The sequence below is a fragment of the Equus quagga genome, chromosome 5 (assembly GCF_021613505.1).
Source record: "Equus quagga isolate Etosha38 chromosome 5, UCLA_HA_Equagga_1.0, whole genome shotgun sequence".
Lineage (NCBI taxonomy): Eukaryota > Metazoa > Chordata > Mammalia > Perissodactyla > Equidae > Equus > Equus quagga.
In genome coordinates this window covers 91,639,202-91,927,559 of record NC_060271.1, presented here as the reverse complement: position 1 = coordinate 91,927,559, position 288,358 = coordinate 91,639,202, and positions in this window count along the sequence as shown.

Below are 288,358 nucleotides of genomic sequence, written 5' to 3'. Positions count from 1 at the left end.
ATAGCTGTTCAAATTGATCTTTCCAGGGAGGGGATGAGCTAGAGAAATTCCTATGCTGCCATTTTGCTGGGCGACTTTCCCCATATTTTATCTGTTCTTCTATCTGAGATATTAGTTCCAAGTACAGTAGAAACAAAGGGGGGAAAAAAACCAATAAACTAGCATACCCGAGCCAAAAACAAATAAGAAAGCAAGTAAGCAAGCAAACAAACACAACAGAATATTAAACATCTAATGGTATAAACCTAGCATTATTTATTTGTGCTTTACCTGCTCAGACTGACTCAGTGCATCCCACTGTTCTGGCAGACACGAGTTTAGGGATGTCTTTCCTGGGCCATCATGAGGGTCAAATCCAGAAGGAGTAGATATATAGTTTCTCAAGGCAACAGGCCCCAGAGACGTATTTATCTTCTCAAAGTCTATTGTTACTTTCCTTCAAGCTCCAGTTTAGTTACTTTCCTTCAAGCTCCAGTTTATTCACAGATGTTTTCACTAAAGTAACTTAGCAGAGAGCAGTAAAAGAAAAAATGTCCCTCAGAAAGATGACTATCTTCTCTTTAGGTGTTTAACTTAAAAACGAATTTGTATTCTCTTTCCTGTGCATTTGGTTGCCACGTAATCGAGTTGTGAAGGGCTATATTGTGAGTGAGGAGGGGAATCATGTGAGAACAATGGCAAATCCCTTGCCTGGCATTTCCTTTTTAGCATTTGATTTATTCTTTCTGTCCTCATAAAGATTCTTGTAGTGGTGATTCCAAAATTTCTAGTTGTGCTTTGATTTATGAAGATAGTAACAAGAGTAAAATTAAGTTGTAAAGATTTTGTCTGAATGTTTCTACTTTAGTTTCAATCGGGATTTTCTTTTGTTTACTTTTGTTTAGAAGAAAGATTTGTGAATCTTCAATTATCAACTTAAAATGCTATAAACTAATCTATTGGTTCAGCATCTAACTCTCACCCCTTATATCACCTTTAAATAAAGTTTTTAGACCCAAAATATTTCTATTTGATCTGAAAAACAGCATTGGGAATCTTGTCTGGAATCTTTGAAAACTGACTGGGATTCTGTTTTTGTAACTCATGGTGTACCCAAAGAATATGGGCTTGTACAAAAAGCAGCTTTGGAATAACTTTTAATTTAGAATTATTATACCTACAAATGAATTACTTGATGGCTGAACTTATATTATGGTATTACACGTGGTTTGCTAAATAGTCAACTTCTTTGTGTGTGTATGGATAGATAGATGAATAGAATTTTATTTAATAGTGAACATAGCTGTTTCGGTAATATTTTCAATCCGTCCTTACTAAGGAATTGGTGATCCTTTTAGTTGTATCAGGTCCAGAGAAATGTGTCTGTCACGGTCCAGTATCATTTTTTGATATCATCCTGATTTGGTAGCATCTCGAGAAATTTCTCTGAGTTCCACCCTGCCAGAGGTTAGAAAGAGAGCCATTGCAGGTCGTATTCAGTCTCTTTCTGTAGTTTCTCAACTATATTCCTACAGTTCTACTTACAATTTTGTCTAACTTTCTTTTTTACAGATGTGTGAGATGCTAGACATTAAGGAGTTTTCTTTCCTCCACTGTGTATTTGGTAAAAAGCTATGGCTGCCCTAGAAAGCAATCATTTCTCTGTGCTATTCAGACAAATCCCAGGTTACAGATCCTACCCTCACTTTCTTGGGGGGAAGGAATGATCTTTTGGTTGAGTGTTCTGAAAACAATGGGCTGCAATATTCATGAACCATGAAATCAATGTTCCCTCAAGGTCTACTATTAAATTATCGAGGTTTTGCTATTTTCTTGGTTCATTACAATGTGTGTGTGAAATGACATCTACAGAGATTTATAAGTTTTTCAAACCCAAAGAGCCAAATTATATTACTCATAAGTGCTAGGTATGAAATGAGGCAGTGTGAAAATAAGATCTGAGATCTTGAATCTGCACTAGAATTCATTCCTCCTTCATGCTCAGTTCTGTCCCTAGATGCCCATTCTTCCTCTGTACATGGTTCTTTTTCTTTTCTCCTAACTGTTCTTCCTTCTGCTTCTCACCATAATCAGATAACATGTAGCTCTTTGATCCCAGGCTTAAAATTTAATAATTTTATAACTTTCATCTCTTATATCCTGTTTAGTAATTTCACCTTAGGAGATAGTGTTGAAAATAATCTCTTACAGCTGCATGCTAACTGGGGTATACTTTTAGGGGCTTCTCAGAATTATTGATTTTTAATACTAAAATGTGCTATTTTAATTTAAATTATATATTTTGAAAGAGAGAAGTCATATTGGCTCCTTAGTAAGTCAAATGTGGATAATGACAATGAGTTAACAATCCTTGGTCTATAGAATATCTGCTTAATGTATAGTAGACCAGTAAAGTAGCACAATGCTTTAATTTTCCTCTTTTTAAATAGCTGCTTGGCCCCATATGCCATTAAACCCTTGCAATAGGAAATTTAAGCCCTAATAATGAAGAAGAAAAAAAACAAAATAATAATGAGAGATAGATAAAATCTTCCTATTTTAGCAAAGATACCCTACATGTTCTTCCAAATTTTCATACTTCACAAGGATTGCACTCCATATAGAACTTACACTATGCTTTTAATTATATGGAATGGATCCTGAGGTTAAATGTGAAACCATGGAAATAGCAAAGCATAATTGGTTATTAACATTAATTGAGCCCTCTCTCTGTGAGGCATATGGTACAAAAGATATAGAAAGTCAGACGCAGGTTTCCTTGCGAGCTAATCATTTACTGGGGAGATAGAACTCATAAAAAGGGGCACTCAGTCCTGATTTTCCATTTGCCTAGACATCAAAAGGGCCAATGTTATTAAGCTGTATATTTGCATAACACTTTGAAATGTATAATCTGTTCTCATATATACTATCTCTTAAGATCTCTTAGGATACTGTGAAAATTACAGGGTGTGGTGAAAGAGTATGAACTTTGAGGTCAGCTAGAACTGGTTCTAAGTCCTGTCTGCTTCTTAAAGTGGAGATTTCAACATCTCTGTGCCTCTGTTTCCTCATTTGTAAAGCAAGGCTGACAACATACCATTTAGTGCTACTTTAAGAGTTAAAGGAAACGACGTATGATACTCTTTGTGGGAAGGTGATATACTATCCCCGTAAAGTAGGTGTCCAATAAATGTGTTCCTCTCTTATTATCCTTATTTTGCAGATGAAGAAACCGAGGCCTTTGCTTGGATCTAGGCTCTGTCTCTTGAACAAGATCAAGGCTTTGTTCATTATACCACATCATGTGTGCTCCATGTTCTGAAGGCTCACCATAAAGAACATCTTGATTCTAAGCCTATGCCAAGGATTTATCAGTTCTTATTTTAGGCCTTCTCTAGAGATTTTGTACCACTAGGCTCCCTTTGGTTTGATAAAGTTTACTTTGTTTGATAGAACAAATGTCTATCATTTGCTTTGCATCCACAGATCAGCTTTTTGGCACTTGATAAAATGTTTGATCCTTTCAGAGATGCTATGATCTCCACAGGTTTCATCATGTCTTACATATAATTCATAAGTTTTATTGTCCTTTCTCTGCTGTGTAGCAAAGAGGGTTGGTAGGGGGTGGCAGTGACCAGATAAAAATATAAAATAATTAGGAAGATGGTAGGACCTTACAAGGGTCAGACACAGAGAAAATGAAAAATATGTAGGCATGTTTATTGGTCAAGGCTGTGGATGTGCCCAGAGTATCCCGACATACCAGTCTAATGGAAGGAGTAGAAATAACAATGCATAGAGGAAGTGTGGGCATGGGACCTGCCCGAGAACATTCCCTAATTTGATAATTTTTACTATTCTTTGGAGGACCCAAGGCATTACCAATGTAGAAGCATATTTATTGACCTTAAAAGGAGTTTTAAAAAAGTCTAATATTAGCTTTATATAACTTCATCACCCTTATTAAATATGTTTTGTATAGATATATTGACTGCTTTTTTCCTTGGTATGTTTGGTACAGATACATTAACTAATACAGAGATGAGATAAGTACAAGGTCTGTAGATTTCAAGAAGATGGTATCTAACTCTAAAGTGATTATAAAAATGATCACTTTTGTTCATGGCTGATCAGTGTATATGGAAACTACAAAGAAAAATAAATTTTTCTATAAATGAATTTCTCTTCCTACATAAGGTCAGTTGGAAGGGAGACTTTCCATCTCCAGATAATTTCTTTAGAATATTTATAAGACTTTTTCCTAAATGTAATACTGCAATATCTGCTTAGAGTTTTCCACTGGATTTTAAGTGAAAAGAAGTCCGGGAGCTATTGAGGCATAAACAGATTTTTCTTTTTAAAGTAAATAAGATTTTCATTGTTTTGCCTTTTCTCCATCCATAGGCTGTGAGGCTTGTAGTTCTAGCTTCTTAGCAAACATTTTAAGGAACAGCTAGTTCCAAAGTCTCTCTGAGTATGTGTATTGTATACTCAATTGCATGTTTCTCCTGCTGATGAATGCTTTGAAGGAAACTGTAATATTTTTAAAGCTCAAATGGGACTATTTGAGATTCTGAAGCTTTAATAGCAATACAATATTCCTCAAAACTATAAAAGCGGAAAAGCAGAGATTTTTTTTAGATATCTACTGAGCTTATGAAAACAAATATGTTTCTCTGCAGTTATAGCATTCATGTCTAAAAATCGTAGGATATTAGAGCTAGAATAACCTAGAGATCATTTATTTCACCTCCTGATATCACAAATGATAAAAGTGAGACTCCAAAAAGTGAGGGTGAAGGTCCAAGATGATGTAGCTAGTTACCGGCCGCGCGAGTCCTAACCACATCTCTTGCCATTTCTTTCTCACTGTATGATGCATAATACACAACTCTCTTTGCAAATAGATATTTAGCCCAGAAGAATTTCCTTAGAAATCTAATTATGTGGGGATTACAAAGCTAGGAGATAGTGATAGCTCGATGTCAACTCATTGATCTGGTTCACATTCACAGTGAATGTAATTAATACACAATTACAGAATCATCAGATACCAATATTAGGTCCTTTCATCTTAATTACTTGTAAAGAGCTATTTTATTTTCCTTTTCATATACAGAAGTGACCCAATCAACCTCACTTTTTATATCACTTTTTAAAATTCCAGACACAGAATCAGTTTTCTCACTGGCATCCTTCTATGGAGAACTCATTTTAACCAATGAGAAATTAAAGCAGCTTTACTCCAGCCTCCTTGATGTCACCTGCCTGGACCTCTCCAAATACCAGGATCCCGTAGAATTTGAAATCAAATTACAGTCTACATAGGTGTCCTGTTGCCGTCAACCTATATAATGGAACAGTTTAATTGTCATTGCTTCATAATGTTTACAAAGAAAACAAGTTGGTGGCTGGTTTATTTAAAGAGGCATTTAGTACAACTCTAGCAAACTGAAGAGAACATAGATGCAAATAAGAATCACGACCTCTTCACTCTGCATTTTTAACACATGCCACCGTGTAATTCTGTAATTCATTGGTTGGAATATTTACCTTATGCTTTTTTTTTTTTTCCTGAGGAAGATTTGTCCTGAGCTAACATCTGTGCCAATCTTCCTCTATTTTGTATGAGGGTCACCAATGAGTGGTGTAGGTCTGTGCCCAAGAACTGAACCTGGACTGCCAGAGAGAAGCACACTGAACTTAACCACTAGACCACAGGGCCAGCCCTCACCGAAAGACTTTTTGTTGAAAGTTGCTAGCATATGAAGACAAAGAAATTGTTAGAGATTGGGCTATAAAGGAAAGAATGTAGAATGGGAAACAAATTAATGGAGAATGTAGAATGGGAAAGCACAGGAAGGAAACAACACAACTCTCTTAGAACATAAAGGAGCTCAAAGCTTTAGAATTCATTCCTTAAATATTCATATTCAAGTTTTTTATTGGAATGAGATCTGTTTTATATGCAAATTAGTGCTTCCATTTGACAATTTAATTTTATAATTGTAATATGACTTTGCCTCTTTAAGTCTTAGTTTTCCCATCTAGAAAATGGAGATTGTGATAGTTCTGACATCACTAGAGTTTTGGACAAAATGAAAAAAACCCTATGCACTTGAATGTATTTTGTATGTTTTCAAAATACGTTGGTATATATTTATGATTGCATTTTATTAAAGATACAATTTGATGAGATGATATCTCATTTCATTTCCAGCTCTCCAATTCTATAGCACCCACTCCTCGTCATCTAACACATCAGTACTTCCATAAAGAGCCAGTCCATTTATCTCAAATCAGTGGAAATGCCTTTCTCTTCTCTTCTAGCCCCTGTAGCATGTTAATTACAACACTGATCATTATTCATCTTTGCCTCTTTCAGTAAGTGCCTAGCTCAGTGCCTGGCACTCATTCAATGAATAATCTTTTTGTTTCCAAACCAAGGTACCCTAGGCTACTTTGTAGCTATCATAGTATAGCGTATTATGAAGGACAAATAAATTGATTGATCAAGATATTTAAAACCCCACTCCTAAGAAAATGTTGGGAAGACCAAATGATTAGTCACCCTTGCATTCCCTAACTTTTATTATCTTTCCAAAAAAGAGTAGGAGCAGGAAACATCACTGAGCAGGCAAAGAATAGGTTGATTATTGCAAAACTTTCCACACTCTACTACTTAAAGTGTAATCTGGCAGCAGCTCTCAATTCTTACTGTGTATTGACCAAGTGCTGAAATGACTCCATTGTTGAATTTATGACGCTAAGCTTGGCTTTCATCTCTCTACACTTGATCCACCCACATCCACTAAATAGAATGACAGTATTACCATCTGTCTGCTTCCTGGTAAGGACCTTTGAGATTATCTTTGCAAGGTATTTTGAGACTAATAAAAGAGAGAGACTCCAAATATATACTGATATTTCCTCTTCTGGAATTTCAGTGCTCACCTTAAGAGTTACATTTTCTTTTTGTCATTCTTGGGGATTGTATCATAAACTAGGAGAAAAGTTTTTAGTACTGTTACCAAACCCCCATGCACTTTTATTGAAGGAAGAGGAAGCATCTCAACTTGTTGAAATGTTGACCTTATTCTCAATAAAGTACAAATATCTGCAATGTTGTCTCTGAAAGCACAAGAAGGAAACAGCACAACTCTCTTAGAAGATAAAGTAGCTCAAAGCAGAAGTTCCCAGGAGTCATTTCCTGGCAATGACCTTCTCCTCTCAGAGTTCCAGTGCCCCTTTACTCTATTTTTGATGTGGAGGTTCCTGCTCTCAGCCTGCCCATTTTCCTCTCAGACTCTTTGAAAAAGAATGTGATGTTTCTCATGTGCTTTGCTATTCCAAGTTAAGAGAGAGGAAAAAGGAAACACAGGTAATTTTATTGTCACCATTCCTGTTAGCTCATTTATGATGTAGGTATTGATGGTCTAGATGGTCTCAAGGCCTCCCAGCTTTTTAACAACACCCCTCACTATGATTCCCCTCTCCAACTTTCCTTCCAATGAGAAGTCTAATCTTAAGACAACTTCATGTCCCTTCACTGCTCAAAAACCATCGCTGACACTCACTGCCTGCATATAAAATCCAAACCACGTAGCCTGGCATTCAAAACCCTCCACAATATGGCCCTAACCTGTTTCCTAGCCATAACTCTAAAGTCTTCCCTAGGTGAGCTGGTATTCTACACAAACTACTCTACTCAATATCTATTCAACATGTTGTTTGATTTTCCATTTCCTGTACTTTTGCTGTTTCCCAGCCCCTGCTTTTCCTGCTACCATAATTGTAGACCATGTTCAAATCTCATCTTTTCCAATCATTGTAGGTGGAAATAGCCTCTATATTTTTGAAAGTTGAGTACTGCTCTTAGGTATAACCTCTGTTATTGGTATTGCTATTGTTTTTATACATCTCCTACGTCTTTCTCTGTACTGAAAGCTCCATAGGGCAGAGTTTACAGATCAACCAGCCTTATCATCCTCACAAGATCATATTCCTAGTCTGTGCTCAAATATGTATTTACTTGGGGATACCTAACACCATTTATCATACTGCTATGGTTAGTGTTACAGGCCCTGCATCAGAAATTTTCAATATGTTCTTTTATTTATTTAATAAATCTTTACAATGATGCTGCAAGATAACTACTTTTACTATTAATTTTTTAAAAAGGAGAAACAAACTAAGATTCAAGAGAAAATGAAATGACTTGCGGAGGTCATAGAGTCAAAGCTCCTGGGATAGAGTTTTGAACAGGTTTTGTTCACTCTAGGAACTTCATCCCACTAAGTCTTAGGCATGGATTCTAATATTAAAAAACATACATCATTTGTGCAAAGGCTGTCAGGCTGTTTATGAGACTAGAGCCCCCAAAACTCCTCAGACAACTTGAGTATAAGAAATATTCAGAAATTGAAACATTTCAGGAGTAATCCCTTGTCACAGATTGCATGCATGTGCCATATTCACTGTCAAATTTGAGTTATGCTTCAGACAATGAGAGATGGATTCCCTGCTCAGTATACTGCTTGAAGTTCATATATGTGGAGTCAGTTGTAGACCAACTTGTAAGGGAGTAAAAGGTTATGTTCTGTGTGCTTTTGCATCATTTGTTAGGGCATAGCCTGATCTATATGAACCCCTCCAAAATTTCTCAGTCTGCCTTATATGTTCCACTGGGAGTCCATGTTCAGATCCAATTTCTGAGCAAATGTCAATCAAAGCTGACCCTCTGGGGCCTAGAATTATGTCACCTGTCTTAGATCTGGTAGCTGGATTATGATTGCTAACTCTGATATTATTCCCATGTCCTTTTTGCTGTCATGATATGTTTTGGTACGTCTGGAACTGATTTCCCTAGGGAGAGAGTTTAGATGTGGACATGGGGAGTGAAAACTAAAGTGCAGTGCAAGATTTGCCAAGGGTGTTAACAGTCAAGTTGTGTTAGAACAAAAATGCTACCCAAAAGGGTTTACCAAAGGAATAGGATGAAAAAGAGTTCTAGGGTGTGGAAGTCAGAGTGGGTGCTAAATAATCTGAAGCAAAGGAGTAAGCAGATGAGAAGAACTGGGTCACAGAAGTCCAGGACTGGAGGAATAGGATGAGAGCTTGGGAAGGTCAAGGCAAGAATGATCTTAAGGGGCCCAGGATATGTTCTGAGATCAGTAAAATGATGCCATAGGCAAAGTTTGCTTATTTTAAAAGCTTACACCACCTTTTTATAGCCTCTGCTTTTCTCTGTTAAAGTAGCCATCTTTACAGATAGATAGTCTCTGTTATTTCATTTGTTTATTCAGAACATATCCATTTGATGTCTTCCATTCAATCATTCATCCATTTAGCAGAGGGAATACAATGCCAGTCATAAGGGAGTTTTCAGTCAAGCAGGCAAGACAGACGGGAATCAAATAGTCATACATGTAGTTGAATAATTATAACTTTGAAAACTTTTATGAAGGAAAAGAAGATTCTTCCATGAGGAAGAATCATAGAAGGTGAAACTGAAAGTGAGATGTTAACCACCTATGAGAGACAGGGTGTGCCTCAGGCTAAAGAAACAGGGAAAACCATGGTATATTTGGGGAACAGAGAGAAGTCTGGTGTCACTGAAGCATAGCAAGGGAGAAGTGAGTAGTGTGAGAAAAGATTGGAAAGGTGACTAGCCATCAATAACACGTAATGAAAACAATTAATGTGATAGCAACTAACACTTACAGAATGTTTCGTGCGTGCCAAGTGCTGTTCTATGTTGTCTTGCAATATCGTTATGAATATATATATGCACACTTAGTAAAACAAATCCATAAGGCAGATATTGCAACTATTATCCTAGTTTCCAGATGAAACAAATGAGACTCAGATAAATTAACTCACTCCTCAACTACCCAGTTAGAAAGGGGTAGAAACCAAAATTTGAATCTGGGCCAAATCTCCACAGGCTATGCCCATAACCCATAGTCACTAATGCCTTTATATGGTTCCTGTAGACTATGTCAAGGTTTTAAACTTAATCCTAAATGCAATGGTAAGTCCACTGAGAGGTATTAATAGCAAAGGTGATAATCACTCTTCATGGTAAAAGATAATTTGGGCTTGTGAATGGAGAATAGATTGGAGAATGACACTAACTAGCAGGCTATGAGGGTGGTTTGAATACCTCTATCTAACACACTCTCAACTTCCCTTCTCACCTAACTGGATGGGAGCTTTAAGATCAGCTGATCATCCAACTCAACTGTTTTGTCCAAGAAGATGCTGAGATCTAAACCTATTTCCTCTGAGCCATAATCTGCTGCTACTGCTCTTCTCATGTAACTGTAAGCAGTTCGGAAGATGGGCAAGTCAATATTCCGGTATTTCTTATTGCAGGCTGAGTAGTTGCCAGTAAGAGTTGGGCCAATTTTATCAGGCATTCTTTCCTGAAATCAGCAGACTTGTATAACTCAAACCAATTTTGATCTAATTTTCACTGTATGGTACACACAGGGGTTCAAGTTAGTGTAAATTCAAAAGGTAATAATGGTATTGTTTTAACATTTACTAAACACTTTCTATATCTGTTAGGAACACATACAGCTTTGAAAAATGTCCACACCATTTCATTTGTTTATTCACTTATTTAATCCAAAAATCTATGTCAAGAGCATCTTATGTATCAGGCTTTAAGCCCAAGGTACTGCGTATCTATAGTGGTGAACAAAACAAAGTTCTTGTCCTCATGAAGTTTAAAATATGATGGAGACATGTTTTGGTGGTGGGAATATAAAATAATGCTACCGCTGTGGAAAACAGTTCCACAGTTTCTCAAAAAGTAAAACAGTGTTATCTTATTACCCAGTAATTCCACTCTTAGGTCTATACCTAGGAGAAATGAAAACATCTGTTCAGACTAAAGCTTGTACACAAATGTTCATAGCAGCATTATTCATAATCGCCAAACAGTGGAAACAACCCAGATGTCCATCAACTGATGAATGAACAAATTATGATATCTCTATACAAGGGAATATCATTCAGCCATAAAAAGACATAAGTACTCATGAACCTTAGAAACATGTTAATCGAAAAAAACAAAACACAAAAGGTCATGCATGATTCCATTTGTATGAAATGTCCATAATAGGCAAGTCCATAGATACTGAAAGTAAATTAGTGGTTGCCAGGGAATGGGGGTATCTGGGAATGGAGATTTATTGCTTTATGGGTCGAAAGTTTCTTTTTGGAATGATGAAAATGTTCTAGAATTAGATAGTGGTGATAGTTGCACATTGCAGATCTACTAAAAACCACTGAATTGTATTCCATAAAATGATTAAAGTGATGTTTTATATCATGTGACTTTTATCTCAAAATTTTTTAAAAAAACTTAATGGGGGAAAGGAACAATAGACAAATACAGAAGGAAATAGATAATTACAATTTGTATTAACCACCACAGTAGAGACAAACAGAGCACATGAAAAAAGAGAAATAATGCATAGGTGCTTAATAAATGGATGATCTGGCAAAGACTCTCAGAAGAGATAATATTTAAAATGGCGTCTGAAAGATGATGCTGGAAATTTATGGGAATAATAGATAACTTCCTTGTTTTTTATCTAAATATGAAACAACAAAGAGATGTTTGAAGCAGACAAATGAAATGAAAATATGAGCTTTATTGTCAACAAAATCTGGTTTGGAGGGTGACTTACCAACGCCCAGAACTAAAGATGTAAACACACCTCGGCACAGCCTGCTTTGGACAGTTGTAAGCCTCTCTTTGCAGGTAAAGAACCTCCACCCCTGAGCTTAATGTGTGGTTGAGAGCAGGACAGAGCAGGCAAGCCAGTCTTAAAAAGAGAGAAGAGAAAGAGCTGAATCTTTACAACAGGTGCCACTCCAAATTGCCGGTCAGATTATTTTCTCCTTCCCTTGAGGAGAATGAGGCAAGAGATAGAGAAAGGCCAGAAATGTTATATTAATAAGGGTCGCACTCATGGAAACTAGACAAAAGGGGAAAAGAGGTTTCCTTATTAGAGGTGAGAAATTGCTAGACATTTGAAGAGGCAAAAGATAGGATGAGACTATCTAACACATGTCTATTCAGATTACCAGAAGTAGAAACAGATGGAATGGAAGAAGACAGTTGTTAGAGAGAGAATGGATGGGAATATTTCACACTGACAAGAGACACACTGAGGAAATATAGTGTATCACAAAATAAATAAAAAGTAATATATACAAACACACACTATAATGATTTCATACAATATCAAAATACAAAGAAAATATCTTAAAAGCATCCAGGGAAAAAGACAATCTTAATAGAAGGCAATGAGATTGAAATTAATCTGCTCAATAGCAAAAATGGAGACATAAGAAATGTTTCTCTCAGAAAAACTTATAGTTTTAAACACATATGTTAGAAAAGAAGGAGACAATGATATCTGTATCCACTTTTAGTGCTAGAAAATGAAGAGCAAATTAAACCCAAAATAACTGGAAAAAGGAAATAATAAAAATAAGAAGAGAAATTAATAAAAAAATAAAAGATAAAAACAATAGAGAAAAATTAACAAATCTAGAATTTTGTTCTGTGAAAATATCAATAAAATTAATAAAACCCTAGCAAGACTAATCTAGAAAAAGAAATTTAAAGTGCAAATCAATAATATCAGAAACAAAGCCCACAACACTACAGATCCCACAGAGATTAACTAATAAAGGATGTTATGAACAGCTTTATGCCAATAAATTAGATGAAGTGGACAAGTTTCTTGAGACATACAACTTACCACAGTTGAAATGAGAAAAATAGAAAATCTAGATATCTTATTATCAATTAAAGAATTTAATTTGTAATTGAACAAAATTACACTTTCCACATAGAAAACCCTAGGACTAGATGCTTTTACTTGTGAATTCTACCCGACATTGAATAAAGAGATACTACTGGGACTGGCCCGGTGGCACAGTGTCAAGTTCACGCACTCTGCTTCAGTGGCCTGGGGTTTGCCCATTCAGATCCCAGGTGTGGACCTATGCACTGCTCATCAAGCCATGCTGTGGCAGGAGTCCTACATATAAAGTAGAGGAAGATGGGCACAGATCTTAGCTCAGGGCCAATCTTCCTCAGCAGAAAGAAGAGGATTGGTGGTGAATGTTAGCTCAGGGCTAATCCTCCTCAAAAAAATAAATAAAAGATAAAGAGAAAATACGAATCCTTTAGAAACTTCTTTTTTTCAGAACTAAAAGATGAGTGAACAATTGTCAATTCATTTTGTGAAGCCACTTGACTGTGAAACAAAAACCAGACCAATTTTCTTTAAGAGAAAATAAAATTCCAGACTAATGTCCCTGGCAAACGTAGATACAAAAACCTTATATAAAACATTAGGAGATTAAAGTTAGCAATATATAAAAAGGATACTACATAAAATGAACCATAAAGAAATAAGTAACCTACCCAAGATCACTTGGACAATGTCTAACAGAGCTGGGGTTTGAACTCTGATGATTTGTCTCAAAGTATGTGATCTTTAATGCTTTCTAATATTAACCCATTCTATTTTCAATCTCTAAGGGAAGAAGCATAAAACTTTACCTTGAATGGACAAATTCCTGGAAAAATGTAATTTGCAAATAAGAAATAGAGATCTTGAATAGTCCTCTACATATTAAGTAAATTGAATCAATGATATAAAATCTTCTATAAAAATTACAGGTCCATGTGTTTTAAAAGCTATTCCTATTAAACTTTCAGTTAAAATATCCTTTAACCTCATAAATACTCTTTCAAAGAATTGAAATGTGTAAATCCTACTCAACTTATTTTGCATAATAATGATAACAACACCCAGGATATTCTAGCTTAATAAAGACAAAAGAACAATAAAAGAACAAAGATTGACCCACCGGTGTTACTCAGGAATATTGATGTAAGTATACTAAACCAAATAGTAAAAAACCAAATCCAGTATATAAAAAAAAGATGTTATATCTTGACCAAGTCAAAATTTATTTGATTATCTTAACAGATGTGGAAAATATTTAACAATCATTCTTGGATGTAAAAAAAAATTTCTTAATAACCTTTGAATCAAAAGAAATTTCCTTAATCTTATAAAGATTAACTACACGAAACATATGGCAAATACCTATAAAAATATGAAATGTCATAAATATAATCCATTAAATCCGGAGCAAGGCAAGATTGTCCACTGTCATAATTTCTATTCAGCATTAAGTACTGAACTCTTCTAGGCAGCTCAACAAGCAGAAAATAAGTAAATAAGTAAACAAATAAATTATAATGCAAGTATGTGAATGGAAGGAATAAAACGTTGTTTACAAATAATAACATTGCCTACAGAGAAATATGCTGACAAATCATTAGAATAAATAAGAGAAATTTTCAAGTTGACTAGTCATAAGATAAATATATAAAAAATTCAATTTATATATGCCAGCAAAATAACAGTTATAAAGATAATTAAAATAGAAAATATTTACTCTGTCAAGAAAAAATAAGGTAACAGGAAATAAATATAACAAAATGTGGGCAAAACCTGTCCAAAACTTGACTGAAAAGCATTGCAGAGGTTTCAATATATTGAGATACATTGATGGTTCTAGAGAGAAGACTCAGTATTCTAAAGAAGTTGATTCTTCCCCAAATTGATTCATAGATTCAATAGAATTCCAGTAAATTGCTAAGGTTTCATAGATTTTTAGGGATCTGAAAAATGACTTATTACAATTATATGGGTCAATCTGACTTTAACATTAATAGGATTCTAATAAAAATTTCACCGTGGGTTTTTGAGAAATTTGAGTGACTACTTGTTAAATTTTTCTGGGTCATCCTGATTCTAAAATTTATCTGGAAGAACAAAAGCTCAATAACCAAATCACTTCCGAAGGGAAAAATCAGATGGAGATATGCCCTATAAGGTATAAACATCTTATAAATGTCTAATAGACATAACAGTGTGTTATTCATTCTGGGGAAAGCGTTTAGCAGTGGTACTAAATAGCAAACCTAGAATCAAGTCCACAAATTACAAGTTTGTAAACTCGATGCAAGGGAAAGCATCAGAGACCAAGAACAGTGAGAGAAGGACAGTCTATTCAAGAAGTGGCCGTGACATAGTTATCTCTGGAAATGTAATTTATTCCATTCCATGTACCATACACAGAAGTTCATCCAATATAGATTAAAGAATTAAATGTGAAAGGACAACTTTAAAGCATTAAAAAAATTATTAGAGATATCTTTATGTCTTCTGGTTGGGAAATACTTTCTTAATGAAGATGTTAAGCATAAAAGAAATGATTAACCATAAACAAGGTATTAACTATAAACAATGATTGATAAAGTTGACTACATTAAAATTTAGCGATTCTGTTTATCAATTCCAGTCAAAGTCAATACCATAATGAAAGTGAAAATAAGTCATAAACTCTGGGAGCACATGTAATGTACAAAAGACTCACGTCAAAAATGTATAGAGGCTGGTCTGGTGGCATAGTGGTTAAGTTTGCATTCTCTGCTTCGGCAGCCCATGGTTCACGGGTTTGGATCTCAGGTACAGACCCACACACCACTCATCAAGCCATGCTATGGTGGCATCCCACATAGAAAATAGAGTAAAGTTGGCACAGATGTTAGCTCAGGGTCAATCCTCCTTACCAAAAAAAAAAAAAAAAAAAAGTATAAAAGATTCCTACAAATCAGAGACAGCATAATAGAAAAATATGGAAAACCATGAAGCAATGTATTTTCCTGGAGTAGAGCAAATGATTAGCAAATATAAAATAAATTTCATAGTTACCACAACATTCAAATTAAAAACCAAAATGAGAGATCCTTTAGCACCCACCAGATTGACAGAAATTAAAATGTCTAAGAACTATGTGTCAACGAGGATATGGAAAATGTGTGCACTAAGACAGAACAGGTAAATATGTATATTGGTATAGCCAATTCAGAAACATGTCGGCCTTAGCTTGTAAAACTAAGTATGAACATATATTGTAACACAGCAATTCCACTCATTAGCGTATAGCATTTTCAAACTTTTATGAACCTGACCCACATTAAAACATACATTTCACGTTGTGATTCCACAACAATCATACATATATGAATCTATATGTATGTAGATATATGGAAATAACTAAAACCAATTTTCATTAAACAGCATTTCTATTCTGTTCTATTCTGTTCTGTTCTATTTTATTCAAAAACAAGAAAAACAGCTGGTAGTAGTTACGTTGACTTCATTAGGATGTGACCCACAGTATAAAAAGCCTCACCCTACAGAAACTCTTGCACATATACATCAGTAGGGATCACAAAGTGTCCAAGGAAATTCACTGTAGCAAGAATTATAAAAGCAAAACTTTGGAAACAACCCATATATTTATTGACAAGAGAATAGATAAGTGAATTGTTGTATATCATAGTGAAATTTATTGGTATAAATGAATGAACAACTTCTATGTACAATAACCTGTATGAATCTTAGAAATATATTGTGCTCAATGAGTGGCTTCAGATTAATACATATAGTATTATTATTTTTATTAAGTGCAAAAACAGCAAGGTAAAAGATCATATAGTTTATGGATAAATATGCTGAAGGCAAACTCTCTTAAAAAAATAGACACTGATTGCCTTTGATGGAGAAGAGGCTATAGGAGGGTAGATGGATTGAATCTGGAAGGAGTACGCTGGAGTTTCAACAGTATTTTCAATGTTCTAGCTAAGCTGAGTAATGAGTTGTTCGATGTTTTTCCTATACTATATAACACAGATATGGGTGTGTGGATGTTGTATGTATTAACATTACATAATATAAATTCAACACAAAAAGAATAAAATATTTCAAGTTTCCCATGGAGATGGCAGGTAAACGCTAAAGAAAATGTAAAGCAGAGGCATTTCGCCCTTTTTAGTTATTGACTTAATTGCATAATGATCAGAGGTGGGTCATTTAATTGAAAACGACACAGGGCTGCTGCTCCCATAGGAATGCACTGTATCTATATGAAAATGAGGGAATATATACTCTTTGATGTGTTTTGATTTTTTCCTGCTTTACAGAATTTTAATAAAATGCCCCTCCAAGAAGAAAATCTCATATTATTTTTCAAGTGCTCTGAATTTCTCTGCATTTTACAATTGAAACAATATTTATTGGTTTTGTAACTCTTGGGAGGAACTATTAGGCAGCTAGCAGGTATTCTGTTAAGACTGACCTTTACTGGCTTCTTAGCTATAGCTGGATTGAGAGCCTCTGGGTTATTAATTATTAGTAAAGATTTTGCATTTCCTCAGGTTTGTCCTGTTCTCAAAAATCTTTTACTTCAGGAAATCAATTGTTCTCTTTTGAACTGTAATGTTGGTATGATTAGGTAGGTTTTGTGAACATCTGTGATGTATTTCATCTTCATAACCAACTGTGGTATTTTGAGAGCTAATGATGTTAAGTGTGACATTTGAGGCTAATTCTCTCCTACTTCAATAAGTGATTTTTTTTTGGTATGAATTAGTAATATAGTTCCACCTAAATTGCACTAAGTGAAGATGAGATTTAGCAATCTTCTAAGTAATTCAATCTATGTAGACAATCTGTAAAATAAAATGAAACCTACTTTCCTCGTAGAAATTCACTTTTGTGTAACCTTGGGTGTTTTCCAAACTACTGTTACTTGAAATCAACCTGGGTGACATATAAAGCAGGATGTGTGTGTCTTATTTAGAACTTGAAACAGCGAAATTATCATCTTAAATGTATATGCTGCTTCACACTTTCCAAAGTACTGTTTTCTTTATCTCGCATATTACTTGAAGGAAAGTTACAAATAATGCCAAAATTGTAGGTTAGTTTTCAGTTTTACCCTTACAAAGACTGTTTAACTTATAATGGAGCTACTTTGTGAGGAAGTTTTACCCTTGTGAGTAGTATACCGTAATTTAAGACTATTATGTGGAATGATGAAATTAATTCACATTAAAAGGTAATTAGCTTTTGTTTTATAGTTTTAATGGGAAATTGCTGCATGAGTTTTGTTTCTGCCTTGCTAAGAATGTAATTGGCTACCGTGAAAGTGGAACATTTTCCCCTGAATTACATTTTCACACCTAGAGAAGATGAAAGCTTGCATAGCTTTCATAATTGGGGTATATACTTTTTACTTTTAAGGCATTACTAAAGAGACCTGGTCCACAGTTTAGAATGAGCTGGCTGTAAAATATCCTTAAATAAGTAATCCTTGTTTAGTCTTCCACCTTCCCCCTGAAACTATTATTCAATTTTACTTTTTGGATAAGAAAAAAAAGCATGTTTGTTTAGTGGTTGTTTAAACAGAGAGTGTGGTTTCTACTTAGGATGTATATTGCAGGAAAATAACGGAAGACATTAAGCAAAACATCCACAAGCTCACTGAGCTTTGCACAGGATAAACACTAAAACAAACAAAGATGAACAAAAAAAACAAATAAGAAAAAACCACCACACAACCAGACACATCATAAGTAAACTGCTAAAGACCAATAATAAAGAGAAAATCTTGAAGGTATCTGGGGAAAAGTCGCATTACGTAGAGAAGAACAAAGGCAGCAATAGAAATGATAGAAAAATTAAAAACGGTAAAAGATGTCTGGGGAAAAAAAATGACAAAAGCATCAGTGAGTTGTGGGACAACTTAAAGCAATCTAAAAATGTGTAATTGGAGCCCCAAAGGATGTTGGATGGAGGGACAGAAGTTATTTGAAGAAATTACGGCTGAATTTTTTTCTAAACTTGATGAAAATTATAAAGCCATAGATCTAAGAAGCTCAAAGAATCACAAACACTAGAAACGTGAAGAACATTACACATAATTAAATTTACAAAAATTAGTTATAAAGAAAAAAATCTTAAAAGAAGCCAGAGGGGCACCGTCCCCAGGGCCTAGTGGTTAAGATTGGTGCACTCTGCTTCAGTGGCCCAGGTTCCATTCCTGGGCACAGACCTACACCACTCGTCAGCCATTTTGTGGAGGCAACTCAGAGACAAAATAGAGGAAGCTTGGCACAGATGTCAGCTCAGAGTGAGTCTTCTTCAGGCAAAAAAAAGAAACCAGAGGGAGAAAAGACAATTATACACAACGAAACGAACACATGAATGACTAAAGACTTCTCATTGGAAACAGACCAAGTGAAAAAACAAGGGAGCAACATCTTTAACGTACCAAAAGAAAAAAATTCTCTCATCACGCTTTTAGAACAGTATTACACTCAAAACTAAGGTGAGTGATGTCATTGGGAATGGCAGAGTAATGACTTTCAAAAATCCACCCCTTATAGAAGTGATGAGAACACTGGCAAAATGTGTCAAAATCAACTTTTTCAGCTCTGGAAATTAACCTCAATGTTTCAACTAACTGGGGACTGTTTATTCAAGAAAAATGGTTGAATCTTGAGCCGTGATATTTGTGGTATTTAAACTTGTCCTATTATCGTACCCCATCTCCAAAGCCATTTTGAAAACCAGCAGTCCCATAGTTGTAGAGAAAAGCAGATGCCCAGCAGCCACTGGAGAGGGTGAAGCAGGTTTGGAGCTCCCAAAGCACCTTTCTCGGATAATTGTCATTATTTGAACTCTGGCTATTCTCTCAAAGCACTCACATGCGGGGTTTGTCTTTACTTGACCTTATCCAGACTCGCTCTCTGTGAAGAATCTTTTCCCTGGGGGCATTTGTCAGTGGCCCTTGTTTAACATCACAGCTGCCTGAGATGCTGATAATAGTTGAGGCAAACAATAGCTAAAAAAAAAATTCTTTTTTAAAGGAAAAGCTGGGAAATGCTATATTTATAGTGGGCTTTGAAAATCTAAGGTGCATTCCAGGGAATCTAGACGACCACAAACATACACAGGGCAACATGCATGGCCAGGGCTGTATGCGTGCAGAGGGAAGACTGGAGAAGACGCTGAGCTCTCACCTCTGGCTGACCTTGAGATTTCTTGCACAGAAAGTGAAGCCTAAGGCAAGTTGTGAACTGCTTGCCTGAGCACTCGAGTGATACCCCAACATGCACAAAGAGCCCATAAGCAAAGTCTGTGAGACTTACTGGTTTTAGTCATGTAAAAAATCTCTGTGCAATGATTAGCTGACCCCTGAACTAAGCTAGCAGAGACTTCCGTGGCCACACAGAACAATAAAAATTACAGGCTTTATGAATTACTTCAAAGTCACTAAAAACAAACCAAGTAGAGGTAAAATCAATGCATCACATAGGGACAAGAAAACCTGGTCGTGGGGAGGCAATCTGATTTCCGGAGTTGCCACATTGTGTTATTTAAAATACTCAGTTTTCAGCAAAGATTAGAGGACACTCAGAGACTCAAGAAGTATAGCCCTCTATGGGAAAAAAAATCCAGTTAATAGAAACTGTCCATGGAGAAGCCCAGAATTTGAAATTACTAGAGAAGTTATTTAAATTAGCTATTTTATTTTTATTTATTTATTTTTTTTAATTTTTATTTTTTTCGCACGTACATCATATTTCAAATTCTGGATACATTACATCATGTTCACCACCCGAACGCTAATTATAGTGCATCCCCTCACATGTGACCCTAATCACCCCTTTTACCCTTCCCCCCTTCCCCAATGGTAACCACCAGTCCAATCTCCAATGCTATGTGTTTTTTTTTTTTGTCGTTTTTATCTTCTACTTATGAGTGAGATCATATGGTATTTGACTTTCTCCCTCTGATTCCCTTGCCCGGTCAGACATGGGACTTGAAAATATGCTGCTCAGACCAATGTCATAGAGCGTACTGCCTATGTTTTCTTCTAGAAGTCTCATGGTTTCGGGTCTTACATTCAAGTCTTTAATTCATTTTGAGTTGATTTTTGTGCATGGTGTAAGGGAATGGTCTACTTTCATTCTTTTGCATGTGGCTGTCCAGTTTTCCCAACACCATTTATTGAAGAAACTCTCCTTTCTCCAACGTATGCTCTTGGCTCCCTTGTCGAATATTATCTGTCCAAAAACGTGTGGGTTTACTTCTGGGCTCTCAATTTTGTTCCATTGATCTGTGTGTCTGTTTTTGTGCCAGTACCATGCTGTTTTGGTTACTATGGCTTTGTAGTATAATTTGAAATTGGGGAGTATGATACCTCCAGCTGTGTTCTTTTTTCTCAGGAATCCTTTGGCTATTTGGGGTCTTTTGTTGTTCCATATAAATTTTAGGATTCTTTGTTCTAGTTCTGTAAAAAATGTTGTTGGAACTTTGATAGGGATTGCGTTGAATCTATAGATTTCTTTAGGAAGTATGGACATTTTAACAATGTTAATTCTTCTAATCCAAGAGCACGGAACATCTTTCCATTTCTTTGTGTCGTCTTCGATTTCTTTCAACAATGTTTTATAGTTTTCAGTGTACAGATCTTTCACCTCTTTTGTTAAGTTTATTCCTAGGTATTTTATTCTTTTTGTTGCAATCGTAAATGGGATTGTATTCTTAATTTCTCTTTCTGCTACTTCGTTGTTAGTGTATAGAAATGCAACAGATTTTTGTACATTGATTTTGTATCCCGTGACTTGACTGTATTCCTTTATTATTTCTAAAAGTTTTTTAGTGGACTCTTTAGGGTTTTCTAGATATAAAATCATGTCATCTGCAAAGAGTGACAGTTTCACTTCTTCTTTTCCAATGTGGATCCCTTTTATTTCTTTTTCTTGCCTGATTGCTCTGGCTAGGACTTCAAATACTATGTTAAATAAGAGTGGTGACAGTGGGCATCCTTGTCTGGTTCCTGTTCTTAGAGGGATAGCTTTCAGTTTTTCTCCATTGAGAATGATATTTGCTATGGGTTTGTCATATGTGGCCTTTATTATGTTGAGGTATTTTCCTTCTATACCCAATTTATTTAGAGTTTTTTTTATCATAAATGGATGCTGTATCTTGTCAAATGCTTTCTCTGCATCATCTGAAAAGCTATATGCCAACAAATTGGATAATCTAGAAGAAATGGATAAATTCTTAGAAACATACAACCTTCCAAAACTGGACCAAGAAGATGTAGAAAATTTGAATAGACTGATCACCAGTAAGGAGATCGAAACAGCAATTAAAAACCTCCCAAAAAATAAAAGTCCAGGACCAGATGGCTTCCCTGGTGAATTCTACCAAACGTTCAAAGAAGACTTAATACCTATCCTTCTCAAACTCTTCCAAAAAATTGAAGAAGAGGGGAAGCTTCCTAACTCCTTCTACGAAGCAAACATTATCCTGATACCAAAACCAGACAAAGACAACACAAAAAAAGAAAATTACAGGCCAGTATCACTGATGAACATCGATGCAAAAATCCTCAACGAAATACTAGCAAATCAAATACAACAATACATTAAAAAGATCATACATCATGATCAAGTGGGTTTCATTCCAGGGATGCAGGGATGGTTCAACATCTGCAAATCTATCAACGTGATACGCCACATTAACAAAATGAAGAATAAAAATCACATGATCATCTCAATAAATTAGCTATTTTAAATATGTTCAAGGAAGTAAAGGAAACCATATCCAAAAACAAAAGTAGGAGAATGATGTTTCGTGAAATGGAGAATATCATAAAGAGATAAAATTTATGAAAGATGACCAAAAAAAAATTCTCAAGTTAAAATGTATAATAGCTGAAATGAAAATTTTACCAGAGGGGCTCAACAGAAGATCTGAGCTGGCAGAAGTAAAACAACCAGTGAACTTTAAATTTGTTAAAGAAAATGAACAGAGACTTGTGGGACACTATCAAGTCTACCAACACACACGTAATGGAGAGAATAAGATATGAGAAGGAGAAGGGAAAGAGATGGGCAGAAAGAATATTTGAAGAAATAATGCCTGCAAGCTTTTCAACGTTGATGGAAAACACTAATATATTCATCCAAGAAGTTCAACAAACTCTCGGTTGGAAAAAATTCAAATAAAGCTACACTAGAAACATCAAAATAAAACTTTTGAAGACAAAGAGAAAATCTGAAAGCAGCAAAAGAGGAGTGTCCCATCATGGCAAAGAGATTTTTGATAAGATTAGTAACTAATTTCTCCTCAGAAACTGTGGAAGACCAAAAGTAGTAGGATGGTGTGTTCAAAGTGCTGAAAGAAAAAAACTGTCAATCAAGATGCTGTGTGCAGCAAACGATCCTTCAAAAATGAAAGAGAAGTGAACACTTTCCCAGATAAACAACAACTCAGATAATTGGATGCTATGAGATCTGACCTATAAGAAATATTAAATTAAATATTTTTGTACTTCAAAGGACACCATTGAAAAAGTGAACAGACAATGCACAGAATGAGAGAAAATACTTACAAAGCGCCTATCTAATAAGGGAATGGTCTCAAAAACATTTGACAAGCTTTCAAAATTCAACAATAAAAACACAAATAACCCAATCAAAAATGGGCAAAATATGTGAATAGACATTTCTCCAAAAAAGGTATACAAATGCCCAGTAAGCACACAAAATCATTAGACCTCATTTATCATTAGAGAAATGCAAATCAAAACCATAATACAATACTACTTCACACCCACTGGGATGGCTAAAATAAAAATAAAATAAAAACATAAAAGAAAAGAAAAGTGTTGGTAAGGATGTAGGGAAATTGGACCTTCATACATTGATGATGAAAATATAAAATAATACAATTTGAATAAGAGTTAAGCAGTTCTCAAAAATGTAATATTTAGAGTTATCATATGACCCGGAAATTCTACTCCTAATTACATACTCAAAAGAATTGAAAACATATGTCCACACAAATACTTTTACAAGAATGCCCATCACAGCATTATTCATAATAGCCAAAAAGTGGGAAAAAACTAATGCCCGTTAATTGATGAATGGATAAACAATATGTGGCATATCCATACAATGGAATAATATTTGGCAGTAAAACTTAATGATAAATGCAACAAGATGGATGAAATTTGAGACTATTATGGTAAGCAAAAGATGTCAAACACAAAATGCCATATATTGTATGATTCTATTTATATGGAATGTCAGAATAGACAAACCATAGTGACGGAAAGTATGTAAGTGGTTACCAGGGCTTAGAACAAAGGGGAATGGGGAGTAACTGCTAGTGAATTTGAATTTCTTTTGGAAGTGATGAAAATATTCTGGAATTAGTTAGTGGTGATGATTGTACAACTTTGTAGATTACTAAGAACCATTCAATTGCATACCTAAAAGGTAAATTTTATGGTATGTAAATTATGTCTCAATAAAAAACTGAAGCCAAAATAAATTTTTAAAGGTGTTTAAAAACTGAAAGAATTCATCATTAGTAGACCTCCATGTTAAGAAATTTTAAAGGCAATTCTTCAGGTAGAAGGAATATGATAGCATATAGAAATATTTATTTAAACAACATAATTAAGAGCACCAAAAAATAGTCATTATTGAGTTAATACTGTAAAATTTTTATTGTTATGTCTTTGTAAAAGATAGTTGAGGAGTTGACAGATTTCCATTGTCTGCCAAGAAGGACTAACAGGGAGTGGATTTGCCTTCCTGCCTGAAACACGGCAAAAAAATAAATAGGCAAAAGATATGAAACAGTAGTTGTTGAGACACTTGACTTCAGGTGACAAAGGCAGTGTTTCCTGACAGAGGGGAAAGGATGAAGTGAGCCCTTTGATTGCCCCAGCTCACTCTTTGAGAGGGTATCTTGGCTATGATAGAGAGAGGAGGGACCCATTTGTACCTTGGCAGACTCCTTGAATTAACTAGGTGAAGCTGAGAATTTGGGCATGTCCAAAGTTTAGATTTCACAGGCCAGAGAAACAGAGAGGAGAGATCTTCACAAAGAGAGAACTCTGTATATAAGCAGAGGGCTCCCACTGAATATTCAGCTGAGTACTGATTAGTACATGCATGTGAATAATCCACTCAAAGGGATGTGGGGGAAAGAATGACCTGATAGTCATGCAGGACTAGGAATAATGTCTGTTTCCCCCAGCCAGACTGGAAAAACCACATGATTTAAAGGTATTTGGTACTCAGAAGGGTTTTTCCTCATTAGTGGTGATTAATTTATCCTAAGTCAAGCACGGCTGTGGGACTATGTGATAGTTAATTTTGTGTGTCAACTTCACTGGGTTACAGGGTGCCCAGATATTTGGCTAAACATTATTCCTGGGTGTGTGTGTTCCTGGATGAAATTAGCGTTTGAATTGGTGGACCCAGTAAAGCAGTTTGCCCTCCCCAATGTGGGTGGTTATCATCAAATCTGTTGAGGGCCTGAGTAGAACAAAAAGGCAGAGGAAGGAAGAATTTGGCCCTTCCTGCCTGATTGCTTGAGCTGTGACATTGATCTTCTCCCATCAGTGCTCCTGGTTCTTGGGCCTTTGGACTTAAACTGAATTATACTACTAGTTTCCTGGGTCTCCAGCTTGCAGACAGCAGATTATGGGGCCTGTTAGCCTCCATGATTGCATGAGCCAATTCCTTATCATAAATCTCTTCCTACCCATATATCCTATTGGTCCTATTTCTCTGGAGAACCTTGGCTAATACAGCCTGCTTATCAAAACTAAAAAGCAACATCCAAAATGATCAAACTCTTTCCAAGTAAGTTAACTGCATCCTAGAAAAAAGCTTAAGAATATTTATAGGAGTACAGAGACATCCAGGAATAAACAACATAAAATTCATAATATTGTCACACAACAAAAAAGTTACCAGCATGAAAAGAAGCAGAAAATCTGACCAATGAGGAGAAAAATCAATCAACTGAAAGCAACCTAAGACTAACACAGATATTAGAATTAGGAGACAAGGACATTAAAACACTTAATATAAAAATATTTTAAAAGTAAAGTAAAGACAGGAAGGATACAAAAAAAAGACCCAAATCAGATTTCTAGAGATGAGAAATAGAATATGTGAAATATATAATATACTAAATGGGATTAGTGACATATTAGACATCTCAGAAAAGAGATTAGTAAATTTAAATATGTATCAATAGAAATTATCTAAAATGAAACACCAAGGTAAGACATAATTGTTTTCAAAAAGGAGCACTAATGACTGATGGGACATTTTTAAGTGACAGTATATATGTAATTGGATCTCCTAAAGAAAGTGGGGTGGCGGGGGCAGATAGAATATTTTAAGAAATAATGGCTATTTTTTCAAATTTTATGGCAACTCCAAACCCAGAGATCTGAGAAGCTCAAGAAGTCTCAGCCACAATAAATGTGAAGAAAACTACACCTAGGAAAATGCAGTGATAAAGAGAATATCTTCGATGCAATCAGAGAAAAAGACATTATATAGGGAGAGAAAAATAAAGATATCTCAGAAACAATGTAAATGAGAACGACCGATATCTTGAAATTACTGAAAGAAAAAACTGTGAACATAGAATTTTATTCCAGTAAAAATAGCTTTCATTAAGAAAGGTGAAATAATGACTTGTTCAGACATACAAAAGCTGAAAATAATTCATCACCAGCAGAGCTACACGAAAAGAAGTGTTAAAGTTTCTCAGGCACAAGGGAAATGCTAAGAGAAAAGAAAGACAAACTACATGGGAAGAAAATATTCACGTAGCACACATGTCTACTAAAGGCCCTATTTCCAGAATATAGGAACAACTCTCAAAACCCAATTAAAAAAAATCCAATTAAAAAAATGGCCAAAAGATGTGAAGACTTTGTCAAAGAAAATATAAGAAAGGCAAATAAGCACATGAAATGGTTCTCAACACCTTTAGTCGTTATGTAAATATAATTAAAATCATGAGACACACCTATTAGAGTGGCTTAAAAACAACTGACCCTGTGAAGTACTGAGGAGAAGGAAGAGCAGTTGGAACTCTCATACCTTTCATTGGTGAAAACAAAAAATGGTTCAGCTACTTTGAAAATCAGTTTTCAGTTTCCTTTATAGTTGAACATGCACTTCCCATTCAACCCAGGAATCCTACTCCTAGCTTTTGTCCAAGTGAATTGAAAACATACGTTCATGTGAAAATCAGTACATGGATGTATGACTTTATTTGTGATAGCCAAAAACTGAAAATGACCCAGATTTCCTTCCACAGGTGAATGGATAAACAAAATGTAGTGCATCCAAATGATTGAATAATATTTGACAGTAAAAAGGAATGAACTACTCATCCTTCAAGTACATCAACAAATCTCAAATGCATGTTTGGTAAATGAAAGAAGCCACATCTAAAGTCTACATGTGTCTACTTCCTTTTTACGACAGTCTGAAAGGAAAGGCAAAACTAAAGGAAAAAACAAGTCAGTTGATACCACAGGGTTGACAGTGGAGGAAAGTGGGATCTACAGTGAAGCACAGGGTGGGGGGAGTGGTTTAGGGGGTGGATGATGAGATTCTGTTGGTAGTGGTAGTGTTATGTGACTGTATGTGTTTGTCAAAAGTCACAGAATTGTATATCAAAAAGGGTGGATTTTCCTGTATATAAATTATACCTGAAAAAAATTAAGGTAAAAAGAGAGAATGGGAAAATTTTGAATGACAAATGGGAAGCTGGACTGGAGAGAAACCCTAGAGTTCTCACACATTCAGACAACAGATCCTTTAGTAGTTTCCTGTGGTTTGGATGGATGGTAAAATGTGGTGAACCAATATAGATACAAAAGTAAGGCTATGTGCAAACTATTGGGGATTCCAAAATAAGTGCATTTCCACCCTTAGAGAGCTTATGGTCTACTGAGGGAAGCAAGCCTTTTAACCGACAACCATGAAATAATGGGGTAAGTGCTGTGAAAGAGCTAACACAAGATGTTCTTGAATCCTGCAAGGGGGATAAATGATTAGAAAGACGGTAGGGCAAAAGACTGCCTGGAGGAGAATCAGCAAGGACATCAGAAATAAGTTTTTCAAGAAGGTAAGGGGCTATTTTGTAAAACAAAATGTTTTCCTTTATCTAAATATTTTTAAAAAACTAACACAAGCACATTGGGACACATGTCTGTGGTACTAAATTCAAAAGATTACGCAGACTTTTACTAAGAAGGGTCCTCTATTATCAACATTTGTATGTTTTTATGGAAATATTATTTACATCTATGAATGTGTATATATGGATTTTTTTAAACGGCAATGTAGCATATTATGCACACTGTTTACATTTACTGTTTTCAACTAAAATGCATCTTGGAGATTATTGCCTATCAGTATAAATCCAACCATAATAAAATTTCATTATAGTTTACATTTGTATTTTCTGTGTTTTCTTACTGATAATTTTAAGGGTTGTAATCATTATTCTACCTATCTTTATGCCTTTGTGAAATATATTAAAATTTCTATTTATTTTGATAGCTTAAGTCTCTGATATGAATAATGATGCATACACCCACTTATTCTCACCTCCAACCCCTCCTTTCCAAGTCTAACTTTAATAGTTTATATTCTTAGCTCTTTCTGTTTGCCTTTTCCCCTGTCTCTTATACATTCAATTTTCTAGCTGCTGGGGATATAGCAGTGAACAAAGCAAGGGAAAAAACCAATATTGTAGAGTTCTATTCTAGTGGGAGGATACAGGCAATATATAAATGTAATATATATTATGCCATAAGATCTATGGAGGAAATAAAGCAAGCACGAATAATAGAGTATGCCAATGGGAAGAGGATAAACTGTGATTTAAATAGATTCGTCAGAGAAGGACTCACTAATCAGGTGCCATGAGTCAAGGCAGGAGAAGGTAAAGGATTGGGCTTCCTGAAGTGCATTTCTCAGGGAAGAGTATTCCCATTATCTTTCTCTTTGGCTTTTTCATTTATTTATGGATTAATTTCTCAACCTTTAACTCCCAAATTTTCTTTGGATTTCTTTTTTATATCATAATGTTCTATTATTTCCAAGAGCTCTTGCTTATTCTCTTAATGTTCCATGTCCATAACGTTGTGTTATTTCATGTGCACAATATCTTCTCTCTGAGGATATTACATATATTTTTAAAAGATTTCTTGTCTTTCTGGCATTGAATATATTTTACTCTAAACAAAGTTATCTGCTGAACAAAGGTATCTATTCATATTTAAGACTGAGGCATTAAAAACTTAATGGAATTTATCTTAACTGGTGAATTATTCATGCAGCCCAATCAGATGAGGATCGGGGCATTTCACTGGGACAGTCTCAAATATGAGCATTTGCAAGCATTTTTTCTGTGACTTTTTTGTTTGTTTAGAGAGGAATCTTCTGCTCTTCTGCCTGGAGGGCTATACACCTGAATAACAACCCTCTTGGGTCAGAGTTACATAAAGAGGCAAGAAGCCTACACATTTGGTACACAGACTTTCACTTATTCCCACTGTTTTGAATAGAGCGTATCTCCCTCACTCTCCCCTTTCCTACTCTCCCTGAGTCTGAAGCCTTTGGATCAATTTCTGCCTAGAATACATCTATAGTCTTTTAAGGATGGTCACTGGGCTCAGAGACTTGAAGGAAAGGATCTGGCAGGTCTAACTTCTTGCATGGGCTTTATACACCTGCTTGTTTTAAGCTCAAAAGCTCATCCTCAAGAGATTCTGCAGCCAGATGCAACTTGCTTCTGGCTGGATTCCTGCAGAGCAAGCATTTTCGATTTTCTCAGCTCTGCTAAAGATTCTATCCAGCTTTCCCTTCTCTTTTAGTTCTATTTCTTCACCTACAAAACATGAAGAATAACAGCCATCTGGAATTCTTCCCAGGATGGTTATGGACATGAAATAAAATAATGGAATTGAAAGCTTCTTCTAACTTCTCCAGCCTACTTTGGTCCCCTCTCCTCCCTGCTCATGGCTATCCAGTGCCTTCTTTTAATTCCTTTAACATTGCGTATTGTTTCTTGCCTTGAGGGCTGTCTCACATGTTTTTCCTTCTGCATGGAATGATTATCTTCTTTCTTTTTCTTCATTATCTTTTTTTTGGTATGATATCTAATACATACAAAATAAGATATATAACAGTTGCATAAATTCTAGAGCTTAGTAATATCATGAACAGTAAACCAACACCCAACTCAGAAAATAAAACATTTCCATCTACTTCTTCTACCTTTATGGCTGTCTCCCAAGCCTACCCTTTCTCCTCCTTGGAATTAATCTTTATCCCACATTCCATAAACACAATTCCTTTCCAGTTTAAAATTATTCTAACGTGTATTTGTATATGAGCAAAAACTATATTGTTTAGTGTGTTTGATTAATGCATTATAAATAGCATCATACTGTGTGCAGTGTTCTGGACCATATTTTTCTCTCTCAGTATTGTACTTTCATGCTTCATTCATGTTATTGGGTAGTTCATTTATTTTTATTGCTGTAAAATATGTTACTATAATGAAATTCCAAAATTCTTGATCCATTCTCTTCTTTATGTATATGTATTTTTTTGTTTTAGTATGAACCATGCTGCTATGAGCATCCTTGTGCATGTATTCTAGTGCACATATGCAGAGGTTTCTCTAGGGTAATACCTAGGAGTGGAATTGCTGTTTCAGAAGTTATATGAAAGTTCAATTTTACAAAATAATGCCAATGAGCTTTCCAAAGTTCATCAATTTATACTCCCAACATTAATGTTTAATGTTTATTGACCTATATTTTTCAAACACTTATTCTTGGTCACCTTTTTATTTTTAATAATTCTTGAGGATGGTAGTAATGCCTCATATAGTTTTAACTTTTATTCCCTTGACTAATGAGTTTGAGCTTGTTTTCTATATTTTTATTGACCATTTGAATATCTTTTGGGAAGTGCATGTTCAAGGCTTTAGCCCATTTTTCCATTGGATTTTCTTTATTTTCCTTACAGATTTATAAAAGTCTCTTCAAATATATATATTCTGGGTACAAAGTCTTTGTCAGGTGTTTATTGCAAATTTCCTCTTCTAATGTTTGTACTACCTTTTCACTTCTCTATTGGTACATTTTCATGGACTTTCAGTATAGTTCTATTTATCTACTTTTGCCATATGGTTAGCGCTTTTTTAGTATAACTAGCAACTTTTTTCCTGATTCAAATTTGTGAAGTTATCTCCTGTGTTATCTTCTAGAAGTGTTTTTGTTTTGACTTTCATATTGAGTATCTTTGACTTGGAATAGAATTTTTTGTATAATTTAAAGTCATGCTCCATTTTTCCCCATATCTATATCCAGTTGCCCAGAACCATCTTTACTGTGTATTTGCTGTACCTTCTTTCTCATAAATTAAACATTCATATAAGTAGGCTTTCTATTCTGTTACATTTGTCTATTTATATATCTTAGCATCAGTACTACACTGTCTTCTCACTAGATTTTTAAAAATATCTTGATTCCCTATAGCAGGGTTGAGCAAACTGTGACCAGAGAGTCAAATTCATTTGATAAGGGAATTCTCCTGGGGTCACACGTGTTTGATAAGATTGATAGCTACTGAGAAAACCAAAACTACAGTGATGGGGCCGTAAAATACTGCCCTTTGTCAGAGAATGAGACATGTAAACCCAGGAGAACCATAGAAATCACCCAAAAAGAAAAGAAGAATATTCACTGTGCTCACCTTTTTATCTGAAATTGATGCTCACTTTTATTAAGATACAAACTTTGTATTTAAATATGGATTTAGGCTAAGGTACCATTGAAACCTTGCTGCTTCTGCTTGGCGTACGCTTGAAAAGGGGGTGGCAATGGTTCCAGTGAAATCCATAGCCGTGAAATATAGAAAATCCAACTGTCTCCAGCTGCCACTTACCTAAATAGCAGAGCGTTCTAACCATATGAGCTAACTGCAGAGTCAATCTTGGATCACTGGATCACATACTATAGAAAGAGTCTATCAAGCTGATGATTTATTCTACAAGTGACTATGAATATGTGTATTGTAATTACAGATGAAAACTTTTTTTCTGAGCTTTTCACTTGGTTTATTACATATCTTGGGGAAAATGCATGATGCAGAACTCCTGTGTTGCTGCCTGGTCCTGAGTTTAGAAATGGTAGTGGTGCCTTCGACCTCGATTCAACATTGTTGGAAAGTGCCAAGATCAAGGAGTTCAGTTCAATGTGATTTTTCACCTTTACCTTGGTAGGCAGGACCAAGCATGAGCTCTCAGCAATCCTTTGGAGTCTTTTGGTAGCTGAAAACTAGAAGATCTGGAATTAAGAATTCTCATTCAGTCAAACAGGGAGCTTGCAAAGTTAAAATTTGAATGTAATTTAAGAAAAAAAACACTTTAAATTTGGTTCACAGAGCATAATCTCTCCAATGCTTTTGAATTTATTTGTTATGGAATATCATGAATTTATATATGTAATTGAATTTGTATGGTATGGCATATCATGGCTAACTATATCAATAATAATATAGCATACTTAATATCTATTTGAATCATAAAAATTAAAAATGCAATTTCAGGTTTAAAGTTCAAAAATCATTTTATTTTTAAGCATTTAAGGAGAGTATGGACATCAAACTGAGAAAACTGGGGTATCTTTTGGGAATAGTCACTCTGCAATACTCTTCTAGAGAATCATTGCTGCAAATTCTATTTTTATAATGTGATTAATGCGTGTGCATGACTGTGGCTCAGAATTAAGACTGCTGGATTTTTTCACTTTTCTTGTTGCCTAGCTTTTGGGTAAAGTTTTCTCTTCCTGTCCAGTGAGAGGTCATTTTTAGTGATAGTGACCACGTGTAGAAGTGAAAATATTATATCCAAATAGTATATAGTAGTGGCCTCATTACATTGATATAAGTTTGGCAATGGCAGAAATGCAACTGATTTCTCAAATTGCTTGAATATGCATCAACAATGTGCCTTTATCCTCTATTCCTACCTGTAGACTGCAGTTAAGGCTATAGAGGTCCCTCCAGTCCCCCAACCTAATCCATCTCTTTTAAAGCTGGAGAGATGGTGTAGTGTCATTGGTCATGCTCTTTGGCCCCCCAAATATCTTTTTTTAATTGAATGATATCATACACAAAGAAAAGTATGCAATAAGTAGACAGCTCAATAAATTATCATGTGAAAATACAAGAGTGATCACCACAGTTGGCAATAACGTGAACATCGCAAGTACTCAAGGAGCACTTAACATACTTCCTCCCAGTCACTAACCCTACTGTTCCATCAGCAGTGTACGAGATTTCTGGTTGCTCTATCTCCTCTCAACATATGGTGTGGTTTAGTCTTTTTCATGTTAGCCATTCTAGTGACATTTGTTGGCATAATATTATGGTGTTGATTTAGGGAAATTCCATAGTGAAATTGGAACTCATAACTAACCAGGTCCTTCAAGCCAAATTCTCTGGCTATCCCAGAGATTCTGAGAATTGCCAAATATCATGGATATGTTTAATTTCTACTTCAATTATTTAGAGTGACTTCTATTTTTTGCAGCTAAGAGTCCTGCTGATATTGAGGAGAAAGTACATATGATGTTTGGAAGTAACTGATTAAAAAAGAAAGACATTTACAGAGAAAAGTTAGCAGAGAAAGAATACAAGGAAACATCAACAGTTTTCTGTTGGGTTGTTGGAAATAGGTAAGATAGGCAATGAAAATATCTCTAAATACCAGGTCTATTTTCTACCCTACACTGCCCTTTTATAGTGATTAAAATAGAACTGTTGCCAGTCTGTGTGCTACGATTTTGAGAAATACACAGGGACTGTTTTGCGAAAGTGAGCAATGGATGCAGAGGTTGGAAAATGGATAGAGTTTGCTTAAAATATAGTATTCAATAGAGATATCACTGACAAAATTAGAGCAGAAGAAATGGTAGAGATAATTTCAAAGCTCAACTTTGCCTCGTGAAATACACATGTTTTTTGGCACCTTCCATAATCTTTCACATTTTCATAACTAGTGTTCATATTATCAGCATGCTTCTCTTTTAATCTTGTGAAAGAAAATAAGCAACATTCTTGACCAGGATTTTCCAGTCCTAGCTGATCATTGAAATTACTAATTCTGGTTCCAAACCCAGGTACAGTAAATCAACATCTCTATGGGTCGGGTCTGGGCAAAGGTGTTTTTTGAAGCCTTAGATGGTTTTGGTGATCATAGATATTTGAGAGGTATTGGTATAACTTCAATTCACAGAAATCAGGTATTTTATTTCATAACTAAATTTGGGGAAGTTTCTCTGTGAAGAGGATACACAGGGACTGTATTTATCCTATCTAAATACTTAAGGCAAATCCCATTTATGTGTAAAGAGAGTGTAGCAAACTTGTTTGATTCCAATGATCATTGGGCATTAGAATTATCCTGCCTTTCTTGATTTCTTTCTGAATTTTTTTCTTTTTTACAGATTGGCACCTGAGCTAGCAACTGTTGCCAATCTTCTTTTTTTTCCTTCTTCTCCCTGAAGCCCCCCAGTACAGAGTTGTATATTCTAGCTGTGAGTGCCTCTGGTCGTGGCATGTGGGACACCACCTCAGCATGGCCTGACGAGCAGTGCCATGTTCGCGTCCAGGATCCAAACCGGCAAAACCCTGGGTCAAGGAAGGGGAATGAGTGAACTTAACCACTTGGCCATGGGGTCGGCTTCTCTGAATTTTTATTATATGATTTTTCCAAGTTCAAGTTTAAAGTGAAAAATGAAAGCGCTGGAATTGAAATAAGAAGCACTAGATTTGGATATTATCTCAACTATTTTCTAGTTTTGGGGAACATTTAACATCTTGAGCATGATTTTTCATAATGTATTAAATAAGAATATTGACAGCCTTTGTGTGAACTTTATTTGAGGTGTGTGTGTCTGTGTGTTTATGTGTATGTGCATGCCCAATTTCAGTTGCACAGAAGTCATGCACTCTTTCTTTACTTTCTTCGGTGATGTTTTATTAAAAGTTAGGATGAAGAATATCATACTTCTTTTGTTTCTCAGTATTCTCATTGCAAGACAGGTTGTCAGGATGGCACTCTGTTTAATTTTTAATTAGTGTTACATAACAGTGTACAATTTCCTTCTACCAACTAACAAAACAATTGTGTTACTGTATCTTGAGTCTCTAGAAGACTATCCATACAGCAGTAACATTTTCTTGACTTCTAAAAAACATACCTTGGTTTGCAATGGTGTTCATTCATTTGACAGACATTTATTGAATACTTACTAGGGCTCAGGCACTGTTCTTGCTTTTGAGGGGTATAATAGTAAATAAAAGAGACCAGGTCCCTGATTTTTGAGAGATTACATTTCAGTAATTGGCAAATAGAGTGAATGGAAAACTATCAATTCATCCATGCCTCATGCAATCTAAGCTCAAATCTACTACAAGTAGCTTAAATTTGGCCAATGACTTGGCTTTTTATTATACTAACATTTTTAGCATCAGAAAAGAATTATGAAAGTGTTTAACACTGGTTGTGGTCAGCATAAAACTGGATAAATAAGTAGAAAATACATCTTTCCTATCAGGCTGCATTGACACCGAAGGTGTATCGTTTATAAAAAATCAGGTAGGAAAGGAGAAAAACTTTTTAAGAGCACTGCTTGAAATAATGGTACAAGGTAAAAAGATTTTCCAGTCTCCAACCCTGACACCCCAGAGCCAAAGGTGAGGAAGAGGGGGTTAGATCCCATGAAGGTCCAGCATGACCGTGAAGGATCCTCTGGGCACAAGACCATTACAGCATTAGAACAGGATCTAAGTTGGCAGCAGAGAGGACGCAATACTGCGGTCAAAAACACTGTCATGAAATGACAAATGAACCAACAGACTTTTTAGCTGAAAATACAGGTAAACTAAGATTTGAAATCTGAAGATGAGAGGCCAAGAAGGAAAGCAGAGAATTACACTTGGTAGGCATGAACGTGGCACAGAGGAGGGGTGTCTAAGAATAACTTTGGCAGGTATTCTCTCAGACTGCTCTGTCCTTTTGAGCCACTCATGCCTCACGGGGACAAGGCTTTAATGAGAGTTTCTGGCTGGATAAGGAAGGGGAAGGGAATTGCTCTTGAAATCTGTTTAGCAATTAAAGGTGCTTTATATGTATCATTTTATTAGATCTATATCCCTTATTTTGAGTGGAAAACCAAGATTTATAAAGATTGTGACCTAGCTAAAGTCTCACCAAGTATGTAGTGGTACAAACTAAAACAGTCTTGACTCCCTGTATAGTATTGTTTCATAACTTTCTCTGTATGTCACTTAGCTCTCCTTCAGAAGGATTCCATTATTCCCTATATACTTCTTCCAATTGAGACCATGAACTATCCACTTCCATTTTATTTTATATTTTATATTTTATTTTGCTGTTCTATTCTATTCTATTTTGACATCAACTCTTGCTTATAAAAATTATATCCATATCCAGGGTGTAGATGTACTTATTACAAATCTAATCTTTTCATCTATATTATAATACTTATTAATAAGCCAATCGAGTCAAAGCAAGGTATTTGTGTCTCATAAGTTGCAGTCATGTGCAACAACAGACATTTCCTAAACTTAATTTTTGAGGCTGGAAAAACTAAACTCGTAATGGCAAGATGTTGAATGTAAGTATTTCAATCTTTATTTCTCACCCTTCTTTCAGCAAACAATTTGATGGTGTTTCTCCCTTATGTAAAGAAAGTCTTCTCTGGTAGGATTATTGATCAGCTGATACATGAAGGAAAAATATGGGTGACTGGGGGGAGAATCCCAGGAAAAGTGAACAAGGGCAATAGCCTGTGCAAAGGTTCTGTGGTGTAAGAGACATTAATTCTTTAAGAACTTGAAGCCAGCATGGCTAGAGTGCAAAGAACTGAGGACTATGATGTTAAGAGGAGGCATGGTAGGAGCAAGACCATGTAGAACCTGGAAGACCACAGAAGAATTTTGATCTTAATCATAAACTTAGCAGAAAGTCAGTAGATTATTTTAGTAAGGAGGTGGGGGCATAGTCTGATAAAGTTAGGTTTGTAATTTTTAGATAACTCTGTTAATAGGTTGAACACTGATTGGAATGTGATAAGGGCAGATATGGGGAGGCCAGTTAAAAGGCTGTTGCATTGGTTTAGGTGAGGGTTTGTGGTGGCTTTCCCTAGGATGTGGTAATGGAAGAGGAAAGAAGGAACAGAGATGGGATAAATTCGGGAGGAGGAGCCAATAGTATGGACTATTGGATTGAACTTGGGGGAAAAAAGGACTCCAGAATACCTCCTTGGTTTCTGACTTACAGAATTAGTTGGAAGGTGGTAGTGTTCACTGAGGTAGAGAACCCTGGGAAAGAGAAGAGCAGTTGTGGATATGGGTCATTAAATTATCTCTGTAGAAATGCTGTATAGGGATTGGAGTATGTAGTCCTGGACTTCTGAAGAATGGTCTAGCCTGGAGACAAAATTTTGAAAATCATTAGATATGGGTGGTAATCAAAGCCTTGAGTGAAGATGAGATTCCATGAAGAAAAAAGTTTTGAATGGTAAAAGAGGAAGTCTAAGTCTGAGTTTTGAGTTACTGAAAGAGTATAAGGTGACGAGTCTGTAAAAATGAAAAGGAGGGCATAGCATCACCTACATCAAAGAAAGAAAATCTTGTAAGTGAGAGTGGCTAGCAGTATTGAATCCTACTGAAAAGTCAAGAAAAATAACGACAACAAAATAGCACCTTCCTGCTGATGGTGTATGTAGAGTTAAGCAGGCAGTCCAAATGATCTGCTGTGCATGTCAAAGAGTGAGGGAGCTTTATTCCACAGTTGTTTAATGGCAAAGAGAAGACGTCTATTTGTGTGCAGAACATTCTAAAGTGTTTCTTTTCTGAGACGAATGTGGGGATACAACTGGTGACCTGGGAAACAATTCCAAAGAAAGGACACTAAAAACTAGTCCTGTAGGTACTGGCTGGCACCAGAACTCAATTAGATTTCTCCTGCTGCTTCATGCTCAGCATAGTTTTCCATGGCAACCAAATTTAAATAGTTCTGCTAGGTGAACAGGTGAACACAATTACAGCCATTTTTCTTACTACTCTTATTTGTCATATTAGGAAGCCCACATTTTTGTTTGGGAGCCTATTAAAATTTGGTCAAACTTCTCATCATTGTTTCAGTTCAAAGCTTTTAAAAGTTCTTTTGCTAGCACGGAAAAAATATACATTAAAGCTAGATCTAAGTGCAGAATAATTTTCATTATATAGATTAGGAATGAAGTTTTGAATAGAAGAATGTAATGAATTTTAAATATAAAAACCTTATTACGTCCCGGTGGAGAACACAAAGGGCTAGATTAAATAGCTTTACAAATCAAATACTAATCAGAAGTGAAATATATGACTTTGTGAATCTCAGCACGCTCTTGTACATTTATTTTTCTTATTGTAGACAATAGACATAAAATAATCAATGAATCATTAAACTGAAAACACAAACATAAATTTTTTATTTATGAAACATAGTAGTGCATTGATTTTAATCGTTACACATACTACCCGATACTAAAGAAAAAAAATCCCAATGTAATAACAATCTGACTGACAAAGTGGAGGGAGTTTTCCTAAAGTGACTTTAAATAATGGAGAGGCAAATTACGTGGTTGTTCATGCCGGCCTGTAAATAGACGCTAAAATCTGGTACAGATCCTTGAAGCCTAGGGACACTGCGATGTGCTCTGTGACGTGACAGGTATTTTGCTGTCACTATTGACATTCCAACAATTTTGGCCAAGTATTAAATTGATTTGGTTTTGATTTCTAAGAACAAAATAATTGTAAGGGTCCATAATTTGTTAATTTATAGTTTAAAAAAAATGCCTTCTTGAGATCTCTTATAGTTCCCCTTCTAAGCTGAATGTTTTACTTAAAGTGAAAATAAAAATGTCAATATCAGTCTTTCAATGTAATTTTAGATCTCAAGAAAAATACAGACTGAAATTGCAAGCTTTAGGAATCAACATGCCATTAATGCATCACAAAACTGGAAAAGAATTAAAGCCTAATTATTCATTAAATATTTACTACAGTTCAGGGTTTGATTTGATTAGCTTATGTTGATTTCCGGGAAAGATATTACAAGTTTGGATTTATTGGTGCCCTGAGTTACTGATTCTTGTGGATCATTTGTTCTGAGCATCATCTGAACTTGCAGATGTTCAACTGCTCCTTAGGCATTTATGACAAAACAGAGCAGGATTGCTTGCTCATGGTAGCAAGCAATGAATTCCACTTGGGACAACAATGCTCTAAGTTGCAGGGAGAACCAAACACTTGATTCATGAAAGACATTAATATTCTGAAAATCCTACCAGGGAGAGATTTCTATATTTCTGGAAGACTGTGATGATGGCCAGCCAGCCTTCATAGCTACTTCCCCATTTCATTATGTTCCACTGTTGCAAATTATGCTGTAAGCACAAACAAAACACTCACACAGTATTGATGGCAATTTCATAGTGAAAGTTTTTGGTTGTTGAGTATCTCTTTCTCTACCATTCTCTTTCTCTCTCTCTCTTTCTCTCTCTTTTATACACACACACACACACACACACAGTGCATATGTGCCATAAATTCTTTGGCTTTTAGTTTACCACCACTTTGGGTACATTAACACAAGGTATTTTTGCTATACATTTTCAAGTACAGAATAAATGAATATTAGAGCCCTTGGAATTGACAATAAGAGTTGAAGACAGAAGGGGGAGAACCTTGTACATCTTGTATGTTTTCTTTATGTATTTTTTCATGGTCTATAATTAGGCAAAGCAGAATGAGAAATATTGATACCATGAATCATTCAATTATGGCTTAATAAAATTTACATGCTCTAATACACAAGGAAATGGAATGATATTAATTCTAATGATTCTAGTTACATTATGGAACATGAAAGTGAGGTTCTTGATAGGGTGAGTAAAAGGGTTCCTCTCCTCTCCCATCAAACACTTTTTGTGCATATGTTCTCCATAGATGTGTTTTCTGTCATGAAAATGTTTGAAAATGGCTGGCAAGCCATTATTTTTATGTCTTGCTTGGCTTTTCCTCTTCCTGGATCAAACACCTCATGCTTCACTCAACTTCATGCTTCTGAATACTTTTAATAATCCTATGTTAACACAGGTTTTAATTTTGACGTCTAGGAAAAGAGTTGGAAACCAAAGGAACAAAAGAGACTTTTGCATGTCTAGAAGAGTGATGATCTGTTTGACCTTATGCAGTGTAGGTCATAGTGTAGAGTGATAAAAATAATAAGAATAATAAGTTTTCACATATTGAAGTATTGGGGAAGATACTCTGGTTTAATCCTGATTTGGCCCAAAACTTGTTTTTCCGAGCAAACTGACTTGTAGCCCATCAGACATGCATTGTACATCTGTTTCAAACATTTTCCCAAAGCAAAGAATGCACTCGTTAAAGATAGGGATGAATAGGTCCCTTTCTCTGATGCCAATATCAGTACTTACTTAATGATAAGCTTTTCCTCCCAGAGAACCATAGTCAAGTTGACCTGCTGTGAATGTGTTAAACTGCAAAACATATCCTTGTAACTTTGGGAAAAAAATTGCGCTCCTGTCATGCTTGCTGTTTGTTCTTTATATGGTTTATGTGGTTTATGGTATATAACCATGCTGTAAACCATGCTTCTCCTGAGTGCTTTCTTCCTTGGTAGAGATAGCACTTCCAGGCTAGTCCTCAGCATTGGCTCAATAAATATCACTCTATCTTTCTGATTTATAGATTGGCTATTGATTATTTGCATCAATAGTGTAAGTTAGCTGTTCTCAATAATGGAGTTGAGACTCACTGTGTCACAACTGTGTATTGCAAGAAATAAATTACTTATGACATTTATATTACTAAAAATTGCACAATCAAATCAAATTGGAATAGCTTATTAGATTGTCATTCTAATTATTCCACTTTTCTTTGCATTCAGACATCAGTTCTTGAGTGGGAAATATAATATTGGATTAGCAGCACAAGCACAAGGAATTGATCATAATCCTGGATAGGCACATGAGAAAGTGTGTTGCATATATCAATGCCATATGTGTGTCTTCTGGTGTGAAAATTATAGAATCACTGATACAGGGGATGAATATATATATCTCTACAGATAAACTAGATTATATATATGTATATTTATGTATTTATCACAGATAAAATAGAAAAATCAACATTTCTCTTGATTATAGCACTTTCATTACTGACCATACTGTATATAAATCTTCTGTTAACTTAACAATCTGCTTATTAGTGTAAGTAAACAGCTTGAAAGTAAGGGCTATGCACTGAGTTTTTGGTGACTTATGGAGTAACTGGCATTTTGCAAGCTCATTTGCGTAAGTGAACAATGATTTGATACTTAGGTATTTATTTGCTCAGTATCATAAGCAGATAATGCAAATTCTAATTGTATTTGATTGGCTGCATATGATACAACTATTCCAATTGTTCTTCCAAATTCAGCCTCCACCTTTCTCCCCTCTGTGCTGTGCTCCAGGAGGTTGAAGTCTCTGGTCTCCATCAGCTTTGGTCTGTGGAGAACTTTGGCAGGAGATCTGAGGGAGGAAGGGAGGAGACTGAAGTCAGAACATGTATTACCTAGGTTCACTCTGGTAGGTCTTTCATTGGCAGGCTGAATCCTGAAGTGAAGATTACAGCTCTGTCAGGTAGCCATCTACACAAAGTGCTGTTTCTCTCTCTCTCCCACCTCTACCCTCCAACCCCTACCCCAGCTTCCAGTAACTGGTCTCTATACCCACTTCATCAGGCCTAATGGTGGTGATGGCGCCCAGCTCCCTGATGTTGTTAGGCAGGTATCCTGCTGTCTCTTGAGGTTTCTCTTAACCATGTCAACACTTTTATAAATGCTTTCTTTATTAAATGCTTCTTAAATTATCCAGTCTGATGTGCCTCCTCTTTCCTGCTGGTGTCTTATCTGATCTAGTAATCTCAGTGGAATAAATTCTGAAAATAGAAAATGTTCTTGACATTGCCAAATCATGTTGATTTAATTTTTAACTGTTATTTTAATGTTATTCATGGAATTGTAATTTTTGCTCCAGCTAGAGAGTGATGTTTTTATAAAAACCAATTCCCTAATGGCATCTAAAATTGAACCTGTTTGACAATTTTTCACATTAAATGAAAGAAGCAAACAAAACATGATATTCCGCTGAACTACCATGCTATGAAATGACGCTGTTAAACATTTAATGTGACTTTTCACTCTTGGATATATCTAAGAAAAGTGTTTGAGATTGACAAGGTGTGGTTACTCTGCCTACCAAGCTTGTGATGTCCATGGCTTCACTCCTGTCCTTCACCTCAGTAGTTTCCTGTGGTTTTTTGAGCATACCAAGCTTGTCTTTTACGCGGGGTCTTTATGCTTGCGTAGACCGCTTTCCTCCTACATCTTCCTGTATTTCACTCCTTCATGTACTCAGGTCTTAACTCAAATGTCACCGTTACAGAGGCTTCCCATATCCTATCTAAAATATCCACCCAACACCCACCATATTTTCTGCACCTTTACCCTGATTCATTTGCTCTCTGGCATTTTCACTATCTAAAAACATGCTTTGTTATATTATATTTGTATTTATTTATTATTGTTTTTCACCTGCCCCTCACGTAAGCTCCCTGGGAACAAAGATGGCATTTTCTTCAGGAGTGGAACAGTCCCTGGTAAGCAATATTTTTAGCACCTTTGTTGAGATATTTCATTTGTATTTTAGAAATATAGTTTAGTTGAAATGCACGTTTTAAAGTGTGCAATTTAATATACAGAGTTGTGCATTTGTCACCACAATCAATTTTAAAATATTTCCTTACTCCAAAAAGAAACCCTGTACCTTTTAGCTCTTCCCTGTCTCCCCACCTCCCTAGTACCCTAAGCCCTGACAACCACTAATCGTCTTTATCTCCTATACATTTTCCTGTTCTAGATATTTCAGATAAATAGAATCATATAATGTGTGGTCTTTATCTTTTTATGACTGGGATTTTTCACTTAGCATAATGTTTTCAAGGTTCATTTATGTTGCAGCATTTATTAGTATGTCATTCCTTTTCATGGCTGAATAATATTCTACTGTATGGGTATACTACATTTTATTGATGAATGGATAATGCATCAATTGATGGACATTTAAGTTTTTCCAATTTTTTGGCTATTATGAAAAATATTGCTATGAATATTCATGTACAAGATTTTACATGGACATAGGTTTTTATTTCTCTTGATTATATACCTAGGAGTGGGGTTCCTGGATTATATGGTACCTCTATGTTTAATTGTTTGAGAAACTGCCAGCCTCCTTTTAAAAGTGTCTGCACCATTTTACATTCGTCCCAGCAGGGTACAAGCATTCCAGTTTCTCCATTTCCTCACCAGCCAACAAGTTCTATCATCTGTCTTTTTGATTAGAGCTATCCAGCAGGTGTGAAAGCAACCATTATTTTTGATTGTATATCCAACTCTGCTTATTCTCATTTGAGTCAAAGTTGAAGACAAATATTAAATACAATCCTGTATTATTTTGCTTCTTTTTTTCTTTTTTAACTAATAGTGTGAGTTTAAGGACTAATATTCTTTTGGGACATGTTTGAGTAAGTACTTTTTGCTTTATCCTATTGCCGGGAATCTTCAGTGGACTACTGTATGGCCTGCATGTTTGTTTCCTCACCAAGCTCATATGTTGAAACCGTAACCCCCAATGTGATCATATTTGGAGATGGGACGTTTGGGAGGTAATTAGGTCATAAGGGTGGAGCCTCATAATGGAATTAGTGCCCTTATAAGAAGAGACACTAGAAAGCTTGCTTCTCTCTCTCCCCTCCAATTGAGTTTGTCGCAAGGAAGGGAGCTCTCACGAGGAATGAAATCGGCCGACACCTTGATCTCAGACTTCCTAGCCCCCAGGACTGTAAGGAAAAAATTTCTGTGTTTAAGCCACTCAGTCACTGGTATTTTTTTATAGCAGCCTGAACTGACTAAGTTCAGTCTGAACTGACAACAATTAATTTAATTTTTCTAGAATAATAGTTATAGAATGATGTTACTCCAAATGCTCTATATAACGTCACAGTGGATCTCAATTTGGCAACGGGCAAGAGAAATTTTAGAGTCTGCTTATAGTCTAAAAATACCAGTGGACTTAAAGACAGAAGCAGAAATTCATCTGGGGAAAGACTTGTGTGTATGTGTGTCTGTGCTGGCGGTGGGGGAGAGGGTGAGTTTTTTCTTATTGTTAGGAATTATCTACAAGAATAAATAAATGTATAGGTTGTAATGCATTCTGCTTAGAATCTTATTTTTACCCATTCAAGTACATGCCCTTTGAAGGTGGGAGGAGACTCATTTATTTTATAGTGTGATAAGGAGGGCAGATTGCATCCTTACGGTAAATTTTCAAATAAGGGAAGACATGTATTCAGAAGAGGGATTTCAACGCCCTATGGACAGATTACGATCTCAGGTCCAACTCTTTTTATGATAGTATAAAAAGAAATTTAAATTCCAGTGAAGATTGATAATAAAAGATTGAAAATTTCTAAGGAGGAAATAAATTGGTACTTTTTACTTTGCTTTTATACTTCATGTTTATCAAAAGGATGGCAGAAATTTCCAATGCTAGTGATATTTCATAATCCTTTAAGACAGCTATTGCCTTAAACTATTTTCTGTAGCATGCACAGGAAATAGGTATCCTTTTTTTCTCCTTTCTTCTGACAATGATCATAACCTACTTAAGCAAGAGATAACTTCTTTGTGTGATACAGCTCCCACGGTAACAAGATAAATGTGCTTTCCACCAAATTTCAATATTGATTGATAATGCTTAACATCAAAATGACCACAGAAAAACTTTATACATTATTTATTTTACTTCGTCTTTAAATTCACCTTAAGATTTTCATCTGCAGTGTTTGGATTATACATGAGTCATGTTAGAATATTTTCATGCTATTTACTATTGTAAATAAAAAAGAAATTTTACTTTGTGGTCCTATGTGTATATACCTAATTCAAGGTAACTTCTCTACCTCGCCTTCCCTCTCCTTCCCTCCACCCCAACTTTCCTTACTCTTACTGAGCTTATTCTAGTTAGTAGAAAAGACAATTCAAATATATAACAAATAAGTACGAACACATAGATGAAATAAAGGAGGAAATGAAGGCTATGGGAGGGATTTGAACTGACTAATAACTACATCTAGTCTGTGTTTTAAAGATATTGCTCTAGTTGCTGTGTGAAATGCAACTAGACTGGAATGGGAGTAATTGTGAAGGCAGGATGACTGGTAGGATGCTATTGCAATAATCTGATAAATGGTGGCTTTTTGGGAGAGAGTGTAGGCAGTTGGGTTAGTGAGAAGAATACATAGAATAGTATATTTTGGATATAAGAAAAGAGAAAATGAGGAGTCAAATATGGCCTATTTATTGGTGGGGTAATCTTAAAATTTTTAGTGAGATGGCAAAATAAAGCAAAACAAAAAACCTGATGCCTAAACTATTTTGTGGACAAAGAAAATAATATGGATAATTTCCCAGGAGTGAAAGATAATCACCCAAATTAATTCAATGGGTATTTGATAAGTATTGTCAGGTATTGTCCAATGGTTGTTTGATTTTTGTGAAATCACATTAATTTTCAGATTTTCCTATATGCTTTCACAGTTTTCTGAAGAAATAATGAAATCAGATTAAGCATTCTTTGATTAAGCAGAAACTTTGTAGAAATTCCACTATTCTCTGTCATGATTGGTATTTCTGTAGTAGACGTTAGCACACCCTCTACTAAGACCATAAAGGATCTAACACATTCAGTTCAAAATGATGCAAACCATTTCATCATGTCCCAAAACAACATTAGCACTCCAGAAACAGAATTGAATGCAAGCAGAAACAACCTGTGGTTTTAAAAAGTGGAAGAAATGTGCTGTTATATGCAACTATATCCCTCTTTTCAATTCACAATATAATGGGCTTTTAACTAATGGCTAAATTGTCAAATATAGAAACCCTCAAGACTTATACAAATTCCATTGTTCATGGAGTATTTTATTGGAGCAAAAGCTCAGAGCTTTTAACGAATTTGAGATTTAGAAAATAGTGTGAAATCCAGAGTGATTTCCTTAAGCAACGTTGCTAAATATAACAGAAATAGTCTTGCTTCTAGACATTGCCAATCTCATGCTGCTGACTGCTGCGTTATTTTGAAAGTTAGAAAGTAGACCAAGGGTAGAAGTAAGCAAATATAGACTATAAGGCTCAAGTTCTTCTGCCTTGAGGAGGCCAGATAACAAAATGTCTGAGTTAACTGCCTTTCATTTAGAGTGGGGTTCAGGACTTTGCAAGGTTTGCATCTGGAAGTATTCTGATGTTCTTCATGTAATATTCCACATTCCATGGATATTTTCTGCTCTACTCTAGGGGTCAACAAAGTACAACCCGATGCTTGTTTTGTGAATAAAGTTTTTTTTTTTTTTTTTTGAGGAAGATTAGCCCTGAGCTAACTACTGCCAGTCCTTTTTTTTTCTTTTGCTCTTTTTGCTCAGGAAGCCTGGCCCTGAGCTAACATCCATGCCCATCTTCCTCTACTTTATATGTGGGACTCCTTGGAAGCATGGCTTGCCAAGCAGTGCCATGTCTGCACCTGGGATCCGAATCGGCAAACCCTGGGCCGCCGAGAAGTGGAAGGTGCGAACTTAACCACTGTGCCACCGGGCCGGCCCTGTGAATAAAGTTTTATTGGAACACAACCACTAACATTCATTTAGAGTTTCAACAAAGACCTTATGGCCAAAAATGTTTACTATCTGGCCCTTTACAGAAGAATTTTGCTGAGCTGTGCCCTATAATATGGGTCCAGGACCCCCGCTATGCCTCTGGTGTTGTCCCCTCACCAGCTCCTTCAGAACCATGCATTTGTCCCTGGGATTCACCCCAGTGGAAGCAGGAGCCCCAGACCTGAGAACCCCAAATACGGCTAAGACCAAACTGGGATATTTAACAAAGACTTAGTAAGAAGCCAAGTTAGGATGGTGCCTTATGAGAAGGACAGTGACTGCAAGGTAATGTTCTGTTTCCTGATCTGAGTGTTGGCTACATCAGTATGTTTGGTTTGTGAGAATTCATTGAGCTGCACTTATGAGCTGCACACAATCACAAATCCACAAAAAAGTAAAAACAACGTACTGTGAGCACTTGTATCACAAGGTGAAGAGTGATAGAGCTGACAGAAAAACAAATTTCAGGCAGGCTTCTGCACTTAGTGATGGGCTGTGCTTCTCTGTTTGGAATGGCCCTGTTACTTTTTTACTTACAGGCAACTTTTTAAACTTGATATATTTAAAAAATATATTATTAATGTAACCATGCTTTGCTGATAACACACTCTCTTTAGTCACAGGCTACATTTACCTGTCTGGGATGCCCTTCTTTTTCGTTCTCCTTAGCACAGAGCTGAGAGTCCCATTCAGTTGTACAGAAGTCCCCTCGGATCTTTCCGTCACCCAGATCTAGACTCCTCACTTCCTGCTTTGCCCAAAGAAAGGAAGAAATTCTTTCAGCCCTATTCAATCTCATAATAATTTCTACAGTGATACAAGGGTGATCTCAATGAAGTCAGGTTCAAATTATTATGCAGAATGAGGATCTGGTTGTCTAGGAATGTCCATTCTGAATAAAATTTTCCTTTACCATGAAACAACCAATAAAGTACATGTAAAACTCCCCCACCCTGCAAAGAAAAAGCAAAAGAGTTATTGACGTTTATGATGACTTTTCCTCCATGCCCTGAGCAGCTATTGGCTAATGCACACTTTGACAGCTTTAAAATAGCAGTTTGCCCACCACCCAAAGCTCACAGATCTGATGGAAAATCATTAATGGAGTGCTAACCCCAATGTAAGAATCAACACTCCATCTTTTGTGATGCATTGCTTCTTGCTTTACTGGAGAACCCGTGCCTGGGTGGCTTTATAGAAAAGTTATTCTAGGCAGGTACCTATTCTAGGGTAGAGCACCCAAAATGATATTTAATAAGAACCACTGGGTTTGTGTGTAAATTACTTAGTTACTCAGAAGCATGCACACTGATGAAAACAACACTTGGCAACTATGTCCGCAGTTTAAACTGAGATAGTTTTCCAGCTGATACCACTGAAAAACGAAAACTAAAATTACCCTAACAAACAAAGAAACAAACAAAAATACTTTGGTATACTTAACATGGTAACTATTTACTCTGAGGCTGTCTGCCTTAAGCACCTCTTCATTCACCCAAACTTAATCCATGGAAATTGAATCATGAAACTTACACTCAGAAATTGCTCCAGGCCCCTCTGCCCCTTCCTTTGCTCACCTAGACACACACACTATTTGTTAAGAACTTGTCCTCTCTTAATCCCTCCTACCTTTCCGTCATCCTGGCTTTATCTGGGGAGTTCTGGACTTATCTGCTCTCTGTGGGGTGCTTTCCTGGGATGCTGCTTCCAGTAGTCGTTGGCTACTCTCATGATTCTGCCCACAGACCTCACATGACTCAGAGGCCTGTGTGCCAACTAGCCCTACAGCTTCTCTGTAAGACCCAAATAATCTTTTGTTTATTTGTTCACTTAATTTTTTTAGTGAGTTGGGAAAGTAGGCATTGCTACTTTAATCTTCATTCATATCACCCCTAACAAAGCTGTTAATTGTTGTCTTTGTAAATAAGTATTCTTCTAGGCAAGTTGGTTAGAGGTAGAAATACTGCTGTTAAATAAAACACTAACGTTTATGGATATGATCTTCATAGTCTGAAGAGCCCTGTGCAATGTGAAGAGACTTAGATTTTAGGCATAATCTGAAAATTACATATCATTCCATATTTAATATGGCAGCATTGTTTGAGTTCTCCTAATTATTAGCACCGGTGCTATAGGTGGGTGTGGGATGCAACTCAAAATATGCATAAAACATAGTCTCCACTCACAAGAGTCTCAGGGTAAGATGCTGCCTAGTTGAAATTCTAGTAGGGCCTGTGGTAGAGCGACCAGCAGTCTTGGTTTCCCCAGGACTGGGGGGTTTCCCAGGACAGGGATTTTCAGTGGAAAAACCAGGAGTCCCAGGCAAACAGGAACAGTTGGTCACCCTACTGGAGAGATTGTTATTTTTCTTGAAAACTTTCTCCAAAAGTACATTCTAAAATCTTTGGAAAAATATAATAAAAAGGATGTTTTAGCATCAAGCTAACTCTGGCTGTAATCATACCAGGGGCCAACTTTTTCTATGAAGCAGTTTGAGGACCATACAGTTTTTATTGCAACTACTCAACTCTGCCATTGTAGCAAATTAATGCATGTGGCTGTGTTCCAAGAAAACTTTATTTACAAAAACAGGCCATGGGCTGGGTTTGGCCCACTGGCTATAGTTTGGTGATCCTGGAACCAAACCCTTCTTATTCTAAAATCGTTTCCTATGTTCTCCATTTATATTCATGTATATTTAAATATATACAAACATGTGTTACCGATTGGTTTGTAAGGCTTATCAGTGTTGCTGCCATGATATCTATTTATAGAAGATGAGTCATAGAATTTAAAATATTGCAAAGAAAATATAGGAAAATGTAGAACAGGATTACTGTATTAAAAGTTATTGTACTAGTCTAATTTCTAGGATAATTTTGTTTTACCTCTTGTAATATTCTAATATGTTTATGGAAGTAGAAGTCCTAGAAGGAAGAGGATTGAAGACGCTATATTTACTATGTACTTCTACATAGCTCATAGCATTTGACTGTTTAAATTGTACTCTGTAAATTTGACTTTGCTAACTGAAGCCCACATAATCATCTTGAGAAATATTTCTCAAATCCAAGATGCAAGCAGTGGCACCTTTTAGAACAACAGCTTATTTGCACACCATACTTCTTTCTCTCTCAGCTCCAGCCATAGCCTCAATAGCCCCATTCTGTTCCTTCTACCTGCCATGCTTTCTTTTGCCTTATACCTTTGTCCCTACTGTTCCCTTTACTTGGAACGTTCTTCTCTTTCCTTTTTGTCAAGTTAATGTTGACCATTCTTGATGTAGTCCCACTTACCTATTTTTGCTTTTAGTGTCATATCCAAAAAATTATTACCAAGACCAAGGTCAAAAAACTTTTTTTCAGGTTTTCTTCTAGGAATGTGAGTTTCAAGGCTTACATTTAAGTCTTTAATCCATTTTGAGTTGACTTTTGTGTATGTAAGTTAAGGATTCAATTTCACGCTTTTGCATGTGGATATCCAGTCTTCTAATGCCATTTGTTGAAGAGACTCTCCTTTCCCCGTTGTGTGTTTGTAGCACCCTTGTCAAAGATCAGTTGAGCATATATGTATGGGTTTATTTCTGGGCTCTCTATCCTGTTCCATTAGTCCATACGTCTGTCTTTATGCCAATACCATACTGTTTTAATTACTGTAGATTTGTAATATGGTTTGAAACCAGGAAGTGTGATATCTCCAGCTTTGTTTTTCTTGCTCAAAATTGCTTTGGCGATTTGGGGTCTTTTGTGGTTCCATGTGAATTTTAGAATTGTTGTTTCTATTTCCATAAACATGCCTTTGGGATTTTGACAAGGATGGCATTGAACTGTAGATGACCTTGGGTAGTATGGACATTTAGAAAATATTAATTCTTCTAATTCGTGAATGTAGGATGTAAAGACATTAATTGTGTCTCCTTTAATTTCTTTCATAAATGTTTTTGTAGTTTTCAGTGTACAAGTCTTTCAACAACTTGGTTAAGTTGATTCCTGAGTATTTTATTCTTTTTGATGATATTGTCAGCAGAGTTGTTTCCTTAATTTCCTTTTTGGATAGGTCATTGTTAGTACATTGAAATGATTGTTTTTTTTGTGTTGGTTTTTACCCTGCAACTTTACTGAATTTGTTTATTAGTTCTAACAGCTTTTTTTGTGAAGTCTTAAGGATTTTCTACATATGAGATCATATCATCTGCCAACTAACAGTTTTATTTCTTCCTTTCTTATTTGGATTCATTTTATTTATTTCTCTTACCTTATTGCTCTGTCTAGGACTTCTAGTACTACATTGAAAAGAGGTGATGAGAGTGGGCATACTTGTCTTGTTCTTGATCTTCGAGGAAAAGCTTTCAATTTCTTGTGGTTGACTGTGATGTGTTCTGTGGGTTTGTCATATATGGCCTTTATTCATATAAGAATATATGAAGTGTATTCTTTCTATACCTAGTTTGTTAGGCATTTTTATCATGAAAGGGTACTGATTTTGTCAAATGCTTTTCCTGTACCTATTGAGATGATCAAATGATTTTTATCCTTTATTTTGTTACTGGGGCTTTATTTGTATATGTTGCACTATCCTAGGGATAAATCCTGCTGGATCATGGTGTATGATCCTTTTAATATGCTGTTGAGTTTGGTTTGCTAGTATTTTCTTGAGGATTTTTGCATCGATGTTCATCAGAGATGTTGGTCTGTGATTTTCTTTTCTTGTAATGTCCTTATCTGGTTTTCGTATCAGGGTAATGATGACCTTGTAAAATGAGTTTAGGAGTATTCCCTTTTCTCCAATCTTTTGGAAGAGTTTGAGAAGTGTTGGCATTAACTCTTCTTTAAATGTTTAGTGTAATTCACTAGTGAAGCCATCTGGTCCTGAGCTTTTCTTTGTTGGGAAGGATTCAATTTGATTATTTTGATTTTTTGCTTATTAATTCAATATCCTTACTAGTAACTGGTCTGTTCAGTCCTCTGTTTCTTCATGATTTAAACTTGGTGGGCAAAGGAAACAATCAACACAATGAAAAGGCAACCTCTGAAATGGGAGAACATATTTTCAAACCATATATCTGATAAGACATTAATTTCCAAAATATATAAGAAAGTGCTACAACTCCATAGTGTCAATGAAAATAATCCATAACCAATCTATAAATGAAAATTTGGGTGAGTTTATTCTGAGCTTAAATCTGAGGATTATAACCCGGGAGAGTCTTTCCACAAAGGAACAGAGCACTCCGAAGAAGTGGGGGTGTACAGGGTGGTTATATACCCTCAAAGAGTATGTTTCACATATGATTGAAATGTCCCTTTTACAATAGTCATGAGGCTGCTCTGTCAGCACAGAGATTCATGGAAACAGCAGATAGGCCTGCTGTCTAGGTGAACCCCGCAGGCTGGCAGGTCTGTTGCCTCGAATTGGGCAGTCACAGACGAGTGCTGCAATCAGTTCTCAGCCTAAAGAAAGATGCTTAATCTTTAAGGAGATGCCAATGTTGGGAGGGGGAGGGAAGTTGCACCTTTATCTCAAAATGTCTAAGCAGATATACAATGCATGCTCAATGGCCACAGTCAGGCCCTTTTGGAAAAAACAAAGTCAGGCCGAATTAGGTTTATACCAAATGGCTTCCTCATATACTCCAATATATCCTATTGCCTGCCATTTCAATTTGTCAATAGGACAAAAAGCGAATAGGCCAATTAAAATATGGCAAAAGACTTGAACAGACATTTCTCCAAAGAAGACGTACATGTAATTTTTTAAAGGGATCTCTGCCCCTCTATGTTGTAAATTCTAACAAGGCAGGGACTATGTCTGGCATTGCTCACCACTTTATAGTATAGTTTTGAAAGAAATGAGACCAAATACTTAGGATATGGGAGAATTTCTTTTGGTATAATAAATACTAAAAGGAATTTTGAAAGAAGAAATTTTGACTTGCCATTGCTATGTAAACATTTGAGAATCTGTGTTGTAGATGCCACTGGATAAGACTAACTTTGCTTTTTAATTATCATGCACATTAAGAGAGAAACATGCATTAGTATATAAAATGTTTCAGATCCGTAATGAGTTTTTATTGTGATAATGTTCAGTGGTGTCAAGAAATTCAGCGCAACAGAAGTTTATTTCCACAATACCCCATTGTTTGCAGATCAAGATATTGACCACCAGTATTATAATTGTAGCTTAATCTTGTTTTCCTTTGCTGGTGCTGTTATTAGAATTTTTTTGCCTTTGCAGATATGGATGTTACATAAAGTGTTGCTTTTCTGTAATAATGGGAAGATTGAAGTTGTTTCCATATTCAACATGAAGCTGAGGTTGGGATTCATTATGGATTATCAATCACTAGGTGCGTGTGTCAATTAATGGCAGTTTATGTTCAGAAAGCTATGTTTTTCTTTCCTTAAGACTATAGTGAAATAGGGCCAGGAAAATGTGCATCCAACTGAGAGACCCAATGAGAGGGCATCTGTGGACCTCATTCTGAAAAGTCTGAAAGTCACAAAGTGCCTAAAGAACCCCAGTGGGAAATAAGCAAAACAGAGCTGAGAGTTATGCTTGATTTTCCTGTGCTGATGTTTTAGCAATCATGACATCTGGTTCAAGCACTTGGTTACTGAGCTAAAGAAGGGGGGGGGGATGGGCGGCTGGCCTGACCCTGTGGCCGAGTGGTTAAGTTCGTGGTCTCTGCTTTGGCAGTGCAGAGTTTCGAAATGTTTGGATCCTGGGCACGGACAGGGCACTGCTCATGGGGCCATGCTGAGGCGGCCTCCCACATAGCACAATCAGAAGGATTTACAACTAGAATATACAATTATGTACTGGGGGGCTTTGGGATTAAGAAGAAAAAAATAAAAATAAAAAAATTGGCGACAGATTTCAGCTCAGGTACCAATCTTTGGAAAAAAATTTTAAAAAAAGAAGAATGGAGCTCACATTTTCTTTGCTAAAACATTAAAAGTCAATCCAAGCCAGTGGTTCTTGCTCTTGGCTACATATTGGAATCACCTGGGGAGCTTCAACAACCACTGATGCTGGGTAATACCCCTCAAGATTCTGACTTAATTGATTTGGGATGTGACCCAGGCAAAGGAAGTTTTGAAAACTCCCCAGGTGATTCTAATGTGCAGCCAAGTTAAAACCCATTGAAATAGGACAATTCAGACTAAGAGAGACTTTAGAGAAATCTAAAAAAGCAAGCTCCTCTCTATGTGATGCTGATTTATCTGATTTCTTTGTAACTGCTCTTCAAGGAGTGTTCCCCAGACTAGCAGCATTGATGTCACTTGCAAGTGTGTCAGAAGTGTACAACCTCAGACCCACCGAATCAGAATCTGCATTTTAACGTAATCCTCAAGTGTTTCAAATAAATATTAAAGTTTGAGAAATGCGTGTTTACAGCACATTTATTTCTCTGCCTCTTTTCTCTGTGGGGACCTGGAAATGGCCACCCCAAGATATGTCTCTTTGGCTTTGGATTATTTGAGGCTGGTTTCTTTGCAGACAGGAAAGCAACTGAAAAGTAGAATTTACTTACCCTTTGTAAGAGACATTTACATTGTAAAGGAACTCTCCATCTGTAAAGATATCTCTAGAAACTCTTAATCAATGGGAAGGCAAGGACTTAAATCTGCATTTTATTGTGCTTGTCTGGTAACCTCCTGTAACTGACTTCCCTCCCCCTCCCAACGTTGGCATTTCTTTAAGGATTAAGCATCTTTCCTTAGGCTAGGAACTGATTGCTGCACTCACCTGTGACCACCCAGCTCAAGACAACAGACTTGCCTCCTGCTACACCCTCAGAGATAGCAGACCAGTACCTGCTGTGTCCATCAAGCACTGTGCCGACAGGGCAATCTTGTGACTATTGTGGGAGGGACATTTCAATCACATGTGAAACGCCCTGTTTGGGGGTATATAACCACTCTGTGCACCCCACTTCTTCGGTGCCCTTTCTTCCTTCAGGAAGAAAGGCCCTGGGCCATGGTTCCTCATAAAGCTTTGTTTAATTTTCTCTTGCTATTCTGTCTCATGTGAATTTAATTCGTTCTCCGGCCAGACGAACCCACATTTAGGTAGAGGAAAAGTCTTCCTCCCCTGCAGCTCCTTTTAGTATTTTCCCAGCCTGCTTGTCTTCTCCTTTAAGTAGACATCAGGTATCACTGGAATGTATGGCCAACTTCTTTTTCTGAAAATAGCTGATCATTTATTTTAAGTTCCCCAAATTGAAAGCTTCTAAGTCAGAAATTAACTGTCCATGGTGTGCATTTTCTTTTGAATATGGAAATATACTTCTAATTATGAAAAAAAAATCCTTTCATATACAATTTCAAAAAATACCTACTGGTTTTTATTAGACATAGTTACCCTGCTGGTGAGTATTGGGTCATACATTAAGGTATTTGAATATGTATTTCAAATTATGGTCCATTTTCCTACCGAAGGATATTTCAGGAGTTCGATGACTTTCTGTTCTGAAGACTGATGTTTCAAAGATAAAATGCTTTTGAATGCTTCTGATATTTTATCTTGTTTTGAACCTTCAGCAAAGAACATTCTCTAAGAGCTCATTGTTAGCTGTGAAGAACCCTTTGGAACTTCCAGTTACCCTTTTGTTATAGAAATAGGGAAATTTGCATCTGTCTTGAGTGGATGATTTTGTTATTCAAGTCAATGCAGCAGTAGAGCCATTCTGATGCAGCTTTAACCAGTATTACAAAGAATGGTTTAATGGACTAGTAATAATACATTTTGAGTAGCTCTCTTTGTTCTTGAATTAATTGTTGAGCAGTTTCTTGTGTGCTGAATCAGCACTTGTCATTAGTACTCATCCCCTTCTAAGTTGGCATTTGATCTACTCCCTTCCTTTGACAGAGTACTATGCCTGTACTCCATACTGTAAATTGATAGGAACAACATGAACGTGCTTGCCTGGTATGCTGCAACGACAAAAATGAATTGGCTCATCATCAACGATGATGAGGTGGTGTCAAGTTCCCAACCCTGTGGTTCTCTCACACATCTTGTGACATTTTGCAACAGTTGGTTCCTTGCTAGTTGTATTTTTTATAATATAGTGCTAGTGGAAATTATTTTCTGCAACTCAAATTGTCATGCATGCACTGTGAGGAGACACGGGGGCCTCTTGGAAAAGGGAAACATTTGGCAGAAGTGGGAGACTTGTTTTGATTTTCACACTAACCTTTATCCACATGGAATAAAGTCAGCATGTCCACAGGTAAGATTGACTAGTCAGCATGGACGTGGGTAAAGGTTGGACTCCCTCATTAGAAGGGATTTTTCATGTAACTATTTAAAATAATACCCCGTTCCTCAGTTCCTCACCACTTATATGGAAGGCAGATGTCCTGGCTTTGTAATGCCATACTTGGAAGGAAACTCTCACTCAGTTTCATGAGCTGGTGTTCACGCTGCTCAACTCTTTTAACAACATCCTTCTTTATCATGCTGTGGAAGCTTCACTCTCTTCTCATTTGCACCCATTAAATCATACATGAACTGTTGCTCTCTGCCTGACCTCTTTGGGCTGGTGATTTATTTGGATTTTGGACCTGTGCTTTTTAATTTTGGTGATTAGTATACCTAAGTCAGCTTCTTGCACTGCAGCTCCTAGAATCCTGGGCTAGAACTCCTTGACCTCAGATTCCTGTTAGTCTTGGAGGAGGAATTGGAGACAACCTGACCCAAACAGATTTTGGATCTTTGCTTGTCTTGAGTTAATGGCTACAACTCAAGAAATGAAGCAGTAACACAACTTTGGGGTGTTGTCTTACTTAGGTAAAGCTCTACAGGAACTTCAGATTGCATTCCTGGCCCTACTGATGTGGAACACAGTGAAATGAACCACTTTTCAGAGTCTATTTAGGCCTCCTGAAAATGAGCAGTGCGTGTGATGAAAAGTTGAGCATGATCTCTGGGGATTTTAAGCTTCATCATGGTTTAATGGCAAATCACTGTAAACTTCTTAGACTTGACTTTCCCAATAAACATTCACTTTAAGAGGGAGAAATGTTTCTAATTTATAGTTAGCTACTCTTTTCTAGCTACTAAAGTCCTTGTTTACTTATCCTATCTCCTGCTGCCCCAGTCTGGTCCAAGAGTTAGAGTCAAGGATTTAGGTTGGGAATTCACCCAGGGATTTAGTGGTCCTCAGACTCATGTCTACTTCTTGGAAGCTGGCTCTGGAAGCCACAGTAGGAAAGGGAACTCTTACTATCACGTCCACCATTAATGTTGAAGATGCTGCCTCCAAAAATGTCAGATACCTCACAAGAAGGTGATCTGGCCTAGAATGATTGTGCTGAGCCAAAAGCTCAGTTCATGTCGCATCTTGCTGCCTTGGCTACAGCCAACAGAAGCAACTTCATGTGGTTAGCAGGTACATTCAGTGGTCATAATTATAGGACCTAAAAATTCAGAACACCTGAGGGCAATTCTTTTTTGTTTGTTTTATATCTAATATTTGACTGAGCACTTAACTATGCTACTCACTGTTTTAGTCACTTTGTGTGCATTATAAGGTTTAACCTTTGCAGCTGAGCTGCTATGTTTTACTTTATCCTCTTTGCATATGAGGAGGTTCAGGCTTAGAAAGGTTACATAACCAGCTAAAAGTTCATCTAGGTACTACCTGATGTAACTACTATTTGACCCAAGTGTTGTCTGACTTTAGAGCCCAAGTTCTTAGCGACTGTGTGATTCTGTGCACCAGAAAGAGCTACGAAGGTCTCCTCTGAGACGGCATGTGATAAAAGAGCCCACTTGGAAAAGCTTGCATCAAAGTATTTGGATTGTCCATTACAACATTTTCAAAACATTGAATACCACCTGCAGTGATTTCTGGTCACAATACAACATCACCTATGACAGTTGGTCCTTGGTCACACTTTCAGGTAGCTTCAGTGGCTGCTGCCCAACCTTCCTTCTTTTACAGGTTCCTGGAATATTGTTCATCTAGATCTAATCTCCAAGCTACTCTGCTCAAATGTTGGCAAGACTGTCCTGGTAATTGTTGGCACCCCGCTGAACATGGCATATTTTATCTACTGTGCTGTCCCATTAAACTGTGTCATTCTGTTTACCCATAAGACCTTCTTTTACCACATGCTTTCAAGACATCAGGTATTGACTTTGGCCCCAGCTGTCCTGGTTTTGACATTCTGAGCCCATTATCTGTGATCAACGACTGGAAGTATACCACCTGGCCACTTGGTGTTGAGAGGGCCTTGGGTAACAGCATGGAGTTTTCATGGTGAGCTTCATTTTTATTTCTCCCTGTACCTCCGTTCAGAAAGATAACTTTCATAAAAATTAGAGCTTTTGTTTCTGATGTACCTGATTTGATACCTCATCAACCCATTAGTACATGGGGAACTATTACTTCCAATATGCAAAGAGGTAGTTTAAAGAGTAAGCTAATGTAATAAATAACTGTGTCCATGGCTTCTTAGAGGGAAGCTACGCAACCACGTAGAGGCTCTCTCTGGTTTTAATTTAGGCACAAATTCTGCCCAGCCACATAGAAAACTGAAGGTTCCTTGGTCTCCATCACATATTCTCTCCTTATTTAGGTAAGAGATCACAAACTCTTGGCACTTTGTCACAGCTCTCTCTTATATCCTAGAGAGTGATAGCTAATCAATCGAAATACTGTATCACCCTGAACTTTGCTGTAACTTCACAGTCTTCACCAAAGTCCAAGCAACTTCTAGCAATCAATAGGTATTGGCCTGTAAGATGAAAACTCCTTGCCATTCCTTGCTATTTCAGCTTGATGAGATAGATTTGGCTGTCTGCCTGGCTCTTTATTACAGTTTTGCTACCTCTTGGTCTAGCTTCTCTGTTGACTTGCTGCAGCTCATCTTGTTCCCTTCCAGACTCCTGCTCCACTCTTCATCAAGTGGATTTCAGTGACCATGCTCCTCTCTCCCAAGTCTCAGAAGTTGTAATCAGAGATCTGGTAACCACCACACATGTCTCCCAGAATAGATTATATAGTAAAAAAAAAAATAATTTTTATCACCTCATAATGTGAATAAAACTATTGATAAAATGAAAGAGAAAAAGAGATATTTCTTGAATTTATGATGCGAGCAAAAATAAGAGTGAACATCAGAGCTAATCAAGAGAGAAAATGATTGAGGCTAGTGTACATGAGAAAGTGATGATGGTATTGCTAATGTGTTTTCTTTTCTTTCTTCTTTTCATAAAATAATAATTATTATGTAGTGTAATTAATCCCTCACCAAAAATAGTCTTCCATTAAACATTAAGCTTTTTCCTAAGAAGCTCTATCCCCTCTCCTTCTCACTGGAAGAAATGGTTAGGGGAGAGAGTATAAAGGAGGAAGTTATAAAAGGATTTCAATTTCCTTTAGTAAATTACTCCCTGATTATTTTCGCTAGCTTCTCTCAAATAAATAGGCTCAGATATTCTATCCAAATCTTCTCACTATGCAAGTAAGCTCCAAGTAAGTTTTGCTTAAACTTTACTTTCAACATTTCTTGTTTTCAGAGATCTTCATGTCTTGGTTGTTTGTGCTGAAAGGTCAAATGAAAAAAAGAAAAACTATTTTGTTGTGATCTTTCAGAAGTACATATTTTGTATACTCCTGCTGGCAGATATTTTCAATTTCAATGAGGATTCTTTGGAGAGTTTATATTTTATTTGTGTATTGGAACATATTTCTCAAAATTAGGCTCAAAACCTGTCAGACTAAACTGATTGGATCTTATGCTTCAGACATGCAAAAATTTGCCTGAAAGAAACACTATAAAAATGTATGCCTTTTCCAAATCTAATGACTGTCATTTACATAAACACATATTATTTATTAAGGAGAAATTTAGTCTAAAAATTTTTTTCACTAAGTGACTTTAAAAATAGTATGAATAGGTTATGATTTGGGTTACAGGGACTCAAGTCTTTCTTGTTTCATTCTATCATTTTATTTATAATCTATAAACAAAGACTGATTTGACTTTGATCAAATCTCAGAATGCAAAAATTGTCAGATGAAGGCTACTCCTTAATCACTTACTTAAATTATTAAAGAAACATTCTGGTGTCTCTTTAATCACAAAAGAGACACATCACTCTCATTTAGAAGTAAGGGAAGGCAGAAACAAGGTTGTGAAGTAGAATAAATCTTCTTGTGGTGATTAAAATTGCATCGTATAAATGTAATACGTGTATTATGCCACTGACGTGAGTTTGTGTGTGTATATGTTCACATTATCCATTAGTTAGTTACATATAAGATTTTAATTGATCCTGTTCACATGAGCTTTGTTCTTTTCATTACTTATTTTTATGTGAAAATGAAGGTAGTTTCAAAAGAAGTAAAAAATAATATGATGGCTCTTAGTAACCTAATCGTATCCATTTTTCCCACTTCCTCTGCCTGTTAAGATTCTAACAAGGTTAAAATGTAAACCTTTAAGCAACCAAGACTTCTTTCAGTAGATGAATGGATAAATAAACTGTGGCATATCCAGACAATGGAATATTATTTAGTGCTAAAAGGAAATGAGCTATAAAGTCATGAAAAGCCATGGAGAAATCTTAAATGCATATTACTAAGTGAAAGAAGCCAATCTTAACAGGCTATATACTATGTGATTCCAACTATAGGATGTTCTGAAAAAAGCAAAACTATGAAGACAGGAAAAGATCAGAGGTTGCCAGGGGTCAGGGAAGAGGGAAAGATGAAAAGGCAGAGCACAGAGGATTTTTAGGGCAGTGAAACTATTCTGTATGATACTATAATGGGGGTTTCATGTCATACTTTTGTCAAAAGTCATAGAATGTACAGTGAGTGAAACTTAATGTAAACTATCGATTTTGAGTGAAAATGATGTATCAATGTAGGTTCATCAATTGTAACAGATCTACCATTCTTATGGGGTATGTTGATAGAGGGGGAAGCTGCGCATGTGCAAGGTCAGAGGGTATATGGGAACTCTCTGTACTTTATGCTCAATTTTTCTGGGAACGTAAAACTGCTCTAAACAACGAAGTCTATTAAAAAAATAAATTTAACAGTTAATATTATTATACCTAGGAAGACTAGGCACAATTACAGTGATCATATTTTTAGAAACAATTATCTGGACCTGTGGCTCATCAAGGATTCTTTTCTGATTTGTGAACTCATTTATGAATAAACATTCATAATAAACAAAGAATACACATTAAGTTACATTATTCCTAACAATAAACCATTTATATAGAAATGAATACTATTTAATAAAATAGCTATATATATAAAAATCAGTTGCACAATTTGCATTATTTTATAATTCATATGCTATAAATATTGGTGTATTGCCTTACTATTATCTGAAGAACTTAACTTGCCCCAAATTATTTATGTTTATTTCCTTGAATTTATATTTGTATTTCAGTTGGATTTCCTAGAGAGACTTTACACTCTCAATGACCATTGCCTTTTCTGATTCACCCAAACTGTTTTAGTTAATTAAATATAGGCTTTAAGTTTCCATGTTTGTACTTGGTAGTTAAAGCAAACATTTGTATATTTTTCATGATCAGTGAGATAGATTTTCATGATATGAATAAAATACCTAAATACTTTATCTTTTACCTATAGATGCATTCTTTGACTTAATTGGATACCAAGTCCTCATTGAGCTATCATTAAGGACATTATAAATATTTTCATGTGACGGTATACAAAGGCCGCTTTGGAAAAGACATAATATCTTGTTTAAATCATCCCATTAAGAATTTCTCCTCTATATACCCATCCCACATCTAGCCAAGATGATTAATAATTAACAATCAGGTGTTGTCTCCTAAGCATTAGTGTGTCTTGATGTGTGTTCTCTGGGCCTCAGATGTTGATAGTATATGGAAATATTTTGTCATCAAATATATCTAGGTAATGCTGAGTTAAGTAGGTCTCTTTTTTGTAGGATTTCTCAGATCTTTTAACTTGTTAATGTGCAAAATGAATCTCCAAGCCAGAGTAGTAGAGTGAATTTTACCATGGGATCATTTTTCTTTTTGAAAGAGTATCCGGCAGGATGAGTGTTCCACAGGATGCACTTTGGAAAATGATGATCTGGAATATTCAGACAATCGATGCAGATACCACTTCACTGTTGTACCATTTCTAAATTATATGAATTATCTCTGACAATTTTTCATCTGCAATTCTGAGTAGTAAAATCAGAAGAAATTTTCTTCTTCTAAATCCTAATGCAAGGAGAAAAGTTCCCAGATCACTCTGTTACTGCTTTGTTCTGTCCTTCTGTTTTGTATATTACGAATCATAATAGAAACCTGGCTTAAGAAACATAACATATGCTATACCTTAGTGTTTCCAGAAATTTTCACAAGAATTGGCAATCTCAATTGACAAAAAAAAACAAAACCTCACAGAGGGTGGAGCGTTATTAGTGTTCTCTCAAGAAGAGGCTATTATCTTCAGAAATGATGTCCAGTTTAACATAATTGGCTTGTGCTGTTCTTCTGCAAAAGGGAGATTTTAGTGTCTTCACTAATACTCTAAAAGCTTGAAAAATGTATATTTCTGATAATTTTAACTGGAAGAATAGCAGATGCATTATTAATACTATTATGGGAAACTAATCTTTCCCACTATAGACTTGGGAAAAGGAATTCTGAAGTTAAACCATTACAATCTATCCATAAATGATGTGATTAACCATATGTGAAAGGGAAAATAAGGAAATTTAACAAAGTGATCAGTGTCTAGAAACTGTCAATACCTTTTATTACCACCAATACCAAGACAAAGAGACCTAGTCGTAATCTCAGTGAGAACACATTTGTACACGATGTAAATTTGCATGGAAAGCTATCCAACTACATTGTACTCTTTGGTTAAAACTACATGTTTGCACTTGGGTTTTAGCCAAGAGAGTGGCCCAGAGTGAACTACTTATCAGAGGGTCCTGGATTATGAAAATATAAAAATGCCATTACTCCACATTTGGAGATTCTGATTTAGTAGGTCTGGGGTGGGTCCCCAAAATTTGTATTTTTAACCAGATCCTTAGTGGATCCTTATGCAGCCAGTCTGGTGCCTTTTTTGTGAACCTGCATTTGGAGCCGCTGATGTAGAGCTACGAAAACTCAAAGAGCCAGAAGCGAGCAGCATGTATTTACCAGTAACTGGAGGAGAGACCATGCATCTGGTGACATGGATACAGTCAAGAGAAAATGGCAATCTGCTGTGGTCAGGAATAATCAATCAACTTGCCAGAGTCCCCACCTCTCTTTGTCTTTATTCAAGCCTTCCTTCAGGTTATTAATTCAATACACTAAATTGTCAGATGACAGGAAAGTTTTGTCCTGGTTGTAGCATGAGTCCTGTGGTTAAGTGAAAGTCATATTATCCATTACAAATTAAGAGACTTGATTAACCTGATCCATCAGCCCTAGGCCTGTCAACAATGGAACACTGCAAAATCAGAGAGCCTAACCCTCTATGACAACAAATCCATCAAGAAAATGATGCTTCAGGGCCCTTTGTGGAGGTAGATGGATGTTTTTCCTGCTCAGGTTTAAAGGGGAGGAAAAGTTTCAGCCTCCTCACTGCATTCTGATCCCATGTCTGCCTCCCTCTCCTAGATATCCGATCACAGGCTGGGTTCCCTGAAAAGCAGAATGAGATGAAGAAACTGGAAGGAAAGCTAACAGTAATCGGAAAATTTATTTCTATTATTTGGGCAGTTATTGTTGTTGTTATTATTATTATTATTATAGCTTTTTCTAGTTGTTGGTTAGGCAAAGCTTTCCCGTTTTGCTCTTTGTCACTGTACATAAGCACCAGAAGACTATAGAATGCAGTAAAAAGTGGCATATTTCATCAATTTTGTTATTTCCTTTTTCTATTAGCCACAGGGCCAGATTACTGATCTTGAGTCTCAAATCAAAACAAATTAGTTTGCTCTTGAATTCTAGGAGCCTTCTCCACAGTCTTAATATTTCACACAGATGCATCACACAGCAATGACGGACCGCCAAAGTCCTGTTCCAATTCGGAGCTCATTTTTGTTTCTCTTCCTCTTTCTCCATGTCTACTGCTGTCTCATTTCCCCAGCCGATTGCCGTAGATTGCTTGTCTGTAATGAAGCTCTGCCTTAGAAATGTCAAACACAAGGAAAAAAGGGCAGGGGTGGGGAGGAACATGGTAAAGTCGGCTACTGAAATTCCTGAGGGTCTCATATTCATAAAGCACACAGGTTTTGCAAATTCATCAATTAAACTTTGAAATGAAGGTATGGTCTTTTGGCTCTTGTCTTTGGACAACTCCAAGTCTTAGTCTTTTGCTTATTCACTACATTGAGATTATTTCACTGTAGAACATAATACTGAATATTTGGAGAGTTTCATATCTATCTTAGGACAAACAACCCAAATCAAGTTTTAGTTTTTAATATTTTAGTTACGAAATAGGAAATGAGTCACTAACTTAAGAGAGAATGTTTTAATTAAATACTTCACTTTGTTGATATATTTTCAAATTTCGAAGAAAAAATTTTACCTCATAAAAAAATTGGGTTAAATATCCTGACTACTAAATGTTCTGCTCTATGATTGTCTCTTGTCACAATCTGATACACTTAACCATGTAATTAATATACATAACTTCTACTCCAATGCTATCATCTTCTCAGGAGATCAAATGAACAATATTCTTAGTTCCAGATGTTGCCTAAGGAACAAATATATGGTACTAGAATATGTTTGAGAGAAGGAAAGAAAAATAAAAGTAATCTGAAGAAAAGAATTCTGTAACTGTACATTTGTATCCATTGTAAAAATAGTCTTTTCTCTACTTACATTTTTTAGAAACATTACAAAAAACAAACAAACAAAAACAAACCAAAAAGACCACTCTGGGGAAATTTTTTTTTAGCTTGTAAGTAACTTGAGAAGAATGCGATAACTTCCACTTAAATATGGATTAAGCACACTTTGACCACCTGCTTGTGTGTGTTACTAGGCTTTGAACAATATGTATATCATCCCATTTAACCCTATGCTAAGTGAACAGTTTATAATATTCTTTTTAAACATAAAACTAAAGACAAGAGATGCTCAATAAATTCCTCTTTCTTACTAAGTAACTCTGTGGAAACACTCTTTTCTGCATGGCTATGGTAGATTAGGCCTCATGGCTAGAATTTTTGCTTCCAGAATCCATGTTTTTTTCTCTATACCACAACACCTTTCAATTACATGGTAATGTAGTCAGTTTGAAAAGGCAGTTAAATCATTTATTCATCAAGCATTCATTAATTATTGCCTAAAAGCCTAGCATTGCTCTGGGTAATTTTGGGGAATCACAAATGAAGATGATGAAGATCTATCTCCAAGATACTTACAAAAAGAGAAGGAGAAATGACATGTCGCTAAATGGGTACCTATTCTGTCACCAGTGACACCTCACTGCCTTTGCTCTCTTCCTGGTGAATGCTTCCCAGAATGTTGTTAAGAGATCCTCCTCACCTCTCTCGACTTGCCCCTAATTTTTGTAGTTTTGGTGGCAATATCAAAGTACAGAACTTGATAGTCAGGGTGGTTAACTGCTGTAACAAACAGCTCCAAACTCTTGTGGCTCAACACAACACAATGCAAGTACACTTCCTACTTGTGGCTGTGTGCAAAGCATGTTGAGGGGGTTATGGGGGGACAGGAGCATGGGCAGCATCTGTTTCAATCACTCAGGGACTCAGTGTCTTTCTGTTTGTGGTGATGTTATCTGTTATACAAGACCTGCAGGACTGACCCTAAATGAGGAGAAAGGATGATGCAAAAAGATTTTTACGAGGCTCATTTTCATCCACATACCATTTGTTGGAATATGATTACATGGCCCTGACCTAAATGCACAGAAGTTGGAAAATGTGGATTAGCTGTGTTCCCAGTAGGAAGATACAATGATTTTGTGAACATAGAAAATTACTTCTGCCACAAGTACTTTTGCTCCATTGTTAATTTAAGAGGTTTGATTAACAGAAAATAATACCTAAAGTGCAGATCAAAAATTAGTCTTCTAGAGTGTATGCGGGCAAGGAGAAATCCTGGGCTTTTTATCCATAAAAATTCCATCCGCCCCAATTTATCCTGTCAGATCTCCCTGTCCACTGATACTTCATTTCTTCCATAATCTGAGCAAGCATGGGGAGAATTTGCATTCATGTTCAGCTTCCCATGATTCCCTGGAATGCACTTCAAAATTGAGGTTCAGAAGTAGTCAGGGATCCTCTTCCATCTCTATCTCAGAGAAAGTGACAGATGTGTCCAGTGATGTTGCCTCTGTGTCATTTGCTCTTTCATTTTTTTCAAAAATATATGTTCAATGTCTACTATATATTAAGCATTAAGACTGAAGATATATATAGATACACACACATACATACAGTGGTCAAAACAGATGTGATCTTTGCCCTCTTGAAATGTATAGCTTGGTTAATAGGGTATGAGGTGTGGCAGATATTAATCAAAGAATGACATGAAATGTGTATAATTCTAAAAGCTGATACGTATGATGAAAGAAATTACTAAGGGCTGTGGAGCATCTTACAAGGGGGCTTTTCCAAGTCTTAGAAGATATTTAAGAGCTGAAGAATAAATGGGAGTTAACTAGGAAAGTAGGAAAGGGGTCCTGAGCAGAGGAAATACCCTCCCCACTCCCAATCCTGGGACAAATCACTCTGGCGCCTCCACTTACCACCTTCTGCGAAGCCACAGACCCCGCAGTAGCTATTGTGCGTCTAGATTTTCCACCAGTGTCGCAGGATAGAGAAAACCATATGAACCCTCTCTGAAGTCTCCAGGGAGAGAAAAAATTAATCTCTGTTGATGAACAGGAATCTTTTTTTCTCCTGTGAGTCTAATGCTTTTACTGTCTTGATCAGAAAGTTAACTCCTGTTAGTCTGAGTCTCCCTGTGACTTTTCTGACCACGTAAATTCTCTATACCCCTTTTCTTTTCACTCCTAAATAAATCTTGTTACATATTTAACAAGAAGTGGCATGAGTAAAACATCAGAATAGTTCTACTAACATTCAGTTATGAAATGGTTCTAGAAATAAATGAGAGTGAGTGTTCAGTTAAGTGCCATAAAGTGCTTTAAACAATGAAGAAGGAAATAAGCTCTGGAGTGAGCTCATCAATCCTATAGTAGTCGAGGCCAACACTGTACGGATAGAAAGAGAAAATTATAATTATGTTTCAAGAGAGCTACAGCTAATTGATGTGGAGCTGGCTAACATTGAGGCCAACTAGAAATCAAGAATTGATTGGCGATCTGAAGAATTATTTTTAATTTTTGTTTTATTTGGAGAAAATAAAAAATTTAGATTCTTTAAGCAACGATTAACCTGATTACAGGTATTAATAGCCAAAATACCACACTAATTTTGTTTCCAGCTCTGAAATATAAGAAGGTAATTTTCTAGTAGGCTTATGAAATTTGAGCACAGTTTAAATTATAATGGACACTAATGATATGTAATCAAGGCTGAGCCTGTTAGCTAAATAAACACTTTTAATTTGTGTTTGAAGTGTAAACAGAGTGAAATTCATGAATCTAATTTGATCCCTACTTGGATACTAGCTAAATTTTGTCTTTATCCTAACCATCTGCATGGTATTTTTTTTTTATGGTTTCCAATTTTTTTTATGGTTGTTAAAGAGATCATTTTTAAAAAAATCATTCATCACTTGTTGAAGTATTTTATTTGACAGGATAACTGTGACCCAAATACCAAGCAATGCTTTTAAAACCTTCAAAGTAAAAGATAAAAGATGTTCCATTCAGCAAATGTAACATCAAACACAGATTAGAAAATCTGCTTCACACACTGTGTTTTGGGGTAAAGCATGAATAACCCATCAACTTAGAGCTTTAGGAAATATATTTTCTTCTAGAATGAGTGACTGTCATTTTGTGTAACAATATATTATAATCTTTCTGCATCTGTGACATCAAATGAACTTCCTTGTTTGCACCAAGTGTCAAGGGTTTGATTCACTGTCCTTCTAAGGAATGTTCTACATAACTATGACTTCATGTTGTAAATAAAAAAATCCCTACTCAAGGTGGCATAAACAATAACCGTTTTATTGGCTCACATAACTGAACCACCCAGAGATAAAATATCAGATTGAGTTTGTTTAACATTTTTGCAAGCCTGAGGCCCTGTTTCTCCATGTTCTTTCATCCTGGAGGTGCTGGATTTGTCCTGTGGGGAGCTTCTCTCAGATTAGCAAGATGGCTACTGCTAGTCCTAAGGCAATCTGAGTTTGTTGGCACTGGGAGAGAAAGGGAGTTTCTTTGACCCAGTCATGATAGGACTGATGTGCTTTATTCTATTTGGACCAAAGTAAGAAACTGCCATGAATTTAGGCTTGGGTTTATTGTTCATCCCTAAAGCGGTAACTGCTATGAGGAGTAACTGGATCACTTTGAGATCTACTTTGAGATCCACTTTGAGATCTGGGTGATCAGTTCTTACATCGTAAAGAGGTGGCAGTAGAATGTCAAGAATGCAAACTTGTTATCTAGCAAGTGCTCCTTTTTCTGGCTAGTCCTGAATTTGATGCATTCTATTCTTATAATAGCATTGCTAGACTTCTGTCCCTGTTGGAAGTAATTTTACTACACATCCTGAACTGGACAGAGCCCCCAAATTAATCTGCTTCACTAACTTCACTGGTTTGCAAGTTACATGGTTTGTGGGGTTTTCAGGTTGAGAATGACACCATACAACCAAAAATGCACATCTTTTCTCTGAATAAAGTAAGAGAAAATTCAAAGGAAATTGGACCTTAAATGAAACTTTGGAAATCTTTGAAAGCATATGTTCTTGTTCCTCAGGGGATAAAAGTAGAAAGAGCAAGGAGAATTTGATTGCTGGAAAAGCAAACCTGTCCTAGTATTAAAGTGGCATAACATTCTCATTGTATTTGTGGAATTACTTTTATCTTACCTTAAAATACAAGGTCTTTTAAAATTTTTATGTACTTTTAAAGTTTCATGGTTGAAAACAAATCTTCAGTGACATTTAAAAGAAAATTAATTAAATTTTATGAAAAACTATTAAAATTATAGAGTTTGATCCTATTTAAGATTCCGTAACACATGGAGAACAGGGGATCAGATGGGGAAAGGAAAGTGTGTCTTCTGGCAAATATGATGGGGGCCATACAACAGTAATATGCTGTTATCATATAGATCATGGAATTTCTAAAATAGTAACATTTTGCAAAGAATCCATGAAAGTCCAAAGAGCCAATGTTCCTTGGGGTATAGTTAATCACATACAATGTGACTTTTTTCTTTGTAGTCCTGAAGTGCACGTACACACAGTGAATTTAAACTACCCACTTCTATCATTCCTTACTTATCGTATAGATAAATAAATAAAACATTGCTAACATTCAGTGTGTTCAAGGGATGCAGAAAACGTACAGCATCATAAATTGTTAGCGTGAGTATAACTTTATACAGCTTTTCCTGGGAATAATTTTAATACATACAAAGTTTTTTAAATGCACGCACTCAGCAGTTCCACTTCCAGATACTTGTCCTGAAGAGATAATTAGACAACGAGTGTGAAAAATACAAAGAAGATGTTCGACAAAGCATGGCTTTTGAGCATGAAGAAATGGAAATAACCCATGTAATAAAGTACCAAGTCACAGTTAAATGAAGTTGTAGATCAATATTTATTGTAATAGGTGCTAAAGGTCTTATCTACATTGATGAATGAATTAAATATGATTTCCAACCAAAACTGCCAGTAAAAAATAAAAATATAGGGTAAGCTAAGTAAAATTGGAAAATGAATAATTACAGAGTACTAATCTTGCCACATGTAAATACAGGAAAGGAAGGAGGGAAGGAAGGCAACAAAAGAGAGCTGAAACATTGAGGGACTTCAGTTTCTTATTGGTGCGTAACAAACGAGCCTGAGATAAGGAGGCTGAAAACCAAAATCATTTATTATGACTCTTGAGTCACAACGATTGTCTAATAGTAGCTGATCTGTCTAAAGAGTCTAGGTTGGGTGGTTCCAGGATTATCTACATTGATCTCATCTGAGGCAACTAGGTTGGTTTGGGCCTGTCCCGCCTGGTATCCACCCTCCTTCTGGGACTAGTGGGCTACCCTGGGCATGTCCTTCTAGTGGCAATGACCAAGTACAATAAAACAACAGAATCACAGATATCCTCTTGAGGCCAAGACTCCGAATTGGCACAACATAACTTCTATTATGTACTATTTGCCAAAGCAAGTCATAAAATCTGCTCAAATTTAAGGAATGAGGAAATACATAGGGACTACAGAGTTATAGGATAAAGGGCATGAATAAAGGGTGAAGAACTGGGGACATTAATACAATCTATGAAGACACCCATGTAACAAAGTACATACTTTTGTAATGTGTGAAGAGTTGTTATACATCATTCAAAGATTAATTATTCAAAAGAAAAAAATAGGCAAAGAATAAGAAAATAAAATTCACACAAAAAGGAATATGAAAGTCTTATAAACATTTAAGCCTCATTAATAAAGCTCAACTTCATTTATAATTAAAATAATGCATGTTAAGGTGAAGTACTTTTTCTTACATCCAAGACACTCACAAAGTTTAAAATTTTGGTAGTGGACCACGTTGGCTAGGCTGTGGAGGGGCACAGACATTCTCATTCCTCCTTTGTAGAAACCTAATAAGCACAACCTCATTGGAAGATAATTTAGTAATATTCATCATAGTATGAAATGAATGCATTTTTTAAACAACAGTTTTACTTCTAAGAACGTATCCTCTGAATATACATACGTGCATGTGAGTAGGCATAATGAAAGCGAATGTTAATTGTTTGTAATAGCAAAACGCTCAACACAACTTAAATATCCATCAGTATGGGTATGCTTACATAGATTATGGTGCATTCATTTAATAGTATCCTTTGTAAACATTGCAAAAGTGAAGTAAATCTATCTGTTATCTTTCATATTTAATAGTAAAAGGTGTCTGAAATTGGAAATATTTTCCTTTATTATATAAATGTTTATACTGTTGTTATTTTACAATGTATAATTCAAAATGACCATTAGAAAAAAATGTGCAAGGCATATTTCTTAGTGAAGCAGCGAGTGAAAAAAATCCCATTTACACATCATCCTTTCTCTGCAAAATTATACACACAAAGACACACATTCATAGAAAAGGCTGGAAAGTTGTTCACTGAATTATTAAAAGTAGTTTTAATGGGATGTCATGTGATTACATTTATTTCCATACATCGTTTTGTTTTTATTTTTTTTCAAGGAGTATATATTATTCTTCTAGTGAAAAGCTACTTTTATTTTTTTTGAAAGCACATCCTCTTAATCTAAATCCACAAATGGGGACCTTTGAATATATTCCTTTAACAATCATATAACAAATTTTGAGTGCCTGACCATTCTGTACCGGAAGTGTTCTTGATGCTGCAAATGCATCCAGTATAAGAGGCTAATATTCTAGTAAAGGAGCTAGACAATGAATAAACAAATCAATGAGTAATATAATTTCATATAGTATTTGATATATTTAAACACTTAAGAAATAACCCAGTTTCCTGCTCAGAGAAGCTCCATTCTTCCTTCACCCAAATTTTTGAGACAAATCTCTGTTTCTCCCAGCCATTTGTACATGCTTCTCTAACATAATTTATTGATTGAATACCTACTTTATGAAAGGCATTGTGCTAGATGCTAGGGATATAATCTTAAATGAAATAAGTCTTCCTTGTGGTGTTTATAGCTCTTGATATAGCAGGCTATGTTTTCTGTTATATTTATGTTTCTCAAAAGAGGCATTTGACCAGTTCAGTGGTCCTAAAGTTGTCAGAATAGTAGTATTTAAGCATAACTTGGGATTTTTGTCAAAATGCACATGGCAGACGCACACCTCCTTACTTCACTCTGCTGGACTCACACCATTATTTTGGGTCTGTATCTATGGAGCAGAATGTGTACACGTGTTTTAAACACACCTCAGGTGATTGTGGTATACTTCCCCAGTTGGGAACCACTGAGTTTGGTCACCAATATGGGCAATTCCAGCTCTAAAATAGAACATTGATTTAGCTTATTTAGGCAGCCAGTGCCAAAAAAAAAAGGTCTAAATTTTGTCTGTCTCTGTTGGATAATAAATAATTCCTGTGAAAATACTAGTCGGAATTACTCCCCCAAGAATTGTCTGGCATGATTCTTTATGTTCTGAAATGATGTTACTGACTACTAGAAGCAAGTGTGACTTCAAAGTCAGGGAGCAAAGGGAACATAAATATCTCCCTGCAAGTAAAGCATAATGTCCAAACAACTTCCTGGCTCTGAAGAGTCAATGGGGAGATGAGTCACTTTCATCATTTGTGTCATGAAGATAAAGCCACCAGTTCAGTTATTGGTTCACTGTTTGAAGCACAGTTTTGGTGACAAGAGTGGACAGTGTTGGAGTTTTGCTTTTCCAGAAACAACCAGAAAGGTGGAGGGAGGGAGAGAAAGAAGGTAGAAGGGGGAAGAACCAGGAGGGAGAAGAAGGGTGAAGAGGGGCATGGACTAACAGCATTTCTCTGTCTAATTTCTTGGGGCATCTCCAGTCCCTGTGCAAAAATTGAATATCTAACATGTGTCCAATGGTGAACTCCAGCCTTTGCCCTTTTTCTTTGCTCTTCCTCCATCTTGCTGCCTGGCCTGACAGCACTTTGTATTCTGAGTTCCAGGGCAAATGATGATGTCAGGAGAGTAACGACCTGGAAGATGCCTGGGACCCTGAAAACTCTATGTAGCCACCTCTAATTCCAGAATACTCATCCCTGGGCTTGTATTTGAGAGAGAAATACATTCTTATGTGTTAATTTAGTGTTATTCAGGTTTGCTTTTATATACAGTCCTACTAAATCCTCACTGATAGAAATGATCATATGTGTAGATGAAAAAACCGTGACAGACAAGTTTTGGGTTGTAAATCTAATTACCATTCCTGCATTAATCTCTTTTTATCCAACAGATGCTCTCAAATTTTATAGTTAACTTTCAGAAAACAACACACATTCAGCAATAATTAAAACAATAATAGAAATATTTGTATGTGGAGGTGGGGCTAAAGAGATAAAATTCAAGAAATAGAAAGCTCTATAAAATTTTATTATATAGTAATAAAACTAGAAATGGTAATTCTAACATTAAAATTTTTAAGCAAAGTATTTACAATTGAGTATTAAACATTTGAATATTCATATTACTAAAATGCAGCAATGCAGAGTTGGAAAAATATATTGGCAATGTTGGTTTTGTGAACGATTTTACACTTTTTAATTTTATTGGGATGTATTTGACATACAACATTGTGTAAGTTTAAGGTCTGAAGCATATTGATTTGATGCATTTATATGGTGATATGATTGCTATTGTGGTATTAGCTAACACGTCTATCACGTCATATAATTATTTCTTCTAGTGTGGGAACAGTCAAGATCTAGTCTCTTAGCAAGTTTAATGTTTGTAAAACAGTTTTGTTGTCTGTAATCATTGTACTGTGTATTAGGTCTCCAGGACTCATTTATCTACTAGTTGCAAGTGATTTGTGAGCGATTTTAGTGGTGGATTAGGGAAGAGATGCTGTTTGTCACCCCTAGGTAACTATTAATGGGTTGCCTTTCTAATAGAATGGCCCTGATTATCGGGTAGGTATTTTAATGTATTGTGATTAATTAGCTTGGACAGAGAAGTACATAGAGTAAAACAAAAACCCCACCAGTGAAATGGGAAGGGATCCCGCAGAGACGTGAGATCGTTAGTCAGACGTGGAGGTGTCCTGTTATTTTGATGCAGGGCCTTTCTGTCTAAGTATTTTGAAGAGGATGATAAAGTACAAAGCATGTCCTAGAGTCCTTGACGGGGGGGATGCCATTTGATTAATGAGATGTGATGTATAGTTGATTGATTTTAAAGCACACTTGGTGGTTTTCACAAATGATCCATCTTAATTTTGGATGTGTTATCAATATATTCAACAAATGTCATTGGTAATGCCTATCACAACAGACATGTTTTTCTAGGAAAAAGCTAATTTTGCCTATAATTCATCATTTGTGTTTAGTTCAGGCCCAGTTTTACGTAGCTTTCCATAAATACTGATCTTGATGGAAATACAGAGGAAAAACTCTTTTACTGTATTTTATCCTGTATTTGTTAATATTAAATGTAAATACTGCTATATAATAACAATGCAGCATTGAATCCATCACATACAATGTTAGATTAGTTACAAGTTATGTTTTCTGTATATCTGTGGGCTTGCTTCTGGACTCGTTTTTTCTATTCCACTGGTCAATCCTTGCATTATTATCCTAAGTTAATACAGCATGATAATAAGTCTTGTTATCTGATAAGACAAGGACCCCACTTGTTTTTCTTCCTTGTAAATACCCTGACTTCTTTAGGTGATGTGGTTTCCATAAATTGTGGAGCCAGCTTCTTCAATTCCTTCCCTAAAACTGATTTTTTAAGAATTAGGATTGTCATTAGTTTGTAAATCAATTTTTGAGGGAGTAGTATCTTTGTGATTTCAAATCTTCTGATCCACAAATAAAACATATAAATGCAATGATTTAGGTTTTCTTTAATGAGTTTCCACAAAATTTAGCCATTTGATCTATAAAGTACTGTGTATTTTTTCCAGATTTATTTCTAGTTATGTTATATTTTGATTGCTAAAGTTGTATTTTCTACTTACTCCTAGTGTAGAGGAATACAGTTATTTTTGTATTTTGGTTTTGTATTCAAAATTTCCTAGTCTCTCTCACTAATCCTAATAATATACTGTGCTTGTAAAATTTGGGGGGCAACTATGTAGAGCAGGGGATATAAACTCCAGTCTGTGGACCAAATCAGGCCTGCTCTTTGTTTTATAAATAAAGTTTTATTGAAACACAGCCATGCTCATTTTTTAATGTATTATGTATGGCTGCTTCCATGATACAGATTTGAATAGTTGTAACAGAGACGATATGGCCAGCAGAACGTAAAATATTTACTATCTTACACTTTGCGCAAAATGTTTGGTAACCTCTGGTAGACACAATCATATCCACCTCCTGCCAAAAAAAAAAAAAAAACCCACATAATTTTGTTTTTTCTTTACAAACTTTTCATCTTTTAATTATCATTTTTATTACATTGGTAGGATATCCATTATGATATTGAATTAGTGTTCATATTGAGTAACCTTTCCTCATTCCTGCACCATACTAAATTGCTTTCACCATTTTGCCATTGAGTATGACTTACTACAACTGCTTAAATCGGGCTAAATCCCTTTTTATTCCTAATTTGCTAAGAATTTTTATTATAAATGAATATTCAACTTTGAGCAATGCTTTTCTGCACGTATTGGGATGGTCATATATTTTTTATACTTTTAATGTGTTAATGCGATGATTTACAGTAATCAATATTCTAATGTAAGCCAAAATTGCTTACCTGTTATGAAGTCAAGTTGGTCATATTGTATTATTTATTTTAGAAAAAATACATTAATGGATTTAGTTTTCTAATTTTTTTTGCATATATGTTTATCAGTGAAATTATTGTCTCATTTTCCTTTCCCTTATTGTCCTTCAATGGGCTTTGCTATCAAGGTTATAATAGATGTATGAAATGTTTAAGATTAGAATTATTTTCTCCATGAATGTTTGATAAAATTAGCTGTTAAACTGTCTGGGACTGTAGTTTTCTTTCAGATAAGATATTTTAACTACATATTCAGTAATTCTCGTGAATATAGAACTGTTCAGGTTTCCTACTACCTTTTTAAAAAAAATTGTAATGTGGTAAGAAGACAATGTGAGATCTACTCTCTTAGCAAATGTTTAAGTGTGCTACAGTAAGGTTGAATATAGGTATATTGTTGCACAGAAGATCTGTAAAACTGATTCATCATGCTTAATTGAAACTTTATGCCCATTGATCAGTAACTCTCTATTTAGCTTTCATTGATCTGTCCGTAGACATTTAGGTTGTTTCCACATCTTGACTATTGTGAATAGTAGTGCAGTAAGCATAAGTGTACTAATATCACTTTGAGATCTTGATTTCAATCCTTTTGGGGATAAATACTCAGAAGTAGGATTGGTGGATCATACAGTAATTTTATTTTTAATATTTTGAGAAACCTCCATACTATTTTCCATAGTAGGTGCACCATTTTGCATTCCCACCAACAGTGCACAATGTTCCAAATTCTCCACATCCTCACCAGCATTTGTTATCTGTTGTTTTTTTGGTAATAGCCATCTTGAGAGGTGTGAGATGATATCTCATTGTGGTTTTGATTTGCAGTTGCCTAATGATTAGTGACAGTGAGCACTTTTTCCTACATCTGTTGGCCATTTGTATGTGTTCTTTGGAGAAATATATATTCAAGGCCTTAGCCCATTTTGTAAAGAGGTTGTTTGGATACTCAGAGGATTGTCTTTAGTCTTTTATCTTTAATATGAAGTAAATTTAATTTGAATTATTACTATAGTTGTGCCACACAGTTTTAATATTTTTATTATTTTTCAGTTCTTATTGTTTTCCTTGGTTTGCTGTCACTTTTGCTTTGTGTATTTTGAGACCATCTTTTTGAATACATACATGTACAATTGTACCTCTAGATTTCTGGTGAATTAAAATGTTGATCATTCTGAGTTACCTTCTTTTAACTTTAATAATGAGTTCTTCCTTATATCTATTTTGTCTACTTTTAATATAGTCATATCTATTCATCTATCTATCTATCTACCTATCTATTTATTTATCATCTATCTGTCTATCTACCTATCAATATAGCAAACCAACTTTTAGGTACTGTTTCTTGGTATATCTTTTTTCAATCTCTTTACTGTCAAACATTCTGTTTATGTGGTAGACATGGATCTTGAATTTTAAATACAACATTTACTACATTTTATTTATTTTAATTATTGATATATGTGAGTTTAAATCTACAATTTATTGTGAGTTTCTTTTTGCCCTACTTGTACCATATTTATTTTTCTTCATTTCTGCCTTCATTTGAATTGGTTGTGATTTCTTTTTTGCTGATTTTTCCCCCTCTTTACTAATTTGGAAGCCATAGACTCTGTTTCTTTTCCTCTAGTGTTCACATTGGAATAATTTTACAACATGAATCACTCATTTATCAAAATCTAATGTCATGTAATTATTGTTACTTAACTCTCTTCATGAAATATACAAGGAACTTAGAAAATTTAATATTTTTAAGCTACTGCTGACTGATATGCTTTTGTTTTTGTACATTCATATATGTAAATGTTTGTGTGGATATGCACGTTTGCACCCAGAACATTGATTGATATGATAGATGTTTATTTATAATCTACATATTTACCACTAGTTTGCTCTTCTTTCCTTCTTGCTTCTTTAACTTTCTATCTGATAGCATATTACCTTCAGCCTAAAGTACGTGCTTTAGAATTTCCTTTAGTGCTTCTCTGTTGATTGGAATTCTCTTAGTTTTTGTGACATTACTTGCCTCCACTCTTTAAAAGTATTTTGAGGATTATAGAATTGTGGTTTGAGTTAATTTCTTTCAAGCCGTTTATGATGTCATTCCACTATCTACTGCCTTCCACTGTTACAGTTAAGAAGCCTGCTCTCAATCTTTCATTCTTCTGATTTTTCTCTTTTCTTTTCTTTCTTCTTTTTTTACAGCTTTCCTATGATGTTTGTAGGGATGGAGTCTTTTTAAATTAAACTCATTTGGATGTTGAATCTGTGAATTTCTGTATTTTATTTGTTTTGGAAATTCCTCAGGCATTATGTCTTCAAACATTCCCTCTGCTTCATTTCTTCTCCATCTTCAGTTAAAGAGATGTTTGATCGTCTCACTTTATTCTCTGTCTCCTATCCTCTTTTTTCTAATTTTTAACTTTCGATCTCTCCATATTCACTGTGAATAGTTTCTAATCTGTTTCTCAGTTCACTACTTTCTCTCAGCTATATGTAATAGAGTATTAAACTTGTCCATGCAATTTTGTCCATTTTTTTCTAGTCTATTATTTCTCTGCTTTTGATATTGGGTAAATTAAATATTAATTTCTCCTTTAGTTTACTGAGTCTATCCTTTCTCATCTCCACTCTACTATTACACCAATTCAGTGAGTTTGGTTCTTTTATTAAAAAAATAACTTTATATTTTACAATGGATTTAGATTTACAGAAAAATTGTGAAAATAACAAAGAGATCCCACCCTCAATTTCCCTATTATTAACATCATACATTAATATGGTACATTTTTTAAAATTAATGAATCAATATTGATACATTATTATTAACTAAGTTCCATACCTCATTTTGAATTCCCTAGTCTTTATCTAATTTCATTTTTCTATCCTAGAATTCCAGCTAGGCTACTACTTTATTTTGTTGTTCAGGTTTTTCTAGCTCTACACATTGGGAGCTCTGTCAGTTGTCTTCTTTGTCCCATTGATATATCCTAATCATCATAGACTTCTTTTAAACACTTAACTATTTCCTGAAGGATTACTCCATGCTCTGACTTTCTAGACACTAATCAGCAGGTGACTCTCCGCTTGGCCTTAATGAAACCATGAATCATGGCGGAGTGTGTGTGTGTGTGTGTGTGTGTGTGCATGCGCACGTGTGCAGTTTCTCCTTTGGTGTTTCACTGGAGTATAGGTGGTATTGCCAAAATTTTTTTCCTTTATAAGTGTGTAGAATATGAATTGAAGCTTTAGTTTCTTGGCCTCATGTTTGGAAATATCCTTGGAAGCTTGGAAGAAATCTTTCTTTTTTGGATGGTATTTGCCAAAAGATCCTTAAGAGGAATTTAGGAACTCAAGTGTGATGCATTTGCCAAATATAACCTGCAAAATATGTCACTTTGCACCATAAAATATATTCCTATTTATCCCCAACAAATGCACATGTTTTTTACTTGCTCGTTTTGGCTATTATTCCCCCCACCCTCTTTTATGTCAACATGAAATAACAAAACTACTTTTTCTGGATTTTTCACTTTGAAAACAAAGCAGATCTCCAAAGTTTACCCAGAAATTGACCCCATCTACTACACAACTAGGAGAGAAAACTTGGGCCACAATGGTATCAAGGATCATATTATTATCATATGATGAAGATTTAAAGAGAATAACTTGCAACATGAAAATGATGATTTCACTTTATTATTTTTATTTGTATTTAGTCACAATATTTAATTTGTTTTGAAATACTTTTAAATGGGGTCATGAGTTTTTAAATTGTTTTAAAAGGAGGCACAGCTTCTCAAATCCTAATGGCTTTGACTAAAACATTTCTAATTTTTAATTTAGTATATCCTGTATGGCAATTTAAAAATTCTAATAGAAAAATAAAGAATAAAAATTACCAAATAAAATGTTTAAATCAAGATATTATAATATACAAAAAAATTCCTGAGGTTGCCTGGGAATTACGATTAATGCAAAAAGCATAAAGTAATAAATTAAAGATATAAAAAACAGTAAAGTTGATCAGTGCAAGAACTGAATTTCTGAAGGTAACAGTCTTAATAATATATGGCTAATCCAGTTAAGGAAACAAGAAAAAAAATCTAGAACATAAAATTATTGATGTAGAAATTATTATAGTAGAGGAAGCAATAAAGTGCATTATAATGGAAAACTGTGTTCATCTGTGCACAAGCAAATTTAAAATCTCAATATAGTGTATAATTACCAATATTTACTGATTCACGGTGGGATAATAGTTTAAATTGTTGAGATAAAATAAGTCATGTACAAAAATGGCAACATAATCTGTATTGTAGAAATTGAATATTTAAAAGCAGAAAACAAAGCAATAGACAAAAAACTAAAAACTAAAAGCAACAAAATGTAGCAAAAGTATGAAAAAGTAGGTGAATAACTGTTTGACCTAAATTTGAGTCTAAGGATATATACATTATTTAAAGCCCTTGTGATTTTCTGTGCTTGTCTAGTGAAAAAATGTTGGACAGAGAAGAAAAGAGATTCCAAAAATAAGTCCTGAAACTTAAATGTTTACAGAGAATGATGAACCATTAACCACTACACAGTATTAAATTTTGTAGTCACTTTCTAAAACGAAATCATAGATGTATGATATTCATCATCAATATTCATATGCTCAAATTCTTACACAGATAGAAAAATGTTTGTGATCAACTGGGCTCAGTGTCTGGCTAGGAGAGTGTGATGAAAGGAGTGAAGAGCCAAAAAGTGAAGGATGTTCGTAAGGAGAAAATAACGACAGATCATTGAATTTAAAATGGATCTGAAAGAAGATAGGATAAAGTGGACAGATACTGAGAAATAGATGTCGTCAGTTCCTTCAGTAATTCAACTAATATTTATTCAATTTTTATTGTGGGTCAGATACTCCTCCAGAAAATACGGTGAGGAGGAAAGAAAAAAATGACTGGCCTTGGAACTTAGTCTAACCAGATAGCAATCTAAGAAACATACAAATGTGTTAAGCAAAAAGACACCTAAGTTAAACACTTTGAAGGAGGGTTTTATGGTACATCGCAAACAGTATAGCAGGGGAATTTGATCCACATAAGGAATGTCAAAGAAAAAAATGGACTGGACAGAATTTAACAGGCAAGAAAGAATTTATTTAAGAATACTGCAATTGGAGAGGAAGAAAGAAACTCAACTCTTTTGAAATAAAAGGCAGGAGAGTTTTTAAGCACTGAAGTGAATTAGTGGAAAAGTACTGGAGGATTTTAGGGGAAAGTTTGGTCAATGGGATTAGACTATCCTTGTTTGCTAACTGGCCCTTATCAGAAGTTAGGCTACTACTCTCCCATAGAGACTGGAAGATAGGGGCACCATCTTTATGGAGATTACCCTTCAAGAGGATGTCTCTCAGGTCCTTGAGATAGACATTCCTGGGTTTTAAAACTGACAAGGAGTCTGGGAGAAGATTTATATTTCAAAGGGGCGGAGAGAGAATTTCAATTGTAAGTTTCTAAAGTAAGCGCTCTAAGAAAAGGGAGGTCAGGGACTTACAATCAGAAAGAAACCTGTCTAAAGTTTCGTCAAGCTGAGAGAAACGTTAAGGCTACTTGGTAGCAGTCCCAGGAAAACCATAGGAAGGGAGTATTTCAGGGCAGGCAAAGTGTTAACAGAGTCAAATGCTGTTGAGAGTTCAAGAAAAATCAGGATGAACATATCCACTCAATTTACTTCTGTAGAAATAAATTGGGGACATCAGCAAGACCTATGTTGGAGGAATGACAAGTGCTGAAGCCACACTGGAGTTGGCTTTTGAGTGACTATAAGGTTAGGAAACAGGGAGGTGAAGGAACAGGATGTAGGTTATTGCAAGATTTTTTTTTTGTGAAATTCGAGAAGTTACATCATAGCCAGGACAGTGTGGCATCAAATTGTTATTGGCTTGTTTAGTTTTGTCTGTTTGTCCTTTTTTTTGAGAAAAAAGGAAGTTGAACATGTTTAAAAGTCAATGGGAACGATTCTTTTGTGTGTTAGGGATTAATTATACAAGAGAATTAGTATAGAATTTCCAAAAACTATGGAGGGAACAGAATCTAGTAAATGGGTGGAAAGATGAGACTTGGATAAAAGATGGAAAGCTTTTCTATTTATGAGAGTGGAAGGGCTTAGAGTGAGTACAGATGCAAGTAATTTTGTAATTTGGTAGCAGAAAGATGAAGAAGATGCATCTGGAGGGTGAAGTAAAAGATTAGATCATGTGCTGAGAGTGAAAAAGCATCTAATGGTCGATGGCTATATATTCTGAATAATTGTGATATTACTTCTTGTACCCATTGGGGGTTTGTAATTAGTGAAAACTAATTTGGTTTCTTGGCCAGTTTCCAGAACTTCTAATCTGGTTGGATACAGGTATAGAATACCTAAATAATTTTGTTCACCCAGGGTTGGAGTTTTTCCATATAGAATGGGCAAAAAAGTCAAAAAGGCCAGGGGTTTTATGTTATTGACAAATAATTTATTAAATAATGGGCCATAAATGTTAAAAAAAATGTGAAGAATAAGAGACTGGTTCGTTGGGAAAAAGTAGAGGTGTGAATTGACTGCATATTCTGAAAAGATTAAAGTATACTCCTAGGAGGTGGAGTAGAAACAGAAAGATGGATGGAGAGGAGACAGTGTTCAGAGAAGAGAATGACTGAATTAATGATCTCAGAGACTATTAGAAATTCCAATATGTGACAACGGAATTGGCTTTTTGAGATGGAGAAGAGATAACATTTTGTTGCAGAAGTGAAGGTCAGGAAATTTAGTGGATAAAGTATTGGAAGAATCATCCATTTTAGAGCCTGAAGTCAACAAGGAAAATAACAAAATAGAAAAGGAATGGAAATCTGTAACCAGAAGCCAAGTCTTCAATAAATGAGAATTCACCCAAGACTACACTGGTAATAGCAAGAGGAGCAGTTGATATAGCCAAATAACTTGAACATCAAAGACAAGGACACTTTCCAGAAGACAGGCAGAGATAACATCTGGAATAAGCAAAACGTTGCAAGGAGAATACCCAGAGTACTATTGAACTTGAGATGTTTTAGGATAGGAGAGAAATATAATCCTGCCATTGAGAGGCCTGTCAGGGATAAAACAGGGAACCTTGTTTCATTTGAGGCAAGAAGAGAAGAGAGTTTTCGAGAACAAACTGAATATGTAGACATGTCCAGTTTATAGGATGAAGGTTTCAGAGACCAGAGTGAAAGGTTTGAGAAAGAGAGGTAAGGAAAATTAGGGATGATACAAGAAAGTAAGGGAAGGAGAATTCAAAGATAAGGGTCGGCAGAATAGGCTGAGATTCTGTAGACTGAGGAGAGTAAGGACAGTAGGCTCACCAGAAAGGTTTTGATAGTCTTTCAAAGGACAGCAGAAATTTAGTTCATTAGACTTCCCAAAGCTTAGCTCATGATGTGAGGGTTTGGAGGGGGCAATATTGTCCTCTCAACTGCAGCATATGGGGATTTAGCAGGTAACTCCTATGTTTTTCTTGCCTGTAGACTGCAGTTTCACCTATGTAATATTGGGCATTAGGTATCTAACTATTAGACATTCAGAGATTTGCTAAAAGATGTATCTTAGGCTTTAAAAATAATGTTTCGTAAAATCCACCTTTATTTTGCAACTTAAATGTGCGAGGTTAAGAGAATGTGTGTGTTGAGAACAGGAAGATTATAAGGTGGCTTGGAAAAATAGACCTTTTTAGACCCTTTTTTAAAAGTCTGGTTTCTGAATGTTGCTCACTTAGAAGGAAGAGCAGCGGCCCTGGAGGCCCAATAATTGGCTCCTCCCTGACCTTCACTGGAACAGAAAATATATTCTTTCTCACCTTTCCAATGTAAGGGTCGACAAGAGCAGTGAGTGGCAAGTTTCAGACATTGACTTGAATGAGATTACACTTCTGAGTATAAATTATTTGGGCCTTATATGTGAAACCATTGTTTATTTTCTATAATGTGATGTTTGAACACCTACGGTATGTCCCAATCGTTATGGAAAACGGGCTCCCATCACAAACTGATTTCAGCTGACAGAATTGGTAGCTATTTTCTCTTTCAACCAGCTTTATTTATTACCTAATGATAAGAAGGAAAGAACTTAGGTTTTGTTTTCAATAAGGAATTGAGTTTTTATTCCATGTGCCTGTGAACAAGTTGTTTAGTGTCACTGTACCCCAGTTTATTCGCCTCTAAAAACAAGGTAATTATTCTTTTCTCAAAGTTTGCTTTGGATAAAAATATAAAGCACTCAGGAAAGGCGCTGGCTTGTATCAAAGACTCATTCAATGTTAATCTTTTTAACACGAATATTTCTGTGCCAATTTCATAGTTTTAATGTTACAAGAGCTAAACTTATATCATAACGTATTTAATAAAGTGACAGATAACTTTATAGTCCCATTTCAAGTGAGCTATGCCTTCCTCATACACAAACATTCCTGTTTTGATTATTCAGTAATAATATGATAATAATGATATTCTAATTTTAGAATATATAAAAGGAGAAGTAGGGTAATGTTTGTTGCTTTTCTCAGGTTGGAGAAATCAATAAAGTTATTTTTATAATTAGTTTAGTTAGAAATTTAAAGCATTGATAAAAATCAGTAATATTATTTCTTGTCATTGTATTAAAATTAAATACAGTATTAAAATTAAATACTATAGATTCTTATATCTTAACATAGCAGTTTGCCGCAGTGGTTAGTAGTGAAAAATCATTCAGTTTAAGTATCCTTGTTACTTGTATGGTAATTAAGCTGGTAAGTACCAAAGCTTATATTTAATATGCATAATAAACAAAAATATTAGAATGATAAACAAATTTAAAAGGTCTCATTATTTATTACTGTACATATTGTGGCTTGGAAATGTCAAAGTTACCAATATTATGACATTACAATTGCTAACTATCTTAATACCAGGTAGTAAAAATTTTAATTTCACACATAAACTCAGCGTTTTGAATAATTTTATAGGCAAACGTTTGATTTCATGTTGTCTATGTGCAAGGCCAGTTTGTTCTAAACAAAAAGTACCAGTCTTTCATTTTCCATTATTTATTCTTTTAATCAACAAACATTTAATGTACATCCTCAACCAAGCACTGTACCAGATACCAGGGCTGCAACCCTGACCCTACAGGCAAGATCCAGTTAAAGCCTGTTGTTAACCTTGCCCTTTGGGTGGCTAACAGGAAAGTAAACAAATAAACAAAAAATACAAAGTCATATGATAATTGGAAACATATACAAATACAAATGAAGCGCTCGGGTAAGGAATAGCTAAAACTTCCTGGGAAATTTCAGAAAGGCTTCACAGAGAAAGCAGTAACTGGAATGAGACTTGATAGTTAAGATTGCTAATTAGAGAAAGTACAGGAGTATTGCCAGAGAAGACAAATTATACCCAGGGAAAGAGGCATGAGAGAACATGGTAGGTTCTGATTTTGTTGTGGTTTGAGTACAGGATTCATAGGGGAGAATAATCCAAGATGGTTACGCAGGAGAGAGACAGTAAATAACTGTGTAACATGCTAAAGTATTTAGATCTCATTTTACTATCTATGTTCTATATCTATCTATGGTGACTAATTTTATGCATCAGCTTGCCTAGGCTATAGTGCTCAGTTGCTAGGTCAAATACCAGTCTAGATGTTTCCCTGAAGGTATTTTTAACAGCTGATTAACATTTAAATCCGTAGACTTTTAGTAAAGCAGATTACCCTCCATAATGTGGATAGGTCTCATGCAATCAGTAGAAAGCCTTAAGAGAAAAGGCTGAGATCTCCCATAAAGAAAGGAATTCTGACACCGGAAAGTTTTGGAATTCAACATTGCAACAACTCCTGCTGGGATTTCTGGCCTGCCTACCAGCCCTGCAGATTTCAGACTTGCCAGTCCTCAGAACTGCATGAGCCCATTCCTTAAAAATCTCTCTAGATAGATGTAGATGTATGGATAGAGATACATTCTATTGATTTCTTTCTCTGGAGAATCCTGACTAATATTCTTTCTGTCTGTCTATCTATCTGTCTGTCTATCTATCTATCTATCTATCTATCACTGAGAGGAGAGTGCCACAAGAGAGGGGCACAAAAGACAGGGAGAAATACCAAGAGAGAAACCCCCGAGCAGGAGGGAAGTTTATTGGTGCGTGGCCATGAAGAGGTGAGATGCTATAACCATGCTACAGCTCCCTTAACGCAGTCCGGGGACAGATACTCTTTGATCATTTCTAATTGGATCTTCTTGTGATGCTGAACCTTTGGTTCTGTAACAGACTTACAATCCTTTATTTGACCTTTCAAGTTTGAAATTCGTCTCTCCGGCATGTGATCTTGGCTCTCTATGAATTCATCTTGGAATTGATTTTCTGGCTTTTTCCTCTCCCGATTACCTTGGATCCACAACTTATACTAGTTTCTAGCCTCAAGCCCAGGCCACTTATTTGGATAGTCAAGATTTTCAAATAAAGCAGAGGCCTTATAAGTTAAATAATGAAAAGCAATTATTTGATTTGCAAACTTTAAGAATGGGTGACAACAGTAATTGAGAAGCGGTGTTAGAATTTGATTTGAAGTAGTTTAAGTAATGAATTCAAGTGAATAACGGATATGGGGCATGCCGGCTGATTTCAAAATTTCAGCTGTGAAGAGACAAAGAGAAAGTGATAGCTAGCAGACTTTTTTTTTCTAATTATGAATTACTTTACCAGGATTATATGCAGAAGGAAAGGAAACTCCAGAAATGGAGTATTATATGACTCTGGAAAAATAAGGGGTAATCGATAAACTCAGTTTTCAGGGATGATGGCAGTGGCTAAATTACTAAGAACAGTTGGAAGTGTTCATCTTAGATGGGAAGAAAGAGACCTATTCCTCTGCAATGACGGGAAAAGTGTTGGGTGAGCTGCAAATACAGCTAAATCTGTAAGTGGGAAGGCAAAAAAAAAAAATTCTTTCTTGTGGCCCCTATTTCCTTTGTTAAAGAAAACTTTTCTAAGAGTCAGTTGTATAACAGGGAATGAGAAGACTTTGGAATAGTTCCAATGCTTCTGAGAGGAATCACAAAGTCTAGGGTATAGATACAGAAGTAAACCCAGGAGGGCTGCATATCACAATCAATCAAGAGAGTAGGTATAGGGAGAACAAGAGAGTGACAGAGCTGAAAGGACAGGAGATTATAGTGGAAGATGCAGCACTTGTGCCTGAGATTCTTAGATTTGAAATGACCTCAGATGACGACTAGGTCAAAAGTGTGATCATGGTTCCGGAAATGGACAATGGATGGTAGTCATTGAAATCAAGCAGTTCTAGGCATACCATGGGTCCTGCTGAAATTCTCAGGTGACAATGAGAATTGGGATGGTGGAAAGCCACTGAGACGGATGTTTAAAACTTGGCTAAATGTGGGTGAGTACCCAGGAAGTCTGCAGATAACACTCACAAGAATGCATACAGAATAGTAGAGACCTATGCTGTGTGCCTAAAAGAAGGTGTGAATAGCGCATAATAGTGGAATGAAATGGTCTGAAAGTGACTAAGGAAATACTTGAAGATCTCAGTCTCTTCTATCAGTTTTTGTACTCAAGAGACACATAAAGGAAGAGTGTTTTTAAGAAAGAAACATGATGAAGCAAGAGGGTGTGGGGAATATATGTAGACATGTGGGCCTTCAGAAGAGGTTGAGATGAAATGGAGGTTGCAGAGTATGCAGGGCTAAGCAGTAGAGGGTGGGTCAACAGAGCAGAAGTACCAATAAGTATGCAGGAACTAGGATCAAGAGAGAGCTGGGGGTTGGGGGATAAAGAGGCCTTACAATTTTTTTTTTTTTTTTTTGACTGCTACCTGTGCCTGTGTCTGAGCATGGAGGACCAGTGGGCACAGTAGCAGGCCTGGGCCACACATCAGTTTATTTCATTTACCCGAATAAATACTGCTCAGTGCCACCTGGGGGGCAGAGAGGGTCCAGCAGCACAGTTGCTCAGAGGACAGCCATGAGAAGCCCTAGGCACATGCTCAGCATCTTGGGGAGCACCAGTGGGACCAGGCACCATCCTGGTTGCAGCCTCACACGAACTCTGTGAGAAAGACCCTTAGGAAAAATCGATCAGACATTCATAGAATTAATAGGATGGAAGGTGCAGAAATAAATTTGTATCAGGTGATGTGATGCAGTTCTGGCTTTGGGGGAGAAGGCACTGCTGATAACTCAGTGCAAGTGATGTTAGGTCTTACAGAAGGAAGAGAAACAGGACTCTGGGTGCTGAGGTTGTGGAGGAAGTTATTACTGCTTGATGCCAACATCCTCTCAGATGAAATAAGTTGGGTCATTAGTTTAATTCATAATGAACAGCCTTGTCCTAAATGCATATATAGCTACAAAACACTAAAACACTCACCTGAAAAGTAAAAAATTCAGCCAACTTTCCTAAAAATAAATTAGTTTGTCTTACTGGGTGTTGTAATTGTTATTTTTCTTAATTGGATCGAACTGTTTGGCTTAGAATTGTTTCCATGACACATAATATCAGCCTTCGAGGAGATATCTATTGAGCAAGCCACATAGTATTCTGAATTTTTAAATAAATGGCATGGCGACATTTGCAAACCTGAAACCAATGCTTTCAGATTTTTCAAAATTAACCAAAACATATGACAGAAAAATGTTATAGAATTTTGAACTTATGCTCTGAGACCTAAAGAAAATATAAAAGTTAAATAACATTGCCATTCTTTGCTAATGTCTTGTGAAATCCCAGATGCTTCACTGGTCACTGCTCCGCATCAAAATGAGGAGATCTATCTTCAGACGGTGCATTCTTGGCATCCTGATTCTATCTTTATCTTTGGAATGAGAGAACATTTATTCAAGGCCCAGTCAACTTCTTTTATGACTCTCTTGCTGTCTTAAGTAAGAGATCAAGTTGTTCTACTTATAACCTTGAATCATGTTCTGTGGTACTATTCTTAACGGACGTCCAGAGAAGCTTATTGGAAGATATGAGGTGATAAAATGTCTCACCATCAAAGAGGAAGGGCTAATAAAATATGTGGAATATATAACCTCTACCTCCTTTACTTACTTCCAATTCTTAGTTTATTTTCCTTAAAAGGAGAAGCAATCGTTTTTTTTCTATCCCTTTAGTAAACTCTGTAGCCCATAATTGAGTGTTACTTAGAGTGAGATATAGTAAAATATCTAAGTGCATATGTGTGTGTACATGTGTGCATCCATATATAGTAGAAGACTGTGCCATGGAAAGTATTTTGGGAGATAAAAAGGCATTTTTTGGCGGGAGAGGATGGAATGGGGTGAAAAGCAAATACGTCATGTGGGGCATATAGAAAGGGAGGCCGTATTGAAGCGTATCCTGTTTCTAACACAAACTCAGAATCCCAAAAGTGGTGATTAACATTTCATAATGTGACATTCAATTTTATAGTCCTTCAAACAGCAATTTTAAATATACTTATTTTTATTTACTGATTAATTAATCCTGTGACACATAGCAAATAGGGTAACATTTATTCAAGCCTCATTACTCAATGCAAATTATGGCCAGATCAGTTAAATCTGGATGCTTCTGAACTGTGGAACAAAGTCTAATCTTACTCTTTCAACTATGAACAAGAACCCATTAAGGGTAATTGAGAACTCAGTTATCCACATGATTTACATATGATAGACCTAAACTAAGTAGCAGTTTGATTAGATTTTATTCATGGAATACTGGACTGGCTGCACCTTCAGTTCTATTTCCTTATTCATCCTTCTTTCGGGCATTTAATTTTCTTTGATTTCTTTTTTTTTAATTTCCTCTCTCAGCACCTATGAAATGGTATTCTTCTGACCTCCACAATTTGTCTCCAGCATTGATTTTTCTTCCTCTGTGTGCTCTGGGCTTTGTCCCTGGCCCTCTTCTGCTCTCTACTCTCCCCTGGAGATTCCATCCTCCAGCGGCTTTAGATACTACCTCTGTGCTAATGTATTCTAAATGTTGTCTCAGAGATCCATCTTTAGATCCACATTAACAGGTATGTGGCAGATATATCAATCTGGTTTCTTACAGGAAACAGAAATTCAATAGATTCAAACTAAACTCATGATTTCCCCTCGTAGCCTCTTGTTGTGTTCTATTTTTAGATGGCAGCATTACCATTTATTACAGATTCATTCGTTCCACAAGAATGTAGTGAATATTTATTACATACAGGCATTGTCCTAGATGCACCTATGATAAACAAGCATCTCAACTGGAGACAGATTTTACATGAGCTAATAAAGCATCAGCTAGATCAACTGTTTCTTGCGGAAGTCTTTTGTGAGGTTCAGAAGGTTCTTTTCTAGGGGAGATGTTGGGGAGAAAGCCAGCACTCTCAAGGAGGAGCAGTGCCTCAGCATGAGAGTTACCCTCTATAGCTTACTGGTGGTCCTGGGGTTGCCAGCAATGCCTCCACCTACACCCAACCTCAGAGTTCACCTGCCCCACATGGACCCTATCATTGACCTTATGGAGTTGGAGCTGAAAGAGATGCTGCTGCTTCATACCTGCCAGTGGCCACTGTGCCCCAGGCTTCGTGGCCATCTGGTCCTCTTACTTGTGGGTTAGGGCAGGGGAGAGAAAGGGTGAAGGGCAAGAACTTGACCCAACAGAACCGCTGTTGCAGCAGTAGGCCAGCCATAGGGGTCACCTAGAGAGCAGTGAAAGGGCTGGAGGTGGATGGCTTTCCAGTAGCAAGAAACAATTGCAAAGAATTAGAGGATGTTCCAGATGGGGCATTACCAGTCATGATTTTGATCAGTCATGCTGATTTCTCATTTTCCCATTTTCTTTTTAGAAGAGAATATTACAAAATCTTTGTGATATCAAGAGATGAGTATGAAATCACAAAGAGTAGAAAGACTATGATATATTTTTCTGAATTTTAATATGTTTGTGGTAGTCACCAACCTTTCAGAATTTGTAATTTGTTGTAATTTCTTAATATAGTCTAAGTAAACATTCACTTTTTTGTGTGTGAGGGAGATTCACCCTGAGCTAACATCTGTTGCCAATCTTCCTCTTTTTGCTTGAGGAAGATTGTTGCTGAACTAACATCTGTGCCAATCTCCCTCTCTTTTGTGTGGGATGCAGCCACAACATGGCTTGATGAGTGGTACTAGGTCCGCACCCAGGATCCAAACTTGCAAACCCTGGGCCACCAACGAGGAGCATGTGAACTTAACCACTACACCACTGAGCTGGCCCTCTAAGTATTCACTTTTACAACTGATTTTATAGAGAGCATTTTGTATTTTTTCTTATAGAACGTTTCCCTCAAATTAAATAATATTCAAATTCTACAAAACCTGAATCTGCCTTAGCCTTAAAAATAGGGACCAATTTTATCGACATTAGGGTCAGAATGTCCTGGCCCACACGGCAAACCCACTGATTGACAGCCAGCATTGGTGACAGTAGCACTGGTGGCAGTGTCAGGTCCATGAGAAGGAGATTTGCATTCTTACTAAGGATGATTTTTATATCATTTTCGAGGTCCCAAAGGGTCTCATTACGGTTTCAAAATTCTCTGCTCTTTATTTTATCCATGGTTGCATCCATTTTTTATTGTGTTTTTGGTGTTTTGTTTTTGTGTTTTTTGTTCTTCTGAAATGTTTTCCCACATTGTCTGTGACCATCCTGGTCTCCTTACTTTCTAAAAAGTTCCTTTCTTCCCTTTTCTAACTACTCTTATTCCTCCCATCCCTTAACTCTGAGAATCCAGTAAAATCTTTGACCCTTTGCTGATTTATTTATGTTATAAAAGCACATCCTTTCTTATGACTTCAGCCATAAGTTTATGTCTTTGATTCTCAAGCCATCATCCAGAGCTCTTTTATGATTAACATCTACTGTCTTTTGTAGACAGCTATTCTGCATTCTGTCTTAAACTTTATGTCACATAAGTTAGGTGAGACCCCAATGTGGCTGGACAAGTCAAGAAGCAGTTAAGTTTTACTTTAGAATAGAGATATAAGCGGGGGGAATTTGCCTCTATGCAGCAAGTCCTATAATAATTTCTTTAAAAATAATGATGTATATTTATTGTTTCTACTCAGATCTGTGTGTAAAAAAATGAAGAAACTAGGGATATTGAAAGTCGTACTTATATAAGTGGTACTCAGGAATATAGCAATGAGCAATGGTGATGTTCAGGGTGTCATCTCAACTGTGTAAAGATGGTAGCAGCAACATCTGTCTTTCTGGAAGGGAAAGCGGCGACAGCCCTTTTCACAGAAAGCTGCTGTGCCTAGTGGAGAAAAGGAGAGAAGATAGCACTCAGTAGAGCAGTTTGGAAGCTGCGGGAGGTAACTTGTCCTTGGAAACCAATGCACTTCTCTTCTTCCACCGCTCTAAAATACTCAGAAGAAGCAATCTTCAAACTGGATAGATATCCTTAGTGAATGGTATGGAAAAGAGTCTATATTCTCTGGGCAGAATCCAAAAAATCAGATATAATTTAGGAGTTAACATAATATTTTCAGATAATCAGATATATACTGAGTATTAGTCAAATAATTGCTTTTCAGATAATTACTCAGATGAGAATTTTTCAGTGAATTGCTTTAATACTTAATGTTTATTTTTGGATATATTTACGTTATTTAAAAAATTATTGACGTGTCCTATATTGTATAATATGTACTATATCACATCATGATATGAATTATATAGAATTATATGTAATACATAATATGATATAATACGTAATATATTATGACTGATCATTGAAATTGCCCTAGAGAGCAAGGAATTATTTTATTTATTTTAAATTATTTCACAGCTTTATTATGGTATAATTAACACACAATAAAGTATGCAATTTGATAGGTTTTGACACATGTGCATGTATACATCTAGTCATCTAAGTACATATGTAAATACTATCACCACCATCAATATCATGGACAGAACCGTCTCCCTCAGAATTTCTTCCTCCCTCATTTTCATCCATCCCTTTCATCTCTTCCTGGTTTGCCCCTCCCCCGTCCCCAGGTAACCACTGAGATTAGTTTGCATTCTCTAAAATTTTATATAAACAAACTTTTTGTATGGATTCTTTTACCTAGCATTATTATTTTGCAATTCATCCATGTTGTTGCATTTATCAGTAGTGCATTTATTTAATTGCTAAATAATATTCCATTTTATGCATATAACACAACACATGGGGATCAGTACTATTCAGAAAATTTTAGAGAAACCCTCTGCAGGTCTCCCTGGCTCTCTCTGTCTGCTTCGATATCCTCTCAGATCCTCTGTTCTATGTGTTCTGGCAGGCTTGACCTTCTCAGATGCCCAGCTCTGTCTCCTCAGCTCAGGGAGACCATCCGTCTCTGCTAGGTTCCCCTTTCCTGCTCCACTGCCTAGAATAGAGTCTCTGTCCTGGCAGCAGCCTGGGGGCAATTATAGGGCTCACCTCATGTGTTTCCTGCCTCCCAAGGATTTACTAGCCTTTATTGCCTGATCTCTAATGTCCTGAAAACTTGTATCGCACATTTTGTCTGTTTTTTATTTGTTTCAAGATGAAAGGTAAATCTGGTCCCTTTTACTTCATCTGTGCAGAAGTGGATGTTGTCGACTCTTTCTTTTTGATAAAGAGTTGTAGAGCCACTGTGCGTGCTTTGTGAAACAATGAAACGTTAGATGCTGAAGACCACTGAAGAGATTTTAATGATCACTAACTGGAACTGTGAAACTGAACTTACTTGATAACCACAAGTCAGAATACAGTCTTCAAGAATTCATTTGTAGGGCTGGCCTGGTGGTGGCGTAGTGGTTAATTTCACACGCTGTGCTCCGGTGGCTGGGGTTCACAGGTTCGGATCCTGATGGCAGACATACATGCCGCTCATCAAGCCATTCTGTGGTGGTGTCCCACATACAAAATAGAGAAAGATTGGCACAGATGTTAGCTCAGGGCCAAATCTTCCTCACCAAAAAAATAAATAAATTCATTTGTATGTCCTATAAATATTATCGTAATCCAGGAAACTCTCTCTTTATAATTTGGTTCTGGGAAAAATTTAAAGAATTGTTCAATAGCTCATAAATTGCATTCCCAGAAAGGACTATTATTTTGGTATGATTGATAACATACAAATGAATACAAGTAGACATTTAGAGAACAGCTTGAATGAGGAGAACTTGATGAATAATTTCTAAAAATACACTTACAATGTAAATTTTAATATTTTTGAAAAAGCCATCTTTAGTTATATTTTCTTTCAAGTCTGTAGACTAATAAAGAATGACATTTTATACTATTTGTGTAATCTTAGTTTCCTTAGTGATGTCATGTATTTCCTAAGTCATAAAATTTTTGAGTGGTAGGTTATCCTTTAAAGTCTTATAAAATCTATTCTCCATAATAAAATAAATGCTCTATCTATATAATCACAATGAGATACAAAGTTGATGCAATTAACCAGAAAAATCAATTAAAATTTTTAAATTTTCATTTAGATATTTCTGTGCATTTCTAAGGCTACTTTTGTTCATTAATTTTGTATATATATATTTTTTTATCTCCATTAGTCCCAAATTATCAGGTTAAAACAATCATTGATCATTTGGCATACACAGTACCAAATGGTTTTAAATAGCTTCCCACTTTGCCTCCATCTGCTAAATTCATTACATTTTGATTAGTTAATTGTCTCTTTCTGTAATTTTTATAGGCATTCTAATAGCAAGCGTTTCTCTGCTTGACAAATATACAGCGTGCATTTTTATGTACTAATCAATAGAGAAGAATGTTATCAATAATAATAACACTTGTATAGACTTAAAAATTCGTAAATTACTCTTAGAGGCATTCATACATGAACCTCCCCAGCACCTCCAAGTTAGGGAGAATGCTCACAGTTTTAACGTGTGAAAGAGTAGAGGCTAAAAAAGGAAAACAATCCAGTTGATTTTCTGAGTTTGTGGCCCTGGGCAAATGATAGTGTTATGTCTCACATCTGAGGTTTCTGATTTCTAGTGCACTGTTCATACTCAAAAAAAATTTCCAAAATAATTGTGTTCAAAATCACTTTTGAACAGCTATTTTGTGAAGAAATGTTTAGCATTCAGCCCACTACCACACCAGTATATATACTTTTAATTCAGCTCTATTTTGCTCTATCTTTCTAAAATCACTTCTCATTTTACACAAAAATGTTTCCATGTACACATTTGCATATATGAGCTTGCCCTTTCAATAGGATTAGTTTCTCCTAATGCTTTCATCTAATTTTTCTTTAATCACATTAGGAAACCATGGCAAATGTAGCTTGGCTTAGATAACAATGTAATTGGAAGAAAAGTGCTATATTAAATTTTCCAATAATGATTAAGAGATTAAGTTTTATGGAACAAGAATAATATTACAGCACCAAATTTTGGTGCTAATTACTCTAAAACCTAGCACAACGTTCTTCCTGAAATAATACAGAAACAAATGGTATTTTTCTTAAAATGGAAATTAAAGTCAGAAATAAAAAAGAATAACACTGAATAAAATGTGCCCCCAATTTATAATAAAACCATAAAAATATTATTGTTGACTCCTTGCAGAATAATTAAGGATTTTATAATTTAACAAAAACACATATTTAACAGTATGATGATAGCTACACATTACTTTTGTAGGTAAGATCTCTCTAGGTGTCATTCTATAATACTGCAGATATTGTAGATGAGCTTTTGTAATTAAAAAGAAAAATCATGTTATGAAATTTAAGAAAACAACAAAAAAGAGAAGTAGGACAGATACAGTGGTTATTGCTGTGTGATAATATGACATGGCATTTAATAAAGTGTATATATTTTAATAAAAATTAAAAATGTAAGAAAAAATGATTACAACATTTAGAAATACAAGCTTGAATACATTTATGAAAACAAATATAATTCCAAATGAAGTTAAAACCTAGCAGAGTCATGGCCATTGCATAATAATGTAAAAGACATCATCCCTTAACCCTAAGACAATGGATCCAACAGTGATATAGTGAGTTCTTTCCCATTGTTTGTCTTAATTATTTTTATATTTCCACAAAATTTACAACTGTAGAACAGTCACATTAGTATTACATATTCATAACATATTCAGTAATTCACAACTAGGTATGGGGCATATGTAGTTTTGAATGTGGGTAAGGAACTTCTGATACCCACCTCATACACACACATTGAGTATTTCTATTTTTAAGGATCCAGTGATTTACATTGCATGTACTCTGTTGCCAGTATAAAATGATTGCAAACTTCTCAGTTCTTTGTTTTTTTTTTGTTTTTTTTTTTTGAGGAAGATTAGCCCTGAGCTAACTACTGACAATCCTCCTCTTTTTGTTGAGAAAGCCTGGCCCTGAGCTAACATCCATGCCCATCTTCCTCTACTTTATATGTGGGATGCCTACCACAGCATGGCGCGCCAAGCGGTGCCATGTCCGCACCCGGGATCCGAACTGCCGAATCCCGGGCCGCAGAGAAGCAGAACATGCGAACTTAACCGCTGGGCCACCAGGCCAGCCCCCTCAGTTCTTTTAAACATTGTTTTATAGCATTAATAGTGAAAACCAAAAGAGTTGATAACAAGAATAAAAATGATGCAGTAGTAGAGATCAATCTCACAAAGACAGATGCAGAAATCCTAAATAAATTGTTACCCAAATTCTGCTTAGATTAAAAAATAAAAATGGTGCAACAGACTAATTACATCTATAGCAAATGGTCTTAAGCTATGAAAACACAAAATAAAACTTTTTCATCTATTTAGAGGTTTAAAAGTCATTTTTAAAATTCAACATTTATTCTTAGTAAAATAAACTTCCTAAAATGATAAATAATATTTCTCTAGAATAACAACAAACATACCACTAAACAGGACACAGAAACATTGGCATCACTGTCAGGTAGGAGAATACATTCTCTCTGTAGGCCAGCATGTTATGTGCTCATCTACCTAGAGAATCTACAAGACCACCTGAAAAACAAAGATGGATTCTGGAAGCCTACAAAGTTAGCTGATGCAAAATAAACACACGACGATAGGATTTTTCTACATATCAGCAATGATCAGTTAGAATTTTAATAAAATTAAAATATTTAAATACATTTGATTAAATCAATTTAATTTAAAAACTAGAATAAACTAAAAAAGAACAGTTAGTTTGCTAACACTATTTATTCGATGCCAGATTTTTTTTTTTTTCCAAATAGCATTTATATTACTCTCCATTTGACTATTTGTAAATAATCCCAGGAGTTTGGGGTTAAATAAAACATGTATGTGTAGTGGAATCCTAGCTAAGTTTTGAGAAGTAAAACTTGTCTTGAAACTAAAATTTTCTGGAATAATTATGAGAATTACTTATGAAAACATAGTTAAAAAAATTAAATGCAAGAAGAGCACCTGGATGAATTGGTCACAAAGGAAGTAAATTTCGAATTAAATTCAGCTGGGCACATGATAGGATCATGAAATGTGGCAAAATCCTGACACACGGATAGATTAGCTTGCAGTAACTAATAGAAGTTCCAGAAATAGCAGAAGGATAGCAGATATTTGTATATGTGGGTATGAAACAGGAATTATCTAAAGCCTTCTTTGCCTTGGTCAGTTTGTTATCAGAGATAAGATTTTGAGACCTCCATCTTTCCAGTGAGGGCACTTACTAGACCAGAAAGATGATGTGTACTTACAAGTACCCTGCTGTCCTCAGAGAAGTTTCTGGGAAACAGAGAAAAGCAGATATTTGAACCTTTGTAAGAACTCCAGAGAAGAATTTTCCATGTTCTTTTTGCCTTTTTCTTATTTCACAGTACTTAGTTCACATTCTAGTTAAGGGAAGATTTCAATAAACCTCTAAGTAGAAAGATTTGAGCGGCCTTTTTTTCCCTGAAGTATGCTATGGTTGGCTCAGAAATCTCAGAGAAATACTGCTTTTCAGCGAGTACTAGAGAACTTAAAACTGCTTACTATGTTGTAGAGGAATAAGCTTTGTAGCAAAAGCTCTATTTCACAGTCTGGAACGTATTTTAATGAATTGAAAAAATGTGTATCGTTTATGCTTTCACTTATTTTTTTCCTAAAATTTCATCTGATCTAGAAAGGAAGTTCTTGGGGCTGGCCCCGTGGCCGAGTGGTTGGGTTCACGCGCTCCGCTGCAGGCAGCCCAGTGTTTCGTTGGTTCGAATCCTGGGCGCGGACATGGCACTTCTCATCAAACCACACTGAGGCAGCATCCCACATGCCACAACTGGGTGGACCCACAACGAAGAATATACAATTATGTAACGGGGGGCTTTGGGGAGAAAAAGGAAAAAAATAAAATCTTTAAAAAAAAAAAAGGAAGTTCTTCAAAGCAGATTAGGAATTCCCAGGAAAAATGTAAAATATGTCTCTGAAATGCGGAGTTTATTTTTTTTTTCGTCAAGAAAATGCTGTATGCTGTATTTTCTCAACTAGACTAGGCAGACCCTTTTCCAAAGAATGAAAAAGTCCCCTCATTCATTGTGCAAATTCTTATCCAAACTTTGACCCACAGCACATGTTAACTCTGTAGCAATTGTTGACCTGTAATTTTTCTTCTTTTTTTTTTTATTAATGTTATGATAGATTACAACCTTGTGAGATTTCAGTTGTACATTTTTGTTAGTCATGTTGTGGGTACACCACTTCCCCCTTTGTACCCTCCCCCCACCCCCCCTTTTCCCTGGTAACCACCAATCAGATCTCCTTATCAATATACTAATTTCCACCTATGAGTGGAGTCATATAGAGTTCATCTTTCTCTGACTGGCTTATTTCGCTTAACATAATACCCTCGAGGTCCATCCACGTTGTTGTGAATGGGCCAATTTTGTCTTTTTTTATGGCTGAGTAGTATTCCATTGTGTATATATACCACATCTTCTTTATCCAATCATCAGTTTCTGGGCATTAGGTTGGTTCCACGTCTTGGCTATTGTAAATAATGCTGCGATGAACATAGGGGTGCAACGGACTCTTGAGATTTCTGATTTCAGGTTCTTAGGATAGATACCCAGTAATGGGATGGCTGGGTCATAGGGTATTTCTATTTTTAATTTTTTGAGAAATCTCCATACTGTTTTCCATAGTGGCTGTACCAGTTTGCATTCCCACCAACAGTGTATGAGGGTTCCTTTTTCTCTACAACCTCTCCAACATTTGTCGCTCTTGGTTTTGGATGTTTTTGCCAATCTAACGGGTGTAAGGTGATATCTTAGTGTAGTTTTGATTTGCATTTCCCTGATGATTAGCGATGATGAACATCTTTTCATGTGTCTATTGGCCATATTCATATCTTCTTTTGAGAAATGTCTGTTCATGTCCTCTGCCCATTTTTTGATCGGGTTGTTTGTTTTTTTGTTGTTAAGCAGTGTGAGTTCTTTGTATATTATGGAGATTAACCCTTTGTTGGATAAGTGGCTTGTAAATATTTTTTCCCAGTTAGTGAGCTGTTTTTTTGTTTCAATCCTGTTTTCCCTTGCCTTGAAGAAGCTCTTTAGTCTGATGAAGTCCCATTTGTTTATTCTTTCTATTGTTTCCCTCAACTGAGGAGTTATAGTGTCCAAAAAGATTCTTTTGAAACTGATGTCAAAGAGTGTACTGCCTATATTCTCTTCCAAAAGACTTATTGTCTCAGGCCCAATCTTTAGGTCTTTGATCCATTTTGAGTTTATTTTGGTGTGTGGTGAAAAAGAATGGTCAATTTTCAATCTTTTGCATGTGGCTGTCCAGTTTTCCCAGCGCCATTTGTTGAAGAGACTTTGTTTTCTCCATTGTAGGCCCTCTGCTCCTTTGTCGAAGATTAGCTGTCCATAGATGTGTGGTTTTTATCTCTGGGCTTTCAATTCTGTTCCATTGATCTGTGGACCTGTTTTTGTACCAGTACCATGCTGTTTTGATCACTGTAGCTTTGTAGTATGTTTTGAAATTGGGGATTGTGATTCTGCCGGCTTTGTTTTTCTTGCTCAGGATTGCTTTAGCAATTTGCGGTCTTTTGTTGCCCCATATGAATTTTAGGATTGTTTGTTCAATTTCTGTGAAGAATGTTCTTGGGATTCTGATTGGGATAGCATTGAATCTGTAGATTGCTTTAGGTAGTATGGACATTTTAACTATGATTATTCTTCCAATCCATGTGCATGGAATGTCTTTCCATCTCTTTATGTCATCGTCAATTTCTTTCAAGAAAGTCTTGTAGTTTTCATTGTATAGATCCTTCACTTCCTTGGTTAAGTTTATCCCAAGGTATTTTATTCTTTTCGTTGCGATTGTGAATGGGATTGAGTTTTTGAGTTCTTTTTCTGTTAGTTCATTGTTAGTGTATAGAAATGCTACTGATTTATGCACGTTAATTTTATACCCTGCAACTTTGCTGTAGTTGTTGATTATTTCTAATAGTTTTTCTATGGATTCTTTGGGGTTTTCTATATATAAGATCATGTCGTCTGCAAACAGCGAGAGTTTTACTTCTTCGTTACCTATTTGGATTCCTTTTATTTCTTTTTCCTGCCGAATTGCTCTGGCCAGCACCTCCAGTACTATGTTGAATAGGAGTGGTGAAAGTGGGCACCCTTGTCTTGTTCCTGTCCTCAGAGGGATGGCTTTCAGTTTTTGTCCATTGAGTATGATGTTGGCTGTGGGTCTGTCATATAAGGCCTTTATTATGTTGAGGTACTTTCCTTCTATACCCATTTTATTGAGGGTTTTTTATCATAAATGGGTGTTGGATCTTGTCGAATGCTTTCTCTGCATCTATTGAGATGATCATGTGGTTTTTGTTTTTCATTTTGTTGATGTAGTGTATCACGTTGATTGACTTGCAGATGTTGAACCATCCCTGTGTCCCTGGTATAAATCCCACTTGATCATGGTGTATAATCTTTTTGATGTATTGCTGTATTCGGTTTGCCAAAATTTTGTTGAGGATTTTTGCATCTATGTTCATCAGTGATATCGGCCTGTAGTTCTCCTTCTTTGTGTTGTCCTTGTCAGGTTTGGGGATCAGAGTGATGTTGGCTTCATAGAATGTGTTAGGGAGTACTCCATCTTTCTCAATTTTCTGGAACAGTTTGAGAAGAATAGGCATTAAGTCTTCTTTGAATGTTTGGTAGAATTCTCCAGAGAAGCCGTCTGGTCCTGGACTCTTATTTTTGGGGAGGTTTTTGATTACCATTTCTATTTTCTTCCTTGTGATTGGCCTATTCAGATTCTCCATTTCTACCTGATTCAGTTTGGGGAGATTGTAGGAGTCTAGGAATTTGTCCATTTCTTCCAGGTTGTTCAATTTGTTGGCATATAGTTTTTCATAGTATTCTCTTATGATCTCTTGTATTTCATTGGTATCTGTTGTGATTTCTCCTCTCTCATTCCTAATTTTATTTATTTGCGATTTCTCTCTTCTTTTCTTGGTGAGTCTGGCTAAGGGTTTGTCAATTTTGTTAATTCTTTCGAAGAACCAACTCTTTGTTTCATTGATCCTTTCTATTGTCTTTTTTGTTTCAATATCATTTATTTCTGCTCTTATTTTTATTATTTCCCTCCTTCTACTGACTCTGGGCTTTGTTCTTCTTTTTCTAGTTCTGTTAGGTGTCATTTGAGGTAGCTTATGTGAGCTTTTTCTTGTTTAGTGAGGTGAGCCTGTATTGCGATGAATTTCCCTCTTAGGACTGCTTTTGCTGCATCCCAAATGGTTTGGTATGTCGTGTTCTCAGTTTCATTTGTCTCCAGATAATATTTGATTTCTTCTTTAATTTCTTCAATGATCCATTGTTTGTTCAGAAGCGTGTTGTTTAGTCTCCACATTTTTGCACCTTTCTCTGCTTTTTTCTTGTAGTTGATTTCTAGTTTAATAGCATTATGATCAGAAAAGATGCTTGATATTATTTCAACTCTCTTGTATTTATTGATGTTTGCTTTGTTTCCCAAAATATGGTCAATCCTTGAGAATGTTCCATGTGCACTTGAGAAGAATGTGTAACCTGCTGTTTTTGGATGAAGTGTTCTATATATATCTATTAAGTCCATCTGGTCTAATTTTTCATTTAATTCTATTATTTCCTTGTTGATTTTCTGTCTGGATGTTCTGTCCATTGGTGTTAATGGTGTGTTGAGGTCCCCTACTATTATTGTATTGTTGTTGATGTCTTCTTTTAGTTCTATTAAGAGTTGCTTTACAAATTTTGGTGCTCCTGTGTTGGGTGCGTATATATTTATAAGTGGTATGTCTTCTTGGTGGAGAGTCCCTTTTATCATTATATACTGTCCCTCTTTGTCTTTCTTTATCTGTTTTGCTTTGAAATCTACCTTGTCTGATATTAGTATAGCGACACCTGCTTTCTTTTGTTCATTATTAGCTTGGAGTATTGTTCTCCATCCCTTCACTCTGAGTCTGTGTTTGTCTTTGGGGCTGAGGTGTGTTTCCTGGAGGCAACATATTGTTGGATCTTGTTCTTTGATCCATCCTGCCACTCTGTGTCTTTTGATTGGGGAGTTCAATCCATTTACATTTAGAGTGATTATTGAGATGTGGGGGCCTACCACTACCATTTTGTGTCTTGTTTTCCGGTTTTCTTCAATTTCCTTTGTTTCTCGTCCCATGGTTTAATCTGTTCTGATGTAGAGCTGCTACTCTTTGTTGTTGTCCTTCTACTTATCTCCTCTGCTCTTGGTTTTGTAGCCCCTTTCCTTTTTTGGATTTTTCAGGAAGGAGGGTTTTCCTGAGGATTTCCTGAAGAGGAGGTTTTGTGGCAATGAACTCCCTTAATTTTTGTTTATCTGGGAAAGTTTTTATTTCTCCATCGTATTTGAAGGATATTTTTGCTGGGTAGAGAATTCTCGGCTGTAGATTTTTGTCCTTCAGATTTTTGAATATATCATTCCACTCTCTTCTAGCCTGTAAAGTTTCTGCTGAGAAATCTGCTGATAGCCTGATGGGGGTTCCTTTGTAGGTTAGTTTCTTTTGCCTGGCTGTCCTTAGTATTTTCTCCTTGTTGTTGACTTTTGCTAGCTTCACTACTATATGCTGTGGGGTTGGTCTTCTTGCATTGATAAAGTTTGGAGATCTATTGGCTTCTGTCACCTGAAGATCCATCTCTCTCACCAGATTTGGGAAGTTCTCAGCCATTATTTCTTTGAATAGGCTTTCTGCCCCTTTCTCCTTCTCTTCTCCCTCTGGTATACCTATAATCCTTATGTTGCATCTCCTAATTGTGTCTGATAATTCTCGGAGAGTTTCTTCATTTCTTTTTAGTCTTGCTTCTCTCTCCTCCTCTGCCTGCAGCAATTCTATATTGCCATCTTCCAAATTGCTAATTCTTTCCTCCATATTATCGGCCCTACTGTTCAGAGCATCTAGATTTTTCTTAATCTCCTCTATTGTGTTCTTCATTTCCAATATTTCTGTTTGGTTCTTCTTTATCGTATCAAACTCTTTTGTGACATAGCTCCTGAACTCGTTGAGTTGTCAGTCAGAATTCTCTCTTAACTCATTGAGTATTTTAACGATGGCTGTTTTGAAGTCATCATCATTTAGGTTATATATCTCATTATCTTTGGGATTGTTTTCTGTGTATTTGCTATTTTCTTTCTGTTCTGGAGATTTAATGTATTTTTTCATATTGCTTGATGTTGTTGATTTGTGCCTCTGCATAGAGATAGAGCTTAGTTTCTCCTTTCACTTGTTTCAGCTGCTGCGGTGGGGGAGCCGCTGTTTGTACTGCACCAACCAGGAACCCTGTCTGCAGTTGCTAGCTGGGCCTGGGCCCCTCCTCGTAGTCACAGTGGTCCTTTGGATTCCCTCCTCTGCCGTAGGGGCCGTCACAGGGGGGTTTCAGGCTGCTGGTGCCTACTGTTGCAGCCCACCTAGACGTGCTCCCTCCTTGGGGTCTGCAACGGTGTTATGGGCTTTTCCAGCGGCCAGGGGTGGGATCACTTATATTTGTTTCTCCGTCGCTGTCAGCACCCACAAAATCTCACTTGTCCACTGTGGGTCGCAGGAGAGCTATTGGCATCTTCTACAGTCTGTGGTTAGTTCACCTAGCTATGCTACTTTTGTCCCGGGGTCTTCCAGCCTTGTGGCTGCCGGATGGGTGCTTTCTACTAGTGCTGTGCAGAGGCTTTCCCTGAGGCTTCTGTGCACCTGTAGGGTTTCCCCCTAGGCTATGGAGCTGGGTCGCTGGAACTCCCCCCAGCCCCAGTCCTGTTCCCCAGGAACTCGGGGAGCCCTTTGCCCTGTCTTGGGGGATAGCCAGAGATCCTGATTTCAGTGGTGGCTGGTCAGCTGCTGCCCTGCCTGATATTCTCCTCTCCGGGACCCTCCCAGTATTGTGGATGCTGGGCGTGGCCCCTCCACTAATAGCAGACAGAGAGTTTTGTTTGCTGCCCGGGCAGAACTCTGGAGCTTCCCCTCTGGGGCGTGGAGCAGGCCTCTGGAGCTTCACCCTGTCCCAGTCCTCTCCAAGATCTCCAGCAATCCCTAGCCCCACGGGGCAGGCAACAGCAGCTGGAGGTCACTTCGCCCTCTCGGATTCTCTCCGGGACTTTCCCGGAGTTGAATGCTGGGCGTGGCCCCTCTGCTAGAGGCAGAAAGAGAGTTTTGTCCGCTGCCCAGGCAGAAATCTGGAGCTTCCCCTCCGGGGCGCAGAGCCAGCCTCTGGAGCTTCCCCCAGCCCCAGTCCTCTCCGAGATCTCCGGCAATCCCTAGCCCCACAGGGCGGGCAACGGCAGCTGGGGGTCGCCCCACCCTCTGGGATTCTCTCTGGGACTTTCCCAGAGTTGAATGCCGGGAGTGGCCCCTCCGCTAATGGCAGACAGAGAGCCCTGTCTGCTGCCCGGGCGGAACTCCAGAGCTTCCCCTCCGGGGTGCAGAGCCGGCCTCTGGAGCTTCCTCCAGCCCCAGTCCGCTCAGAGATCTCCGGCAATCCCTAGCCCCACCATGCAGGCAGTGGCAGCGGGGGGACCTCCGTACCCTCAGTGACTCTCTCTGGGACCCTCTGGGCACCGTGAACACCAGGCGGGATCTCCCCGCCAATGGTGGGGAGAGACTCTCCCCATGGGCCCAGGTGTGCAACTCCAAAGTTTCCCTCTGCGTTTAGGAGTAATTGCGGGGGGTTTAGGTAGGGTTCTGGTCACCTGTTTCCACCGCCGCTCCTCTGTTGTGTGCTCGCTCCTGCCCTAGATGTGTGTTGATCTTCTGGGGGCGTCTGTTGGAAGAAAGCCTCTTGCAGGTACTAGGCTGTTCGGTCGGGGTCGGAGAGTTTTCACCTATTTCCACATCCTCCCAGAGGAAAGTCCGTCCGCCTTCCGATGTATAGTCGCATGGGTCTCTCAGACGTCCTGAGACGCTGTCTGGATATCCTTTGTTAAGCGATAAGTGTCCAAATAATTGTAGACTCGAAGGGGGAGAGACAAAGAGGACTACTCACGGACTAATTTTTCTTCTTTTTTTTTTTGAAATGTGGAGTTTTTTGAAGAAGAATTCAATATTTTTGAGACTAATCATCATGCATAAAAAGTCTCTGATGGGACAGTCAGCAAGGAAGGACTTAGTCTGGTTACACATCCAGAGGAGGAGTGGGGAGAGGTGGCAGTGGAGTGAAAGACTGAGGCTGAGGGAAAAGCATGAGAATGAGACGGGTAGAAAACAATGCTCTGGCTCATCTTCATGGAGAAGGGGATTATAAAAGTAGGTTGTCATGACAATTTTTTCCTTTTTAATTCTAGCATGGAAAAATTTTTCCAAGAAATAATAAGATAAATTCTAAAGGAACGAATTTTTCTACAATTGCATTCATTTACTGGCACTTAATTGCTTTCAGATCTTAATTTGATAATATAGAATAACTCAATGAAAATGTTCTTAACAATTTTAACACTTTGCTATTACATGAAGAAAAGATATCAAGAGATTATTGACTATTACATTTCAGTGTCAGACACTATATTTTACTTCTTTACCTTTTAAAATTTCCAAATGATTAATTGTCTTGAATGTTTAGAGACATTCGTGATTCAGGGAAGGAGAGACTAAAGTATAATATAACTAGACTATTGAGTCATAGACTAATAAGCATCACTTGATTATGAAAGATTCATTTGCATAGACAATAATCCCCTCATTTTCTAAAATGATCTCCAAATTTGACTATAAAGGATATCAGATATTTCCAATTTTAGTTTATAAAAATGAATCTATTATGTTTTCAGCTTTAAAATAAAATATGTTGGCTCAAAAGTAAGATAGTAGAGTACAAAATCATAAATTAAAAAAAATGGAAACTGTGATTTTAGTATGACCAACAAGTTTACCAAAGGGATTGCTTTAAATAGAAGGATTACCTGGAAAACTTAAAATGTAAACAGTCTTCATTCAGTCAATCTATTAATTGTCTAGGAAGTGTGAACTTAAACTTATTTCAGAAAATACTTGCCATGATGGATTCAAGAGAGTCCCAGGGTATCTCTGTGATGCCTCAGAGTCCAGTACGAGGCTAGTAGGAAGACAAGGAAAGAAACTTACCAATTTTGATTCTATAAGAGGAGCTCTAATGTTATTTGCCTTAAAAATTAGGGTAACACAAAAGATTTTATGGGGCTCATCTGTTAAAAAATGTTCGACAACCACTGAAGGAGCCTCGGTTCTTATGTTAGAGGCAGTATACTATGGATGTTGAGGATATGAACCCTCGAGCCAGATGGGTTAGTTGGATATTGCCTCCAACTCTTAGTAGATGTGTGACCTTGGATTTACTTTGTATCTCAATTTTCTTAACTATAAATTGAAAAATAATAGTGAATAGGCCTGTTGTGATTATTAAATGAGTTAGTATGAGTAATGTTCTTAGAACATTGCCTAGCTCATAGTAATAGCTCAATCAGTGTTGTTGGTGATGGTAGTGGTTCCATTTTTATTATTACTGAAGAGAAACTGAGTGACTTCTGCCGGGTCACAACTAAAGTTTGTGAGTTATCCTGGGCTGCTGTGTTCTGTACTGCCAGGAAACTCAGAGACTGGAGATGCTGAGAGAGTTAGATCAATATCAAGGATACTTGATTTTTTTCCATAGAAGTATGTATATTCTAATTTTTTACCGTTGTAAAGGATTGAGTTTGGAATTTAAGGAAGAGAATTATGGAAAAGAGTCTAGTAACACAAGTTTCCTGGTCAAGATTGTGTTTTAAGATCAACAAAATGTTTGTTATTAGCACATTGAGAACATTTGACGTAAAAAAATTTTGCCTATTTTGAGTGTGTGTGTGTAAGTTTCGCAGGTAGAACATTTGATGTTTGAGTAATAGTCATAATGTAGTTCATCCAAAAAAATTCTGAAGTCCTCAATTTAAGTGGTTAAAACCACAAACTAAAAGAAATTCAATTTTAGAAATTCAAATTTAGAAATTCAATAATAATACTTCTCTTAGATCTGAACAGGAAACTGTGAAACAAATACAAAGATAAAGTGGAACAAAAACACATTTTATGGATTACGCAGGATGATTGTCTCTTCTAGAAAGTCACCTTGGGCTACTTTGAAACTTTACAACCTATTTCCATGCTCTTTAAATTATAATTTATTTGACTACTTTAAGTTCTCTATTTTTTAATTGCATTCAGCAGAAGAAGTGAAATGCCCTTCCATCCTGCTTACATTCTCATCCCTGGTCTCTGGGCAAGACATCTCACAGACCGAGTCAAGGCTCATCTGAGAAGGATGGATGGTCTTGGAGCAAGATTCAGACTTTCCTAGTGCACACTCACCACCTTCACCCTCCATCCATCTTCATCTCCCATCCCCCAGGACAGGACCAGCTGCTCAAGGATGACTCAACCTAGTGCCATCACATCAGAAGTGGAGCTTACTTTCTTGCCATTTTTGTCTTTGTCTTTCTAGTTTTTGTTATGATTCAAACATTTTCCATTATGTAACAGAATATAGTGAACACACACATATCCTCTACTTAGATGTAAGAATTAATATTTCTCCTTATTTGTTTCATAGGTAATTGTATATAGTTATTACATTTTTATTATTTCCAAGCCATTTTAAAGAGAGTTGCAGGCATCACGATTCTTCACAATTCACCACTACTACATGCTTCATTTGAAAAAATGACATTCTTACGTAACAACAATACGATTATCAGAGCCTAGGAAATTAATAGTGATTTATTATTATTATTTAATACCCTGCACATATTCAAATTTCCCCAAATATTTCAAAAATTCTTCATAACATTTTTATAATCAAGGTCTAATCATAGTTTATACAGTACATTTAATTATGTCACTTTTTAAAATTCCAGCTTTATTGAGGTATAATTGACATATAAATTTTTAAGATATGTAAAGTGTACATTGTGGTGATTTGAAATACATATACATTGGGAAGAAGATTCTTCCCATCTAATTAATTAACATTTCCATCACTCAGATATTTATCTTTTTTTTTTCTGATGAAAACATTTAAGATCTACTGTCTTAACAATTTGGAATGCATAATACAATATTGTTGACTATAATCACAATGCTGTGCATTATATCTCCAGAAATTATTCATCTTCTGATTGCAACTTTGAACCCTTTGATGAATATCACCCCAATTGCCCATCCTCCATCCCAGGGCAACTACCATTCCACTCTCTGTTTCTACAAGTTTGGCTTTTTTAGATTCCACATATAAGTGATATACAGTCTTTATCTTTATATCTCTGACTTATCCAATTAGTATAATGCCCTCAAGGCCCACCCATGCTGTTGCAAATGGCAAGATTTCCTTCTTTCTCATAGTTGAATAATATTCCATTACGTATATATACTATGTCTTCATCCATTTATCTGTTGACAGATACTTAAGTTGTTTGTATGTCAATACTATTGTGAATAATACTGCAATGAACATGGGAGTGCAGATATCTCTTCAATATCCTGTTTTAATTTCCTTTGAATATATATCCAGAAGTAGGATTGTTGGATCATATGGTAATTTTATTTTTAATTTTTTGTGGAACCACCGTACTGTTTTTCATAGTGGCTACACCAATTTACGTTGCCACCAACAGTGCACAAGGGTTCCTTTTTCTCTACGTCCTTGCCAACACTTGTTATCTCTTGTCATTTTAATGATGACCATTCTAACAGGTGTGAGGTGATATCTCATTGTGGTTTTAATTTGCATTTCCCTGATAAGTAGAGATATTGAGCATCATATCTTATACCTGTCAGTCATTTGTATATCTTCTTTGCGAAAATGTCTATTCAGTTCCTATGTCCATTTTTTTTTCTTTCCTTCATGCACTTTATGATCCAAAATAATACACGGAGTTTCTAAACTGAGGTTTGTTTTTTTTGTTTTTGCTGAGGAAGATTCACCCTGAGCTAACATCTATTGCTAATCTTCCTCTTTTTTGCTGGAGGAAGATTTACATTGAGCTAACATCTATGTCGTTCTTCCTCTATTTTGTATGTAGGTCGCTGCCACAGCATGGCTGACAAGTGGTGTAGGTCCATGCCCAGGATCTGAATCCATGAACCTGGGCTGCTGAAGTGGAGTGTGCTGAACTTAAACATTGTGCCACAGGGCTGGTTTTTATTTACTGAGATGTAGTTCATACAACATTACATTAGTTTCAGGTGTATATCATAATGATTTAATATTTGTATATATTGAGAAATGATCATAACATTGTCTAGTTAATATGTATTACCATACATAGTTACAATTTTTTTCCTGTGATGAGAACTTTTAAGATCTACTCTCTTAGCAACTCTGAAATATGCAAAACAGTATTATTAATCATAGGCATCATGCTGTGCATTACATCTCCATGGCTTATTTCAAAAACTGAGCTTTATGGATCCATTTAACCAGGGGGAATATTTTAGGTTATTAAATATTTCTGATGTATGCCTTAGGGAGCTGCATAGCTTATGTGACATTCTTCAAGGAACTGTACTTCATAAATCCATAGATTACACTTTCGTTTACTGTAAGGATCCTAAGCCAGGGCCATCCTGCTAGAAGCATTTTGTAAATAAGGAATGTCCTCCGATAAAATGTTATTAGTCTATTTAGCAGGAAGTCAGTTATCAGTGTGCTTACAGGGCAATCAGCTGGCATCAATTCTCTTCTTTTTTCTCTGAGAGCACCTCCAGTTATGAGGAGACAAATGAGTTGCAGGCCAACTGCTTTAATTCATTTCTTCCAAGCTCTTATGCATTCTAGGACATATTAAAATAGTTTGGCTGTTTTTGTTGAAAATATTTTGTTGTATTCTTGTTTTGTAATAGAAAAACTTGGCCATGTAAATTTAGCATGTTTTAATAAGTTGGATAATTTTATATTCATTGCATAAGTTGCTTATTTTGAGCTGTAGTCACTTAAAATGCAGATGGAGAAAAATCAGTACACAAAAGGAGATGTGATATTAATGGCTGAGTCAATAGATTTTAGCGCACAAAACCACCTATTAATTTGCACATTACAATCCTTTTGAATGGGCAGATTAACGTCTAACAATTTGTAACCAGCAAATTTGGAATGGAATTCTTTAACAACTTTTCTGTTCCCAACTGTAGCTTTCGTTTTTCAGGCAAATGAAATTTTGAAAAAACAAAAGTGTGAAAGGTACATTTCTTTCAAATAAACTTTCTATTTTTTATCAATATGTTCATTCCAACTTAAACTTACAATATACTCACTAGCATGAGATGCAGGGAAAAAAGTCTTTGAATGCTTGTTTTTATTGAGATAGCTCCATTTCATTCATGTTTTATATATAATTAGAGGACTCCATACACTAAGAATTCTTTAAAAATAACTCTCTAATTTCTGCCTTTACTTTAATAATATTGTTGAAAAATACTACCAGGCATAAAGAAACTAGGCTGGTTAAATACAGTTAGAATCTGCATTGACTCTCTCATCCTCTTTATCACCATTTGAGGCATCTTCTCTCCCCAAACCCTTTCTGTCTGTTCATCTGCAGAGTTATAACTGTGGCTATTTTCTTAGATCTATAAATTATCCTTTATCAACTCTTTAAGATAAGTATCTTCATCCTTTCAAATTGGTAAATCATAGAACCCTATTTTATTTTTTACTTTGTTCTTTTCAAGAAGATTTAGTGAAGTATTTTGTCCTTTTTGACCAGGTAATTAACTTCTACTCTCTGTCTAGGATTCTTTCTATTTAGACATTTTAGCCTTTCTGAATTTCTATAATCAACACATTTTAAACGACCTCAAAATGTTGACAGTAGAAACTCAAAAACTCAACATTGTGATAAAAAAGTCCTGTCAGTGTGCCTCAGGCTTCCAGGAGGAATATAGACCCCAGAACAATATCATCTGAAGCAAGTTAGGATTGAAGCCATTTTTTTTTCATCAAAAAAGAGTGTTATGAATGGAAAGAACCTCACATATAATCTAATCAAAGTCTCTAATCATGGGAAGAAGGAAATAGAGGTTCAGAAAGATTTCACACATTGGACAACATAACTGTTCTCTACAGTCTCGTTCTGAAACTGCTGCTCAGCGTTGTCAAAGCATTTAGTAAGCAGCTCCCTATGGTAGAGACAGATCCTCTAATTGACCTCCTAGTCCAAAAAGATGTGGACATGCTCCGGGAAACTAGGGTATTTCCAATGATCTTGAATTAGCTGCCTCTGCAGATCCAACTTAGTTTCATACTGTAACATTCCCTAGGCAGGAGCCAGTATCAGAAAAATAAAGCAATGTCTTAATATATGACAGTGAACAACAAGAGGAACAATGACAGCTTGAAAGGAGTGAGTAGTTGTATACACCGAAGCGATGGCACGAAATACGTTGAACGTTATTTTTTTTCCTACGGTACATTTCAGACAATTACTTTTCAGAGTGGCACTTTGTCTTTTCTTCCTTAATAAATGCTGATACAATTCTGAATGGTTACAGAAAGGTTTGTGCCATAGGGGAATTGTTATTGAAGAGTTTATTTTTCATTCGATGAAGAGTGATTCTATATAGTTATCAATTTTATTGTGAATATATGACTACATCAGAAGAATTCAGACATTTTATTCAAAGCAAATATCTGGGGCTATTTGAATTCTAAGGTTAAGAAAAGTAATACTTGTCAGACAACAGTGACAATACTGGAATAGTTTATTATGGTCACATTTTTTTCTTCTACTTTTCAACTTACAGAGAACAAGATTTAATGTTGCTGTGAAGGTAACATTCTCAATAAATCAAAGGCTCAAAAATTATTGGCAATATAAATAAACAAATACGCAAAACTACAAGAGGTAAAGAGGCCCTCAACAACTATAAGTTTGAAAATCATTGCTGTTTACCTTGTGAAAAATAGCTATCCACTAATTTGGAAAGTATAACATCTTTCTAAAGCATAGATAAAACTATACACTCTGTAAAGTAGAACAAATAACTGGTCAATATTTTTCACCTCCACATACGGATGGATTTGGTATCTTAATATTTCTCTCAAATCATAAAATACAAAAAAATAGAGTGTCATAAAATTTTATTCAGAAAACATAGTTCTTTCAAGCACAATACTTTACAGTTTTCTTAAATCAGTTGCTCTTTTCTGAAACTATTGTCTTAATTGAAAAAAGTAAGATCACATAAGCTTTATAAGCAGACCATTGCAGTCCTCATTTTTTTCATGATTTCGTCATTGGAATGCATTTCACAGCTGTGATATGTAGTACATATGTGTGTCTAGAGTGCTACATTTGCTATTATTTCTTCCATTCTACCTGACAGATTCATTTCCCCCCTTTATAACTGGTATAAGTGTTTTTATAAACTGCAAAAAAATTATGTGAAAATAATTTTGAGAGCTTGGGCATGGTTTCCATGGCTACACAAAACACTTTACTGGTGTAGATTTACCATAATCTAGGAAAGTGTAGTTGCTGGTTTTTAAAAATTATTATGCATGATATTTATTTCACTTAAATTACCAAGAACTATACTCTTAATGTTTAACAGGACTTGGTTTAACAAGTCCAGGTACCATATCCTTCTTGATAATTTAAAATCTGTAAAATCTTTCTTTCTTTTCTTCCTTTGACCTTCCTTCCCTCCCTTCATCTCTCCCTCCCTCCCTTCCTTCTTTTCTTGCATGTGGTAATTGAATTGTGAAACATCGATAAAAGTCAGGCATTAAATGCTTAGTTCCTACAGCTCGTGTATTGAAAGTGTGGCCTCTGTGTTTTTATTATAGATCTGGTCCATTTATTCCAGAACCATTTAGCAGTTGTGCATGACAAAGCTCAGTTCTGCTCTGAGATCACCTCCAGTCTCCTCTTCTTTTTCATCTATATCATCAGAGATTCATGCATATATGTTTGAAGAAAAAGAAAAGAGCACCTAAATAAGGAGAGAATCATTGGTGTCTTACTGTTACTAGTGCCTGAGGAGCTGAGTAGCCAGTCCAGTACTCTAGGTCAAGTTAAGGAAAGAGTAAGAATAAAAGCTCATTGGTGCAACTGAATTTTGTTGGAAATGTCAAGAATTCAAACTTGAAAAATATACTTTCTTATCCAGGATAAGGTATGTGAGTGGGACAGGGGGCTTCCTTTGGTAGGATGTGACACACTGCAGGACCCTAATAAGCTACTTGATCTCAAGAGATTATGTGTGTGCTAGTACCTTGATAGTGAGAAAAAGATAAAGCCTCCCTAATGTGCAGTTCAGAAGCTTGTCATTTGAACTTGGAGAAGAAGGGATGTCAGAACAGAGTGGCTGGACGTTGGAGGAAAGAAGAAATGTGGGAATGTCCAGATATTTTCTGGTAGAGAAGAGAGGAGAACAGAAAAGTTAAAGCAGTGGTTCCCAAATAATGGTTACCCATTAGCATCACCTGGCAAGCTTTAAAATAATACCAATTCCCAAGTCCCACATCAGACCAATTAAGTTACAATTTCTGGGGTGAGTCCTGGAATTAGTGTTTTAAAAAGTCTACCTAAATGATTGCAATATGCAGCGAAAGCTAAAACCAGCTTTGAGACCATTGTCCAAAAGTGACATCACACTAATTCAGGGTATGGGATGTACGCTTTTGTGATTAGTAAATTTGATATTGCTTATTAACGCATTTCATTTGATTTGTTTTGCTGTGTTGTGTTTCCTCAAGTAAATTGATTTTCTAATAGCTGGATGGATGAGGGTATATTAGACTCTAGGTAACTAAACTTTAAATAATTTGTTGACTTTGTTGTCCTGCTGTAACAGTTGTACTTAACTGAAGCAGGGGTTTGATGACATCTTATAGGTATCATATATTTGAATTACCCTCCAAATTTTCCTCAACATTATAATCCATGGAGTCCAGAAAAGTATAATAGTATTAAGGATGTAATGTAAATTATGCCATTGAATAATTCAGAGTTTTCTTATGGTGGTACCATGAAGGGTTAAGGTCTGCTTCAAGGTATTGATCTCCTCTGCCCCCTTAGAGGCAAGATAGGGCCTGGGTGTCTAGAGACCCCTGGCCTTATATCTCTGTCTTTAAATAACTTCATTTAAGTATCTTTCAAAGACAGCATAATCAGAGAAGTCTAAAAACAGAATGCATGGTCAAATGGAGAAAGTATTATGAACAAATTTGCTACACACCTATACAGTTAGCAAGGCCAAAGAGAGGCTCTCCCATCTGAACATCTACCATTGCTGCAGCTACATAGGGCTCAGCTGCCCAGTGTGTACAATGGGCCTGATGAGATGCTGGAAGAGAAATGAAGGAACCCAAAAAGCACTGTGTGCAGGCTAAGGTCAGGCTGATGGGGAAGGTGGCAATGAGGCAGGGTGGCCCTCCTGGCAGGTACAGATCGTGGTAGCAGACAAATTTAATCTCACTTTACACATATTAAATATATGTGTGTGTGTGGCAAGAAAATATACTATTTTTTTCCCACTGGAGTCCACATAGAAGCCCCCAAATTCCCTTCAGTTTGCATCAGTGTACCATAAGAATATTATCACTTGTGTGTGACATGAGAAAACATTGGGAAGCGCTAATGTAGTTTAATTTTGACTATATGAGAAGCTCTATGAACAAAGAAATTGGCACACACTCAAGGTGGTAGGGTTATCATACTTTTTTACTATAATTCCAAAGAGTATATTTCCAACTCACTTCATCTTCTTTCTGTTGAGACACATCCTCCTTGGGAGCTTCCTGGGTGTAATCTGAAACTGGCTCCCCATGCTCAGAGAGCCAAGAGAGACTTAAGAAAGAGGCAGACCACTCCAGATTGGTAAGTGGCAGTTTTAACAAGAAAGGAACTTACTTATGAAGCTTGTCTTGTGTGGCACAAGATGAGCAGATCTCCACACCCACCCACTAAATTCTGAAAAGTTTACATGGAGGCCTTAACTGGGTTTAGTCACATACACAGTCTAGATGGTTTCATCGCCACATTACTATCTCAAGGCTGTGTCCTTGAGGCAGCTTCTGGAAGTTGGTTAGGCAAGTGGAAGTTACATTCCAAAGAAGGGTGGGTAAGGAGCCTCCAATTGCCCAGGTCTAGCTCACAAGTCAAACCGGCAGTCACATCTTCTTGATGACATCACCCAACACTTTCTACTATGACACCACTGCCCAGCTTTTCCTCCTTGACTTTTGGAGGTCCAGTAGGCTCAGCACCTCACAGATCCTTGGTTTATTAAAACCCTATTAAGGGATCCAGTTTAAAAAGAGCTTATTGAATTCATCCAAGGAGACATAGAATTAAGTATTATTTGATAACACATATACTTGTAATATATAAGATAAATAAATATAATAAAATATATAATAAATTGGGAAGAATATTTTGGAATGGCTAGGTATTTCAACGCAAGACAGTAAGCAGTCAGAGATAAGACTACTATTTGCAATGCCATTTGTGAATTCATTTACTCTCATTGTCACCTAAGTTTTAATCAAAAAGTACAGAAAACTTTTCTGAACCAACTTGGAGTAGAATAGTGATCAATGTTTGTCTTGGAAGATTTTTATAAATAATCTTTAAAATAACTGTAAAAAGAATAACTGAGAACTCCATTTGTCTGAACAATTCAAGTCAATCCAATTCAATTTAAAATATTTATTGAGTGTCTATTAAGGGAATAGAACATAGAATGTTGAAAAACCTTGATAGCATCATTTGCCAAACATTATTAATTGGATTATGCAAGGAGTTGTATGAAAGGTAGGACAATGACTTGTTTTCCCTAGATTAATTCCACTTGAGAGACAGAAATACGTCTAGTAAAATAAAGTTGAAAGCAGTTGAAACTTTTATTGACTTTAAAAGATGTTGTAATTTGCATTTTATTTCTCTACAGAAGTTGGCCTGTTGTTGTTTACACAGTCAAAGGCTTCCTCAGATATGTCAGTTAAGACCTGACCCTCCACAAAACGAATATGTGTTTAAGTTTGGCTTCGTGCCTTCTAATTCCCTTCTCCCCTGACTCCTCCAACAATTACTGCCCTACTACCCAGGAGGTTTTTTCTAGCCAAACCAACCTTGAGGGTAGGACACACTGTTAATCATACACTCCTTAGCTGAGTTTGACAACATACTAGTTTTACCATTGACATTTACTTTTTAAAACCTCTCTTTAAAATGAAAGAATGTAATCTTTAAAAGACTTAGACCTAAGTAAAAAATTACAAATTAAGGAAAAAAATTCTGGTAAAGTGTTTTCTTTGAGTTTAAATTCCATAGCCATCTTGGCCCAACAATTCAGAAAAATAGAAAAGCACATATTTATCAAGAAATTTCTGGTCAGAGGTTATTATTTAAGAGTAAAATATCAGAATCTACAAGTCTAAGCAGCATTAAATATAACATAATAAACTTAAATATACACATTTCAATCAATAATATTTTATAATCTTCACAAATTCTATTGAAAAGTTTGAAATATTGGTAACTGATTTTGTTACAATAAAACATGCTCATGTAAAAGTTCTGTGGGTTACTTTTATAAAGTCAAACATTCTTCCTGCCAAAAATTATTTTCAAACAAGAACATTCTTCTTCAAATTGCTTTAGAATATTTCACATATTTTGCTAATGCAAGGAAAATGATTCTTCCAGTAAGTACATTTTGATGAGACTGAAACCAGATGTAGACATCATTGTTTCCTAAAGCAGCATATTTTCAGACTTTTAAAAAGATCCATGAGTTCTTGATATATGGTGAGCTAGTTATTTGTACCAAAGACCCCAGAACATTATAGAGTACTTAATAATTTTCAGCCTTGCAAATAAAATTAATTCACTAACGGTTACCTATAAATCTTTTTGTCTCCCCAAAAGAGTTGTACAGTAAGTAGAGTATAAATTGATTGTGCCGTGCTTCTTGGTAGGAGAAATCAAAGATAAAATTAGAGAATCTAAAAATTAGAGACACTGTCATTCTGTTAGTTTAGTACTTTAAAAAATCAAATGTGGGTAAGTCTTGGGTATTACTGATAACCCAGATGGTAGCTTTGAGAATGTAAAGACTTTCTTTTGTCTTCGCTGTGATTACCAATCTAGAGATCTTTTGAATTCATGTACAGTTGAGCCAGTCAGTTCTCCTCAGATAGCTGGGAAATACCATTACTCACTGATCAAAGCTATTTCTCTCTCGGCAAATCTTAACTGCATGTCAACTATTCAACAACTGATTTCATTAATTACTTTTCAGGTGAAGAAAAATGTGCATTCTTTAGGCATTGGTCATGCAGTTAAGAAAGCATTTTTTTTTAAAGCTTCATTCTTGTAGACGTGAGACATATGATTCAGTCATTGAACATATATTGCCTTTTGAATGCTTTGGAAATAATAACCTTTAATTATTTGTAATACTTTATCTAGATCTCAAAATGATTTTCCCAATAGATCTTTCAGAAACTACTTACTAACACAGGATTCTCCCAAATGATTAGTAAAAAATATTTATTTTGAACACAATGGAGAACTTAGAAAATTGTCCATGTGATTAAAAATATTTAGAGCATTTTTATTTAGATAATTGAGACCAAAGTACTATTTTGACCGGAATTATCTAGATAGTAACCTTAATTCTTTATTCTTATCTAGCTACAATCTACCTACATGATGGGGATAAGTAATCTATTGCACAGATGATTATGTACATATTTTGCTGTACAGTTTGTTTAAATCTAACAAACAGCACAAATCCTTCTTCTATTTTTGCTGAGGAAGATTCACACTGAGCTAACATCAGTGCCGGTCTTCCTCTATTTTGTATGCGGGTTGCTGCCACAGCGTGACTGGCAACAAGAGGTGTTGGTCTACACCTGGGAACCAAACCTGGGCTGCCAAAGGGGAGTGAGCTGAACTTAACCACTAGGCCATGGGGTTGGCCCTGTAAATCCTTCTTTTCGTATATGGCAAACATACTTACAAAATGCATATAGTTCTCCAAAGCAATAATTGAATTAATTATTTTATCTCTAATCATAGGGGTAAGACATATGGGGTAATGATGCTTTATGCAATATGTGTCTTGTATACATAATATCAATATGAAGCAGATTAAGAAATGAAATTCTGGGGCTGGCCCAGTGGCATAGTGGTTAAGTTCTCATGCTCCACTTGTCAAGCCACGCTTTGGCATAAAATAGAGGAAGATTGGCACAGATGTTAGCTCAGGGCCAATCTTCCTCAAAAAAAAAAAAAGTGAATATTTATTTAGACCATATAAAACAGAAACAAAACTACTAACAAAAGTTCATGTCTCTCTTACCTATTGTTGTATCTCCCCTCTCTCCTTTGTGGTCAAGAGTATAGAGAAAAATATATTCTCAACTTATAACACAATATACTGCACATTGACGATGATAATTGTTTTTGACTGAACATTCTCTGGGCCAGTGAGTTAGATATTTTCATTTAGCACTGATTGAAATTTATCTGTCAATAAGGATTACAAAAGCCTTAAAGGTGCCCCCTTGTTCTTTGATTTATTAATGGTATTTTGAGAAATATATAAGGAAACAACCCACATATTACCAACATTCAACTTACATCATTTTTAATAGTAAAATGTTGGAAACAGAGTAAATATTCAACAATACAGATATTTTTAAATGACTAATACAGCATTCATGTAATGTGTGGATATATAGTCAGTGAAAATGAATTGATCATAACTTTAAGTGCAACTTCTAGGTGAAGAAACAGGACCAGAAGGAAATTTACTACTATGTTAGAAAGAAGAAAGAACAAAAACTTTAATGTGGTGAGAGAATATCAATTTTTTGTGGGGGATAAAATAATAGAATTACTCTAACAACACAAAAGGGTATTATTATTATATTCAATTAATATAGCTTGATTAAGCTGCCTGATGGGTTTCATGGGGTGAGAGTAGTACAGCTTGCAACATATTAGCAAGGGGAATGAACCAAACTAAAATTTTTATTGAATTAATTCTTCCTTTTCCCTTAATGCTTCTGTCAATTTTGCTGAGGAATGTTATGCATTTCAAGCTATCTTATAGCAAAGTTTATAATAATATCAATAATTTATGCTAAGAACACTTAAAAAATTAAGAATAAAATCTAATTAATTTGCCCTTCAAGACACGGTAAAGAAATAAGCTTCTGCTTGGTAACTCAATTTATTTGTCTTAGTGCTGGGTTTGTAATTACTTTTAAACAACTATGTTATTTATTTTCATTAACTAAAATTGAACAGTAAATTTAATATTATAACTGCTCCTAGGAAAATCTCTGAATATATGGGAGAGCTGTAAGAGTGAACTCGGATGAAGCATTACAAAATACATGTGATCTTGAATAATCATAAAGTGTTGGGTAGTTTTAGATTACCCTTTCCAGATGGTATTCTCATTAATTTACTTTACTGTAAGGAAAAAGATGACACACTGAAAGACTAATTCAGTGGTTAGCTTTTTTCTTTAACTTTGAAATCATATCATTTAAATTACTTAGGAACTTGTTTCAAGCGCTATCAAGATGCCATTCATATTCCTAACAACTTAATGAGATGGAGAGGTAGCTACTAATATTCTTTCCAATACAGAAAGACAAAATAGATTATTCTGGCTGTTTCACACGCATCCATTACTTGGTAAATAAGTATCAATGTTAGAAAAAATCTTCTGCTTCTAACTCCAAAGACCTACTATATATCTACATCTGGATCCATAGCTGTATGTATGTATCTATCTACATGCACATACATATAAAAATAGATAGATAGATAAAGAGGTAGTTAGTTTTCCTTTAGAAGGGAAACTAGCTTTAAAACAATGATATCCTTCATTCATTCTGTGTCTATTGTGTATTTTAAGTGCTTTGAAACACAGCATGCTCTTTGAAGCAGAGATCACCTAATATCCATCAACTATTCTTTCTTAATAATAGAATGGTGATTTTTTTTAATACAGCAATGTGTTCAGTTAAAAAAAAATCATTGTCTCCGAGGTTCCTTTGCAGCTTGGTGTAATCATGTGACCAAATTCTAGTAAATAACTTAGGCAGAAGTTGTTGTGTGGGACTTTAGAAAAGCTGGAAAGGTAGACCAGAAAGATTAAAGGAATCTACTTCCCTGAGGAAGATCAGGCTGCCATGCTGATGGTGTTTTGTCAATGTCTGGCTATTTTTTAGGTGAAAAAGAAACTACTTTATTTAAGCCATTGTTTTAGGGACCTCTGTCGTTTGTACTTGAATGAAACTTCTAACATATCCAGACATATTGTATACCCTTCAGTTTCTATTACTAGACCTAATATCTAAAGGATGTGCCATTTAGATATTCGTAAGTCATTTAGTTAGGTTATAGCTGTCTCTAAATAGCACAGAATAACTGGCAAAAATGTAAAAAAATTCCTGCATTTGAATGTTATAGTGAAAAACATTTGCACAACTCTATCTTCCTTCTAGTAGTAGCACCCCTGCCCCTTCTCTCCTACCAGCGTTTGAGATCTGTTCCCATCTTATTCAAACACCTCCAAGTAGGAGGGGTCATCATCTTATGTGACCCCTCCTCCCTGGTCACCTTCTACTATTTATTCTCTCACCCAAACTGGGGAAATAGTTGCAACCTTTTCCTCAGATTTGTGCAGGCAGTTAGCACAAAGCCACAACCAGAAGTCAGAGTTTTTTCTAAAGTTTATTTTTAATTCGTACTAGGAGAAAAGGACTGTTACCTTTCTAGTATTGAAGATTGAAAAACGTGAGCTACGAGTTAGTAGCAGCTGTGACTCCAATGTTTAAATGAAAACTGGTGTAAGAGAATGAACAGGCGTAGGGCAGATAGAGTGACTCGCGTAACTCTAATAGCTTTTGGATTACGAGGACCAATATCCCTGAAGCCCTTATTATTGTTTAGTTATATGAGTCAATAATTCTCCCAGTGGACTAATTTTGTCTCATTTTCATTTCAAACGCTTTGCAATCAAAAGTTCTGATCCAATACAGACAAGCTGACATATGTATCTTTATTAAAATAATTCAATTGGTCTTGTAATATATATGACTTTGGAGAGCCAAAACATACCCTTCTTGTGTGACCGTTCCATTAACCTTTTGTAGACAGTCTTTACTGACTCATAAGACAAACTTGAATAAGGAACATTCATGTCAATCCTTTCAAGATTTAAGAAAAAAATTATAGAGCCAGCCCTGATGGCCTAGTGGTTAAAGTTTGGTGCACTCCGTTTTGGCAGCCCAGGTTCAGTTCCCGGGTGTGAAACCATACCACTCGTTTGCTGGTAACCAGCCTATGGTGGCAGCTCACATAGACTAGCAGTTACAACTAGAATATACAACCATGTACTGGGACTTTGGGGAGGGAAAAAAAAGGGAGAAGAAGATTGACAGCAGTTGTTAGCTCAGAGTGAATCTTTCCCAGAAAAAAAAAAAAATCATACCTTGTTGTTGGATGAATATAAGAAAAGACAGTCTCTTATTTGAATGAAAAAATATTAGAATCGTATGTGCTGTCAAGAAATTTATAATGTACATAAAGGTATGCAGCAGGCAAGAAAACGTCAATATATTTTCTCAGGAAAGAAAAGAAAGCTCAGGATTACTAGGATTTAAATTTTTTATCTTCAAACAATCCTTTTTCACACTTCTTTATGAAACTTGAAGATTTGCTTGAGTAACATATTGATTACCCTTAAAACTTTAGAAAATAATCTCTGTTCTTCTAGACTCTCCGTGTATCTAAGGACGAGAAAAAGAACGTCCTCTTTGTTTATGTGAGTAAATCCTCAGAAGCATTAATTATGAGATCCCATTTACCAGAATTTTGCACTGAAAAAATAGAGGAGTGGAAATTGAGTTATCATCTCTCTCCTATATTGTATATTTTCTCTCTCATTTTTATTGTTTATTTATTTTTATTTTTTTGAAGATTAGCCCTGAGCTAACATCTGCCACCAATTCTCCTCTTTTTTTGATGAGTAAGACTGGCCCTGAGCTAACATCTGTGCCCATCTTCTTCTACTTTATATGTGGGATGCCTGCCACAGCCTGTCTTGACAAGAGGTGCGTAGTTCCGCACTTGGGATCCAAAATGGCGAACCCTGGGCTGCCGAAGTAGAACATGAGAACTTAACCACTGTGCCCCTCTTGTTTTTATTTTTAACCAATATACTGGCTAGATGCATCCTTTTATGATGAGTTATTTTAAATGTTATTGGGTACACATATCCGTCCAATAGAAGCAAACATTCTGAGATTTTAAGTATTTTGAGTGGTGACCAAATTATGTTCCTTTGAAATTAAATCGTTTAATTTTCTTGTTTAAATACTTTACTTATGTCCCACTTTATTACTAAAATGATATAAATGAAATACAAATATGTATAAATATAGAAACATAAAGTAAATTTAAATAAGTAAGAAAACAAATGAAGAATAAATTAGATTAAACAAGGGCCGTGGAGCCAGAGCGTGACTACTTCCCACCGTCCATGCCATCAACTCGAATGCACTTAAAAGGAGTGGCTCGTGTGTTTGTACGTTCTTGAAAATCCAACACAAAGAGGGAAGGTAATTTATTGTTAGATATTTAGTGTCTATATTCATGCTGTTCAATACAGTAACAACTAGCCACTTGAAATGTGGCAAGCCCAAGTTTAAAAGTCCTATGTGTAAAATACACTCTGAATTTCAAAGACTTAGAATGAAAAAAAGAATGTAATATCTCAATAATTTTTGTAGAGATTACATATTTAATAATAACATTTTGGATATATTGGGTTAAATAAAATATATTGTTAAAATTAATCTCACTTGTTTCTTTTCACCTGGAGTGGCTATGAAAATATTTAAAATTACAAATGTGGCTTGCAAGTGTGTCTTTCACTATATTTCTTTGGGACAGCCCTGGTCTCTATAGTAAAACACTCTCATTACTCTAGGAAAGCACCACTGTTTCTAATACAGGCGGTCCTCACTTTGCATGGTTCAGATATGCATAGATTTCAGTTTCCATTGCTTTAGTTCAGTTAAATAATACTAGCCCTGCAACAAGATGATCCAAATATTAGTTACCATGCTATATTAACCATGAGTTATTGCATAAAGCACAAATTTCAGTGCTGGCTATTCATTCTGCAAATATCTATGTCCATCATGATCAGTGACCAATCCTGGCACTTCCTTCACAGTCCCTTGGTGATTGGTTACTGTACTTCTGTTATTCAGGCAGCATGCACAGACAGTAAAGCATGTAGTTATGTTGCCTTGCTGACTCCAAGTAATAACCCACGTGACACGTTAAAAAATGGATTATCAAAGGAGAGAATAGACCAACAAAGATGAAACTGCAGCAAATAATAATAAAGGATACCAGTGGAAGTGAAATTTTAATTAAGTGTGTAAGGAATCACAAAAGAAATAACTGATCATGGAAGTGTTGGCACTGCAATCATTTGAGAACTCTAGATACACAGTCAGAGGAAATTAGCGAAGGCCAACTTACAGACATAAATGAGTAAAGTGGTTGTGTCAAAAAGGATGCAGAGGAAGTAACACTGTCGAAACTTCACATGAATGGTACTTTCTGAAAGTATTTTACAACATTGAAAGCATAAAAAGGATAAAATGTTAAAAGCTGATGCAAACTTAGAAAGGAATATGACAATTTGCCAAAACGTAGAAAGGATGCCTGCTCCCTATCCTCTGTTATGAGGCAAGAAGACGGCAGGCACTGTTTAAACTAGTCTTGATAAGTTTTTTTACAAGGAAATAAAATATTTTAATTCTGAAGTAGCTCAATTCTCTACATTGAGAATAGTAAATACTAGTTTTATTAGTAAAATATTAGTTTTACTATTTTTTAATTCCCTATACATTTCTTCCTAAGAGTAAGAGAATTTTAATGTTTTGACAAAAATTTTTCTGTCACAGAAGAATAAAAAACATTTTCTTCTGATTATTAAGACAGCTTTGCACATTTCTAGCTTTAATAGTGATTTTTCCAGTCCTACAATATGGCAAAGTGAGGACTATCTGTACTAAGATCAGGGGGAAATATTTTCCAAGGTTTCTTATAGAAAGGTTATTGTTTAACACAATCAAGGCATCTTAAATTCTTCAAGTCAAGTCAGTGACCAGATTTACTGGATTCTTTTTTGTAGCACTCCCCAGTAGTGCTCAGTGACATCCATAGAACAAAGGAGTTCTCTGATGGGACATTAGATGAGTTCAGGAGGTAGCTGGCGGATCATTTCTCTTCATCCTCTGATAGATTTAAGAATGGACTTTCAATTCTTAAGGCAAATTTTTATCAACATAGATTCTTTCTAATCTTAAAATGCGAAGCAGCAGAGAGTTCCGAATTATATTCTAAAAGAAATACTTCTCATGGGGATATTCTGTGTTATCAGTTAAGTACAAAGGGCCTTATGTTTTAACAATTAATGGAATAATACAATTGTTAAATTAGATCAGCTATTAAGTCAGTTAGAGGGATATTGATGGTTTAAAAATGTACACATATGCCGAGAACTGACCTTTCATGTCAGTTTTTCTTTCTTAGTTTGAGATGCTGAGCCTGCCAAGTGAGATCTGGTGTCAAGACCTTGGAGTAGATGTGTGGGCGCTGCACCTATTTGTTTGTTTGTTTGCTTTGGACCCTAATGAGTATCCCTTAGTACTAGTAAAACTGAGTACCGTCTGGAGTACTTATTGCTTTCAATCTGGCTCTTTTTTCCAATAGAGGATTACTTTACCACACAATGTTACATCATATCCGAAAGTTATCTGCTTTCCCTTCCCATTTATTTCTCCTCTATCTTCCATCATATTGTCTATGGCAAGTTCTCCATTTTTAAGGTTTTGACAGGAATTCACCAATAGGATCCTCACAGGAACGATGTGAGATAAGTTAGGTGTTTTTAGTTTCCTTGTCAAATGAAGAAAATGAGACCACAGGGAGTTGGGTGACATTTGTGAAGTCCAGGAGAATGCACCTGGCAGACTTCCAACTGCTGGGGGCGTAACTGACTAAGGGCCTGAGCTACTTCCTCTGAAGTCCATCGCAGGAATGCTAAGGAAGGGTCATCCCTAGGTAACATGAGACTTCTCAGAACAGCTGACTTTGGTTTGAGGACTTCCAATGACCGTATTTAATCTTCCCTGGACTGACCAACAATCTAGGACGCTTCCACACACCCTTCGTTCCCTCTCCTTAACTCTGGGTCACACTTGCATCATGATCTAATGGCTTTTTCAATATTTCCAGTCCCTGCCTCATTTTCTTTCCTGCAGGCATTTCCACTAATGGAATTAGATCAGGAGAGCTACAGCTGGCTTTCAGAATGTGAACTATTCCTGGCTTTCAGAAACATAATAAATGCAAAGAAAGAAACTTGATGCTGGAGATTATAGCTTCCTGTATCAGCAAAATATAGCATTTGCAGGAGCTCACAAGGAAGCCGTTGCAACTATCATGCTCTATCTACCCCCATATCTACCTGCTGAAGGAGAATAATGGCTTCTCTCCCTCTTGCACTTTCCAAATTTCTTAAGAGTGCCTCTTATCAGTGTAATAAACTAGAACCCTTCAGGCAAGGGAGCCTGGGAAATGAGGTGCAGTCCCTGGCATAGAGAAGAGCATAGAATGTGGGTGTTGGTGTTGAGGACCTATACATGGTGTCTGGCACTGATACTTAGAAACAATTGAAGAAGAAGCGTTGCTAAAGACAAAAGTTTCTTAGCCATTTTTCCAATCCCAGTCAATTTCTTCTGTGCCATTTTTATTGTAGATTTTATTCTTTAAACTTGACTCAGGATCAGACAGTGAAATTCATTAAAATATGATCAATCTAAGGTTCAGCATCACTCCTATTACCCAGATGTTTATCTTTTAGTCATTCATATGCATTCTTTTCTTGCTTCCATATGCTCTGCAAGTGACTATGGTGCTAAGAGACGGGAATAAATGAAGCTAGAGAGAGCAAATAGTGTATCTGCTTCTTTATCAATTTCAAGGCAAGAGGCCTTTATTTATTTATTTTTCTAAATTTTCCTTGTGTTTTACTAACCTTTTTCTGGGTATGTGATGTGGTGGTAATGAATGTGTGAACATTTCATCTTCTACTGATAGCTTAGTTAACTTCTTCAAGGAAAAAAAAATCAGAGTGTAGTCCTTACCTTTAAAGCAAAGATATTTTGCATTTTCTCCTTTTATCAAATCCCTTGCATGACTCTCCTGTTGAAGGATTCATTTAATTATTGAACATGTACCACCTTCAAGTCATTTATTATTCTAGACTCTAGGAATATAGCGGTGAATAAGACAAAAATGGGTCCTGCTCTTATGGAACTTTCATTTCTAGTGACAAGATCCATCAATAAATAGTTAATTAAACGAAAAAAGAAAGGTAATTTCAGATAACAGTAAACTCTGAGAATAAAATAAAACAATGTAATATGAAAGAGAGAATATCTGCGTGTGGCACAGAATAGTTAGGAATGCTTTTAGCTGAAGAGTTGCATTTATTTAAGATCTGGAAGAAAAGAAGTTTCCAGTTATCAAGGGGCAGAACATTCTAAGCAAAGGAAGCAGCAAATGCAAACATAATGCAACTTTCCTGGCAGAAAAGAACATGACATGTTCAGGAATAGAAAAGGTCAATATGGCTGTATGATAAAGGGGCGAGGGAGAGTTAAAGAGTTAGGAAAGATGAATTTGGATAAACAAGTCTGAACCTGTGGGGTTCTGTAGCCATGCTGAGTGTGTATTTCATTCTAAGAGCAAGTGTACTTTATCACGGCAATGAAAACATAAGTGTTACATGTTCTGGTTTGCATTTTTAAATAAAAAATGAGACTAAAATAAAAGAACCATGTTTTTTTATCAAGCTTTTATTCTATGTAATTGCTATATTTTGAAAGACATTAATTTGTCATTATCCTTAAAGTAATATAGTGATCATTTTATAATGGATTTTGGTTGTATTATTTTTACTAATACATACAATAATTTTATGTATAAGTATGTTAAAAATCTGACAGTTGATATATTTTTTTCTGATTTCCAAAACAGTATGCTAAGATTAGAACACTATGATAACAAAAAGAGTTTAATTGTTGCTTGTAAACTGCTTAAATATTAAAGATTTATTGATTACTTGTCCTGGAAGTCTTAATAGAGATCCAAACTGATAGAGTCCTGTATGAATAATCTTTGTAAGAAAAAATTACAAAGTGAAAAGAGGTAGAGAAATGGGAAAATATAATGGCTGTGAAGGGAAGGGAGTAAGCATTATGTGAAGAAATCCATCAGATAACGTTATAGAGTTTGACACCGGAAATTACTTGGATTAGCCTGCTGGAGCATTCTCATAAGAGAGAGGAATGTAAGCTTTGTTTTCAACCTCACAATTCTCATAACGAAAAGGCCTCTCCTCCCCCACAGAATGAACCCCAGCTTAGAGCATGTGGAGACAAACTCTTCCAAAAGCCTTTGTGCTAGTGATTAGAGTGAAGGACTAAGGGTCATGAACTTTGGTCCCTCTTTCCCACTGTGGACAGTACTCCCCTTGCAACTTCAGGTAGAACAATCCATCTTGTTGTGGTTATGTCCATTCCACAGTACAGTTTCTGATCTGAAAGTGCTGCTTTCTAGCACATTGTACAAAACAAATATTCAACACACAAAAAGTTTTAAGTTCCCTTATGAGAAGATAAACAACAACAAATGTTAACATCCTTTTTTCCAGACTTGGGTTTAAGAAGCAAGGTTGGCAGGCAGACATCTGCGATGCTGTGAGTACAGAAGCACTTTCTGCCTGAGCTGAATGAAACTTCCATTGAATGACTCCATTTTCCCACTTCCTTTTCCTGTACTCCTTCAGAAATGTGTTTTAATTCATTGAATCATTCAGAATTGTTGAATTGTCTACTTTATGTCAGGCAATTTGTTTTCAACATTGTGTGCTGTGTGTAAAGTAAGTTGAAGTTCTGTGTGTATGTGTTTCTGAGTGCCAGTAATATTTTTATTATCAGGGTAATACATTTAGTAATTTATTATTTGCTCTTCTACAGCAACTTATTTATTTTTCTCTTCTAGAACAGTTTGTTTAAAAAAAAGATGAAGTGCTGCACCATAGAGTGATTTTTTGAGAAATAATACATAGCGTATACAAATTGCATTTTAATTTGGAGCAAGAATAAAATTCTTCTCAGTTTCATTTCCTTTTAAAATCATTATTATATGGACTGTGAAACTTCCCTTGCTCACTTAGCATTTTATTAAAGATGAATGCACATTAAAATGTTTTTTCAAAGGTGTAACTGCCCCATTCCAATATCATGTTTTACCCATTGGACACCCACAGGATAAATAAAAATGTGTTATCATTGATTCTGCTAGCAGAGACAGCATGTATACAACTGGATAGAAATCTCAAACCGTTAAACTGAATCTCGTTGAAAACGTAACTAAAAATCCTTACATTGTTTATAGCCCCTAAATGTCTATATGATGATCTTGCTCTCCTTTATTGCCAAAATTCATACTTTCGTTATTGAATTTTTAACCAGAGGTCTTTTCTGCTTTTGAGATATGATCTCTCAGACAAGTTATTTGATTTCCTGTATCAACGTTGCTTCTTCCTTTAAAATATAAATAATAATGCTTGCCATCAACCTGTCTTCGGCCATGCAGATTTTCTTCTTACCAGAAAGGACTAAGAGTATGCTTTCCTTCAGGGATTTCTAACAAGTTTTACTGTCTACCATACTCTAACCTAACTTGTGATCCCAGATTTCTGCCAAAATTATGCCTGCTAAGTGCACTCATCTCCTCCATGTCATGGAAATGGATCCGTCTGCATCTGGAAGATGCATGGTCCAGACACCATAGGGCAGGGCTGGGAGAAGTCCTCTCAGCAGCACACATAGAGACTGATACCATTCCACATCCTCTGATTATAATCACTTCTCTCATGAAGAACGATCTAAATGAGCCCTTCAAAATATTAAATCCTTAAATGATAAGGATCATCACTGACCCAGGTACCATGGATCATATGCTTTGGGGCTATATGCTCATGACTTTGCCATGATCTCTTCCCTCCCAGCATATTAAGACACACATTTTGGGCTTCTTATATGTGCACCACTGCTTTTCATCTTGGGGCAAAATTCATATATAAACTCTTATAGCCACTCCATCGTCCAATTGTTCCTTCAGATAATCTCAACTAGATATATTTTAGGATTTTTTTCTTAATTAACATAAGAAAGATTGTTGGAATTTGTTTAAAACATAGAACCTCTAAAAATTAGCATGACTTACCATAGAAAATTAATTTGAACATTCAAAACTTTTGGTGACTAGCATTGGTGTTTGAATTTTATCTCCAAAGAGGAATTAGACTGAGCTTGAAAGCAACTCTCATGGAGCAGTGGATTAAAAGGCACAATTCTCAGAGGAAAACATTGACAACCTTTTAATGATGGCTTTAAAAGAAAGCACAGCAAATTATTTCTGAGTAAAACTTAAGATTCTTATTCACAAATGCCCCACATCGAAGAGGAACTTCTAGACTTTATGAGTATGTGTGTGTGAAACAGAAATATGATTTAAAGAAGATTTTAAAAATTATGTGAATTACGGTTGTCAGACTTTAAATGATAAACATTGTTCTGGTGTCATTAAAAGCACTGCAGAGCTGAAGTGAGTAAAGAGTCTTTGATTGCCCCTGCATTGGTTTAATTTTAAATACCACGTGCCCTTAAATTAAGTTATGAAGGACAAGTACAGAGTGTTATCGGAGGGCAGTTTGGGATGGCATGGTAAGTTCATCTTTGATGCTGATACAAACACAGGGCAATCTTGAATACAATTTAAGGGAAAATTATGCAGACATAGCTGAGCTCAAAACAGGGATAAACATCTCCAGAGATCAGAAATGGAAAAGAGAAACCAAGCAGTGGGTGACGCTGAAGCCACATCCAGCTGAGCAGGAGCTTTTCCCTGAGGAAATGGGGGCTGACAGTGTTCTAGGTCAAGCCTGACACAGGGCCATGCTCCTTGCCTGCATCCAGAGCTGAGATAGAGTCCCCAGATAAATAAAATAATAAAAATAATGAAGTGTTGTTTTTCACCTAATGCCCTGAATCTGCAACTTTGTAGGAAGCAGTGAATCTAAGGAAGTGGAGGATAAAGACACATTCCTAGTAATCAGGAATAAAATCAAGCTTCTCTCTAGCACAGCAATTATCTATGATTTCTCCAGTGAAACAACAGGGGGGAAGCTTTGGAATACCATCATGAGAATTAGTTATAGACACAGGACACTGGGGGCTGAATGTAAGCAACTACAAATTTATTGGATAATGACAGTTGAGCATGGAAGAAGAGAGGAAGACAGAGGACAGAGAGAGAGAGAAAGAGGGAACAATAAAACCTTACTGCTCAAAATGAACCTGCACACCAAGATTCCTAAATAAATAAATAAATTCCCAAGTAAATAGATAAATAAATAAATAAATTCCCAAAAGAAAGCCAACAAAATCAACAAGCTGAACTTGAATTTACTTCAAATTAAATTAATTTTAGGAAACAGTATGTAAAAATTTAAATAACATTTAAGATGTTCATATATGAAAAAATAGTATCTAGGGGGCTGGCCCCGTGGCATAGTAGTTTGTGGGTTCGAATCCCTGGTGCGAACCTACACCACTCTTCAGCCATGCTGTGGTGGTGACCCACGTGTAAAGTGGAGGAAGACTGGCACAGATCTTAGCTCATAGCTAATCTTCCTCCGCAATAATAATAATAATAATAATAATAATAGTAATAATAATATCTAATTAAAATAAAAAGGGAAATAAAAATAAGATAATCATTAGACCAGTCACAGCTGAAGAATGAGTAAATTAGAAGATAATACAGAGTAATTGCCCAGAATAAAGAAAATAAAGATAGACATATGAAAGAGCAGTTAAGGGACATACTAGAAAGAGTAACAGAAGGCAGAATTGAATAAACAGAAAAAGAACAGTATTTGAGAATAGCATGAAGGCTCAATAACATAAATACTAAAATCTAACAGTGACAAGTCAACAAGTAAATTAATATGAACTTCATTTATAAGCATGTATTTAAGCATTTTAAGTAAACTACTAGTAAATTGAATTTGGCAATACATTAACAAATAGCGTATTACTTCACATCATAAATGAAAGATTAGTCAACATTAGAAAATTTGTTGATGAAATTCACAGTTATTATTGGGCAATTCACAGAAATAGAAACCTGAAACTAGACATTTGAAATGATGCTCAACCTCACTAGTAATCATAGAAATGAAAACTTTTTTATAAAATAGTAACATTTGAAATCATTAGATCAGCCAAAATTAACTTACACCTAAGTGTTGTAACAATGGAGAGAAATGAGGACTCTTGTATATTTTTAGTAGGAAACGGATAAATCTTATAATACTTTAATGAAAAAGGACATTAGGAGAGAAAATATATTGCCTGCTACAATTTATTCAAAATTTGGAAACTTCAAATACGGTATAATATTGTATATAGATGCTTTATATTGTACCAGTATGAAAACCTATGTGGGAGGGAAGTAGAGGAAGGGGATTAGAGAGGGAGCTTTAACTGTATCTATAATGTTTTATTTCTTTAAAAATGACAAAAAGCACATGTGACAAATATTACGATTTGATAAAGGTCAGTGATCCTTACATTCTCTTCTGTATTTTTCTGTAAGGTTGAATTATTTCCTTTATTTTAAAGATCAGATATGTGAGTTGGGGAAAAAAATCAGATTTTAATGAAAAGTGAATGAATAAAATGTAAAAGTAAATGAAGACAGGAGTATCAGTTCCTGCCAAGTGGAGTAGCCTCATCTCTCCAGTTTCACCCTTGCATGGCTAAATATCCAGTTTTTTCTTCTTACCTTACTGGGGTAACTAGAAATTCTAGCACTATGTTGAATAAGAGTGCTGAGAGCAGAATCTTTATATTGGTCCGGTTGTTAGAAACAAAGGATAACATGAATCCTAGCTCTTTTTTTATCGTCCCTCAGGTCCCTGAGACTGATTTTTTTTTCCATTTTATTTTTTCTCTGTTGCTCACATTGGGTAGATTTTATTGATCTGTCCTCCAGTTCACTGATTCTATCCTCTCTCATCTCTACTCTAGCATTGAACCCATTCATTGAGTTTCTATTTTGGTTATTGTATTTTCCAGTTCGATTATTTCCATTTTCATTCATAATAACCAAAACCTGGAAACTGTTCTTTAACAGGCAAATGACTAAACAGCTATGGTACATCCATATCATGAAATCTTACTCATCAATGAAAAGGAACTAACTATCGATACACCCAACAAGTTAGATGTATCTCCAAGGAATTATGCTGAGTGAAAAAGCCAATCTCAAAAGATTATATTTTGTATGAAAATATGTATATAGCATCATTGAAATGAAAAAAAAAATGTAGACATGTAGAACAGATCAGTGGTTGCCAGAGTTAGGAGGTCGGGAGGAGGGAGCTATGACTATAAAATGGTAGTAGGAGGAATCTGTGTATTAGCACTGTTTGGATCTTGACAGTGATGATGTTCACAAAAATCTACACATGTGATAAAATTGCATAGAACTAAATATACTTACATATGTCGAGGTTTAAAGTGTTTCTAGTAAAGAGGAATACATGTTAATCTAAAACTAGTGAACAAAAGTCCTCAGAGTACCATATGCTGCTAAGTAAAACCCCACAATAAGACAGTTTCTTGGTGAGATACAGCCTTCGGGTCTTAGCTATGAAGGGTTAGAAGCATGACAAAAGAATTTATTGTTCTGAATAACGAAGTAAGAGAAAATTAAGGAATTCATGGATCGATGAAGAGAAAGAAATGAGACTATTATAAAAGAGAAAAGTGGCTGGTTGGGAGAATATATAAGGAGTTGAGAGACAGAAATCATGAATCAGCAACATTTCTGGAGACTCAAAAATGAGACAAGAAGCAAAGAGTGAAAAGTTTTTGATAGTGAACATGTGGATATTCTCCCTTGATTTAATGTCAAGTTGTTTCCTGGCTGTCTCTCTACCCACTGCCTCCCACCTTCTTCCCCTCCAATCCTTCTAGCCTCTACTCTGCACTGAGTGACTGGAATTTGGGAAGAGACAAGATCAAGGAAAAGTAATATATTTTATAAGTGGGTTCATTCAGGGTGCAGAACAAAGAGGTCAGACCACACACACACACGCACACACACACACTTCCCTGAAAGGAGGAAATCAGCTAAAGAATGTCCACATATTTTGGTTTGCTTATATACAGTCACGCATTGCTTAACCACAGGGATATTTTCTGAGAAATGTGGCATTAGTCAATTTCTTTATTGTGGGAACATCATAGAGTGTACTTACACAAACCTAGTTGGTATAACCTACTACACACCTAGGCTGCAAGATCACTGTCTTGTATGTGGTCTGTTGCTGATCAAAATATCATTATGCTGTGCATGACTGTTATGTGTATCTGAGTGTGTAGTGTGTGTAGTTAGCAAGGAATTTTAATTTAAATATTATGGAGCAGGGCGATCCCAGTTAGCTGAAAGAATCCAGACAGAAATTTGACGATTCTACATAATTGCTTCTTGCAGATTTTCGCAAGTCTTCTAGTTCCAGCCCCGTCCCTTTCCTCTCCTCTCAGTAGCAGATCAACTCATGTTCTGTTAAGTAGTGGGGCATTTACAGGGAAAATGGGAAACAGAGCTCTCCAGTGTTACTAACTCCAATTCAGCCTTGTGAGTTCTAGTTATCTTTTGAAACAGAATACAACACCATGAGCACTGAACACTTTCCAGTGGATTCTGGCTTATAGCTATCTTGGCATCAAGAAAATTACTTAAATCCTTATTTGTCATCCAGGTAAAAAGGCAAGGGTCATCGGGGATTGAGAGTTTTACTGGGTGGCCCTCTTCAATGGATTTACAAGTGCAAAACCAAAAGACTATTATGGTGTTGCATGCTAAAGAATTAAAGGGAAAGGAAGATGTGGCTCCATCCTGGTACTATCTACATAAGGGTCTACTGAAAATCTATCAGTTTAGATGGACTCTTCCCGCAGTGGAAACGCTAATTAACCCATAGACGAAATAAAGGTGACAATGAAGAAAAACTTGTTTAGGGAAAGTACAGTGAAGCTGAGTGAGATATTTTAAATAGTAGCTAAATGATAATTAGAATTGCTAAATCATACACAAAGTCTTTTACCTTCAACAGAAAAGGCCTGTGTTTGAAGTTAATTAGAAAAATTCCTGAGAAACGTGTTAAGAAAAGACACTCAAAAGAATTTCTATCTAGGGTGGCTGTGTACTTCATGGTTTAAAAATTCAGTCTCAGTAGATAGTCTCTCACAGGTCTTCAAATTTCTCGTTGTTTGCCTCTCATCCTCATTTTTGAGTCTCCAAAAGGTTGCTGCTGTATCATTTCTCTCTCTACTACTTTAAGACAATGGTTTTTAAAACTGTGCTTTTCAAGAGCCGCAGGAATTCTATACAGGTCCCTCGATGATGAGCACCCGCAGTAAAAGGGAGAGCTGGTGAGCATCATATCATGCCACCAGAGCAGATCTGCTTCTATCAGTTTTATTTGTTTATGCTTCTAGGCATGATCTTTTTCTTTTTAGTAAGAATAAAGTTTGAGAACAAATGTGTTGGCAAATGCCTACATCTCTGGTTGTGACATTAGTAAAAATGTATCAACATGCTTTGCTATAAAATATCTATCTGTAATATATCTTGGTGGAATCCATACAGTAAGATGAAAATCCATATTTTAACCTGTGAGGAGAAAAATAATTTCAAAAGTAAGTTCATAAAAGTAAATATTAGATCTAAAACTTAATATAAAATTTGCATTTCTTGTAGCTTCTGAGTTTTAATGGAACTAATCAAAGACTACAGAAGTAACCCACTAGGTCGTATATGACACTTAAATCCTCAGATTCAACCAAGGCCCATAAACTGAAATAGTAATTATATAACAATAATAATTTTTTTAGGTATATTTAAAACTGTCTGAGTCTTCTTACTTTATTCTTATATATGAATGTGAATACCCCATCAGAGCAAATGGTCTGCATCAGGGATGTTCACCATGACTGTAGCTTTGCATTCAATTAAAGGAGCTGGAAAATTTGGGTAGATCATGAGAGAGCAGTGTGTTCTATTGACTTCTGAAATGAAAATTTTCAAGATGCCAAAGGAGAAGCACTGTTTCCAGAATAAAAGAATAATAATCCCATTGTACTCCAGGCTAGCCAGAATAGTACTGAAATATGGTGTTTTGTTCTTGATAACATACTTCAGGAAGAGCATTGCCAAACAAGTGCATGATCAGAGGAGATTACCAAGTTCATGAAGGGTCTGAGTACGATGGAATATCATGTCATCTGATGGGCATTAGAAGGGTTTCTGTCAGGGGCCGGCCCAGTGGCACAGCGGTTAAGTGCGCATGCTCTGCTTTGGAGGCCTGGAGTTCGCCGGTTTGAATCCTGGGTGCGGTCATGGCACCACTTGGCAAGCCATGCTGTGGTAGGCGTCCCACATATAAAGTAGAGGAAGATGGGCATGGATGTTAGCTAAGGGCCAGTCTTCCTTGGTAAAAGGAGGAGGATTGGCAGCAGTTAGCTCTGGGCTAATCTTCCTCAAAAAAAAAAAAAGCGTTTCTGTGGAAAGTTTTAGTCAAGAGAAGCCTTGGAAGATGGTGGTAGAAATTTCAGCTCTCTTCAGTCAAAATAGAAAACTATAAGATAACTGAAACTTATTAGTGAGAGGGCAAAACTGAGACTAGCAATTGGAAGTCTTTGAGGCAAATTATACTTATAGAAACCAAAATTATGTACAGATGTGTCAAAAAATAGAATGTGCTCCCTTCTGGAGTCCTACATTTCCTTCCACACCCACAAACACACACAGACACACAGACACACAGACACACACACACACAGAATACTAGCTTTTGGATTCTAACTATCCAAAATGATGGAGAGGAATTCCTATCTTGGAAATGGTTTTATCCTAGATAAACCCAAGGTCCTTTCTAACTTGAGTTTGTATGAAATGCAGCCTCCATCCTTTGAGAAATGCTGTTTGAATATTTTAGGCCTCTTTACAAATTAAGTATTTTATATACATTATCCCATCTCATGACATTCATTTGTTCATTCATTCAATAAATATTTCCTGAACACTATCTCTCTGATAACTATGCTAGGTACTAGGCCAACACAGGTTGGGCTTACATGCCAGTTATTTGGGAAAGATTTACCAGAGAATACTAATGTTGGATGAAAGAAGAGTGGAATGACAGAAGGCTAACCCTCCACAGCACACAGGAGCATATTCTTCAGGTGGTCTTTGCTGTAGGCACCTGGGACGTGATCCCACTGGGACCTTCTGAAGAGCCCTGGGGAATGCATTTCCGGATCTCCTGCCCAAGAGACAGAAGAGCAGAGACTTTAACCATGAGGTCCCACACCCATTGGTCAAGGGTTGCCCCATGGGATGTTTACTCTCATGCATATGCAGGCCATACTTGTGTGAGGGCCTGGCAGGTTTTCTTAAGCATTTTAGCCCTGTAGTCAAGGAAGCCCGAGGGCAGAATGCAAGAGCTCCACAGTGCAGCTGATGGGCGGTGCTGCCACATACACCTGTATGAAGCTAGTTGCTGTGACCAGGGCTGAATAAAATGCTGGCCCAGAAGATTATGAGGTAATCTACAAGAGGAATTGGATTCCACTCTTATCCCTGATTCAGCTCTTACTCATGATAAGAATTTATTCCTTTTACTTTCCCCTTTCTCACCTCCTTCTTTCTCTTCTCTCTTTTATGTCTCTTATGAGGAAAATATCCTCAAATTTTCTTTAGGAAGAAAATTTACATGACTCTTGTCTATCTCCTGCCTACAAATGGAGCTCAGGATCACTTCTGCACATCTGGGGCCCAGGCAGAAACTTTGGAGTTACCACTCAAAGTCCACTATATTAAGCTTTAAGTAAGCCATCTCCCTTCTTAGTTGTTATATGATGTGTGCAGCACAGGTGTGTGGGCGCAGTAGTGGGGATGTTTTTCTTTTCATTTACATAAAAAATGAAATAGGAATACTGGAGATTGATAGAGGAAAAATAAGATGATGACATTATAGATTCAATATGGATTGGTCCTCTAGGTATCTTGAAAGCAAATAGATATTATTGGAAACATAAGCATATCCAGAAATTGCCACGCCTTCTTTTGTGCCATTGGGATGCTGTATTCCCAAATGTGACTCTTAAAAATATAAATAAACATTATCTTCCTTTGTCGTATTATGGTTGAAGAGAATTTAAACATCTCTTGTGAAAACTATAAGTGAATTCTGAGGGAGGAAAATGTGCACCCATTTGTCTTGCTGATATTCTGTAGTTTAAAATAGTTTGCAATCATAAAACAAGACAGAGAAAAAGCTAAATTACTATCACTAACTTCCTATTAGGAATTTAGTATTCTTTTCAAAAATATCAACTCTGAACTACATAATCAAAATTTTCATTAATTAAAAAAAATTAAAGAAAGATGACTTCTAGAATTTTTTTAAAAAATTACCTTCCATGTGCCATGTTAATCATGGTTGACCTTTCAGAGCCTACGAATGTGTCAGTGGCATTCATACATACATTTCTCAAAAGAGGTCAGGGCAGAATTCCTTTTTCCACTTACTTTTGAATAGAAGGATCCTAATTTCTAAAAGCCATTATCAGAACTGTTATTTATAGCCAGATGCATTAGATAAGCATCTGTTTTCATTTTTAAAGTATATCTGAGTTCATACAGGAAAGAAGAAAATGTTTTGTGATATCAGGAGAGAGGTATGTGGGATAAAGGAAGAAAGAGAGGGAAAGCATGAATGGGAGTGAGCATGAGAATGAGATGGAATGTGCTGAATCTGCACAGCATAAAGTCACCAGAAGCAGAAAAAGGAGAAATTACAACCTCTTTTGGGTATCCCACCACTGTGACAGGGAGAGAAGTGTATATTGAATTTATTCCCAAATTTCTTGAATCTGAATGAAAATTGCCCTAAATGATCCCCAGTTTTATACTTGTTTCAAAACTACTTTAATACCCTAAGAAGCTTTCTCTTATGGCGTAGGAGCAGAAGTAACCCCCTGGTAGCCAGCTGGTGGAACTCAGGCCAGAGGAGTGGTTTTTTTGGCCAGCATTCTACTTGTTTTTGAATTGAAATCAAATACCTTTTGGCTAGCTCTGACCTCTCCAGTTTTCCTTGGTCCTCACCATTTCCACAATTGCCCAGCTGACTTCACTCATTTACACACTTCATCTGGTCTCTGGAAGCACTTGAGTTTCAGAGCCTTGATACAGAGAACAAATCACATGGAACAAAAATTAGATCTGGACTGTGGAAGGAGAAGTAGCTGGAACCCAACATTATCACATACACTGCTTGACCTAGAGACGGTATCATAAGAACAAATGTTATATTGAGAAGTTAACAGCAGAGGAACAGCTGCTTCTTCAAAAGGCGGACAGACGATCTCCATAAACTACATCCAGATGGGAGCTCCGGCAATGTGGTGCTGATTGTGATAACTGATGGTCTGAAGAGCTTCATCCAGGGACTGTTGACTCATCTCTACCCTACTTCTCTTAGTGGTCTGGAGGAAAGGCGTTAAGAGCAATTGCTTCAGTGGCCTCTGTGAGGCGGAAGAGGACAAGCCATAGATGTTTTTACCTTATGGACCTGTGGTCTGAGATATCACATGTATCAGATATAAAACATATGGTGATTGTATTGAAGTTTTTTTATGTAATGCTGGCAACTACGTTATTTACTAAGTTAAACATCTCATAAATAGCTATAACTTATAACACAGTCTAAACTTTTTATTTGCCACGAATTGTCATGCTTTTGTCTTGTTTCTTTGGGATAATTTATTAAGGTGAATCATAGCAGTTCTTATAGTTTAATTTGATTCTCAGGATATGCCATTCCTGATCTACACAAAAGTTTCAAATTAAATGATATTTTTGAAATAAGAATCCCAAACATATTCTTCTGAGAAGATGTAGAAATTTATTAATAATATTTTCTCTACTTCTTACAAATTAGTAGCTGCAACCAGACCATCAAAGTGGATAATATTTGTATGGGGAGTATAGAAATTATAACTAAAAAGTCAAAGTTTATTTGTAAAGTATTTGTAAAGTATCAAATTAGCATACGTAAGACTTAAAGGGAGCTTACATACCAGTCACCTTTGGTATCTTTCCATAGTGCATGGAGTGTATTTTTATCCTTTGCTCCTTACTCATCTCTCCAGTTTCATCCTTTTATACCACCCTGACCCTCACCCCATCTCCTACTTTATGGAAAAATGTATAGTCCGTAAATCTTCCAGCTATCTCTTCGAGTCTTTGCAGGTGTTAATTCTCTCTTGGTTCTTCACCCCTATTTATGTTCCCTCATTAATCAAAGTCCTACTCACCCTTGGGGAAACTTTTTCTTAAAGGGCCAGATAGTAATTATGTTAGATTTTGTGGTCCATAGAGTCTCTGTCACAACCACTCTACCTTGCTATTTTAGCAGTAAACTAGCCACACATAATACATAAACGAATGGACATGGCTGTGTTCCAATAATACTTTATTAACAAAAACAGATGGCCCACCAATGGGTCATAGTTTGCTGATATTAGCTTTAGAATTCAATTCAAGTATAATTTTTCTGTTACATGTTCACTGAGCCCCATATCTGAATAGGCATTACACGCTATTATAATCCTTTGATTAATTTTCAGAATTTCAGACTCTATTATTAGACATGAGACACTAAAGGGTCGGGAAAATGGCTTATCAGTCCCCTGTCATAGTATATAATAACTGTTTGACATAAATAAACTGGGGTGCCTTTGGCTACTTTTAAGGTGTAAAGAATAAGCATGAAGTCATCAAACCTATTTGAAAAAGCCTCCACAGACAGCGTGAAAAATATTAAAACCGGTTTTCAACACTGCCTAGATCAGTGTCTCCACTGAATAATGTCAGCCTGATCTGTTTCTATTTTGTGAAGAAGAAAACAAAAAGCACCTTTTTTTTAATGTGGAAAAAACTTGTTGGAAGTTTGTTATTATGGACTGAATTGTTTTCTAGACATTTGGGTTCTGGTGGAGAAGGGGAGGGGAGCATCAGGCGTGAGAGCAGTATTGAGTGGTGTCACCTAAATGTTATTTCAAAACTGGTTATGATTTTTTTTAACAAAGGATTTAATGATTTAGTAGAGAGCATACATGTTAAGTATATTGATAATACTAGGTGGGAAAGCCTCAATTAAGTCCTAGGGGGAAAAAACATATTTAATTGACATTGGCAAAAGTATATAAAGAATTTATGTTTCAATAGAATGAAACCCAGAGGAGTGTGACTATTTGCCTAGGAAAAAGTATACAAATACAAAATAAGAAATAATTCCTCTGACCTGGTACAGCAGAAACAGTTTCTATGGAAATAAAACAAAAGTTGATTCTATCATAACAGAGTTTTATCTGTCAAGATAATTAAAGAGAATGCAGACACTCACTTGATCTGGCATATTAAATAGCTTTAAATATCCTTCTCACAGCAGCCAGAGTGACGTATTAAATTCCTCTAATAAATGTCTATGGAACTTAAAATAAAACCTTCACACCACAGCATGTGCCACCAAGCCTTGCAGGATCTGGTCCTGCCAGCCTCTCTGATAACACCTTCACCTTCATTGCTTGCAGAGCTCCAGTCTCACCAGCCTTTTGACTGTTTAGAAAACAAGATCTTTTCACCTTTTTGTCTTGACATGTCCTCCAGTTGATAAGCTCTTTATCTAGATTTTGATTCCTTCTCTTCATTCAGGTCTGTGCTTAAATATTACCTTCTGAGAAGACCTTTCCTAGCCACATGTTGAACCACCTCCACTCCTACTCCATCCCACCCCCTACCTAGTGCCCTGTTTTATTGTCTTCATTACTTGTATCAGTAACCAACCTTCTATTAAGTTGTTTATGTATTTGTTTATTGCTTGAATTTCCTGATAGAATTCAAGCCTGTAAGCATCAGGAACTTTCTTTTCCATTGTTGAGAATGTGATTGGCATCATATAGGACAAAATAGATATATATATATTTTTGAGGAAGATTAGCCTTGAGCTAACATCCATGCCCATCTTCCTCCACCTTATATGTGGGACGCCTGCCACAGCATGGCTTGACACGCGGGGCCATGCCTGTACCCGAGATCTGAACTGGCGAATCCTGGGCTGCCGAAGTGGAACTTGTGCACTTAACCGCTGTGTCACTGGGCCAGTCCCTAGAACAAAATAAATATTTGTTGAAGGCATGACCATTTGTAAATTAGCCATTTGGAGAAAAAGAAAGCTCAAGAAGAGAATTTCCCTTCCTACAATGAAACTATCTGTGTGGGTTTTAATGTATTGAAATGAGTTATTGAGGAACATTAGGGAAACATAATGAACACTGAGTTTACTTACGGTGATTTATTAGATGAAAAGGTACAGATTAGGTGCCCTCTTTTCATTCCCTCCTTAGGTTTATTTGTGTATTTTTTTCTCAGTAGCCACCCATTCCTTCTCTCCTGGAGAAATGCCCTAATTATCTTCTTTTACTCTGAGGCCTATTTAAAATGTCCAAGATTATAGTGAAACTGGACTTACTCTCAATTTTTAAAAATTTTGTGTGGAATTATTTCAGAATAAAGCATTAAATGTTGAAGCCACTTGTGACATGTCAGTTTAATATTAAAATAACGACTTTTCTATGTAACATAGTAAAAGACATTTTTTTTAATATACTATGTTACAGATATTGAACAGTAAAAGCACAAGAACATTATGAACACAAGCTCGAATGAAATAACTCATGATGATTTTTAAGTCATTTTTCTATAGGTTTTAAGGCACAAATTTAAGAAATATAGACTGTTTACTTAGTACATTGGAAAAGGCTTGTTTTCAGTATTAGAATACCAAGAATTCTAGCTTTCTATGAATTGCATTATTTGTGGGAAAATAACATATAGGAAACATCTTCCCTGCGCTGTTCTACCACTGTGGATATCGACGTTCTCGGCCTGCCAGAATTTGTTAAAGCTAATTTAGTCCAGACCATATTCTGCTTGAGGTCAAGAGTATATCTTCTACTTGTGGAATCCACACGGGACTCAGTAAATCTATTCTCTATTTATGTAAGGATATATATTTCAAGATATTGATTGCTTAAAAATCTAATAAATGTTCCTTAAATAGAAGTTCTATTCTAGATTACATTAGGTATCACTTACTATTGCAACCTATACTCCTAGTAAAAGTAAATATAAGTGACATATCATAGTTTGTTTTGGTGTGGTAATAATTTACACTTCAGTTCTCAGTAAGCTCATATGTAACAACCACCAAGGACATTTAAATAATGAGAGATTTAGTGAAATCATATCCTGAGAATTATTTTTGAAAGGCCTAAAACTGCTTCTCATCCCCACTCAGTGGTGCATAAAAGAGATATCTGCCTGCCTTTTACTATTTCGCAATGGAATCTTTCAGCTAATGTGTCTACCATCCTTTTAGGCCTTTTAACCTTCATGAATTCATTTTCTCAAGTTTACGTGAATATAAACCACCTCTTCCATGACACATGGCTTTATTATCATTTGACTTTAGCTTATTTTGTTCTTTCTTTCTCTTTCACTCTTTTCTTTTTCTTTTCTTTCTTTCTTCCTCCTTTTTTTCATGGCAAAGGACCTTCAAAAGCAGCAAGCATTCCTTGATTATTTCTAGCTACCCATGCACATTCCTCTGGTCACACACTGAGAAAGCCCCGTAATTACAAGGCTATTTATGATAGCACCTCTGCTGTTTCAGGGAATTACATTATAGTTCGCACTAAAAATAAAAGGGCAACACATTTTACATGCTGGTAGCTGGTTTCCCTTGATAGATGCACTTGCTTTTCCTATAGACTTAAATTTATCCTTCACCATCTGCTCTTCAAGTACTCCAGAAAATACAATATTGCGTTCTGAATTCCCTTGAAGGAAAGTTATTCTTCCTCCCTACAGATTTTCTTGTCGGATTCATAGTCTTACCTGAATACAAATGCCCGATATTTGGGGAGCTCTAGTAATTTTGTACTTCACTTTAGAGAAAACTTGGGAGAGCATCCAGGCAATCACTCCCACAATGCTTTGGGCATGATTGAAGAGATGACAAAGGAATTTTTGTTTTAATAAGTGCTTTTAAAAAAGTTATTCTTGAAGCAGTTGTATGGTTTTTTGTTTGTTTTTCTTTATTCATTTATTCATTCTTTCAACAAAAATTCATCAAAATATTTTTTCCTGAATTAGTTTTGGAAAGAATTGTACTAACTCTACTTGCATAGGATAAGCCGTAGTGTATGTTGCATCATTTGCAGGACACTGAAAGGACGCTTACACCCTCTCTACCTAATACAATCTCCCAATCCAGGGGGTACAAACGAAAACTTTGTTCTTAGATGTTTGGTCCTTTGGTTTCTTTTGAAAGCGTCTGTTGAAAAAACCCCAAACCTAAAAGTGACTATGTTAATTCTTTTTGTGTGAATAATTTCCTAAACATCAGGGCTTCAGGGCAACCAAAAGGTCCCTGTCCTTAGAGAGAAGGAGAGAAGCAGAATTAAGTTCTGAATCCTGGGAGGACTAGTGGCCTGTATGTAGTGTGGTGGACTGGAATTGGCCACCCCAAGATATGTCTCTTTGGCGTGAGGATTATTTTGGGCTGATTACTTTTTAAAAACGCAGACATGAGAGAAACTCTGAAAAGTAGAAGTTACACTTTGTTAAGAGACATTTACATTTGTGAAGGAAGTCTCCATCTGTAAAGGTGTCTCCCTCTCTGTACCAGGAAGAAGAGGGTATGACCTTATTTTTTTTTTTTAGGTTTTTTTTTTTAAAGATTGGCACCTGAGCTAGCAACTGTTGCCTATCTTCCTTTTTCTTTTCCTGCTGTTTTCTCCCCAAATCCCCCCAGTACATAGTTGTATATATTTTAGTTGTGGGTCCCTCCAGTTGTGGCATGTGGGACGCCACCTCAACATGGCCTAACTAGCAGTGCCATGTTCACGCCCAGGATCCGAACCCTGGGCCACCGAAGCAGAACGCTCGGACTTAACCACTTGGCCATGGGACCGGCCCCTAGAAACTTAATCAATGCCAAAGGCAAGGAGTTAAATCTGCATAATAACCTTACCCTTGTTTACTGTGCTTGTCTGGTAATCTCCCATAACTGATTCCCTCCACCCCCTAACATCCTCCTTTGTCTTTAGTTGAGGATGGTATTTAACGTGAGAGCTTCTGCCATTTTGGTGAGTTGCTCAGTTTTCCTGAGTCTCTCCCGTGTATACATGTTATAAAGCTTTGTTTAATTTTCTCCTGCAATTCTGTCTCATGTGAATTTAATTCATAGTCCGGCCAGAAGGACCTGGAGTGGGTAGAGGAAATGTCTTCCTCCCCTACGGTAGTCTACAGTAAACAGATATCTGTTGAATGAATATGAGAGAGTAAGAGAAAACACTAAGATAAATCTGCCCTGCTGTAAAATATTGCCCTGAGTCAGCTTTTCTTCTGGGCATTCTGACTTTGCCTTTGACTTTCAAATTCAACTGAAGTCTTAGTTCACTTCAGTCACTGGACTCTATCTTTTAACAGTGAAAGATGCTTCACTTCCATTTGATATTGATGACTTCCCAGACGTTTGAAAGCATTATATAGATCTTGATATGAGAACAATCAAGGAATTCCTCGTGTGTCATTAATTAGTCCTAAAACACTCTCACATTCAAAAACTTAACTAGAGGTTACTGCCAAGTCTGTAGACATTTAGAACTCGTACATTTGCTGTGTCAGGAATTGGTGAATGGCTGAGAAAGTGAAGGAGTTTGCATTGAGCTGCTTATCTAGGGATCAGATGAACATGAACATGATAAAACATCCCTGATTGTTCTTTTGTGAAATAGCAAGGTCAGACTTGATGTCCCTGGAGTTGCCTTTCACTCTGTGACTCTGATTGCAGCTCTATTCTCTGTAGGCATAGTACAGGCAAGTGTTCAGTGCCAGAAGAGAGGGAGGATGCAAAAGCTCCCCACTGTGACTTTTGGGCTAAAGTCATTTGAGAAAGATTCCAACGTGTGACCCTGTTTGTTGACCTCGCTTCCCTGCAAGTATACCATAGACAGAATCTTACTTTGTCAAGGTCATTGTTTTAGTTGAGAATAATTGCCATACTTGGCACTTAGCACTTTTTCTTTTTTTTTTTTTTTTTTTTTTTTTGCATAGCAAATTAGAAAAAAAAAAACCTATCTTATTTTCATGTTATTATTTTTAGAAGGATTTATCTAGAATCATATAATTTTAAGGCTGAGACCTCAAAAGCAATCTAGTCTTCATCTAATGCATAAATCCCTTTACAACACCCACTAAACTGATTTATCAGCTCAAGCAATTTAAATCTCTTAGGACTTACTAAGGACTTACTGCCTCATCAAACATCCCATTCCACTTTGGCAGCTTTTAGTGTAAGAAATTTTTGTTTCTTCTATTGGGTTGAAATCTGTACTTCTCATCCCTCCGTAACCTGAACCCATCAGTCCTAATGTTGCTTTCTAGAAGTACACAAAACAAAATAAGCTCTCGTTTATTTGATAACCTCTCACATATTTTAAGCCATCTCCTATATACTCACAAAGTCCTTTTTAAATAATAAATCATTCCAAGTTTCTGCAACCATTTTATAAAAATTCACAGGTACACAAGTTTTTAAGAAATGGAAGAAATTTTAAAAATCATCTAGTCTTTTTTTCTACAAAGGCATTTCTACAAAATACTAACTCTGGAGATGATAATAGGAAAAGTACGTAGTAAGATCCCGATCTTTAGTTCAGTGTCCTTGTGCCTGTGGTTCCTGAACTGGGACTCCTCTCCTGGAGCTCTGCGAAGGGAGCCCCAGGGTAAACGTGGTGGTTCTTTTTTTAATCTACTTTTCCTTGACAATTTTTATCAAAGAAGCCTCATTATTTTTATATTAGAAAGAGACATTGACATAATAAGAATTTGAATAAAAACTTAGCATGAAATCAGAGATTCCAAATACCATACCAGCTGCTATGGATTGGATTGTGTCTCTAAAATTCCTATGTTGAAGCCCTAACACCCAATGTGATACTATTTGGAGATGGGAAGTTGGGGAGGTAAGTAGGCTGAGATGATGTCACGAGGGTGGGGCTTCATGGTAGGATTCTTGCCCTTATTAGAAGAGACATCCTAGAGAACACTTTCTCTTTCTCTCTCTCTGTCTCCCCGCCTGGTGAGAACAAACAGAAACTGACCGTGCTGGCACCTTGATCCTGGACTTCAAGCCTCCAGAACTATGAGAATACAAATTACTGTTGATTAAGCCACCAGCTCTATGGTGTTCTTTTGTGCATGCCTGAGCAGACTGAAATATCAGCTTTGGTCTAGGCCAGTTGCTCTCAGCCAGGGACGATTTAGCAGTATTTTTAATTAACACAATTAGGGAATTTTACTAGGATCGAGTGGAGAGGGGCCAGGGATGCTCCTAAACATCCTATAATGCACAGGTGAGGTGCCCACAATAAAGAATTATCTAGCCCAAAATGTCAGCAGTATTGGGGTTGAGAAACTCTGGACAGGATACCAGCAGGGATACCTCAGTGGAACGTCAACAGTCGTTTGTCACCCCTTATTATTCAGCTTTTAAATGCAGAATATGAAATACTGTCATAAGAGGAATGGTCTTTCTAAAATAAAGGAGGCTAGGCTACATGTTCTTTTCTCTTTTCACCAACTCTGTAGCAATTTGTAATGATCTCCAATCAGATTTCTTGTTGTGATCTCAACAAGATCTTCTCTACTGTCTTGTGAATAAGGTTGATCACCTCATATCTTATATAACCTCAGATAACAAAATGACAAGGACCTTTTCATTGAAGTTATGTTTCAGATAGTGTTTGTATTAGCCATCACAGCGCTTCTTTCCTAACTGCATTGGATCCCATCCTGTGCTCACTCTGGACCTCTTTAAAAGTACACAGAAGAGGCCACTGACACAGGGCATGATGAGAGCCTCTAAAAGAGCTTACTTTACCAGTTCTCCTCAGCCTGCCAGGCAATCATAGTAGTTTTGCTGTAGTCCATTTGGGGCCTGATTCCATGTTTTACTTTACTTTTATTTCTAACCTCCCTTGGTGCTCGTGTAGGGAAGACAACAAGGCCCGCCTCTGCTCGGGGAGTCCCATCTCGGCCAAGAGACCCACCTCAGCCTGCAGATAACCCCAGGAACTCTCTGAGTCTTTCCCTGAGTCCAGTGAACTTCCTCCAGCAAGCAGGAGCTTGGGTGTGAGATATCTATGTGTGGTAGCAGTAAAGACCAACTTTTACTTACACTCTCCCTAGGGGAAAACATTTCATTTTATTCCCTTACAGAAGTTTTATTTGTGTTGGTCAAGATGGCATTAATATTTCCCTCAGCTTGACTAAACTTTAGATATGTGTTTTCCTGACTATAGACCCCGTACCTCCCTTTTCTTAGAGCATTACTTCAGAAAACTTGCAATTGTTAAGTTCTTTCTCTGCCCCTTTGAAATGTATATAAATTTTCTCCCAGCCTCTTGCCAGTTTCATAAACCAGGAAATGTCTTTCTCAAGGACTAGGAGCCATCCCTTTGAAATGTAATCATCATAGAAGACAGCACCTATATCTCCGAGTCTCTATGGAAAGATAGGAGCCTAACTTGGGTATGGGTCTGGGTCCCAGTGACCAAATTCAGATGATCTAATCATAGAGAAAAACACTTGCAAACTCAACGATAATTCAATGTTGTGGACACATCCCATTGCCTAACCTCCCACTAATGTTCTCCAGAACTTTTTAAAAAAATTATTTTATTGAGGTCAATTGGCTTATAACATTTATAAATTTCAGGTGCACATTATTATCAGTTTCTGTGTAGACTCCATCATGCTCACTACCAATAATCTAGTTTTTATCCGTCATCATACATAGGTGTCCCTTTACCCCTTTTGCCCTCCCTCCACTCCCTTCCCCTCTGATAACCACTAATCTGTTCTCTTTATTCATGTTTTGTTTATCTTCCACATATGAGTGAAATCATATTGTGTTTGTCTTTCTCTGTCTGACTTATTTCACTTAGCATACTCTCAAGGTCCATCCATGTTGTTGCAAATGGCACAATTTTGTCTTTTTTATGGCTGAGTAGTATTCCATCATATATATATATATATGACCTCTTTATTCATTCACCTGTTGATGGGAACTTGAGTTGCTTCCACATCTGGGCTGTTGTTAATAATGCTGTGATGATTCAGCGCTTTTTCACTAGCTCATCCCAACACTTAAAAACCTTTCTGCCTTTTGTTTTAGTGAAGTCTCTCTCCCCTATTGCAATAGCCTGAATAAAGTCTTCTTTGCTTGTTTAACTTCGTTCAGTGCACTTTTTATCTCGACAGTATTTTTAAAGTAACCTGCAACCTCCTATACTCTAAGGATCAGTAATGCTGGTAATTTCAGGTACCATGATGCATCAGAAATCACAGAATAAGTAGCTTTCTGTGGTAGCCCAGTTATATTGAGCTCTCTTAATTTTTCAAGGAGGAACTGTCTTTGAGGAGTGACATGCAAGGAAAGGAGACTTCTTCCCATACTTTCAACAATTGATGGTTTTTAAATGATCTTTCCTCCAAACACCTCATCACTATGCAGAAAACTAATTTTAAAATTACTTTCAGTACTTTTCAAATATCAAAAATATATTAGTAACTATAGAGAGAACAAAGCCAACAGGAGGAAAGGCTACATAAAAATGTTTAGAAAGGATATGAAAAACCATTTAAGCTATATTCTTCAAATTTGAAAAGACAACCATAAATTAAGGAAATAAAAAGATATATAACTTTTGCTTATAACTTCTTGAATTACTACTCAATATATTTTCATTTTGACCCTATTACCTACCCCTACTTTCTTCCTCAAAACCTGAGGTTTTAATAGTGTAAAATAAAGATCAAGAAAAAATGGCTATTTACCAACCTGATCCTACTTTGCTGTATTTTTATCTGCTTTTTCTTTGCAGGTTCCCTTGGTTTAAAAGCTTTGGTTTTGCACTTGGCAATGATATCAACAATTACGTAATTAAAGACAAACTGATATTATTTTAGTCATTATATGTAATAATAAAAAATAGCAACTTTTAAAAATGTAAAGAAAATCTCTTTCTATATTCTTTTATTTTTTTAAATTTTAAACCTACTACCTTATTATGGGTTTAATTTAGACTGTTTCAAAATTGAAAGTAATTTATTTGAATAAATGTAAGAAGTGCAGCCCATAAATAAAAATTTGACTATCTCCTCTGCTTGGAACTGGACATCTTCCAAATTCAGCTTAGTAAAAATTAGTTTATTCCTTGTGCAAATTAGAAAGAAAATAAAAGTATCAAAACAGTTTTAGGAACTTCCTAGCACCAATGGCATGGCAATTATTTAACAGTTTAAAAATCATTTAACGGCACAACAGTTAGAATTTTTATACCAGAGAAATTCCTTTTCAAACATTGAAGATATCATTTTCACTTGAACATCGTTTTCATAGCATCCGGGCTTGGTGCTGTGCACATATTTGTTTTGCAAAGTTGCCAAAATTCTCAGGGCATTTCAATGGATTTGTAATTAATTTTTAAAACAAATTTGCTCTTTTTTAAATTGCTTCTGTACTCAAGAGAGCCTCAGTAGTTTACCTCAGGAAGTCTTAAACGTGTATTATTTACTACTCACTTTAGTGTTTGAATTCCTTTTCCTTCTGGCTAATTGGCCATTAACACCATTAGTGTTTGAATAATGTGCGTAAAGCGCCATAGAAATCTAGAAAAATTCCATGAGTATTTAATGTTTAATATGTGTATTATGAAAGCACTTGTTTACTGCAAAGCTTTGCAGTCAACAAGGTGACTATTTGTCAGAGAAGTCACCCTGGCTTTGGTACTCAACTCATCCTCCTCTATCCTTCCCTCCCACATACCAGCCCCAGAGGTGATATTACCCTCTACCCTTCTCTGGATTCAGAACTTATATACATCGTTTTCCTTTCAGGCAAATGTAATCTACCCTGTAAATCACCACAAGGGCTTCAGAATTAAAGACTGAATCTGTGCTGAACATAGGCAATCTTTTATTTGGATATGATGAGTCATCTACAGTTCACTTTTAGTTTTTCTGATTGGGAACATTTATTTGGGCCTTTCATTCTATCTTCATGGATTGAATGAGTTAATTGACCTGTGTTCCAGCTTTGTTCAATGACTGTGTCAGGAGAGAGTTTCTGTTCTCCCTCAGCGTGTGGAGGACTGCTTTTTCATAACCTTTAAACTGAGAAAAATCTCAAAGATATTTTCAAAACATGCACAAAATTGTCTTTAGTGCCCTCTAATTTGAATGGATTTTTAAAACTAATAAGTGGATTCTAATTTATTATAACTTATTGAAAACCAAAATAATTAATTCCTCAAAACTTGTGTGGCATCTGGTATTATGCTAGTTATTATGAAGAAGAAGAAATCATTAAGATCTGGGGCCGTTCTCAAGAAATTTACGTTCTAGATAACCAGAGATGATAAGTTCATAAATAATGCTCATTTAAAGCGATATTTCAAACACACTACAGCAGGGACTAACTATTAAGAAAGCTTAGAGAAGGTTGTGATCATTTTTGGCTCATTGTGGGTAGAGCTTGGGGGAGTGATGGAAAACTTCGAGAAGTGGGGTACGTTTTACTTTAGAGGCAGTTGACAGAGACAGGAAGCATTTTCAGGACCACAGCTGCTGCTATCGAAGGCAGGAACTTCCTCAGGTGGGTCTTCATTGACTTACTCAGCATCTACTTGCTATTTTGTTTGTTGAACTGTTGAACACATCGGACTTCAGGGACTTTCTATCCAAACTTAGGCTTCATGTTGAGAACATTAATTTTATACCAGTAATATAAGAAGTTTTTGTTCTGCAGAGAATAACAAATTGCACCAACTCCACACCCATTCATTTGTTTGTGTGTCGGTGGGGGAGGGGAAGGGTCAGTGAGGAAAGGGTAAGGGGTGGGAATTAGAAGGCAATGAAAAGACGTCATATGTTAGAGGGGGAGCTCTGAGATATTTATCTGCCTGAGCAGCACCTTGCCCCTACAAAGTAGAATCAGCTAAAGAGCAACAGGTAAAGGCTTTCTGCTTTAAAAATAAAAACTGATTGACCATTCTTCCACTCTACAACACCACATAGCTTTAGAATGGGAAACAGGATAATGCCAAGTTGAAACATGAACTGAGAAAAAAGACACAGCATAGGAGCTTTGAGGATACATAGGAGAGATTGTTGGAGCCTAGATGGTTCTATGGTTATTTAAAAAAAAATTTTGGAATCATTTTAGATTTACAGAAAGTTTGCAGGAAGTGTACAGAGCATTCACGTATTCCCTTCATCCAGCTTCTCCAAGTGTTAACAATTTACATAACCACAGTAAAAATATTACAGTTAGAAAATGAACATGGATACAATATTATTAACTAAACGACAGACCTTATTAGCATTTCACTAGTTTTATCCAGGAATGGCATTTTTCCTGCTCCAGGATCCAATCCAAACTCTCACATTGCATTTACTGTTTTGTCCCTTTAGTCTCCCCCAGTCTGTGGCGGTTCTTCAGCCTTTCCTTGTTTTTCATGACTTTGCCATTTCCGAGTACTGGTCAGTTATTTGGTAGAGTGATTTGGGTTACTCAGTTTACATTGTCTGTTGTTTCCTCACGGTTACTTTGAGGTTATTCATTTTGGGTGGGAATACTACAGAACTGGTGTTACAGTTCTCTCAGTAAATACTTTTAGGTTGATATTTATAATGTTGATATTTCTTATTAATATATATATAATGATATTTATAATGTTGATATATCTTATTACTGATGATGTTAACATAAGCACTTGAGTAAGATGGTGTCTGTCAGCTTTCTCCATTGTAAAGGTACTATTTTTCCTTTTGTAACTGATAAATATTTGGGGGAGATACTTTGAAACTATGCAAAAATCCCCCATTTCCTTAAACTTTTACCCACTGATTTTAGCATCCATTATTTTTCTAATGGCCAAAGAAAAAACCAAAATAACAAAAAACCAAAATAAACAAACAAAAAACCTCAATAGGTGTTATTGATATAGTCGTGAACTGGTTCTCCCTCCCCAAAATTACAATTTCAGTCAAATTTCACATATAGAGTAGTTGGAAAAATACTGCTTTGAAAGACTTATTGCTGCCTGAATGTACTGAATACTTTTTTTTGAATGTGCTACATCTTAAAGGATGATTTTACATTATTTTTTCCTAACTGGCTCTGAACGTCCCAATTTCATGGAAATCAGAAGTGTAGTTATTGTTAGGAAAAAAAATTAAATTTCCATAATATATGTAAACCCTTTTACAAATAATTTATTTTGGGCTTTCTAAGACAATTTTTTAAAACCATTTATTGAGCTGTGATTGACAGGTATAAAGCTGCACATAATTAATGTATACAGCTTGAAGCATTTGTAGATAAATATACACCTGTGAAACCATCACCTCCATCAAGTCCATGAACATATCTGTCACTTCCCTAAGTTCCCTTTCCCTTTATTGTTTTTCTAATGATATATTTTTCTTTTGTGGTAAGAACACCTAAAAGAAGATCTACCTTCTTAGAAAATGTTTAAGTTATACAATACACTATTGTTAACTTTAGGCACTATGCTGTACCATAGATGTCTAAAACAAAATCATCGTGCATTACTGAAGCTTTGCGCCTTTTGACCAATAGCTAGAATGCTTCTGCACAGTGAAGGAAACAATCAAGAAAATAAAAACCCAACCTTGAGAATGTTGAGAACATCACTAATCATCAGGGAAATGCAAATCAAAGCCACAGTGAGATACCACCTCACATCTGTCAGAAAGACTATCATCAAAGACAAGCTAAGTGTTAGTGAGGATGTGAGAAAAGGGAATCCTTGTACCCTGTTGGAGACCATGTAAATTGGTGTAGCCACTGTGGAAAACAGTATGGAGGTTCCATATAAAATTAAAAATAGAACTACCCTATGATCCAGCAATCCTTCTTCTAGGTATATATCCAAAATGAGTAAAATCAGGATCTCAAAGAGATATCTGCTTTCCCACGTTCACTGCAGAATTGTTCTCAATAGCCAAGACATGGAAACAAACTAAATGTCCATCGACAGATGAATGGATAAAGAAAATGTGATATACACATACAATAGAGTATTACTCAGTCTTAAAAAAGAAGGAAATCTGACCTTTTGTGACAATACAGATCGACCTGGAGAACATTATGTTAAGTTAAAAAAGCCAGACACAAAAGTACAAATGCCACATAATTCCAGTTTTATGAGAAATTCAAAATAGTCAACACATAGACGTAGAAAGTAGAATGGGGCGGTGTTGGGCGAACCAATTTTTATACACAATTTATATATGACTTTTTAGATGATAGAACTCCAAATCTTCATCTGAATTAAAAGGAAAATATAATTAAATAGGAGATAGCAAGAGGATGATCAAAATATCAGCTAATTTTCTGGTACTGCTCTCTTAGAGAACATGGCTTAGTCCCACGGCCAAATGGCTCTACTGCTATTTTACCTTGCTCGCAAGTATATGGGATACGACATCTAAGGGAGAGACATTTCCAATATATAATACGTGTGGACCTATACCAAGCAGTTAAAATAAAACATGGCTCTAGGATGTCCCTTAGGAATTTGTACCCAAGTCCTCCCTCACTTTCCCTGGAATTCTCTGAAACTAGCGGTGTTGCTTCTCTACTCTTGTCAAATGTTTTTATCAAAATTATACATTTCAAAGGCTTAGCTCCTTCAGTTTAATTTTAGAGCAGTGAATAAAATCAGCGATTTCCAACTTGGCTGTCCATTGGAACCGACTAGGGAGATTTGAAAAATACTGACATCGGGGACTTCTGTGTAACTGAGGACAACAGCAGCCGCAGAGCTACCTAACTCCCAACATTTTCTCCTCAAGTTATAAGAAAAGACAAGTAGTGTTTTGATCACATTATAAATATTGTGTATTCAAACATTCATCATTTAGCAAATATTACCTGGTTGCACACACATTCTAAAACACACACACACATACACACACACACCCCTATATGCATTATAAAAGTTAGTATTTAAGTAGGAAAGTTTGTTTTTATGAGTACTTGAGTTCCCAATTTATGAGAAGGAAGCTTTTAAGAGGTAGAAATGAAAACAGAGTTCACTTCTTTATAGTCCTTTTTGTTCTAGATGTAAGGTGTATGCATAGTGATCTGCAAATTTTAGGTATATAACACCCTGAGTTTTGACAAGGAACAGCTATGTGATCTACACCATTATGAAGATAGAAAGAGCATTTTCTTTACCACAAAAAATGATCCTTCACCCCTGAGGCTGCCATTGGTCTGAATTTCTGTCACCATAGATTAGATTTGCCTGTTCCAGAACTTCATAAAAATAGAATCATACAATATGTACTCTTTTGTGTCTGCTTTTTCTCAGCAAAATTTGATATTCATCCATGTTGTTACAAATATTGTGAGTCCTCTTTTTTTTAAATTTCTATTCCATTTTAAGAATATACCTCAATTTTTTTTTTCCATAGGAAGAGTCACCCTGAGCTAACATCTGTTGCCAATCTTCCTCCTTTTGCTTGAGGAAGATTCACCCTGAGCTAACGCCTGTGCCAGTCTTCCTCTATTTTGTATATGGGTCGCTGTCATAGCATGGCCACCAACAAGTGGTGTAGGTCTGGGCCCAGGAACTGAACTCAGGCCACCAAAGCAGAGAGCATGCTGAACTTAACCCCTAGACCACGGGACCAGCCCTATACATCTTTTTTTTTTTTTTTTTTTGATGAGGAAGATTGGCTCTGAGCTAACATCTGTTGCCAATCTTCCTCTTTTTGCTTGAGGAATATTGTCCCTGGGCTAACATCCATACCAATCTTCCTCTATTTTGTATGTGGGACACCACTAGAGCATGGCTTGATGAGTGGTGTGTAGGGTCTGTGCCTGGGATCCAAACTGGCGAACCCCAGGCTGCCAAAGCAGAACACACGAACTTAACCACTAAGCCACAGGGCCGGCCCCTATCTCATTTTTTTATGTGAATTATCCAGTTGATGAAAACTTGAGTTGTATCCACTTTGAGGCTATTATGAATAAAGTCTTTGTGGAAATTCTTATGTAAGTTTATTTGTTTTTATAGAGACTTAATTTTCATTATTCTTGGGAGTGGAATTTTGAGTCATATTTTAAGTATATGTTTAAGATGAGGAGAAGTGTCCAAACACCTTGCCAAAGTGGTTTTACTATTTTTCATTCTTGCCATCAATGTATCAAAGTTCTAATTGCTATGCATTTTTGCTACATGGAATTGGCAGTCTTTTTAAATTTAGCTTTTCCTTTTGGTGTGTAATGGTATCACCCTGTGGTTTAATTTGCATTTCCCTGATAACTAAAGATATTTTGCATCTTTATGTGCTGCTTGGCTATTCATATATCTTCTTTTGAATTGTCTATTTACTTCTTTGCTCATTTTAGTGTTTTTTTATTGTTAAGTTGTAGAAGTACTTTATATATTCTTGATTCAAGTTCTTTGTCAGACATTTTTTTCTAAATATTTTCCCCCAGTCAGTGATTTACACATTTATGCTCGTATTTTTTCTCTAGATCATATAAAAGTTCAGACTCATTCAGAATCATATAACACAACTCTACATGAGCTCTCTGAAACAAAAGAAAGTGGGTTTGGGGCTTTATTGTAAGAATATAACCACATATTACAAGCTGAAATAGAGGAAATATTCTCAGGTCTTAGGAAAGGAAAAGAACAATAGACTTTATGTCAAATGGCAAGCCATCTCCCTGTTTCTGTCATCACATTACCTTTACTGATCTCTTTTCCTGCCTCCCTCTTCCACTTTTCAGGACCATTGTGGTGATTATCTTGGGCACACCCAGATATTCTAGGATAACATTTTTATCTTAAGGTTAGCTGATTACACCCTTAATTCTATCTGCAAACTTAATTATCTTTTTTTCTTTTAGGAAAATTAGCCCTGAGCTAACATCTGCCACCAATCCTATTCTTTTTATTTGCTGAGGAAGACTGGCTCTGAGCTAACATCCGTGCCCATCTTCCTCTATTTTATATGTGGGATGCCCACCACAGCATGGCCTGCCAAGCAGTGCCATGTCCGCACCCGGGATCCCAACCGGCAAACCCAGGGCCGCCGAAGCAGAACGTGCGAACTTAACTGCTGTGCCACTGGGCTGGCCCCCAAACTTAATTATCTTTTGCCAGGTAACACAACATATTCATACGTTCCGGGGATTATGATATGGACATCTTTGGGGGAGCCATTATTCTGCATGCCAGAAATGAATTTCTCTTCTCTAAGACAAGAGTGCTAATAATTAAATGCCTCAAAGAATGTAGTTGATGGTAGTAATAGTACCTGTATTCAGCTTTAATGGATTTTGATACTGCCTTTAGATTAAGAGGAAGAGTTCTCTCTCTCTGTTTCTCTCTCTCAATAACAAACTCTCTCTCAGTGCAATAAACTCAAATAGATTCTGGAAGAATTTTGTTTAATCTTCATGACTGTTGAATGTTATCCCTGGTTAATTACAAGGGGACATTAAGAAGGAGGACCTATTTCAAGTACAATACCTTGGGACATCCTTCACAAGTGGACATGTGCTTTCCTCCTTTTTAATTTTGCCATTGAATGAGTGGGAAGACATATTTGCATGACTGTGGTTTTTAAATTTGTGGCAAATGAGCAGAGTGCTGAAGGAATATTAGGAATCATAGAGAAAAGAGGGATTAGGGTGATAATATTTCAAGCAGAGAAAACTCTACACACTCACGGAAATGTGACTGATCCTGTGTCATTGAGTGTAAAATATAAATTAGGTATCCAGAGACAAAGCTAGAAAGATAAATAAGGTCCAAGTAGGGGCCATACGAAGTCATTTTGATTTTACCCTAAAGTCAACATGAATCACTGAAGAATGTTAAACAGGGGAATTATTTGACTAGGATCTGTATTTTAGATTGATTTATAAACTCCTTAAATGATATTAACTTTCTTTTTTTTTTCCCACCCACATCTGTGGCAGAGATGTTAAGAGGTGGTTGGGTACAGGATATATACTTAAAGATATAGGCAAAAGCATAATAGTCAATGGTGATTCCACAGGTTTGGACCTGAGTAATATGAACGATGAAGTTAAAATTAACTAAGTTGAAGAATAGAGGAAACAAATTTGGGGACTAAGATGACCAGAATATTGCTTTTGGTCAGTTTATTTATTTATTTATTTATTTATTTATTTATTTATTTTGAGGAAGATTAGCCCTGAGCTAACATCTGCTGCCAATCCTCCTCTTTTTTGCTGAGGAAGCCTGGCCCTGAGCTAACATCCGTGCCCATCTTCCTCTACTTTATATGTGGGATGCCTACCCCAGCATGGCGTGCCAAGCGGTGCCATGTCCGCACACGGGATCTGAACCAGCGAACCCCAGGCCACCGAGACGCAGAACGTGTGAACTTAACCGCTGCACCACCAAGCTGGCCCCTGGTCAGTTTATTAATTAACGTTTTTTAGAAAGAAATCTAAATAGAGATGGTAAGTGATAGCAAAGTATAAGACTTGTTATTTCAAAAGAGAGGTCTAAGATGGAGGCACATATTTGGGAGTCATTGACATAAAGAGATTCTTTAAAATCATGACATCCCATGAGGTATTCTAGGATGTGAATGCATATTAGAAGGACCAGGCCCTAATGTACTATAGCATTTAAGACCTTTGTGGATGAGATGAAGAACCAGCCAACAAGAAGGAGAAAGAGCATTCAGTGAAGTAGGAGAACAAGATATCTTGAAATCTAAATGAAGAAAGTGTTTCAAGAGGAGAATATGATTAAATATGTCAATTCTGCAGATAAGTAAAGTAAAATAAGAATTCAACTGACCGATAGAGTTAGTACTGTGGATATCATTGAGAATTTCTACAACAGTCAATTTAATGGAGTGGTATAGATGAAAGCTTGTTTAGAGAGTGCTCAAGTCTAGGGGATTAGTGACAAACAGTAATAGACCACCCTTTAAAAGGCTTTTACATTAAAGTTCTGGTAGTCAGAATTCTGAGATGATCCTTGATATGCGTGCCCCCGTGGTTTACATGCTCTGTATCACTTCCTGCCTTTGATCGTAGATGAAACCTCTGATATGTCACGTTTCACTCCTGTGATTGATTATATGACAAAGGTGAAGAGATTTTGTATTTATAATTAAGGTGCCAATCAGTTACTCCGAGTTAATCAAAAGGGAGGTTAACTAGGTGGACCTACATAATTAAGTGAGCTCTGAAAGGGACAAGGCCTTTCTTGAAATCAGAGACTCCAAGTGTGAGATAAATTCTCTTCCTGGCCTTGAAGAAAAAGTAAGCTGCTATGTTGTTAGAGGGTCTGTGAGGAGGAGTCCTCTAGGAGCTTAGAGGGACCTCCAGCCAACAGCCAGCAAGAAAACAGAACTCAGTCCTACAACTACATGGAAATGAATTCCCACCGGAACTAGTGAGCTTCAAAGAGGATCCTGATGAAGTCCTCATATGAGATCACAGACCCAGCTGACAACATGATTTCAACCCACAAAGAGTCTGAGCCTGGAACCCAGCTAAGCTTTGCTTGACTCCTGACCCACCGAAATTGTGAAATAATCCATTTGTTTTAAGCCACTGTCTGTAATATATTTTTATGCATCATATTCAATAGACAAGTACTTTTAATAGAAAATTAACACAAAAAGTACTCAGAAAAACAGTGTATTAGTTGGAGGAGATTCAGAGGTCTCAAGATTTTTTTCTTTTTAAGATATCTGTATGTGGATGGGAAAAATGATGATGCAGGAAAGAAATGGTTGGATATAATGCACAAATGGATGAGCCGGCTTTACATGGACAATTTATTAAATAACAGAAGAGAAGGCAGAGGATCTGGGTACAGGTGATGATAGGTTAGCAGATGCAATAAATTTAAAGGCAGATTTTATTATTTTCTCAATGACATAGGGAATAAAGTTATCAGAAGACTGTGAAAATAGTGGAGAGGGGTTGGAGGTTTGGGGAGAGAGAAAAAAGTGTGAAAATATCCTTTAGGAGGGTAAGAGATTAACTGGAGTGCAGATATACAGTAGAAATTCGAAGTAGTGCTAACTGATCAATGAATTTAAATTAACTAGTGAGCACGATTGTTTTCTCTAGTTAGTCGGGTTTAGTGGCCCCAGGGAAGGGAGAATAAAGGGAGAGTTGGACTTTTGCTAGTGAATGCAACGGAGGGATAGCGTGGCAAGGAAGATGGAGGTATGTGAAAGGGGTGATGGAACATTTTCCAGGTTGACATATGTAGCTCAAAATTTTTTTTAACTGATGTATCATATTACATTTTTGAATATACCACAATTTGTTTATCTATTTCTTTTTGGGTGGACATTTAGAGTGTTACTAAGTTTTTGTTGTAATAAATAATACCACATTTAGCATTGAGCACCTTTGTGCCTAATTCCTTGTACAGATGTGTAAATATATCTCTAATATATGTATTTAGAAGAAAACGGGCTGGAGAGTAGGTTCTTTTCCGTTTTAGTAGATTCTGCCAAATTGTCCCCAGGAGTAGTTGTAATTGCACACATTCCCCCAGTGAAATAGCTTTTCCAGCCTTTCCTCACACCTTGACTAACTCTTGGTAATGTCAAGTTTTTTAGTTTATATCATCTTGATGAGTAAATATTGAAGTCCCCGTTAATTTACATTTTCATGATACTACTGAGCATCTGTAATTATTTAATATTTGTATTTTCTCTTCAATTTCTTGCTTTGTAGTTGAATATTTTCTTTCTTTTTACTTAAAAAAAAACGCAATATTTTTAAAGCATATAAGGTTTGAATAGGTACTCCAATCATGTTACCCATTTAATGTTGAAGTCAAACAGCACAAAATTTAAAATCTTCTACAATATAATGTATTTTCCCAATTCTGTCCTCACGTGAACACTTACAGCCTTTAACACGTAACCATTGCTACTGGTTTCTTATTTATCCTTCCAGATAACTTTATGAATATCAAACCAATATAAATATATGTTGCTATTTCCTTGTTTTTGTGTAATTGGTCACAATACATACTGTTATTCCCCTAACTGCTTTCATATAGCAATTTATTTTAGAAATCAGTTCGTAAATGGCTTTTTATTATCTTTTACGTCTCCATAGCATTCCATTGTATGGATATAATTTATTTAATGAGTTCTTATTTTTTCATTTAGATTGTTTCCAATCTTTTGCTCTTTCAAAGAATATCATAGTAAATAAGCTCGAGCATAAGTCATTTCACATAGTGTGGCTATGTCTGTAGGCTAATTTATTAGGAGTGGAATAGCTGGGTTAAATATACACAAAATTGTTTGCTCACAGCTCTCCAAAAATGGAATTTGGATTGTGTTACCAAACTTTAGGATTTTTAGTGATTTGATAAAAATAACGCATAATTTATATATAGTTTAACTGCATTTCTTATTTTATGAGTTACATTAGGAATATTTCATATGTTGAAAAGCCATTTATATTTCTTTTTTTTTGAAATGAGTGTTCATACTCTGGCCATTTTTTCGATAGTTGATCCTTTTTTTGTGTGTTTAGGTAGATTAGCCTTTTGAAAGATGAGGTAAAGCATTTTTTCCTAGATCATAATTTATGCATTTATCATTATTATTACTACAATTTGCTATAATTTTATTATTATTTATTATTATTATTATTTATAATTTTAAGTGAATGAATTTTCCATTTCATATTTGATTTTATTAAGATTTCTGAATTATGTGCCACAGTCCCCATATTTTCTTACAGATTTCTAAGAATTTACATTAGTTTTTATTTATGTATTTTATAATTCTTTTTGGTATATGGGAAGGGGTATAGATAAACAGGGTTTTTTTCTTATTTTTATAGAAGTTTTCCAACATCATTTACTGACTAGTCCTTCTTTTCAACCACTGTTTCATTGATCAACATTTTTTCCCCATTTCATTGATTTCTACCTTCATTTTTAGTTTTTCCCCTCAAATTTTCCTTAATTGTTTTTTCCTATTTTTTTGAGGTTAACACTTAGCTGACATTTTAATTTTCCACATCTTGAAAGAGTTTTGCCCCTCCTGCACCATCTATTTCCCCCAGTGTAATGTTTTGTTGGCATTCAGTCATACATGATTTGTATTACGAGACTGTGGCCTATGTCTTGCTAAATCTCTCTAGTTCTCTTGTTGCCTCATTCTGAGAGTAGCTGGCTGCCGTGTTGTGAGCTTCCCTATGTAGAGTCCCATATGGAAGGAACTGATGTCTTTGGCAAACTGTGAGAATTGTCAGTCGCATGAGTAGACGTGAAAGTAAATTCTGTGAGGACTAGGAACAATCACTGAGTGACTCAGACGCAGATTCTCCCGGAGTTGAGCCCTGAGATGCCTGCAGCCCCAGGTGATTGCAGCCTCATGGGAGCCTCGAACCCGAAGGTGCCCTGCTAAGCAGCACCTGATTTCTAGACCCAAAGAAACCACAATATAATAAATATTTACTTGTTGAGCTGTTAAATATTAGACTAATTTGTTATATAGCAGTAGATAACTAATGCAATCATGAATTAAAGTATTTTTTCCCATATCTCAAATAAGTGGGGCAAGTGAATTTATTTATGTGGTTGATTTCTAATTTTATTTAATTTTACTTGGGTAATATATTTTGTGTAATATTGCTTGTTTAAAAGCCATTTAAGATTATTTTGTATTTTAGTATCTGGTCAATATTGATATGAGACTGATATTTCTCATGGGATTGAAAATAATGAGTATTCTCTTTGTACGGTCTGGATAGCAGCTTATTATTTGTTTATTCCCATGGCTGATATGCAGCTGATTCAGATTTTATACTTCAAGCTGATTGTTAAAGGCCAGCATCTCTTCTGCTAATCAGTGCCCTTGTTGCATTGGTTGTTAAATATTTTTCAGCAATACCCCTGGTTATTTCAATCTTATGTGTCCTTATTTATTTTTTACTTCCCTAAATGTATGAGAATATTATATTAAGTTCCTCACTAGAATTGAGTACTTTTCGAGTCTTCCTTTTGTTTTCATTTTTTGGATTATGTATTTTAAGATTATATTGTTTGCTACATCTAAGTTCGTAAGTAGTATTGTCTTTATGGATTGATCCTCTATAAGCATGGAATAGCCATCCTTATCTACTTTTATATCTCATAATACGTATTGGTTATAAGAAAATTTAGCATCAAGTGACAGAAATCAAAACCAAACAAAAATAAGCAACTGAGGCTTAAGCAAAATACAAGTTTATTTCTCTCTCTTCCGTCAGGATTAACAAGGGTCTTCATGACCATCGGGAACCCAGGCTCCTTTAAAGTAATTATGGAACCAGTTTTAAATCATTACATATTTACATTCTTTGTTTCAAATTTTTTTTCACTTTAGTTTGTACTGTGTAAACAGATACTAGCTATATTTTTTAAATCCATTTTTGATTTTTAGTTTCTAATAGTTTCAACTTAAATATGCTTATTTTGATTAATGATGTACTTTAAATTATTTCTCTCATCTTAGTGTGTGTGTATTTTTAAAAAATATTTATCAAGCTATTTGTTTGTTTTTTTGTCCCTTCCTTTAAAAAATAATTTCTTCGATCTTCTTGTTTCTTTATTCCATTTTTTTCTCTATAGGTTTATAAGTTTTACCGTCTGATTCTTAATGTTTCTTCCTCTTCCTCCTCCTCCCGGTCCTTCTTGTCCTTCCTCCTTTTTCTTCTTCTTCTACTTCTTCCTCATCATTTTCTTCTTGGGGAATTTCTTTAAATTCTTATTCATGAAAGCATCAACTTCTTTTCCTAACAAACATGTTAAGTATCCCTATCTTTCTTTGGGACAAGTCATAGTTTTTAGCATACTTATAGTTTCCTCTTTACCATTCCATCTCCCAATTGTTATTATTATTTCAAATTTACTTATATTATTATGCTACTGTCCTTAAGGTATTTTAACTTAGTTTTATATTTTGTGTTCTTTTATCTCTTTGCTCTGTATTAAAGGAAGTTTTCACTGATTTTACAGTTCACTATTTCACTTCTCAAGTTTTTCCAATTGGCTAGATAGTAAATCTATTAAAATATTTCTTGTTTAACAATCATCAACTTCTGTATTGTAACCTTTTTATTCCTTTTTGGTAGCTTTCACTTCCTTTTTCTGTAGAGACATTAAATTGATCATTTTAAAGTACTTTTTGGATTGTTCTACTTTTCTCTCTGTCCTGAGTTATAATTCTTTATCTTGCTCAGTTTGTGTTACTCTTTCATTGTTTGGGTTTTCCTCTAGTGCTTTGTGATTCTTGGTTGCAAGTTCATCTGCAGACAGATATTCTTTTATTATACATCCAGGGAATACACAATAGTCTTAAAGATGCTCGGCCTTGGCCTCTTATGATACAAGACTCCCAAGACAGGCTTTGCATAATTCACCTAGTATTGGATTCTGATCCCATGTGGTTAATTCATTTCTGTATTTATTTCATTAAATACATTATGTAATTCTAGATCTCTTTTATTTATAGGAGATCCCACTTGAGTTCCCAGTGAACAAAAATTCATTCCTCTCCTTGAATTATGTTATAGTTTCTGATCTTTGCCATTATGCATGCTTCATGAGCATCCTCAAAACAAATCACAGATTCTGTTACATTGAGCCTCCCTAGCCCTTTGATGTACTTGACTTAGCCCAAATGTTTATTAAATGTATTACTTCATTTCTAGTCTATGGAAAATTCTCTTTTTTAATTATGGTAATTTTTTTTTTTTAGGCTGAGGAAGATAGGCCCTGAGCTAACATCTGTGGCAATCTACCTCTATTTTGTGTGTGGGACATCACCACATCATGGCTTGATGAGCAGTGTGTAGGTCCACTCCTGGGATCTGAACCTGTGAACCCCAGGCAACCAAAGTGGAGTGGGAAAACTTAATCACTATGCCACTGGGCGGGCCTGGTCCTTTTTATTATAGCAATTTTTGTGTGCTAATACTGTTCTTTCATTTATATCCATTCAGATGACTTTGTTGGGAGGTTTGAGTGTAGTAAAGTTTTTCAAATTGATCAGAAATTCTTTTTGCTATAATTTTAGAAAGCTCTTCTTTCTCTATTTTAAAGTTTTACCTGTTTCCTGCATTGTTCTCAGATTGTTAACTTTAACTTCCTTCTGTCACATGACATAACTCAAGAACTCCTTAATTCTGATTAATTTCAATTCATTCATAGGAAGCCAAGTGGACTTTATATGACTATGACAGTAAAAAATATTGAATTAAATATCAAGTACTTCTTTAGTGAAGAGTCCAACCAAATGCTTTGTTAAATCAAATCAAATCAAAACATGTACAAACATGTCTTACTATTCTTATAGGTCTTTCTTGATTATTACCAAGTTCTCAATGATGCTCCAAATTGCTGAGTGTGGAAGATAAGTGCCTTTCAGATAAATGACATGTTAATGCTTTATTTTGTCTTCACAGGATACTTGAGACATGATTAAACTATGAATGAAAGGTCATGCTGTCATCTTTCCATTTTAGCTTTTATTGTAGTTGTAGAAAATGAAGATTGTTTTCAAGTCATATATATATTTACATTTTTATATAAACACCAAAAGCAACAAAAGTTATCTTATTCTAGGCACTGGATCACAGCCAAGCTCATCTAAAATACAAGTTGGCTGAAATTCTCCTGAGCTAACTCAAATATTGGCTGAGATGATAACATGTCCTCAATTGTTCAGCACAAATTCAATCATAATGTGGCAATTTTGCCATTAAAAAGCTATTTGCAAAGATATTCAATGACTACAGGAATATTTAAGGACCAGCTCAGGCACTTCATTTTAGTCACCTTTTTACTGAATCGATCTCAAATGATACAAGGACCTTGAGGCCTGGAAATGAATACTTAAGTGAGGACTGTTGAGTACATTTTGTCCTTAAAATGAGGAAACATTACCACTTAGTGACATGCATTTAAATCAGTAAAGGAATAGAGAGAAAGAGTAAATTTCTTCTACATTTTTGGGCCATTTGTGAGCAATAATTGACAACTATTATTGCATCACTCTATGTTAAGTTGCTTGGGATCCTTTTATAATTATAAATTATAACCATAAATTATAATGATGTAGGTTAGACTTTGGAAATGATTAGCTTACCTGGTTAGAGTAAAACACAGAATGCATTGTTTAACAGAGAAGATATATGGAAGGGGGATCTCTAGGTAGAAGAAAGCTTTTCAGTTGGTCTCCTTCACTCTTTTTCTACTGATTGGTCTATTTGTTTCCTAGGGCTGCAATAATAAATTGCTACCATCTTGGTGGCTTAAGAAACAGAAATCTATTCTCTCACAGTTCAGGAAGCCAGAAGTCTGAAATCAAGAGTCAGCAGAATTGGTTCCCGAGCTCATAATTTCATTCTGTCAAAATCTTGTAATTTTGCCATTAAAAAGCTCTTTGCTTTGCACTCTCTGAGGGAAAATCTTTCTCATGCCTCTCTCCTAGCTTCTGGTGGTTGCATAAAAACTGTGGCATCCCTTGGCTTGTAGACACATCAATCTAATCTCTGCCTCTGACTTCATATCACTTTCTTCTCTGCATCTCTGTGTATCCTTTCTGTCTCTTAAGGAAGGGCACTGTCATTAGGTTTTGGCCTAACCCTAATCCAGCGTGGTTTCTTATCTTGATAGTTACCATGTTATATCTATAAAGAACATATTTCCAAATAAGGTCATATTCTCAGGCTCCCAGACATGGATTTAGGGAGTGATACCACAAAACCCAGTATACTTGAGATTCTTTCTTTCATTGTTGTTATCATCAAAATTGGACGTGTGTGTGTGTGTGTGTGTGTGTGTGCAAATCTAGCCACACAGTTTTAGCATGGCTCTGCCTCCATAGCCATAACTGATTGGCTTATTTTGAGGACCTAACTGGTTTCTGCCAATAAACATCCCTCTTCTTCAAATTTAAAATTGAATTAAGAAATTCCAACTCTATTGTGAATGGAGTTGTAAGAACAATGAATGATCACTTTCTGCCATGTAGACTAAAATAAAGAAAAGTTGGCACACACAGAGAGAAGAATGAAGCCAAGAATCACAAGAGGGCAAAAGTAAGAGAGAAAAGAAGCATTATTATTTTGTATAAAGTCTATTATTCTCATTCTTTCTCCAAGCCTGATAGTATCACCCCTTTTTCAAAGTCTCTACTACATTGTTATATTCTTGCAATCAACCTCCAAAACCTACCATCTGTTGTTGAGAGCTCAAAGGAGATGCCCTCTCTCTCGTTTTTTTTTTTTTCTGGGAAAGGTTTGTCCTGAGCTAACATCTGTTGCCAATCTTCATCTCTCTCTCTTTTTTCCCCTCCCAAAGTCCCAGACATAGCGGTGTGTTCTAGTTGTAGGTCCTTCTAGTTCTTCTATATGAGCCACTGTTACAGCATGGCTACTGACAGACGAGTGGTGTGGTTCTGTGCCTGGGAATCGAACCCAGGCTGCCAAAGAGGAGTGTGCTGAGCTTTAACCACTAGGCCTTCAGGGCTGGCTCAAGGTTCTCTTTTATGATCTTGAATAAATCTGAACTTTTACAGCATCCTTGCATAGATATGGACAAATATTATATATGAGAAGTTATGTCCATGTCCAGCTGAGGAGAAAATCACAGTGAGTGAAATTTAAAGGAAGGTGCAAACCGAGAACAACGTCTGGTTCGCTCAGACTTTTGGCGTCTCATTCTAGAACTCTTCTTTGCTTGGTGTTTGGAAGGTTTCATCCTTTGTCATTCTTTGTGAAAAGGAAGTTCATTCTTTGAGCCATCTATGTACAGTAAGCCCACAGTGGAGCTCTGGGGGAAATCAGTACTTATTTGATGGATATAACATTCAAAAAACTTAGAACTATCAACACAGATATTATGAAAATTATGTTGAACATAACTCATATATTTGTTAATATTTTAAGCACTCTCAAATTTGTAGAGTGCCTCATAATCATTATCATAAGTCTATAATTTAACAATTGGCTAATTTAGAGACTCAATTTAAATTGGCAAGGAATTATTACCGAGTACCACAAATAAATCAGATGCTGTACATGGGGCAAGGCCCGCAGGCCTGTGGACGAAATTGGAAATCTTAGAAGACTTAGCAGTGACCAAATTATGGAATATGAAAAGCTGTGATTTGAAAATAATTGTTAAGATTTAATGAACACTTAGTGTGTGCCAGATACTATCTGTGAATTGTGTTTTCATTTATTTAATCATTAAAACAATCTCAAGAAGAAGGTTATGTTTTATTCCCATTTTACAGACGAGAAAACTAAGGCACTGAGAGGTTAAATGATTGTCAATATCACAAAATTTGGAAGTTGTGGGAAAGATGTTAGACCCCAGACAGTATCTCTCCCAGGCCTGAGTTTTTAATGGCTTTAATGATCTCACTTATCTAATCAGGCGTACTGGAAGGACCAGCTAACTCTGGCCATGACAAGAGAGAAGATTTTCTAGAGAAGGTAGCATTTGACCTTAGTCCTTTTCTTTTGCAACTTTATTAAGCTATAATTGGTAAACAGAAAACTGTACATGGTTAATGTATATAATTTGATGAGTATGGACATATGCATACACCCATGAAACCCTCCCAACTTAGTGTTTAAGGAAAGAATTTATCAAGATTAAAAAATTAAGTGAGAGCATTCTGAAAAGAGGGAACAGCAAATACAAAGGTGCAAATAACCAAAAGTGCATATCTTTGAACAAGAAAAAAATGAGGAAGACGATTTAAGCCAGGTAATGAGACCAACATATACCGATTTTGAACAGTAAAAAAATGTACACTGTTTTGAAATTTTTCCATGTATTTGTATTTGCATTCATAACATTCTAATAGCCTATTTAATTATTTTTTGTTTTAGTTTTAGTTTAGTTTTACTTTTAGTTTAACAATCCTTTAACAGTTAGCTACAAAATAAACCCAAAAGATAATGCATCAGTTCAACACACGTAGATTCTCCTACTGGACATGCTTAGAAGAAAGTGTTCTTAATGTCTAAAATGTATTTAGTGTTATTTTAAGTAATTCATTTTAATTGAAGTTTATTATATATCATTATTTTATAGCACAAAGACTTTTCACAAAATGAGCACATCTATGTAACCAGCAGCCAAATCACGAAATAGAACGTTCTCTACATTCCCAAAAGTCCCTTTGAACCCTCTCCCCTTGTCTGCACCCCAAAGAGGGTCACTTTCCTGACTTCTTAAACCACAGATTACTTTTGCGTGTTTCTGCACTTTATGTAATTTGGAATTATACATTATGTACTCTTACGTGTGGTTTCTTTTGCTCAACATTGTGTCTATGAGATTAATTCATGCCCGTTGCTTATTAGTATTGATCACTTTTATCATGGTCCCTCATTTGTCTCTTTTAGCAACTTAACATATTTATTTTTAGATCTCTATCAGGCTAGTCCATAAAATTCATTTTATCAGGAGTGAATGCATAATTCTGTTATTAATTTGGTTAAATTGCCTAGCGTTAGATTTCTTCATGTGTTTGAGAATTTTATGTTTCAGGGTTATTTTGAGCGAGAAGTTTTCTAAGTTTCTTCCTCTTTCCTTTCGTGTCTAAGGGTGAGGTGGTTGTAGGGGCCCCTTAACTTCTCCAGATCCTCAAGTCTCTAGTCCAAATCTCAGTGTCCCCATAATGTTTCAGCACTCCTGCACGTCTATCAGATTGGTGGTTTTGATCTTATAAAAAATAATTGTTTTGTAATTTTGCCTAAGCTTATTGGTTACTAAAATCTGTATTTTGATTGCTAAATGCTTTTGATCTAAGTTAATGGCATTCTTTTCCAGGCAAGCAGGCATTTTATGAAACTAAACATTAACTCCAAATAGATTATGTAGTCAAATAAAGTTAAAACATAAATATATTTTTGTTCAATTCCAATTTCTTGGTTCCGTCTTGGTAAAGGTGATGAAGAAGATACGTCAAGAAAATACAGGGATACCTCAGAGATATTGTGGGTTTGGTTCCAGATCATCACAATAAAGTGAGTATCACAATAAAGCAAGTCACACAAATGTTTTGATCTCCCAGTGCATAGAAAACATATTATGTTTACACAATACTGTAGTCTATTAATTATGCAGTAACATTATATCTAAAAGAATAATGTAGATACTTTAATTAAAAAATACTTTATTGTTAAAAAATGCTAACCATCATCCAAGCCTTCAGTGAGTCATAATCTTTTTGCTGGAGGAGGGTCTTGCATCACTGTTGACGGCTGCTGACTGATCACGGTGGTGGTTGCTGAAGGTTGGGGTGGCTGTGGCAAGTTCTTAAAATAAGACAACAATGAAATTTGCTGCATAGATTGACTCTTCCTTTCATGAACGATTTCTCTGTAGCATGCAGTGCTATTTGATAGCGTTTTACCCACAGTAGAACTTCTTTCCAAATTGGAGTCAATCCTTGCTGCTGCTTTAGCAACTAAGTTTTTGTAATATTCTAAATACTTTGTTGTCATTTCAACAATCTTCACAGTGCCTGAGTAGATTCCATCTCAAGAAACCACTTTCTTTAGCCATCCATAAGAAGCAACTCCTCATCTGTTAAAGTTTTATCACGAGATTGCAGCAACTCAGTCACATCTTCAGTCTTCGCTTCTAATTCTAGTTCTCTTGCTATGCCCACCACATCTACAGTTACTTCTTCCACTTCCTCAAAGTCATATATGAGAGTTGGAATCAACTTCTTCCAAACTCTTGTTAAAGTTGATATTTTGACCTCTTTCCATGAATCACAAATGTTCTTAATGGCATCTAGAATGCTGAATCCTTTCCAGAATCTTTTCAACTGACTTTGCCCAGATCCATCAGAGGAGTCACTACGTATGGCAGCTATAGCCTGACAAAATGAATTTCTTAAATAATAAGACTTGAAAGTCAAAATTACTCCTTGATCCATGGGCTGCAGAGTGGATGTTGTGTTAGTTGGCATGAAGACAACATTAATCTCATTGCACATCTCCATCAGAGCTCTTGGGTGACCAGGTGCCTTGTCAATGAGCAGTAACATTTTGAAAGGAATCTTTTGTTCTGAGCAATAGGTCTCAACAGTGGGCTTAAAATATTCAGTAAACCATGTTGTAAACAGGTATGCTGTCTTCCAGGATTTGCTCTTCCATTTATAGAGCACATGAAGAGTAGATTTAGCATCATTCTTAAGGGTCTTAGGGTTTGTAGAATGGTAAATGAGCAGTGGCTTCAAATTAAAGTCACCAGCTGCATTAACCCCTAACAAGAGAGTTAGCCTGTCCTTTGAAGCTTTGAAGCCACGTATTGACTTCTCCTCTCTAGCTATGAAAGTCCTAGATGGCATCTTCTTCTGATATAAGGCTGATTTGTCCACACTGAAAATTTGTTGTTTAGTGTAGCCACTTTTGTTAATTATCTTATCTAGATCTTCTGGATAACTTGCTGCAGCTTCTACTCAGCACTTGCTGCTTCCCCCTGCACATTTATGTTATAGAGATGGCTTCTTTCCTGAAACCTCATGAACCAACCTCTGTTAGCTTCAAACTTTTCTTCTGTAGCTTCCTCACCTCTCTCTGCCTTCATAGAATTGAAGAGAGTTAGGAGTCTTGCTCGGAATTAGGCTTTGCCTTAAGGGAATGTTGTGGCCTATTTGATCTTGTATTCAGACCACTAAAACTTTCTCCACTGTCAGCAATAAGGCTGTTTCATCTTCTTATCATCTGTGTGTCCACTGGAGTAGCACTTTTAATTTCCTTTAGGAACTTTTCCTTGGCATTCACAACTTGGCTAACTGGTGCAAGAGGCCTAGCTTTCAGCCTATCTTGGCTTTTGGCATGCCTTCCTCACTAATCTTAATCATTTCTGGCTTTTGATTTAAAGTGAGAGACACTTGACTCTTCCTTTCACTTAAACACTTAGAGGCCATTATACGGTTATTAATTGGCCTAATTTCAATATTGTTGTGCCTCAGGGAATAGGGAAGCACGAGGAGAGGGAGAGAGATGGAGAAATGGCCAGTCAGTGGAGCAGTCAGAACACACACTGCATTTATCTAAGTTCACCGTCTTATGTGGACAAGGTGCATGGTTCCCCAAAACAATTACAATGGTAACCTCAAAGATCACTGATCACAGATCATCATAACAAAGACAATAATAATGAAAAAGTTTGAAATATTATGAGAATTACCAAAATGTGACCCAGAGACACAAAGTGAGTAAATGCTGTTGGAAAAATGGCAATGGTAGACTCAGTCAACTCAGGGTTGCCACAAACTTTCAGTTCATAAAAAACACGATATCTGCAAAGCACAACAAAGTGAAGTGCAATAAAATGAGGTGTGCCTGTAATACCTTGTTCTTTGTGTTGTTCATGTTACTTTTGTGGGCAGGAAATAACTAGCAAAAGAGCTAAAATGAATACACTAAGGGCAGAGTGCACCCCTGCAGAATTGATTTCTAGCCTTATGGAGCCAAAAGTTTAAAAGCCAAGTATTAAACTGAACAGCTTTTTGACCTGTTGTCAGGCAAACCCCATAAGTTTCCCCCATTTCCGTGACTACAGATAATTATCACTCTAGGGAAGCTCCATTTCTCAATTCACAAAATACATGAGGCTCTGAAGTGATGTGTTTTAACTCAGCCCAGAGGAATAGACTTTCTCATCATTAAAATGTCCGACTCAAAATACTGTAGGCAACAGGCCAGCGGGCTAGAGGGCCTTCCTGATTTAATGGTCATCTTGAAGCTGACTTCTTCCAGAAGTTGGATATAAAACATGTCATTGCTTACTAGAGTGGAGCTGAAGTCAGAGTGGGCCCTGAATAATTACGGCTCCTTTGTTTGGCGGAATCATTTTGAAATGAATGCTCACCCACATCTTTCATGTCCATATTGTCAGTATTTTCATTTTAGAGGATTTGAGATGAATGAGAAGCACAGTAAGATTTCCCTATGAATCCAAGATTTTTTATTATTCTTTACATTATACCTTTAATATAGAAGCTTCTTTTACATACAAACTTTTTTTTTTTTTTTTAAAGATTGGCACCTAGGCTAACAAGTGTTGCCAATCTTCTTTTTTTTTAAGGATTGACACCTGGGCTAACAACTGTTGCCAATCTTTTTTTTCCTGCTTTATCTCCCCAAACCCGCCCTGTACACAGTTGTATATCTTAGTTGTAGGTCCTTCTAGTTGTGGGATGTGGGACACTGCCTCAACATGGCCTGACGAGCAGTGCCATGTCCACGCCCAGGATCTGAACCCTGGGCCGCCGCAGCAGAGCGCACAAACTTAACCACTTGGCCATGGAGCCGGCCCCCCCATGCAAACTTCTTATAAGAAACCAAGTGATGTACTTGCAAGCTTACATTTACAAAGAGAATTTTGTGGGGTGACAACCAACCTTAGACACGCAAGATTTAGTACTCCATGTTCTTCCTGAGTCCAATGCCTAAAACCATGCTTGCCGCTGATCATTTTGAAACATAAATACAATTATACAGTGGTAGCAGCTGTGGAAATTAGAAAGTTTCTAAGGCTGGAGAATTTGATGAAGGTTTTGAATATGTCTTTTTTAACATATGAAAATAGGACATCAAAATATTCTAATAGACTGAAACACAAGGAGAAGAGTATAATGGAAGGAAAAAGGGAGTTGGCAAACAGCTTCATGTAGTCAGATATATCTGTATAGCTATCGTGCAAGCAATTCAGATACAACACATCCAAAATTGAATTTTCTTTCGTTTCAAATATGCCCCCTCCTATGTTTCCCATTTCTAATGGGATTATCACGCACCTTCGCCAAGTGAAACATCAGAGTGTTATTAGATGTTTCCCTTTCCTTTACCTCCTCCGTAAACCAACTCCTGTCCATTCTAATCTTTAAGGATCCTCAAATTCATTTGTTTCCCCTCCATCCTCACTACTGGTGTCTCAGATCAGAACCAAATCCTTTCAGGCAAGCAAGTGTGTCAGCCTCCTAATTGGCCTCCTTGTTCCAGCCTCTCTTTTCTCCCATACATCACCCACACTGTCATCAGAGGTGTTTCTAAAACCCACATTTGATCATGTAAATCTTCAATGGCTTCTCCATGCCTACAGAGTGCTCACTCTTCTCAGTATGCTCTTTCACAATTAGACCTTATATTCCTCTTTCAACCACATTTCCGACATTCCCCAGAAGTCCTCTATGTTACGCCATGCCAAATTAGCATATAATTTCTTGTAGTTGCCATAGTCTTTCACATATGTTGATATGTCTTTCATCTTCTTGCATAGCCCATCTATCCTTAACGTCTCACAGATTAGCTCAGGCCCATTAATACCTCCTAGCATCTATGATTTTTTTACATACTTCTTTTATAACACTAATTATTTTGTATTTTAGTTATATGTTTACTTTTCTCTTGCTCTCCCTCTAGACTGTGAACTCTTTAAGAACAGCTATTTAAAAGTCTTTTTCAAACTTTTGTCTTGCCTTTGTTCCCATCACTCTCAGGATTATAGCATGGTATCTGGTAAATTATAGATGTTAATATATATTTAAATGAAAAAATAATGACTGAACTTAGAAATACGGAAAGAGAAATAAAGCAAAGCTGGAGAAAAGTTTTCATGTCAATAGAATGTAAATGTTGAGTGAGGTGATAGTTCAGTTGATTGTAAAATGGTTAAGGGAAAACAATTTTAGGGTATTTGTGATTAATTTTAATGTAAACATATATTATTCTGTATTTAAGACAGCCCATGGTAAATTAATGCCACTCAATTGGACAAGGTCATAAAGAAGATGTTAAAAAGTAATTGTTATCCCTCCACCTCTAAAACTTGCTATGTCTACAAAGAATTCATGAGTGAATTTGCCCAATAATTAAGAGGTTAATGTTTGTATATTTAAATAAAGGTGCTCAACTATATTTAGTTTTTCCCTTTTGTGTTAGAAAAGAACTTGAGATCAACAAGCACAAGTTAGAAAATGATGAGTTTCAGTATCATACTAAAAAGGTAAACACACCTTGCTCCATTCCTAACCTAAGTAATTAGCTATTAGTAGGACATAAATGTCTGCATGATATTCATCTTTAGCATTAATTTTTTACATGTACTAAGTGGAAGGGTAATATTTTCAAAGATTCTGGCCCTGACCTATAGATCTCTTAATTTTGTTCATCTCATAATGTGCTTTTTAACCAAATAAATAACCAAAGTTAATGAGCAGCTTTATAATTTCATGTTTATGAGCAGAATTCTTATTTTCAAAGTTAAAATCTCTAGCCATTTGATGTTTGTTTTTCCTACTAATTAGAGTCAAGCAGTGAAGCGGTGGTGGTGATGGTAAGACATAAATTTACACAGGAATGTTTGGGATTTTCACCCTTTTATTACAAGATCAATTCATCTTTTACGTATTTAGGCTTGAATGTATTGGTATACAGTATTTCTAGCTACGTGATTCTTTCCACATTATTTGTAAGGTACACATTTGTCTTCTCAGTTGGAATGTATATTCTTCTATAGTCAAAATTTTTTTCTACTTCTTCAGATGAATATTATGTGGCTAGCTGCAGTAATGTGTATGTGTGTGTCTGCATGCGTGTGTGCTTCATGCAAATTTTAACTTTTTGATGGTTTCTTATTTTAATTAATTAGCTTTTGCTTTTTTAACTGGAAAACTAAACTTGGCTAGAAAGCTGTTTAACTAAATGCTCACTTGATTTTCCAAAAACTCAAGAATCTGCACTTAGGAAACTTGGTCATTGCGTGGCATCATGTAATGTGACAGGACATGTGTTCAGCCAGATTCTCTGTCCAGAAAAGTGGATAGAAAGATTGCCACAACAAGCCTACAGTTTATTTTACTTCTAGTTTCTGTGTTGCTGGAGAGCTCAGTCAAGAAGAAACACCACGTGCCTGGAAGGCAAATCCTTTTCTCTAAGTCCATCTCATCTGTGCCGTGGAGAAGAGGTCATGGGACCTTCATAGATGAGCTTCTCCTCTTTCCACCTATAGGTTAGCAGATGAGTGTAAGAAGAAAGGCAAGGACCGGAGGATTGGTTTCCCCCATTTACAACAGAGTACAGAGCGACTTTTAGCTTTTAGAAGACAGAAATAAGGTCAAGATACAACAGGTTTTTTTTTTGTTTAACTCTATTTGTCTTGGTGGATTATTTCTTAATTAAATCAAAGCAGATGATAGTGAAATGTAGAGGTAGCCTTGAGATAGAATGAATTCACTGAGTGAAATAGTCACTTGGGAAATTCACTGAAAGCTAAATCTTATCTCTACTATAAATACGTTTTCTAGAATTAAAAGACAATTTTATAATTAAAGCAAGGTTTGTGACATAATTTCAAAAGTTTTAAATTTTTGAATCACTTTTATAAATTTCCATTTCTAAAAACAAAGCAATAGACTTCAATCATTAAAAATTCCATAACTGTTCAGATCATACTCTCTACAACAAATAGACTTTGTTTGCTATTTCCTAACTTGATATTTACTTTTCTTCATACTTATTTTAAATTTACCTTATCTTTTTCTGTTTTCGTTTTAATACCCACAAAGTTGTTCTACCTTTTTGGAACAGTTTTCCCTTTAATCAAAGGGTGATAAAAAGCCTGCCTCCATTTTTAAAAAATTTTTGACTGATGACATCTTTTAAACATTATCCCTCCCTGTTGCCCTTCTGATCCACATCTGAGCAGGCAGATAAGGAAGCCAGGATGCCCTCTCCTTCGGTACTGGCAGCAAGTTCAGACAACTTGTGGCAGCCTTCAGCCAGATCTCCTCCCTTAAACACCATAAAACCCCAAGCCATTTTCAGATCAGCTTGGGAATCCACACTGTTCGCCCCAAAACACCTCAGTTGTGAGTGGTAAAACTTTTCCTACACTCTTGGTACGTATGTGGCATCATCAGTCTTGACATCTGAACCAAACTTTGGATAGGGATCCATTCTGCTTCTTCAGTGTGGCCATAAAACAATCAATCCATCAGTTACTATCAGATTCCTGGGTGCTCAAAACTAGGAATGTGCTAAATTATTACTATATGGTAAAAGATTATTTTTTTCTTATTCTGAAGCATATAATTTTACTCTTGTGAGTTCAAATAGAAATTTAATAAGTTATTTAATTAATTCACACTAAGCACTTTAATGGGTGGGAGGTGTTATGTGGTTTGTAGTCACACTGCCCTGATAGTGAATATTTTTTAAAATTTTATTTTATTGTGTTAAGAACACAACATGAGATCTACCCTCTTAACACATTTTTAAGTGTACAACACAGTATTGTTGACTATAGGTACAATGTTTTACAGTAGATCTCTAGAACTTATTTATCTTTCTTAACTGAAACTTTATGCCCATTAATTAGTAACCCCCCATTCTCCCTCCTCTCAGGCTCTGGCAACCAGCCTTCTACCATCTGATTCTATGAACCTTACTGTTTTAGATACCTTACATACATGGAATCATGCGGTATTTGTCTTCTGTTATTGGCTTATTTCACTTAGCATAACGTTTCCAAGGTTTAGCCACGGTGTTGCATGGCGCAGATTTTCCTTCTTTTTAAAGGTTGAATAGTATTCCATTTTATGTATATACCACGTTTTCATTATCCACCCATCTGTCAATGGGCATTTAAATTGTTTGCACGTCTTGGCTGTTGTGAATAGTGCTTCAATGGATATGGGAGTCTTGATATCTCTTTGACAGTCTGACTTAAATTTTTTTGGATAAACACCCACAAGCGAGATTGCTGGATCATATGGCAGCTCTATTTTTAAGTTTTTGAGGGTACTCTATACTGTCTTCCATAGCAGCTGTACATGCTGCACTCTCACCAACAGTGTGCAAGGATTCCAATTTCTCCACATCCTTGCTCCTTGTCAACACTTGTCTTTCATTTTGTTTTGCTTTGTTTTGTTTGACAATAGGCATCCTAAGAGGTGTGAGTGTTAATCTCATTGTGGTTTTGATTTGCATTTGCCTGATGATCAGTGGTGAGTATCTGTTCATATACTAGTCAGCCATCTGTATGCCTTCCTTGGAGAAATGTCTGTGCAAGTCTTTAGCCTATTTTTTAATTGGGTTATTAAATTTTTTGCTACTGAGTTACAGAATTTCCTTAAATATTTTGGGGATTAATCCCTTATTAGATATATGGTTTGGAAATATTTTCTCCCATTCCATAGGTTCCCTTTTCGTTCTGTTGGTTGTTTCCTTAGCAGATGCTTTTTAGTTTAATACAGTCCCACTCATTTATTTCTGTTTTTGTTTCCTGTGCTTTTGGCGTCATATTTGTGAAATCATTGCCAACACCAATCTCATAAAGCTATTCCCCTATGTTTTCTTCTAGGAGTTTTATAGTTTTAGGTCTTTAGTTTTAAGTGTTTAATCCATTTTGAGTTGATTTTTGTGTATGTTGTCAGATAAGGGTCCAATTTCATTCTTTTCCATGTTGATATCCACTTTTCCCAGCACCATTTGTTGGAAAGACTATCTGTTCACCATTGTGTATTCTTGGCAATGAACGTGAATATTTATATGCCTAATTCTGGCTCTCGCTTTGAAAGTGTTTTGACTCTCAGCACTCTTGTCTGTCAAATGGAGATGATAAAATCCCTCTCAAGCGTTCCTGGGAGCATTGAGTGGACTAATATAAGTAAATCACCTACAGCAGGACAGAACATATAGACAACACAAATGTTCTGCTTCCCCACTGTTCCCCACCGCTACAAAAGATGTCTACAATATGGTGCTTTAAATTTAGTTAAGAGATAATATATACCATCATAAAATAAATATTGTAACAAGATTCATGTAGATACATACTAAAATGCTCTAAACCTTTATATGCACAGTGCTGAAAACAGAAATCAAATATGCACTGAATAATGACACAACCAATTCTCTTATCAAGTCAGCCAAACAGACTCTTCCTCCAATACACCAAACCATTTGTAGGCACATTTGATATGGCAGACCCTGGGTTAAATGGTTTATATTCATTTTATCATTTAATCCTCACAACTTTGAAATGATGATGATGATAGGCATAATGATAACATCATTCACTGACATGTTTGTAGGGAATGTTCTGAGTATTTTACATATATAGTTGAATCCTCATGATATTCCCATGAAGTTGGTGATGTTATTATTCTCACTTTATAGATGAGAAACTGAGACAGAGTCAAGTTACTTTTTTTTTTCGTTTTTTCCCCAAATCCCCCCAGTACACAGTTGTATATTTTAGTTGTGGGTCCTTCTAGTTGTGGCATGTGGGACACTGCCTCAACATGGCCTGATGAGTGGTGCCACGTCCGTGCCCAGGATCTGAACCAGCGAAACCCTGGACCACCGAACTGGAGTGTGCGAACTTAACCACTCTGCCATTTGGCCGGGCCGAGTCAAATTACTTTTAAAAGATGGCGTAGATAGTAGCTGCCCAACAGAAGCATGATTTGAGCCCAGGTTGGGTTAACTCTTGTGCCCATAAGTATAGTTACTAGACTGTACTGCAGCAAGATAATTCAGAGATTCATTTCGTTCATTTTATGAATCTCTGGAGAAATTAATGTTCCAGCAAGTATTTAACTAAAATGAAACTAGAAGTAGTGATGCAAGACATATATAAAAAAAAGGTATAAATTGCCTATCCTGTGACTTATGTACACCTTCGTGGGAAGGACTACCTTTAGGCAGTGGGGAAATATGGCTGCTGCTATTGTATATGGACTCTGGTAAAGTCTTCCACCCTGGAAATTTCTCCCGTAAGAAGCAAAGCCTGTGAGGATGGAGAAAGTTGAAAAACTAAATCAACTGGGAAGGAGAAAACATCCATGTTCTAGAATAGAAATGCTTCATTCCAAACCTCTTCTAAGAGCTATTGTTGAAAGCCTCAGGCAAGAGCTCAGGTTCCTGGTTAGGAGCAGGAAGCGTACAAAGGAGTGAGGACCAGTAAGGTCAGTGAAACTCAAGGAAAATGTCACAGGCTTCACATTTTTTTGTTCTTGTTGAACATACATATCTGTTTTATCTTATGGATCATTTAAGATTTTGTGCCTTTTTAGAAAAAGTAGTAAAGGAGGAAGTGTGCCTTTTATTTAGCATGGCTATAAAAAGATTTGATAATGTTTACTCAAAGCAAAACTACTAAAATTCTTCAAACTGCGTAAATCATTTCTTTTGAGAGCTTTTATATTGATTTCCTTTTGTGGGCCTCCTCATCCACCCACCTAGAAACTGCATTGTCTTCTACTTCCTTAACATTTTGTTGGAATGCACTGATTTTTTTCTTCATATCTCTATCATCTGTTGAAAATAATGAGAACATTTCTTTTTTTTTCTCAAGAGTGTGAGGAAAAGTAGCTGCAGTTCTTTGATTAGTTGGATCAGTGATATTAATTCACCACACGTGAAGCTTACTGCATCAAAATGATGTCATTAATGGGAATGGAGTTACCCTGGTCTTCTCCACCATATGCCCATTGCTAACATTGCGACGTAAATCTAACCCTTTGTCCCAAATGCCCCTTGTCTCTTCTATGCTTACTCCGGTGCTGACACCAGATTCTGTGCCTGCTTCCTTGAGTTAATTCTTTATCAGTCTTCAGAAAAAAGAGTTAAATAACAAAGAGTCTAGGTTTTTACGTTGCTTTTTAAATAATTGTACATTTAGTCCATAATTTTGAAAGTAGCTTTAAAAAAGATGACAAGCTGAAGTATTGAAAAAGTGTATGTCCCTATAAAACATTATATTTAAGTAAGTTTATTTCAGCCCTTTGTTCTAGAAATTCTGTATGATAAATGGAGATAACTCAAACTCCTAAGATTTCATCACATGACAAATGAATGCTTCATTAGGAATTTGGAAACCCTAACCCTTTAAAAAGTCATAAAGATCAAATTTCTCTGACCTATGCCTAATGATATAAAAATCAAGAAGTAATTTGGAAGACAGTAATTTTTGATAGCTATCCAACAATGCCCTGCTTGTGGAGCAAGAACATAAAACAATTATAAAATCTGGTTTTCAACAGTTCGCTATTATTTTATTTAGACTTGTAATTATAATAGGTGATTTTCATATGGTGCATTCATCCTAGCTCCATCTTTAAATTTGTGCAACTCAAGATATTCCTTTATATTGACACTACATTGTCATATATCTTTTATTCACATTTTCCTTAAGCTTCTTAATTACAGCATGTTCACTGAAATAAAAGAGCTATCTGATCTTAGGCTTTTAGAAAAATATGACATCCAGAAGTTGTATTCACTTTCCCTGTAGTCACTCATCGCTACCATATGTGACTTCTGGTTCACTGTGGTTGCTCATGATACATTGTTCCACAGGCAAATTATTTTTATTATTTTATATGATGGAGAAGAAAATACGCAGTTGTGTATCCATTTATAAAAATAATTCATAATCTACAGATTACAAGAGCAGAATTGAAATTAAGATTCCCTGTAGTATACAGATGCAGATTTGTTCTTCAGGAGATGCTAGGTGTAATAAAATATGTCAGCAAAAGTAAGATTATTCCAAGTTTTTTTTCTAGAGGCGAGTCTTGAAAGCTTTCCTGTCTTCTTGTCTAGTTTTTAATTTATATCTTCAAACATCCTATTATTTAGCTTTTAAATAAGGCCTCCCTGCTACTCAGTCAGCTCTGCCTCCTGCAAAATTACATCTGGTCAGTTTGCCGTTTTTTATTTTGGGATCATAGAAAAGGCATTTTCACAGAATAACTCTGGAAGTAGTGTTGCAATGTTCTAGAATATAAATTAGACTTCAGAGGACTCTCTTGAATGTTTGGTAATTTGAATTTGCATTTTGCTTTCACAGAGATGTATAATCATACCAATACCATAAACCATCTGAGAGACAATAATATTATTTAGCCAGAAGTATCAGTCTTTTTACATTTTACATATATTTTGCATCTCATTATGAGATAGACAAGTTTTTAGTTGTAAGCTGTGGCAACCATCTTGTTTGTCAACATAATATGTAAGGATTTCCCAAAAATAGTGCTTTAAAAAAGCAGATCAATTATTATTTATGTTGATAAATATACGTAGATTAGAGACAGCCAAAGCTGAGAACTATATATTTTGGATATAATGCCCAGATTTGCCTTTTGCCAACACAGATTATATTTCTCAAAGGAGACTAAACATTTTAATAAATCAATGTTTGAACTTCACTCTTACATTCTGTGAAGAAAATCGAATTAATATTTTAGCACCCAAACAAGCAAATGGTGATGTTGGTCTCTCACGTTAAACAAGAAGTTATGCTGAATAATGGTATGAGTTAACAGGTTTTAGTTGTTTTGAAACAAGGAAGGCACATCACTGAGAGCAGATAACGGACTCAAATGGTCACAAGTCCAACCTATTTCTTTATTGATTGACAAGAAATACCCAACAAAGAGCATTTTGCTTTTAAAATCAAAGCAGAGCAGTAGACCAGGTAATCTAATGACCTTCTTGGAAGTCATTGCCTACCAGGCAGGTAACTTTTCATACAGATTCCCTCCCGCTGTAGACTGTGCATCTGTATCTGCCTGGAGCCCCAGGAACAGTGACCCACTAGCTCCGTATGCCGCCAGCCTGAATGTTGTCTCACATGATTTTTACTACTTCCATTTTACAATTTCAGGCTTGTTTCTTCAATATTTGTTAACTCTTTCACTGAGCTAGGAACACCTTTGGAAGAGAAATACAGCAATGAATGTATAAATCTTTGAAGTATAACATAAGAAGGGCAAAAAATCATTAGTACTAACTGTACAAATGAGAAACCCAAGAGTAGGGGAATTTAAAGAACTTGCTCAAAATCATAGATTATAGAAATATGAACTTAAATTCAATTGTATATATCACTAAGGAACAGATATTCCTTGAACATTGGCATACTCACAAAAACTTTATTATGATCCTGAAAAAGTCATAACCTGCTCAAATCTTCGGTTTATGGTATTCCCTATGCAATTGTGTTATGTGATTAAATTTCAGAAGCATACTGACTCAAAGAGAAGGGCACTTTGATTTCACACCAACACTCTATATAAATTCTACAAAGAAAAACAATACTGTATTACTGAGGCTAATGTAAGATTGTGAATAATAGATGAAGATAATGGTTTTAGAGGATTGGAATTGTTTGAAATCTCCCACACAATCCAGGAGTAAGCCTAAACTCTAAGGCAATTGAATAAAATTTATTTTAGAACATTCATATTTTAATAAAATAAATGAAATAAAATATAAGGTCTTCATTGTGATTTACTCGTAACATCATGCAATTGACACAAGTTTGCAAAATAACAAATTTCATTAACTAAATATGTAAAATTGATGAACAAGCCAGTGAATATTTCCAAAAACTCTCCCTTGAAGGATATCAACCTATAATACATATTCCTATTAGTGGTGATGTTATTTATGCTGTCAGTCATTAACATATTTAAGAACATAACCTATCTTAACAATTATATTGCTACTATGGAGGAATTCCAATATACGAAACTCTTCTCAAGGGTTTTAGTGGTATTAACATTTTCCAGTTTTTGTTCTCGTGAACCAATGAATGCTAACGCACTCTGGTGAGAGGTTCTTGGATTAGTCCTGCTGAGAACTGACCTAAGCCAATTTGGGCAGTCATGGTTATTTTCTTCTTCTTACTAGATGATGGTCTCTCGTCATTTGAGACGGAACGCCTCCTTCACAATGTAACGTGAAATTATATCTCAGGCTGAATTCTACCACATATATAAACATTTGCTAGCAAAAAGGCACTAAATAGTTTCTTATAAGTTTGCTAAATTCTACTTTGAAAAATTTTAGGCTGTTGGAATTGCCATATTTGTAGCTTTGTGTCTCTACAATATTTATGGAAAATCCTCTTATATTAAACACTTCTAATTTCCCCTAATCAAATCATTTCTAACATCCTTATGCTAATTAGCCAAACATCCTGTTATTCAGTTATCTGTGGTTGATGTTTGTATTGGTTGCCCATAGACTCTTAACTCTTTAAAACCATTCTTTACCCTTGAAGTGTATATTTTTTAGTGATTACCTCAAGTGTTAATTAACCAACACTAGGGCATTAGTTAAAGTGGATTCAGTCATAAAGGCTCACACATATGCACACCCTATAACGTATATGCTAAAAATAGATTACAGATAATATAAAACACTTTAGGAAGAAGTCTTTTCTTCTAAAAAGTTTTGAGTCTCCTCTTAAGTGATATATATTGGAAATTTCTCGAAGTTTCTGGAGTAAGTATACAGCAGCTTTCTCTAGTTTCCTATGTGCTGCAGATTTTTTTTCTATTATAACCTTTGGATAGTTCAAGTTATCCTGTTCCAAAATTCAAATTTCCTTGATTTTTGAAGATAATCTATTAAAATTGAGGATCTACTGTGTGTCTGCATTCATGCTGCTATGAATATTTTCAAAATTACCAACTTAATAGATGTATGTAAAATTTCTAGATCAAAACATTTATTTTATTTTTAACCATCTTGATCCTACAAAGATTATAGACACACACACACAGACACACACAAATATATATATATTCACACAAAAGGATAACTCATAAAAACATTCATAAAATATCTTAGGGACATTTTTGTCACACAAAATTTTAGATATATATTTACATATTTTATGTAATTATAAATTATATTCTTATATAATTATATATACATATACCTATATATGTTCAAAAATGCTAAAATTCAATTGGCCTTATCTTATAATTATATATAACTATTTTTTAAAGTATGTGTGTGACTTTCTTAATTTAATAAAAAAATTGAATACTGAATCTATCCAATTTAAAATCTGTTTGATAGAAAAATAATATAGCATGTATTGTCTAATTTACAAAAACAGCAGTGCTGCTGTAATGGTCAATGGTGAAAAGATAATTCAAAATATTTGGGAGAAAACAGGATAATATTTTTGTCTCACATAAAAATATTAAAATAGATATAACTCTTGTGTATTTATGTGTCTGCCTGTCTATCTATATATCTGTCTGTCTGTCTATCTATCTATCTATCTACCAATTCTGTTCATGGAGAATTCACTGACTTGTCCTTACTCCTTTTTCCATTTCTCATCTTCCAGTAAAGGTGCTGAATGAGATGTTTGCTTTCCCAGCTATGGCAACCATGTGATTCAATTTTAGCTGATGTGACGTAGGAAGATTTTCCAAGGAGCGTCTGGAAAAGCTTTGGGTTTTCGGTAGAAAGAATAGATGGATTCTGCACTGCCCTTTCTCCTTCCTACTCATCAACCTTAGTGAGTGTGTTATATTCCGGCCTTCACCAGCCACCTTGCTAAAATAAAGAGAAAAGCATAGGGTGAGAGAAATCAGTATGCTAATAACAGTGAGGCAGAAGGATAGAAGCCAGGACCTTGACAAGGGGAAGAAGCTGAACACGTGCTGGTGACTCCGTGCCTCTGGACATCTTGCTTTAAATCATTGTCAGTCAGGTTGTCTGTTACTTGCAGCCACCATCATTCCAGTTGATGTGTGTGTGTGTGTAACTTGTAATTTCTCCAAAAAGTTTGTTGCCTTTATGATTTGAATTTTTTCTTTAGCAACATCACTAATTGCAGATAATAAATTTGTTTTTTTAAATTAAAAAATTATTTTTATAGAGCAGTTTTAGGTTCACAGAAAAATTGAACAGAAGATACAGAAATTTCCCATGTGCCCTCTACCCCGACACATGCATGCCTCCTCCATTATCAAAATCCCCTGCCAGAATGGTACGCTTGTTACAATTGACGAACCTGCATTGACACAAAAATAATTCCTCAAAGTTCATAGTTTACATTCACCCTTAGCGTTATGCATTCTGTGGTTCTGGACAAATGTATAGTGACATGTATCCATCATTATATCATACTGAATATTTTCAGTGGCCTAAAAGTCTTCTGCACTCGGCCTATTCATCCCTCACCCCCAATGCCAACCCCTGGAAGCCAGTGATCCTTTTACTCTGTCAAGAGTTTTGCCTTTTCCAGAATGTCATATAATTGGATTACGTAGTATGTAGCCTTTTCAAATTGGCTTCTTTCACTTAGTAATATGCATTTAAGGTTTCTTCATGTCTTTTCATGGCTTGATAGCTCATTTCTTTCCTGCCCTGAATAATATTTGACTGTCTGGATGTACCACAGTTTATTAATCCGTTCATTTCCTGAAAGTCATCATGTTTTCTTCTAAGTTTTGGCAATTGTGAATAGAGCTGCCATAAAAAAGAAGTTTTTAATTTTAATGAAGTCCAGCTTATCACTTCTTTCATGGGTAGTGTCTTTGGTGTATCTAAAAAGTAATCACCATATCCAAGGTCATCCAGATTTTCTTCTGTGTTATCTTCTAGGAGTTTTATAGTTTTCCATTTTACATTTAGGTCTATAATCTATTTGAGTTAACTTTTATGAAGGGTATAAGATTTGTGTCTAGATTCATTTATTTTTGTATGTGGATGTCCATTTCTGGCACCATTTTTTGAAAAGATTATCTTGCCTTTACTCCTTTGTCAAAGATCAGTTCACTATATCTATGGTGGTCTATTTCTGGCTTCCCCTTTCTGTTCCATTGATCTATTTTTCTATTGTTTCACCAATACCACACTGCCTTGATTACTGTAGCTTTATAAAAGTCTTGAAGTTGTATAGCATCAGCCCTCCAACTTTGCTCTTTTCTTTCTCTATTGTACTGACTATTCCGGGTCTTTTGCCTCTCTATGTGAACTTTAGAATCAGTTTGTTAAAATCCACAGAATAACTTTCTAGGATTTTGATTAAAGTAGCACTGAATCTCTAGATAAAATTGGGAAGAATTGACAATATTGAGTCTTCCTATCTATGAACATGGAATATCTCTGTTTAGTTAGTTCTTCTTTGATTTCATTCTCCAGAGTTTTGTAGTTTTCCTCATATCAATCTTGTACTTATTTTGTTAGATTTATACCCAAGTATTTCATTTTTGGGGGTGCTAAAGTAAATGGTATTGTGCTTTTAATTTCAAATTCCACTTTTTCATTGTTGGTATATAGGAAACCAATTGACTTTTGTATATTTACCTTGTATTCTGCAATCTTGCTGTAATTGCTGATTAGTTCCAGGAGTTCTTTTGTTGATTCTTTTGGATTTTCTACATAGACAACAATTCATCTATGAAAAAAGACAATTTTATGTCTTACTTTAAAATCAACAAACATTTTATTTCCTTTTCTTACTTTATTGCATTAGCAAGAACTTCCAGCACAGTGTTGAAAAGGAATAGTGAGAGGGAGACATCCTTGTCTCGTACCTGATCTTATTGGGAAAACTTTGGTTTCTCACCATTAAGTATGCTATTAGATGTAAATAGTATTTATTAAGTTGAGGCAATTCCTCTCTATTCCTAGTTTACTGAGAGGTCATCATGAATGGGTGTTGGATTTTGTTAAATATTTTATCTGCATATTGATATGATCATGTGTTTTTTTTCTTTTTTTGGCCTGTTGATGTAATAGATTACATTAATTGATTTTAGAATATTGAACCAGCCTTGCATATCTGGGATAAACCATACTTGCTCATGGTGTATAATTTTTTTGTACTCTTTGTGGATTCTGTTTGTTAATATGTTGTTAAGTATTTTTGCATTTATGTTCATGAGAAATTTTTTTCTGTATTTTTCCTTTCCTGTAATGTCTTTATTTGGTTTTGGTGTGAGGGTAATGCTGGCCTGAGAATGAGTTAGGAAGTATTCTCTCTGCTTCTGTCTTCTGAAAAGATTGTAGAGAGTTAGTATAATTGCTTCCTTGAATGTTTGGTAGAATTCACCAGTGAACCCACTGGGTTTGGTGCTTTTTGTTTCAGGTGGTATTTAAGCTTCTTATTTGTTAGGATGGAGTGGAGACTTCAAGCTTTTTACATCTGGATCTGGAAACTGGAAGTCATAAATTTGATTTTAATGTCAATAATTTTTTTCATAATCCTTTAAGCATTAATGTCAATGAAATAAGGCCCAGGTTTCTCATTGATGATGATAGTCACACTTTTTTGGCTTTAGCAATAGTAGAAATAATATGCCTATCTTTTTTTTTTTAAAGATTGGCACCTGAGCTAACATCTGTTGCCAATCTTTTTTTATTTCTCTTTTTTTTTCTTTTTCTTCTTCTGCCCAAAGTCCCCCAGTACATAGTTATATATTCTAGTTGTGAGTGCCCCTGGTTGTGCTATGGCTCAGCATGGCCTGATGAGTGGTGCCATGTCCATGCCCAGGATCAGAACTGGTGAAACCCTGGGCTGCTGAAGTATAGTGCACAAACTCAACCACTCGGCCAGGGGGCCAGCCCTGACAATAATTTTTTGTTGTTGTTTGTGATACACATTTTAATGACTATGAGACTAACTTATACTAGATATTATAGCTTAGAATTATCTTATCATTTTGTGCTATTTTGGGATATATGTCCTTTTCATTGAATTCCCAACAAATGATGCCTAGGTATTTGTCTATTCCTGTGCTCTAAATCTATGCATTTGTTTGGCTGCATAAGTTGAATCAAATACTTGTTTTACTCAAAGAACAAATTAGCCACTAACGAGTCACTCTTGGACAGAAATAAATATTGGGGATTTTTTTCTTCCAAACAAATACAGAATTTAGTGTACTTACATAGAGGTGAGCAACAGGCATCACTAAATAACCTCAATTGGCTTAGATATACAGAGCAATGAGGAAAGATCTGTCCTGACCAAATCCATAAGAAAAACTTAAAATCACAGCCTGCAAAATGATGCCCTATGCGTGATCACCCTGGATTGTGTGTATGGGCACTTTTTTCCATTGAAAGAGATGAAGAAACATCATTTTCCATTAGTCTTCATGTTATTTGTAGCCCATTCAGCTCTTCTTTACTGTAAGCCATTCATCCAGCTAGGAAACAAAAGTTTACATAGGCTCACAACCATCAAAATCAAAAGGAATGTAAAATATCCAGGTACTTTTTTCACCTTTCCTGATGATGATCTGAGAAAGAATAGCTTTTAATATACTATTTCTATTTTAGCTTTCACTCTAATAAAAGTTGTAGATAACTCAGTGAAAAATATTAAATGACAATTGAGTTCTTTGCCAACATCCTGAGTATCATTAATTAAATCCTTTGGGAGGGGTGATCCTAAGAGAGCTTTATACTCCATATTTAAGGGAGTAAAAGGAAGAACAGCACTTGATTTTCTAGTGTTCTATAAAGAAATCACCATAAGTTTCACCAGAAACAATTATTGCTTCTTCCTCATGCTAAGGAGACAAGTTCTGAATATAATAAGTAGTCCAATTCTGTGTTTGAGACACATTGTAAATTGTTATTTATGATTTTTAAATTATCATTAGTTGAAACTGCCTCAACAGCTGTCTTCAAAGATTTGGCTATTGCAAAAGCAATGTTTCACACTCAGTTGTGAAGTTCAAACACAGTTCATTTCCTACCTAAAATATTTCTTTGCCAAACAGAGGCTGATGGATTGAGCCAATTGTCGGAGTAGTAACAATCAAATAAAAACTGAGTGAAGAATGGAGGAGTTCTGTTTGCTTGCTTTACCTTAAAATTATTTACTTTCTTTTTCTCTTGTAAAGAAGCTGCTCCATTGTCTTTACCTTGCAATCATTTTCTCCAAGATTATCATAAAATAAACCCTAATATATTATTGATTACCAGCTTCTTTTTTTGTTGACATGTATTGACCATGAAAATAAGCCTTAATTCCTTGTCGGTGCAGTCACATAGGCTTTAAGGAATTAATTAAGGATTCTGGTCTGGAGAGGAATTAAAGTGCTATATTTTAGTAATATGCATTACTCTTCTTAGCATTCGTGTTTATGTCAATGTTAGAAGCTGAAAAAGAAATATATATATAACTTAAATATAAGTTTATTTTAGCCACAAAATCACATTAATTATTAATTACTATTATAAATAATAAAAATAAATCATTTGAACTGCGTGCTTCACGTAACAATATGCAGCAATCACGTGGACTCACGTGGTGAATTCAGACAGCCCCACAAATTGGTATGATGTGCTTAGCCACTCCGTATATCCATCCAACAGAGAAGCCTACCTCTAATTAAATTATAAGTTCCTTATTTATACTTCTTGTTATCCAATAAAGTATTTTTAGATGAGTGCATAATTAATCGATTAACACAGCGTTTCTCTTATTTCAAATACATCATCAACTGTTTAACTGAGTAGTTTAGGAAGCACTAGCAAAGCAAACCCTTAGAATTAAGCGTGACTTCACATCTCCACAAACTGAACCATGTTAGATGGATTCGGTTAAATAACCGCCTAAAGATGAGAACCTGGGTAAGTCTCACTGGGGAAAACAAGAGAAGTGAAACCTGTGCTTGGTAATTCATTGGTTAATTGAAGAGAGCATAAATGCATCAATTATTTAAGAAACTATATGATGAGTTGTGGAATCTGGTGCCGAATGAGAAGAGATACTTAGCAGCACTGATCTCCAGCTGTTCTTGTAGGGATGCCTCTCTGTTGAGAAGGAAAGCACCTTTTGCATAAAGGTTTTAATGTTTAATTAGTGCCCCCCTCCAGGCACGGTCAGAGGCCTCTTGGAAATTATAAACTTTATTATTATTTGTTATAAACTTTTCACCTCTCTCCAGTCATTAAAAACCAACACACACCACACACACGCACACACACTCATAGACGTACAAGTATATACAACAGAAATAGGAGATGAATCACAAGGGCCTAAAGAAGAATTTGTCCACGATGGTGGTAGCCTAATAACAACAGGGCCGGCTCAAGGCAGACCGAAAAGAAACAGGAGAAGGAGGCTCATGAATACAGCTCTGTGTTGCCTGTCCCCTGCCGGCCGGGCTTTAGTGTGTGTTCCCCTAGGTCCTCTACAGCATTTGTTTTTGTTTCCAAAAAGACTAGCAGTAATTATCTTCACATCCCTTCAATCCAGAACTTCCTCTTCTGTTCCAAAGACTGTATCACACCTACCTTTTCATGACATGATGTCCTCTCTCCCTTAGAACTTCTCCTTGTAGTCATTTAGTTAACGGCATGTACAGTCATGTACAGCATAATGATGCTTCAGTCACCGATGGACTGCGTACATGAAGATGATCCCACAAGATTAGTGCCATATAGTCTAGGTGTGTAGTAGGCTATGCCATCTAGGTTTGTGTAAGTACACTCTATGATATTTGCACAAGGATAAATGCCTAATAACGCTTTTCTCAAAATGCATCCCCGTCGTTAAGCAACACATGACTATTGTATCTGTTGTTTGAAGTGTATTATGTTAAGGACAGCAAACATTTATGGAATATCTACTATGTACCAGGAAATACACAACAAATGGAAATACGAAGCTTGTAAGATAGAGAGAAGGAACAAAATAAAAATTATAATAGAAGGGATTAGCACGTTACAACAGATATGTACTTAGAGTGCTAGGTAAGCACCTAATTCCAGGCAGGGATAGGGTCCAAAAGAGGAAGTGAGGCTGGAGCGGAATTCTGAAAGATGAGCAGTTTATTTGGCAGAATAGAGGTGCTGGCCACTCTAAGAAGAGACACACAGTTCAATGTCAATGGGTACAATGTGAATTGAGAGTTTAGCAGGAAATGAGGCTTCATGTCGTGAGAAGTAGCCAGCTCTACAACTTTTAGAAAATCCAGAATCATTGAAATGTTTTATAAATGACAGTGATATGATAGATTTGCATTTTAATAAGATAGATCTTGCCTTATAAAAGATGGATGGGAAATAACACAGTTCAGGGCATATATAGGGACCAGTGCATCTTTGAATTTAATAGCAGCAGCAGGTTCCAACAAGTCAACCTGAGCCAGGTAGGTGGAATGAAAAAATGCAGGACATGGTCTTATTTTTCTATGGAGTGCAGGCATCACTAAAGACTTTAGAGTCAGGCAGAGGGTGATAGTAACTGGACTGGTATTTAGAGAGATGCTGCTGGCAAATCTATGTAGGATTTATTGGAAATGTACTGAGAGTGGAGATGGGAGACTGATTAGGAGTAATTTACAATAGGTTTAATTGTAAAGAACATGTGGCTAATGTTGGATTAAGTCAGCGGTTATATAGAAGAGAGAATAAAGCAAAGATGTTCAACTCGAAGACTGCCTTCTTTGTTCAGAATTTCTCACTTATGACTATCTGATATACTATATAGACTTAATAGTTTATTTTACTTATTGTTTCTTTCTAGAACTGGAAATATCAGCTCTGCAAAGACAAGTCATTTGTCATGTTTTTCCTCAGTCTTGCATCCCAAGAACAGTATCTGATGAAAATTCATTGATTGAATTAAAAAAAAATCAAGCTGCAAGACCTAAACAACTTTGAATCCCATCACATATCACTTATAGTATCCCCTCAAAATTTCTGAAAATTAGGAAACAACTCTCAAGTTGCTAGTCTAATTCTTATGGAGATATTTTTGTAGTTTGAAAAAATAGTAACTTTTAAATATTATATTTCTAAATGCAGTTGATTATCCTTATTTGAATGGTTATGCTCTATAAAGTCACTACAAATACTGTGCTAGCGAATCCCAAACCACTACTCCTAGGGGAAATATGTATACATATCTCACATATATTAGAATCTTAAATTCTAAAAACGCCTCATTTTGGTAGATTGTATTTTTTTCTTTCACAAAAGAGAAAACGTAGTTCAGAACTCTTAACTCAGTGACTTGCCTGAGGCTGCTAATAGATGCCAGAGTTGGAATTTAAACCCTGGCCCCAGAATCAGAGCTTCTTACACTGCGCTGCCCTGCCCCTGACCATCTCCATCCTCTGGTGGGCTCTGTAGGAGAGCTGAACAGCAGGCCTAGCATTGCCCTCTTTGACTTCAGCTGGGAACATGCATCAGACAACTTACATTTTTCACAGCTCTGTGCATGCCTGCGAATGACTGTGAAATCGCGCCAGAAGTATTGATTTGGGAGTTATAAATATATTTTACTGAGTAGGAGAATTTGCAAATATGGAATCCCCAAACAAAGAATCCATGAATAATAAGGATAGACTGCCCTTACGTTACTGTGGATGTGTAACAATTAGACTCTTCTATGTTCTAGAATATTATGTCACAAACAATTCAGGCATTTGGTTTTAATAATATAAGAATTAAATATTAGTCACTTTTATTATAACTGTACCTTACCTGATATTTGATTGACTTAACTAAATTATCTTGTGATTTTGGTCGTATATAGAAATGCACGTGTTCTAATCTTCCGTTTCTTTTCTTAGTGGATTTACTGTTTAAAAAAATTCTTTCTGCACCAGTTCTTCTATAAATTTGTCTTAGACTCTTTAATATCTTCTCTAAATGTAACCCATAACACCTGCCCTCAATTATTATCGTTTTAGATTTATATATTTACCACATTATTATAATGCCAGTTAATTATGGAGTTTCAAGTATAATTTCAGCTATGTCAGAACTTATTTTTTGGTGTTAAAACATACTCTAAGGAAATTATTCTGTAATCTACGCAAAATCAGAAGAATTTTATCCAGTAAGGATAAAGCACAAGACATGTGTGCAGAGATCATTCAGAATCTTTTCAAAGTGCTTTTTAAAATACTGTCCTGGAACATCTTGGTTTTGGAGAAGTATTCTGCTTTCCTATAAAGATTAATTGAAAGTTCCTTTTATCTATTTTTTTAAAATTTACCCCAGCGATATGCTACAGGTAATTTTCAATACTAGGAATTAAGAGAGAGAATTTCTGGTACATGGAGGTGTGTGACATTCATTGGCATGAAGCCAAGACTAAGGGTATTTAAAATTTAACCTCGTCTGCCATGGATCAGCTGGAGCTTTCAGGGACAGGTGCAGTGTCTGTCAACAGCACGTCACTCTCAATCCTCAATTGTTGCTTTCAGAGAAACAAATGAGGATGTTGTTGTCTTTTATACAAGACAAATGAACTGGGGAATTATCAAATTGGATCTAACCTTCACGTTTCTTTTATATTTCTGGCCCTCATGTACCAGAAATCTCTTTTGAAACAAACGGAAGCCCACCTGCTACTGATATACACAGGGTCAAAAAGAGGGGTGTTAAGGCTTATACCTCTTAGTTTTAATAGCTGACTTTCTTGTAGCTTAACATAACAATGTTCTTTATCTTCCTGTGTTCAGCTTACAATTAAAATAAAAGAGCAATCCAAAGCATTGAGTTAAAGCCATCTTTACTGTGACAAATAGTAATTACCCATAACCTCTCTCGGCTCAGACCCAGGCCCCAATCAGTAACTGTGGTTTTCTATATGAAACTTCCATGCACGTCTTTTGTGTGATTCCCAATTGGGAAACATCCTGGGGGTAAAAACAGGTGGCCTTAAAGTGGTGACAGTAACTCATCTGTCATAATCTGTTGTAGACTGAATGTTTGTGCCCTCCCCAGATTCATATGCTGAAGTCCCCTAGTGTAACTATATTTGGAGATTGGGCCAATGAGGAGGTGATACAGGTTGAATGAGGTCACAAGTGTAGGGCCCTAATCTGATAGGGCTGGTGTCATTATAAGAAGAGGAAGACACACCACATCTTCTTTCCCTGAGCACACACTCAAAGGAAGGGCCATGTGAAGACAAAGTGACCATCTGCAAGCCAGGAGGAGAGTCCTCACCACAAACTGAATCCTGCTGAAACTTGGTCTTGGACTTTCCAGCCTCCAGAAGCGTAAGGAAAGAAATTTCTGTTGTTTATGCCACGTAGTCTGTGGTATTTTGTTATGGCTTCCCAAGCTGACTACCGTGAGCCTCTCCACATTCCCAGCTAGGCTATGTAATTCAGTTACCTTTTAAGTATCCTCTCTCAATGTAGAATCACATACGCTATATATTTGTCTTTCCCAAAAATGAATTTTTAGAGTGTTTTTCAAGTAAAAAAAAAAAAACGCCAAAATTTTCTTTTCTTGTCTTCTCTTTGTATTTTTATTTTAAAACATTCTTATAAGTAGGTCAAAGAATGCAAAAAACATAGAGTATGAACGTTCTCCTTCGCCCTATTTCATTCTCATTACTCTCCAAAGATGTAACCATAGGTATAATGAATAAGGTATGCATTCTTCTAGACCCATATTTATGCATGTACATACATAAATCATACCTAAAATATTCATATACGTTCAAGTTCAAATTAGATCATTGGGGTGGGCCCTAATCCAGCATGACTGGTGCGCTTATATGAAGAGGGATTTGAACACGGACACAGGCATGCACAGAAGGAAGACCACGTGAAGACACACAGGGAAAACAGCACGTGAAGATGGAGTATTACAGTGATGCGTCCAGCAGCCGAGGTACCCCAAAGTTTGCTGGCAAACTACCGGAAGCTAGAAGGGGGCGGGGAAAGATCCCCTTTAGGTTTCAAAGGGAACACGGCCCTGCAACATCTTGATCTCAGACTTCTAGCCTCCAGAATTGTGAGACAAAAAATTTCTGTTGTTTGAAGACACCCATTTTGTGGTATTTTGTTATGGCTGTCCTAGGAAACTAAAACAATGACATACTTCAATAAAATTGTTTTTTAAAAAACTCAGTCTTACAGATAATTGTTATCATGTGTCCCACTCAATCCTGACTACTGGGAAGAACCAGTAAAATGAAATGAAATATGGCATTTTAAGAAGTAAATCACACCATAGTACATACTTTGAAGACTCACATTTATAAAACTTTTTATTGATGATTTGTTTCTTATTAAAATTCTTTACTTTTAAAATCACTTGGAATTTCCTTTTAAAAAAAAAACAGTATACTGTGATGCTTTCAGTTCTTTAATTTCTTGAAAAGAAATATTGAGAAAAGGGCACTGGAGGAACTTTCCAATTTTCCATTAAATATGAAAGAGTATCAGCCAATCAAAAGTAACAAGAAATTAAGATAAAACATCTCTACAATGAAAGTGGGTGTCAAAAGTAAAGCAAGACAGCAGTGCATTGGCTTATATATTTGTTGCTTACACAGAGACTTTCAAGAAGGACTCTGTTTCATAAAATAAGTTACACCTATTTCCAGTTAATGACATTTCACATTCTCCTGGGTAGTTTCGTTTTTTCCTTGAGAAAACACTAAGGATGTTTGCAATCTTATTTTTGTCAATCAGTGAATTATTAAACACCAAGTATTTCCCAAATTGTATTCTAGACACTACAAAGGAATTTTTCAAAGAAATGCTATTTTCTTATAAATGGTATTTTTTTAAAATGTTAATAGTACTACACTACTTATGCACTAACGGCAGATAAAATAAGGAATTATGCCTTTGCCCGTAATTTAACCAGTCAATTCTTCTTCTTCTTCCCTAGAATTTTATGATATTGGTGATTTGTTCAATTGATAAAGAAATTCCTCGCTTCTTCTTAACTGCCTGCTTCCCCATTCTGACATCTTGTCAACGAATGGCTGTTTTTTACAGCGCTTTCTATTTACCTATGTACTTTTATCTTTGCTCGTGTAGTTTCCTGTTGTTCCACATGCAGTTTTGCAGGTTCCATTGTTAAGTCACAGCTTGGCACACCCTCCCTCAGCTCTGAAATGGCACCACGGACATCAGTGTGATATACCTTGTTTATAAATGTATCAGAGAGAAAAGAGTACAATTATTTTCCAAAGGTCCTTTAAAGTATTGCATTCAAATCCTCAAGATCTCATCAGTAATCTTCCTGGGTAGTGAAAATAGCATGTATCGAAAGGGCTAGATTTGTGGCAATACAAGGGCAAGGCAGTGGAAGTGACCTTTCCAGGGTGCAGGGAATAATTCAAACCTGAAGAGAATAATATTAATGAAACTGATTAAGATCAGTCAACTGTTTATCACTATGAGCCTGCAATTTTAAAATATATCAGTTATAAAATAGTCTACCCTCCAAAAAAATTTCGGCTCTAAATTCTAAACAGTTGTGGTTACTGTTGGACACACAAACATATTTTTCTTCAAATTTCCACATTTTTTAGTTATCCTTTAATAAATATTTTGTTCTACATCAAAGTTCTTTTGAAGAATTTCCAGTTAAACAGATGGTCCATGCCACACACAGACTGTGCTACATACATTCCTTTAGAAATTATGATCAGGCTTTGGGCAAAGTTCTTTTCTGCAACTCCTGTGGAACTATATACTCCTCTGTTTAAACAGCCGATTTGAAATAAACAATAATAACAGTGATTGCCAGACGAAGAAAAAGAAAATACATTACTGCAATTACATCATTTTATGTGAGCACTTGGAAATTTTTATTTTTAAAACTTAGAAGATTGAAACAAAATGGGAACCATAAGATACACTTTTTTTGTCAACTGAAAAGTTTAATTTCATACACAAAATATTTTAATTTGAACAGTGCCTTTAAAATTAAAATAGATACTCTTTAACTGTTAATTGTTTAAAAAGTGAAAAGTATATCAAAGCTACTTATTATTACTGCTTACTGCATGAATATTACTGAAGACACTTTTTCATATAGAGGAAATGTCACATAGCTAGGTATGCCGCTGGTCCACTGAACAAACCCTAGTCTCTCTGGTCTTTGGGAGTCTGGTGTTACAGCCTTAAATTAGGCACACACTGGCCGACAGCCATCCTCAAGGTGGAGAGAGCACACACTTTCAGGCGTCTCTAGATAAATAAACTCTCACTGAGGGCAATTTATTCAGAGAAAAACTGGGTGATAACGTTAAGCTGATGAGAAGCTGAGCCCCTAGCAGCTTCTTGGAGATGGGCACACTGGCCCTGAAAAGGCAATCTGGGGAGGGCATGGACAGCATTTATTATGGGTGAGGTGGGTGGAAAAAAATGCTGTTAAAGAAGACTTATATTCCTTAAAAATTCTTGCTTGCATGACTTCTCAGCTTTGGTAGATTCTTAATTCTTTGAGGGCGTAGACCTTCTATTCCTTACCCCTGTGTGTCTGCTTCTATGTATGTGTCTGTGTGTGCATGTGTGTTTTTATGCCCAGCATAGTACTCAAGAGCAAAATAAATAAACAAATAAGTCAATTCAAATAAAATTGAAACATTGGACATCTAGCAACTTGCAAGGACGCTCTTAAAGGAAACAGTCTCAAATAATGTTGAGGTAGAAGACAGAAGAAATCATCTCTCTCAACTGTCCTGCAACAAGAATACCTCAAGAAGTAAGCTCAAACTATACGATTTCAGGAAAGAAAGTGAAAATTCAAAGCCATTGTGATCTGGAGAAAAATTGTAGAGGGGAGAAATATGTTCAAAGCTCTACTCCCAGCAATTTTCAAACAACCATTTAAGGATTCTGTCCCTGTGGTTTTACTCTATGACTGAATGAAACTGCTGGTCAGCTATCTTTTATCAAGAAATATGTGAGGTTTGGCCTCAGAGTTACCTACTCATCTGTCCATTTTATATGGAATGGACCACTGTTGTCACTTAGAGGATTTTGAATGACATCGGAATCCTTAGAGATCTAGCCTCTCCTACCTCTCCCCAAATAGAAATTAAAGATGTTTTTATCAGAGTCAAAGAGCAAAGGCTTTCAAGGAAAGCAAAGAAATTGATTTGGAATGAAGAAGAAAATGAGAGAGAGGGAGTCTTCTGATCCAGGAGAAACAGCATAGAAAATTTCTGACTATAAATTGGAGGGTTTGGTAGAATTTGACTGATATTTCTATATTAAAGAGGGAATAATGATTTTTCTTAGATGCTGTTTTTCATATCATTGATTTTACTTAGCTTCATGGAATGGAGAGAATTACACAGATTTTCTTCAAAAGGAAAGATTTATTTTTGTGAAACATAAGACAGTTAAAACTTCTGGCTGCTTCAAGAACCAATGATCATTTTATTAAAGGTGAGTGGATATGTACCCTGTTTTGAGCACAAATTCTAAGAGAGATTTTGAAAAAAATATTTCATCTGGAAAAATGTTGTGAACTTTTTATATAAGTTGATGTATCAAGTCAGGAAAAGATTTTATTTCTTTAGATTATAATGAAGCTCTTATGATATTGTCAAAACATAATTTTAGAAGATCATTTTTCCCTATTCAGCTCTTTTTCCTAATTTCTGTACTTTATCGTTAGAAACTCCATCAGTCTGAGAAAAAAAAAAAACACGTCTTTTTGCTGTGTTCTACATGTCAAATTCCAAACTTAGGGAAAAACAATAGAAAAGAAAGAAACACATAAAAACAATAACCACATCATAAAGTACGTAATTAAGAATTCAAATGGTTTAGAAGTGTCGAGAAAAGACAGATCATGTGAGACAGAATGATCATGTCAGTCTTTATAGAGAAAGCCGACATAAGTAGAGCCTTGAAATGCTGCCCTTATTTTCATTTGCAGGACAGGGTTTGTTCTAGATAAGATGAGAAGAACCTGAGGAGAGGAAGGAGGCACGATTAGACTGAAGAGTAGATTCAGCATCCATCCTTCAAACCTGTCATGTGGAGGGCACTGCACATTTTTGTGTGGTGCATCTTGTAGACAATAGGAGATTCTCTTTTCTTTTTCAAGGGAAGTCATTTTTCACAGTATTAATTACGTTACTCTTGATAGTTTTGCTTAAAGCCTTGATAAAATAACAATTAAGATCATTTTGATCAACTGTGATATTATTTTTGATTTTTGCTTTCCTAGTTTATTTTACTTATCCTTTAAAACAAAACAAACAGAGCCAACACTGATGGCCTAGCAAAGTTTGCTTCACTCTGCTTCTGCCGCCCAGGGTTCAGTTCCTGGGTGAGAACCACACCGCTTGTGTGTCGGTGGCCATGCTATGGCGGTTCTAGAAGAACTAGAAGGACTTACAATAGAATATGCAACTATATACTGGGGCGTTGGGGAGGAAAAAAAAAAAAAGAGGAAGATTGGCAACAGATGGTAGCTCAGAGTGAATCTTTCCCAGTAAAAAAAAAAAAAAGAAAAAGAAACCACAACAGCACCAAAAATGCTTGATGGGTTTAAATTTCATGTGATCAAAAGGCATGTGTTATTTTGTGTTGCAATTTTGAAGTTACATTTTCCCAAACTTAACACTGACTTTACCACTATTTATTATCACTGCATCTACATGTCTGCCTATATGGTGCTTTATAAACAGTATCCAGAGCTCAATAAGTAGGTGATCTGGAATGACTTCGAAGCAAATGACATAACTTTACATTAAGGACTCTAAAGGTCATAAAGTTTTCTAGGAACATAGCTCTCATTCTTCCTAAAAGTTGCCCCTGTCTCCAGATTCCAATATTTGTTATAATTATTTCTCTCTTTTCTCTGTTTTTGGAGATCTTTTCATTGCTTCTTACGGCCCTCACAATAACCATTCTTTGGTTTCTCCATGCTTCCATCTGATTATTTCATTCTCATCCATTTCACTGATCCTTCGGCGGTCCTATTCTGTTGTTGAACTCATCTATTGGGTTCTTAATCTCAGTTTTTGCTTTTTTTTCCAGTTCTAGAATTTTCATTTGATTCTATTTTCTAGTTTCCTGTCCTGTGTGAAATTCTTCATTTTGACATTGAACTTCATGATGTCTCTTGGGCCTTTACCTCCTGTTTGCTGTCTTCTAAAGGTTTGTGCACATCTGCAAATTTTTAAATGCTTATGAAAAATTGGAGATGTAATTTGAAGCTCTGGAAGATATTTTCTTCCTCCAGCCCTTACTTTTCCTTTTGGTGGCATTAGGGTAAGAAAAGATGATCTTAAATCCAAACAGAACATGAGTTCATTTAAAACTGTCTTTCAGTCTATGAGGGTTGATGAACTTCTGGCTCACCCTTATTCCAAATGGTGACCCTTTGAGCACATTGGCTGAAAGCCTGCGGTGGGTGCCAGGACCCTTCTTTCTTGGTGGACTCTGAACTCCTATTTTTGTTTCCTTAGCCTCTGTGACATTGTCAGAAGCTTTGCTGAGCTTATCAGCAACATTACTGAGGAGGCTATTATTTTAGATTTGGCGACTAACTTAAGACGTAATGTGGTATCCAATATCAGTTTATTACACTAGCTTCTTTTTTTCCGCAGTGTTCACCCCTCAAATTCTCTTTCTCTCAGTGGCTTTTCAAAGTCTTCAAGTAGTTTTTTTTTTTTTTTTAATGTATACAGTTTTTCTAATTGCTTTTGGCCAAAGGCTTCATCTCAAGCCACAGCTTGAGATAGAAGTTTCCCCCAGTTCTTATTTTATCTCTTTATGACTCCCTAGATTCTATTTCATGGTCATAATTTTCTCTGTTATCTTCTGAAAACACTAAGCAGGTGAAGTGAAAAGCTTTCCTCTGGTTTTGGAGGTAATTCTTTTTTTCAGAATTATTCTTTTTCAACTTTGGGGTCAAATTTCTATCTTCTCTATGCAACGTCTTTAATCTGTTTTAAATCAGTATGCTTTTCTACTCATACTTATCATTGCTTTTGAGGGCATATTTAGATTCAGTATTTTCTTACAGCTGGGATGAGTTGGTGGCTCTTAGCCTCCCTCACTGTCCACTGAGGTGTTGTTTGCTAGTCCCATTTCAGGTTTGTAACCTGAGCATCTGACTGATGTACAGAGTACCTTACTTAGTCTGAAATTTCCAGTGGGAGTGACTAACCCAGAGTTTGCCTACTTAAATGCCCAGAGGGATAACACAAGCAAACTAGAAGCATGAATGGTGCTCCTCAGAGACAGTAGCCTCTGATGAAGCCACAAGAGCAAGCCGACTTACCTCTGCTGATGGCATTCATGTGTGTTTATAGTTTATATTATATTGATGTTTAGCAAATAAGCAAAATAGCTTATCCGCCACTTTGTAACATAATGCTGTTAGGGCTCCTCTTGCTCCGTATGGAACTTATTTAGTCTTCTTCAATTCTTGAGATAAGCCTATGGGGTTAAGTACTGTTATTATTCCCTTTCCAGTCAATACCTAAGGAAGTTGTGAATAATAAATAAATTAGTGTATACAAAACGTTTAGCTTAGGTTCTGACATTTCATGAGGAGTTAATACATGTAAGGGTCCTTCATGCTGTCATTTTTATTGGTAGTTTCAATGTGCCCTTTCTCAACAGGATAGGCGACACACAGAGTTTCGGAAGAGACAAATCCTAGTATTCAGGCAAAATTCAGTTAGGCAGATGCAGAAACACCACAGTCCCAGACTAAAACAATATCTTTTTCCTGAGTGCTTACTTTTAATAGACCAGCACTGTTATGAGGCACGTCTGTGAGAGATGCATTTGAAAGCGTTTGGTGGCAATGAGAAATGCACTATTTTTAAAGTGTCAATAAAAGTTTAGCTTATTGGTTTCGGTGTGATGAGCAGGTGGATTATCTTTGCATACTGTATTAACTCCAGGGAAGTTTTCTTATGATGTGTATGTGCTTTCTAAAACTGAAGCCAAATTTGGTGACACAAGCATGAAGATAGCATTATTCCTTTGTCAATATCTAAGGGCACATTATTCAGCAGAATTATATTTTGAATATCCATGAGGGACAATATAGAGTCTTATATATGCGTGGATAAGAACTAAATTCTGACTCCTCCAGTGTTGATTGTGCTCTTGTATACTAAATAAAATGGCTTATGTGGCAAGTATAAGGAGCGCCTTTTATTTCCAATGTGCTGTTCTTAGCAGAATTAACTGTCATCCTATCAGAGTGTTAATGAATCGTAGAAAAGCAACCTTATTGGTAGCATATATGGTAAGACCTTTAAAAGTCCTATGTGTGCTTTCTTTAAAAAAAGAAAACTTCTAAAGACTTCTCAATTAGGTAGATCTTTTGTAAGAAGCAAAATATTGAGTCACATGACTTTCATTTTATAACTCTGAAAACAGCATCTTTAGAGTTTTTGTTATTATAGTTGTAAAATTATTTGTTTAATGCCGGCTATTTACCCCAGCCTGTGACTCTTTGGGAGCCAGAGCCATGCTCACTGTTCACCACGGTACTCCTCGCCTCTGGCATAGAGCTTAGAACTCGATAGGCATAGAATAAATGCTTTGGGGAATTAATGAAAAATCAGAGAGAAAATGTAAAATATTGAGTCATGTATACTGAATGAGATTTCACTTAGAAAAAAATTACATATCAGAGTTCTTCTTTTTATATACAGCAGAATTCTTTTTTTAAAATCGATATTGTAATTGCCATGCACAGGGTTTGGTACTGCATCGTCCTTCTGCAGGTGTACGGGACTACACGATAGAGGTGACGAGCATGGTATGAGCCCACCTCACCAAGCAGCCTGCTACCACTGAGCGCGGCTTGGATTCAGGCTCTGTGGCACCTGAAGTTTATATAATTATAGACATCTTCTGCAAGTAAAAAAATAATCAAATAAAAAATACAAAATCATTTAAAAAGTATATGACTTTTTAGAATAAAAAAGAAATAACCACACATTATAAAAATAAAATAGTTAACAAATATCACAAACATCACAACCTCAAGAAAAATAATGTTTTTATTAACTACTTGGTACAAATTTATTACATTTTCCCTTACTTTTTTGGCTCTATCGTCTCATGTCAATGATTTTCTACAGAAATAATGGAAATATTCAGCCTTTTCCCTAGCAAGGTTGAACAATTTTTATTTATTTATTTTTTTGCTGAGGAAGATTCACCCTGAGCTAGCATCTGCTGCCAATCTTCCTCTTTTTTCTGTATGTGAGCCACCACCACAGCATGGCCACTGACAGATGAGTGGGACAGGTCCACACTTTGAAACCAAACCTGGGCTCCTGAAGCAGAGTGTGCTGACCTTAACCACTAGGCCCCTGGGGCTGGCCCAAGGTTGCACAAGTTATAAAGAAAAATATTGAGAGCTTGCAGTATTTTGTTTCTACTACACAGCTCATTGGTAATATTATGGTAAGAATATGATGTGACATAGGAGATGCATCAAAGATGCAACTTTACAATCAAATATACTCATTCTATAATGCACTATAAACACAGGAATATGATGATTTCTCTTTCTCATGATTCTTATCAGAAAAGAAGAGCATGGTGCATTTAAAATCGTCTATGCTGCATGGTCAAGAATATTTATGATGAGAGAACACCCATTTTGAATAGATATTGACAAGAACTTTTCAATTTAATTGTCTGATGATTGGAAGTATTTTACATAGAGAACTTTCTGGTATCATATATTTCAAACATTGTTTCTTGTCTACTACTACATACTTCTGGTGCTGAGCTTCAAAAGCACATTCTTATTGATACACAACTGTATTTGTTTCCTATTGCTGCATAACAACTTACCATGAATTTGTGGCTTAAAACACTATTTCTGTAGATCAGACATTCAGGAACTTCACAACGAGATTCTCTGCTGTTTTGTAGTGCAATATGCTAGCTATAGTTTTTGTTATTCTGGCATCCTTTCTCTTTCTCTCTTTTTTTTGTTATCAGAACCCCTCTTTCTAGTAGGGAATCCATTACATGTGGCTTGGCTAGAGACAAAATAGTGTTGGCCACATATACCGGCAAAGCAAAATATCCCACCAGTGGAAATAGACACACATTCCAAATTTATTCATTCAAAACGTTCCTTCAACCTTTCCTGAATTACCAGAAAAGATGTTGGCCTGACTCACTGAGATCCTTCAATGTAAACCTGGAGCTGGTAGCAGTCATTTTCATGACTGCATTTAGAAAGTTTGTTAGAGAATGAAACCAAGCAAGAAAAATTGAGCCAAGATGCAGACAGAGTCCAATGACTTTAGCTGTCATATGGATGAAACCAATCAGTTCTATAGGTCAATACACAACCTTTCTTTTGTTTAAGTGAGTTTGAGTTGTTTGTCACCTAGAACGTGAAACTTCTTGACTCAAGTATTTTCATTTTCTGAATGAACTCAGTTGAAGACATTCTAGGATCTCAGTGGGAGGTGGTTCTTTGTTGTGATGACCAGCAATCCAGATCAGTATCCACAGTATGGTTAGAAGGCTCATGATATCCTGAGGAGAGTCAGTGGGGTGGAGGGGACTTGAGATACAACAGTAACAACATTTTACACCGTGGTGATGTCAAAACAATCACAGCAATACAGTGTAGATCCGCGATTTCAGATGGGCTTTAGGGTTTGGAAGTGAATTTTACCTGGTAGCTGGAGGTAAAAACAGAATCAAGATTTATGGGGGAGAATAAAAATACTAGAACTATGCTGTGGGTCCTAGTGAAGGGGTTGGACTTCAGGACAGATAGAAGATCCTGGAAACTAAGATTAAAATAAGGAAACTGGCACAGATGCTCATCATATGGACTGGGAAAATGTGTTGAAGGTTAGGAAACAAGACAACAAATCCTTTGGCACACAGATTCTCAAGGCACGCAGCAGCTAGTTTGGATGGCTGCCTTGGGGCACCAAGACTAATTCTGGGCTGCTGTGGCTGGTGAGTCTGAGTTCTAGGAAATACTTGTTTAGCATTTCTGCCAGGATTGTGCACAGTGACACTATGGTGGTTCTGTGTCTCCACTGCTGAACATACCTTGGGGAAGGCAGGGAAAGAGGATTATATAGTATGAAAAGGAAAGCATCAAGGAAAACAAGAGACATGGTGATAGCTGGATTCAATGCACTGGAATAAAGTGTCTATATTTTTAGTTCAGATTTTCTGAGTTGCTGAACCTAAAAATTGAATTTTTCAATTTCTTGTCTGGTTAAAATCACAGATTTTGTATTCAGTGGACAAGTGCCCTGACTGGTTAAGAATTCAGAAGGATTAAGAAGAGAGGCATATATGTTCAGAAGAAGGATATCTATGTGGTGTCCTGAGGCAAGAAAAGAGCACACTGGGTTCTAATGGGCAAAGAGGCTGTTTGTAGTCATAGAAGGAATGAGGTATGAATGGGAGCCTTCTATGAAAATAGTTACAGTGCATAAAGGAAAGTGATTATGACAAACATAATAAATAAGCGCCCAACAAATGCTGTAACAATGTAAAACGACAGAATAAAAAGGAGTGGAGAGGGCTTATGTGGAATCATTTCTCTAGGCATTGTGTTCTTTTTATCTTTGGTGTCTCCTCTGTACGCCAAGATACTGTCAAACCAGAAAAGAAGAAATCGTAGGTTGAATTAGTGGAAACACCTCATAAATCCAGTCATTCCTCTCTCATTTTACAGATGGAGAGACTGAGGGCTCCAGAGGTGGCTTAACCTGCTTAACGTCACAGCCTCCTACTGCCAAGTGCAGTATTATTTTCACTGGAAGATGTGATCTGTCTGCTCCAATTACTCAGGAGAGTCTTCTCTAGGTTTTCTCACATATCAAGTGTTGATTGACATTGTTACAGGTTACGGGAAAAAAGCCACAGTGGCTGCTAGCTTTTTGGTTCAGAAATTTCCCTTAAACCCAGTCCCATTCCTGCCTTAATTCATGGGTCTCCCTCAGTACAGATCTGTCCCTGGCTTTGTACCGTGATTTTTGCTTTGGCACCCACTGCTATTTAGTTTTGATGGCATCGTTTAGGATATGGTTAACTCAGCGTTTTTGGCTCTTTTTCTCAGCTGACCCTTCAAATGTGGCAATCCAGAAATTTTTATTTAAAATTTGTCCCAGCCTTTGAGTACCCCTGTCTTTGGTATCTATTTCTTGGATCATCTATGGATAATGGGAATCCTGCCCCCACACTGAGTTTGACATATCTGTCATGTGCAAAGGCAAAGATTGGGATCCACCAAAAATGACCCATTCTCTTGAATCCTAAATTTCACTTGCTACTCTGTGAAACTTTTTAGTGTTGACATATTCTTAGAATAGCTGCATGTGATTGACCAAAATAACCAATTAACCTTAGCCTATGATTTTTTTTTAGAATACTTCAGAAATGACCTAATGCATATAAATTGCTTAGTAATAGAGCAGGGTTTCCCAGCCTCAGCACTGTTGACTTTGGGGGGGCCATACAATCCTTTGTTGTGGAGTGCTGTCTTATGTTTAAGCAGTATCTCTGGCCTCTACCTACTAGATGCCAGAGGCACCCCAGCCAGTCATGACAATAAAATATGTCTCCAGATTCTTAAATGATTCTTAGGAGAAAAATTGTAGCCAATTGAGAACTACTGGTGTAGAGTATGACACATAGCAACCAACTGAATATAATTAGCTATTTTTAAAAATAATTTTCAAGTTGTTATTGAAGTAAAATTTACATACAGTGACATGCATATCTTAAGAATATAATTTAATGAGTTTTTGATAAATTTATACAGCAGTGTAACCAAAATCTTGAGACATGAAAACATTTTCAGCTCCACAGAAAGTACCCTCATTCCCATTCCAGTCCATTTCCACCCATCAAAGTTAAACAGTTTTCTCATTTCTGTTGCCAAAAGTTGTTTTTGCCTATTCTTGAGCATAGTATAATTGGAATTAAACATATATTGCAAACATTTTCTTCCAGTATGTGGCTACTATTTTCAATTTCTTGTGTCATTTGATATGAAGACTATTTTAAGTTTGATGAAGTCAATTTTATTTTTCTTGAATGATCAATGCTTGCTATATTTTCTCCAAGAAATATTGGCCTTCCCAGGTCCCAAAACTATTCCCTAAATTTTCTTCCAAAAGCTTTATAATTTTGGCTCTAAGTTTTGAAATATGATCTATTTCAAATTAATCTTAGTGTTTCATATAAGGTAAACGTAGGGGTTCATTTTTTCCCATATACTTGTCAAGTCATTTCAGCAACATTTATTGAAAAGACACTCATATCCCCCATTTAATTTGATGCCTTTGTAGAACATAACTTGATGTTATATATCCATATATCTCTGGATTCTCCATTTCATTCCTAGCTGTTGTTAAGTCCATTTAGTAAATTTTTCATCTCAGATATTTTAATTTTCAGTCTTAGAATTTCCTTTTAGTTTCTTCTTTTTATCATTTTTAGTTCTCTGCTGAGATTTTCCATTTGACCATTATGTCTATCTTTTCCTTCATACCCTTGAATATATTTACATATGTTTCAAAGACCTCCTCCTACAATTCCAATATCTCAGTCATCTTGAGGTCTTTTTCTACTTCGATTGATTTTTTTTCCTTGAATATAGGTTACATTTTTATTGTTTTGTCATATGTCTAGTAATTTTTATTGTATGCTGGGCATTTTTAGATACTACCTTGTGTGAATCTGGGCTATATTGTCTTTCTTTAAATGATGGTGAGATTTGCTCTGGCAAGCAGTTAAATTTCTACTGGATCTGACTAGTCCCGCCAGGTTTGGTTTTAGGAGATGGTATATTTTGTTTTTTCCCATACTTCTAGGACTTAACCTTTTATCTAGAGCATTATACTTACTCCTACATTGTGTTTTTTTCTGAGATTTCAATCAATTGTTCAAGGTGTTTAGTAACACTTCTCCAGTGTTGCTAGGCCAGAACTCCAAGCACTGCATGATTTCTGGTATCTTCTTTAGCTCTCACACCTACAAAGCCTTGTTGCATAGCCCAACCTTCCGACAAGACCTCATGCCCCATGCAGATTCCTTAATCACCAATAACATGATCTGTAAATTTCAGTCACTTCTGAAGGCCCCAAATCCAATTTATGTCTCCTCAGCTCAGTGAGATCATCATGCTCCACCTGGACTGAATATCTCTGCATTGCAGCATCCCAAAACAGAATGCCAGAGGAAAGATGGGATTCAATTCATGTGTTTCTCTTTTCTTAAGAGTAACAGTCCTACACTACCTGTTGATCAATTCCTAAAAATATTTGCTTCATGTATTTTATGGTTGTTTATGGCAGAAAGGTAAATCTAGTAGTGGCTTATCTGTCCTGGGTAGATAGAAGTCCCCTGATCTTTAAAAAATATGTTTTACTTATTATAAAAGTAGTAAAAATTTATTGTGGAATCATTAGAAAATGTAGAAAAATGTAAGTATATGATTAAAAATATCTAGAAAACACCACTTAGAAAACAGCAGTTAACATTTGGGTATATTTTCTTAAGATATTTTTTTCTTTTCTTTTTTAAAAAATTTTTAAACAGTTTGGGTCCTTAAGACTTTCAGTCATGGAGATTGCTTCCTAATATTCAAGGTCCAATTCAAGGTCTTATACTCAAGGTCTTATTGACTCTAAGTAGAAGTCATTCATTGCTTTTACCTGCACATCTTCTATTCCTATTTCTTTTAGTTATAGTATCTCAATTTTTGTTGTAGCAGATATCTCACTGACTGATATCTTTGTGGAACTGTTGCTTAAATAGCTTTGTACTCCCTTGATCAAGGAGTGAGCTTGTGACCTGAGTTTGATCAATCACCTTATTCTCTTGGAAAGTGATAAAGACAGAAAATGTTTGACACAGATTCATCCAATGTCAGAGCATAGGCTGCATTGCTGATTAGTTCCCTCTATCTGGATCCTGGAGCTGCTCCTTTCTGATGTGTGTTGTGATATCATTTTTTTTTCCCTTGGATTCTATTGACTGCCCCATGCTTTTATTATAAAATAATTTCTGGCTTATTTTGATGCAAGTGTCATTGCCTGTGTCTTGCAAACAAAGAACCCTAACTAACACAATAATTAGTCCTGCAGTGAACAAGAGCTCTTCAAGAAAATGTTGAATTGATTACTGGTCTGAGATAAGCTCAAAGGCACTATCTTGGATTGTAAGCCAAAAGGAAGATTGCTTCTGATGGCATAGAATAATGAGGTGGGATGAGAGAACAGCAGATTCATAAAAAGCACATAAATTCTTTTCTCAAGGTCCAGGATAAAATTCAAAGATTATTTTGAGGATTAACTTGAAAATATTGAAAGAATTTCTTAGGTTTTCTAATTCTGGGCTAACGTCAGTAAACAACAGAATTAAAATAACAATTTGGGATGCTGAATTAAAAAATCATGTAAATTTATCAAGGCTAATGTGAAAGTTAGTGCGTCCATCAGCAAAGAAGAAAATTCCATCAGAAATGGAGTTCTAGGAAGATCCTTGAATTTGGATTATCTCAAACTCATAAAAGCTCACAGAAGCTCTTGATGAGTACCCATCTGAGTAAGTTGTTCCTCATTTGCGGAAGAATATTGATATGTTCTCTCTTACCTCAGTCCTCATTGTTGTTAAGTTGGTAATCAAATTCCAAGATCAACATGTTCTGAAGGCTGAAGTGCTATATGAGAATAAGAAATAGAGAAAAAACATAGGGAAATGCAGGAATTTGCTAATTACATCACTCAAAACCTCCAGAATATTTGTAGAAATGGGTTTTTAGTTTGCTAAAATATAGAAGTGAGGACTAAAGTTTCAACTGTGATTAAATTTATGCATAAGGGTGAACTAATCAGAGATTCCGGCCACAGCATACACATGCAAATCTTAATCCAAGATTGCTGGATTTTACTTATCATTTAGGTCTGTCTCACTTATGCCTTCACTACATCCCCCAAGAGATCTCAGAAGTCTCTGTCTTCACAAAGGTTTAGGGATAGGTCAATTAGGGAAAGCACAGGATTCTTTACAAAGAAGACTAAAAAGATGAAAAAGACACTTCATTGGTTGTGCTCTTTACACCAAGACTGTAGTTGGGGGTAGGGGGGGAATTGAAATCTCTGGCAATGAGGGTTGGAGAATCCCAGGTGGCTGAGCTCAGGAGGCAACAAAAGTGAATGTGATCACTATAACAGGCAACAGGGTAGGTGGAGTGATTAGAGCTCTCTTGAACTGATGAAGATCTTTGCCTGGATTAATTGCTGATGGGGTTCCTAGGAATAAAATCAGTATGTCTCTAAAGTCTTACCTAATTTACATAACCAAAAATTGCAGATAAGGCAAACCAATGCACAGTCCTGAAACAGCAAACCTGAGATTTATGGACCCTCAACCATGTTTTAGACCAATTCATCAACTAAGGAGCCTCGAATGAAGACAGGGCTACCTATTTTGGAGTATGGACCTCGCTAGAATACTAAAAGTACATGCAGTGAATTTCTCTGTTGTCTTCCTCAGAGGAGCCTAGAGCCATTTGCCTGGGCAACTGAGCCCTAGGAAAGCCGTACCTTGATTTCTTCATCTGTGAAATTAGATAATTATCATAACTATCATACAAATTATCCTGAGGAATAAGGAAAATATAATACTTATGTAGTACGTAGAATAAAAGCTCAATGATATTAACTATCATTATTATTAAAATAGAAGTTCTTACAACACTTCTCCTCAGGAAATGTGCTGTATTTGTATTTTATGGAGTCTTTGCTGTTTGCTATTAAAAAGAATGATTATTTAAAGGTAATATGAAACACTAAAAGGGCCCAGTGGTTAAGTTCATGGGCTTTGCTTCAGTGGCCCGGGGTCCACAGTTCAGATCCTGGGTGCTAACTTAGTACTGCTCATCAAGCCATGCTAAGGTGATGTCCCACATAGCAAAGATAGAAGGACCTACAACTAGAATATACAACTATGTACTGGGGCTTTGGGAAGAGAAAGAAAGAAAAAAAAGGAGGAAGATTGGCAACAGATGTTAGCTCAGAGCCGAAAAAAAAAAAAAAGGGCCAGTGTGAAAGTCGTGAGTGATGGATGTTTTTAAAAGTCCGTCAAATTGTCTCATGTTTAATTAGATATCTCCTTTCCTTGAACTTATGATTGTCCCTGTAGGTAGAGCTTTGTCACATATTGCTGACATGCAGAAGAGATAATCTCCATCCTCTAAAATCCTGTGGCACTCTGCACATACTTTTATATTACTGATATAAAATTATATCATTGCATTATAGTTAGCTATATTTTACCCCTGAAAGAACCATTTTCCTTAGTTTTCAAGTTCTGTTAGCCTTACATTGTTATATGGTGAAGTGCTAGGAGCATGGAATACAGGGTGTCTTCCCGAGTTTGAATTCCAGCTCCACCATCATTAGCAGTGTGACCTAGCTGAGTGATCCACACTCTCAATGTTTCTGTTTCCTCTTCTCTAATATAGGGTTGATACGAAGATGAAGAGAGCCAACTCAGACAAAGCGCTGAGAGCAATGTCTAGCATGTAATAATTGCTCAATATATATTAAATTACTGTTGAAAAAATCAAATAATCTACACATCCATATGTTTCATAAACTGCTAATACAGATTTTCATTACTAAGATGAATTACTTCAAAATGTGAATAAACGAATGAGCTAATTAATGAACAACTCTTTTCCTTTTATTTTTTACTATGTGATGTGCATTGATTTGCATATATATATGTAATTTTTAACCAGAGCAGATTGGTGCATTTAAAGGTCAATTCTATTTTCACCACTGTTTATTTTATTTTATCTTTTGCTTGATGAAGATTGTCCCTAAGGTAACATCTGTGCCAGTCTTCCTCTATTTTTTGTGTGGGATGCCGCCACAGCATGGCTTGATGAACAGTGTGTATGTCCACACCTGGGTGTGCGTGTCTGCATCTGCGAACCCCTGGGCTGCTGAAGTGGAGTATGCAAACTTAACTACTACACCACTGGGCCAGCCCCACCTTCTGTTTCTTTTTAAGACTGATATGGTGAGCTACAACTTCATATTAGGAGAAAATGAAAGATGGTTGCATATAGCCTTATAAAACTGCTATCCATCATGTTGTCCTTTTTGTTGGACCGTCAGCATCTATTTTTACAAAAGGAGAGACCTGGTCCTCTCCTTACCATATGCTCTCCTGCCATAGTTGCTATAACAACCACCACTGCCCGCTTCCCATAGTTGTGAGGCAGGAGACATTATCCCTCCGTGTCTTTATATAGCTGAATGCAGTGGCTTTTGTTCCTTAAAAAATAACATTTGTTTAAAATGTCTGATGTCTTAGAAATAAATTTAACACAACAGTAAAAGTGTCCTTACATATTAATATTTAGATAAAAAATTATTTCTTTAGAAAACACTACTTTTTTCTATTCTTGAAGACTGCATGGTGTTTAAGTAACATTTGCAATATAACACTAAAGTGATGTTTTATATGACGCTTAAATAACTTTTTACGTTTTATTTCATGATTTTATATAGTGTCCTACTGACATTTGCTATCCATATTTGAAACCCCTTATTATTGCTGGTTTCATAGATTGCAGCTATAAAACAGTACACAAGACTGAACATTTACCACAAATCTCAAAAAGCTATAAGAGGAAATAGGCTCCAAAACGTAATGTTTTAAAATGACGTAGTGAAGCATGGATTTCAGTAAATTTCTTTTACTAGAAAACTACTGCCAGAATTGCCCAGCATTTAGAATAACAAGTAGAATTAAACATTTCCAATTAATAGCCAATTTTGAAATAATTCAGAGCAGTGTTGTTTTAGGTAATGTCCTTTGATACATAATTATATCTCTTTTTGGTGGTGCTTATGATAAAAAAAAGTTCCAATTTAATTTTCTTGATATTTACTTCTATTAAGAATACTCAGAAACATAACGAATTACATTATTGATTTGCTTAATATAATTATGAAACCATATTATGTATCTATATGCTCTATCTCTCTTCAAAGCTTTCTTAACAGTGTTTTTTATCAGTCTGCAGAAATATTCTTAGGGGTCACACAAATAAAACCCAGAAAGATCTCTAAAAATTCCATAAAGTGAAACAAACAAAACTCAACTGACTTATTCTGAATCTTTGAGAATGATGGTTTCTACGTTTGCAATTGGCTTTGCATTTATTGCAAACATTTATTTTGAGTTTTAATAGTCAAATCCTTCCTTTATATGTATTTTTTCTTGAATGCACCATTTTACAAAATGAACTCTTATCTCCATAGACAGAATATTAGTTATTCATTGGAGTAAGAGGTCATTAAGTATGATAGTGCAAAGGTTGCTCTTTGAGATTAACGTTGTGCCTGGAATTCTTTTTGGAGCAGGTAAAGTATACATAGCTAAAGCACAGATTAAAGTAAATGACAAAAATACTCAAGCGTGGGGCCGGCTCCGTGGCCAAGCAGTTAAGTTCGAGTGCTCCGCTACAGCGGCCCAGGGTTTGCATCCTGGGCGCGGACATGGCACCGCTTGTCAGGCCATGTTGAGGGGGTGTCCCACAGCCCACAACTAGAAGGACCTGCAATTAAGATATACAACTATGTACGGAGGGGGTTTGGGAAATAAAGTAGAAAAAAAAAAAAAAAGATTGGCAACAGTTGTTAGCCCAGGTGCCAAGCCTTTAAAAAAAAAAAAAAATACACAAGCGCTATGTTAGGCTAAACAGGAGGCTCTATTTACTTGTTCTCGCCTCCCCTCTGAATCTGATGATGACCAGACCATATGCCAAGTCCTTTTCAGTTTTAAAATAAAGAAGGTTTCAGAATAAGTTTGCATCGCAGACTGCTTAAATTAGACTTTGGGACTTTGTGGTATTAAAGATCTAATTTGACTCATGTGTTAACCAGCTTCCAAGATGGCCCCCAGTGATTTACACTTGTCAGTGGTAGTCACATCTTTGTGTCATCCCCACCCACATTGTACCAGATTTGGTCTGTGTGACTAGCAGGATACTGCAAAAGTGATGGTATGTCACTTCTGAGATTAGATTATTAAAGCATGGTGGTTTCCATCTTGGACATGCTCTCTGATTTTCTCTCTTGGATCACTCAGTCTGGGGGAAGTGAGCTACCAGATTGTGAGCAGTTCTATGAAGAGGTCCATGTGGTAAGTAACTAAACTTTCCTGCCAACATCCACATGAGTGGGTTTAGAAGCAGATCCTCTAACCCTAAGTAGGCCTAGCTATTAGCTTGACTACAACCTCATGAGAGATTCTGAACCAGAATTAACCATGTGAGCCATTCCCAGATTCTGGACCCTCAGAAAATGTGTGAGATGACAAATGTTGGCTGTTTTAAGTGGCTATGTTTTGAGCTAATTTGTTATGCAGCAATAGGTAAGTAATACAATTCACAAAGAAAAGAACAAGGCCCCAAATTTCACACCCTTCATAGCAAATCAGGATCAGTGAATTGGCTGAGGATAGTTAAATGGCTTGAGGCCTCTGAGCAAATCATTCTGCTCTAAAAGGAAATGTTTTCATTTACATATAAAAGTAGCTGATCCATAGTATTAATCTCAGGCAACACCCCTCTGGGAAGGCCTCTAAAGGGCTCCCAGAGTCTCCTGTGTTCTCTGGTCCTGCTGTGTATAGGTTTATCTCAATTACATTACAATTATTCTTTGTGTATCTTCTTTTCTAGATTGCGATTTCTTGAGGGTAGGGACTTTCTTTTTTGTTCCGATAGTATCAGCACTCATTGCAATTCCCAGTATATAGTAGTTACTTAATATACATCACCCAAATACATGTCTAAATTACCATGTTGTGTACCATGATCCAAACCAGAAGTAAAATATTTTTAAAGTAAAAGTGTCAAAAGTACTGTTTTAGAGCAAAAGAAATGGGACAGTCTCGAAGGATATTTTCAAGACCCAATGTCTATTAACAGTCACAGCCCCCAAGTTCCATGTCTGCCTGCTCTAGACTGTCCTGAATGCTTGCGGGCGACAATTACTTGTCTGTTTCCTGTTTGTCTCTCCCTACCACTCTTCTTCTCTTGATATATTTCCTTAGCTCTAAACTTGTGATTCAAAATGCATTTAAAGGAGCCCCCTTAGGCTAGTCCACATTTTAAAAGGAAACACTTTAGAAGCAGAACTATATACATGCCTAGCTGGGCTATCTAGCAGTGTTGGTGTGAACCATTAATGGATCCTTTTAGCTTCTCACCTTGGAACACTGAATATACATCTCTTGCCAGACACCTTGGTGTGTGGCACATTTGAAGCAACTGCACCAGGAAATGGAATCATTCCAGTTATCCTCTGCATTTGCCAACCATGGGACCAGACAAATCGTTTTGCTTGACATTCTAATGAAAGGCAGATAAATAGATGCAAAGTTCAAAATAAATTCAAACTTTATTTTATTCACATAGAAAAAAGATCTGATAAATTCCATGCAATGGTTTTTGTAAGCTACTTTGCCCCAAGTAGATTACGCAGTTATTTGGCTGTGTATTTCAGATTGAGTCATCATTGAATATTTACAAGTCTGAGTCTTAATATCTATTTGATCTGATAATTGATTAAATACTTGGATTTGTAATCTACCATCTTCTTCTCCTGAAGAATTTCAGGTTTCCTAACAAACTGAGGAGATAAAGTTTGTGTTCCAGTTAATGGCTGATTTGTGTGTTGGATGCAAAGATTCCATCAGTGATTTATTTCATTAATTCAGTAATCATTTTAGCTACAATAACGTTCAGTCACAGGCAGCTAATGTTGCAATAATGATTTCTGAGAGAAGCTAATGCTAGAAGCCTCCAGTCATATTTGCAAATAAGCCCATGTGTCATCGCACTCAAAGATTGATCCAGGAGAGTACAAGACTGCGGTGACTTTTGCAACATAGCTTGCAGATAGTAATTTTTAGAGGGCATAGAGATTGATTAAGGAGAAGAGAAACTAATCACTAGTCTTGTAGTTTTCCTCCAGTCTTATAGTTTTAAAAGACTATGAAAGATGATGGTCTGCATACCATACAACTAACATTATCCTAAATTAGCTCATCTAAGGCCAAAGTAGTAACATCAATTATTGGGCTTTATTTTTCTTTTATTTTATGTGATATCTAAAATCAGCATTAGGGAAATAGGTCACTTATTCTGAAAGAAAAATGGAAGGCAGATAGTTACATAGAAATTATTTTCAAAGTATTTCAGACTCACTGATATGATATGTATAAAAATTCCTCTCCAATCAATTAACTGATAATGACATGGATAAACATTTGACTAAAGATAGAATGAACACCTTTTTAAAGAAAACACAGATAAGCCTGCATTTCCCAGACTATCTTTGTTTTACATAGTGAATTAAATATGTTTAGTACTTCTAAATTAAAAGTTACAATAATTCTCTTCATAGCTCAATTATTTAGCAATATTCTTTCTTACTAATATTATGATTACTGTGAAAATAAACACCCTTTCCCTTAGTTTAACAACCAAAGCATGGAGATTAGGCAAACGGAGCTGTGTTGCAGTGGGTTTTTGAGATCAGCTATGGTGTCCGAGCCACATTTTGTGTTTCTGTGTATCTGTGGGTAAGTTTTGATGCTTATCATTTCTCATGTAAAAGTGTGAAGTTTCTTCATTGTTACACTTTGATGACATTGAGAACGAATCTATGGTGTTAAAAAAGTGAGGTCATCTGGATGCTGATGACCTGCAAATTCGTATTTGTTCCAAAACTGTTCTCTGAACTTCATGCAAGCAGCTACCTATTTGGCATTTCCACCTAGATGCTTAAAGTTATTTCAAATTCAGAATATCCAAAATAAAACACTCGCTGTCCCTGCCCGCTTCTCTCCTCCTCTGATCGAAGCTGTCAGACAACTATTATGGCCTCCAAAAGTATTCTCTCTGCATATACTCATCCTCTCTTTCAATTTTTCCACTTCCTACTGTCTGAGCCATCTTTTAAAGATGCAAATCTACTATGCAATTGTTTCTGAAAACTGTCACTCCAGTTTGAGATCTGTTTCTTGATCATTCTCAGGTTCTTTTATGTTTGATTGGTGCCTAACGACAAAGAACACATATATGCAAGTTGAGGAAAGCAGGCTTACCTTTTATTCTCCTCCTTTCTTCACCCTTTGGCTCATTAACCGGAGTCAATGATGGGTGGGAAGGACCTTGCTCTTAGAAGAGGCAGGCATCACGCTCTCCTGCTTCTGACAGAGGCTAATATATCGTAGAGAGGATAAGGAAAATAAGAGCTAGTCTCATGGCTTGATGGTTCCCAAGACTTTGGGTTATCTTCCAATCAAGAGAGAGTCTTGCCATACGCTGGTGCCAGTGGTGCCTGCAGAGACCAGGGGGCGTACTCCCCAGAGGACAAGGCTCTCCATAGATGAAGCAAAGTGCTTCTTTGTATATGAGGTCCATTTGCTATAACTGAAGCTCAAGAAGTTTGTACTGGCTCTGCCCAGCTTGTTGACTCTCATCTTCATTAGGAGTAATTAGTCATAATTCTCACTTCCACAATTTTACGCCCAGAGGCTTCTACTAACTAGTTAACTAGTCTTGGGATTAGTTTAAGGAGTCTTTTTACCTAATGTAAAAAATGTCAGGCAAACCAGTACTGGTCTTTCCTCCACAGCTCATATTGTACTCAGTACTTCAAATTGCTTTTAGGACAAGGAGGAAAAAAATCCTACCATGGCTTATCACACCCCTGGCCTTTTTAAGTTTCTAGACAGTTTCATGCTTCTTTTAGCCTCAGGCCTTTGCAAATGCCACTGTACATTGCATGAGATATCTCCCTCCTTCCTTCATCTAGTTAGCGTATCTTTCAGGTCTCAAACTTTAATGTCCTTTTCCCGTCCAAGATGAGGTTCTATTTCTATGTTGCGTGTGTCAGCTCACTCTTCTACTGTGACGATCCACTGCTATGTTTATACATGCATTATTTAATTGATACCTATCACTACTATTAGAATGTCATTTCATAAGCCAAAGGCCACATATATTATCTGTGTGATGTCTTATACAAGGTAGTGCTCAATGAATGTTTCTTAAATGGATCAATTCATTTAAACAAGAGAACAAAAATATAACTGAATCTTATAAATCTTTAAACATACATATCAAGTGCAAAAATACAATCTCTACTCAGATATTGATTATAGGCAGTTAGATACTGGAAAAATAAATGTCCTTGTTATATACCGTGTTAAAAATAAAACTTATTAGATGCTAGCACTGTGGTGTAGTGGTAAGTTAGTGTGCTCCGCTTTGGCGGTTCAGGGTTCACAGGTTTGGACCCCAGGCACGGATCTGCACTGCTCATCAATCTACACTGTGGCAGCATGCGACATAAAATAGAGGAAGATTGGCACAGATGTTAGCTCAGTGACAATCTTCCTGAAGCAAAAAGAGGAAGATTGGCAACAGATGTTAATTCAGGGCTGAACTTTCTCACAAAATAAAATAAATTAAAACATTAGAATACAAGAGAAAAATAAATGGGAATTATCACACCTGTCCAAATAAATAATTGTGCACCCTAATATTAATTTTAATCTATAGAGTTAATAGTAACTATTTTTATGTCTGGAAATGGAATACAGATGGTCCCAACTTACTTATAATGGTTCAACTTAGGATTTTTTGACTTTATGATGATGAGCAAGCAATACACATTCAGTAGAAACCATACTTCAAATTTCAAAATTTAATCTTTCCCAGGCTTGCAGATATGCTGTATGATGCATTCTCGTGATGCTGGGCAGCAACGAGCTACAGCTCCCAGTCAGCCATGTAATCACGAGGGGAAACAGCTGATTCACTTACAACCATTCTGTACCCAGACAACTATTCTGTTTTTCCCTTTCAGTACAGTATTCAAGAAATTACATGAGATATTCAACTCTTTATTATAAAATAGGCTTTGTGTTAGAGATTTTGCCTAACTCTAAGCTAACATAGGTGTTCTGAGCACTTATTAGGTAGGTTAGGCTAAGCTCTGATGTTCAGTAGGTTTGGTGTTTTAAATGTATTTTTGACTTCAACTTACAATGGGTTTATCAGGATGTAACCCCATCGTAAGTTGAGGGAGATCTGTAAGTTATAAGAATGAAACAAAATCAACCGTTTTCAAAATGTGTGTAATATCGATGTCTTGATTTCACCGGTTTCACCAAGGACTGAAGTGAGTAAAGGCATTTACGCCATTTCAAGTGCATTGGTAGAAGAATCCAGTCAGGACTCATCTTCACATTAAAATATAGGAAAATATTTTAAAAGATGCGTACATCCATACTTGAGGGAAATATACTACTCACTATAAATAGGCCAGTTTATGGGTCAGTTAAAAGAGACAAAAAGCAAAGAACTGTGCCCTTATGAAAGACAGTTTTGAGCACTATATCTGTTACCTTCCAATGAGGAAAAGATTAGGTAAAGATATGTAGAGCATTTGGAAAGTTAATTCATCTGAACTATTTCAGTTTTGTGATAGCTGAAGCCAAAGAGATTTTGACAAATAGCATGCTTTTCCCTGCTTTTCTCTTTTGTATTAAGCAAATTCCTGTCACAATACCATTGAAGCCTATTCTACTACATAACCAAATGCTCAAATGGGTGCTGAGGTAAAATGTAATGTCGAAGAAAGCCATTGTCCGGTGAAAAATCAATGACCTGGTCAAGTTACAGACACATTTTAAACCTGATTACGTTAGATGGCAAGTCTAATGAGAACATGCAACAACTATTATTGTATTAGACGTGAATTCAATCACCAACATCAGACACCATTAGTTTTGATTGCTTGGGGATTTAGAAATTCATTTTTATGAAATATTGCCTTGTGGAATACTGGGAAGAATTTTTCACTTATTTCCCATAATTATCATCCAGAAGAGGAAAAAAGCGTTGTGTTTTACTGGATTACAGAAAATAAAAAAAACCAAGGCACAACTATCCCGAGAAATTAAGCTCTAAGAAGATATAAAGTTGAATGCTATACCAGAGGTGGAGAAGTTATTTGGTGAATGTATAATATGAGAGAAAACATCTAGATTCAAATATACAACCTGGGTTAATAGATTTAGGATGATGTCTCTCTTTTGGCAGGTGTTCAAAAATAGATGAATGGAATGAACGTTACAGATGTTGTAAAATTTGTGTCTTTTAATGTTAAAATTATGTTAATCTTGACTAGCCTATAGCATAGCATTTTTGTGTTTTATCAAGAAAAATGATTTCTTATAAGTATCAATATAATTTGTTATATCCTATCATTTTAAAATCTGACCAAAATACTTATACCTGGAATATACTGATAATTTAAAGATATCTAAATCATGTTTATTTTTCCTGTGATATACTTTCACTATAAAAAGATACAGAACTTTGCGTTTTTCATTTCTTACCTTTTGAGTTTGCATAATACTCAAATCTATTGGTCTCTTCTCTCTTTTCTCTTACTCTTTTCTATGTACTTTATAGGTAATAGCATTCAATTTATTTTTGGGAAAAGTTATAAATTGTCTAACAATTCCTGTCCACCTTCTTTTTATTACTAAACTAGACCCTTTTCCACCTCGGCAGGGAAAGATATTGTGTTATGACAAGGTGGTATGTGAAACAAAATATATGGATATTGATTTTTAAATTCCAAACCCACCATTTCAGAAAGGTAAAGAGGTTGACATGTAAGTACAATATATTCCCTCAATGCTGGTGACCACTGCTTCCCGGTACAGAATGAGGTTGTCCCAGGTTCCATTATAAATTTCCTGCAGTGTTTGTAACTCAGCTATAAAACAGGAACTGAGACAGAAACTCAACACATGGGGATTCAGCTTGGGAGTGCTCTGTTTTTTAATTCAAATTTAGTTTAAAAAGGTTCAGCTATTTCTACATGACATGACAGTAGTAAAAAAAATAAAATAAATGTGGGAACACAACACGTTTGTTTTTGCATTCCTGTAACTAGAAAATTAATTTCTTTTCAAAAACAGTTTTTCTCAGATTCTTAGTTGGAGACACAATTCTATTGTTTAAGGGAGAGAGATTAAAAATTGTTGAATATGCAAGAAACTAACAGTTGAACGCATTTAAATGAAAAATAAGAACTCAGAATCTCCCTGTAGGCATTTATTTATTTTTAAGATTAACAAGTCCCAGTGTAGCCACTATGAATATATCAGGTAGATAAATAATTTTTCCATTAAAATAACTTTGAGTGCATAAAAATGATGACAAACCTAGGAGAAATACAAAATGCTCATTTACATACATTTTTAGGGTTTTTACCTTAAGATAATTTAAAGTCAATTCAATATTTACTATTATTACTCAATATATGTAATCCAGTACCAATTTCAGTATAATTCACCAGACAATGCTATATATATTATAATACTATACACTAGTATATAATCCTTTATTTATGGATTTGTCTTTCTCCAGTTTTACATCTGTATTTGGAGTTATCAGTATGGAGAGATAATTATACGAATTACAAGAGTAAAACATGCAAATTATAATATAATTTATCTTTCATCATGAGGTTGCGTACAGGTCTGTCGCTTAATCTCTTCTAAACCCAAACTTAGTGGGGGAGTTGTTTTGAATTATTTTTCCAGCAATTAGTGGCAGTGTAACTGTGTCATTCCCTCTTTCTCATCCAGTAGTACTTGTGTCTAGTAGGCTGGGTTAAGATCAGAATCACTGACTGTGGAACACAGAAGAAATCGCTGACTAACATGAGGATCAAGCTCATCATTTTGGTCTCTAAATCTTGAATTGGCTGCTTCTAATCCCTGTGGACACCAACTCCAATACCTTTTAAAGTCTAGAGTTGAAAGCCTGTATGGGAGGAATGATAGAAAGGGCAGACAGGCAAAATTCTCTTAGGTTATTCGTGGGTCTTTGTGGATCCACAGTTTTGCTGTCCCTGCTTCTCCTACACTTCCTGTGTCATCAGCCTATACCTGGTTTTCTGCTCCCTGATGTTACACATACTCTGCAATGTACTGTTCTTGACTTGGATAACCTCGGCTGCTTATCATTGCTGCTGGTGCACTTGGTACAATCTCTGCCCTCAAACTTTCAACAGCTGGAGCATCTCCTCACTTTCTTTCTCCCTTTTCATTCTTTCCTCTTTTGGTTCTGTAGATTTAACTTTGATACATATCAGTACAGTACCTGACCCAAAAAGACATCTGAATCTTCTCACTAAACCCATGTCTGGGTTTACCCATATAAAGCTAATACATTGAGAGAAAGGAGAAGAAAAATATTCACATTGGTGTTTCAAATTTTGGGTGCAAAAATAGAGTCCTAGGGCTTTGCCAACCTTGATTAATACTTTATGTGGGATTTTTCATCTATGCTTTTGAGTAAAAATGACCTGTAATTATCTTTTTCCCATAATCTCTTTGTCCAATTTTGTAAGAAAGATAAACAAGTTGTAAGACAAGTTACGACCTTTCCCTTTCTATTTTCTGAAAGAGTTTATGTAAAATTGATATTAATTCATTCATAAATGTTTGGTAAAATTTTCTTGTGAAACCATCTGCTTTGGAGTTTTCTTTGTGGAGAATTTTGTTTGATTGATTGCTTTCTTTGTTTTTATTAAGGATTTAATTTCCTTAATGGCTATGAGAGAATTAAGATTTCCTATTTTTGTTGAATTTGTTAAGTGTACTTTTGTTGGATTGATGGGGGAGAAAAAGGATTAACAGTGAGTTTAATGAAATTGATTTTCTGTCAAGAAAATATTCTATTGTAGATCACAGTTTCAGCTAGCAAGTATGACCAAGTACATTCTGAAACACTGTTCACAGTGCCAACTAGGAATTATTATCTTGTCAGTAATTTTTAGTATCTAAAGATATGTGAAAGCAAAAAGAAATGGTATGCATAGACTCAAAATAATTATATAGAGGAAAGGCACTTATGTAGAGAAAAGTTGGAGCTAGGTTGTATGATTATTTACAAAGCATATACTTGAGTTATTTTAGGCATTCTACAATAAATATAATGTGGCTGAGTATTTAAAACTTTTTATAAATAATAACTGCATCTAGATAAAAGGTTCTCATCCGTAGTTAAACATTAGAGTCACCGATGGATGCTTTGCAAAATATTAATACACAGTCTACCCCAATTAAATGAGGGGCCTAGAAGTTGAGGCCTACCATGCATGTTTTGTAGGAACTCCAGATGGTAATAAGGTAAAGCCAAGTCTGAGAACTACGGAAATAGATGAATTGGTAAATGATTGCTGTGAAAACAAAATGCGTGGGTTTGAAGTACCATGTTTTTGTTACTGGACTACAGTAAGTTCAAAGTAAAGTATGGGATTGAAATATGATTTTCATGTCTCGTTAATACTGTTACTGAGTGCCCACTATTACCTGAGACTATTTAAGACACTAGGAATAAGCAGTAAACAGTCTAATTCCCTGGTCTTGTGGCATATACATTCAGCCATGTCAAAAGAGGAATAACAAATAAACAAGAAAGCTCAAATATTGATAAGTCCTGTTTGGGTGAAGAGGTGGATATACAAATGGAAGATCAGAGGAGTCCTCACTGGGAGTTAAGAGCTTATGTTTAAGGAATAGGAAAAAGAAGGTGAGATGAGATTGTAGCAAGGAAAGATGGCACAATAGTAAGTAGAAGTCACCTCACAGCAAGCCTCAGTTGAAGCCAATGAATTTAGATTTCATTCAGAGCTTTTAAATCAGGGAAGTATACAGCTTTATTTACACTAAAGGAGTGGGGCCATCCTGGGTATAAGGTGAAGAACAAATTCAAGAGGAATCAGAGAGGAAGCAAGGAGACTAGGTGAGAAGGTATTCATGTGGTAGTTTTGACTTGTATTAGGGTGAAAGCATTAGTGATGGAAAGAGGTGAATGGACACTGAGCTTCTTTTGGAGTTTGAACTGGCAGGACTTGCTGAAGAATTTCATACAGGGACTGAGAGAAAGAAAGGAATAAAAGATGAGTTCTAGGTTTTCGGCTTCAGCAACGGGGTAGAAAATAAGATGGTGAGACTGAAAGGGAGGAGAATTATGTAAAGAAGAGGAAATCAGGAGCAGAACTTTGTTTTGCCACAGTCAAATTTGTGATTCCTATTAGAAATCCAAGCAAAAGTGTCAGTTGGGCATTGGATATACAAGTCTAGAGCTCAAATAGCAGAAGCAGACCTGAAGTAGAAGTTTTGAATCGAATACGTTGTGATAATTGAGACAGACTCCCACTGGAGCAAAGGAATGAAAGTCATGGGGAAACTGTGGGTCACAGGGCCTGAAATGATAGGGTCGCTGCCCAGAGAATCAAAAGACAAGGCAAAACTGAGAGGCTGGGGTCAGCTTAGCAGAAAATCAGTTCTTAGAAAGAGTTTGGGTATGCAGAGAATTTCAGTCAGTAAAAGGTTGGAGAAAGTTGTGAAGAAGCAGAACGATGAGGCCAAACTCTAAGTCATATCTCAGCAAACAGATTGAATAACTCTTTATATAATCTGGACAACACTTCTGTTGGGGCTTCTTTCTTTCTGATGGGGCTGGAGTCAGTTCTGGATTATGGCAAATCCGTGGCCCAAAAGTGAAATAAGGAAGCCCACCATGTAGATTATTAACTAAGTTAATGTACCCAGAAGTAAGGGTAGACATTGATAAAAAACTTAGGAAACTGGAGGACGTGGGCTGATCAGATATCCCAGAAAAATATTGAACTTGCCACTTTGCAAAATTTTGTAGATTTAGTTAAATCCAGGAATATGGCTGATGTTGCTGGTCAGTCATAACAGTACTTTCTTTGGAGGAAAAATGTTTAGCAAACCTGGAAATATATATACAAACATACAAGTACAGTATATAGACACATACACATATGTGTAGCAGCAAATGTAGTGATCCTAGAACTGGTAAACAGTGCAATAAAAACAAACACAGAACAATTAAGTAAAATTAAATTTTCTGTGCAATTTGAACTCATTGTCATGTAAAGTCTAATGTATTTTCCCCAGGGTATGCTTTTTGTGTAACTAAAGTGAACAAAGAATATTATATTACCGAATATGTTTGTGACAGTACAGGGAATAAAATGTTTTATAAAAATAAATATATAAGGGAGGTCTTTTGAATCTAAGATTTTGTATTGTTTCTGTCATGATGCCTTTATATAATGAAGCCATCTGTAGACATCTGATTGATTTCTACATTTTTCTTAACAAAAATGGTCTTAAGAACATGTTTTGCACATCTGCAGTGTTCTTGTGTTACTTCAGATTTATCTCTTGTGAATTGCATACAATTTGTTGCATTATCAGAGAATACATATTCAAAGTAGGAAACATTACTGCTTTTCAAGTAGGTAGATGACTATAGTTTTGAGGAAATGTTGGTACTTCCATATCAGGCCAATTTGTAGGATCAAAACTTGTCTGGATTTTTGTTTAGTTTTCAGAAATGTAATGTAAGTTTTCAGTTAGTATTCGTGTATTGTCTGCACAGATAAATAATGGAATTAATTTTTATGTGTCAGCATACTCAAGAAAAGTAAAAAATATATGTGTTTATTTTGGTGTAATGTAAACTCAATTGTTTGAAGAATAGATTGTGTATTTGAAAAATAGATAAGCTATTGGTTTCTTAACTCCTGCCTCTTGATCGTTACACTACCATTATAGGTAAGGAAGAAGAAAGTAAGACATGAAACTCTTATTAGACAGTTATCCTTCTAGCTCACAGTTACAGTAAAAGGTGTAAGACCCAAAAGAAGGCTTGTTAAAAACTTCTCATCTGAGGAGCTGGCCTGGCGGCATGGTGGTGAAATTCACATGCTCCGCTTCGGTGGCCTGGAGTTTGCAGATTTGGATTCTGGGTATGGACCTACGTACCACTCATCAGCCATGTTGTGGAGGCATCGCACATACAAAATGAGGAAGATTGGCACAGAGGTCAGCTCAGGGACAATCTTCCTCGAGCAACAACGGGAAGATTGGCAACAGATGTTAGCTCAGGGCCAATATTCCTCACCAAAAAAACCCACAAAAACTTCCCGTCTGGGATTAGAGTTGTCTTATGCTGCTTCTCTTAGTCTATATCATAACCAGGTATCTAGCAATTCTTATGTGTGATCTCTTGTGTCCTCTTACTAACAATTTAAATACAGCTCCATTGGCAAATGACTAGAAATATCCATTTACTTCATCCTAGTGTGAGTGAGTTCTAAAGTTAAATGTGACTGTTGTAGCATCTGGTAAGAAACAGAGCTGAGAAGTAAGCAGTGTCCTGGAAGGCAGGGACCAGATAGCCAAATGCAAACGTTGTTCAGTCTGTGATTGGAGGTGTCGTGGAAGACTAATGAAGGACTGATCTGTGTGTAATTCAGTACCACCTAAAAAGGAAGGAAGGAAAGAAGGAATGACTACTTCTACTTAGTTAGATATTTTGGTTAGAATATCTCCAATCATTAGAGATTGTATCATTTCTTCAATAAGGTCATTTGAGTTGTGTCTAGTAGATGTTATTAGTCACTTTTCTATCAGCTGCTGCTTCCATTACTTCCTTCCAACAGAACCTAATTTTAGCGTTTCAAGCCCAGACAACGTATCACAATTGAGAAAAGCCAGTCGCAGTGTTGCTCCAACCCTTTGACAGATAGTCAATTTCCAGGCTCCCTTTCTTCTCCACCAGCCGTGTGAACCCTTGTGTTCAAGGGGATGCTGTACAGACTTCCTGGCATAGAGATTTTCTTTAAGAAATTTTTCATTCCTAAAAAAGAGACAGGTATGGTAGGCAGGTACCCTCCTTCAATTCCTTACTGCTTCGATTGTGGACTTGATGCCTGTATATTGAGTAACCAGCCTACACCCACAAACTAACAAATAGCAGACAGATGCCTACCAGCTAAGTCCAGTGAAGCAGAAGAAAAGAGCCCTGACAACTAAACTAATTCTTGTAGCATTCTACCTCCAGACTTTTAGTGAAAGCAAAGTATTGTTTAAGCATTGCGAGTGGAATATTCTGTTAATGTATCTAGTTAAATCCCTGATATATTCTGGCAGAAGAATTTCTAAGGATATGTATAGAACCATTTTATTTCAAAATTCTGCCCAGTCCCTCTTGGGTAATGTTGACAGAAAAATAGCCATCCTTATATTTCTATTTGCTTTACTTTGACTCGTAGATTCCAATGGAATCATGACTCACTCATCAGTTTCTGATCCTGTCATTATATGAAGTCAGTTTAATTAAACAGAGCTGTTTCCCCTGCACTATAAACTGGAATCTAGAATTGGTTTATTTATTTGCCAAGAGAAACTGGTATTTTATTTTTTTTATTGGAAGAAATAGTACTATTTTTTTCTGTGAAAAACATTGGATATTACTTTCCTTGTGTCATGTGATTACAGTAATGTCTTTGTTAATAATGTTATAAATATTGCTTTGGAATTTTAAAAATATCGTATCAACATTGTTTTCAGAAGAGGTCGAATCAGGAATGTACCCTGAACTTTTGGCTGGCTTCATAGATGTTCAGAGAACTCCCTTACACACGGGTCTGGAAACATCGTAAAACAAAGAAATGAACATATAATGTCTTCCAGCTCCATCCATCTTGTCACAAATGGCAGGATTTCCCTCCTTTTTAAGGTTGAACAATATTCCATTGTATCTCTCTCTCTCTCACATTTTCTTTATGCATTCATTTGTTCATGGACACAGGTTGTTTCCATACCTTGGTTATTGTGAACAATGTTGCAATGAACATGGAAATACAGATATCTCTTTGAGATAATGATTTTGTTTCCTTTGGATATCCACACAGAAGTGAGATTACTAGATCATATGGTCGTTCTATTTTTAATTTCTTGAAGACCCTTCATACTCTTTGCTATGGTGGTTGTACCAGTTTACATTCCCACCAACAGTGTACAGGGTTCCCTTTTGTCCAGTCCTTGCCTGCATTTGATGTCTCTTGTCTTTTTGATAGCAGCCAACCTAAAAGGTGTGAAGTGATATCTCACTATGATTTTGGTTTGCATTTCTCTGATCATTAGTGATGTTGAGCGCCTTTTCTTGTACCTGTTGGCCATTTGTATGTCTTCATTGGAAAAATGTCTATTTAAGTCCTTTGCCCATTTTTAAAAAATTTTATTTTTAATTATTATTTTTTTTAAATTAATTTTTGAGGAATGTTAGCCCTGAACTAACATCTGCCACCAATTCTCCTCTTTTTGCTGAGCAAGACTGGCCCTGACTAACATCTGTGCCCATCTTCTTCTACTTTATATGTAGGACACCTGCCACAGCATGGCTTGAAAATGGTGTGTAGGTCTGTACCTGGGATCTGAACCGGTGAACCCGGAATGGCCAAAGTGGAACATGCCAACTTAACTGCTGCACTACCGGGCTGGCCCCTTTTGCCCATTTTTTAATTGGCTTATTTGTTGTCTTGCTATTGAGTTGTGTGTGTTCTTGGAATATTTTGAATATTAACCCCTTTTTGGATATGTTGTGTGCTAATATTTTCTTCCATTCGATAGGTTGCCTTTTCATATTGATGATAATTTCCTTTGCTGTGCAGGGGCTTTTTAGTTTGATTTAGTTTCAATTATTTATTTTTGCTTTTGCTACCTTTGCTTAGGTGTCAAATCCAAAAAATCATTACCAAGACCAATGCCAAGGAGCTTATCCCCTAGATTTTCTTCTGGAAGTTTTACGGTTTCAGATCTTATGTTCAAGACTTTAATCCTTTTTAGTTGATTCTCCTCAGGGAGAAGTTGGGAGTTGGAGGTTCCCTCCAGATTGTATGCCACTGTGCTGGGAGTGGGGCTTATGGCGAGAGTGTGTCTCAACCTTTCCTACCTGCTTCCATGTGGGTGTTTTCTCATTTACCCTGTTAAAAGATAAACTGAGGCATATCAAAGTTTTTGAAAGTTTATTTGAGCAAATATTAATTCAAATCAACACCAAACAGGAAGTGGTTAGGCGTGCTCCACTGACAGGAGCCTGGGGCAAGACTTTTATAGAGAAGAGGCAGAAATAAAACAAGGAAATTATTTGATTGACTATAACTTAAGTGGTCACCTCATTTGGGAAAACCTAATTAGCTGCTTGTGATTGGTCATCCTTCGATTTCTTAATCTTGAGGCATTTACAGGCTTGGGTTTTGGTGTGCTTACATACGCTGCTAAGGCATTACAGCCACTTCAGTCTAAGTGTCTCCTTATTTCATTAATTTAACAGCCCAGTGTGTAGGAGTTTCTGTATCTCTTTCAGAAGGAATTGCTCCTTGTGTAGCTGAAAATGTTCCATGTGCCCATGAGAGGAGGGAGTCTCAGGAGCCTCCTATGCCACCATTTTGGTTGACCTCCTTTCTAATTATTTTTGATTTTTCATGTTGCTGGGTTTGATTTTCTCGTATTATTTGTTTTTGTTTTTGTCATTATTCATAAGAGATATTGGTCTACAGTTTTTTTCCTTGTGATGTCTTTGAGTTTTGTATCAGCATAATATTGGCATCATAGAATGGGTTGTGAGGTATTCCTTCCTCTTCTAATTTTTGAAAAAGTTTGTAAGGAATTAGTATTCATTCTTCTTTAAATTTTTCTTTAAATATTTGGTAGAATTCAGTAGTGAAGGCATCTGAGCCTGGGGTTTTGTTTGTAGGTAATTTTTATTTATTACTAACTTATTTCCTTAATTGTTGCAGGTCTATTGAGATTTTCTGTCTTTTGTTGAGTTAGTTGTGGTAGTTTGTGTCTTTCTAAGAATTTGTTTATTTCACCTAGTAGTATAAAGTATTGGCATACAATTGTTCTTAGTATTCCTTCATAATCCTGTTTATTTCTGCAAGGTCGGCAGTAATGACCCCTCTTTTATTTCTGTTTCTAGTAATTTGAGTCTTCTCTCTTTTTTTCTTGGTCAATCTAGTAAAGATTTGTTAATTTTCTTGATGTTTTCAAAGAGCCAGTTCTTATCTCATGGATTCTGTATTGTTTTTCTATTCTCTATTTCATTTATTTACATTCTAATCTTTATTATCTGTTTCTGCTTGCTTCATTCTTAGCTTTCTTTTCTTTTTCCAGTATCTAAGTGGAAAATCAGTTTATCAGTTTGTGATCTCTCATCTTCTTTTAAAATAGTCATTTGGAAGCTAACAGTTTCCCTCTAAGCATTGCATTAACTGCATTCCATAAGTTTTGGCATATTGTAACTTCATTTTCATTCCTTTCAAGGAATTTTCTAATTTCTTTTTTGATTTTCTCTTTTAACAGATCGTATTTTTCATGTCAAGTCTTTGCCTAGATCTCAAAGATTTCACTTTTAACGCCAATATGATTATGTTTGAAGTCCTTTGCTTGCATATAGTTGGGTCATGTGTTTTAGCTTACTCTGCTAATCTCTGTCTTTTACCTGGTACATTTAGACCATATACCTTTATCATATTTATTGATGTGGTTAAGCTTGTCTGCTTTTATTTTTTTTCTTGTTTAATGTTTGTTCTCTCATTATTCCTTTCTCTTTTTAATTTTTCCTGCCTTGTGTAGGTTATGTGAACATTGTTCAGAATTCCATTTTTATTTATCAATAGTGTTTTTGAATGAATCTTTTTGTGTAGTTTTTCAGTGGTTGTTCTAGGAAATAAGTTATACCTACATAACTCATTACAGTCCACTGCTGTCATCATTTTATGAGTTTGAGCAAAATATCCCCCTTTGTGGCTCTTTATCCTTCCTCATATGTAATATAACGATCTTAACTATTTCCTCTACATATATTTAAAACCACATCAGACTGTTATTTTTTTTTCTTAAACCGTTGAACACACTTCAAAAGACTTGAGAGGATAAGGAAATTCTTTTTTTCCTATTTTTTGCTTAATTAATTCTTTCTTCCTTCCTGACATTCCAAATTTTCTTTTTCTATTATTTCCTTTCTGGTTAGAGAATTTTCTCTATCAAGTATTTTAGGATAGGTCTATTGAAGCAAATTTTCTTAGTATTCCTTGATCTGAGAATGTCTTGATTTCCCATCATTCCTGAAAGAGATTTCCCCTGGGTATAGAAATCTCGATTGACAATTCTTTTCTTACAGCAGTGAAACATGCATGCTGCTTCTTTCTTGCCTCTATGGTTTCTAATGAGAAAGCTATTGTTATTCACATTGTTTTTACCTTAGAGGTAAAACGTTGTTTCTTACTTCCTACATTCACGATTTTTTTCTGTCTCAGTTTTCAGAAGTTTTACTATGATGTGCCTTAGCCCAGATTTATTTGAGTTTAAACTGTTTATAGTTTTCTCACCTTCTTGAATCTGTATATTTATGTCTTTTCCCAAATTTGCCAAGTTTCTAGTATTATCTCTTGGAGCACTTTTTCAGCTCTACCTTCTTTCTCCTCTCCTTGAATTCCAGTGACAGAAATGTTAGATCTTTTCTTATAATCGCAAAGGTGCTAAAGCTGTGTTATTTTTCAGTCACTTTTCTCTTTGTTATTCAGATTGGGTAATTTCCATTGTTCTGTCTTCCAGTTTACAGATTCTTTCCACTTTTCCTTTCATTATGCGGTTTAGCCAGTACATTGAGTTTTATTTTTGTCATTGTACTTTTCATTCATAAATTTTCAATTTAGTTTTTCTTTATGTTTTCTATTTCTTTGCTGGGAATCCCTACACTTTTATTTGTTTCATTTGTGTTGTAAATGTGCATTAACACATTTTTATGGTGACCACTTTAAAATTTTGTTAGGTAATCTTACATCTCTGTATTTTCAGTGTTGGTATCTATTGATTATTCTTTTCTCATTCAGTTGAAACATTCCTGGTTCTCAATATGAAGAATGATCTTTTACTAAGACCTGGACATTTGGGTATTGTTTTGAGACTCTGGATCCTACTAATTTTCTGTTTTACCTGACTTTTCCCCAGCAAGGAAAGAGAGAAGTGCTATCTTGTCACTGCCAGATGGGAGTAGAAGTCCAGGTTTCCCCCTTGGCCTCTGTCGACACACTTGGCCTTCTCTGACACCACTGTGAAGGTGTGTAGAGGTTGGGGAGCTTGGGTGCTTTGTCATAGTGTAGTAAGGGTGGAAGTCTTGGCTACTGACTCAGCTACTGCTGGCATGGGTGGAATCAGGCTCACAATTTTTTCTTTGCTGTTTGATTGGAGTAGAGCAATTGTTTAAAAGTGTTCTCTCTTACTAGGCTGCCCTTTCCCAGTCCTTTGGGTACAGATAGTATGCTTTCATTTTGTTGATGTTGTTGTTGTCTGTTCCCATTAGCATTTCTAGATGGCTTGCTTATCTAGAACCTAGTCTTGGATATATGGGGGCGGCAACCTAGGGAACATAACACTATATTGTCCTAGGCCTGTTGGTTTCCTTATCTTCACCTTTCTGTCTTCTTAGGTTTGTTTTATATACAATGTCCAGAGTTTTTAGTTGTACTTAGCAGAGGAAATAGGAAAAGTACATCCACTGTATCTTCCCATAAGCAGGAGTGTCAGTTCATTTCTTTCTTTTTTTTTTTTTTGAGGAAGATTAGCCCTGAGCTAACATCTGCCGCCAATCTTCCTCTTTTTGCTGAGGAAGACTGGCCCTGAGCTAACATCCATGCCCATCTTCCTCTACTTTTATATATGGGATGCCTACCACAGCATGGCTTGCCAAGTGGTGCCATGTCCACACCCAAGATCCAAACCAGTGAACCCTGGGCTACCGAAGTGGAATGTGCACATTTAACTGCTATGCCACTGTGCCAGCCCCCAGTTCATTTCTTTTTAATTGTTGAGCAGTGCTCTGTTATGTGGATGGACCACCATTTGGTTATTACCAAGTTGATTTTTGTTGTTTCCAGTTTTTGACATAATGAATAACGTATGAACATAGGTTTTGCATGAACATAGGTTTTTGTTCTATTTTGATAAATACTGCAGGATGAGATTGCTAAGTTGGATGGTAAGTACATTTTTCACAATAAGAGACTGCCAAACTGCTTTCCTAAGTAGCTGTACCAGTTTTTGCTCCCACCAACAATGTATTATAGTTCCAGTTGATACGTACTCTATTTTTAGCACTTCATATTTTCAGTTTTGTAAAAAAAGAAAATCCTGTCTAGTAGATGTGGCAAACTGTTTATCAAAGGTATTTACAAATACATATGCATCATAGAAGAAATTTTTGAAATTGGGTATTCATTTTCTCCCCAAGATTATGGTATGCCTTTCTATTTGTTCTGATAATGTACTGTTATCTTTTTAGATTTCATTATAAGGACTCCATGATTTTCTTTACAAATTTATTGATAAAGTTTTACATTTTATTCACTATTGTGAATGAAATGCATTTCCCATATTCACTTATAGGAATTATGCTTAGAGTAGCATAGAGCTATATGTTATTAATATTCTTTTGTATTTAGCTATTTTAACTGTCTTACAAAATATATTATTAATTCTGATAGGTGTGTTTTACTAAAGTCTCTTGAGTTTTGTAAGTTATAACTATATTGCAGCAAAAAGAAACATCTTTTTAAATTTTCCTACATTACGCCAATTATTTTGTTCTTTTCTCATTTCTTTTTACAAAATCTTCCTTTAACATCTTTAACAATAACATAAGGCTGACTGGACATCACTGTCACTGATTTCAATTTAAAGAATTTTGAGAGTTGGAATAATATTTACTGTTTTTTAAAAATTACATATATGTATTTTGTTTTCTTTTATTTCTACTTTACTCATACTTTTAAAAATAACTTTTATTGAAGTATAATTTATGTACAATAAACTGCACCCATATAAGATGTATGATTTGATGAGTTTTGACAGATATACATACAGACATAAAACCACCACAGCTGTCAGTGTACAGAATTTTTCCAGGGCCCTAAAATATGTCCTGATGCTTCTGCACACAATCCTGCCTTCTGTGTCCAGCTCACAGGCATTTATATAGCTGACTTCTGTCACTTTAGATTAGTTTGTGTTTCCTAGAAATGTGCACCAAAATCATATATTGTGTGCTCCCTTGTATCTAGCTTTTATTCACTCGACTTAGCGTTTTGAGCAACATTGATATTGTTGCATATACCTTCGATTCATTAATTTTTATTGCTAATTATTATTCAAATTCATTATCCATTAACCTGTTGATATGCTTTCATCTTGATTCCTGTTTTGGGCTATTACAAATAAAGTTGCTGTGAATACATGTGTACAAGTCTTCTTTTACATATTGGATATGTTCTCTAACGTATTTTTTAAATGCATCCTTAAATGTTCCATGGTTTTGAGGCTTTTAAAACAATACAACTTTTGGGGCAGGCCCTGTGACTAAGTGGTTAAAGTTCTGCATGCTCTGCTTTGGTGGACCAGATTCGTGGGTTGGGATCCTGGGTGCAGATCTACTCCACTCATCAGCCATGCTATGGAGGCATCACACATACAAAACAATAGAGCAAGATTGGCACAGATGTTAGCTCAAGGCTAATCTTCCTCAAGTCAAAAATGAGGAAGATTGGCAATGGATGTTGGCTCAGGGCAAACCTTCCTCATCAAAAAAAACAAACCCTTTTATTTTAAAGTTATTTCTTTGACAATATATAGAGATATAATCAATTTTTGAAGAATGATTTTAAATTTGCTATCATGTTCAAGAAACAATAATTCTAGTAGTTTTTTTGTAAATTTCTTAAAATTTTCCATGTACAATTACAACTACAAAAGAAAAGAAAATTTACATTTTCTTTTCCCAACCTACATGCCTGTTTTTTCTTTTTTGCTTTATTACACTGTTTTCTGACTCTATGTGATGTTGAATAGCAGTAGCAAGTGTTGACATCTTTACCTTGTTTAAGACATTGGGTAGGAAGCATTCAATATTTTGCCATTACAATGCTAATTTGGGGATTGACTTAGATACTCTTTTTTAGCTTAAGGAGTTTCTATTCTTAGTTTGCATGAATGAGTGTTGAATTTTGTAATATTCTTTTTGTGCATCAGAGGAAATAATTGCATGTTCACTCACCTTGATTCTGTTTATATGATGAAATAGTAAATAAGCTCATTTTCAGGACATACCTCTTTTGGTCAAGAGGTAGTGTACTTTTGTATTGTTAGATTTGCTAATATTTTGTTAAGGATGTTTATGTTTATGCTCTTGAGGGATATTTGTCTGTAGTATTTTTTCTCATAATGTAGTGTCTGATTTGGTGTAAATCTGCTAGTGGTCCTATCAAATGAGTTGGGAAATATTTCCTCCTTTATTATACTTAGACATCGAGTCAAGAATGGGTGCTAAGTTTTATTATTTGTCCTTTTGGCATATTTCAAATGAACTTTTTTCTCTAGGTATAAATTATATCATAATTTTTTGGTGTCAGCATATTACTTCTTTAATACACTACTGGATTCTCTTTGCTAATGATTTATTCTAAAGTTTTATCTCTGTGTCTCTAATTAAGATTGGAAATGAGTGTCCTTTTGTGACCTTAATTTTGTCAAGTTTTGATGGTAAAGGTAATTGGCTACGTAAGTTAACTGAAGATTTTTTTTCTTTAGTAATTAAGGTATTTAAGGCTAAAATTTTACTATTAAATATAATTTGCGATGCCACATAGATTTAGTTACTACATGATCTCGTTTTTTTTCATTGTCTTATAGTAGGTAAATTTCTCTTTTCATTCCCCCTTTGAGGCAATACTAATTGTGCAGTGTCTTTCTAAATCACTAATTCTACCTGTTACATTTTATTAATAATTTCTAAATATATTTTCTCATGATTCCCCTATGTTGCTTGTAAAATTGCACACGTTTGGGCTTTGTAAGTATGTACTTTGTGTTTAATGCGAGGTCATTTTTTGTAAGAGTTTCATATACATATAACAAAGAATGCATATTCTCTGTATAAATGATAAAAATTTTCTTGTGTATGCTAAATTAAGATTATTGATTATATTATTCAGATTATCTGAATTTTAACTCTTATTTTTCCCCTTGACCAGGTCTATCAAAATTTAAGCAAGGAATTTAGAAGTTTCAGAATTTTTACCAAGACACATTCAGGTAATGTGCATTATTTCATCAGTCCAGCCTGGGACTCAGTAAACTCCTTCAATATACAGGCGCAAGCCTTTCTCCAGATAATGGAAACTTTCCACTATTTTTTCCTTTTAAATGTTGACTCTTTTCATCTATTCCTATTTATTATACAGGCATTTTAGATCGTTGGAGCCTATTACTCATGCATCTTACCATTTCCTTCCTGATTTTCCTTTCTTTGCTTTGCTTTGAAATATTGCTTCTCTCGATCTTCCTGGTCACTAGCGAGGGGCTGTGCACTACTCACCCTCTCCTTCATGTAATCTTTGTTTTTCATTGTTGGAAAACTTTTTCATCTTCAGAAAGTCTGACAAACTGGGTCACTTTACTTAGTCATGGGGAGAATATATGCTTTTTTTCAAACAATTTTTAAAGAAATTTTTGTATATGAATGTCCTTTGAGCTAAGGATAAAAACAAATTAGGTAATTAAACAAAGATAGATTTTTGTGAGTGCTTAATTTAGTGATGGTGGGGGTATGTCTCAGGACTTGAAATGCTTAAAAGGCAAAAAGAAACAATCCATGTAAAAATCAGCAGAAATGGCATTTTGTGAAGAGATAACATGAAATGCAAAAAGTCTACAGAATTTCCTATTCTTACATTTCTATGGGGCCAAGTTTGGGCATGCTGGCTTCTCCTCATCATATGGAATGGGGGTAACTGAGTTTTTCTCACCGGTTCTCTAGGGGTCATTGGAAAGACAAATGTCCACAGTATGCTCATACCACTGTCTTACACTGTAATTATCCGACTTTAGTCTGGAAATTTCTTTTCACATATGAATGTCCTCAGTCATCATTAGTCTGTTTTAGTGCTGTTTAGTGCATGAGTTGGTTACTGAGAAATATATTCATACTGAATAAAAATTCCAGCCTACAAAATTACCAGTGCTTATGAAAGAATAATTTACTTTTGCTTATTATTGTTTCTTCTAAAGAACTTTAGAAAATAGTTTTATCTGCTCAGTGATATGGAGAAATATTTGTTTAATTTTTCAGAGATTATGACATTTAAGTCCTTATCGCATATGAGCTCATTGTCAGAATGAGATTAAAACACATGCTATAAGAGCAATATTATTAAAATGAACATAAGAAATATAACAAAGACAACACTTTGAAGACTCTGAAATTCTTTGTTCTCACACAATTCACACCTGACATCAAAACTTATTTTCTGCAACTAGTTCAGTTTATGTAATTCCACCCACAAAAGAAGCTGTGGCACGGAATTTAATATATGTTTACTTATTATTCCAGCAACATGATACGATATAACTTTGTGATACAAATCACAGCCTCCAGTTAGACAGTAGAAATCAAGAATGTGGTACCAAAGCTATTGAAATGGATACCATTCCCCACTTCTTTAAAGAAAGAACTTTTTATTCCTTACTGAGGCATGAACGATACAGGCTAAGTCTACGGGCACACTATGATATGCAAGATAGAGAAGAGGCAAGCACCTGGAGCTCATTTAAAGAGAATAGTTTACCGATTCATTCAGATTATCCATTTTTACGTTTTTATCATTTGTAGCCAAGTGAGCTTTGCGCTATCTTTGTCTAAAGATGTCTTTACAAAATCTTCCCAGTCATTTCCCTGCCAACTACACATCAAATGTTGCTGAGAAAGAATAGTCCCTGGATTCCTGAGTGACTTAGGATTATCCTTCATAAAATACTCACTCGGAAAGCCCAAATTAGACAGATGATGAAAGGTCAAAAGAGACTTCGTAGCATTTGACTCTGCTGTATTTTTGTGGGCAAATACATTGAAGAATTTATCTTCTATTTTGTCACTACCTCTGGGTAACACAACTATTTAATTTGGAGAATTTTAGAGTGAAAAGATCCTTGGGAATTACCTAGTCCACGCTACTCAAAACAGTGTTAACACTAAGAGAGTCTTTCTACAGAAGATCATCCAACTTATGCTTCATTAAATCCCAGAACAGGATATTCATTTTTGCAATAAGCAGCCCAAATTTTAAATACGTCATCCTTATAATAAACTGCAGCGTTTGTTCCTGGAACTTTGTCCCAGTTCTGGTCTGCTGATCAACACAGAACAAATCCATGTGGTCCTTCTTCACACAGCATCCTTACAGGCCATTCTAGACAGATACCAGTTCTTTCAAAGTTCATCTACCTGTTAATTCTCTTTGTCCTTTTAGTGATCTCATTTGATTTCAAGAACACACACCATCCTGTTAACTTTATGTGAATGCAATCTGTCATGTAAGAGCTTCTCTTAAAATATTGCACCAAGAATTGAGCACATTATTCTATATATGATTTAGTCAAGGCAGGGATTATTTCCAGTAATTTGAAAAATTTGCAACGTTTAATACAGTTCAAAATACTGTTTGCATTTTCAACATTTCTGCAATTCTGTAAAATTTTGGACTTACAGAGACTGCATGGTTAACTAATATTACCAGGTTTTTTGCACACAAAATGCTGTTTAGAAAAGTTTCCTGACTTCTTTTAGACTGAACTGAAAAAAATCCCCGTTTATTACTGCCAATTTTTTTCTTGGATCTGTTTACCATTTCAAGCCTACTGGCGTCATTTTTTAACTATGATTAAATCATGTAATATACTTCCTTTAACTTCCTTCTACCCGTCCCTTCCTTTCCCCCTTCTCATTCTAAGCGGTTTTACTAGGGCTGTCAATCACACAGTCCCTCCCATCTACCACAGAAGTCTTTGTCTCTTGGGATTCTGAGTCTCCAGCTGAGGCACAAAGGCATGTAAAGCAGGTGGAACCCTGTTATCTGGTGGCAGCACCACATAAGTCTGTCTCAGAGCTCCAGCTTCTGTCATCTCCCTTGTCCCCTGGCTGCTCTTCATCCCAAGACCTACTTATTCAGCTGTTCTTCCAGTTCTGTGAGCTAGCATGTTCTCGTCCTATCATTTTCTTCTGTGCTCGAGTTCATTCAGTTTTGGTCTAATCACTTACAACCAAGCATTCTAATAGTTTCATAAAACTCTCAATTTTGCATCCACTGTAAAGTTGATTATTAAAATTTTTAAAAAATCTAACTTTGCATCAATCATAGATTGCAACACATTCATCAGCTCTTTATGTAGGCATTGATCTTTTTCTGAGAGTTGTGTTAATCATTTCCACAAACAAGGTGATTTGCTTCCTAGGATTATAATTTAAGATAGTGATGATTAGGAAAACTGTCTAGAAAATGTGTGGACACTAAGAAATATGTGAAAAAAATTTAAAGAATAGATTCATTATACTTACATTTAAAACTCTCAGCATTTTATACATTTACGTTTCAAAATCTGTTAGGTACAGTTTGGCATACACACATGCCAATTCCCTTTGTCTCCTGAAAGAGGGAGAGAAACCTCATATTTCTAGTGCAAATAAATTCTATCTGGTCAGAGAAAGAGGGGAAGACTCATACCCAGAATATAAGCATTTGACTCAACAGAAAATGAGTTTTCTTACCCTTTGAATGAAAACAGATGACCCCACAATAAAGGAGACCAGCTGTCCGAGTCTATCACTTTTGGAAGGTGAGGAGCAAATGGGTCTTGGGAAAAAGAGACATTCCAGAGAATGAAAATATTTACTTTGTCCTTAGAACCTATGACATTAAATCTTCCAGTCCATGAAAATGTATAATCATTGATTTACAGCAGTCTATAGATTGATGCAGATATTTTACTATTAATTATGATGTTACCTATATATTTTAGTTTTTGTAAATGTTTTACCTTTTATTAGAGTAAAAAAATTATTTTTGTGTCTATTTTAGTAAGAGTTTTTATTAATTAGTATTGTTTTATCAAATTATTTTTCTTTTTTGATTCAGATAGTTATGTAGTATTTTTATTTTCTTCTGTTCATAAAGTGAATTACATTCCAGAAATACATGAAACTATTGTCAGATTTCATTTAAGTTATACTTTCCTCATAAAATAACATGGGAAGTATAAAGCAATTTTGTGTTCCCTGGACAGATTGTTATTATTTTCCTCTTTAAATGCATGGAAGAATGTATTTGCAAAGTCATCTAGGCATAAAGATGTGTGTGTTTACACGTGTGGGAAGGTTTTTAATTTGTGAATTTTATCTCATAGATATATATACACACATATATGTGTATATACACGTGCGTATATTCTGAATTTTTCTATATTTTCGCATTAGGTTAATTGTGTTTTTCTAAGAATTTGTCTGTTTCATTTAAATTGTTAAGTTTATTTCCATAAAGTTGTGCAAAATATTATTTCATTTTCTTTTCAATATCTGTAGGATTAGTAATGATTATTAGATCTTAGCAATAGTGCCTTCTCAGTTTTACCCTTGATCCATTTTACCTGGGACGTATCAATTTCATTAGCCTTTTTATAGAACCATTCTGACTTTGTTGGGCCTTTCCATGTATACTTGTTTATCTGTATTATTTTTTTCTACTTCCTCTGGGTTTAATTGCTTTTCTTTGCCTAACTTCGTGAGATGGATATTAAAATCTGATTTTCAGATTTTCTTCTTTTCCAATATACATACTTAATGCTACCAATTTTCCTCTAAGCATGTCTGTGGCTGAATACCACACATATATACATTTTATTTTCATTATTATTCAGTTAAAATATTGTTAAGTTTTTATTATAATTAGTTTTTAAACCATGAGTTATTTAAAAATATATTCCTTAATTTTGAAAAGAGAGATATCTCTGTACTATTGATTTCCAGCTTAACTCAACTGTGCTTTGAGAACATGCATGTAATCTAGTCCTTAAAAATTTATTTAAATTTGTACTTTATTTCAGGATACAATCAGTCTTGATGGATTTTTCTTTTATGGTTGTACGGAACGTATATCTTCTATTTATGGATACAGAGTTACATATATGCCAAATGGGTTAAATTTGGTATTTCTGTTTTTCAAATATCATATTCCTTCAATGCATTTTGTCTATTTTTAATAATTGCATATAAAATTAGAATGTTATAACATCCCAGTGCATTGACATTTATTATTAGGACATGTTGCTCTTTATCTGCTTGTCTCCTATTAGTGAAGCTGTATTTCTTTTGATTAGTGTTTCATGTCTCTTATTGTCAACTTTTCTGTATCTCTCTATTCAAAGTGTATCATTTTTAAGCAGCATAATAGATTTCTATTGGATGTCCTGTTTGGCACTTCACTTTTAATTGACTTAGTATTTAGTTCATTTATATTATATTGATATATTTTTATTTAAATCTATTTTGTCGTAATATTGGTTTTCATCTTGTTTTGTTTCTTTCATGTTTCTCTTTCTCACATTGCTTACTCTTTTTTGAAGTATTCATTATTATTTATTATTGCATTTCTACCCCCATTAATTTATTAGATGGACATTCTACCAATATTCTTTCAGAGATTGTCCTAGAGATTAGTGTTTACCCTTGCTTTACTGAAGTATAATATAAATTAGTATTTTATCACATTCCAGACAATGTAAAGATCTTTAAAAGTGGATTATTATTATTTTATGTCACTATTCATTTAAATAAACCCACATATTTGAGCTTTGTGTTGCTGTTCATACCTCTCTGCATTTTTCCATTTTTTTCCTGAGATCATTTTTCTTTTTCTAAAGTATTTATTTTTGTATTTCTTTCAGTGAGAGCCTCATGATAATTAATTTGCTCATTTTTTTGCTGTTCCAGAAGTGGTTTTTTTCTTTAATAATATTTTCCATGAATATAATATTTTTGTTAATTTCTTTTTGCACTTTGATGATGTTCTTTCATTTTCTTTTGGCTTCCACTGTTTTCATTAATATGTCAAACTCTTTGACTTGTTGCTATCTTGAAGATAAGCCATCTTTATTTCCCCAGTGACTTTAGATTGTTTATCTTTATTTTTCATTGTTTTCTATGATGTGATTTGGTGTGATTACTTTTTGTTTTTATCTGACTTTGTATTCATACTACTTCTTTAATATAAGCTTATTATTTTTATTGGATTTGGAAAACTGTCAGCATTATCCATTTGAATATGGCTTTTGGCCCTTTCTCCACTTCCTCTCCTTCTGCGACAACTTTTCATGGTGTCTCTTATGTCTCTTACTCTGTTTTATGCGTTTCTCATCCTTTTTTCTCTGAAAATTTCAATCTGAATATTCTTTTGTCTTACAAATTTTCCAGTTCATTTATTCTGTCTTGAGTTATGTCTAATCTGGATTTAAACCTGTCTACTTAAGTTATACAATTTCCATTTAATTTATGTTATAGTTTTCAGTTTTCTGCTAAGTTTTCCATGCCGTCGTTATAGATTGTGCTAGTAACTTCCGTCAAGACCTGGATCTTCTGTGGTTTCTTTTTGTCTCTCCTTTTCAGTCAACTTTTGTCTTTATATATGACTGCTTTTGTTTGTAACAGTTTTATTGTGATTTAGTTCACGTGCTGTTCAATTCACCCTTTTAAAGCATGGAGTTCGATGGTTTTCAGTCTATTCACAGAGTTGTGCAACTATCACCCCCATCTACTTTTAGAACAATTTTGTCACTCCAGAAAAGACACTATTGGTAGGGTACAGTCTCATTAACAATAATTATTAGTTTTGTTTCATTTTATTTCATGTTATTGTGTATGAAAATTTGTGTAGACAACCTAAGACTCTTGATGATATTATCTCCCTCCACAAAGGTTTGGGGTTGAAATCATCTAGTAAATTTCCACTATTTTGTAACTGAAGAAATCCAAGTGTGGTACAAAGATGAAGTGACCAGGCCAAGATTCTATTCTAGCTACTGACAGAAACGGAATGAAAGGCTCATTTCTTTTAGTTCTACTCTACAGGCCCAGATAAAGTATATAGTATATAAAGAGAGAATAAATATCAAAGGAAAGAAATGAGAATGTATAACTGAGGTAAGCATGTCAAACACATCATTTTGAAACTATGGAAACCACTGTATCTATGCATTTTTTCTTCTATTCTTTCTTTCTTTTGTTTTTGACTGTAATGTCTTGCACTTAAAGTTAAATTTCATTTTCACTATATTAAATTGCATTGGTTTAAGAACTCCTTCTTTATAATCACAGAAATTACATACCTTTTCCACAGTGCACAATTTTATTGGGCATGCTTAATTCAAATTTGACTTGTAAGTTAACTTTGAGATTGAATATAAATACAAAAAGAATAATTAACTTATTAAAAGCAAGCTTAACATCAATTATTTTTTTCCTTTGAAGTCTAGGTATAGCATATGTCCTTTTGTGTAAATGTGACTATGCATTCTTAAAGTGACTATGCATTCTGGTAAAGTAGCAGTGACTTCTTCTGGCATGAAATAAATTCAGGTGGAAATTTTTGCATAGTCAAGAGTTTAATGTAGTATTTTCATCTCCACAGAACAAATATATTATAATCACTTCCTTCATGTTATGATAACATATGCTTTTCCATTTTACAACAATTGGTGCAATTTATATAGAGAATTAAAATGGACCAGCAGATAGTATTAAAGTCACCAAGCATGTTATTGAATTAGAAGTAAATATGCTTTAGAAAAGCAGCTACCATAGAGTTTATAATAATGAAGTTATATTTCACACTAACTTAAATTGAGGTCTGTAGACTATGTAAATAATTAAGAATATATGAATGGTAATATTTTCTAAAATCTGTGAGGTTATAGACTAAAGTACACTTATCACTATTGGATACATTTAAACTGCTGTGGGAATTTTTTAAATTCATAATTCATAGCTTATGCGTTAATTTGATTCTTTCTTTTTGACTCTTTGGTCTTTGGTTAGTGAAGTTTATTTTCTGTGCATATGTATGTCAACAACAAAATTTCTATAATTTCCCTTTAATTAAAACTGTAATAATTCAGTTAATTAGTGGGGCAGGCAGAATTTTAAGATGATCCCTACGATTGTTGTCCCTTCAAGTTAAGCACTGATTCTGTTATGTGACGGGGCAAAGGGATCTTGCAGATGTAACTAAGGTTTTTAATCAGTTGCCTTTGAGTTAATCAAAATGGAGATTATCCAGGTGAGCCTAACCTAATCATCTGGGCTTTTTAAAAGAGAGGGTTTCCTTTGGCTGTTCATAGAAATCAGACAGATTCAAAGGTGAGAGAGAGTCAAGGAAGTTTCTCCAGCACTGTGATGGAGGGGGCCACAGGGAAAGGACCTGAGAGCTGCCTCAGAGGCAAGGGCAGTCCTAGCTGATAACCAACATGAAGATGAAGATTTCAATCCCGTGGCCGTAAAGTAATGAATCCAGCTAACAACCTGAAGCATGCATCTGAAAGCACGTTCTTCCCAAAGCTTCAAGATGAGAACTCAGAGCAACTGACACCTGGATGTCAGACTTGTGATGCCCTAAACGAAGAACCCAGTCATATAACAGCCTGGAATTCTGACCACTAAAAACAGGTGTTGTTTTGAGCTACTGAGTTTGTAGTAATTTGTTACGCAGCAGTAGAAAACTAACCCAGCCAGTAAAACTTGCTTGATAGGTTGATGAAAACCTGTTACACATTCAGAGACAAGTTTGGGAGCACTGACTTTGTAGGCTGGTTTGGAGTACAGGCTTACTGGCAGATAGGATAAGTGAGGAGCTTAGTGTGGGATGAAATGGGGCCCAAAGAAGGCTTTCCCTGAGTCTAAATTTTGTCTGAATTCTCACATAAATGTGGATAAATAATTTGGATTTGGAGAATCATTGAGTCTTCCTGGGAAAATTCCTGGAAGCACTAGTGAGCTTTATCACTGTTACATGGTGGGAAGGTGTTACAGACTAGAAGTGGCAGCTTTTCTTATGAGCAGTTCTTGAGTAAAGAAAGAGAAAATAGATCACGTAAGAATTTAAAACATTGTAAACAAATCTAAATCTGGATGAGAAGTGAGCCCAAAGAGAGAAATTTGAAGAAGTTGATAGAGAAAAGAAAAGGATTCTAGAAACAGTTATAGAAAGAACGTAGTACCAAAGCCATCTAGAAGCCAGGGGAGAAGAATTTGGGTTATGTTTTAACAGAGACCTGCAGCACATCAGTGAAAATAAATGGTTAATGGAAAATTTTTTCAGGCACTATAGTAGATGCAGGAATAATATTTTGGAATTGCCTCTGAGTTACAACCTATAGTTGCTGTCTATAACTCAGGTTTATACCAGCACAATTTGAGTAACTCCATTGTCTTAGCACCTGGCAAAATATAATGTATTTTGTTTACAATATACACCCAAGATATAGATAATGCTAGCTGATATTTTAAAAATATCATTCACATTCTTTTTAGGTATCTCTTCTAATTACTGATTCTGTTATTTCATTCATTCATTTTCTTTCTCACTCTCTGATTTTAATTATTCTGGTCAGAAGAATTTACTTATATATCCTACCAGTTAGGTCTTCTGAATTATGTTAACCATTATCCTTATCATTTTTTTGCTTTACAGTTTCTTTGTTGGTTTTGTGGTTCATTTTATAATTCGAATGATTTGAATTCATAACTAATATTTTTTATTCTTTTTCCCTTTTATAAGGAAAGCATTTATAAGTCCATAATTTTCCTTGAGTAACTGTTTACTGTATACTCAAAGATTGAGATGCAACTTCATTATTATTAATAGACATAATTCTCACTTCATCTTAGGTACAGTTATAAATCTGTAGACCTGTTGAAAAGTTACATCAGTAAAGGTGAAGTTTGAATTAAGACGTTGACAAAAATAAACCAGATATGCAGACATCTGGGTAAATAGCATTTCAGGTATATACTGTGAAGGTCCAAATATGGAAAGAACTTGACAGTATAGGAGCAGAGCACACAGGATGTATGTATGCATATATATGTGTACGTAAAGAGAGAGAGAGGGAGACAGAGAGAGAAAATGTATGGCTGAAAAAAATGGGTTGGGGCTAGCTGTAGGACCTTGTCAGGTTCTTGTTAGGAACTTAGACATGGCTCTGTAAGCATCACATATTTATAGCAAGGAAGCTATTTTTATCAGCTATGTGTTTTTGAAATTTAGCTGTTTTGACAGGTAGAGGATTTATTGAGGACGTTAGTGGCTGGTGTCAGGGAAAATTATTAGAAGGTTATTCTTATGGTCAGTCAAGAGAAGATGAGGGGTTGAAATATTGGAGTCGGTGTGAGGATGCAGAGAATGAGATACATGGGAGAGATCTCTTACGAGTCGTTCCACTTTATGGAAAGTGTCAAATGCCTGTTTAAACCTTAGGGAGTAGATTAAGCACCCCAAAAATTGTTGACAGAGAAGGTAAATTTATCATTCAACAAATGTTAAGCGCCTTCTCCCTATAAAGAATTTTATAATGCCATGATCTGATGTTGTGATCCTGTCATAATATTTGCCCAGTCTCTATTTTCACCTTCTTCTAACCTGCTTTCAACACAACAACAACAAAAGCATTGGCAACAGATTTTAGGCTCAGTGGTGGGAGCTGGAAGGGATGCTTAGGGTAGGGCAGGACCCAGAGGGATGAAGTGAAGCAAATAATATATTTTGCCAAATTTACCTCTCCAAAATAGGGTTCGTTGAAAGGTGAAATTAAAATCACTTTTTAAAAATGTCTTCTAGTTACTATATAAAATTTCAGTATTTATAAATGAGTTAGTCAACCTCAGACAAAATGCTTGTAGCATCATTTAAAAATTCTTTGGAAGTGGTAAATCATAGTTATCTTCACAACAATGTAGCCTTCTAACCTCTAAAATTTGTGACTTCTTATTAATTAGAATTGATAATTGCTAAAAATACCTCTCACTCTACTCTTCAACAATTCAGTGAGAACTGAGATTTTCCAGTAATAACCTCTTAATCTCCTCATTTCACTAGATCTTCCTTTAGCATTAATTCTCCACTGTAGCCCTGAGTTATATTTCCAGGTTTTTTCCTATATTGAATTGCATGTCTTTGTCCCACCTAGCTGTATTAGTATGCGGGTACATTTCTCTTTGTTTGCTGTCTTTTTTCCAATTAGCCACTTTATTTAACTTGTAAAGTTAGAATTTAATTGCTGTGTTTTAATGAGTTGGCTGTGATGTCCACTGTGAAGTTCTGCTAAATTTCCCTGCATTGTTTCAGAAGTGAGTTCTTACTATATGTCATTGCTGAATGTTTCACAAGTTAATATTTCTCAATGATTCGTTATATATTTGATATTTTAAGAGTTTATAAAATATAAGAAATCAATGTAAAAAGAAACTTTCAGTTCATGGAATCACATTCAGCAGAGGCGTTAAGGTTTCCCGAACGTGTATGTGAGGCTGGTTGAGGGGTGTATGAGATTGGTTGAGGGATTCCTAGGTAATACACAGTCTCATGTGCCTCTAATTATGCCTTTTAAAATTCTGCATGTGACTCATCATACAGCCCGTGTTTAAGCATCATTACTACCAACTCTTAAAGTTCTGCAGTAGCACTGAGATCTGCCTTATGATTTAAATATCAGACAATCTGGTTTACTGTCTCTCAGTACCTCTCCTACACCCCCTTTCCCAGGGCTTCCCTATCAGCATTTTCTATGTGGTAGTTTTTTATATTAGCAATAGAAAATTAATACAGATTTTGATACCTGGAAACAGGGAGCTGCTATAACAAGAATGTGGAAGCGCCTTTAAAATTGGGTAACTGGTAGAAGCTGGAAGAACTTTGAGGAGCATTAGAGGCAAAGCCCAGATGTCCTTGAACAGACTATTAATAGAAATATGGGCATTAAAGGGGCTGGTAGTGAGGGCTCAGAGGAAGTGAGGAGCACGGTAGAGAAAAGCCTATATTGTCTTAGAGAATACTTAAATCATCGTATACAGATTATTGGCACAAATATGGCCTTAAACTAACTGTTGGTAAGAGTTCAGAAGAGGGGCTGGCCCCGTGGCCGAGTGGTTAAGTTCGCGCGCTCCGCTGCAGGCGGCCCAGTGTTTCGTTGGTTCGGATCCTGGGCGCGGACATGGCACTGCTCGTCAGACCACACTGAGGCAGCGTCCCACATGCCACAACTAGAAGAACCCACAACGAAGAATACACAACTATGTACCGGGGGGCTTTGGGGAGAAAAAGGAAAAAAATAAAAATCTAAAAAAAAAAAAAAAAAAAGAGTTCAGAAGAAAATGTCACTGGAAACTGGAGGAAAGGGTATTCTTGTTATATAATAGCAGGAAACCTAGCTGGATTGTATCTTATAGTTGTATGGAAAGTAGAAGTTGTGAGTGATGAACTTGGATATTTAGCTGAGGAGATCTCCAAGTAAAGCAACTGAAGATGTGGCCTAGTTTCTTCTTACTACTTATAATAAGATGTGAGAGGAAAGACAAAAACTGAAGGATGAACTGTTAAGCAAAAAGGAACCAGGACTTGATGATTTGGGAAATTCTCAGATTATCCAGAGTTGAAAAAATGCTAATATTAGGGAATTTATTGTCAGGAATTCATGCTCTGGAGAGAAAGCCAGGAATATGGCTAGGCAACCTTTTGCTAGTAACTGCAAGGATTAAAAGATGAGAGTATTTAGTCACACTGAAGGTCTTTTGAAGAGACAAGGTACATGAATCATGAATTTCCTCAGTAATCTCAGCAGAAGCCAGGAGTAGTGATAGGACAGTCCAGAAAGATCTGAGGAGAAGCCTCATATCTAATAGAATGAATCTTCACGACATATGGGGGAGACCATCAAGGTTCTTGAGAATGTAATACCAGCAGAAATGCTTGGACTGAAAGGGATGGAAAGAGGAGATGTGACTGTAAAATCAGAGGTGAGATATGCAATTACAAGGAAAGGAGTGTCAATAGCCTCTGGAAGCTGGAAAAGGCAAAGAACGGATTCTCCCTGAGAGCTTCTAAAAGGAACGAAGTTTGCCAACACTTCTACGTTAGCCCAGTGAGACTGATTTTGTACTTCTGACCTTCACAACTGTAAAACAATGTGTGCTTGTGTGTTTAAATTACTCATCTTATTATAATTTGTTACAGCACCGATAGGAAACTGTTAGCGATTTTGATTCATTTTGGAATCATTATTACACAAATGGACGAAGGAAAGCTTGAATGGGCCCTTAATAGTGGATTCCGGGTAGCTTTCCTGGGAAAAACATATTGCTAACAATTATTTTTACATAATGGCATCAGGTTATTGTCAAGAACGTTCAACCCTTATTAGCATGCAAGCTCTATGGGGGGAAGGGCTCTGCCTTTCTTATTCTTACTTTTCTCCAGCACCCAAGAGTACCACTGTCTGGCCATGGTAGGCACTCAATAAATAGTCATTGACTGGGATATATGAATAGATGAATGAATGAATGAATGAACTGGTTATTGTATCTTAAAATTTTATTTCACTCTTTTGCCTTAGCATAAAACTTTCATTCTTGCTTACCCTCTAATGACCTCATATCTTAATAGAGTTCCATAATAATTAGTCCCCACAACTTCATTCCCCTCTATTCTATCCTCCTTCTAGATTAATCTTTCTAAATCAGAGCTCAGATATGCCACTCTCCTGAGCAGTAACCTGAAGACTTAATGACTTACCCATTAATCATAAACTTCTTAACTTGCCTTCTAATCTAAGGCCTTCTGGGTCTAGCTTCACTATGATTTTCTAGCCTGAACTCACTGCCCCCTTATATATATTCTCTTCCAACTACTGCTTCCTTATCCTGCACTTCCCCACCTCTCCCTCTCATTTACTTGGAATGCTTTTTCCTATCACTACCACCTCCACCTGTCAAGATCCTATCTAACCTTCAAGTATTTCCTTTAAGCTGCCTTTTTAATCCCCTCAAAAGACATCTTTCTCTTCTTTGAACTTGCAAAATGCTTTTTGTGCCTACAGTAATTTGTGTGTTATTTCTCCATATTGTCTTCTCTCCATTAGCTGTTAAGCTCCTTAAGAAAAGGAAGGATACCTTACTCATCTTGTTATCTTCTGAGGTACTTAGAATAGTATGTTCCTAGATTTAAGAAAAAAGAAAAGAAAAAAGTTCAATCCTGGCACATCCACTGATTTCGAGTCTAAATTCTGCCAATTTCTCAGCTTCTCAATTAGCCTATTAGTACTTATCCAACATGAGAATTACCTTTATTTTCCTATCTTGGCAGGGGTGGGGTAGGGTGGGAAGCTATGGCAGAGGAGGTAACTCTCAGAATAATTGACAGCTTAAAATTTTTTTTAAGCTTGGAATCAACATTTGATGAAGTGAGGCCTTCCACTTCGTGCTACTGTTTTATCATCATGAATTTCAAGCATTTTAGAAATTCGGGATTTAGCCATGTGGTCAACCAGATGTTGCGACATCATAGCACATTGCATGGAGTTAGTTCTAGAGCCCAACAAGACATAAGGTATTTTATCCAAAATCATAACCTGAGGTATTACATTGGATAGTCTTCATACAAATAAGGAAAATTTCCATACCCTTTAGACTATGGCAAATTAGATTGAAATTTAGGAAAAAATAATCCAAAGTGGGAATCTTAGTGTTATTGATTGGAAATCAAGACATTGAAATAATTTAGGTATATGGATTTTGACAAACTCTAGGGGTTATTTATTTTGAAATTTACAAAGTCATATTGAGCGGTTTCAAACCTATAATGTTCACATGGTCACTCACTCAATAAGAAAATCGAACGTCACACAAGTTTAGCATTAAATAGTTTTTTCATTCTTTCTCAAACTACTTTGATAGCAGAGCCATTTGTAAGAATATCCTATAGATATTGACTTATTAATAGAGCATCTTATTGAAAAGTATGACTTTATATATAGAAGGATTTTTTAACATAATTGAATTAGATCCTTATATCTTATAGTTAAAGGATACAGTTTTGTCCTGTGAATTGGTCCTTAAAGCATATTTGATCAAAGACCCTATGCATAATAGTGAATACAGTTTAATAATAATAAAATAATTATCTCAATATGTTAAAGCAAATTTTCATTACATCAAATCTTATCAAATAATTTGGAATCAAATAATTTGGAATTTAGTTAGGTACTGTGTTGATATTTGCCTTATCTTGTGTTACGCATAAAAGGTGGTTATAAAAAGAATAGAAATCCAGTGTAGAAAGAGAGGGAGCAATTTGATATATTAATTTGTTTTCAAGCACACGAAATAACATGGGAAATTCCCAGGCCCTTATAGTGAAAAATTACAAGTGGAATGTTGAGGTCTGACAGCATTCTGAGTGATGATTCTTTCTATTTCTCTAGTATAAGAAGGCTCCAACACAATAAATTACGTACACAGGTTGTTCAGCATTCTGACAAGTTTAAACTGTCAAATTATTGTGAATCAGCTGGGAATTTTAGCTTATTTATAATACTCCTGGATGCATCATTTTGTAAACACCAGCTTTTCTGCAGGTAGATTATAGGCGATAGCTTTTGTTTATGTCCGATTAGGCCCCTTAAAAGCTCTTTGACTTTGACCAAACCCCATTATTTATCTGGGCTCTCTTTCCTCATCTGTATTACATCTATTTCCTTCAAGATATGTAGTTGCACAACTTGAAGTAATCTAAAATTGTTTAGAGCTTTCCTGAATTCTAGTATTAATAATCAGAAACTGTGTACAGATTCTGTATTCTTTAAATGTTTGTACCATCTTGGGTACAGTTAACTTCCCTTTGAAAGAAATTGTAGTAGGGAAGAAAAAATTCCAAAACATTTGTGGTTACTTTGCCTCTGTCTTAATCCAGCAATAAGACAGATGATAAACACAGAATAATGAGATGCTGTGATATGACTGGGTATACAATATCCCCATGAGTTAGGGAAATGATATAACAAGCTGCTGACCACTAGTAAGTACCTACTTTCATTACTTTAACAACATATTCCCTCAAAAATGATTAGTATTTCTATGTGAGATAAATGCAAATAAAAATAACAGTAAGCGGAAAGGACCATATAAGATGGTACATGCTTTACAGGCAACAACCCTGTATAGCTTATTATTATGTATTATTATTCCTATTTGACAGATAAGGTAGTTAGGGTTGGGAGAACCCAAATGCGTTGCTCACATCACCCAGCTAGTAAGTGGCAAGTCTGTCTTATCTCAATGCCTGTGCTTTTATCACTATGTTACGACACTGCCCAAGAAATGTATTGGCATGAAAGAAAGTAAAATATTGTGTACTTTGGATGATGGATGGAGCATATTATTAAAGAGACAGACATGTTCTGCATCTCCTTAGCACTTTCTGTAATAAATCTTTCCATTTTGTAATAAAGTTTCCATTGTCTCATGTTTTAAAATATGGCTTCTTTTCTAAGACTGAAATTTAAGAAAATATTGCCACCCTGAGTGATTTACCTGCTGAAAAAAATATGTAGTGCAACTACAAAAGTCAATTATTCGTTTTTTAGGTTTTCAAAGCGCCCAAGATTCTGAGAAATCGTATTTTTCTCTTTGATGCTATTCAAAGATCACACATGAGAATATGTAGCAATCTCTTTAGTTTATTAGTTTAATTAATTAGGTAAAATGGAATATTCTATTTGCCCACCCACTTTAGGAAATGGGTGGGCTGTAAGTTTTGTGCATCAGAGTTTGCTATTTTACAGTTCAACTAACTAAAAAATTGGTATGATTAAACAAAACACATAAATAAAGGAAACATTGGTGTAGCCTGGGGAAGACTCCTTCACTGTTATTTTTCTTAGATTTTCACTGTTTTTTAAATAGTGAACTTACTTTTATGATATGATTCTACCCTTGAGACTAAGAAATGAAATATTTTCATTTTCCTATATTAAATCTGCTATCAGTTAAACCAATACTCAGCATTTATAGCTTTGAAATAGATGTTCTGCGTTAAAACTTTCCTGGTTTTTGTGAGTTAGTAAATCTCCCAAATTGTTATATTTGTATACTTTTATGGAGCCTATCATTATTATGCCTTTTGTGGATTCCATTTGGAAAACAGTTATTTACTTATAAAAATACACATTACTCATATTTCAAACTGAAGTACCATGATAAAATGGACAATGGACCACAAGATTGTTTAGTCACTCACTCTTTACTAATGACCTAAATAATCAAACTGATGTTTGAGTGACCAATGGATCACTAATTGGGTAGATGATGAATATCACTGGTTTACTTTTTGATGTAAGATTATAAAGCATGTGTATACATTCGTGGCAACTTTAAAAATAATGAAACAACAATTTTAAGCTTCTGTCAACAAAATCTCAATGCTCCCTCCTTTGTAGACAAGGATGGTTGTTCAGTAGCAAATGAGGTTATAGTGGAAGAGAAGTTTGACTTTGCTTTGGGGAAATGTCTTCCTGGTAACATATTCTACCTGTTATAGACAGCTTTCCATATCTTGCAGTTTGCAGAATATGTTCCCTAAATGAATAATGGAATATATCTGCTATGACAGAGAGTTTCTTATGAGTCACACATTGTTTATCAGTATTTTTCTTGCAGAAAAATGATTTTTTTTAAAGCCTGGCTGGAAAGGGAGTAGATTTTTGGATATAGTGTGTGGCTTTAATTTTATCCATGTGGTCCAATCTGGGTAATAGTATAATAATAATGTGTAATAACTATACACTCATCTAGGTTCAGATTAAAGAGTGTAATGAGAAGGAGATGTGATGCCCAGGTGCTCTTCAAGGAAAGATTCTTGCCCCAGTAGCTATGAGTGCCTGCAGCCTCTGCTGGAACTGCCTCAGCTGCAGCGAGCTGCCTTGCCGGAGTTCATACCCTTCTAAGAGCAGGCCACAACCAATAACTGCTTGAGTCATGAGCGTAAAGTCTTTCGGTGATTTGGGCCCAATGCAGGACATTTCTGAAGATCCATTTCTGTACCACAGCTTCCCATGGGGTTGGTTGAAGCCACAGGGCCTGCACTGTAACATACTTCTCCCTTGGCCTAGTATTCATCACACACATTCAACTCTGCCTGAGATTCTGCTTCCCTGGAGAATCATTCAACCTGCAACACAGCGTTCAGAGAGCTCAGGGAGCTCAGAGGAGACAAGAATCCTATTGTGGAACACACACATGCGTTATTAAAATTATTTATCTCTCCTTTATCCCCCAGCATTGCACATATATGTATGTATATGTGCGTGTGTGAATGTGTGTATGGTTTTAAGCAAGACTTTTAAAAATTTAACATTATATGTGAGCATTTTACGTGATCAATAAGGATTCTAGACAATTTTGTGTGATTTTTAGAATAGTCTCAATACATAGCTGTGCCAGTATTTATTCAACTACGTCATGTTGTTTGGCGCTGGCTTTTTTTCCTTCAGGTTTCCCTTATTATAAATCATGTTGCAATAAAATCCTCTTTGTAAACTTTGTGCATAAGAGTTTCCCTTTTACCCTCTTGTGACAATTCTGACTTTAACAAAATTGAATTTCTTTTATAATTTTAAAAAGTGAAGTAATTAAATACATCTTTATTTGTAGATGGAAGAACTGCATTTTTTAATATAAGCTGGTCCAATAACACATTAACAAAGAACAAATACTGGAGTCTAAATAAAATTTAATTTATTGCAATAGGTTTTGTGAATTATTGTGGGTATTAAATTAATCATGAGCTTTTTATCTAGGCCTTTTGTTTTGGGAAAAGTATAGAATTTTATCAACTGAATCTTTCTTGCCTTCAATTATTTGTACTCCACTTTTTTTTTTAAATTGAAATTAATGTGCCTTGGAATCTATAAAATTAAGGCAATCCTTTTTTCAAACTGTTGAGTTAATTCTGCCCTATTAAAATTTTTCTTACAACTCATAATTGGCTTCACGAGATTTTATTGTCATCTGTAATACTCAAACAGTTTATAACTAAATTTAACGATGCTAATCTGCTTTTCTGGATGATCTGTACTGCCCGTGATTGCTGGTTATCTAATACCTGTTAGAAAGAGTTACATATTTTTAGCCCCCGTACCTTCTAACCAGATGACATCACCTTGGTAGCAATTATGTAATACTGCCTTTTTTACTGCACCTAATAAGTTGCTGATGGAAAAGTCCGGGTAACTTAAATAGCTGAGTCCACAAATACAGGTGGATCATGAAAGTAAAGTTACTTCCAATAGATTCAGAAAACATATGCCTGCAAAGGAATCTCTAACTCAAATACCCCAAATATTATTTCTTATTTTAATAGAGTATTTGCTATATGTGTACATTCAAACTGGAACAATGTGTAGAAATGTTTTGCCAGAAAGCATTTGTCTCGTTTACAACAATCTTATTATCATAAATGTTGAATTATATCATACACTAGTAAAGTAACTGCTAATGTGTTCTTTTTGTGTTTTTTAATTTTCTTAAAACAACCTACCCACCTCCTAGCAGATCTTGCATTTAAGCTGTGATCACTCAGCCGAATACCTGGGGGAAGGGTCTCAATCCTTAATTAGCAGTTAGAGGCCAGTGTGTCCGAGACGACTAGGAATCTCACACACCTGACAGGTAATTGTTTTCTACTTTCCTCAGGAAATGTTGATATATTCATAATCTTAGAGGAATACTGGCCAGTTTCTCACCCATTATATATACTCTACTTTTTTAGAGCAGTTTTAGCCTCTCAGCAAAACTGAACAGAAGGTACAGAGATTTCCCATACACACCCTGCCCCACACGTGCGTAACCTTCCCCATTATCCACAGCCCACACCACGGTGTTACATTTGTTACAATGAACGTATATTTGCATATCATCGCCCACAATTTATGGTTTACATTAGGGTTCACTCTTTGTGTTGTATATTCCATGGGTTTTGACAAATGTATAATGACACATATCCACTATTATATTATCATAAGGAATATTTTCACTTCCCTAAAAACCCTCTGTGCTCCACCTATTCATCCATTTCTCCCCCCCAAACCCCTGGCAATCACTGACATTTTTACTGTCTCTATAGTTTTGCCTTTTCCAGAATGGCGTGTAGTTGGAATAGTACAGTACGTAGCCTTTTCAGATTGGCTTCTTTCACTTAATAACATGCATGTAAGGCTCTTCTAGGTTTTTTCATGGCTTGATAGCTCATTTATTTTTAGCATTGAATGATATTCCATTGTCTGGATGTACCACAGTTTATTCATTCACCTACTGATGGACATCATGATTGCGTCCATGCTTCGGGGATTATGAATAAAGCTGTTATAAACATCCATGTGCAGTTTTTTTTGTGGGCATAAGTTTTCAACTCATTTGGTAAATACCAAGCAGTGTGCTTGCTGGATTGTAGCATAAGAATATGTGTAGTTTTGTAAGAAACTGCCAAACTTTCTTCCAAAGTAGCCATACTGTTTTGCATTCCCACCAGCAATGAATGAGAGTACCTGTTGGTCCACATCCTTGTCAGCATTTGGTGTTGTCAGTGTTCTGGATTTTGGCCTTTCTAAGAGGTGTGTAGGGGTATTTTGTTGTTTTAATTTGCAATTCCCTATTGACATATGATGTTGAAGATCTTTTCATATGCTTTCTTACTATCTATACATCTTCTTTGAAGAGGGCCCCGTTCAGGACTTGGCTCATTTCATTTCTTAACTAGATTGTTTTCTTATTGTTAAGTTTTAAGAATTCTTTACAATTTTGGATAACAGTCATCTATCAGGTGTATCTTTTGCAAATATTTTCTCCCAGTCTGTTGCTTATCTTTTCATTTTTTTGGCATTCTTAAGTTTTTAATTTTAATAAAGCTCAACTTAGCAATTCTTTCTTTGATGGATCATGCCTTTGATGTTGTATTTAAAAAAATCATCATCAAATCTAATGTCATCCAGAGTTTCACCTCTGATTTGTCGGATTTTTGTAGGTGATATTTATTAACTTGAGAAGGCTCCCCTCTATTTCAAGTCTTTTGGTGGGGGGATTGTTACGAATAGATGTTGGAATTTGTCAAATACTTTTTTTCATCTATTGATATGATCATATGATTTTCCAACTTTCGTCTATTGAGGTAGTTGATTACATCGACTGTTTTTCAAACATTGGACCAGACTTGCATAACTAGAATAAATCTCACTTAATCACAGTGATGACTTTTATTTATTTACTTATTTGTTGGGTTTGATTCGCTAATATTTTGTTAAGAATATTTGCTTCTGTGTTTACAAGAGATATTAGTCTGTAGTATTTCTTTATTGTAATGTCTTTACCTGGTTTTGGTATCAGGATAATTCTTGCCTCATGAAATAAATTAAAAATTGTTCATTCTACTTCTGTTTTCTAGAAGAACTTGAAGAGAACTGATGTCATTTCTCCCGTAAATTCACCAGTGAAACTGTCTGAGCCTGATTTTTTCTGAAAAGTTATTGATTCAGTTCATTTAATAGATATAGGCTTATGCAGATTATCGATTTGTCTTTGTGTGAGTTTTGATAATTTGTGTATTTCAAAGAATTGGTACTTTTCCTCTAAGTTATCAAATTTGTGGGCATAGAGTTGTTTGCGGCTTATTGTTATTATCCTTTTAATGTATATGAGAGCATGAGTGATGACTGCTCCTTCGTTTCTGATATTGTTAATTGATGTCTTCTTTCTTTGTTTTCTTCATTATCTTTACTAGAGGTTTGTCAATCTTATTGATCTTTTCATAAACAAGATATTGATTTTCTCTATTGTTTTCCTGTTTTAAATTTTATTGATTTCTGCTTTAATTGTTATTACTTCTTTTTTTCTGCTTGCTTTAGGCATAAAATACTCATTTGTTTAGTTTCCTTAGGTGGAAGTGCGGGTTAATAATTTTACTTCTTTCTTTTTTCTAACATATGCACTTAATGCTATAAACTTCCCTCTAAGCACTGCTGTCACTGAATTCCACAAAGTTTACTATGCTGCATTTTCATTTTCATCTAGTTCAAAATACTTCTAAAATTTCTCTTGAGACTTTTTTGATCCATTGTTATTTAAAAGCATTTTTAAATTTTTCAGATGTTTAAAATTTTTGAAAAATTTTGTCCAGCTATTCTTTTGTTATTGATTTCTAGTTTAATTCTGTTGTGGGCTGCAAAATACTTTGTATGATTTCTATTATTTTACACTTGTTCAGGTGTATTTTTCGGCCGAGAATGTGATCTATCTTGGTAAATGTTCTTAATGAGCTTAAGAAGAATGTATAGCCTATTGTTGTTGGATGAAGTATTCTATAAATTTCAATTAGATCAAGTACATTGACAGTCACCTATATACTTACTGATTTTCTGGCTGCTCAATCTAAGTTACTCACAGAGATGTGTTGAAGTCTCTTTTACGGCATGGGATTTGTCTATTTCTCCTTGCAGTTTTACCAGCTTTTGCGTCATGTATGCTGATGATCTGTTGTTGGGTACATACGTGTTTAGGATTGTTGTGTCTTCTAAGATAATTGATACTTTATCATTATGTAATGATTCTGTTTATACTTGATAATTTCCCTTGTTCTGAAGTCTGTTTTGTCTGACATTAGATATTCTGGCTTTTTAAAATGTGTTTGGTGTTAGCATGATATATATTTCTCCATTTTCTGACTTTTATCCTAATCTAAATATTTATACTTAAAGTGAGTGTCTTGTAGACAATATACTTGATTCTTATTTTTTATAATCCATTCTGGCAATATTTTTCTTTTAATTGCTGTATTTAAATGATTGACACTGAAGTGATTATTGATATATTTGGATTAACATCTATCTTGTTTTCTATTTGTTTCATTTGTTCCTTGGTCTCACCCTCTTCTCACTTGTTTTTTCTTTGGTATAAATTGAGCACTTCATATGTTTTCATTATATCTCCTCAATTAGCATTTAAATTATACTTTTTATAAAAAAACTCAGTGGTTACCCTAGACTTTCTAATATACACTTATACTAACCTAAGCCTGTGCGCAAATGACACCAAGACTGCTTCCGGTGAACTGCAGGTACCTTGTATTATTTGCTGATTCTTTCCTCTCATCCCTTCTGACGTTGGTGCAATTCATTTCACTTTTCCAATAGTAATATTTTTATTGTTATTACTTTAAATAAATAAATAACTTTTAGATCAATTAATAATAAGAAAATGGAATGTTCCACTTGCCTTCATTATTCTTTCTACAATACTCCTCCTTTATGAACATCAGTTTTTGATCCATATCATTTTCCTTCTCTTTGAAGAACTTCTTTTAGCATTTGCCAGTGATAAATCCTCCCAAATTTTGGTTGTCTGAGAAAGTCTATTTCTATACCACTTTTGAAGGATAATTTCACTGGATTCAGATTCTATGTTGATGGTTTGCTTTTTTTAACACTTTAAATACTTTATTTCACTCACTTCTTGCTTGTGTGGTTTCTGACAAGAAGCCTGCTGCGTCTCTTCCCCTCTTTCCTTGATGTGCATTTGTCTCCCAGGGCTGCCATAACAAATTACCGTTCTCTGAGGGGCTTAAAGCAAAAGAAATTTTTTCTCTCACAGTTGTGGAGGCTAAAAGTCTGAAATCAAGGAATCTGCAGGGTTAACTCTTTCTGGAAGCTCTGAAGTAGAAACCGTTCCATGTCTGCCTTCCAGCTTCTGGTGACTGCCAGCAATCTTTGAAATTCCTTGGCTTATAGCTGTCCCCATCTTCACATGGTGTTCTTTCCTCTGTGTGTCTGTAGCCAAATTTCCCTCTTTTTATAAGGACATCAGTCATTGGATTAGGTCTTACCCTAATCCATTATATCTTCACTTTAACCTGATTACATCTGCAAAATCCTTATTTGCAAATAAGGTGATGTTAATAGTACCAGGAGTTAGGTTTTCAGCATACATTTTTAAGGAACACAATTCAATCCACGATAGGTAAAATCTTCCCCCTTTAGCATTATTCAAAATGTTCTCTGTGAGTTTTGCTGTTTGAATATGATATGATCATGTATAGATGTTCGTTCTTTTTACATTTTTTTTAAAATTGATCTTGCTTAGTGTTTTCTGAGCTTCCTAGATCTGTAGTTTAGTGTCTAAAATTAGTTTTAGAAAGTTCTTGGCCATTATTACTTCAAATATTTCTTTTGCTGTGTTCTCTATTTTCTTTCTGGTATTCCAATTATGTGTATGTTTTGAAAATTTTCCACAATTCTTGGATGTTCTGTTTTTTGAGATTTTCCTCATTGTCTTTGCATTTGAGTTTAGAGAGTTTCTATTGAGCTAGTCTACTCTTAGTATCCAGATAGTCATTAAAATTACCATTTAAATGTTCTTATTAGTTTATGGCTCCAATGACTTCTGCTTCAGACAAGCAGATCTCAGCTGTGACTTTCTCAATCCTTAAGTCTCTCTGGACATCATGGTGGTGGACAGTTTGCCCTGCAACTTCATCTCCCTAAAGGGTCACAGAAAAGTCATTGATTTTTAGTTTAAGTTTTTTCTTGTTTTAAAGACAGATGTGTGACTTTCAAGCGTTTTACATAGTGGAGCTGAAGCTGGATGTCTCCACTGTTAATTTTTCCCCCCATAAAACATTTTACTATTTATTGAATCTCTTTGAGTACTCATTATTCTAACTAAATATGATTGTCATCTTGCTCTTACAACAATTCAGTACTCAACACGTACTGCACATATTAATCTTGTTTTTCTTCTTTTTTGTTCCCACATTCCCCTAAGTGTATTTGTAGTTCTGCATAAATTCATCAGTTTAAGTCAAACTCTTTAGAATGCTCAAGTTTTCAAACTAAAGTGAGCTGTGGAAAATTGGAAAATAATTCATTATAACCAGCCATGAATTTTTCATTGATGTAAAGGACGAGAAATTCCCTCATCCAATTCTCCTCCTTTTGCAAGAGTTCCCCGCAAACCAACAGCAAAAAACATCATAAACACAAAATGATAAAGTCAAACCATTTAAGTCAGAAGTGTGATAGGAATGCTTACTACCATAATTACTAATCGACATTTAGAGATTCTAACTAACACAATATGAAAATAAAATGAGGTCATCATTTTAAAAGTCTTAATATAATTAAATTATTACATTATAAAATATTAATTAAATAATTACATTCTCAGTAGACATTATGATTATGTAATAATACAATCCTTTAGAAGTTAGTGAAAGTTAGTAGAATTAAACAGAAAAATTGATGTCAGGTGGAAATAAGATAAATACACAAAAAACAATGATATTTTTGCCCCTCTTTTTAAAATAATCAACTGGAAATGGAAAAATTACTTCAATCACAATAACAATAAAAGATATGAATATTTAAGTATAAAATAAACCAGATAGAGCTAAAAGGACTAAATGGTAAAATCTATACAATTTTATTAAAGGAAATGAGGCCTTAAACAAATAGAGCAATACAGTATTTTCCTACAAGGGAAGAATCAATATCATCGCAATATTATTAATCTCTAAATTAATACATATAATTAATGCAATTACAATTAAAATCCAATCAAGTCATGTGTTTAACAATACAGTTTTAAAGTACATATGTCAAAAAAAGTATAAATAAAAATAAGGAAAATGATAAAAATGAAAAGTTATGAAAAGGCCTGGTCGTAGAAGACATTAAAGCTTAAATTAAGACTAGTATAATCCAAAGTTTGGCTCAAGAACTGTCAAATCTTTGTTCATTGCCAAGGGAACAAATGAGATAATCCATAATCTGTCTATGAAAATCTAATACAAGCATATATGGTATTCAAAGTTGTAAAAACATTCATTTAATGAATGTCGTTGGAACAATCGGCTATCCAATTGAAAGAATAGAAAATTGGACACTTAAAAATTTTAAATGAAAAGAATTAGAACATAACTTCTCTAGTAACCAAGAAAATCCTTGAGACTATGAAGTAAGTGATAGACATATCCCTCCCAAATGTGTGCATGACAGATGCTGCAATAAATAAATGGAAAACTGAGACTGGCAAAATATTTGCAGCATATGTGAAATCTTACAAATTGATAAGAAACACAATGAACAAAAGGGAAGATTTTATGAAAAGACAATTATCAGAAGAGTAAATATGTGTAAGAGAAGATGCTCACTTCTCCATTAGTCAGGGAAATGCAAATTAAATCTATAATTACACTCATAAAGCCACTAGACCGTCAACTGAACTAATGCTGATTGTTAGCAGGGGTGTGAAAAAAATGTATCATATACATTTCTGTCATGAACAAAAGTTCTTATTCTCTGGAAAAGAGGGAAAAATAATTCTATATGTTTTATGATAGTTCAATAGAAGAAAAGACATTGCTAATTTCTAAATCAGATTATTTTGTCACTTATTTGATTTTCTTGGCTTCAATCAGACCAAGACACCCCTAATCCACAATCTTTAGTGAAGAAGATGTCTAAAATAAGAGTCTCCATCCAAGGAATCTTAATGAGTAAATAAGAGTAAAGACTTGGCAAAGCACTTCCGCAAGATACGTTAGACAATATGGATCTTGCCTGTTTGTAGAACTATAGTCTGGAAATTCATTATATAAAACTTTGTTGAGGACTAACAATATTGTTTAATCCAGAATTGCAACTCTAGAAATTATGTTCAGTTATAATGATATATGGTTGAAAGGATGGTAGGTTTAGCTCTAGCTATGATGGAAAACTTTTTTTTCCCCTAATATAAACAATCAACCAAAGCAATGACAAAAACTGCCGTTCTGTGTGTTTTGAAATATACAATGGGATGCTCCAAAAGCTTGCGTGCACATTTTCTAAAGATGATGGGCAAAATGGCTTTATGTTCTGTGGAACACGTAGCACAAAGTGAGTGAGCAGTGCAAGTATGAGTCTTATATGAGTCCCTTCTCTGTCTCCAGGGAGACACAGGGGAGTTGAATTAACTGACTTGAGTAAAATAAAATATAGCAGTTGGCAAGATATCATAAAGGAATATGGAAAGTAAGGATCAAAGAACTTGCTATCTACTAGGAAAGGAAAAATAAAAATAAGAAAAAAAAAATTAAAGTCCGGGTCATATGATGATACATACAACAGATAAAGAAATCCCTAGGGTTGTAAGCGAATGGATGCTGGACAAATGGAAGACAGTTCAATGATCACTGCCTCCTGTACTCACGCTCTTATGCGACTCCCTCCCCTTGAGTGTGGGGTGGACATAGTGACTTGCTTCTAATGAATAGAATACAGAAAAACTGATTTTCCTGTTTCATGATTAAGTTAAAAATTTGTGACTTCCATCTTACTAGGACTGTCTCTTGTGTTGCTGCTCTTTCTCTGTCGCCTTCACAGCTTGCTCACTTTGATGAAGAGGGCTGCCATTTTGAAGCAGTCCACGTGGCAGAGAATTTATGGCAGCTTACAGCCAACAACTAGCAAGGGACTGAAGCCGCTCAGTCAACCCACAGGGACGGGAATCCTGACAACAGCCAATCCTGAGTTAGCTTAGAAGAGGACTTTGCTGCAGTTGAATCTTGAGATGAGTGTGGACCTGGCTAAGGTGTTGACTGCAGGCTTGTAAGAGACCCTGAAGATGAAGACCCAGGTAAGCCATGCCTGGCTTTCTAACCCACAGAAAATACGGAGCTACAAATGTCTGTTGTTTAAGCCAATAAGATCTGAGTAATTTGTTATGCAGCAATAGGTAGATGATACAATATGTGTTGTTAGTTAAATACAAGAGGAATTATTGTGGCATAATATGATTTAAGAAAGCTTTGTGAAGAAAGGGAATGAGCTGAATCTTAAAGGGGGACTAATAATAGCTCGTTCTTTAAATTGCCATGACTAGCTAGAAACAAAACTGCGAAGAGTTGAAAGAAGACAAACGTTAATTGGAATGAAATGGTTAAATGGGACTGAAAGCAAGAAAAGTCAATTGCTAGTGAAAAGATAGAGCCATTAGAAAGATTTTTAAAAATGAGAGGGAGAGGGGAGAGGGAGAGGAGATGGAAGGAGGGAGAGAGGAAATGAGAAGGCAGGGGGAGGGAGAGAACATTTTGATGTGAATATCTTAGCTTCTATATGTATGGCTTTTAAGATATTTTGCAATTTAGCTGTGAAAATAGGTATTTGGGTTACTATGAATGGTGGGTGGTTTATTTGAAGTTAAACCTTGGTAATCAGCCTATAAAGTGTGCAGGTATGTGTGTGTGTCTGTGTTTCACAAATGCTATAATCGTTACGAAAATGTTAGGGCTATTTTGCACCAGAAATCTTGAGAGCTTGAGAAGGAATCCAGAAACATTTGTGAGTGGATACTCTATACTCCTTCCCACTATCATGTGTGAAAGACATGCACGTGAACTCCTTCTGTGATTAGTGTAAAGCACTATGCTCTGTTTTCAGACAATGAAAAAATGTCTCTATGGTGGTTGACTGTGGTTAGCAGAGGCAGAGAAGTCAGCGTCAGCTATCCCTATGTCAGTGGTGGGACACCAGAAAAACCAGACTCTGAGGATACAAAGGTGTGAAATTTATTGACTGAAGTTGTAAACGTCTATATTAATTCATCTATGTTTTCCTGCTCAAGTGTTTTCAGGTTGCTACATAGTTAAAAAGAGGATCGCTGGTTGGTCGATAATGTCTACCCTAAATGGCTATGCTGGAAAGATCCACGAATCTTATCTCACTAATCTACCTAATTTTGTCGTTCCAGTATATTCAAAGTATATCAAGCAGCAATGGCCTTTGCCAGCTGTAGGTCTACTCTGCCTTCAGTTAGCAAGGCAATTATCCACACTAGACAATGGTAAGAATCATTTGGGGGTATTTATTAATGTAATAATCCTGAGGCCTCTTTTCCAGATATTCTGATTCTGAAAATTGTTATGAATACTCAGAATTTGCACAGTAGATGATACTTATAATTAGAAAAGTTTAAGCAACACTTAGGAAAATGACTAGGAAGAAGAAAAGAATAACAGAAATTGTCATCCAAAAAATGCTTATATCCTTTGGCTAAATCCTAGAAATGCAGAACATGAAATACTACAAATAAATAAGAATGAAAATAATTTTATAAAATTTTATGCTTCTTGAACTTTGAATTTTAAAGCAGAAGAGCATTTTAAAAACAGATCATTTTGTTGCTTTTATGATCTCTGAATGGAAATCTTAAAAACTGATGGTAAAGGTTAGAGTCTCTGAGTAATTTTTCAATAAACAGTAGAAGCAGAAACAAACAAATAAATAAAACAAAGAGTAAGCCAGATTGGAAACCAAAATATCACCTTTATTTTTGGTAGAGGCTAAGACAGAGCATGTAACTAAGTGGCCTGAGAATTGGGCACTGAGTGAGGGCAACCTCACCTGGGAAGAGCCACCTCTTCAGGAGTGCTTCAACTCATGCCTCAGCCAAATGGAAGGTGGACCTGGATATATACGTATCATTCCCAGTTTGACTTCTCAAATTTACAAATCAGATCAGTCACTGCATCTCCCTGGGGACAGAATGAGGAAAGGGGCAGGGAGAGCATGACTGGGCTTAGGAGCAATCCCTCCCGGGGGAGACCAGGAATAAGGGAAAAAATGTTCCCTTAAGAGTAAACACACGGAAACTAGTCAATATCTTTACTTTGACCACTGAATTATCCCTTTTAGGTGTGTTTTTTTCAATCATGATTTCTTCAGCTCCTTATCTCACTAATTATGAAACACTAAATCCGAAATTTCAGCCAGTCATGAAGACATAATTATATACACAAAGTGAGCATAACCTGTTAATTAAGATAAAATTATGTGACTAGACTAACATTCCTATTATTATCTCAATTATCTAGACTGCCACTGTGTATTATTGCGTTTTACATTGTATGAATATGTATAGAAGACAGAGTCTTTAATGATTGAATCAGAGTCAGCATCTCAAGGAGATGAGGAGATTTAGAAATTATCTTAGAGAGTCTACAGAAGAGACACTGTGCAGCCATTGCAGAGGAAACATAGTGGAGGAAATTATTTAGTACTCACAACTCATGGAAGCTCTTGGAATATTCAGGGAATATAGAGTAGCTCTTTGACAGGGCATGGGGATGGAAGGGAGGTGTGGTAGGAGAATAACTTAAGAGGGGTTGAAGCAATATATTGAGGACAGATGGCTGAGGTGTCTATGTCATACTTAGGAGTGATTTATTCACCTTGTAGGCTAGTGGGCTTCAAATTTTTTTTCATGAACACTTTGTAAAATTTTGAGACTATAATGCTAATTATATATACATCTATATGTTTATAGATATAGATATCAAATTACATACATGTAATATTGTCAAATGTTTAATTAATTGCTTTTAGTGAAGTTTAATATAGAACTTTGGATTTTCTGGTTTAGGGAAGTTGATACAAACTAATAGGCTAACAACAATGGCCAGTTTGTAGAGAGTAAAATATTTGATTGTTATAATCTTTATCCTTTTTAAGAGAACATTCACTTTTACACATTATCTTCCATTTAGAAGTATGCAATGCATTTTTGAGATATTGTCATTATAAATGTTTAAATACTAACTTTGGCACTTAAATGAATAAAGTATCTAGATATATAGTTACAAAAATAGTTACTTTCCTCAATGATGATGGATAAATGATTTGTTTCTGTCCCTTTAATTCTCCCTTAGAACTCATATGCAATTGAATTGTAATAATTATTTATGACACACTCTTACCTTTGTCCATGCATGGTTCATTTTAATTTATCTTGTTAATTATTCAAAATATGATAATAAGCAACTTCAAACATGCCAACTAAAATTTAGCTCTTTTCTATGATTTTTGCCACTGAATAGCTTAATATTTATAATCTAAATGAATGGCTGAATGAGGTTGCTGACTGCTACTGAATAATTGTCATGCTTTAGAGGAAATTTTTCTTTACTTTTTCAGACCGGTAACACTTTCCTCTTAAAAACTGAACACTTACCTGCTTAGTGCCCACATGCCTTCTTTGTAATTATTTTAAATCTACTACTATTTTCTAAAATTGAATGGTTATACCATGATAACATTAGAGAATTTAATTTTTTATTCATGGAGATTCATACATAATCACATTGATTACTTCTACTTAATGCATTATACAATCTGTTGACTGGCGTAAAGTCTTCAAATGCAGAACATGAAAAATGATCAAGTCAGATACTTTCCTAGTCAATGAGTTCAAAAAACCATCTAACTTGCTTCAATTCTTTGGCCTAATAAACCTAGTGATAGATATAAGCTTCACTTAGCGCTTGTTTTGCCTTTTCAACTAAGACATCAAATGTCCGTGTTTTTCTCTAAAATATAGTAATGAAACTTTCCTCTTTTTCATTTTGTTTTATTATTAAAGAAGCTGGAAACTGACCATAAAATAAAGTATTGAAAGCAAAATACACTTCAAATAATTTATTCTTTGAAAATTATTTTTATCTTTCCCATCTCCAATTATTTTATCCTTGCTTTCCTTTTTTAAATTTTTTGTGGCCCTAGCAACAGCTCAATTTTAGAAACAATTTTATATCATACGTGTTAATATGAACTCAGATTAGAATCTGTTTTATACAAGAATAAGTTTGAATAAGCTAGTTGTAAATTGGGTAATATTCCAGACTCATTTAACCTTTTCCTACCCTTCTAACATTAACTGAGTCTGTGTCACCCAAGCCTATGATATAATGGATAGTGATCCAATCTAGTAGACAAGTTAGCCTGAAAAAGAAGATGGGGGGAATAGAAACCAAATGCTTATTTTCTGACATTCAGATATAGTTTCTGTTTCTGTGTATAACATTATATATGTAGTAATAATATTTCAATGAGCGTAAATAGATTTTACAAAGTTCTGAAGTCTTTATTTTGGTCTAATTACTAATTCCTCCTCTCTCTCAGTCATGAAGTAAACCTTTCAGGCTTATCCAGTACCTAATAGAGATATATACTAACTGTATGGGCAAACTAAAGGGGAGGAACTAATTTGGCCTTTAAAGGGAAGAGTCAGAAGAGATGTCCTAGAAGTTTAATACTCAAATTGGTTGTAAATGATGAGTATAAAGCTGATAGACTGAGGTAAGTAAAAACAAATGTGCCAAATTTTAGGGGAATAAAAAAGCATGGTATATTTGGGAAATTTCAAGAATTTCAGTAAAGCTTTATATGTTTCAGCTAGAAATGCTACACGCCCACTCCAATGACCCTTCTGCTCCTGTAGAATGTCCCTAAATGATCAGTGGAATTGGGTTGACAGCTACTGCAGGCACTAACTGTGAAGGGAAACATCTCTTAAAGATGGATATCACACAATATGGAGTGTCAACGGCACCTGATGGCCCTCACTGGGACTAATTTGAATGATCTGCAGGTGAGACCAATAAGAGAAAGAACACTCTTATTCTCGTGCAGATTCAGAAACTATAGTGAACATCCAAGGTAATGTTAAATTAAACCATCACCGCAACCTCCTGTTACATCTCAACTGGATACTGAAGAAAATTGTCAGGCCCTGGGATTTGAGTCTCCCTTCCTGTGTGCCAATAAGGTAGCCTATGGTTACTGTTTCATGGATGCTGTTAGAAGACCTGAGACTCCTGGGTCAGAGGTAAAGGACTTTATTACAGCAGCTTGAGCACCATGTTTGCATTGGTTCTCCTTTTTCCACCAGTCCAATGGAGCCAATGCAGAGGGCGCAGACAGATGCTGCTCATGCAGTGAGTTGCATTACAGGAGGAAAATACGGAGCATAGAGAATTTACCAACCTAAAGCAGGCAGTAAGCAAGTCTGCTCATTTTCCCAAAGGAGGATATTATCTCATCCCTCAAGATTTTTCGCTGCAGACACAACCCTGAGAAATGGCCCAGGTAAAATACTGTCAGTGCCTGGCATTCTTGTTATGCCCACTGAGACTTGTAGGCATGTGAAAGATTATGGAGGACAGTCTCTCAACAAAAACATAGGTGAGAATGTTGAAGTAAGTTCACATCTGGAAGGTCACCCCATTTAAGACTGTCCTACTTTCATTCACTTATTCAGTTAGTTTGGGGGAAATAAAACTTCCCTAGATTTCTCAATGTTTCTGTAAAAATCCTTATCCTTCTAAGGCATGGAAACATTTTACTCTGCACATACCATGAGAATTAGCTATTTGTAGCTATTTGTAGCTACAAATGTAGCTATTTGTCTAGTAAATATTTCTGATTTAAAAGGATAATAAAACTTCACGTATTTCCCCAAAAGGACCAATGATTACAGCCTGGAATAGGTCCCTAGGTTAAACTGCAGGGTGCCAAGGACGTTGGAGAATTATCTCCCTAGGTATTGACATTTCAGAAGGAATAAAGCCCCAGACACAGGGGACTATCTGGTTCTTGGAGAGATTTTTATTTACACACCAAAGGACTGGAGGTATTTTCAATGAAGACCCTTTCAAGAAGGGAGGGAGACAGCTGCCTCCTTCTCCTTTATAAGCAAAGAAAAAGCCTTTCAGTTTGTCTCTTACCAGCGGAGTATTGGGCCACTCAAGTAGGAAAAAATCCTATCAGGTCTCATCACACTGCCTGAAGATAGGGAAAGAGGCATCAATGCATTTACTATTTACTGTGAAGTAACAGGAAGACTGTCTCTAACCCAGAGTAGTAATTCTATCCTAAATGCTCACAGGAAATATTCTGGGTTAGAAGCAGATTCATCTCTATTAATTTTATTCCAAATGCTCATAAGAGATAAAGATGAATATTTAGAAAAAGAATAATAGTCAGTTTTCAACAAATATCTATTGAACATCCAGTATGTGCCAGGCCCAGCTGTAAGGTCAAAGATCGAGTAGAGCTAAAAGGAGCATATTCGCTAACACATGGGGCTTGTAGTATAGTCAAAAGACATCCACCGAGAAAAAATTACTCTAATAAATGCACTATCATATATTCTTATAAATGCTACAAAATTGAAAATGAAGATAAACTAGGTTATTATGAAGGGGAAGGGGGAAAATCCAATTTAGATTGGCATCAGACAAGGCTTCTCTTAGAAATTACTTCACTGCACTTAATGTTTATATAGATAAAGATAAAGATATACACACTTGCATTCTTTTCTCTCCTCCCTCTTCTGGTTTGGCCACTACTTTATCCCAGTGCCTAGGACAAGGCTTTATTGATATTAGAAAGTCAAGAAATATTTGTTGAATGATGAATAAATGAGTGAATGTAAAAAAGTCATTTAGTCATTTAAACTGAGCCCTGAGTGTAGCAGTTAGCTAGGCTGAGAATGGAGACGAAAATATTCCAGACAGAAGAAAAGGCATGTTGAAAAACCTCAGGGAAGGAGCAAACAAGAGCATATTGGCCATGTTAAGAATTTTGTATTTATTTCAAGACTGATGATAATAACTTACACATCTTAACAAAGGTACAACAGGACTCACTTTATATTTTTTAAAAATTCATAGTGGCTGTTGAGTGCAATTTCTGAGGGCAAGAGGAAGTAGGTAGCTGACTTCTTAGTACCCCATTAGGCCCTGGCTGACAGGAAAGGAAGATGGCAGTGGACAAGGAAATAAGCGACTAGATTGAAGATAAGACTCAGACATAGAATTACCGAGACTCACTGATGGGGTTGAGGGAGAGGCTGGCGTCACCAATGGAGGTATGGAAACCACTTGGGAGTCCACTAACTTTGAATGTGTGGGGTAGTTCTGTGAGCTTTGAAAGGACTACTCAAGAATATATTCAGCATTCAAATTAAATCTGTAGAAAATAAGTGAAATGTAAGAAGCAATGGAGAGAAAATTAATCACCAAAATATTTGGAGAATGCTTATTATTTATTGTAGCATGTGGCTCATTTTGTAGGTATCTTTTAAAATGCTGGAACTAAATTTCCAGACAACGGTTTGCAAGCTGGCAGTGGAAGTATTTTAAGGATCGTTAAGCATAAGGTCCTTGGTGAAAAACTTTGGATTATGCTAGAAATACGTACAGTCAAATATGTATGTTGAAATTTTAATTACTAAAAATAAAACCTATAATATCCAAACTGACAGGTGAAGTTTAAAAAAAAGAGTAAAATGAAAAGAGAGAGCTAAGATTCAAAGGACTTAGAAGTTTACAAGGCTAAATGGGAGGATAATTTTGTTCAAACAGGAAAATGATATATAGGAAGATGAGACAAGTCATAAGATTTAAAAGCACAATTTACTACTTTATCAAGGGCAATAAACATCAATGTGAATTATAAACTGCTCCTTTCAAAAGTGCCATCGATTAATTGAAAAAAAGCACATTAAGACATGGTGTTTTCACATATGTAAATTCTGCTAATTTCTGACCACTGGCTTTTAATGGAATGTGAATAAAAAACAGTGGACAGGTTGGGATTTTGCTCTTAGGAAGGCATTTCCATCACATTTGAAAGGCAACCTTGTACCTGCAGGGTGAAAGAGAAGAAGTGTTGTTTGCTTTCTCACCCTTCAAGAGGGAAGCCAACAAACCTGAGACTGGGAGAGACTTCACAACATCTGAACAAGAAATATTGCTTTACGGCTCCCCCTACAACCCCAGATACAATAGAGGAGATGATAACCTTGATAGATACACGTACTCTAATTGCAAGCTAGACACTTACGCAGGTACAATAGGAACACATGCCATAGAAGAGGGCGTTGTTAATAACTCTATTACTACATTTAGCAGAAGGACATAAGTCCTCGTGTCTTCATCATGACCTTATTCTTTTTCATGAATTCCTTCACCGAGTTATGGGTCCCAAACTTCTTTCAACCTCATTTGAGCCTAATTATTTTGAGCCTAATTATTTTAAATGATAATAACCAACTATTTATAATTGTATTGTGCTTTATATTATTTTGTAATGAATTTGTATTTTTCACACAATCCTAAGAGGAAAGTTGGTGTGTATAAGAACCCCCTTTTCCAGATGAGAAAGCTATGACTTGGAAAGGGGAAACGGCTCTCTTATGTTTACAAATCCTGGGAGGGGAAAAAATTGGGGCAGTTCTTAGATTCTATAAATTCAAGTTTGGTTCTATTCTTGTTAAAACAAAGTATGTTTTAGACAATATCATATAATAAATGTTAACTGTAAAGTTGGTTTGGTTCAACTGATTTATAAAATAAAGGACTCAGAGCGTAGTTCAACTGATTTATAAAATAAAGGACTCAGAGCGTAATTACATGATTATAGTTTTAAATTAATAAAACCACACTATGCAGAGTAGATTTGATTTAAAATCTGTACTTAGAGAGATACGCATTAATAAAATATTTTAACAATAAACATGAATTTCAAGAGCTGAGGGAGTGAAGTCAGCATATGGAGACAATTATTCTTAGAAGGCTAGTTAGCTCTAAGGGTACTAAATCTTTCAAGTGGGTAGAGTTCTGCTAGTAAAAACTAAAGCTTTCTTTCCTAGTCTTTCTTCTTCATGTAGTTTGGTTCTTAACCCCCTCAAAACGTGGATCAGAGTGTAAAACAAAGGAGTGAAAGAATCAGCAACTGCTGCTGTCACAAGACCTGGACCATGTGGGTACCTAAGCCTTAGGCATCTGCTGCCACGCCTCTCCTTTGCCTAGTCGCCAAGGGTTCACAGGAGAGAAGGTGACCCTGCTCACCTCTCATCCTTACACTCTCTCCTGTGGGTCAGGCTAATAAGGAGATTACAAAATTAGGACTAATTTTTCACACACTCTCTAGAGTTCTGATTTACAAACCTGATTGTAGCAGCAGTCTCTCCCCATGAGCTATTTGAAAATACAGATGTGTAGTCCTCACTCCTTGATATTTTGATTCTCTAGGATGTGATTTGGACATCTGTATTTGTTTAAAAACCTTCCAGGTGATTTGGTTCTCAGCATGGGAACAACTGTTGCACTTGTCAAATATCAGCTTATGGGGCTGCATACTTGCTTGCACCCTCTGCTAACTTCTGAATTCTCAGCCCACCACTTTAGGAACACTCCAATCCCAATAGAGAGATAGCAGCTTGTTTTGTTGAACAAGGCTCAGGACATTTACTGGTCACATTTTTTTGTTGTTGTTGTTGTTTGAGGAAGACTAGCCCTGAGCTAACTGCTGCCAATCCTCCTCTTTTCACCGAGGAAGACTGGCCTTAAGCTAACATCTGTGCCCATCTTCCTCTGCTTTGTATGTGAGACGCCTACCACAGCATGGCTTGCCAAGTGGTGCCATGTCCGCACCCGGGATCCGAACCAGCAAACCCCGGGGCCGCCAAAGTGGAACGTGTACACTTAACTGCTGTGCCACTGGCTGGCCCCCTGGGCCACATTTTTATGGTGGATGTGGTTACTGTTCCCTACGGGAGACACTCCATCATGGCCTTCTCTACCTACTGCCTGGTACACAGTCATGTTTTGCATTTTCTGAATTCTTTTGAGCTTATTGAGTGGCTCACTTGGACAGGGCCTACCTTCTGATTCCTATCTATATCTTTTTCTCTATATCGCAGAATGCTCAATGGTAAAAAAGCATCACTGCTAAATATGCTAACGGTTCTGAGTTTTTATATCTCTCTCCTTTTCTCTTTAGGATACATTCCCTCCTAGGCCCTTCCATCCTTAAGAATAGGATTCCTACAATTTAAAATTGGATTGGGAGGGGGTAGTGGTCTGCTTAAGCTTGAAGCCTAACCCATGAACCCAGTTTTAAAAGAGGGCCCTGATTTGAGAGTTGTGGGGTTCGTGAACAATGATACACAAAGCCTTACTTTTGATTCTGTTGTTCTCACAATAACCACTAAAATCCTGAAAGAATTTCAATTTTCCACAAACCGGTAAAATATAGACAGTTGTGGATAAGAGATCTTTTCAAAACTTATGCTCACCTTTAGTTTTGAAACATGTTTAATTTATTTTGTTGGGTTTCACAATGCTGCAGTTTATTTCATCGAGGATGCATTGATAATGTTCCTCCAAGGTGTTCTTGAGTACACTGAGATGTAAACGCCAGGGAGGCAGAGATTGTTGTCAGTTTTGTTTGTGTCTACATGGTCAGTGCACACAATGCTGTGCCTGACACCTCACGGATGCAAAGTAACTATTTGTGTTATGACTGAATTATGGCATCTAAACAAAAAGCTTTCAGCATCTCGGCAGTCATCCACATGGCTGCCCAATACTTCATATTATCGGGTACCTTTATCTTCAGCCATCTTAAATATTTTTTAATGTCTTTAAACTACTTTCATGTCTAAAACTACTGGAAATATTCAGAAATTTGTCTTTATTTTCCTCTATAGCCACCAAAATGAGATAACACCCGCTTTCCCTATCCAGTATTGCTTCTGTATTTGCACACCATCGAGGTTGCTCTGAATAATATGAATAGTACGTACATTATTCTGTAATTCACTGTGTCTTTTCACAGTAATTATTTTTTCTGACCTTTCCTCATTACTATGATGACAAAAGTGTAAGAATTACAAGGCTAAGCAGCTAGCAAATAAGGTTACATAAGCGTTTAGAGCAGAATTCTGCTAGTTCCATTAATGATCACCTCTAAGATGGCTATACTTCAGATACTCTCTTCGGAATTCCTTCCTTCCTGTATGCCTGGGAGTATCTTTAGCCCCTTCATTTTGCCTCTGCAATTTTATCTGGGCCCTATTGCCTATGTCATGCAGTGCCTTCCACTGTTAAGAGACATTGTCATCTTTCTATGGCACTGTTGGTCTTATATTCACCCCCATATGTCGGTCTCTCATGGCTCCTTCCCATCTTTCTCAGGTCAGAGTTCTGGTGTTCCCCACTCTGGAGGACTCGAGTAGAGAAGCAATTCCCACTTCTGTAAATTTTGCTCATTTAGCCCACCATCTGTACGTAGCTCCCAAGAACTAAAATTTTCTAAGTTTACTGTAACTCATTCACTTTCAAGTACATGTGTTTGCCACCGGGTTAGCAAAGTTGAGACACGTGAAAAAAGAGGTACCACAAAATATGCTGTCAGTTTTGCAGTTTATTACAGTTTCTTTGTAATATTGGGACAAATCTTCTGAGGAATCCCTTCTGTGTCTCATCAGAATAAATGTTCTGTTGCAAACCTCTATATCTTCAGATATGACTGAGATTCTTGTCATAAGAGTCTCCATAGTCCCCGGGGAGGTGGGGGCGGGGAGGATGGGAATAGATCTGGTGGATATCAAATTTGGTAATGATATCTCAGTTATGACTTATTTGAGTCCCTTGCTATCCCGTTCAGTCCCAAGCACTGTGTAAAGAATAATATGTATACATACTTTCTCTATATATTATCTATGAATCTATCTAATCTGTTATCTGATCTATCTATACTTCCTCCTTATGAAGATTTGCCTTTATTAGCTTTCTGTTCTTACTGACCCAGAATAATGTGAGCTACATTGGAGATTTACGTTTAACATAAATTCTGTAGAATTTCTTATCCAGGCTCTCCTTTAAAAATATCTTTTTTAAATGAGCTGCCCAATGTACTTAATCTAAACATCAAGAAATAAAGAATCAGGTTTGACCCATTTAGAGTCTGAAACACAGTTCTCTTATTTAATGTGCGAGTTTTAACGTATCTCAAGCTTTCTTATTTGATTTCTTAATCTTTGTATTAGGAATTATTTTCATTGAAGTATTATTGGTATAAAAATAATCATGACAATGATAATATAGAGATTAATTGTATATATTCGCATTAGTTAGTATAAGTTAATAAAATAGAATTTCCATACAGTTGGTTTTTTTCAACTGTGTTCTTGAGTATGACCCAATAAATCTGATTTATAAGGCAATTATAAAAAACTCTTTTTATTATCATTTTGGATTAAGAGTACTTTAGGAAATAATCTAATAAAATGGTGATTAAGCCACAGAATCTCCACCAAGTGGGATCATGAGAGCTCTAGCCTTTTTTCATTCTTACACTGTGCCCCAAGCATAGAGCTACAATGAGGGCTGGAAAACTTTCCCAGCCCCAAATGACTCTATCTGTACTAAACATATTCCTTCACCAAGAAAAACGTCTAGTGGCTACCAAGACTTTGAAATCCATTCCAATCAGATTCCCTGATTTGATTCATTTGACATCTGACTTTTAGAAACCATGAGGCATATGGACAACAGAGAATCCTGCAGAATTCTCCTCTGTTCTGAGTCTCGAATGAGGGTTTGGACAAATTTGCAGGCATCACTCAAAGGCTGTCTAGCTAAGGAAAGTGGGATTGAGGTTTGTTTCCACTCAGTGCAAACCAACTCAACTAGCCACCTTCAAATTGTATCTTTTCCTCTGGAAGTTTCCAGTACAAATGGCTTGGTTGGCTTGTGAACAGATCTTTGGGGACCCCATGTTACTCAGGACTTTATGCATCTGAAACCTCCTTTTTGTTTGCGTATATTTTAAGATAATTTTGAAAATGTATGTACACACACATATTTTAAGATGAGTCAAAACGCTTTATTAAAATTTTAACTAGTTGGAAAGGATATATAATTTGAAACAATATTATATCAATCTTTTAAAAAACATCCTGTGGCGTAAGAGTACCATAGTTTTTGAGGCCTACTATTACACATTTAAATGTGTATAAACAAAAGTTTTAACAATCAGATATTTTACACTGCTCTTTTTTCTTCTTTAATATATTTCCTTTGCACTTAGTCCACAGATGTTTACTCCAATCTAATGTATTTTGACCTTGAAAGTCATCCTTGATCATTTATCTATTCCTTTGCAACAAAAACATGTATACAAACTTGAATGTAATATATTAATTGTGTGAACAAAAAGTTTTAAATGATTTTCTTTTTTGTTTTTTTTTGTTTTTTCCTAAAGATTGGCATCTAGGCTAACAACTGTTGCCAATCATCCTTTTGTTTTTAAGGATTGGCACCAGGGCTAACAACTGTTGCCAATCTTTTTTTTTTTTTTTTCCTACTTTATTTCCCAACACCCTCCCCGGTACATAGTTGTATATCTTAGTTGCAGGTCCTTCTAGTTGTGGGATGTGGGACGCCGCCTCAACGTGACCTGACGAGTGGTGCCATGTCCGCGCCCAGGATCCGAACCCTTGGCTGCCGTAGCGGAGTGCGTGAACTTAACCGCTCGGCCACGGAGCCGGCCCCTTGGTTTTCTTATGAATTGTTTCATCATTGAATATTAAAGCACATCTCATCAAATAACAGAAATATGTTAAAATTTTTTAAATAATTATTTAACATAAAAGGAAAACTTTAGGGGAAATGCATCTCTTTATGAGGTGGATGGAGAGTGATAAAAAATTGATTACATGTATCTGTGGACAGATGTTAATTTTTAATTGAATATCACATGGCTAAATATTCATTTTTTATATTTCTTTCATTTTTATAAACTTTGAAAATCTTGTCAACATAAATTAGTAGATAAGAATGGAACGGAGTTACATGCGAAATATTACATAGTTATCAATCATCAAAAATGATTTTTAATGATCTGTGTGCCAGGAGCTCAATTTAAGTCCTGCATCAGTCTTGTTGAAAATAAAACATTGAAACAACGTGCCGTGAAAAATGATTTGTTAATCATTAGAGTTATTCACTTTCTCAACACTAACAACAATACTTTTGATTATTTCTTTTTGGCATTTCACAAAGTGCCATCGGAAAAAAGAACCCATACCATGCCCTGACAATAGACACATTCTCATGCAGAACAGGTTTAGGAAAGAGACATATGGGAGTTTAAATTTTTGAATTTAATTTCCTTAAAACTCTCCATTCCCTGGAACCCCTAGGACAGTCTTACATATACTCCAATGGGTGCCTTAATCACATTTAAAACCACTGAAGTAGAGAACTGGCCTGCAAGATTTTTCGGTTTCAGGCTTATAAACTCTGAATTAAGAGAGGGGTAGAAAAGTCCCCAGAGCCATGAGCACTGGCAAAAGATTCTATTTAGGTTTCAGCTATTCACATTTCTCTAAAACACTGTTGCTTTCTATGTTCTTTGAACCTAGGGAACATGTTGATTCATGACAACCCACTTCCTAGAACCCAGCTCGATCTTGTATATACAGTCTGCAGATCAATAAAAACACTACACAACTTTTCTTATGCATCTAGTTAAGCTCAGTGGTACTAAATTCCACATTTGGTTTTCCCTTTCCTTAGAAGAGGTAGGGGAGTAAAGAGTTGAAAATTAAAAGAGAGAGAGGAATAGGGAGTGTTGTTTTCTCGTAGCCAGTGTAATTTTGGCCTCAAAATGGACACTATTTCATAAAGAAGTTCAGGAATTTTTATTCACTTTTGTTAACAGATTTTATTTTTTAGAGTATTTTTAGGTTCACAGTTGAATTAAGTGGAAAGTACAGAGATTTTCCATACCTCTGCCCTCGCACATGCATAACTTCCTGTATTATTTATCAACACTTCCCATCACAGTGGTACATTAGTTGCAATCAACGAACCAATATTGACACCCAAAGTCCATGGTTTACATCAGGGCTCACTCTTGGTTTTGTACATTCTAAGGGTTTGGACAAATGTATAAGGACACGTATCCACCACAATAGTATCTAAAAGAGTAGTTTCACTGCCCTAAAAATTCTCCCTGCTTCACCTATTTATCCCTCTTTCCCCCCAATCTCTGGCAACCAGTGATCTTGCTACTGTCTCCAGACTTTTACCTTGTCCAGAATGTCACATACTTGGGCTCATACAGTAGGTAGCCTTTTGAGATTGGTTTCTTTCACTTAATATTATGCATTTCTGGTTCCTCCATGTCTTTTCTTGACTTGAAAGCTCATCCCTTTTTAGTACTGAATAATATTCCATCGTCTAGATGTACTACAGTTTATCTGTTCACCTGCTGAAGGACATCTTGGTTGCTTCCAAATTTTATAAATTCTGAATAAAGCTGCTATAAACATCCTGTGTAGATTTCTGTGTGGACGTAAGTTTTGAACTCCTTTGGGTAAATACCAAGGACGCCAATCATATAGTAAGAATATGTTTAGTTTTGCAAGAAATTGTCAAACTGTCTTCCAAAGTTGCTATAACCATCTTGCATTCCAGCAAGCAAGGAATGAGAGTTCCACTTGCTCCACATTCTCACCAGTATTTGGTCTTATCAGTATTCTGATTCAGGCCATTCTAGTAAGTGTGTAGCGGTATCTCATTGTTGTTTTAGTTTGCATTTCTCTGAACACATATTGCATGGGCAATCTTTTCATATGCTTATTTGCTGTCTGTATATCTGCTTTGTTGAGATGTATGTTAAGGTCTTTGATCCATTTTTTAATCTCGTTGTTGGTTTTGCTTTTCGTAAGTTTTGAGTTCTTTGTATATTCTGGATAACAGTCCTTTACCAGATATGTCTTTTACAAATATTTTCTTCCAGTCTGTGGCTTATCTATTCATTCTCTTGATAATGTCTTTTGCAGAGCAGAAATTTTTAAGTTTAATGAAGCCAACCTTATCAACTATTTCTTTCATGGATTATGCCCTTGATGTTGTATCTAAAAAGTCATCACCATACCCAAGGTCATCCATGTTTTCTTCTGCATCATCTTCTTTTTTTGGGTGAGGAAGATTGACCTTGAGTAACATCTGTTGCTAATCTTCTTCTTTTTGCTTGAGGAAGATTGTTGTTGAGCTAACTTCTGTGCCAATCTTCCAGTATTTTATATGTGGGACACCGCCACAGCATGGCTTGATGAGTGATGTGTAGGTCTGCACCCAGGATCCAAACCTGTGAACCCCAGGCTGCCACAGCAGAGTGTGAAACTTAATCACTATGCTGCCAGGCTGGCCCCCATACATTATCTTTTAGGACTTTTATAGTTTTGCACTTTACATTTAGCTCTGTGATCCATCTTGAGTAAATTTTTGTGAAGAGTATAAGGTCTGTGTTTAGATTTATTTGTTTTCTCATGTGGATGTCCACTTGTTCCAGTATCATTTGTTGACAAGACCACCTTTGCTGCATTGTACTATCTTTTCTCTTTTGACAGAAGGCAGTTGACTATATTTATGTGGGTCTATTTCTGGCCTTTCTATTTTGTTTTACTGATCTATTTGTCTATTCTTTTGCCAGTGCTCTAATGGCTTGAATAATATAGCTCCCCTATATTCCTAGTTTACTGAGAGTTTTTATCCTAAATAGGTGTTGGATTTTGTCAAGTGCTTTTTCTGCATCTATTGACATAATCATGTGATTTTTCTTCATTAGCCTGTTAATATGGTGGATTATAGTAATTGATTTTCAAATGTTGAACCAGCCTTGCATACCTGGGGTAAATCCCACTTGACTATGGTGTAAATTATTTTTATTTACTGTTGGGTTCTATTTGCTAATATTTTGTTGAGGATATTTGCATCTATTTTCATGCGAGGCCTATAGTTTTCTTTTCTTGTAATGTCTTCATCTGATTTTAATGTTAGGGTAACGCTGGTCTCATAGAATGAGTGAGGAAGTATTCCCTTTGCTTCTCTCCACTGAAAGAGATTGTAGAGAGCTAGTATATTTCTTTCTTAAATGTTTGGTAGAATTCACCAGTCAACCCATCTGGACCTGGCACTTTCTGTTTTGGAAGGTGTTTAATTAAGATTCAATTTCTTTAATACATATGGGCCTATTCATATTGTCTATTTATCCTTCTGTGAGTACTGGCAGATTGTGTCTTTCAAGGAATTAATCCATTTCATTTAGGTTATCAAATTTGTGGACCTAGAGATGTTCATAGTATTCCTTTATTATCCTTTTAATGGCCATGGGATATGTAGGGAGGTCTGCTTGTTCGTTTCTGATAGTGGTAATTTGTGTCCTCTCTCTTCTTTTCATAGTTAGCCTGACTAGAGGCTTATCAATTTTATTGATCTTTTCAAAGAACAGCTTTTGATTTCAGTGATTTGCTCTATTGATTTCAATTTTTTTCTTTTTTTTTTTTTTGAAGACTTGCACCTGAGCTAACATCTGTTGTCAATCTTTTTTTTTTCCTTCTTCTCCTCAAAGCCCCCCAGTACATAGTTGTATATTCTAGTTGTAGGTCTGTCTAGTTCTGCTATGTGGATCGCTGCTTCAGCATGGCTTGGTGAGTGGTGCTAGGTCCGTGCCCAGAATTCGAACCAGCAAAACCCTGGGCAACTGAAGGGGAGCACGCAAACTCAACCACTCGCCAGGGGACAGACCCCATATTTTTAATTTTATTGATTTCTGCTCTGCTTTTTATTATTTTGTTTCTTTTGCTTACTTTAAACCTAATTTGCTACTCTTTTTCTAGTTTCCTAAGGTGATAGATTATTGCTTTTAGATTTTCTTTCCTAATATATGTATTGAATGCTACAAATTTCCCCCCTAAGCACTGCTTTCACTGCATCCTCAAAACTTTGATAAGTCATTTAGTTCAAACTACTTTTTTATTTTTATTTAGTTCAAAATATTTTTTTATTTCTCTTGAGATTTCTTCCTTAACCTGTGTGTTTTTAGAAGTATGTAACTTAATCTCCAAGTATGTGTGATTTTTCAGTTACATTTTTGTTATTCAATTATAGTTCAATTCCACTGTATAATGTTTGAGAGCAAATATTGTATGATTCCTGTTCTTTTAAATTTGTTAAAGTATGTTTTACGGTCCAGAATGTGTTGCATCTTTGTCAATGTGCCATGTAAGCTTGAAAATGTAAAGAAGAGTGTAAAATCTGCTATTGTTGGATTAAGCAGTCTACAGATTTCAATTATATTCAGTGATTTGTAGGACTGGTGAGTTCAACCCCGTCCTTACTGCTTTTCTACCTGCTGCTATGTCCATTTCTGATAAAAGGATATTGAAGTCTCCAAATGTAGTAGTGGATTCATCTTTTTCTCCTTGAAATTCTATCACTTTTTGCCTCACATACTTTAGTGCTTTGTTTTTATGCACATGCATGTTAAGGATTTATACTTATTCTTGGAGAATTAGCTCCTTTATCATTATTTAATGCCTCTTATCTGTGATAACTTTCTTTTCTTTTAAATCTAGTCTGTCTAAAATTAACATAGCCACTCCTACTTCATTTAGATTAGCATTAGCATGGTATATCTTTCTCTCCCCATTTACATTTTATCTATAAGTCATTGTATATTTAAAGTGAGTTTCTTGTAGACAACATACAGTTGGGTCTTGTTTTTTGATCCAGTCTAAGAATCTCTGTGTTCTAATTTGTGCATTTAGGTCATTGGCACTGAAAGTGATTATTGATATAGTTGGATTAATATCTGCCATATTTATTACTATTTTCTATTTGTTGCCCTTGTTCTTTGTTCCTATTGTGATCTTCTGCTCTTTGTTTGCCTTTTGTGGTTGTAATTGAGAATGTCATATGATTCATTTTCTCTCCTTTCTTAGCATATCTATTTCACTTCTTTTTCTACTTTTTTTTTAGTAGTCTCCCTAGAGTTTGCAATATACATTTACAACTAATCCAAGTCCACTTTCAAATATGTCCTTTGACCCTGGTTCCTGACACAGGGCTCCGAAATCCCTTGAATTTGGGTGATAGGAGTGTCTTTTGTTCTAATAAAATAACTCTGGGTGGGCTCCTGGATGACTCCTAAATGGGGGCTGTTCACCAAAAAGTCCACGCCACCATCAGAAGCTGGAAAGTTTTAGCTCCATCCTCCATCCTCCAGATAGGGAAGAGGGGTTGGAAATGAGTTAATGATAGATCATGCCTACGTGATGAAGCCTCCATAGAAACCCCAAAAGTCCAAGGTTAAGAGAGCTTCCAGGTTGGTGAACATATCTGCATACCAGGAGGGTGGCACACCACAACTCCATGGGGACAGAAGCTACTACACTCAGGACCTTTCCAGACCCCACTCTACGTATCTCTTATCTGGCTGTTCATCTATTTCTTTTATCGTATCCTTTAATAAACTGGCAAACCTAAGTAAGCATTTCCCTGAATTCTGTGAGCTCCTACCAAATTAATGGAACCCGAGGAAGGGGTCATGGGACCATCTAATTTACAACCAATCAGTCAACAGCACAGGTGACTAACTGGACTTGCGGTAGGCATCTGAAATAGGGGACAGTCTTGTGGGACTGAGCCCTTAACCTGTGGTATCTGACACTATCTTTAGATAGTGTCAGTATTGAGTGAAATTGTAGAACACATAGCTGGTGTCACAGAGAATTGCTTGGTGGGGGAACAAATCCCACACATTTGGTGAGCAGAAGTGAAGTGTTGTTTGTAAATAATAAAGGAGACACATAGGAAGGAAAACTGTTTTTTCCCTAAAACCTATATAAACATTCACAATTGAATACATTGTTGCTATTATTATTTTGAACAAACTGTTATCTGCTGGATCAATCAACAGTAAGAAAAAGAAAAGATTTTATTTTACCTTTACTTATTCCTTCTCCGATGGTCTTCCTTTTGTAGATCTAAATTTCTGACCTCTATCATTTCCTTTTCTGTAAAATTTATCTTTTAAGATTTCTTGCAAGGCGTCAAGTGGCAACAAATTCCCTCAAGTTTTGTTTATCTGAAGAAGTCTTTATTTATTCTTCTCTTTTGAAGGATAATTTTGCAACCTACATTTATAAATATATATTTACTTTATATTTATATAAAATATATATATTTATTTATATTTATACATGTATATTTTCTGCCTCTGGCTTCTTTTGGGATTTTTTTCTTTGTCTTTGATTTTCTGTAAGGTGAATGTGATATGCCTGGGTGTAATTTTCTTTTGGCTTTTATCCTGCTAGTTACTCTTTGAGTCTCCTGGATATGTGGTTTGGTTTCTGACATTAATTTGGGGAGATTCTCAGTCATTATTTTTACATTTCTACTGCTTCTTTCTCTCTTTCTTGTTCTTCTGCTATTTCCATTACACGTATGTTCCATCTTTTGTAGTTGTCCCACAGTTCTTGCGTATTCTGTTCTGGATTTTTTCTGTCCTTGTTGTCTTTGCTTTTAGTTTTGGAGGTTTCTGTTGGGATATTCTCAAGCTCAGAGATTCTTTCCTCAGCTGTGTCCAATTTACTAGCAAGCTCCTCAAAAGCATTCTCCATTTCTTTACAGTGTTTTTTTTTTCCTCTCTAGTATTTCTTTTTGTTTCTTTCTTAAAATTTCCGTCTCTCTACTTATATTGTCCATTCCTGCATGCTGTCTACTTTATCAATTAGAGCGCTTAGCATATTTATCATAGTTGTTTTAAAATCCTGGTTGTATAATTCCAACATCTCTGACGTATGTGAGTCTGGTTCTGATGCTTGCTCTGTCTCTTCAAACTGTTTTGTTTGGGGGGTGTTTTTGCCTTGTAGTATGCCTCATAATTTTTTCTTGATAGCTGGACATGATGTACCAGGTAGAGGGAGCTGCTGTAAATAGGCCTTTAGTAATATGGTCATGGTAAGGGGCGGGGGGAAGGGAAGAATTCTATCATCCTGTTATTGGGTCTCATGCTTTTCATGAGCCTGTGCCTCCAGACTGTGAACTTCACAAGTGCTTCTCAGTTTCCCCAGCCCTCATGTAGGTGGGACAGAATGGCTACAATAGGCTGGAGCTGAGTATTTGCTTTCCTCCACTTGAAAGGCTAGAGCCAGTTGGAGTTGGATATTTCCCTTTTGTGAGGTCAGTTAGGCTCTGCTAAAATCCCAGCAGGTTAGGCTCTAGTTAAAGAGTTTCTCCTGAGGGCAGACTTTGTTAAGAAGAACAGAATGTTCTGGTGTATTTCACAATGGTCTTTTACCCTCCCTTTTCTGGAAACAGAAGGAGATTTTTCTCTGATATTCAGTGTGAGAACTTGCTAGAGCTCCAGGAAGTAGAACGTAGGAAAGTTTGCACACCCGTCTCCCAAAACCCCATGACGGGGTCCCTCTGGAGCTTTTACTTCAGACTTGCCCACACTGAGCCTCCAGCAACTTGTCAATTAGAGTTCAGGTTTCCCTGTTCCGGCGCTAGTTCCCAGGGAGGTCTTTCCTCATGGCTTTTTGCTCTGGTAAGTTGTGACTCTCTATATTTGCTAGTTTGTCTCTCCAATTCTGGGGGCAGTTGTTGGCCCTATGACCTCACTTCTCTTACATATCTAGGAAGAGTTGTTGATTTTTCTGTTTGTGCAGAGTTTTACTTGTTGTTGGGATAGAGTGGTGTCTTCCAAGTTGCTTACATACTGGACTGGAAATTAGAAGCCCTTTAATTCATTGTTCACTTTTAGGAAGAAAAACAAATTTGTGTCTAATTATGGATAAAAGATAAAATTTTATATTTCATTTTATTTTTTTAATTTTTTAATTTTTTTCTGCTTTATCTCTCCAAACCCCCCCTGTACACAGTTGTATCTCTTAGTTGCAGGTCCTTCTAGTTGTGGGAAAAATTTTATATTTTAGATTTAGTATATATATATATATATATATATGACACAGAAATTCTAATTAGAAAACAAATATGAAAATAAACACCATAGGAAATGTTAAATTTGGAGCTACTTCCTAAACACACTTCTGTCCCTTGAAGGGTAGAGCAAAGACATCTAACTAGCGCCACCTGTGCCATTTGGGATCTAACATCTGTTTCTTTATCATGAAGGTTCATCTCTAAAAGAAATCTAAAAGATAAAAGTGAGTAGTAAAGGATCATGCTTTATACCGACAATCTATTGCACAGATTTATTGTTAAAAGTGCTAGCAGGGCATAAGAAACTTGTAGATAACTCCAAGTGAAATGAATGATCTTTAGACACTTTGACCAAACCTATTTAAAGAGAGAATTGAGTTTGGCAGGATGGGGTATATGTCATTGCCCTTTTGAGCACAATTTATCTCATCTAATAGTACAGTCAAGTCTATAGCATTCTCTTAGCAATAATCAGTGCTGAGTATTCCAGAAATCCCCGTCTCCTGTGCATAATTCAGGAAAACAAACGGGTGCCTTTAGATTTCTTTAGTGTAAAATCTAAATCTGGACTCACTGCTTTATAAACTCAATGTCCCCATTTCACTGCTATGTAACAGATACATTTATTTACCACCGATTCAAAGCCTAGGTGCTTTATCTTTTTCTTGTGTGCTTTCTCATTCTGTAGTACTTCTTTTATAGAAATGCCAATGTTAAACATAGATGGACACTCTAGATTTTATACCAATAAGCAGATAGATGGGCACTCTAGGTTTTATACCAACAAGCATATTTATCTAAGTACTTATTGACACATTTAAAGTGAGGTACATTAAATTTTCTCTTCTAACATAGTGACAGTAAGTCTATCAATTTCTTCACTGTCAGAATAGCATTGTAGACATACAGTAGGAGTAGGATTTATTAAATCTGTTTCAAGTGCTGCTTATTACTGTTTGTGTAATCTTGGACGAGTTCTCGGGACCTCACTGTCAATTACGTTTTTCAACTGGCTAATTTTAGCTCCTGTGCTATTTAGCCCATAGGCCGATCACGATTTTTAAATCCTTTGAAAAAAAGTCAAAGCCTTTGCATTTGATCCTGACCTTTTATTCCTCTGTGAATTTATCCTAAAAATCAGTACTCAATCCCATGGTTTTGTGGGTCGCTAAGGGTGTGACTTTTGATCATGAGTACCACTGGTTGCCTTCCTCTGTCCCTATCTTGATCCTCCCCAGTTCTCCACTCCGTAGGTTAACTACTTACCGTGCTGCTGCCAAAACCTTGTGTTTGGCACCTGCCCTCTCATAGTTCTCTCATCCCCACAACACTGTAAGATGCTTGAGGCCAAGACACCAGGTGGGATAACCAATCTTCAATTTCCATCTGGAGGTGGGATGTTTTTCTTGCACATTCCTCATTGTCAGTAATCCTCTTATGCCCAATGTCAGAATGTCCATCAGGATGATTGATCTTTTTTCACTCAGGAAGAGTAGTTCTTGACCTCAACGGAGCTTTAAAAGTGCTGATGTCCACTCCCAGATTCTGATTTCATTGATCTAAGGTGTGGCTTAGACATGGTAATTTTGTAAAGTTCCCCAGAATATTCTAATGTGCTTATAAAGATTAACAACCACTAATCTAGAAGATTTTAGAAAGTCTAAAAAAAGAGAGAAATTGTGTTACTCTTCCTTAATGAAGCTAATTATATTTTTTACATTTGCATAAAAAGTTCCAGTTTTCAATCACAGAAAATTATTGGAAGATGCCTACTATTTTCTCCATGAATTCAAGTAGTTAGAAAATATTTCATATCTTAGAAACTGTTCACCTTCTGATTTCACTGTAATAATAGTAATTAATTATAACTGCTATATACAAGGCAGACAAATATGTTATATTTTGGCCTGCTGGGACTTTTTAAATCCCTACAGAGAAACACTATATGACAGAAAGTTATTTCATATGCTACTGAACATGTTAATAGCTCTTTTTTGAAACTAAGGTAATATGCGGTATAATGCATACATATTTGTTAATAATAATATTCTTTGCTGATGTGTTTGTTGGATATGATCAAGGACTGAAGTCTGTGAACAGATTTGGATTGAATAGTTTTCACCTTAGTTTTCATTCTTGTGCTAAAATACATTCAGTTCCTCGTTGGTGTGTATGGCACACACATGATGTCCTTAGATAACAGATGTAATTGCATATAGGGCATGTGGCTGACTATATGATAAGTTTGAGGAATGACAATAGTATATGATGAGTTTATCTGGTCCCGGATACCCTTACTGTCTTAAGAAAAAAAAAATCCTGATATTGGGGAATTTCTACTTAAAAAGACTTTTTTTCATAGAGTTTCAAGGAGCAGATATGTACCATGTGGCAACACTGATTAATAATATCAGTACCAATTGTGACGTCAGGCTACCTAGCTTTCACCTAGTGGAACACTGGGATATAAAGGAATAGGGCATGGTATGGAAATATTTTGATAGGGAGTTTGGATATAAGAAAGGTCCAGAATATAGAACATGCTGAGAATAGAGTACTGGATGTTACCTGATAACCTGAGCAGGGCAGGTGGGAGTGGGAAGCATGTCAAGGAGATGGGTAGGAACTCAGGGATCTGAGCAACCAAATCTCAGAAAAAGCGTGGGGGTATGGAGTTGGAGAGAAGGAAGGGAAGAATAACCTCCTATTTTATGTTTAAAGATAGTAATGCATTGGGAGGAAATAAAAAAGAATGTAAAAGCTCATGATCTAATAATGGCTCCTGGTATCCATTAATGCCTTTAATAGTAAGAAAGAATTTTATGGCAAAGAGAGACTGAGATTGAGAGGTATTTGGAACTTTTCAAGAATAGTTGACTTGGGGTTAGCCAAAAAATTAAACTTCCCCTCAATTCAAAAATGACTTTGTCTCTCTTTTAACCAACTCTGGCCTCTCCTCGCCTGCTTATCACTTCTTATCCTGATGTCTATTCTGCACGATACTGCATCCCAGCTCTAGACTCTGCTCTCCTTGAGAGCTGTGGCTTCTCAATCATCTTGTACTTC